This window comes from Aquarana catesbeiana, linkage group LG05 (genome assembly GCF_042186555.1).
Source record: "Aquarana catesbeiana isolate 2022-GZ linkage group LG05, ASM4218655v1, whole genome shotgun sequence".
Classification (NCBI taxonomy): Eukaryota; Metazoa; Chordata; class Amphibia; order Anura; family Ranidae; genus Aquarana; species Aquarana catesbeiana.
This window is the reverse complement of record NC_133328.1, coordinates 582644675-582891902: the sequence shown is the minus strand read 5'-3', so window position 1 is coordinate 582891902 and position 247228 is coordinate 582644675. Positions and strand designations below refer to the sequence as shown.

Genomic DNA, 247228 nt, shown 5'->3' with positions numbered 1-247228 from the left:
GAAAATAATGGTTAACAATAAAACGCAGTAAACAGTAAAGTATAGGAGAATTACATACCTGCAAAGCAAACATGATAAAACATAGTAGCAATAAAACAATGCAGTTAAGCATAAAATACAGTAAAACAGAGCAGAACAATAGAGAGAGAACAATAGAGAGAGAGAAGAATAAGAAAATTACAACTATTCTTGGCTTTTTTATTATATATATATTTTTAAAACTTTATTTATTTATTTTTTACACTTTTTTTGTAACTGTAAATGTTCCAGGTTCGGGTCTCTAAAAATGTGATGGCATCTTTGGAGAAAGTGTGTCCTATGACTGTGCAGTGCTGTACCCTACGCTAATGCTCCACTAGTGTGTGGTAGCAACGGAAACATTCACCTAATGCAGAGACCAGGTTGGCCAGGACAGGAGAAACAATAAAAACGGGTGTCACGCCTGTATCCGCGTTTCCTACAGACATAATATCTTTTTTGGGGTGTTCGTTGGGTAGGGGTACCAGGGAGGACATACGGAAAATGCCTCTCATGCAGCCGACTCACTGCATTTGCATTGGGAAGTTGGGGCACAGCACTGTCTGGAAACAGAAGGGCTGTGATGATCTCTTCCTGGAATTTTTGGAAGGATCCAAGTTGTCCTGACGCTTTGTATAGCGCATAAGCGTTCAGCAGAGCCAATTGAAATAGGTAAACAGACACTTTTTTGTACCAGCGTCTGGCTCTACAGGCAATTAAGTATGGCGCCATCAACTGGTCATTGAAGTCCACCCCCCCATATTAAGTTGGGAACGAGCAGCGCACTTTTTATTCTGCATTCAGGCGCCCTTTACCAATCTGCAGAGGATTTCTTGCTTTCTAAAGCATAAAGCTGACCTGCGGCAGCAATGTCTCTGGAACAAAACGTACAGTTCTTTTCATTTATTTAATGCACTGAATAAAAGCAATAATGCATATGGAATAAAATGTACTTTTCATTTATTCAATCCCTTTGTATAAACAACCACACTTCTTCCTAGCCTTGTCAGCCCTCAATATCCTGCCTGAGCTGAACAGCAGCTGTTCCCAGTGTGATGTACAGAGGTTTGAGGTAAGCTGTACACTCTTTAGGATTGCCACAATCTGCCTTTCATCAGGCACTTCCCTAATGGCTGTTTCCATGGAACATAAAAAAAACTCAATTGGCTGCAGAAGGTTTGTTTATTTCAGGAAGGGGGTTCAAACGTGAGCTGAACTGCCAGAAACTAGTGAGGGCCCCCCCCTGTACACAGCTTTGATGTGTTTAGCAGTTACCTTGGTCCACATGTTTATACACGCTCGATGTGCTACTACCTCTGCTCCATGTGCACCATGGTCTGCCTTTACTATACAAGTCAGTATGGGCTGGGGATGTATGGGTTTGTGCTTTTCACAGCAAATGTATGCTTTGTCTTTTTTTAGGAATTATGCATTTACCTAATGCACTTAAATATGGCTACATGCAAGGTCCCTAATACAGGGGCGTATCCATGGAAAAGAGCACCTATGGCAAGCACTGATATTGCACCAACGTCCAAACATCTGACTTCAGAGCTCCCCTCACATTAGTGTCCTCAAAGCTCGCCTCACATCAGAGTACTCTGAGCTCCCTTCATACTAGTGTCCTCAGAGCTTGGGAGGCCTGGGGTGACGCAGAAAATGCCCTGGACTGGGGGGGGGGGCAGAGGAGGCCCTGGACTGGGGGGGTGTGGAGGAGGCCCTGGGCTGGGGGGGGGGGTGCAGAGGAGACCCTGGGCTGGGGGGTGCAGTGGAGGCTCTGGGCTGGGAAAGGGTTGGTGTGGCAAAGACCCTGGCTTAGGAGAGGAAGCCCTGGACTAGGAGGGGAGCACACAGGAGGCTCTGGACTGGAAGGTGCAGAGGGGGCCCTGGACTAGCAGGAGAGTACAGGGGAGGCCTTAAACTAGGGCATGCAGAGGAGGCCCTGGACTAGAAGGGGAGTACACAGGAGACCTTGGACTGGGGGGTGCAGAGAAGGCCCTAGACAGTGTGTGTGCAAACACATCCCAGTTCTGTGAGGACACATCGAACACTTTTGACACATTTTTGGGTTGATTGACAATTATACAGTGATCAGTGCTATAAAAATGCACTGATTACTGTGTAAATGTCACTGGCAGGGAAGGGGTTAACACTAGGGGGTGATCAAGGGGTTAACTGTGTTCCCTATGTGTGTGTTCTAATTGTGGTAGATGGGACTGACTATAGGAGATGAGAGATCGTGGTTACCAGCTCGTATTAATTCACAATCTCTCTCTCCTCACAGAACTGGGATGTGTTTAGACACACACACATCCGTGTTCTGCCTTTCGTGCCCGCGATCGCTCGTGGACAGAAACAAAGACTTTAAATATCAAACAAACAAGACTTTAAATATCACTTTAAGGTTAGCTGTGTGTAGTAAAGAATATGCAATAGAACTGTTTTATTTTGTTAGAATGAGTGTACTGAGGTTTGTACTGTCTGTTACATACTTGCTTGTGGCACAGTCATTAAAGCATATGGCCATTTAAGCCCCTTCCACTGTTGATGCAATCTGACCACCCCCACATTTTTGGCGCGGCGCCGCTGAATTGCCACATACCATTTTTCATGGGGGGGGGTGCAAAAACATGACCAGCCCCAGGTGCCAGGTGTGCTAGCTACGCCACTGTGTACAGTGACATTAAATAGAAGGCTTAGGAAAATCTGTGATTTTACATAAAAAAAAAAAGATGCTTTGATCTGCTAATGTGATGGAGGTATTAGCAGAATTTTTTATTCCTTGACATGTACCGTAAGTTTCTGAAAATGCCTTTCATTGCCATCAGTATCAAAGAGATACTATCATCTTTCCCATTCAGGGAAAAATGTCTTTGTCGTAGTAAAGGGCCCCTGATACTCATTTTGCTGGCACTCCATCAACGCTTCGGTCTCAATCACAGCTGACTAAAATACTCGATGCTTACTGGCATGTAAGAGCAGAAGTCGTCACATGTTACTAAACCTGGAGAGTGCAAAATCTGGTGCAGCTGTGCATGGTAGCCAATCGGCTTCTAACTTCAGCTTATTCAATTAAGCTTTGACAAAAAACCTGGAAGCTGATTGGTGTCTATACAGAACTGCACCAGTTAATGCTCAACTCCGGCCACATTTTCCTTTCGTTTGGAATAGAGTTGGGACAATTACAATTTCTCTTAGGTTTATTATTTCTGAATGTAACCCCCATTGAGCATTCCCTTACTTCCTGTCCTTGAGAACAGGGGGGGGGGGGCTGGGAATTAACCCTTATCTCACCTCACTTTCAGTGTCAATTACAACGCTATCTCCTTCTCTCCTCTTCCTGTTGGGGTCCCTCAAGGTTCTGTCCTTGGACCTCCAATATAATTTCTATGCTAATGACACCCAAATCTATCTTTCTACTTCTCAGCTCACCCCATCAGTCTCATCCAGCATTACTCATTTACTAATGGCCATATCAGTATGGATGCTACACCACCTGCACAAAGTCAATCTATCCAAAAGCTAACCTAATCCTGTAATCTGAACTTTCCTTTCGGCCCCTACGTAATACACTTAGCGTAACGCATCACACATTTAGTAACTGACATATCAGCCATATCACTTGCTCAAACTCAATCTATCCAAAACTGAGCTCATAATATTTCCTCCCCACGCGCCCCCTTCCCCTGACTTCTCTGTAAAGAACAACACAACTTTTAACCCGTCCCCCCATGCCAATGTTCTAGGCTTAATCATGGACTCTAAACGTTCCTTTCAGCCCCACATCCAATCTCTGTCCAACATCTCCAAAATATGCCCCTTCTAACCATGACACCACAAAGCTACTAACTCACTTCCAGGTTATCTCTCGCCTCAACTATTGCAACTCCCTCCAACGATTCAGTGTCTGCTACCCCGCTTTGCCAATTCCTCCATTGGCTTCCATTCACCCAATGGAAAAAATTCAAAATACTGACAACACCTACAAAGCCATCTGCAATTCTTACCAGAGCTACATCACTAACCTCATCTCAAAATACCAGTCAAACCAATCTTTTCGCTCCACCCAAGAACTCCTGCTCTATACCTCCTTTGTCACCTCCTCTCATGCTCACCTCCAGGACTTCTCCAGAGCCGCTCTCATCCTCTGTAACTCCTTACCCCAATCTGTCTGACTTTCTGTTACCCTATCCACCTTTAGGCGATCTCTGAAAACCCATCTCTTTAGAGAGGCCTATCCCGCCTCTACTTAATAAACTGTACTTTTATTTTCCTCATCAGCTCATCCCCCACATTCATTACTTTTTGTATCACCTAACCCTTCTTTTTAGATTGTAAGCTCAAATGAGCAGGACCCTCTCTGAATCCCCTAGTATTGAATTGTATTGTAACTGTACTGTCTCCTTCCATTTTGTAAAGCATTGTGAAAACTGCTGGTGCTATATAAATCCTGTATAATAATAACGTTTGGCCTGGAAGGCAAACACAATAAACCGGCCTTTAAGGAAAGGAAGGTTTTTTTTCTGCGGCATAAAGATAATGCACCGCACAAAGTGTGCTGCAGTGCTGTAGTGATTGGTGGACATGGTAAAAAGTTAAAGAATTTCTTAGAGAACATGTTTTATTTTAACTCTTAACCTTTTCACAAGATAAAAACGAGGGATTGTAAGGAATGAATTGTAAATGAAGAAGTATTTTATGAGCTGAACAACATGACTACTACACAATGATTGCATAGTATTGTGACTAACGCATGCTTGGAAGCAAAGTGGTGACGCATCCTAAATTGTTACCATTAATATAAATTCTCACGATCTGGATCAGTTTCTGCCTGGAGCCATAAGCAAATGAATGTGATGCAGCAAAAGGAAAGTCATTTGTACCCTCTAATCTGCAGAGAAGTTGACACACCATCCATCACTTGCTCATCCTCATCTGTAACCCCTTCTATGAAGAAAAGACTACTAGTTGAGCAGGTCTGAACCAATAAAAAAAAGAGTCAACTTCCCATAATGCAGAAGGAGTGTTTATAAGCCGTGCTGTCAGTCGTATTACAGTGGATGTAACCACAAATACATAGTTGGTTTGTTAAATATAGACTTTTTCGCAGACCTCTTTTTTTTAAAAAACAAAAACGTACTTTCCGTGAGAATACAAGTTCTCTGCTACGGGATCTCAGTCCAGCTCATCACTGTGCTATCCTTTGTTCTGCCCATGTTCTGCCTCACTTCTCTTGGCTGCCAGGAAATGCGGATCAGATAAAGCCACAGCTTTTGGGATGCCACGTAGAAATAAACTACAAATAAACAGAGTCTGACTATCTTCTAGTAAATCTCCCTGGATAACTGCAATTAGCCTATCTTGAGTACATGTATTAGTAAAACATGTTCTATATATTTTTTAAACATCTGCCTCTATTAGCATAGTTAATAAATAATCAAGCTCATTTAACATGCCAAATAGCAATATGCACACCAAAAGGAACCAGCCTGCTCTAAAGTTGGCCATACGCTAGTAGAATTTTGTTAGAAATGTTTTAAGAATATTTGTATCATTTTCTATCATTTTCAACGTTTTGAGACAATAACAGCACAGCTCCACAACCCACACTCATTTATACTAACAGTCTGCCTTAAAGCAGAACTTCACCCAAAAGGGCCAGTTCCACTTATTAAGATCCTCCCTCCCTCCTCTACCACATTTGGCACTTTTTTGGGGAGCGGGTACCTGATTTTGACAGGCAATTCAATTAGAAGTTCGCCACCCCCTACTCCTTCCCCCGCAGCCTTCTTGGGCACATTACAAGTCCCAGAAGACTGCGGGACCATTAACAAAGCACAGCACAATCCATGAATGTGCAGTGCAAAACTAAAAGAGGAGCTCCAGCTCCAGTCCCCTCCCCCACCCCCAAAAAAGGCTTCACTACCTGTTTACCTTAGTCAGGATGCCGGTGCCTGGCACAAAGCTGTTTGAAGAATCGGTGAGCACATCGCTGGATCCTTGGATAGGTGTTGTTATAGTAAAAGTCAGCAGCTACAGTATTTGTAGCTGCTGACTTAATTTTTTGGGCGGGAGACTGGAGCTGGAGCTCCTCTTTAAGTTGGTTCTTCCAGATCAGCCTCTTTCAATCAGGGTTCCGCCAAAGGTTACTAGGGATTCCTTGAGCAATTAGCAATTTCTACTTCTCCCATAAATTAGCACTGACACCAGTGATTTTTTTAAGCTGTCAAGTGTGGTTTTCTCACTTCCCATAGACCACCAATGTAGGGGACATTCTTCCCACTAACAACCAGTGTAATGGGGCCCTACTCCAATGACCACTAATCTAAGGAGACCATTCTCCACAGACCACTAACCTTGCACTTCACCAAAATCAGGGGGCACTTTTCCACTCACCCCCAATATAAGGGAGTACTATTTATTTTATTTATTTCAGGTACTTATATAGCGCAGTCAATTTAGTCAGAGCTTTACATATACGTTGCACATTCACATCAGTCTCTGCCCTCAAGGAGCTTACAATCTAGGGTCCCTAACTCACATTCACATACTAGGGCCAATTTAGACAGGAGCCAATTAACCTATCAGCATGTCTTTGGAGTACAATTTTTATGGTCCTCATCTTTTTTCTGGCCATTATTATTTGTTTCAATACTCCAAGCACACCACATTCCTTGCTTTATTATTCATTCCTATGTTCGCACTAAAATTCTGTGAGCTGTAGATATGTTAGTAATTGGCAAGGGTTCCCTGAGACCTGAAAGTTATTTCATGGGCTGCTCTGTGTTAAAAACCTTAAGTAAGGCTGCCCCAGACAAACTATAGAGGCTTAGTCTGCTTGGCACTCTCACAGCCCGATACACTCTTTTGCAACCAGTGCCCAAAAGGGAAACCATAAACAACATGTAAACTCAATACATTGTCACCAAAGGGTCATTCCTTTCTTCACAGCTGCACTTTACAAAGCGCTTTGTATGGTAAGCCCTCCTAGACTTCTATGACAGCGTCCCCCCAAGCACATGCAGTTTTGTGAGAGACGGCGCTATACAAGTCCAATGGCAAGGAAGATTTCTACTTCAGGATGTGAATATCTCACCAGGTCGCATGTCAAATGTGATACTCACATAAAGGTGGGGGAGGGGGGGGGGGGTGTTGATATAATCGGTGGTGAAGGAGTCTAGGCAGGTTGGGTAAGTATACATTGTCTGAAAGTGCAATACTATAAGCTATGATTTGAAGTTTTTTGCTACGTAAAAACGGTATGATGTCCAGGGCAGTCTCATAGGAGTCAAATCCAGTGATGCACATCCACATTTACTAAAGCTGCAGAGTACAAAATCAGACTCACTTCTGCATAGAAACCAATCAGCTTCTAACCTCAGCAATACCTTTGGCAATAAAACCTGGAAGCTAATTGGCTTCTATACAGAAGTGAGCCTGATTTTGCACTCTCCAGCTTTAATAAATAAACCCCAATGGTTGCATGCATAGAGAACTGTTTTTACCTGCTGGTGCTGCCCACCCTCCTAAACATGGTCTTCTCCCCTTCTGGTCGTGCATTGCTGGAATAATGTTTTATAGCTCATTTTATCTCTGGCTGTGTCTGCTTGCCCCGTATAGGGTTTAATTTACTAAAACTGGAGAGTGCAAAATCTGGTGCAGTGGTGCTTGGTAGCCAATCAGCTTCTAACTTCAACTTGTTCAATTAAGCTTTGACAAAAAAAAAATCTTGAGGCGGATTGGCTTCTATCCAGAGTTGCACCAGATTTTGCACTCTCCATTTTAATAAATCAACCCCTATATATCCATGATCTTAAGGGTATTTTTAGCAAATAAGAGGTTGACAATCTGCAGGATAGAGTAGGGACTGGCCAGAGAGGGATCGCTTTAATGCAGTTGGAACCTGTATTGCAATATATGTGAACTAAGAATCCCCCATTTTCATAAGCAAGGGTTTGTAAGGGTGGTTGAAACTCTTTAGTATCTCATATGTTGCATAAATGGAAGCTATTTAGGACCTGAACATTTATATCTCAATTTATATCTCAATTTCCACTGCATAGAGCACATCAGTAAATGAACAGGGCAGAGATGCCTAAAATTGCGGTATTATTTTTTTGCTAGAGCAATAGGTTGGGCTCACCGTGCTATAACCCACTTGTATTATATTTTATTTATTTTAGTGGGACACCCCAAGTTCCATGCATCATTTTCACATGCTGGTGCTAGCCACCCTGCTAAACATTTTGCACAGCCATCTTTAGATCACCCCACAGATTTTCAATTGGATTCAGGTCTGGGCTCTGGCTGGGCCATTCCAAAACTTTAATCTTCTTCTGGTGAAGCCATTCTTTTGTAGATTTGGATATATGCTTTGACTCGTTGTCATGTTCAGCTTTCTAGCAGAAGCCTGAAGGTTTTGTGCCAATATTGACTGGTATTTGGAACTGTTTAAAATTCCCTCTACCTTGAATATGGCCCCTGTTCCAGCTGAAGAAAAACAGCCCCAAAGCATCATGCTGCCACCACCATGCTTCACTGTGGGTATAGTGTTCTTTTGGTGATGAGCAGTGTTGTGTTTGCGCCAAACATATCTTTTGGAATTATGGCCAAAAGGTTCAAACTTGGTTTCATCAGACCATAACACATTTTCCCATATGCTTTTGGAAGACTTCAGATGTGTTTTTGCAAAATTTAGCTGGGCTTGGATGTTTTTCTTGGTAAGAAAAGGCTTCCATCTTGCCATACTACCCCATAGCCCAGGCATATGAAGAATACGGGAGATTGTTGTTACATGTACCACACAATCAGTTCTTGCCAGATATTTCTGCGGCTCCCTAAATGTTGCTGTAGGCCTCGTGGCAGCCTCCCTGACCAGTTTTCTTCTTCTTTATTTTTGAATCAGATAAGTTTTTATTTAAAAAGATTTTTACAGTTTACAAAAAAACTAAAACAAACATTCCCACTAAACATAAGAGGAAAGAAGAAAAAAACAAAAAGAAAAAAAAACCCAGCAACTTCATTTGTGACTTCCAGATTCTACAATCACTATTACTTAAAACCTTCTAAACATAGCAACAAATTGACAGTTATATTCATATATAAAATTGGCAGCCATATAGAGCAAGCAGATATACTCAATTTAGAAATTACATCATAATGGCATATATAAACAATTATCTCAAACCTGGGACCTATTCCACTGCTAGCTTTCCACAGCCTCATCGGTAGACACAGCACAGTTCATAAGCAGATTGGAATCTAGCCATAAGGGACCAAATTTAAAGTATTTAAGGTATCAAATATATACTCCCAGTATCAATGCAATTTAGGGCAACGCCACAACATATGTATCAGTGTTCCCGGGGCAGTAGTACACCTTGGACAGTTTGGTGTAGCTGCTTTATCCCAGGAATGTAACTTTAGAGAAGTGTAGTGAGACCTGTGAATAATAAATAACTAAGTCAGACACTGTGAGTAGGATAAGGAGATTCTGGTCAGGTTCTCCAAAGCTTGCTCCCATTCCTCATCACTAAGAGTCTCCAGGTCCCTATGCCACTGCCCAAAACGAACAACCTGTGTATTAGCACTAACTACTGTTTGTAGTGATACATATATGTCACCAATAAGTCCTTGTTTGGAATAACTTGTAGATACTGCCTTAGCTAGGATTGGGGAGGGATTATAACGAAAAAATCACTGCCTGACTCTGCAAAGCATGCCGTAGCTGCAAGTACCAAAACGTTTTTTTTTCTACAAATTATATTTCTTTGCTAGTTTGTCAAATGGGTGTAGAACTTCATTGTCAAAAAGCTGATAAAGAAATTCAATGCCAGCTCTTTTCCATGAATTAAAGTTTTCAAGCTTTGTTACATCTGGAAATCATGGGTTATTTCATATAGGCATATATTGGGTATATCCTTGAGTTGATGAATAGTAGTCCAAACTTTATGAATTAAATAGAATGTAAGGAAATAACGTTTACTATAAAAATGATAAGCTACTATTAATTGCACCAGTGGCACCACTGGAAGCTGGGAAAATACAACTTGCTGTATAGGGTCCTCAAGATCTATGATATTTCATCCATATAAATGCTGAAGTTGTGAAGCTAGATAATATATTCTAGCCTTAGGGACAGCTAGACCCCCTCCATCCTTAGGCAACTGCAGGATTCCCAATCTAACCCTTGGGTGCTTGTATCTCCAGATAAGGTCTCTAAAAAGGGTATCCACCTGCCGGAGAAATCTCTGAGGCAGCCAAATAGGCAGGCAATTATGTAGAAGATACAACAATTGTGGAATCCAAACCATCTTTACCAGATTGGCCCTGCCAACTACCATTGAGGCTCCATTCACACTAATGCGTTTTTTTAATGCTTTTTGCATTTTGCAGAAATGCAGGGAATTTTTTTAACATTGTTTCCTATGGAACACGTTCACATCATTGCATTTTTTTTGCAAAATGCAAGTACTGCGTTTTTACAGCGATTTGTGTTTTGCGATTTGAGGTTTTTTTTTTTTTTACACATTCACTGTATATAGTTGGTTGCTAAGGAGCAGGCCAGGAAGCCGGCCACCGTGTCCTTAACAACCAATGAGTCATCAGTTGTCAGCAGGCTTTCCCGCTGACAGCTGAATGCACCTGACCCCCATGTTGATGGAGAAAAGGCCTCTTTCTGACAACCCTGGCTGGTGGTTGTCAGGGTCTGCGAGTGGGGGGCTTATCGGAATCTGGAAGCCTCTTTAACAAGGGGACCCCCAGATTCCAGCTCCCCATTATGTGAATGGGCATCAGGTACATCGTACCCCTACCCATTCAGCAAAAAAGCAGCGAAATGTAAAAAATAAAAAGAGACGTTTTTTGACAAGTCTTTTAATTAAAAAAAAGCTCCAAGCTGTCTTCTCCTGCCATTGTCCCTCCCGGTGCCATCTTCTCATGCGCCGCTGTCTTCTTCCTCGCCTTGTGATGTCACAAGGGGTGGGCTCTCCTGGTGACGTCATCGGATGGCCACGCCCCATTGCTATATAAGTGGTGTCAGACAGTGGGGGACATCACAACGGAGGAAGACGGCCACAGGATAAGAGTGCCCCTTTTTTGTTTTTAGCAGGTAACCGGCTGCGAGGAAGAAGACAGAAGAGGCAAGGAAGAAGACAATGGCGCGGGAGAAGACGGCTCGGGGAGAAGACGGGACTGGGAGAGACGGCGGAGGGAAAAAAGGGGGTGGGGGTGTCCCCTCCTAATCCGTACCAGACTGAAGGGTCAGGTATGGTCTTTGGGGGGGGGACACACGCTGTTTTTTTTGTGATTTCTTTTTTTACATTTAATTGTCAGCGGGGAAGCCTGCTGACAGCTCATGGCTCATCAGTTGTTAAGGACATGGCGGCCGGTTTGCCGGCCCACTCCTTAGCAACCAGCTATATACAAAGAATGTAAAAAAAAGAAAACCCCCAAAAAAACACACAAATCGCAAAATGCAAATTGCAGTAAAATCACGGTTACAAAAACGCAGAAAGCACAGTAAAAAGCACTTCAGAAACACTCAAAAGCAACATGCATATATGTGAATCGAGCCTAAAAGTAGCTTGCTCAATATTTTCCCCATTTAAGGTGCTTAAGCAGTGGATTTAGATTCCTCTCTACATACCCATTTACTTGTGGTGAATGCAGAATGCAGAAACTACAACTATTTGGAACGCAGAACTTGGCAAATTAGCCACCAGATGGTCTAACTGTAAAAAGACCTACTTGTCACAATTTATTGTAAAACCTGAAAAGGAGCCATATGTGGCAATTAGGGACATCACTGCTACTAGGGAGGATGAGATATCTCCCAGGAATAGGAGCATATCATCAGCATATAAAGCAATCTTGTCCTCTCCTAGGGATCTGCGGAATATAATAATGTCCGGTGACTGACGTATAGCAGCGGCCAAGGGTTCAAGAGTCAGAGCAAAAAGGAGGGGGGATACTGGGCACATGTCCATTCACCTGAACCCGGGCAACTGGAGCCACCAAAAGAAGCTGTATCCAACGTATAAACTGGGGTCCAAATCTGAACTTCTATAAAGCAATACCATAAGAAATTCCACTCTATACTAACAAAAGCTTTTGCCGCATCAAGTGACAATTTGTTGCCTAAATCATCAGACGGAATCTGCAGATTAAGGAATAGGCATCTAATATTTGTAACAGTAGATCTGTTTGGAATAAAACCAGACTGATCCAGGTGTACAATCTTAGAAATTACGCTCGCCAACGTAGTGGCTAAGACTTTAGCTAATAGCTTCATATCTGATGTGAGCAATGATATTGGACGATATGATTCTGGATTATTAGGGGCCTTAACAGGTATTAATAGTACTATAATAACCGCCTCATTCATAGAGGGAGGAAGATGGCCATATTTCAATGCTGCATTAAATACCTCTAATGCCGCGGTCGGACTTTCCAGCTACAAAAGTCCGACAGCCTGCCCGACAGACTTTCGACAGACTTTCAACGGACTTTTGGCGGACTTTCAACAGACTTTCTAATGACTGGATTTGCCTACACACGATCACACCAAAGTCCAACGGATTCGTACATGATGATGTACACCGGACTAAAATAAGAAAGCCAGTAGCCAATAGCTGCCCTAGCGTGGGTTTTTGTCCGTCGGACTAGCATACAGACGAGCGGATTTCTGGGTCCGGCGGAGTTACAACGTAAAGATTTGAAGCATGTTCCAAATCTAAAGTCCGTCAGATTTGCAACTGGAAAAGTCAGCTGAAGGTCCGGTGAAGCCCACACACGATCGGATTGTCCGCCGGATTTGGTCTGTCGGCGTCCGTCGGACAAGTCCGGTCGAAAAGTCTGACCGTGTATACACGGCATAATAGTTCAGGTAACAATTTAGCTCCATACAGTATATAAACCTCCCCTGGCAACCCATCAGTGCCTGGAGCTTTATAAGAAAGGGCTTCCGTCTGAACGGATCAATATCTGATCTCATCAGATCTATACTAGCGTCCCCAAATGCAGTGTTAGTGGGATCAGCCCAGATACCTGCTAGCACCTGCGTTTTTCCCCTCAGCCCAGCCCAGCCCGACCAAGTGCAGTATCGACCGATCACTGTCACTTACAAAACACTAAACACACATAACTGCAGCGTTCGCAGAGTCAGGCCTGATCCCTGTGATCGCTAACAGTTTTTTGATAGCGTTTGATACAGTTGCTGACAGTCAGGAGCTTTTTTACCTGCAAGTCTCACTACTGTTCCAGTAAATTTAGAGTCCAAAATAGCACATCGAAGGTACAGTAGTGAAGAGGCCTACACGTTTCTGAGCATGACAGATAGTGAAGTGGAAGTCACTCATCTGTCAGATTCAGGCTCAGAATACGATCCTGTATACGACAACGGCTCCATGACAGATAGCTCTGACGACGGAGTTGTGGTCCCTGCCAAGGTCAGGCGTACCAGACCCCGATCTTCTTCTGTTGTTGAGGTGCAAGAACTGCAGGGCTCTCATATGGAGCAGAGAAGTACTAGTGCCGCTATTCCTTCTGGTGAACTGGCAAGCACCAGTGGCCTAGTACACCCTGGTCGTAGTGAAACCAGCACTGTAGTAACACGTGGTGATGTGGCGAGTCCCATAAGTGCAGTTCAAGCTGGTGAGGTGGCAAGCACAAGTAGAGTCCCGCCGGCCACCAAGAAGACAAAGACAGGCCCGTTGTGCCCATAGTGTCCTTCCTGCAGAATTCGCCAATCCTACTTGGGAGCCCACCACTTCTGCAGCACCCATACTTCCCCCATTCACTGGCCAACCCGGCATTCAGGTGAAAACAGTTGATTTTACGTCACTTGATTTTTATTCGCTGTTTTTCACCGAAGATCTCTATAGATCTATTGTGGACCAAAGCAATTTGTATGCTGGTCAATACATTGCCACTAATCCCCAGTCCTCCCTTGCCAGAGATTGGAAACCAATTATGATTTCCGAATTTAAAGGGGTTGTAAAGGCAAATATTTTTTTTTTTAAATAACAAACATGTTATATTTACCTCCACTGTCTTCTGGGGTCCCTCGCCGGCTGTCTCAGCTCCTCCCTGCAAGAACTAACCACCTTCGTGCGAGCTCTCTCACATGGTGGTTAGTTCTTGCGGGCGCGCTCCCGTGATACAGCCGGCGGCTATAGCCGCTCACTGTATCACTCGGTCCCACCCCCGGCGCGCCGCGTCATTGGATGTGATTGACAGCAGCGCGAGCCCATGTCAGATTGGAGCATGTGGCACCCTGCGATCTATTCGCAGGGGCTTTTCCCCAGCGGCTTGTAGATTCCTGTCTTAGGCTGGTGGAGAGAGCTTGCTTGAAGTGTAATAACTTGTTCGCTGTGAAGTGGAGGGATAATAAGAATGTTTTTGTTCTTTCCTCCCTTCATGCAGACACGACGGTCCAAATTCCTACGGCGACTGTTTCCAGACGGTGCTCCACCTCACCTTCCCAATCCAAAAGCCGGCTGCATGAGAGGCATTTTCCGTATGTCCTCCTGAGTACCCCCACCCAACGAGCCCCCCCCAAAAAATGTCTGTAGAAAGCGCGGATATAGGCGTGACACTCGCTATTTTTGTCTCTCCTGTCCTCTGTCCTGACAATCCTGGTCTTTGCATTGGTGAATGTTTTGAATGCTACCATACACTCGTTGAGTATTAGCATAGGGTACAGCATTGCACAGACTAGGCACACTTTCACAGGGTCTCCCAAGATGCCATCGCATTTTGAGAGACCCGAACCTGGAACCAAACTGTTACACTTACAGTTACAAAAAAAAATGTAAAAAAAAAAAAAAGTAAAAAGTAAAAGATAAAAAAAAAAAAAAAAATTTAAAATAAAAAAAACAAAAATAGTTGTCGTTTTATTGTTCTCTATTGTTCTGTTCTTTTTTACTGTATTCTATTCTGCAATGTTTTATTGTTAGCCATTTTTTTGTTTTCAGGTACACCATTCAGCTGCAGCGCAGATTTATTCATCTTGACAGCAACAGCGTTTGCTCCCACAATACATAAAGCCGTGACTCCAGCACTGTCGGAGGTGATATCACCACCACAGTTAAAAAAAAAAAGAGCATATATGCCGAAGCATGGGGGCAGCAGGGGTGGAGGAGCGATTTGCTCCTAACTTTTGGAGCGGATGCCCCCATGCTTCGGCATATATATATTTTTGGCACAGGTTGTGTTAAAAAATGTTTTATTTTTTTACTGTTTTTTTTTGTATTTGCTTTGCAGGTATGGCAAGTCTTACGGTTATACTGTAATGTTACTTTGTTTTATTGTTAACCATCATTTGCTTAGCAGGTACGCCATTCGGCTGCAGCGCGGATTTATTTATCTTGACAGCAACAGCGTTTGCTCCCACGATACATAAAGCCGTGACTCCAGCGCTGTAGGAGGTGATTTCACCACCACAGCTAAAAAGGAAATGGTGCATGTATGCCCATCATTAGAAATGGGTGGATGAAGGGAGGTATTCTAATGGTGGGCATACCCACTGATCAATCTCAATTTTTCGTTCAGCCCACAGTCCAATGTATTGTCTGTAGACCTCCAAGACAGGATTGTATCAAGGCACAGATCTGGGGAAGGGTACAGAAAAATTTCTCAGCAGAAATGGTCCAAAATGGTCCCAATGAGCAAAGTGTCTTTCATCATCCATAAACGGAAGAAGTTTGGAATCACCAGGACTCTTCCTAGAGCTGTCCGCCTGGCTAAACTGAGCGATCGAGGGAGAAGGGCCTTAGTCAGGGAGGTGACCAAGAATGCAATGGTCACTCTGACAGAGCTCCAGTATTTCTCTGTGGAGAGGAGAACCTTCCAGAAGAACAACTATCTCTGCAGCACTCCACCAATCAGGCCTGTATGGTAAAGTATTGGTCTTTTTTTATATAATATATGGACTTTATATTTATGGAACACTGTATCTCACTTGGTGGTTACTATTTCATAAGCGCTGCATTTTTATAGTCATTTATGTGTTTGGTTTCCCAGGAACTTTTTGTGCTGGCTGCTTATTACGTTGTTCATTCACATTTGTATACATTTATTCCATAAGCGCAGATATTTTTTGTTTTTCATTCTGTATGGTAAAGTGACCAGACGGAAGCCACTCCTCAGTAAAAGGCACATGACAGCCCACCTGGAGTTTGCCAAAAGGCACCTGAAGGACTCTCTGGTCTGATGAAACAAAGATTAAACTCTTTGGCCTGAATGGCAAGCGTCATGTCTGGAGGAAACCAGACACCACTCATTACCTGGCCAATACCATCCCTACAGTGAAGCACGGTGGTGGCATCATTCTGTGGGGATGTTTTTCAGCAGCAGAAACTGGGAGACTAGTCAAGATCAAGGGAAAGATGAATGCAGCAATGTTCAGAGACATCCTTGATGAAAACCTGCTCCAGAGTGCTCTGGAGTTCAGACTGGGTTCAACTTCCAACAGGACAATGACCCTAAGTATACAGCCAAGATAACAAAGGAGTGGCTACGGGACAAGTCTATGAATGCCCTTGAGTGGCCCAGCCAGAGCCCAGACTTGTACCCAATTGAACATCTCTGGAGAGATCTATAAATGGCTGTGCACCGACACTCCTTATCCAACCTAATGGAGCTAGAGAGGTCCTGCAAAGAAGAATGGGAAGAATGGGAGAAACTGCCTAAAATAGGTGTGCCCAGCTTCTAGAATCTTACTCAAAAAGACTTGAGGCTGTAATTGATGCCAAAGGTGCTTTAACAAAGTATTGAGCAAGGGCTGTGAATACTTATGTACATATGATTATTTTTGTTTTTCTATTTTTAATAAACTTGCAAAGATTTCAAACAAACCTTTCACGTTGTCATTATGGGGTATTGTTTTTAGAATTTTTAGGAAAATAATTAATTTAATCCATTTTGGAATAAGGCTGTAACATAACAAAATGTGGAAAAAGTGAAGTGCTGTGAATACTTTCCAGATGCACTGTACATGCGGATTCTTCACAGTATTACAGCTTGTGGCCACACCGATGCAACCCCTACAGAGTTAACTGTTTCACTTATTGCTGTATCACATGGACAAAAGCTGGCTTTTAGGGATGCATTTTGGGCCACGGCTGATTAAGGTGGCCACGTGACACCAGAGGGGAAGGAAGCCATGTGATTCAGAGACATTTTATCACTGTCAAATGGATCTGTTGAAGAGATTTTGCTGTTGATCCAAGAAACTTCCTTAGTCCTAACAATTGTCAGGAATTTATACCCACATGCGCAATTCAGTCACCCAATCCACTTACCATGTAATGTGTCATGAAAAATGCTCAAAAACAAGATGGGAGCTGTGAACTTTTGTCAAACCACCTTGATCTGAACTATGTAATCCAATGCCCAAATTGGTTGGTTCTCCACCTTCTTGTCAATAATTCCACTAAGAAGGAACCAGTTGAACTGACAAATCAGTAGAGCTGAGGAAGCTACTTGCCACTGATTGCCTCCTCAGTTCTAACAATTGCCAGCAGCATACCCTAGAATTTACACATTTCACATGCACATTCTAGTCACCTAATCCAATAACCATGGATCGCGTCAAGGAAGATGTTCAAAAACAAGACAGGAGCAGTAAACGTTTGGGAAACCACCTTGACCTAATCTATATAATCCAATGACCAATTTGGTTGGTGTTCCACTTTCATGACAATAATACTGCTAAGAAGAGGCCGTTGGCAATTCTAATGGCCCACTTGAGGTCCTTGTATGAAGACTGAAGACACTGAGAATGCTCCAGCTTGAGCTTGTGTCACTGTTTACTTTCTACGGTCATTACCTCTTCGGTGTGTAGCTGTGCTCACACATCTATTGCACAAGAATGGAGGAACAGGTTTTTGTGCGCCCTCAAAGCAGTCAGATGAAAGACGAAGTATAGTGACCTTAAAGAGCTGCTGTGTCACCCACGTAACTATGTGTACAGGAAAACAAAGCCTTGGAGCTTTTATTCAAACTTTGCACATGTTAGGGAGGGCTTTTCATTCTTCTCTACACACCAACAATAAATCACTTCATTATAAAAGGCCGGTGCTCAGTTGCTTGTTCCTGCATACCAGTCAGCATTGCTCAGCTACAAACATTTTGTCACGGAATATTACCCAACTATAAAGCCCATTGTCATCTTACAGCAACACAAATGCTTTGCTCCAAAGCTCTGCTTATTACCAAGAAGTTGAGAGGCAGATATGGAGAGAACATGAGAAAAGTAAAGAACCTTAGCATCTTATAACAACCAGCTTTATCTCTGCTTCAACAAGAAAATAGCAGCTGAAATTGTAATGGTTGGAATGGGCAAAAAGTCACTCAGTTATGAAATGTGTGACCAAGCAAGGCTTGGTAGTACAAACAGTGCATACAGGTATACACACAACTTACTCCATTTACTTATTTTAACTGTTAGATTTTTGAAACATATTTGCTGGATACTAGAAATGGAAAATTGTATCAAATATACTGTAATTTTTCTTTTGCAGCGTCTATCCATGGTAGTATACTATCACTTATATGCTGCAATGTTGGTGAAAAATTGTATCAATTACTTACCGTAATTTTCCTTTTTTGGTGCTGATCTATGACAGCATACTGCCACATGTATGCTACCATGTTGGCGCCAGGAAAACATAAGTTAATGAAATAATTACAGGAATTTTTCTTTACTGGCGCCAACTCGTGGCAGCATACATGCGATAGTATGCCGCCATGTTGGTGCCAGAAATGCCCTTGTGAAAATGGACGTTTTCAATGACCGCACAACTTTTCCCTCACCTGTTCTCTGAAAGTGAGAAAAGGCAACAGTATTTCTGAAACAGGTTCACTACAGAAGGTCCTGCCCTGGGATTCCACAATGGTCACATGACAAAAATGCCTAGGTATTTGTTGACAATCTCTTCTAAGGGAAGGAAGAGGGATTCAGATTTGGGCAATTTTCTCAAACTCCAGAAAGAAAAAAAAAAAACTTTTTAAAATGTTTTCGATATGAAGAAGTAGAAAAGTGGCTTATCAGTTTTTTTTAAAGGCCCCCTGATTTTGTGTGGTTGACTAAACAGGAAAAGCAAGCAATCTCCCCAACAGGAATCAAGCACTTCATCAAAAAATAAATAAAATAAAAAAATAAATAAAAATACATTTAGCTGAAGCAATGTCTTAAACAGATACCACAAACGCCCAGTAAGCCATATAATGTCTGCTGAAGAGCAAGGTCAAAGGTCAGACTGACTGATCCTTCTCTTAGTAGGGATCACTTGACCAAACATCTGGGCATTTGGTTACATGACTGAAAGCTGTGGTAACCCAGAGTGCTGGTTTGTGCAGCGAAAAAGATAGACAGGTTCTATTTTAAGATAGCACTTATTTCAAGCAGCCCATAGGTATGAAATGACAGACGGCCATATTTGCCCAACTCAGACAATGATTTCATGTCTATGGGGGCTGGGAGATGCCTAAAGGCCAAGAACGCTTGTGGAAGGAAAGTAAATCATCCATCGGACATGCTGGAAAACCTGTCCTTATGGCCAATCTCTCCCTCCCACCTACCAGGTAAGCAGGCCAGCTGAGTCAGTCTGCACTGCTCTATTGTTCCCCCTACTTCTCTAAATTAATTTAAACTTGTTTGGTCACTGAGTTAGTGAATTAGTTCCCCTGAGGGCCATCGGACAGTGCATGCATGCCTGATCCCTTTCTGCAGTGTTGTAGTTTCTCTTATGAAGTTCTCCGCAGCCAACGTGCATGCCTCCTTCGTTGTCTTGGAACAGAATCAAGGGATGGGCTGCACCCAGAAGTAAAAAGGTTATCAAATATTAAAGAACAAAGGACTTTGTTATCTGGTGCACACCCAACAATGTGATCCTAATATAAATAAAGGACTGTTTCATTTACTCTCATTGTTTGGGTTGTGCTGTTTCCATGAAGTCTAAATGCTATTTTTATCAGTCTCTGCTCCGTAATTAGAAAGAATTTATAAAAAATGCAATGGGAAGGCCAACAAGATTATAAATCCCTGTATCAAGGTTTCAAAAGAAAAGTTTAAAGTTTGCTGTAGACAAATAGACATGATGGATTGGGGTGGGGAAGGAGGGGTGGGGGTGGATAGTACGATGGCTTACTCCCTTCTGAATAACATTTTTTAAATATCTGTGAAAAAAAATTGAAAATTGAAAAAAATAACATTTTTCCTTCACTTCATAACTGTTAAATTTTGAATGTTGAGTGTGCATTACCAAAAAGAATGGCAAGTCCATCACCAGAAAAAGTGAGTGCAACTATTGTATTAAAGTGCAAGGTCAAAATCAAAATTAGAGATGTGTTTCAGGATTCCATTTAAAAGGTCATGATATAGAATTGTTTTTATTGTGTCCACCTAGTCCCCCCAATATACCTTCTGGTAATGCCAGAGAACCACAAATTCCTGGCTGTAGAGCAGCATGCTTTCTGAATGTCATCCAGAGGAATTTTTAATAGAAAATAAATTGATTTTAATTATACCAACACAGCATCTTGTTAGGTTGACAGAAATTCTCTTTTATACTAAAACTGTAGATCTTCTCTACAGGGAGGTTAAAATGTTAGCAGTTGTATCTAAATACTAAAAAATAGTAAATTTAGTTCTAGTCGTGAAGGGAGTAATCTGTATATCTGGCCAAAGCCTTTGTGTGGAACAGAAAAGAAAACGTATTTTAGCAGTCTGTCACATTGCCACAGGGACAGGAAGTGAAGGGAAAATCCTTTACAAGGACATGGGGCAAACTTTTTTTTTTTTTGCAGTTTGCTCCTCTATCCAAAATGGAAAAAACAAAACAAAAAAAACAAACAGTTAAAAGTATATGTAAACCCAGTCTCCAAAATCTCAGATAAGTGTTAAGATGTTCATGTAATTTCATAAGTCCCTTTTTTAAACCTTCAGCTGTTATTAAAGTAATACTTGGCTATTTTGCCATAAAAGTCCTTGTTCAGGCACTTCCTGTCAGAAAGTGACAATGCTCTGTACCCATCTCCAAGTTGGGCTTCTGCATTGTCTGTTTGTCAAATAGGTTCCCAATGAAGCCCTACAGTGGATGCTACCATAAGGTTATCAGGTTTTCTAAATTAAATCTGGGAACACTCTACTGTACACCCCATTTTTAGCCACACCAACAAACACACACCCCTAATTGTAGCCACATGCACAAATCATGCTGGATTTAACTATGCTGATTAAAAAAAAAAATCACACCCCCATTTTTAATGCACCCTGAAATGAATGGTCACGGACTTTCGCAAGAGGCAGAAATTCAAGGTAGAAAGGCAAAATGTCTTGGGCATCATGGGCACAGAAATGATGCAGTGCGCTGCAGCAAGTTGTGGATGTGGTCAAATTGCTGTAACAATTTATTTTAATTTTATTTTTAAATTTATTTTAATTTTATTTCCAATTATTATTTTATTTTTAATTTTATATTTATTTTTATTTTATTTCCAATAATTATTTTATTTTTATTTGTATTTATTTTTGGTTCTTATTTCATTTTTTTCATATTTCTTTTATTTTCATTTTATTTATTTATAATATTTTTATTTTCTTTCTCCCATATGCTTATTTTGTATTGGATTCCTATTAGGCAAATTATGTTAATGATGTGAGACCTATTTGTCTATGTATTTTAAGTGTTTTTCATATACAACTTGAATGTTGTGTTTATATTTTTAACAATAAAGTTTTTTGGTGTTGCAACAGGATATGATGAATCAGGACAAAGTGGGTGATACACACCCACTAGCCTTGATTGGCTGTCACTTCTTTCATTCCCTTTTTTGGGAGGAGTTTTACACACTATATATATCTTAACATGGGCTGGATGTTACGTCTTTGATGACGCCCTGGAGGGGCGAAGCGCGTCGACGCAACATCCGGCTCACGTTCAACCAGTAACGCTTCTTCCTGTTCTCGTGGAGCGCACGCTTACAGCGGCGATCGCGGAAGTTTATCTGATATGCCTGATTGCAACCATGTATCTTGTGAGTAGCGCTTTGATGCGCAAGTGATCTCTTTCTCCACAATACTTCACTATATTGTTTTTCCTTGTCTTTTTGGGTTTGATTCGATGGTCTGCGCCTCCAAGCCTTATCCCACTTACCACGATTTTAAGCCGTCCATATTGCATTACATCAGAGTCATCTAATTGCAGTACTTCAGGTGACTGACTGTCAGCATAGGTTGAAGAGATGCTATTTTCCAGTGGGGCCGCTACCAAGAGTCTTGTACAGTAGTTCAGCTTATGGCACCTTTCTGGGACTAATCACTGTTATTGAATCATCAATTTATTATTTTTTTTAAGCACATAATTTTCCATTGTTTTTATATATCCGGGACTAATCACTGTCACTTTATTAGCAATTGTCTTTTGTCAACATTTATTTTTATATATTAATCCTATATATTTAGCACTTTATTCATAGAATGTATGGTTTCATGATTATAGGATCATTGCACAGTGCACTTTTTATATAGTGTCACATCTATGGTTGTAGTATTTATTTTATTTTGCCAGCGCTGTATGCGTTTGTTTTAAACAAGTTAAAAACAGGTTTTTTAGCTAGAAACTTACTTAGAACCCCCAAACATTATACATTTTTTTTCTAACACCCTAGAGAATAAAATAGAGGTCGTTGCAAAACTTTGTCACACCGTATTTGCGCAGCGGTCTTACAAGCGCACTTTTTTTGGAAAAAATACACTTTTTTTGAATTAAAAAATAAGTAGTTAGCCCAATTTTTCTTTATATTGTGAAAGATAACGTTATGCTGAGTAAATTGATACCCAACATGTCACGCTTCAAAACTGCGCCCACTTGTGGAATGGCGACAAACTTTTACCCTTAAAATCTCTATAGGCGACGTTTAAAAAATTCTACAGGTTACATGTTTTAAGTTAAAGAGTGCTCTCACTCTACCGATCACAGCGATACCTCACATGTGTGGTTTGAACACTGTTTTCATATGCGGGCGCTACTCAGGTATGTGTTCGCTTCTGCACGCGAGCTTGGCGGGACTAGGCGCGTTTAAAAAAATTTTTTTTCTTATTAATGTTACATTTTATTTTTACACTGTTTTTAAAATAAATAAAATAAATTGTGTCACTTTTATTCCTATTACAAGGAATGTAAACATCCCTTGTAATAGAAAAAAAGCATGACAGGACCTCTTAAATATGAGCTGTCTTTTTGACCGCAGATCTCATATTTACTCTAAAATGCAATAAAAAAAGTCATTTAACCACTTCAGCCCCGGAAGGATTTACCCCCTTCCTGACCAGAGCACTTTTTACAATTTGGCACTGCGTCGCTTTAACTGCTAATTGCGCGGTCATGCAATGCTGTAACCAAACGAAATTTGCGTCCTTTTCTTCCCACAAATAGAGCTTTCTTTTGATGGTATTTGATCACCTCTGCCGTTTTTATTTTTTGCGCTATACACGGAAAAAGACCGAAAATTTTGAAAAAAATGATATTTTCTACTTTTTGTTCTAAAAAAAATCCAATAAACTCAATTTTAGTCATACATTTAGGCCAAAATGTATTTGGCCACATGTCTTTGGTAAAAAAAATGTCAATAAGTGTATATTTATTGGTTTGCGCAAAAGTTATAGCGCCTACAAACTAGGGTACATTTTCTGGAATTTACACAGTCTTTAATTTATGACTGCCTATGTCATTTCTTGAGGTGCTAAAATGACAGGGCAGTACAAAACCCCCACAAATGACCCCATTTTGGAAAGTAGACACCCCAAGGAAATTGCTGAGAGGCATGTTGAGCCCATTGAATATTCATTTTTTTTGTCCCAAGTGATTGAATAATGAAAAAAAAAAAAAAAAAAAAAAAAAATTACAAAAAGTTGTCACTAAATGATATATTGCTCACACAGGCCATGGGCATATGTGGAATTGCACCCCAAAATACATTTAGCTGCTTCTCCTGAGTATGGGGATACCACGTGTGGGACTTTTTGGGAGCCTAGCCGCATACGGGGCCCCGAAAACCAATCACTGCCTTCAGGATTTCTAAGGGCGTACATTTTTGATTTTACTCCTCACTACCCATCACAGTTTTGAAGGCCATAAAATGCCCAGATGGCACAAACCCCCCCCAAATGACCCCATTTTGGAAAGTAGACACCCCAAGCTATTTGCTGAGAGGCATGTTGAGTCCATGGAATATTTTATATTTTGACACAAGTTGCGGGAAAGTGACAATTTATTTATTTATTTATTTATTTTTTGCACAAAGTTGTCACTAAATGATATATTGCTCACACAGGTCATGGGCATATGTGTAATTGCACCCCAAAATACATTCTGCTGCTTCTCCTGAGTACGGGGATACCACATGTGTGGGACTTTTTAGGAGCCTAGCCGCGTACGGGACCCCGAAAACCAATCACCGCCTTCAGGATTTCTAAGGGTGTACATTTTTGATTTCACTCTTCACTGCCTATCACAGTTTCGGAGGCCATGGAATGCCCAGGTGGCACAAACCCCCCCCAAATGACCCCATTTTGGAAAGTAGACACCCCAAGCTATTTGCTGAGAGGCATGGTGAGTATTTTGCAGCTCTCATTTGTTTTTGAAAATGAAGAAAGACAAAAAAAAAAAATTTTTTTTTCTTTTTTTAATTTTCAAAACTTTGTGACAAAAAGTGAGGTCTGCAAAATACTCACTATACCTCTCAGCAAATAGCTTGGGGTGTCTACTTTCCAAAATGGGGTCATTTGGGGGGGGTTTGTGCCACCTGGGCATTCCATGGCCTCCGAGACTGTGATAGGCAGTGAAGAGTGAAATCAAAAATTTACGCCCTTAGAAAGCCTGAAGGCGGTGCTTGGTTTTCGGGGTCCCATACGTGGCTAGGCTCCCAAAAAGTCTCACACATCTGGTATCCCCGTACTCAGGAGAAGCAACAGAATGTATTTTGGGGTGTAATTTCACATATTCCCATGGCATGTTTGAGCAATATATCATTTAGTGACAACTTTGTGCAAAAAAAAAAAATAATAATTTGTCTCTTTCCCGCAACTTGTGTCACAATATAAAATATTCCATGGACTCGACATGCCTCTCAGCAAATAGCTTGGGGTGTCTACTTTCCAAAATGGGGTCATTTGGGGGGGTTTGAACTGTCCTGGCATTTTATGCACAACATTTAGAAGCTTATGTCACACATCACCCACTCTTCTAACCACTTGAAGACAAAGCCCTTTCTGACACTTTTTGATTACATGAAAAAATTATTTTTTTTTGCAAGAAAATTACTTTGAACCCCCACACATTATATATTTTTTTAAAGCAAATGCCCTACAGATTAAAATGGTGGGTGTTTAATTTTTTTTTTTCACACAGTATTTGCGCAGCGATTTTTCAAACGCATTTTTTGGGGAAAAAACACACTTTTTTACATTTTAATGCACTAAAACACACTATATTGCCCAAATGTTTGATGAAATAAAAAAGATGATCTTAGGCCGAGTACATGGATACCAAACATGACATGCTTTACAATTGCGCACAAACGTGCAGTGACAACAAAATAAATACATTTTTAAAAGCCTTTAAAAGCCTTTACAGGTTACCACTTTAGATCTACAGAGGAGGTCTACTGCTAAAATTACTGCCCTCGATCTGACCGTCGCGGTGATACCTCACATGCATGGTGCAATTGCTGTTTACATTTGACGCCAGACCGACGCTTGCGTTCGCCTTAGCGCGAGAGCAGGGGGGACAGGGGTGCTTTTTTTTTTTTTTTTTTTTCTTTATTATTTTTTTGCTTTTTTATCTTATTTTAAAACTGTTCCTTTCATTTTTTTTTTTTTTAATCATTTTTATTGTTATCTCAGGGAATGTAAATATCCCCTATGATAGCAATAGGTAGTGACAGGTACTCTTTTTTGAAAAAATTGGGGTCTATTAGACCCTAGATTTCTCCTCTGCCCTCAAAGCATCTGACCACACCAAGATAGGTATGATAAAATGCTTTCCCAATTTCCCAATGGCGCTATTTACATCCGGCGAAATCTAAGTCATAAAATGCTCGTAGCTTCCGGTTTCTTAGGCCATAGAGATGTTTGGAGCCACTCTGGTCTCTGATCAGCTCTATGGTCAGCTGGCTGAATCACCGGCTGCATTCTCAGGTTCCCTGTTGAGACAGGAGAGCCAGAGAAAAACACGGAAGACGGTGGGGGGGGGGGGGGGCATTCTCTCCCACTGCTTGTAAAAGCAGTCTAGAGGCTAATTAGCCGCTAGGATTGCTTCTACATGAAAGCCGACCGCTGGCTGAAAAGAATGATACCAAGATGATACCTAAACCTGCAAGCATCATTCTGGTATAACCACTCAAAGTCGTGAATGCTGTACCTGAAGACAAAAATATGGTTAACAATAAAGCACAGTAAACGGTAAAGTATAAAAAATTGCAGACCTGAAAAGCAAACATGATAAAACATAATAACAATAAAACATTGCAGAATAGAATACAGTAAAAAAGAGCAGAACAATAGAGAGAATAGAGAAAGAGAGAATAGAGAGAGAACAATAAAACGACAACTATTATTTTTTATTTTATATTTTTGTTTGTGTTTTTTTTTTTACACTTTTTTTGTAACTGTAACTTTTATAACTGTAACCGGTTCCAGGTTCGGGTCTCTCAAAATGCGATGGCATCTTGGGAGACCCTGTGAAAGTGTGCCTAGTCTGTGGAATGCTGTACCCTACGCTAATACTCAACTAGTGTATGGTAGCGTTCAAAACATTCACCAATGCAAAGACCAGGATTGTCAGGACAGGAGGGACAATAATAGTGGGTGTCACGCCTATATCCGCGCTTGCTGCAGACACAACATCTTTTTTGGGTGGGTTCGTTGGGTAGGGGTACTCGGGAGGACATAAAAATGCCTCTCATGCAGCCGACTGCATTTGGTTGGGGATGTGAATGGGGGAAGTACGGGCGCTGCAGAAGTGGTGGGTTCCCAATTAGGATTGGCGAATGCAGCAGGAAGGGCACTATGGGCATGACGGGCCTGTGTTTGTCTTCTTGGTGGCAGCGGGACACTACTTGTGCTTGCCACCTCACCAGCTTGAACTGCACTTATGGGACTCGCCACGTCACCAAGTGTTACTGCAGTGCTGGTTTGACTACGACCGGGGTGTACTAGGCCGCTGGCGCTTGCCAGTTCACCAAAACGCTACCAAAAAAACTGTTAACGATCGCAGGGATCAGGCCTGACTCTGCGAACGCTGCAGTTATGCATTTAGTGTTTTGTAAGTGACAGTGATCGATCGATACTGCACTTGGGTGGGCTGGGCTGGGCTGGGCCGGGCGGAGGGGCAAAACGCAGGTGCTAGCAGGTATCTGGGCTGATCCCGCTAACACTGCGTTTTTGGGAACCCTAAACTGCTGGGGACGCCAGTATAGATCTGATCGGATCAGATATTGATCAGTTCAGATACTATACCACTAAGGGAGGTGTACAGTGCGTGCGTTGGTGTTAGCGCTACTGGCACTAACCTGGCGCTGCCTGGGGCTGGTGCTTGCCAGTTCACCAAAACGCTACAAAAAAAACTGTTAGCGATCGCAGGGATCAGGCCTGACTCTGCGAACGCTGCAGTTATGCGTTTAGTGTTTTGTAAGTGACAGTGATCGATCGATACTGCACTTGGGTGGGCTGGGCTGGGCCGGGCGGAGGGGTAAAACGCAGTTGCTAGCAGGTATCTGGGTTGATCCCGCTAACACTGCGTTTTTGGGAACCCTAAACTGCTGGGGACGCTAGTATAGATCTGATCGGATCAGATATTGATGCGTTCAGATACTATACCACTAAGGGAGGTGTACGGTGCGTGGGTGTTAGCGGTACTGGCACTAACCTGACGCTGCCTGGGGCTGGTGCTTGCCATTTCACCAAAATGCTACCAAAAAAACTGTTAGCGATCGCAGGGATCAGGCCTGACTCTGCGAACGCTGCAGTTATGCGTTTAGTGTTTTGTAAGTGACAGTGATCGATCGATACTGCACTTGGGTGGGCTGGGCCGAGCTGGGCGGAGGGGCAAAACGCAGGTGCTAGCAGGTATCTGGGCTGATCCCGCTAACACTGTGTTTTTGGGAACCCTAAACTGCTGGGGACGCTAGTATAGATCTGATCGGATCAGATATTGATCTGTACAGATACTATACCACTAAGGGAGGCGTATGCTGCGTGCGTGGGTGTTAGCGGTACTGGCGCTTATCTGACGCTGCCTGGGGCGACGCATATCACCGCCGGGCGATCAGGGGGCTAAATCTTTATTCGGTAATAAACGGCGGGTGCCCTGACACTATAAAAAATAAACAAACTAACCAGCGTCACCCGTAACGGTTATACAGTGATCAGTGGTGAAAGGGTTAACTAGGGGGCAATCAAGGGGTTAAAACATTTATTAGATAGTATATGGGGGTCCCTGTCGCTATAAAACTCTGACGGCGAACCTAAATATTTACGTCCCTAACTAGCATCACCAGCGACACCAATACAGCGATCAGAAAAATGATCGCTTAGCGACACTGGTGACAGGGGGTGATCAAGGGGTTAAAACTTTATTAGGGGGGGTTAGGGGGGTACCCTAGACCTACAGGGGGCCTAACACTCACTGCCCTGACACTGTAACTGTCACAAACTGACACCAATACAGTAATCAGAAAAAAAAAAAAAAAAAACCTGCTTGGTGTCAGTTTGTGACGGGGGGGGGGGGGGTGATTGGGGGGGGATCGGGGGGCGATCGGGGGGCGATCGGGGGGGGGGGATCGGGGTGTTTAGTGTGCCTGGCATGTTCTACTGTGTGTAGTGTGTTGGTGCACTTACATTGCAGTCTTCTCTCCTCGGCCCGGAACGGAAAATACCGAGCCGAGGAGAGATGACATCATTTCCTCTGCCTCTGTGTACAATACAGAGGCAGGGAAATGATCCCATTGGCTGAGAGCGATCGCGAGGGGGGGGCCACGAATGGATGGCCTCCCCCTCACCTCCGATCGCCGGGGGAGATTTGCCGACCGCCGCAGGCACCGGGGGGTGGTCCGATCGGACCCCCCACCCGCGGGCAGGCAAGGACGTACATACACGTCCTTTTGCCTGCCCGTGCCGCTCTGTCGACGTATATAGTCGTGCGGCGGTCGGCAAGTGGTTAAAAAAAAAAAAAAAAAAAAAAAAAAAAAAGGCCCTTTAAGAGCTATGGTTTAGACGTCGCTTCCACCCTGCAATGTTATATAGATGGGTGGGGGCCATCTTCCCCTCACTCGTCTCATGCCCAGCAAGGGTGAGGATCTGAACGACTCTGCCGCTGTCGACAGCTCCAGTAAGAGGCGGAGGGCACCGGAGCGTGACGGGAGCCCTCTCCCGCCGCCGATCAAAGTGATCTTGCGGCAAATCCGCCACATAGACCACTCTTATTGGAAAGCGGACCGCCGTCTGAAGAAGAGGATACCAGGGCTATGGCAGCTAGTTGCTGCCATAACAACGATATTCCGCTTCAAAGTAAGGACATATATTGGCGTGCGGTGGTCCGGAAGTGGTTAAATAAATCCAGAACCTACTCTGGGTCAAGAGTGTATAATGCAAAGAGTGCTGGGATCAGGAGTAACACAGAGTTCAGGAGTCAGAAGTAATGTACACAGTGCAGGTGTCAGAAGTAACACACAGAGTTCAGGGCTCAAGAGTAAGTAACATAGAGAGCAGGGGTTAAGAGTGTGTAACACACGAAGTACAGGGCTCAGGAGTAAGTAATGTTAAAAAGTAGTGTATTTGCTATTTATATATTAAAGCGGAGTTCCACCCATTTAAAAGTCAGCAGCTACAAAAAGTGTAGCTGCTGACTTAATAATCAGACACTTACCTGTCCAGAGATGCGGGCGCACGAAGCCCCCCCTCCTCTCCTCATCCGCAGCGCCAGCATTCTCACTGTGGGGAGAGGTGATCTACATTCCGGTGCCAGGGGAGCAAGTGGGAGCTGGGTACCTGTAAAAACAGGGTACCCCCCATCCCAAAAAAAAGACATGCCAAATGTGGCATGTCAGGGGGTCACCAACACTTACGCGGAAGTTCCATTTTGGGTGGAACTCCGCTTTAAGGACATAGCATGCACTCGCAGCCTGCCACTCAGAATATACACACACACATATAAAATGTAACCTCTTCAAAAACCACAACTTCACCATACTGGTCTTACTCAAGCTTCTTGGCTAGCTTTTTCTCAGCTATGCACTGCCCAGTACAGGGCTGGTTTCAGCAGGGCATGGTAGAGCTGGGGGGCAAGCGGCCAGGACAGCAGACGCTTTAGAGGGGAAAAGCCTTAAATTTGGGCAAACTGATCCCTCCGAGTCACCAGTGCACCCACTGAGAATGCAGGAGGTTCCCCAGTCCTGGCTACAAATCTGGACTATTTTGTTGTTGAACCTGGACACCAGATGGTCCAGGTCCAGTGTCCCCTAACCGCATCAGAGAGCTCATATAATATCCAGGTAAAGAGAACATTTTCTGGAATCCAGATTTTGATAATTGAGGAAGTCTACCTGACAATTTTTCAAGCCAGGGATCTGTGTGGCAGTAAGGGCCGGAATGTGAAGTTCTGCCCACGTCAGTAACAGGCCCACTTATCTTTGAGAATGACTTCTGGTGCCTCCCCGATAGTTGGTGTAGCCACTGCTGTGGTATTGTCGGACTGAGTAGCGGTCGGGTGACTTTGCAGCCGAGGGGTCCAGCTTTGCAGAGATAATGGATTTGCAGGGCTTCCTATGACAAAAAAAGTCCCCTGTACAAATAAGGTGTTCAGCCCGACAGGCTGGCATCTATCGCAAGTACCTTCCACACCTACAGGAAGAAGCCACCACATCAGGTCAAGCCTGGTCTTGCTGGTTGGCATATGGTACAATCCAGAGACTGAGACTGCTTGCCCAACAATGTCAGAATGGCGAGTTTCAATGGTCTGGACTGAAATTGGGCTATCATTAGGCCCAGAACCATTTGCTTTTATGTGAGCATGAATTGGGAGGGGGGCAGGCATATCTAGGAATAGGCCCAGATATTTCAAGCAAGTCACATCTAGCGCTGACTTTTGGAGATTTAGGATCCACCTGAAATCTCTGCAGAATTTGCACTGTCTATCAGACATGCATATTTTCACACAGGTACAGACTAGTACTCCAATGTTTCTCTTCTCCCTCAGTTTCATTCCCTCACACAGCTATGTGACCCAGTCCTGATGGAGAGGGGGCAGCGGTGGAGAAAACAAAGGACACTGTGCAGGTACCTAATGTGCTCCTTACCAACCACTGACATCACTAGTTGTTAGGACACCAACGGCTGGCCCTCATAATGCCCCAGGTTGTAGTGCTGCACAATAAAACCTGAGAGTGGGTTCACACTGAGGCAGCACGACTTCCAGCGCGACTGCCTCAGACGACTTGAACACAACTGCAGCGGCGACTTGCAAAACGACTTCTATATAGAAGTCTATGCAAGTCGTCCCCAAAGTAGTACAGGAACCTTTTTCTAAGTAGGAGCGACTTGCGTCGCTCCGATTAGAACGGTTCCATTGTACAGAACGGGACGCTACTTGTCAAGCGGCTAAGTCGCCTGACAAGTCGTCCTAATGTGAACCGGTTCTTAGTCTTTGAATAACAAAAAAAGGCAGGCTTGATCTACCCACCAGCTTGTCAATTTTTGGGCATTTTGCCACAGCACCCCTAAAGAACGCTGATGGCACCCTGGTTGAAGCTGGTTGTTCTAGCCTGCCCTGTTGACTGCACCTATGGACAAGGGCCTGCTAGGGGCATGAAGCGGTGGACCACAGACATGAGATCATAACCACTTTGAGGTAAAAGAAGGCCAGCTCATGAGGCAGTCATCTCCGGGCTCTTACTCTGCAAAAAATCTGCTGCAAGTATTAGAGAGGGAAGTCCCTGCCAGTCTAAAAACCTCTGTAATTTGACATTCATACTTTTGCCCCTGGAAAGTACCACATTGTACCACTTTTAAGAAAACTAGCAATTTATTATTTCTTTTAAATATTTTCCAGTGTACAAACTACCAAAATAACCACAGCAGGACATGAAGCGCATAGAGGTAAAGAACCTGTCTGGGAGTTGTATATGGCTAGAACCTGCAGGAATTGCAGCTAGATATTACATATCTACAGTGCCATTTCTAATGTAGAAGCCAGTCCGATCAAGTCTACAACCTACTTATATACAGTCAATTACTGCTAAGTAAATAAACGCACCTATTCTTTTTAGAATATGTGGCAGGTCTATTAAGGCAATCCGCAGATACAAATATACACAAATAAAGCTCTAATTTACAAAATGTAACATAATAAAAATTGTAACATTATAAAAAAACACATACTGTTTGTATCCATCACCTACATACAGAAGAGGGAACTATTTTGTTGCTTTAGCCTATCACAGAGCTCAGTGACAGACAGGGTGCAAATTCCTGAACACCACTTCAGCATATTAAATGGTCACCTCTGCCAAATACAGATGATGGGCACACGTTTCAGTCCACCCAAAAGTTATATTTATAGGCAGATGCTGGAAGGCTAAATCACTCACTAATGTGTCTCCAATTTTGAAAGTTCCCCACAAAGTGCGGCAAAACATACCCGTCACAATGACATTTCAACTTAAAGCAGAATACAGGTCTGTATTCATTAATACATCAAATGTATTTTTTAAATGCAACTAGTACTTAATTCAGCACTCAGACTTGAAGCAGGAGGAACAACACTGGGAACCAACCAGATGTGCTGCCTGCAAATATGCAGAAAAAGAACAATCTGACAGTAGAAGAGATCAGAGTGAGCACAGTGGTTCTCAACCTCAGTCCTCAAGTACCCTCAATGGGCCATGTTTTCAGGTTTTCTTTTTACTTTGCAGAGCTGCTTTAAATCAATATCAATGACATTGGTGTTGATAAGAGCCATTTTATCTAAGGGAAGTTCCCAAAACATGGCCCGTTGGGGGTACTTGAGGACTGAGGTTGAGAACCACATTCTAATGCTGTATACACACGTTCGGAATTTCCGTCAAAAAAAAAAGTGTGATGGGAGCTTTTGGACGGATATTCCGACCGTGTGTATGCTCCATCCAACTTTTTCTGTCTGAATTTCCGCCAGCAAAAGATTGAGAGCTGGTTCTCTATTTTTCCAACGGAAAAAGTTCTTGACGGAAATTCCGTTCGTCTGTTTGCAATTCCAACGCGAAAAAAATGCAAAAATGCTCGGAAACAATTTGACGCATGCTCGGAAGCATTGAACTTAATTTTCTTGGCTCATCGGAGTGTTGTACGTCACCGCGTTCTTGATGGTCGAAAGTTCAGAGAACTTTTGTGTGACCGTGTGTATGCAAGCCAAACTTGAGCGGAATTCCGTCAGAAAAACCATCCAAGATTTTTCCGGCGGAAATTACGCTCGTGTGTACGGGGCAACCTGAATCATTGGTCCGTGCATCATATCTGAAGAGCCAGGAGGTTTATTAGAAAACTATTGAACACATAGATAACACTGCTCAAACACAATCTGTCTAAAACCAAGCTTCTTCTATTGAGATCAATAGCACAATTATCAACTCCTTTTCACATGCCAAGGTGCTGGGTGTAATCCTAGACTCTAACTTTTCCTATGAGCTCTACATTCAATCACTGACTAAATCATACCACCTTAACCTCTGTAACATTTCCAGAAATCACCCCTTAACTAGTGACTCATAAAACAGCTTCACTCCTTGGTTATCTCCCGCTTTGGCTACTGCAACTCCCTTTATGCAGGCCTACCTTGACATAGGCCATCTTCGCTTCAGTCTATTATGAAAGCTGCTGCTAGACTTATACACCTGACTATCCAATCTGTGGCTGCTGCCCCACTCTTCCAATCCATTTACTGGTTTCCACTGCCCCAGCATACAAAATTCAAAATACTAACCACAATATACAAAGCCATAATACTGCCCCCAGCTACATCACCAACCTCATCTCAAGATATTGCAATAATCATATTCTCCACTCCTCCCAACACATCTTGCTCACTAGCTTACTTGTCACCTCCTCAAATACTTGTCTTTAGGACTTCTACAGAAGCTCTCCCATAATCTGGAACTCCCTATCCCAGTATATCCGGTTAGCTCCTTACCAGTCCAACTTTAGGCGATCTTTGAAAACTTGATTGTTCAGGGAAGTCTATCCCTCCTCCACCTAAAAACTGTACTTCATCAGATCATCCTCTGCAGCTATTACCTTTTGTCACCCCACTTTAGATTGTAAGCTCCAGGAGCTGGGCCTATTCTTTCTGTATTGACCTGTATTAAAAATTGTACTGCCTCCTATTATATTGGGACTGTGCAAACTGTTAGTGCTATATAAATCCTATATAATAATAATAATACTACTACAGGAGTAAGCACCTCCTGTGTTGTGTGCAGATGGCAAGTCACCCCCGAACCCAGAAGAGGCACATTGTATGTAGCACAGACTACTACAGTGAATTTTAATCATCCCTAGCATCCCTCCAGATGTGACACATGGACAATTACATATAACCAAGCTGGCCCAATGTAAGTTTAGAAAATACAAAATTTCTGGAGTTCTGCTTTATTTGCGCAATCCAAACACTGTCACATGTGAGGTACGGACATGCTTTGCCGTATGAAAAAAAATACATTCTGATCTTTAAAGGGCTGCAGAAACAGATCAATTGAGCAAGCAGGAACATCAAACTGAAAGCAATTGTGACAGGTGAGTTTTAAAGAATATGCAGCAGCAAATATCTCTCCATTAGAGTTGTACAAAGATATAGGAACGTGTCTGGCCACTACACCCCATGAGCTCCCTTCCAAACCAGAAATATCTATTTTGGGTGGACTGACCCTTTAAACTGCTCTCAGCGGTATCCAACTTTGGTTATTAAGTGCAAAAAAAGGCTTTTATAAAAAAAAGTCCTGACTCGCCGGGAACACCGGCTGCAATATTATTTATTCAGAAGTCCAACAAGGTTATTTCATGCTGTCGGTCCATTTTGGCCAAGCTCGTCTTTGAGGAGGGGCTCCGGAAGATTGGAGAGACTGGTATTCGGGATGGAGTGAGGAGATCCTCGGTCTGGATAGAAGGCTGGTTCAGTGAAGTCTTTTTCAATGTGTGAACTAAAAAAGGAGAAGCGAGAAATGGAAATAGTAGTGATTAGACTATAAGCTACAACAGAGCCCAACAACCAACCCTTGGTAAAAAAAAAAATGACCAAAACAGGCATCAGAAGCTTAAAATGTAACTAGCACACTTAAAACATTTAAGATATTTAGTGCCCGCCTTATAAGCATCCCAATTTGAAAAATGATTGGATATTGACATTGTTCAATATAACACCCAGCAGAAACTTTGCTTGTGTAGCTCAGATAATCATTTTTTTTTTTCCTAGGAGAAAATCTTTCACTTTACTCACTCCGGCATAGTGACAACCTTTTCCATTGACACCTTCCACATGTTTCCCCCCTAATCTATTAGTAGAAATATCCAGTATTTCTGAATACATGAGCATGCAACACCCTCCCTTTTCCTTTCATGATGGAAGTGTTCGGGTCTCAGTGGCCAATCGCCTGACTTTGAACACACTGACATGTGGGAGGTGGAGACGCACAATAACCTTGTGTAAGCTCTGAAATAAAACACTGGTAAAGAGGCAGATACTTGTTAAAGAAGTGCTGCCCATCTATGGGAATTATACTTTTGTGTTTCTTTTGATTGATTTGTTAGGCTATTAATGACACAAATGGCACTTTTGATTTGTATTTGATCAAAATCACGCGGGCACCAAGGATTTCTTCAGCGATAGTTTGCTAGCACTGAAAATGACACAATATTTGTGTAGCGGTGCCCCTGTAGGGGCTGCTGAGTGATTGTGGCCCACCTATCATCCTGCCCAGCATTCACTTCCAGCCACTCTAAGACAATGAACAAGTCCATCAGCTTTGTTTTTGTATTTTATTGAGGGATTAAAACTTGGAAGGGGTTAAGAAATTCATGGGATGCCCAGGAAAGAGATTCTTGCATGGTTTGGGACAATTTAGATAATCTCCTCCTGCACAACACTTGCTGCAGACTATATCTCCTTCCTTCTCCCTCCAGCACAGTTCTTCTGACGCAGCTAGCACATGGCTAGGCCTGACTTTTGGTTTCAGCCAGGCCTTAGCAACAATACCTTATTAGAGGCAGGGACCACGGGCCCCTAAGGTGTAGCAACGTCTTGATGCTAGCTGCCCTCTTTGGTGGAATACTGATCCCAGTCAGCCCTTGCAGACCCCGACAGTTCTCCCAGCTGCAGTGGTCCGACTTCACTGCCAGTGATATCACAGTCTTTACCGCTGGCTCTACATCCATCTCCTACTGCACACTCCCAGTCCACACTGGCATGCCTTTCCCAGCTCTCCCAACTGTGTCTGTCACATACCGTCACCTGGATGGATGACTTCTGGAAGACTTGCCCGGCAGTATTCCCTGCTGTCCTCTCCTGCTCCAGTTCAGGACACCCCTTGGGTTGTGTGGGGTTCCTGTTCAGCTCTGAGCCCCTGGCCCAAGCCCCCCCCCCAGACTGGGGGGCTCCCTCCAAAGCCCCCCAACAGCCTAATACTCCATCTCCAGTTCTTCCACCCAAACAACTCCTCCCCAGCTCGGCTGACTCCAGGTATTAAAGGAGGCCAGCCCCCTGCTAATCCAGGATGGGAATTGGTCAGGGCTCCTCAGAACACCCCAGACAGCTCCACCCTTTTTCCCCACCTTCCTTCTAGAAGCAGGTAACTGTAAGATGAAACTAACCGTCACCAGCCTACTCTAAGCCATTTCCAGGCCACAGATCAAAACAAACAGGGCCTGCTTAAATTTACCTGCACTGACAAAAATCTCAACTCTAGCACACTACCTAAGTAGAGAGTGCTACATTTGATTGAAACTACTAAGTCAGTCAATCAACATATGGCCAGAAGATAGTCAAAATTTTTTTTTCTTTCTAGGGAAAACATGACATGACCTCATCGGTTGCTATGGAAAGGTCGGTTGGCCTGCATAGCTTCCTGGGTTAATGACAGGAGAACAGATAGAAGCAGGGAGGAGGTCAAGGCTGCGCCCTCTCCTTCCTGTCTGTACACGGGAGTTAACACAGGATCTCCCCCAGACTGCTTCTATCTCGGCAGAAATAATTGTGGGTAGAGGGAGGTAATCAAACGCTGCAAAGACCAATCTGAGTGTGTTCTGCGTTATCTGCTGTATACAGACAGGTTCCTATAGGTGCTGGGGGGTAGCACAGCCAGCAGCTCCTCCAGGCTCTTCCCACCTCCTCTTTGCCGCTGTCACTACTCCTGTAGTGATGAGAGGGATGTGGTGGGATGTGTTTTGTAATAGTAGGGGATTTGGAGGGGGGAGAAAACATAATTTGTGCTAGAAGGGAAGATTTTGGAGGAGGGGGAATCCTACAGACCACTTAACTCTGCCTTTGAAACTACATCCTAGGACAGTGATGGCGAACCTTGGCACTCCAGATGTTTTGGAACTACATTTCCCATGATGCTCAACTACACTGCAGACTGCAAGAGAATCATGGGAAATGTAGTTCAAAAACATCTGGAGTGCCAAGGTTTGCCATCACTGTCCTAGGACATGCAGTGAGATAACGTGCAAAAGTACAGGTTTTCCTGCACAGCACAAAAAAGTTCAGCCTTTTTTGTCACATAAAGGCACCTCTATGCATCTAGCAGATAGGTGTACGTTGATGCCTGCTAAAACGCATGGTATGTGGGTTTTGGTGCGGCACAAGTTATAAAAAGGATGACAGGACCTTTTTAGTGTTTTTCACTAGCATACAGCTGCCCATTAAAAAAACATGACATGCGGGGATGCAAGAAGCAAGCATGCTTGGACGCACCTCCTAGTGTGAACGAGCCCTCAGACTGGGGTTCCCCCAGGATTGTGCGCAATTCTAAAGGGTGCCTTGATGAAAAGAGGTTGAAAAAAACTCCGAAAGACTGCAGGTCAGAACGATTTTGGTCAGTTCTTGCACATCTCAAAATACCAGAGGTAAAGGTGTCACGTGCATGGTGCTTTCAAGTCTTCATTCCTCTCTATAAAAGTGAGGGACGGGACTTTCTTGCACTCCGAGGGAGCAGCTCAGTGCTGAAACAGGACTCAGTCAGCTTGATTTTTAGAAGGCCAGTCTTAGGGGGCTGGACGAGAGAAATCCATCTATTCCCCCATCCACACTAAACAGCATGAATAGAGGAATGTCAGCTGACAGCTACCGTATTCTGCCGCTACTCCTGATTAAATACAAGTTCTGTTTGGCCAAAAATATGCAGACCGGCTTCTTCAACAAAAGTAGATTGAAAAACCGACTTTTGTCGAGCGCGGGGCGGAGGTTGCCAACAGGATCACCCACAGCTCGAATTTTGTAACATTCAGCAGGAATTGGCCAAAATTTGCACAGTGTATGGCTAGTGTTACAAAGCTGATAGGGGAAATTACAGTGGGAATCTCACTGCTTGATATCGGTCACTAACGCTTTCCTTCAGTTTTTTTTTTTTTACCTCACTGGTCTAACAGGATAAAAATAAACATCACAGCCTGGAGACAAGAAGAACACGGTGCTCTGTTCACATCAGCAGGGGGTAAGAACAGAAGCACCCAGTCTACTCCCTGGAGGGAAGTGTCACCCAGAAATATGGTTCTGCAACATTTTTGTGCCTGTGCTTTATTCACTGCTCATCTCCTATATGATAATTCTTTCATTTGAGGGCAATTTAAAACAATGCTGCTCAACTTATGGGGGTATAGGGGGCACACATGCCATCCCTGTTAGCTCCAAAAGGGCCACATATAATATTATTTGTAATGCTACAGAGACCATCATAGATTAAAGATTTACTCAAGGAAATGGTCAGAGACTATTTAACAGGAGTGGTTGCAGACTGAAAGGAGTTGTAATGGCAGAAGGTAATTCTATGCATTAGGATAAAAAACCTTCTGTGTGTAGCAGCCTCCCCAGCACCCCCCAACTACTTACCTGAGCCCTATCTCTCTCCAGCCATGTCCACGAGTGTCTTAGCCATCCGGGACACTCCTCCTGATTGGCTGAGACACAGCAGCGCCATTGGCTCACGCAGATGTCAATCAAAGTCAAGTTATCCAATCAGGCAAGAGAGGGGGCGGGGCCGGGGCTCTGTCTCTGAATGGACACAGGGAGCTGTGACTCGGCTCGGGTGCCCCCATAGCAAGCTGCTTGCTGTGGGGGTCACTCGACAGGAGGAAGGGGCCAGGAGCAGCTAAGAGGGACCCAAGAAGAGGAGGATCCAGGCTGCTCTGTGCAAAACCAACTGCACAAAGGAGGCAAGTATAACATGAATGTTATTTTTCTTTTTTTTTAAAAACGCGACTTTACAAATCACTTGAAGCCATGCTGTAGTTGACAGTCAGACTAGGGACACTGTACATAAAACTGCTAGAGATTACGGTTATCAAAGGCCCCTTTACTCAGATACCATTACTGACTGTTGGGGCCTGAGAGGCGCACTTCAAACACCAAACGGTCGTATATGGCCCTTGGACATCAGGTTAGGCACTCGGAATTTAGAACATCCAATTGTGTCCTAGCTTTGCACCTGTCTGCACATAGCCCTAGACTAGAATCTCTCAACTTCAACTAGATTTTCAGTTTGTAGCAGATATAAATGTGCAAAGCAGGAGTGTACGGAAGAAACATCCTGACCTTGATTCATCAAACTGCAATCCCAAAGCATGCTATTACCGAAGGCATGATAAAAATGATACAATATAATATAGGGGCCATTTTAGCTTGGTTCCAGGCCGGAGGAGCTTTATACCACATTTACAAGTGGAAATACACAAAGGTTATTGTGCGGTTCTTGAACTCCTACCTGCCCTCGATGAGTCTGTGTACACTTCCAGTTAAGCCATTGCCTTTCACTGTGCTAGGTATATCTTTATGCTCCTCAGACTGTGTTGGGAGCTCACAGTTCTCCAGCAAAGTCAGTGCTGTCTCTTCTGCTGGGTGGTCCGCCCTTCCTTTCAGGATAACGCTACTTGACTCTTTGTCTTCTCTTGGTGACAGGTTCCCTGTACTCCTGACATCCATTGTTGTCTCTTTGTCGAGGAAATCATGGCTGGTGATTGCCATGGCAGACACACCATGGTTGGATTTGGCTCCAGTGCTGGTTCCCATGGATTTGGAGAGGACTTTCAAGTTGTGGGAGCTGGACCTGTGATGTTTCTTTTTGTGCTTCTGGTTGGAGTTCTGTTTGATAAAGAATTCACAGGACTCTTGCAGGACTCTTCTGCTCTCTGCGACCGGGCTACAACACAAGAAATCTAAGGTTAGAACAGGGGGAACTAGGAGAACATGTAACAGACTGAGGCCAAAACCTGTTAATATACATTCAGCTGCATAAGGAACTGGTCTTTAACAATCTCAGTTCTGGGAGGTAAATATTAATGTTTAATCAATAGATTAAACTTTGTTAGGTTTACATTTAGATTTCACCTGTTTTTATAAAACAATCTAAAGTAAAATCATAGATACTGGGTAAATCTAATACGAAGTGATGGCTTCTTTCTAACTTCAGACATTTCTAACTGTCTCAAGGAACAGTGCAAAGAGCAACATATAAACAATAAATGTAAGGATTCTGCTGCTACCTCCGGGTAGGAGGATTAGGTTTCAGCAGAACATGGAGAGATGTCAGAGAAAAACAAAATATGTGCTGATTAGACAGAGCGGGTGCACACAACTACATGAGATTTATCATTTCTGCTCTAGGCAGACATGTCCCCTGCTGACACTGCCTGGAAACCCAAGCACATACCGCAGAGGAGAGGAAGTGCTGCACGTCTCCATACAAAACACCCATTGAAAGCAGCTACGTGCTTGCAGGTCAGCAGTAAACCACAGATCTGCCTGTCTGCAGCCAAGGCTGCCGTGGTCTGGCCATAATGTAACCAAAAGCAAGCAGGAGCAACAAGAGAGCCTTGTCCTACCACACCACCTGGGCGCTCACTCATTTCCTCCAACATGGCCACTCATAATAAAACTAGCAATCGTGCATCTGGGATGGGAAGGCAACATGAAATTGGACACATTATCATTGTGAATTCCACTGTGAAGGCAACCACATGACATCCACAGGAAATCTGGACATTTAGTGTTTCCAACTGTCTCTAATTTGGAGGCACATTTTTGCTTTCTGGAACCAAAGTCCTTTTTACTGGTCTGATGTACATGCCTACATATGGAAATATACTATTTTTCACTGTATTAGGGCTGTTTCACATGGGCAGACTCCGCCAGCAGATCCGCCTGCTCAGCAGGGAATCTGTCCACTGATCCCCGCTGAGAAGGTGGATGGCAAGTCCGTGTCCTCTCTGCACAGCCCACTTACCTCTATGGGCAGTGGGATGGAAATGGACCGCCTGTTCATTTCCGTCTGACTGTCATCTGATCCGATGGACGCATGTCCGTTTACATCCACCACTCCATAGATGGCAATGGATGGTCCAATCAGGTCCACCTAAAAAACTGACAAGAGGACCGGATCGGTTCGCCCGTGTGAAAGGGGCCTTACACTCAACTCATCTTCAGGTTATTGCATTGGATATTTGTATAAATTAGTATTAGATACTAGTACAAAATACAAAATGTAGTGTCAAAAATAAAATAAAAAATCTATGTATTTAGCTGATCAATTTTCATGTTATTTTTGCTTATTTATTTATTTCACACACAGTTTGCAGATTTAGGTAACATATCCACCTATGCTAACTTTTTAGAGCATGATGTAAACTCAAAAAAAAAAAAAAAACCATTGTAGGACTCAATAGAAAATAAAACTATATTTAATAATAAAAAATAATATGACCCTAAGAAAACACATACACACACACAAACACACCCACACCATTAATTTGTCCAATTCCTTCTTGTTGCACTAACTAATTTGCTGGCTGCCCCTGCATTATAGACCAACAGTATTGGCGTCTACTTGTTGGAGTGCAGCACCTTGTGTGCACTGACCACTGCCTGCATACAACATGCAAGAACAATTTGGATATTGAAAGACAGTCCGTACACAATGCTGGGTTTCGGGGAAGGACTGGGATCTGTTGGATGGGGAGCAACTTTGTGGAACAATTAAAGTGTACAATGCAAACTGTGCCATAATGCAGTTACTGGTGGGCATGGTAAAAGCTGGGCTCTGGCAGAAGGAAGTCCCTCAGCACCAACTTCCTTTGTGGCTCCGAGTTGTCATCTGATGCCTCCTGTATTGAATTGTATTGAATTGTATTTTAACTGTACTTTCTGCCCTAACATTGTAAAGCGCTGCACAAACTGTTGGCGCTATATAAAAATTCTGTATAATAATAATAATAATAATAATAATGAACAAATGCAGACATCTGCAAAGGAAGTGGATACTGGAACATGTGAAAAGGTAAGTCACAAAAAAATAAATAAATGATGAGGGGAATTTACTAAAGCTAAAAAGGGTAGAATCTGGAGCAGTTGTGCATGGCAACCCATCAGCTTCTAAATTTCATTTCCAAAGCTTAACTGAAAAAGCTGAAAATAGAGGCCAATTTGTTGCAATGCAGAGCTACTGCAGATTTGGTCTTCTTTGATTTTAGTAAATCCACCCCATATTTTTGTGACCCACCATTTCCAGTATCAGCTTCATTTGTAGCTCTCGGCATTAGGTCATATGACAACTCACAGTCGCAAAGTTAGTTAGTGCTGGAGGACTTCCTTCTGCCAAAGCGAAGTCTGAACAAGTTACAGGCAGCTATATAATGCCCACCATGTGTAAATGGCTGTAGATTCTACTGAGCATCTTTGCTGCAACTGCAGCGATTAGTGTACATTGACATTCAGATTTCCCTGCACTCAGGTGATGCATTGTTTTTATCATGTTTAGTGAAAGTAACACTGTCAGGTTTACAGGTAACTACAGTCATATTTATGCTGGTCCATGCCTCAAAGCATTACATCATATACAACAGTATAATAAAACAAAAACTCTAGGTAGACTATGTACTCTGAAAATGGATGACAAATCGGGTAAATACTCTAAAACAATAAAAGTTAAGGGCACTGAGCCAAGGTACAAATTTCATTATATGTGAAAGAAAATTCACCACCTTGCAGAAGGCATCTCAAGAGGTTGTCAAGACTTGGCAGCTTGTCACCGCTAGGCCTGTGATCCCCAGCACGTGTCTCAAAGAATACAGTATTAGGATGCACTTGAGTTATAGCATCAGCTATGACACCATTTTCCATGCAAGCTTCAGCAGAAAAAAAAAGGTATATACTTTGTGGGACATCATTTTTTTCCCCAAATCACAAGATCGCTGTTACCGAAGCATTAGCAGAAACTTAAGGGGTGTACATGAAAGGGAATAAATCATTCTGTGGTGCAGCACTTTGCTTGCATAAGAAAATCAATAATCTGCCATAACCATATACTGTTACGATAGCTACCAAAAAAAAAAATAACAAAAAGAAAAAAAAAAGCTTCACATTTCAGATTTAGAAGGCATCATTTAAAATAAAATATTAAACTATCATCTTACTCTTTTTTGTGACTCCGGTTGAAAAAATTGGCCCACTCGGAGCAGGTCTTTTTACTTCCAACCCAGAAGATAGCGGAGATCCCAACAATTAACGTCATCACATACTTTGTTAGAAACAAACCCAGGTCTGGTCTGGCCACATTCTTTAGCTGTAAAAAGAATTTAATTTTACAGTTCTGGATGACTAGAGAAGATACAGATCTATAGTTATGATCAGAAAAATGTAAAGCTAAGCTCCAGGTAAACTACTAAAAACATACAGATTAAAAGAATACATGGGAGCAGTTTTTACCTGCAAAAAGGATTTCTGAGACTTACCAAGCACAACCCTGTCTGGCAGGGCAGGAGACCTGACTTTGCACTGTTGTAGTTAGTCAACACTTACAGGTCTTGTCCTTCCCCCACTCTGTGACTGGATAGTGAAATGAGAAGCAGCAGACTGATGGGCTAATCATTCTGCTCTCTCCTTCCAGATGAATGAGCACATGTACTAGAACCACAGAATTTATGTCTGAAATATTAAATTTCACATCAGAAGAATAGCTTGGCAAAGGCTCTGGATGTACCAAATGGTTTGGTCTATAATCTGCCAGCACGCCACCGGGCATGCCAGACTGTAAGAGAATACATTTGAACTCTCTGTCATTCCCATTGAACCCATTCATTAGAATGTATTCATTATGTAATCATTTTCTTTTCACATAGAACTGCAGTAATTATGATAATCAGTCTTGAGATCCTCCTGTTCTCCCCAGCACAGCAGCTCTCACACTAGGAGGAGGAGTGACAAGACTAGGACCAGTAAAGCTCTTTGCCCTTTCTGAACATGGCCCCAATAAGTTAAAGCATAGCAATTACCCTATTGATGTGCTGCTGCTCCTTCAATATCCAAGCAGCAGCCTGGGGAAGGCTAATGACCAAGTTGTGCTACTTAATTGCAGGTCACATGAGGTTGTTGACCTCACTACACAGTCTGGCAGAGATGCCTGGATTGCATCAAGAACAAGTCTAGTTTAAGGTGCCTTAAGGACTACTATTATTATTATACAGGTTTTATATAGCACCAACAGTTTGCGCAGCACTTAACAAAATAAAGGCAGACACTACAATTACATTACAATTTGGTACAAGAGGAATCAGAGGCCCTGCTCATTAGAGCTTACAATCTAGGAGGGAGGATCAATTGATACAAAAGGTAATAGTTGTGGGGGAATGAGCTGATGAGGGAATTAAAACAGTGTTAGTTAGAAGCAGGATAGGCTTCTTTGAAGAGAAGGGTTTTCAGGGATCGCCTAAAAATGGATAAATTAGGGGACAGTCGGACAGATTGGGGTAGGGCTTTCCAAAGCATAGGAGAAGCTCTGGAGAAATCTTGGAGGCGAGCATGGGAGGAGGTGACAAGGGATCTAGAGAGCAGAAGGTCTTGGGAGGACCGAAGAGAGCGGCTTGGTTGAATTTTGGGAGTAGGTTAGTGATGTAGCTGGGGGCAGAGTTATGGACGGCTTAGTAACCTATTGTTAGTACTTTGAAGTTTATTTGTTGGGTGAGTGGAAGCCAGTGGAGGGATTGGCAGAGAGGGGTGAAGGACACTGAATGGTTGGTAAGGTGGAGGAGTCTTGCAGCGTTATTCATTATGGACTGAAGGGGGGGATAGTCTATGTAAAGGTAATCCAATGAGGAGGGAGTTGCAGTAGTTAAAGCGAGAGATAACCAGGAGTGAGTTAGTAGCTTGGTGGTGTCATTAGTTAAAAAGGGGCGTATTCTGGAGATGTTGCGGAGGTTAAGGCGGCATGATTTGGACAGGGATTGGATGTGGGCCTGAAAGGACAGTTCAGAGTTTAAGGTTACCCCTTGCACCCTGGCATGTGGGGACGGACTGATAGATGTGCCATTGATCTTGACAGAGAAGTCAGGGGAAGGGGCACATGGGGGAGGAAATATTAAGAGCTCAGTTTTAGATTCAGTTTGAGGAAGTGGTTTGACATCCAGGCTGATATGTCTGTTAGTAAATCAGTGATGCGTGAGGAGATTGATGGGGTGAGCTGAGGGGCAGAGAGATAGATTTAGGTGTCATCAGAATATAAATGGTAGTGGAAGCCATGGGAGTTGTAAGTGACACTGAAGGTACATCAACAAGTAAAATAAATCTTTATACATTTACCTGATAGGGGCATGGAATATGAAATTGTTGGCAGTGGTCAGCTACCCATGTCAATTCCCATGTGGACCTTGACAACTGTTCATAGACATAACACACCAGCAGTATTCCCAGGGGAACAAGATAAGTGCCGCTGAAAACTCCAATACGGATCATAAACTTTTTCAATTTCTTTTGGTTCCTTTCATCATGTTGGATGACTTGACGGACGTTGTTTAGAGAGATAATCCCAGCCAAGAGTAGGGAAAGTCCAATAAAAACACTGAAGCACAGAGGTAACAGTACAAAATACGTGGACACATTTTGGTCATAAAGTCCAACAAAACAGACTCCACTTAGATTGTCTCCTTCTACTTTGTTCATAGCTAGAAGAATGACAGTAAGTATTCCAGGAATGCCCCAAGCCACGGTATGGAACCACATAGACTTCTGCTCTATGGCTTCAGAGCTCCACTTCTGACCTGCAGCCAAGTACCATGTTATGGTAAGCATGACCCACCATATGGTCCCAGCCATGGTACAGAAATAAAGGAGCATAAAAATGACAGTGCAAGCTTTGTTCTGAGAACCAAGGACCACAGTTCCTGATAGGTTTTCACTTGGCTCATGACAGGAGACGGAGTTCCCCATGAGAAACCCAATAAAGTATATAAGTGAAACAATGCTGTAACAGACTGAATAGAAAATGATTGGCCTCTCCGGGTACCGGAACCTTTTCACATCTATCAGGAAGGTAAGGAACGTGAAGAGTGTGGCACAGAGGCAAATTATAGAAATTATGCCAATAAAGTTTTTGGCAAAATCCAAGTCTTCTTTTTTGAAGTACATGTTGGGGCAAGGTGGCGAACAGTGATCCACTCCCAAAAATTTATATCCTGCCGCTTGGGAGGTTTTAAGGTGGCGTGGGCACCAAAATCCATAATCTCTTTTAACAGTGACTACAGGCTTGCTTGTGCCTTGCGAATTCTCCTTTTCAGAGGCTTTTGATGCTGAGCAGTCTTCCAGCCTGATGGATGGAAACAATGGATTTGTGGTTACATATTCAGATTAAAGAGCAATTCAATTATGTACTTTCACAATGTGAGTAAGGAAGTGACACCACAAACATACAGTATCTCACAAAAGGGAGTACACCCCTCACATTTTTGTAAATCTTTTATTATATATTTTCATGTGACAACACTGAAGAAATGACACTTTGCTACAATGTAGTGAGTGTACAGCTTGTATAACAGTGTAAATTTGCTGCCCCCCTCAAAATAACTCAAAAACAGCAATTAATGTCTAAACTGCTGGCAACAAAAGTGAGTACACCCCTAAGTGAAAATGTCCAAAATGGGCCCAAAGTATCAATGTGTGACCACCATTATTTTCCGGCACTGCCTAAACCCTCTTGGGCATGGAGTTCACCAGAGCTTCACAGGTTGCCACTGGAGTCCCCTTCCACTCCTCCATGACAACATCATGAAGCTGGTGGATGTTAGGGACCTTGCGCTCCTCCACCCTCCGTTTGAGGATGCCCCACAGATGCTCAATAGGGTTTAGGTCTTGAGACATGCTTGGCCAGTCTACCACATTTACCCTCAGCTTCTTTAGCAAGGTAGTGGTCGTCTTGGAGGTATGTTTGGGGTCGTTATGTTGGAATACTGCCCTGTGGCCCAGTCTGCAAAGGGAGGGGGATCATGCTCTGCTTCAGTATGTCACAGTACATGTTGGCATTCATGGTTCCCTCAATGGACTGTAGCTCCCCAGTGCCGGCAGCACTCATGCAGCCCCAGACCATGACACTCCCACCACCATGCTTGACTGTAGGCAAGACACACTTGTCTTTGTACTCCTCACCTGGTTGCCACCACACACGCTTGACACCATCTGAACCAAATAGGTTTATTTTGATCTCATCAGACCACAGGACATGGTTTCAGTAATCCATGTCCTTCTTCTGCTTGTCTTCAAACCGTTTGCGGGCTTTCTAGTGCATAATCTGTAGAAGAGGCTTCCTTCTAGGACAACAGCCATGCAGACCAATTTGATGCAGTGTATGACCTGAGCACTGACAGGCTGCCCCCCCCCCCCCCCCCCCATCCCTTCAACCTCTGCAGCAACGCTAGCAGCACTCATACGTCCATTTCCCAAAGACAACTTCTGGATATGACGCTGAGCACGCGCACTCAACTTCTTTGGTCGACCATGGTGAGGCCTGTTCTGAGTGGAACCTGTCCTGTTAAACCGCTGTATGGTCTTGGCCACTGTGCTGCAGCTCAATTTCAGGGTCTTGGCAATCTTCTTATAGCCTAGGGCAGGCCATCTTTATGTAGAGCAACAATTCTTTTTTTCAGATCCTCAGAGAGTTCTTTGCCATGAGGTGCCATGTTGAACTTCCAGTGACCAGTATGAGAGTGAGAGCGATAACACCAAATGTAACACACCTGCTCCCCATTCACACCTGAGACCTTGTAACACTAACGAGTCACATGACACCGGGAAGGGAAAATGGCTAATTTGGCCCAATTTGGACATTTTCACTTAGAGGTGTACTCACTTTTGTTGCCAGCGGTTTAGACATTAATGGCTGTGTGTTGAGTTATTTTGAGGGGACAGCAAATTTACACTGTTATACAAGCTGTACACTCACTACTTTACATTGTAGAAAAGTGTAATTTCTTCAGTGTTGTCACAGGAAAATATATAATAAAATATTTACAAAAATGTGAGGGGTGTACTCACTTTTGTGAGATACTGTACCTGCCTATGAAGGGAACTGTGCTGGGCTGTAAATGAAAAATGCTAATAAAAACAGTGCTAAAAGCAAGAGCAATATATCAAATGTTTGCCTTAATAGGAAATTAGCTGTACTCAGCTTGGATGCCATATTCAATGTAATTTTTTCATGCAGAAATTTACTAAAATAAGCCACATGACTAGTTCTAACATCAACATAACTAGCTGGCATCTGCCAGAGTGAACCTATTAAAGTGCATGTATGGACCTTTTTTTTAGTTCGGATAGAATGTGGAAGCATTAGAGACCCTGTCAGGTTTTTATTGATGTCTGCATCCAAACTTCAGTGCCAATGGTCACCAGTTTAAGTAGTAAAAGCTGCCATCAGCTAGAAACCTATAAGTGCCTACAGATACCTGTAGCAGCCTGCAGTCTCTGCCACAATGGTCATTCTGAACATATAGGCCATTTTGATTACGCAAAGATCCAACACTTTATGCCAATGTCAAAACTTGAGAGTCCCATCCAGCCTTCTGTGCATTTTTATTGTCCAGTGAGAATCCCCAACATAATAATGGGCCAAAAGAAAGGATTGGGCAAGCTTCCACACTACCAAGAAGTTAGGAGGCTTTGCCTTATCAAAACAGCCTGGGATTCAGCCATAATGGAGAAGGTGCCTGTATTTCACATGCTTAAGGCCCCTTTCACACTGGGGCGGTGGGGGCGTCGGCGGTACAACAGCGCTATTTTTAGCGCTGCTGTACCGTCGTTCTTGCAGCTGTATTCGGCCGCTAGCGGTGCGGTTTTAACCCCCGCTGGCGGCCGAAAAAGGGTTAAAATCACTCGTACAGCGCGGCTATAGCCGCGGTATTGCCGCGCTGTCCCATTGATTTCAATGGGCAGGAGCGGTTTAGGAGCGGTGAATACACCGCTCCTTCACCGCTCCAAAGAAGCGGTTTGCAGGACTTTTTTCACCGTCCTGCCAGCGCACCGCTTCAGTGTGAAAGCCCTCGGGCTTTCACACTGAACAAACAGCGGAGGCTGTTTAGGGGCGGTTTGCAGGCGGTATTTTTAGCGCAATACCGCCTGCAAACCGCCCCAGTGTGAAAGGGGTCTTAGGCTCCATTCACATTTGGCATTTCGGGATCTCCGGCAGAATCGCACTGATTCTCCAATCACACTGCAAATCGCAAAACGCATGTTTGGGTGTTATTCATTTTCAATGGCATCTAAAAGGCGGTGCGGTTTTGCCGCAACGAATTACACAGCAATCATAGCAAACAGCAACGTGCAAAGCTTGCCACCCAAAAAGGAGCAGGAGCTTCTTTTAGGTAACAAGCTTCGACCGCTGCAGTTTGTTGCGTTAAAAAACGCAATGCATTTAGGGGTCATTGAAAATGAATGGCACCTGAACATATGTTTTGCGATTGCTGGTCACAGGCATAATCGCAGTGGTTCTATCGGAGATCCCAAAATGCCAAATGTGACTGGAGTCCTAGCACCTCTAAGGCCTCATACACACTGCTGCTCTGAAAACCTCACCCTTAATAGGTTTTGGCATTTTTTTGCCAAATTCCCTGAACTCAACTTAATAAAAACCTGGGTGTCCCTGCACACATAGGCTTTTACCAGAGGTTAGGAGCAGCAGAGTTTACAGGCAGTCAAAGCTCCTCTCCTGAACGCAGAAGAAATCGTGTTTCGGAGAGGCGCTTTTGGCCATAAAAAATGGCAAATGCGTCTAAACGCCAGGAGCGTTTAGCACTTAATTATTTATTCATTTCAATGACCAGAATAAATTAGAATTCTGGTCAATAAAAATAAACTCCTGAACACCAAATGCTGCTAAATTCGCCTAAACTGGTTTGAAAAAATACAGCTTACCGTATATACTCGAGTATAAGTCAAATTTTTCAGCCCATTTTTTGGGCTGAAAAAGCCACCTCAACTTATACTCGAGTCATTGAACTAAAAATGCAAGAAATGGAGGAGAAAAGGGGGCGGGGTCATGACGCTGGGTGACGCTCATGTGTTTCTCCTCCCCTAATGCTGTCAGATCATAATGTTTAATCACCGCCGCTGTGTCCCTGGGCGGTACAATTTTTTGGGGTGGGGGGGCCGCAGTGAAGTGTCCTGCCCTTCGCCGATGCTGTCACTAGATTGCTGGGACCGCGGGTTTCCCCAGCAACCAGTGACCCTGCATGCGTGCGCCCGCCCCCTGCTCCTCACCGCAGGTCTCGGAGACGAAGACGAGCTCACACTCGCGAGTAGGGGGCGTGACGTCACGTGCGTGCTCCGCCCCCCCTGCTACTCGCGGTTCCCGGGTCCTGGCTTAGGCTCCAAATCTTGCAGCTTCTGTATTTCAGTTGTGCGGCGTGCCCTCCTGCATTCAAGGTATGTGGGCCAACTAGTGATCACTAATGGCTGGGCATATTTTTATTGTGCACACTGCTGGGCATATTTTGTTAAAGGTCACGCTGATAGGCACATTTTTTATGTTAAGGGGCACTCTGATGGACAAATTTTATTTTAAGGGGCACGCTGATTGGTATATTTTTAATGTGCACACTGTTGGGCATATTTTCTGAAGGGGCACACTGATGGACACATTTTGTAGTGCCCATCAGAGTGCCCTTTAACATAAAATGTGCCCATCAGCATGCACATTAAAAATATACCCATCAGCGTGCCCCTTAAAATAAAATGTGCCCATCAGAGTGCCCCTTAACATAAAAGGTGCACATCAGTGTGACCCTTATTTTATGTTAAGGGGCACGCTGATGGGCACATTTTATGTTAAGGGGCACTCTGATAGGCATATTTTATTTTAAGAGCAACACTGATGGGCACATTTTGTATTAAGGGGCACTTTGATGGGCAGTTTTTATATTGGGGGCACGTTTTGTTGTGCCCATCAGAGTGCCCCTAATATAAAATGTGCCCATCAGGGTGCTGCTGCATTTCCCACCCAATCTTATACTCGAGTCAATAAGTTTTTCCCATTTTTTTGTGGTAAATTAGGGCCTCGACTTATACTCGAGTATATATAGTACATGAGTTTTAAACACTGATTTTCTCCTGTCAGAAGACACAGCATTTACAATAAACTAATGTGCATGAAGCCTAAAGTTGTAAACTAGTTTTATGTGAAAGGAAGAGTCCATAGTGTCCATATTATTAACAATAATATAATTATTTTTAGATATCAGTTTTTCTTGTGCTCCTATACTGCACTGTATTATTAGATTACGTACACATGGACGCATTTGTCCATGCAGCATTATGAGGCTGAGTATTTTGGTGCCCAGCTGAGTACAGCCACCCACGGACTTGAATGGGTAAAGGCAGCTGTACACGGCTATGCGCCACTATGTGTGTGGAGTAGCGCATGCACACAGTCGTAAGCTCCCAAATGCAGGTAGTGTAAATCTAGAACTTTGAAAGTGCGCTACTTTACACAAATAATGACGCATAGCTGTGTACAGCCGCCTTCACCCATTCATGTCTATGGGTGGCTGTAGCAGCTTCAGGACCTCCTTGGCACTAAAAATACACAGCCTCTTTGACGCTGCCCAAGCAAATGCACCCAGGTGCATGAAGCCCATCACTATCTGGTTATGCTGCATATTTGTGATTTTTCTTTTTTGGGCAGAGGCAATAGTTACCTTTAAAGGCCCATTTACACTTGCATCAAAATATGGCTTTGGACATTTTTTTTTAAAGCTCTCGGAATGGCAATCAAAGCTCCTGGTAAGCTTACAGTCCTGTTCACACTTTGTGTTTGCTTTGCTTCAAATGCCTCATCTTGCTTTCTTGGTTCTTTAAAGCGTCTCCAAAGCCTCCATAGAAGTCTATGGCAAAGCTTGCTTACAGCACCTGAAACTTACAAATCTAACTCTATTCAGAGTTAGATTTGCTTTGTTTGTATTGCAGGTATAAGATATTGTAGGATGCACTGGGACACCAACAAGCAAACCGGAAATACATCATCAGCAGTCACTTCCGGTTCATGTGTATATATTCTGGCAGTGTCTGGTGCAGACGTCACATCTTGTGCGCAGTGTGGAACAGCAGGAAAGTGAGTGGGGTCTGGACCAGAGTGGAGCAACTAGCAGATGGCACATGTGGTGTGCACCATGGGAACACTATAGTGGAAGGTAAACGGGACTGCAGAGTGATGACTGCAGAGGATCAACAGAGCTGGGGGACCAGAGCAGAAGAGAATAGTGGGAGGTGAGCGGAGAGGAGGATAAAAAAAAAAAAAAAAAAAACAGAGGATCAGCAGAGCTGGGGGACCAGAGCAGAAGAGACTAGCAGATGTCACACGTGGTGCGCAGCACGAGAGCAAAATAGTGGGAGGTGAGCAGAGAGGAGGATAAAAAAAACAGAGGATCAGCAGAGCTGGGGGTTACTACTGAGTGGGGGCTCAGCAGAGCTGGGGGTACTACTGAGTGGGGGCTCAGCAGAGCTGGGGGTACTACTGAGCAGAGGATCTGCTGAATGAGGGTACTAATGAGCTGAGGATCTGCTGAAAAGGATTAATCTGCTGAATGGGGATACTAATGAGCTGTTGATCTGCTGAACAGGGGTATTAATGATCTGGAGATCTGCTAAACAAGGGTAATAATGAGCCGGGGTTCCACCTGGCCCCTTTAAAACAAATAGAAAATCAACACACACAGGGCATTTGTCAAGCTTCATCAAACCATCAAAAACACATAAAAAAAGCATGTTGAAGCAGTAAGCGCTTTGATGTGTGTTAACGTTAAAGCAAGTGTATAGCACCAACTTTCTTATTGAATATCACTCACATGTGTGGTGAGCCCTGTTTTATGTGTAGCCAATGAATGGTTCTCCAAGCTACAGACAGCTCTATCCCTGATTAAAACACAAAGAGCAGTTTCAATTTAAAAAATTCTGACCTTATAGAAAACACAGGAATGCAAGATTTGCATATATGCAACAATGAACCCACCTATCACATTCCAATTCTTCAGGCCAGGTTATGCCGAAGGTATCAATGAGATGCTTGCATTCAGAGTGGACAGTCTTGCACATCTCCTTGCAGGGCAGCAAAATGTTTCTGGGTTCGGTACAGGCTGGGAAGAAGGCCATACACATAAAAACCTGAACTTCCGAGGAACACCGAAGATTCAGCAAAGGGAAAAAGGGCTGCAGAGACAAAAATATAAACACATTATTCACACAATTTCACTTTATTTGAATGACATTTTCAAATTCTGTCTTTGAGAAGTAACATTTTCCACCATTAAAAAAATAATATGGTCACCATTAGCGTGTGTGTGAGACAACATCTGCTACACATCTGAAGCTAAAGCCATTTTGGTGAAAATAATATATTTTAGCATCTTCAACTTTTGATGCAAACACTAATAAAGAATCAGAAAGAACTTCACAAGCTTTCATAAGGCCAGAATCCAGTTTTCTGGTGCATGCACAGCACATCTTGCATAGTTACAGCAGTCACAATACAGTTGCTCAGATTGAATAAGGTCAGACATTTCAGATGACGGAACTATACTTGAAAATTATCTTATATACTAAATATACATAACCTAAGCTCTTGATAACATTCCATTTACTTATGTTATTTACAATGCAGCTGAATATTAACTGTAATAGGTTCATTTCATAAAGTCAGCAGGGTGTAGAACAAGATGGGAACCTTATTCCACACATCAGCATGCTTTACTTACCTGAGTCACATTGCAATTCAGCGAAGTGCACGAGAACTTCAGCTCTCCGGGGACTCTCCCTCCTCATTGGCTGAGACAGCAGTGGGAGCCATTGGCTCCCGCTGGTGTCAATCACAGCCAGTCAGCCAATGAGAAGAGGGGGGGGGGGGCAGGACCGAGCCACAGCTGTGTGTTTGAATGGAAATGCAGAGCAGCGTCTCGGGAGGGAGCCTGCTTGGGTGCCATTGTTCTTGTAGCACGCAGCAGGAGGGAGGGGCCTGGAGCTCTGGCAGGGGACCTGAGAAGAGGTGGATCGGGGCTGTGCAGTATGACATGTTTGATATTTTTTTTTTTAAAAATGCCTTTAATATCACTTTAAAGAATGTTACCTCAACATTTCATATTCCTGATATGTGCCTGCTGTATCCAAATTATCCTGTTCTCTTTGTAAGCATATCTCCCAGCGTGGTCAGTTTTCTGGCTGTGCTGGGAGAACAGCTTTCCTGTTCTCCAATGGTCAGACTTCTGCTGACACCAACACCCCCCAAGCTTTGGATTTGACCCAGACATATTGCTTGGTGTTGAGGCCAAATTAAATTTTAGTTCCATCTGACCACCTTAAAAAAAAGGAGTTGTAAACCCTCAAGCCTTTTCACCTTCATGCATTCTATGCATGAAGGTGAAAAGCCTTCTGTATTGTAGTGCAGCAGCCCCCCCAGAGCCCACCCTTTTACTTACTGAACCCGATCGTTCCAGCGACGGGGACGAGCACAGCAGTTCCAGCCGCTGTCTCGGGTCCTCATTGGATAGATTGATGGCAGCTTCCACTGTTGTCAATCAAATCCAGTGACATGGGAGCCGGGGCCGAGTTCTGCTATCTGTGTCAATGGACACAGCAGCAGGATTCGGGAGTGCGCCCGCACGAGTGCCCCCATGGAAAGCGTCTCTCCGCAGGGGCATTCGAGAAGAGGAGGAGCCAGAAATGCCGCTGGGGGACCCCAGAAGACGAGGATCGGGGCCGCTCTGTGCAAAACCCCTGCACAGAGGTGGTAAGTAGAACCGTTTTTTTTTTTTTTAAAAGTACCTTTACAACCCCTTTAAAAACGCACCTTGAAGATTCTGAGGCCACATGGAAAATGCCGTTATGGTCAGATGAGACTAAAATGTAATTATTTGGCCTCAAAACCAAACGATGTCAGGCGGAAATACAATACAGCTCACCATCCAAATAACACCATTCCTACAGTAAAGCATGGCAGTGGTAACAGCCTGTTATAGGGGTGTTTCTCTGCAGCAGGGACTGGAGCACTTGTCAGGATAGAAGAAAAAACGGATAGAGCAAAATACCATTGAATTCTTGAGGAAAATCTGCTGCCCTCTGCCAGAAAGTTATCAATGGGAAGAAGGTTTACCTTCCAACATGACAATGACCCAAAGCACACAGCGAAAATTACCACACAGTGATTGAAGGAGAAAAAGGTGACTCTCCTTGCATGACTTAGTCAGAGCCCAGACTTAAAACACATTGAAAATCTGTGGAATAACTTAAAGACTGCAGTCCACAAACAGTCGCCATCAAATTAAACTGAGCTTGAGCAGTGGGCAAATATTGCAAAGTCTAGATGTGCAAAGGTAGTAGAGACATATCCCAACAGACTAAAGGCTGGAATTAAAGCAAAAGGTGGTTCAACTAAATACGTATATAAGGGGGTGATCCTTTTTCCAACGTCGCGATTCTGTTTTTAAATTTAAAAAAATTTGAACTTATTCGGATTTTTATCCAATCTACTGCAGTCAGAATCCAGTCAGTAACATGGAGTCACTGTGAAAATACTTCATAAAGCTAGTGCTATGTCATTTCTCAGATTCCTGTACCACCAATTATCATATGGCTAAAGCATTTGAAGTCCAAATGGTGAGGAAAAAACTTCTGCGTGAAAATTTTTATTTTTAGATTGGGTTGAATAGACACAGCAAGGAATCTGCAGTAGGCACGTCCTGCTCACAAAGGGGGGTTGTTAGATTGGAAAACCGAAAGTGCAAATGCTGCACACCTGAATCCAGGATCTCCATGATTGAGACCCGTAGGCAGAACATGTCAGAGGAGTGTAGTCAGGAGGAGTCAGGCTGGGTTCACACTATACTACACGACAGTAGTACGACTTTCATCCTACTTTGCTCTGCGACATCAGTCCTACATTGGTCCTACGTTGATCCTACATTGGTCCTACATCCATCCGACTTTCATGAACAGGATACTACTTTGATCCGACTTTTCAGATAGTACACTTGTCCTTTGACCAATTAAAACTAACACACAATGGGAGGGGCTACAGCAGGGGGCAGGAAATAACACAATGTCGGATGCCAAAGTCGGATGGTTAGGACAAGGATCCGACTTTGATCCTACTTCAATGATAGTCAATGGGCTGAAGTAGGATCAAAGTCGGACCAAAGTAGTACAGGGAGCATTTTCAGGCTGGGTTCACACTGGTGCGACACGACAGCCGTCCTACTTTGGATCCGACTTTGCCCTGCGACATGAAGCCGGCATGTGTCCGATTTTCAATGAACGGGGATCCGACTTGGATCCCCGCCAATGCCCGGCACTGTGTTTGGTATGAATCTTTAGGGGGAACTCCGCGCCAAATTTTAAATAAAAAACCGGCATGGGTTCCCCCTCCAGGAGCATACCAGGCCCTTGGGTCTGGTATGGACCTTGAGGGGAACCCCCTACGCCGATAAAAACGGCGTGGGGGTCCCCCCCAATCCATACCAGACCCTTATCCGAGCACGCAGCCCGGCCGGACAGGAATGGGGGTGGGGACGAGCGAGCGCCCCCCCCCCTCCTGAACCGTACCAGGCCGCATGCCCTCAACATGGGGGGGTTGGTGCCTTGGGGGAGGGGCGCGCTGCGGCCCCCCACCCCAAAGCACCTTGTCCCCATGTTGATGAGGACAAGGGCCTCTTCCCGACAACCCTGGCCGTTGGTTGTCGGGGTCTGCGGGCGGAGGGCTTATCGGAATCCAGGAGCCCCCTTTAATAAGGGGGCCCCCAGATCCCGGCCCCCCACCCTATGTGAATGAGTATGGGGTACATGGTACCCCTACCCATTCACCTAGGGAAGTGTCAATAAAAAAAACCACAGTACACAGGTTTCAAAATTAATTTATTGGGCAGCTCCGGTATCTTCTTCCGACTTCTCCCGGTGTTCCGCCTCTTCTCCCGGGCCCCGCCGCTATCTTCTTCCAGCTCTATTGCCAGCGATGGGCCCGGTCTGCTGCCGCTGTCTTGTCGCCGCTGTCTCGCCGCTCCTTCTCTTCATCTCTTCTTCCGATGTTGACACGACGCTCTCCCCGGCTGGAATGCTCTCTGTGCGCTCTGCTCTGACTTATATAGGCGGTGACCCCGCCCCCTTATGCCGTCACAGTCCCTGGGCATGCTGGGACTGTGACGTTTTAGGGGGCGTGGTCATCACCCGATGACCACGCCCCCTTATGCCGTCACAGTCCCAGCATGCCCAGAGACTGTGACGGCATAAGGGGGCGGGGTCACCGCTTATATAAGTCAGAGCAGAGCGCACAGAGAGCATTCCAGCCGGGGAGAGCGTCGTGTCAACATCGGAAGAAGAGATGAAGAGAAGGAGCGGCGAGACAGCGGCGACAAGACAGCGGCAGCAGACCGGGCCCATCGCTGGCAATAGAGCTGGAAGAAGATAGCGGCGGGGCCCGGGAGAAGAGGCGGAACACCGGGAGAAGTCGGAAGAAGATACCGGAGCTGCCCAATAAATTAATTTTGAAACCTGTGTACTGTGGTTTTTTTTATTGACACTTCCCTAGGTGAATGGGTAGGGGTACCATGTACCCCATACTCATTCACATAGGGTGGGGGGCCGGGATCTGGGGGCCCCCTTATTAAAGGGGGCTCCTGGATTCCGATAAGCCCTCCGCCCGCAGACCCCGACAACCAACGGCCAGGGTTGTCGGGAAGAGGCCCTTGTCCTCATCAACATGGGGACAAGGTGCTTTGGGGTGGGGGGCCGCAGCGCGCCCCCTCCCCCAAGGCACCAACCCCCCCATGTTGAGGGCATGCGGCCTGGTACGGTTCAGGAGGGGGGGGGGGCGCTCGCTCGTCCCCACCCCCATTCCTGTCCGGCCGGGCTGCGTGCTCGGATAAGGGTCTGGTATGGATTGGGGGGGACCCCCACGCCGTTTTTATCGGCGTAGGGGGTTCCCCTCAAGGTCCATACCAGACCCAAGGGCCTGGTATGCTCCTGGAGGGGGAACCCATGCCGGTTTTTTATTTAAAATTTGGCGCAGAGTTCCCCCTCAAGAACATCTGAGCACAAGTCGCGTGCCGAAGTCGGATCATGCAAGACGGCAATCCGACTTTGATCCGACTTCAATGATAGTCAATAGGCTGAAGTAGGATCAAAGTCGGACCAAAGTAGTACAGGGAGCATTTATAAAGTCGGAACGACTTGTGTCGGACCAGTTAGGACGGCTCCCATAGGGAAACATTAAATTTCACACGTCATGCGACATGAGCTCCCAATGTCGGAGCGTTTGTCGGACCAGTGTGAACCCAGCCTCAAAGTCGGACCAGTTAAGACGGCTCCCATGGGGAAACATTGATTTTCACACGTCATGCGACATGAACTCCCAATGTCGGAGCGTTTGTCGGACCAGTGTGAACCCAGCCTTAAGGCTGAAGCCGTATCTTTATCTCTCTATATCAGCCTCTCTCAACACAGAGGAGCCCTTGAAATAACTTTCCGGTCTCAGGGAACCCCTGCCAAAAAATGACTATAGCTACAATTCATGATACATTAGTGTGATGGTCAGTGGAAAGCATGCTCCTTACACTTGCCATCATTGGGAGGAATTAACTCCTTACAGATGGCTAAAAAGATCAACGGTGTCAGTGGGAACTTATCAGAAAGGCAGAAATTGCTCCTTGCTCAAGGAACCCCTAGCAACCTTTGGAGGAACCCTGGTTGAAAAACCCTGCTCTATATAGTGGCTTGGTTCCACTATATGGCGTTTCCACCCTCTGTTTTCCGATCTGTTTCTGCTAGCCTGGATGAGCTGGTTTGAACATCAGCACCCGATCTGTGCTTTGGACTGTAGGGTGTAGTTTTGCAGTGCTTTAAGTGTTGCAAAATTTTTTGTATAGGAGTTGTTAGAGTACAGACAACGGTGAAGTAGGCTGGTGCACATGTCTGGATGAAATGCGGAAGTACTGATCAGGAATGCAGCTCTCGGTTCAATATTTAGTTTGTCTAAAGCACCCTTTAAAATTTTACTAACAAAGTGCCAGTGCCAAAAAAAAAAAAATGAATCAGACAATACAACAATGGGTATAGTACTAGTATTTAAGTAATGAATCTAAACATTCTGAGCTGTAATTTTTTGAGCGGTAAGAAAAATGCATTTTGGCCTAAAACCTTGAATATAAACAAATAATCTAGTCACTATAAGCAGCAGCTCCGTTTATGCCCAGTTTCCATTTTCAGCCCCAGTGTATACCTGGAAATATTGTGCACAGCCCTTCTACATTACACAGTGGTCTTTAATGGTATGAATAGGGCCAAAGTTTTATCATGAATAAAAAAACAACATTGATGGGGCTCATAATGAGTCAAAACACCAAAATGTTCAAACTTCCTCCTGTGCTTTGATTCTACAAAATGTGAAGGGGGCTCAGAGGGCCACCGAGGTGGACAAAACCGTCTTTATTTGAGCTGGAAACCAATCCAAGTAGCTGAACACACAAGTCTTTCATCGGTCACAGGCTGTGCACTTACAGTGACTTCACTGCGGTGATGCAGAGAGTTTATAAACACACATTAAAGAACGAAGAAATAGGAAGAATGCATAATGCTACTTAGAGAATAAATACAGCAAAAAGAGATCCCATGTAATGAGCTTTAAGAAAGCAGCAGGCTGTACAGGAGATGATCCATAGGTCTCTCTCAGACGGACAGCAGTAAAGACGGGCGGCTGGTACTAGACTCCAGCTAAACTTACCCACCTGTACCCTCTTTCTTCAGACCATTGCTGGAGATGTGGAGACACCCTTGGGGACATCCTGCATGTTTTTTGGGCCTGCGATAGGCTTCAGAGTTTCTGGGCTGAAGTGAGACGAATCCCTTAAAAATTTACGGATTACCAAATCCCCCTAGATCCAACCTGGTTCCTTCTAAATCATCATTCCCTACCACGGAAGACTTATCAGCGCTCAGCGACTCGACCCTCCTCCGTTGCCATGTGGCTGGCTAAGGTGTAATAAACAGAATGGAGGACCTCATCTCAACTGATCAAGGTACTTGTGACAAATTTCGAAAGAAGTGGTTTTACTGGCAGTTTTACTCGCACAAACTTACGATTTCTGCGGAATACAGGTCTACTTTGGAACAAACTGAGACCGATTCCCTTCAGAGGAGTGTACGTTGAGTGGAGGAGGTTTATCTCATTTACCCCATTTCCTACCCCTATATAAATTCTCCCTTTTTTGGCTTTTGCTGGCTTCCCACCCTTATGCCAGCCATACATTATACAATTTTCTTGTACAAGTTTCCTTTAGATTTACCAAAGCCATAGAATATAAAAAGGTCAAACCTAAACACTTTCAGTTTCTTTGCAATCAGGCAGGCCCTTGCACTACATCAGGGGTAGGCAACCTTAAAGGAGGTGGAGATCTACCTGAACAACATGGGAGAAGTCAAAGATCCTCAGGCACAGTGTCACCTTCTCACACCAGATTTAAACCTTTAATTGCTGTACTACCATGTCAAAATCATGTACATTGCATGGCAATCATGGGTTTAAATCCGGTGGTGAGGAGGCAACATATCTACTCCTCACGACCTGTCAAACCCACTCCGATCGCTTTTCAGGAGGAGCAGCAGTGCCTGCTGCACTTGTGAATGAGCCCTTAATACCATTTGTGACCAGAACTCTTAGGGCTTGTTCACACGTCAAGTTGGAGGGGGGGGGTGTGTAAAACCCTGCAGTAGAGTTTACCACCCCCGATCCCTACCCCCTTTAGCTGCCGAGGCAGCAGCCAAAAGGTGTACACATGCCGCAGCAGGAATTAAACCCCCTGTTGCTTTTAATGGGTGTTACCGCCTGCCAACCATGACCCATTCAAGTAAATGGGGCCACTCTGCAAGTTCCCTGCAACTGCATGCTTCTGCAGGGTCCAAGGGGGTTAAAGCGGGTGGTGAGAAAGCAACACAACGCTGCCTGCTTTAACCCCTTGTTTGCTGTACTGCACAAGGTTGCAGGGCACTTGCAGAGCGGCCTCATTCACTTAAATGGGTCATTCTTGGTAGATACTACACCCACCAACCATGACAAGGCTTATAAATCTTGCTGCAGCATTTGTATACTCCTAGCCACAGCAGCTAAAGAGGGTGCAGTTGGGGCGGGGGTGGTAAAACACAAAACTATGGGGTTTTACCACCTCCCAAACTGCAAGTGTTACATTCTGAGCCCCCTGTAAGGTCGTTTTCACACTGATGTGCTGCACAGTGCATCCGTGACTTGCCTGGGTAAGCTGCACTTTTCCATAGACTTCTACTATGTCCTGCAGGTATGGTGCACTTTTCTTCACCAAACCACCGGATATAATAGAAGTCTATAGCTAAGTGCAGCAAAGCTGCAGGAAAGCTGTAGGTACATTGCGCTGCACCCATGGTATTGGTAAACCGCAGCACATCAGTGTGAAAGCAGTCCTCTACTATTCTGCCCAGTGTATTGCTTCACACTGACCTTAAGATCTCCGTTCCTGCTGTTGGTACCACTCTGGAGATCGCTAGCTGGGATAAGTGGTGGAGTGCAGTTGGTATCACTCTGCATGGGACAGGAGCCAACACTACAGAGGAGGCATCAGCCACTACAGCTTTAACTTTACAAGTAGTCCCTTTGCATTGCACACAGTTTTATGCTCTTGGATGGCGGGTCAGCAAGCCCAGACTGCGATCAACCAGTCACCTGTCCGCAATCTATTGGTAGATCATAATCTACAGGTTGCTGACCTCCGCACTACATTGTTAAAAGGTAAAATGTAAAGAAAATGGTATAGTGTTATGGCCAGCTTTATTAAAGTACTTACAATAAAAGGTTAGGGGAGTTACAGTCCACTAATTGCTTGACCATAGATCAACTGTGCAATGCCACCCATGAATTTTTATCGGTGTGTGTGGAATTCCACTGCAACTTATTCGAGCTATGTCTATGTGGATTCTACTGCCTGTTCCACTATTCATAGTGATGTATTACATGATATACTTTGAATACTGCGGATTGTGCACCCCTTATTTCTAGATGAAGAATATACAAAAAACGGGCAGCTGACCAGTAGAAAACTTTGTTTCTCTATGGTGCACAAGATAATCCTTAATTTTTCACAATCCTAAGTCGCAGATTTTACACAAATGTATTGTTGGACTGGGACAACCACTAAACCACTTGCATCAATTTTTAAAGCAGAACCGTTTTGAAAAAGGGTCTTACATGAGGCTGCAGGGCTGGCACTAGCCTGTCTGGGGGTGCAGTAAAAAAAATGTCAGAAGGGGCATACTGTCATTTTATCTTCTCCAGCTATCCTTGTTTTTCAGCCTTTTCAGCTCTCTCCCCATTGTCACTGGCTGTCTGTCTGTTTCCTACACACTTGGCTTCTATGCCAAGAATCACGACCCAAAAAAAACACCAAGCGCTACTTCTTCTGGGTAGTGCAGAGGCAGTGCATGAGTGAACAAGGAATTCTAGTTCCCCATGTCTCTATGTGGCTGCAACAAAAAGTGCATGTATTAAGACAGAGTTTCTAAACCTTTTTCTTTAGTCACGGCATCCTTTAAAAGTATGCAAAATCCTGAGACAGTCCTTGACTGTATTTACTGGGCTGAAGGACACTGACATCTGCACTAAATGATGTCACCCACTCTTTGGTGCGACATGGGTTGCTTTCCCTTCACATCAGATTCCACCCATCACTTCTGCATCAGCCCCCTTCACATCACAGTCCTCCCAATTACATTAAAAGCGCCCCCCCAACACAATAGATTTCCCCATCACAACCCAGTTTCAACCAATAACACTGGTGGTCTTGGGGGGGCACCACTGATATCTGGGGGGGCCCTATAAGAACAACCCTATTACTGCATTCTATTGATGGGCTTGCTCTGTCTATGCTAGGTATGTTTGACGATTTTGTCATTCAAGTCTACGTACAGAGAAATACACTGATATATATGTAGCAAAGGCAGTAGCAGTGAGGGCAAAATACCTCGGCTTTGTCGGAAATCAATCGATAATTATTCTCAAATAAATAAAAAAAAAAAAAAAAAAAAACACAACACACCACTGAAGGAAGCAAATAAACAATTTATTTCTTCCTTGTAAAGGTTATTCAGATCATTCTCTTTGTAGAAGTAATAGTACAGGGCTTACCGTGAAAGTAATATGAGCTTAGCCAGGGGCCTACTGCATTTACTTCTACACATAATTGTACCATAAAGCTACTTACTGCTATTAGGTTAGATACAAACATGACCTGACTCACAAAGTGCTTATATGTAAAATCTCTTTATTATAGATATGCATGTTTATGCCCACGAAAATACAAGTTGAAAAACAAACCATGACCGTTTGGACTTTCCTTGAAGATCAATTGTTCCAGAGAAATGGTGGTCTGGAGTATACAGTCAAACAATTGTTGGCCTTTCTGACCACAGCTAGCAAGCTTGGGTAATGACCGTCTTATGTCTGCAGGACATGTGGAATAGAGAATACAATATATTTTTGGGGTAAGGATCATCTTATGTCTGTTGGAGGACATGTGGAATAAGAGAAGACAATTCATTTTTATGGCAAGGATCACCATGTGTCTATAGGAGGACATGTGGAATAGGAGAAGACAATTAATTTTTATGGTAAAGATCAGGTCAATATGAAGATATGTGGAATAGGAGAAAAACAATGGACTTGTAGGGAAAGGATCACCTTATGTCTGTAGAAGGACATGTGAAATGGGAGAATACAATGGATTTGTAGGGCAAGGATTACCTTATGTCTAGGTCTATAGGAGGACATTTGGAATAGAAGAGAACAATGGATTTGTAGTTATATGTATTGCTTAAGTGTTTTTACAGTACATCTATAAGCCTTAATAGCTTACTAGGGAGCTTTGACACACCAGAGCGCAATATTAAACAAATTTCAGTTGGAAAATAAGCTGAATTTGAGTCTGGGTCCACTCCTTCCTGAACTTCACTATTGGGTCAAATACAATGTGGTCCCACTAATCAATAATGAGGTGCAGAAAGTGGTAGTTTGGATTTGCAGGTTTCAGAGTTAACCAAGTATCCTAAAAAAAAAAAAAAAAAAAAAAGCTTTAACATAAGCACGAGTTTACTTTGAAGGCTCTCAATGTACGAGGAAACGTATGATCTGTCTATGAAACAAAACAAGAGTCAGATGGGAGTAGTTATTCTCTGACTCCTTTGATACATGCTGGTTCAAGAGCACTAACATTAGACCCCATAAAATCACACGATTCAGTTTCACTGTTCTTCAAATGAGCTCCTAAAAAAAGTCAGCTTTCATTGGAGGCTTCCAGTTTTGTGACAGACTCCCCTAAATCATAATGGTAGTGTAATGTTACAGATATTCTTTGAAACTCCTTTGCATGTTTGTACATATCACTACACCCAGCAATTCAAACATGGCACATGAAAGACCACAATGGTCAGTGCAGGGAGAAATGATACAGAAGGCTCCATGGCACACTGAGTTGCAGTCCACTCTTTCTGCACCATTCACAAGATGTTTGTCATGTGGGGAGGGTAACACAATCTGATTACCTGTGATGGAGGGCAAACATGAGTTACTATTATACACAGCCCATGTCAACATTTCCTTTGTCCATATGGACAATACATTTCTGGGCATTCGGTATGTTAAACTATGTAAAAAGAAATTGTAAAGATTTTAAATTGAAGAGGTGCAACTTTTTTAAATTAAGAAAAGCTCAGCTACAATCATTTATCAAATAACAGACATACTTGAGTGCCTCAGGTGCTCTGAGCTGCTACTTCACTGAATGCTTTGAGTTGATACGTCAATCTATTTTATTAACAACCCGTCTGTCACTGCAGTACCTTAAAGCCGAGTACACATGATCAAAAAAAAAAAAACTAACGAAAAATAACGCTTTCGAATCGATTGTACAATAATCTGATTGTTCGTACACAGCTTTCGAGAGCCGATTTTGGACGTTAATCTGAAATTATCAGAAGGGACAAAAACACAAAAATTGTTCGTTATATACCCGATCATGAGATTTTCATTTATTCAGTACAGTTTTCGTCCGAAAAAATAAATAAAAAAAAATCAGAAATTAAGGAATACAATACATTATATCACTTCCAAAGTTGTATTCTGTCGTACGAGAATTTTCGTAACTTGAGTAATCTATTCATTTTCAATATGAGACTAGCATGCAAACGAAAAAACCACGGACGATCATTCATACAATCTTCTCATTGTGTGTGTGAGGCTTCTAATGCCCCGTACACACAAGCGGATTTTCCGTCGGAAAAAACTTGGATGGTTTTTCCGACGGAATTCTGCTCAAGCTTGGCTTGCATACACACGGTCACACAAAAATTCTCTGAACTTTCGACCGTCAAGAACGTGGTGGCGTACAACACTACGACGAGCCAAGAAAATTAAGTTCAGTGCTTCAGAGCACGGGTCGAATTGTTTCCGAGCATGCGTAGGAATTTTGCGTGTCGAAATTTGTACAGGCGATCGCATTTTCGGATAGGAACTTTTTCCGCCTGAAAAACTGATAACATGCTCTCAATCATTTGCTGGCGGGAATTCCGCCAGCAAAAGCCCGATGGAGCATACACACGGACGCATTTTCGGACCAAAAGCTCTCATTGGTCTTTTGCTGGCCAAATTTCCGATCGTGTGTACGTGGCAAAAGATATAGCTCTGCAGTACTACAACCTCAATTCCATAAAAACAGAATGCAATGATTGCAAATCTCACAAACCCCTTTTATTCACAAAAGATTCCAGAGTCTTGGAATCTCTTGATATTATGCAATTTAGAAGATTATATTTAAAGGCTTCTCAATTGTAAGTTAGTGAACGTTATTCTGAAAATTGACAATTTTTAGCTGCTTTTCACAGATTGGTAAACCTCAGCCCATCTTTACCTCTAAGACACACTGGCATTGATTTACTAAAACTGGACAGTGCAAAATCTGGTGCAGCTGTGCATGGTAGCCAATGATGTAGCCAGTGATGGACAATGATGTCTATGCAGAGGTGCACTAAATTTTGCAGTTTTAGTAAATCACTTGTTGCCAATTAACCTAATTAGTTGCAAAATGTTCTTCCAACTCTTCCCTGTTAGTACCATTTAGGCTGGCCATACATGGTTGGATTTCAAAAGAATTTTCTTTTGAAAAATCTGAAAATTTGTGCGTTTTGTGATCCGATGGTGCCACCATTGATTTCGAAATTCGACCAACCAAGCCTTCAATTTCACCTCATGTTGCTACAGAAAATAATTTTCGTGGCTGGGAATCTTCTTTTCTTTCCGGGAATTTTCTTTTCTTGCACATGCGCATTTCTTTTTCGATCACATTTCTCACATGATTCTCCCATCATTGATTAGAAAATCGTTTGTTTTTCAAAAAATTTCCAACATGTCCAATTGCTCAAATTCGATGGCCGCACGAAAATCAGCTGTTGCTGCAGCCCACTAATGGTGCGAAATATTAACGAAAATTCTTAGAAAACTTTTTGGAAAGATGTAAAATTCCTTCGAAAATTGACCCATGTATGGCCTGCCTTAATTTGCAAGATTTTTGTTGCCCTGTCCCAACATTTGAGATGTGTTGCTGCCATCAATTTCAAAATTACCTTTTTTTCCCCTAAAATTGTACATTTTCTCAGTTTAAACATTTGATACATTATCTATTGTGAATAAAATATGGGTTTATGAGATGTGCAAATCATGGCATTCTGTTTTAATGTAGATTTAACACAGCATCCCAACTTTTTTCTAAACCATCAGTGTACTTGTCTGTAAAGCAGACGCCTCAAACTCTAATAGGACAGAGGACAAGAAAAGGGGATCGCTTCCAGTCTCCTAAAAGCTGTACCTTTTACCCAGGGTTTCTGATAAGGCAGTACAGCCAGCCCTACTGTACTGGGTCTGGATCTCATCAGTTCAAAAGAGGGCCCGGGGCCCCTGCTGAATAGGAGGTCCAGCTGTACTGTCTTATTGCAAACACCAATCCTCTTCTTTCTCCCCTTGCAGAACTGCCAGCTTCTTTTCTTTCTCCCTCTGGCTGCACTGCAGGGGGATTGGTTCTAACACATGCGCCCCTTCCAACTGTTGTCCAGCCCCTGTGTGCCCCTTACCCCCACAGCGCTGCCAGCTTCCCTCCTCTCCTGCCGGGAGCTTCTTCAGGCACACAGGGGGATGTTTCAGGAGCAAGAGCAGGGAAGGGACCGGTAAATATGTCATTTACTGGCCCTTTCCATTCCGCAATGAACACAGTGAACGATTAGTACCAATCACTCCTGTGTCCATTCGTCACTGAAGCATAGTAAACTGTTTACCATGCTTCCATTTGTGAATGAATAGGACGCCTCAGAGTGCTTCCTATTCATTTCTCTGTGCAGCTGAGGCTACAGAGAAAAGGACGGATAAATCTATGTTCGCAGTCACTTTTGGCTGGGGGGTAGGCTGTATGGGGCCCCGTGATTTTTAACAGCAACCCTGCTTATGCCAATAGATTACAGCATTTTGGTAATGGACTTAACTGTAACTTGCAATATTTTACCAATAAGAAAGGAGGTTAGAAAACATTTTCTGTAGTATTCAACTCAAGTTATGCAAGTCAGTTTAGATTTTTGAATTCTTAAAACAGCTTTAGTCCTGATTTAAATTTATATTTTAAAACTGCCTGAAAAGTGCAAAGAAGAAGTTTGACATACCTACTCTAAAATACAAAAATACTAGCAGCAATTTTAGCTAGAAAATCCAAAAAATAAAAAGAAGGTACCCATTTCTAGTTACTAAACCAGTATTTACTAGGTCTGGGTGCCAGCAGCCTTCATTATAATCAGGTGTATGAAAATAAGCTGAAGGCATCCAGGGTTCTCCAGAGGTTGCTGGGGATTCCTTGAGCAATAATGTAAGGGAAAAAAAACAAATTTTAATGCACATCTTTTCTGACCCTTAAAGGGGAAGTACAGCCAAAGCTCATTTGGCTGCACTTCTCCTGTGAATCCCAGGAGTGCAGTTCGTTCTGCACTCATGTGACCCGTTTTCAGCAGACAGCGGGCTAAAGCCTGCTGAGGTTACCGGGAAAGACCACGACCGTATGGTTGGGATCCACCCAGCAGCCTGGACCAGGACCCAGCTCAGCCTCTCAGGGAGCCGCTGAGCCTGAGCCAGCCTCTCCACAGCCCAGTGATCCAATGAGTGTGGGGGGTGGGCGGCGGTCAGGGCAAAGCAGAAAGTCAGTGATCCGAGTGGTCTTTGAGTCTTTGATTAGTTCTCAGCCTTCGTGCCGGCGGGGGACAGATGACAAGCTCGGGTTTACACAGGAGCGGTGCTCCCCATTCCTGTTCAAATCACATGCAATTCTTTGCAGTGCGATTTGAGCCCATTCATTTTGTATAGGCTCAAATCGCACCGCAAAAGGTATCGGTTTCAGGTATTGGAGCATTTGCACAAGTAGAAATTCTTGTGCAAAAGCTTAGTATCGGTGTAAGCCCAGTGAAGTATATAGTGAGTACAGTTTCCTACACCATAAAAAAGGTACTTGGAAACTGTAAACTATGGTGGTGGTCTGGTAGACCCAAATTCACAACAGAATCAGAAGACAAGTTTCTGAGAGCCAACAGCTTGCGTGACAAGTGGTTCACAGGACAACAGCTTCAAGCACAGCTTAACAGTGATTGACGTAAGCAAGTCTCAGTTTCAACTGTGAAGAGAAGACTTCAAGCTGCAGGTTTGACAGATTGAGTGGCTGTAAGAAAGCCATTGCTAAGATGTCAAAATAAGAAAAAGGAGGCTTGCCTGAGCAATGGTGCACCGCCAATGGACTACTGAAGACTGGAAGAAGGTCCTATTAACCACTGAATCAAAATTTGAGATCTTCATCACGCAGTGTTTTTGTACGCCGTTAAGTAGGTGAAAGGATGGTTCCTCAATGTGAGAGCCAAACCAAAACTACTACCACAACATTTTGATGGGCCATGCAATACCCTCTGGAAGTTCTAGTTGGTCAGGGTTTCATTCTACTGCAAGATAATGACCCAAAATATACCTCCAGGCTGTGTCAGAACTACCTTACAAGAAAAGAAAAAGGACGGTAGGCTTCAATTAATAGAATCTAATCGAATGGCCAGCACAGTCTCCAGACTTAGACCCCTTTCACACCGAGGGCGTTTTGCAGGCGCTATAGCTTTAAAAATAGCGCCTGCAATCCGCCCTCAAACAGCTGCAGCATTGGCAGGACGTCAGGAAAAGTCCTATCAGCAGCTTCTTTGGAGCGGTGTGTTTACCGCTCCTCCACCACTGCTCCCCATTGAAATCAATGGGGCAGCGCTGGGATACCGCCGGCAAAACGCCGCTATTGCGGCGCATTGTGGGCGGTTTCAACCTTTTCTCGGGCGCTAGCGGGGGGGGGGGGGGGGGAAGGGGGGGGGTTGGGGGAAGTGCCCCGCTGGGGGCCGAAATGCGCTGCAAATCCAACGGTAAAACGCCGCTATAAATAGCAGCGTTTTACCGCCGACGCTATAGGCGGCTCGGTGTGAAAGGAGTCTTAAAAAACATTGAGCTGTTTTGGGATGATCTGGACAGAAGGGTGAAAGCAAATCAACCTACAAGTGCAACACATTTGTGGGAACTTCTGCAACAAAGTAGATTAAGACTCTGCATAAATTTCAATAGAAACTGAAAAAATGAGGGGTGTTCTAAGACTTTTGACTGGTAGATATAGTAATTATTACTAGAGTTCCCTGAGATTGGCAAGTCATTTCTGGGGACTCCTCCGTATTTAAAAAAAAAAAGAAAAAAAAAAAAAAAACAGCTGATCTGGCCAGAATAACTAGAACAAGTAACATTTGTATGTAAATTAAAAAATATATATTTAAAAATATTCAATTCTACCACCATTGAGTCAACTAGTCCTTAAAAGTTTGTCCAGACCTAGAACTTGACCAGAATCCCAGATTTTTTAAACTGTTTTCTTTTGCTCCTGAAACACTTTATGGTCAACACTGAGGACAAGGGGACACTCTTTACGTCTAGAGAAAAAGAGATTTCATCTCCAAATAAAGAAAGGTTTCTTCACAGTAAGAGCTGTGAAAATGTGGAATAGATTCCCCCCAGAGGTGGTTCTGGCCAGCTCAGTAGATTGCTTTAAAAAAGGACTGGATTCTTTCCTAAATGTACATAATATAACTGGGTACTAACATTTATAGGTAAAGTTGATCCAGGGAAAATCTGATCGACTCTCTGGGATCAGAAAGGAATTTTTTCCCCTGCTGTAACAAATAGGATCCTGCTTTTCTGGGAGGGTTTTCGCCTTCCTCTGGATTAACTGTGGGTATAGGATTGGGTATATTGGATTGTATTATATTTTTTTATTTTATTTTTTTATGCTTGAACTAGATGGACTTGTGTCTTTTTTCAACCTAACTATGTAATATTTACGTTTTTCCCTGAACAAAAATCAGAGTTCATAAAAGAAAAATTTTCTCCTTCAAACTTTGTCACCATGGTTGAGAAAATATTGTCAACCTGACTCCACTAATCATTGGAAAACCCAAATTAGAAAACTATTAGGATCCCACAACATAATTCTACTAGAGTATGTTTAGCTTTAGGTAAAGTGAGAATATAGATATTGTATTAGGTTTTATTTTTGTTTTTTCTTTAGATGCAGAGGCCAGGTCAAATCAAAACAGGAATTGCACAAAAAAAAAAGTCTTCATGGCCGAAGAAAAAACGGAAGCTTCGAGCGCAGGTGTAGGCAACCCGCGACATGCAAAGCATCTTTTGCCAGCACTCGACTCCCTCCCCATCAGCAGAGCAGTGCAGGGAAGTGTCAGTGAGACACTAATGCATTTCAATCTCAGAATTCCCCACACCGCACCTGCACTGAGGGGAGGCACTGCACCCCCACACATTGTAAAAAGATGGGCAACAATGTTTGCTTCTCTAACTTTTCGGCAGCTGGAGCAGGAGGAGGAGGACTGTCTTGACCACTGCTGAAGCCAATCACAGTCCTGCTAGCCCCGCCCACCATCTGGAGGAAGATGACTCTCTTGGTTGCCACTACCAATCTCAGAAAGAAGGGATTTCACTGTGATTGGGAAAACCACAATCAGGTGACAGTTTGTGGAATTACTGTCGAGCTTCTGGGAACTTTGTTGAAATTATTTCTGAACCTTTGTGTCACTTACTACTGAACCCCTCCACTCTGTGTCCCTTTAAGCCACAGCCAGTATTCAGCGCAATGAAAATAACATTCAACCACCTTTTTCTCAGCTGCGGGGGCCCAACGTATGAACCTGCACACAGGCCCACTGCTTTCAGAAAATGCCCCGACCTGAGCTCATCATTGCACATCCATTCCAGATGCTTGTATGTTACATCACATACAAGCATGTGGGTTGGATGCGAGAGGTGGATCAGCAGGATGAGTGTGCCAGGACAGGTAGATGTGTCTCACCTCTGCTTCCTTTCACCACTCTGCATATCACGCATATCATAGATGAGAAGAGGGTACAGTAGTGGAGATGTGCAGGGAGGTACAGTGTTGGGCCAGATGAGCAGGGGGGGGGGGGTTTAGTGTTGGACCATATGAGCGGGGGGGGGGTTCAGTGTTGGGCCAGATGAGCAGGGGGGGTTCAGTGTTGGGCCAGATGAGCAGGGAGGGTTCAGTGTTGGGCCAGATGAGCAGGGGGGGTTCAGTGTTGGGCCAGATGAGCGGGGGGGGGGTCAGTGGTGGGCCAGATGAGCAGGGGGGGGGGGGTCAGTGCTGGGCCAGATGAGCAGGGGGGGGTCAGTGCTGGGCCAGATGAGCAGGGGGGGGGGGGGGTCAGTGTTGGGCCAGATGAGCAGGAGGGGTCAGTGTTGGGCCAGATGAGCAGGGGGGTTCAGTGTTGGGCCAGATGAGCAGGGGGGTTCAGTGTTGGGCCAGATGAGCAGGGGGGGTTCAGTGTTGGGCCAGATGAGCAGGGGGGGTCAGTGTTGGGCCAGATGAGCAGGGGGGGTTCAGTGTTGGGCCAGATGATCGGGGGGGGTTCAATGTTGGGCCAGATGAGCAGGGGGGGTTCAGTGTTGGGCCAGATGAGCAGGGGGGGGTTCAGTGTTGGGCCAGATGAGCAAGGGGGTAGAGCAGTGGGGCAGAGGATCATGGGGGTACAGAAGCGAGACAGATGTGCAGGAGGTACGTTGGTGGGGCAAATGAGAAAGTGGGTTACAGTGGTGCGGCAGATAAGCAGATGGGTTCAGTGTTAGGACAGATGAGAAGGTGATTCAGTAGTGAGACACAAGAACATGGGGATACGGCGGTGGAGCAAATGTGCAGGGAGGTACAGTGGTGGGGCAGATGAGAGAAGGGGTACATTGATGGGGTAGATGAGCAGTGGGTTTACAGTGGTGGGACAGAAGAGCAAGGTGGTACAGTGGTGGGGCAGATGTGCAGGAGGCAAAGTGGTGGGAGGGATGAGAAGGGGGTTCAGTGGTGGGACAAAAAAAGGGGGTTACAGTGGTGGGACAGATGAGAGGGGGCGGTTCAGTGTTGGGCCAGATGAGAAGGTTGTTACAGTGGTTGGAAAGATGAGCAGGGGGGTTCAGTGTTGGGGCAGAGGAGAAAGGATGTACAGTGGTGGGGCAGAGGAGAAAGGAGGTACAGTGGTGGGACAGACGTGCAGGTGGGACAGATGAGAAAGGGGGTTACAGTGGTGTGGCAGATGAGCGGATAAGTTCAGTGGTGGAGCAGATGTGCATAGAAGTACAGTGGTGGGGCAGATGAGAAAAGGGGGGACATTGGTTGGGCAGATGAGCAGGGGGTTACAGTGGTGGGGCAGATGTGCAGGGTAGTACAGTGGTGGGGCAGATGTGCAGGGTAGTACAGTGGTGGGGCAGATGTGCAGGGTAGTACAGTGGTGGGGCAGATGAGCAGGGGGTTACAGTGGTGGGGCAGATGTGCAGGGTAGTACAGTGGTGGGGCAGATGTGCAGGGTAGTACAGTGGTGGGGCAGATGTGCAGGGTAGTACAGTGGTGGGGCAGATGTGCAGGGTAGTACAGTGGTGGGGCAGATGTGCAGGGTAGTACAGTGGTGGGGCAAATGTGCAGGGTAGTACAGTGGTGGGGCAGATGTGCAGGGTAGTACAGTGGTGGGGCAGATGAGAAAGAGGGTACAGTGGTGGGGCAGATGAGAAAGAGGGTACAGTGGTGGGGCAGATGAGAAAGAGGGTACAGTGGTGGGGCAGATGAGCAGGGTGGTACAGTGGGTGGGCAGATGAGCAGGGTGGTACAGTGGAGCAGATGAGCAGGGGGTTACAGTGGTGGGGGCAAATGAGCAGGGGGTTACAGTGGTGGGGGCAGATGAGCAGGGTGGTACAGTGGTGGGGGCAGATGAGCAGGGTGGTACAGTGGTGGGGCAGATGAGCAGGGTAGTACAGTGATGGGGCAGATGAGCAGGGTAGTACAGTGATGGGGCAGATGAGCAGGGTAGTACAGTGATGGGGCAGATGAGCAGGGTAGTACAGTGATGGGGCAGATGAGCAGGGTAGTACAGTGATGGGGCAGATGAGCAGGGTAGTACAGTGATGGGGCAGATGAGCAGGATAGTCCAGTGGTAGGGCAGATGAGCAGAGGGGTACAGTGATGAAACAGATTTGCAGGAGGGACAGTGATTTGAGGTGTGAAGGTGCATGAATTGGGGCTGATCTGAGGCGTGAGAGTGCAGGATGTTAATTTCTCACTACTAAAGTAGTTTACAGCATTTACTTTATAAAAAATCCTTTTCGTGATTAAGAGTGTGAAGTTGACATTTTTTTGTTATGAAATCGGTACGCTTAATTTCTTTGAAAACATTTTTCGGCACACTGTGCTCAAAAGGTTGCCTACCCCTGTTCTATCTTGAGGAAAAACAGAAGTGTTGGGCAGGTTGGTGTAGCATGAGACGGAGGTGATACACTGGAAAGGAAAATAAACCCAAATAATCCATGCCAATCTGCCAAAACAATCTAGAAAAGAAGGAAAAAAGGGAAGAAGGAAAAAAGGGAAGAAGGAAAAAAGGAAAAAAAAAAAACAGAGGATGAGAAAAAAAGGACAGAGGATGAGAAAAAAAGACAGAGAAAAAGGAAAAAGGGACAGAGAAAGAATAAGAAAGGAGGAAAGAAAGAGGAGAGGTGAAGGCAGAACGTTCCACGACCTACAATAAAATATTTGGACACAGGCACAATTTTAGTATTTTTCAGGTATTTACCAAAACATATTCAAGCTATAGTTATATAATGGATATGGGCTGAAAGTGCACTCACTGTTTAATTTGAGGGTATGTGCATCCAAATCGGAGAAAGGGCTTAGGAATCTTAAAATTAGCCAACCCCCATTTTTCAAGGGACCAAAAGTAATTGGACAATTAAATCAAAAGCGGTTTCATGGCCAGGTATGGGCTACTCCTTCGTTATTTCTTCATTAATTAAGCAGGTAAAAGGTCTGGAGTTGATTCTAAGTGTAGTATTTGCATTTGAAATCTATTGCTGTGAACCTACATCATGCATTCAAAAGGAGCTGTCCGTGCAAGTAAACAGGCCATTGTAAGGCTTCAAAAACAAAACAAATCCACCAGAGAGATAGCAGCAACATCAGGAGTGGCCAATACAGCTTGGTACATCCTGAGGAAAGAATAATGCACTGGTGAGCTCGGCAACATAAAAAGGCCTGTACGTCCACGGAAGACAACAGTGGTGGATGATTGCAGGATTCTCTATGGCACATATGTCAAACACAAGGCCCAGGGGCCTCCAGCCCATTTCATGTGGCCCTCGCACCTCTCCAGCAGCTACTCCACTCATGGTTGCCCCCAGCTTGTCTCAGCAGGTCAGCAGCAGAGGAGGACAGAACTCCTCCATCAGATCCTGCAGTTCTCCATGCAGCCATAGGGAGGCTTATATCTGCCCCCCACCCTCGTCCCAGTCTCAGTGGTTGGTAGCAGAGGAGGAGGACAGAATGCCTCCTACTCCTCCTGCGTCTCTCTGTGCAGCCGAAGCACCCCCTCCTCTCCACCTCCCCTGGTCTCAGCATTCAGCAGACTCCAGCCCTCCTAAGGTCCTCCTCCAGACTCTGGACTTTCTGCTTCCCAGCTCTGCCCCCAGCTTCAGTAGCCAAGGGGGTGCACTGTGATGTAAGGGAGAGTAGAGGACTCTTGACTTCTAATGGTGGGGGGCTCTTGGCATCTGATGTAAGGGGAGTGGGGTACTCTGGACATCCATTTTTACAGATACAACCAGCCCTTGAACGGCAACCATAATGCTGATGCCACCCATGATGAAACTGAGTTTGACACCCCTGGTCTATGGTAAAGAAAAACCCATTCACAACATCCAGATAAGTGAAGAATGACACTCTCCAGGAGGTGGGGGTATCATTGTCAAAGTCTACAATCGAGAGAAGACTTCAAGAGAGCAAATACAGAGGGTTCACCACAAGGTGCAAACCATTCATAAGCCTGAAGAATAGAAAAGCCAGATTAGACTTTGCCAAAAAAAACAAACATCTAAAAAAGCCAGACCAGTTCCAGAAAAGCATTCTTTGGACAGATGAAACTAAGATTAATCTGTACCAGAATGACGGGAAGAAAAAAAAAAAAAAGTGTGGAAAAGACTTGAAACAGTTCATGATCCAAAAGCACACAACGTCATCTGTACATAGTGGAGGCAGTGTGATGGCATGGGCATGCATGGCTTCCAGTGGCACTGGGTCATTGGTGTTTATTGATGAGGGGACAGAAGCAGCCGGATTAATTCTACACTGTTTAGACATATACTGTCAGCCCAGATTCAGCAAAGTTGATTGGGCAGTGCTTTACAGTACAGATGGACAATGATCCAAAACACACCGCAAAAGCAACCCAGGAGCTTTTGAAGGAAAGAAGTGGAATATTCTGCAATAACCGAGTCAATCACCTGATCTCAACCCAATTGAGCATGCATTTCACTTGCTTAAAAGGCAAAACTAAAGGCAGAAAGACCAACAAAGAACAACTGAAGACAGCTGAAGATAGAGCCCGGCAAAGCATCAGAAAGGAGGAAACCCAGTCTTTGCTAATGTCCATGGGTTCCAGACAGTCATTACCAGTAAAGGATTCTCAACAAAATATTAAAAATTAAAATTTTATTTATGATTATATTCATTTGTCCAATTACATTTGAGCCGGACGGTGTATAAAAATGGTTGCAGTTCCTAAAATTTGTACTTGATATTTATGTTCAACCCCTTGAATTAAAGCTGAAAGTCTGGACTTCAAATTCATTTGGATCGTTTTCTTTTAATTTTATTCTGGTGGCATACAGAGCCAAAATGTATGAACATTGTGCCTGTGTCCAAATATATATGGACCTTAAATGTACACGATTTAGGGATTCCCCTAAAATTTCGGCCGCCAAAACATATCAGGCGAAAATGGCCTTTTCGGCAATTTGCCGAAAGAGAAAAACGGCCAATAATGGAGTCGAAAATGGGGACGGGGCTGCCGCGTTGATTAGAGCGCCGGGAACATCACAGCTTTCATTTCAATAGCTGTGTGTTCCCCGCAGCGCACCATCACATACAGCCCCTCCCCCTTGTCCAGGGAACTTTGATAGACAGATCACCCAGGCCCAGGACTGGATGGGTGATCTGTCTATCAAAGTTCCCTGGACAAGGGGGAGGGGCTGTATGTGATGGTGCGCTGCGGGGAACACACAGCTATTGAAATGAAAGCTGTGATGTTCCCGGCGCTCTAATCTACCAGGCGGCGGCGACTCTCCTATCTTCCCCTGCACAGGCTGGCTGCAATGGGGGATGCTGGCTGCAATGGGGGACACTGGCTGGCTGCAGTGGGGGACACTGGCTGGCTGCAGTGGGGGACACTGGCTGGCTGCAGTGGGGGACACTGGCTGGCTGCAGTGGGGGACACTGGCTGGCTGCAATGGGGGACACTGGCTGGCTGCAATGGGGGACACTGGCTGGCTGCAATGGGGGACACTGGCTGGCTGCAATGGGGGACACTGGCTGGCTGCACCTGACGGGCACTGGTGAGGCTGCATTGATCTCTTGTATCATGTCTGTAGTCTCTGACCATCTCCTGTACCATGTCCCCAGTCTCTGACCATTTCCTGTACCATGTCCCCAGTCTCTGACCATCTCCTGTACCATGTCCCCAGTCTCTGACCATCTCCTGTACCATGTCCCCAGTCTCTGACCATCTCCTGTACCATGTCCCCAGTCTCTGACCATCTCCTGTACCATGTCCCCAGTCTCTGACCATCTCCTGTACCATGTCCCCAGTCTCTGACCATCTCCTGTTTAAAAAGATTTTTAAAAACAGTCACTTTCGGTATCGGTGCTGTTTCGGTATCAAGGAAGATTTATTTTCGGTATCGGTTTCGGGACCAAAAAACCCATTCGGTGCATCCCTAATACGATTCCATTCATAAATCGTATATGACAACTGTTAACTATCACAAATCCATCAGATGAAGGTTACTGCTAAACAACTGAAAGGAATCAGAGTTTTGGGGCTCAGCAGGCCAGTGCACGCAATTCTCAGTAACTTGGCTAGTACTGCTTCTAAAAAAGTCAGGCAACCCCAGCCTCTGACATGGATATAATATTTTTCACTCTTTGTTATATTGCAGCCATTTGCTAAAATCATTTAAAGTTCATTTTATTCCTCATTAATGTACACACAGCACCCCATATTGACAGAAAAACACTGAATTGTTGACATTTTTGCAGATTTATAAAAAAGAAAAACTGAAATATCACATGGTCCTAAGTATTCAGACCCTTTGCTCCGTATTTAGTAGAAGCACCCTTTTGATCCAATACAGCCATGAGTCTTTTTGGGAAAGATGCAACAAGTTTTTCACACCTGGATTTGGGGATCCTCTGCCATTCCTCCTTGCAGATCCTCTCCAGTTCTGTCAGCTTGGATGGTAAACGTTGGTGGACAGCCATTTTTACATCTCTCCAGAGATGCTTAATTGGGTTTAAGTCAGGGCTCTGGCTGGGCCATTCAAGAACAGTCACAGAGTTGTTGTGAAGCCACTCCTTCGTTATTTTAGTTGTGTGCTTAGGGTCATTGTCTTGTTGGAAGGTAAACCTTTGTCCCAGTCTGAGGTCCTGAGCACTATGGAGAAGGTTTTCGTCCAGGATATCCCTATACTTGGCCGCATTCATTTTTCCCTCGATTGCAACCAGTCCCTGCAGCTGAAAAACACCCCACAGCATGATGCTGCCACCACCAAGCTTCACTGTTGGAACTGTATTGGACAGGTGATGAGCAGTGCCTGGTATTCTCCACACACACCGCTTAAAATTAAGGCCAAAAAGTTCTATCTTGGTCTCATCAGACCAGAGAATCTTATTTCTCACCATCTTGGAGTCCTTCAGGTGTTTTTTTAACAAACTCCATGCGGGCTTTCATGTGTCTTGCACGGAGGAGAGGCTTCCATCGGGCCACTCTGCCATAAAGCCTGACTGGTGGAGGGCTGCAGTGATGGTTGACTTTCTACAACTTTCTCCCATCTCCCGACTGCATCTCTGGAGCTCAGCCACAGTGATCTTTGGGTTCTTCTTTACCTCTCTCACCAAGGCTCTTCTCCCCCGATAGCTCAGTTTGGCTGGACGGCCAGCTCTAGGAAGGGTTCTGGTCCTCCCAAACGTCTTCCATTTAAGGATTATGGAGGCCACTGTGCTTTTAGGAACCTTAAGTGCAGCAGAAATTTTTTTGTAACCTTGGCCAGATCTGTGCCTTGCCACAATTCTGTCTCTGAGCTCTTCAGGCAGTTCCTTTGACCTCATGATTCTCATTTGCTCTGACATGCACTGTGAGCTGTAAGGTCTTATATAGACAGGTGTGTGGCTTTCCTAATCAAGTCCAATCAGTATAATCAAACACATCTGGACTCAAATGAAGGTGTAGAACCATCTCAAGGATGATAAGAAGAAATGGACAGCACCTGAGTTAAATATATGAGTGTCACAGCAAAGGGTCTGAATACTTAGGAGCATGTGATATTTCAGTTTTTCTTTTTTAATAAATCTGCAAAAACAAAAATGTCAACAATTCTGTGTTTTTCTGTCAATATGGGGCACTGTGTGTACATTAATGAGGAAAAAATGAACTTAAATGATTTTAGCAAATGGCTGCAATATAACAAAGAGTGAAAAAATGTAGGGGGTCTGAATACTTTGTCCCCACTGTATATATATTTTTTTTTCTTAGGAGTCGCGCAACTACGGCCCCTAAACCTGACTGAAGGCCACTGGGAAGTTACTCTTTTTCAGCTCTTTTCAATCCAATTTTAGAAAATTGCCCCCAGTGTTCTTAAATCACAAAGTGTGACTCCAAGAAAATAGCTGGTTGTCACATTAACATGACACATTGTTATTTCCCACTTGGTTCCCCCCGGCTCTTCATTAACTGCATCCGGACCCAGCCAAAGCCAAAATTCAAGAGACTTTGTCAAAAAGTAGAACACCTGAGATAAGAGCCCTGAATGATTGACCCTCAACTATGGCGGGAAGCCTTGGTGGCACATAAAATAGTGAGGGAGGGTCAGGGCAAGGTCCTTGCCTGGGAAGGATATTTACTTGCTGTAATATATCTTTAAAATTGGAGAACTTCAGGTAAAACTTTAATGTGGAGGTCCGCCTATCCCATTTAAAGTCAGCAGCTACAGGGTCACAGAGCAGATGGGTATAACAGGTTTGTTTTTTTCTTATGAGCATGCAGAGCAGCCTGTGATCAGTAAGATCAGACTCTGCCTCCATGCATTTAAAAAGCTGAAGTGTCAATGAACTAGGAGAGCGCTTACTAGTGCCCTCACAGTTCATTGAGAACTACAAGCTGTCTGCCTCAGTGGAGGACAGCACTTGTAGGAAGGAAGGAAGGACTGGCAGGGGACCCAAGAAGAGAGGCTTCAAGGTCACAGAGTAGATAGGTATAACATGTTTGTATTTAAAAAAACAAAAACAAAAAAAAAAAAAAACACCCATTTTCAGCCTGACTAACTATGTAACAACCAATCACTTTAAAAGAGCAAGGGGTGCAAAATAATTTTTAAAGAATAACTAAAAAAAAAGTGTTACTAAACCCACAACCGTAAAATAAATCTGTATATGCAGGACAGCATGCTATACTCACTGTGGAACCCAAGGGGTCAATCCTCTGCACTGTGTAACAAGGCAGTTTTGATCAGGTCTTCTCTGATCCTCCCCATTCTTCCACTGTCCCCTGAGAATTTCCTGATAACACAGAGCCTATTGAGTCAGGCTGCACATGCTCAGTTTGGTGCGTATTGCTAGAGAGGTTTTTTTTTTTTTCTTGGCAGAGTGCATATGATCAGCATAGGGCCAATCAGCACTGTCCAGACAGAGGGTCAGGAGTCTTGCAATTTCATAGGACAGTCAGAAAACTACTCCTTCAAGCTTCAGGCTGCATTCACACCTGAGCGTTTTTAGCTCATAAAAAAATGCCAGAAAAAACGCCTGAAAAATGCCCAACAAGCAAAATCCCATTTATTTCAATGGCACCTGTTCATATCTGAGCGTTTTGTCACCTGAAGCAAAAGGCCTGAAAAATTCATCAAGTCCGGTGACCCCGCCCCATGCCAATATAAGTAGTGGCACACCGCACACCCAGCGCGGGAGAGAGCGCCGAGTCAACATCAGAAGAACAGAGAGAGAAGGCAGAGGAGAAGACCCATCAAAAGAGCGAGAAGATAGCGGAGAAGACAGCGGACAGACGGAGAAGAACCAGAGAGAGGGCTAAAAGACATCAGCGGAGAAGACCCAGAGAAGGGAGAAGTCGGAAGAGAACCCAGAGCTGCCTAATAAAATTATTTTAAAAACATGTGTACTCATTCACATAGGGTGGGGGGCTGGGATCCCCCTTGTTAAAAGGGGGCTTCCAGATTTTGATAAGCTCCCCGCCCGCAGACCCCGACAACCAACGGCCAGGGTTGTCTGGAAGAGGCCCTGGTCCTCATCAACATGGGGAAAAGGTGCTTTGGGGTGGGGGGGCACAGGGCCCCCCTGCCTCAAAGCACTCACCCCCCATGTTGAGGGCATGCAGCCTTGTATGGTTCGGGGGGGGGGGGCTCGCTCGTCCCCACCCCCTTTTTTGACCTGCCAGGCTGTGTGCTCAGATAAGGGTCTGGTATGGATTTTGGGGGGCCGACGTGGGGGTTCTCCTTAAAATCCACACCAGACCGAAGGGCCTGGTATACACTTAAAGGGTAAACCCATGCCGGTTTTTAAAAAATTTGGCGTGGAGTTCCCCTTCAAGATCATCAGGGCACAACTCGCATACCAAAGTCAGATCCGTTAATACGGCGATCCGACTTCAGTGATATTCAATGAGCTGAAGTAAGATCAAAGTCAGACCAAAGTAGTGCAGGGACTACTTTGAGGTCGGTACGACTTGAAGTCGTACTAATATGAATGGTTGTCATTGGAAATCATAGGGAACGACTTGTCATGCTACTTTGCAGTCCCAAATCGTGGGACAAGTCGTACAAGTGTGAAAGGGGTCTTAACGGGTGCTTGGCTGGAAACGGATAGAAGTCAAAAGACTGCTATATACTGCTAATGAGAAAAAAGATATTTAGCATTTTATATTTACTAAAATAATTGCATTTCCATGTTCTGTGTACTGTGGGAGATCAGATATAGTGAACGCAGGGATCTGGGTTTAGGAACAAACATATATTATTGCAGCTTGCTGGTCCTTAAATGTGCTGGCTGCATTAGTTTTGATTTTTAAACTTTTCAAGAACATTTTTAGCAAGTACAGAAAAGGGCAGGCATGTTTGCGGCCCAGCCTGGGTGACAATCATGGCTGCCTCCAAAGATACAGTGGAGGAGTCAGTGTAGCCCTTTTGCATGCCGGACATGCATTATTCACTTAAAAAAAGTGAATAACGCAAAATAAAGGAACAAAGGCCTGCAAAATATGAATCAATACAGCCACTACATCTTAGGAGTGGAAATCTGTATATATCACATTCTTGTTTTAGGCTTTAGATATGCTTTTAATATTTTAAAAATGGCAAGAGAAACAAAAATAAAACATCAATAAAAAAAAGTTAATAGGAGCATGTGCAACAAACAAGTTGGGTTTTGTATTTACAGACTTTAACCACTTCAATACTGGGCACTTATACACCTTCCTGCCCAGACCAATTTTCAGCTTTCAGTGCTGTCGCAGTTTGAATGACAATTGCGCGGTCATCCATCACTGTACCCAAACTAAATTTTTATCATTTTGTTCCCACAAATAGAGCTTTCTTTTGGTGGTATTTGATCACCTCTGCGGTTTTTATTTTTTGCTAAACAAATAACAAAAGACCGGAAATTTTGAAAAAAATAAAAGCTTTGCTTTTGTTTCTGTTATAAAATTTTGTAAATAAGTTTTCTCTTTCACTGATGGGCACTGATAAGGCGGCACCGATGAGGTGGCACCAATGAGTGGGCACTGACGATGGGCACTGGTAGGCGGCAATGATGGGTGGCACTGATATGCAGCACTGATGGGCATTGATAAGCGGCACTGATGGTCACTCATAGGCGACACTGAAAGGCTGCAAAGATGGGTTCTTATGGGTGGCACTGATAGGCGGCACTGATGGGCATTGATACGTGGCACTGATGGGCACTGATACATGGCACTGATAGGCATCCCTGGTGGCACTGGCAGTGGTAGGCATTGTGAGCGGGCACGGATTGGCAGCTGCCTGGGCACAGATTAGTATTTCCCTGGGGGTCTAGGGGGGCATACCTGGTGGTCCAGTGTGGATGGCCATCCTGGTGGTCCTGGGCGGCATGATGGTGGTCCTGGGCAGGATCCGAGGGGGGCTGTGCTGATAAACAATGAGCACAGATCCCCCGTCAGGAGAGCAGCCGATCGGCTCTCCTCTACTCGCATCTGTCAGACACGAGTGAGGAAAAGCCGATCAACGGCTCTTCCTATTTGCATCGTGATCAGCTGTGGTTGGACACAGCTGATCACGTGGTAAAGAGTCTCCGTCAGAGACTCTTTACCTAGATTGGAGTTGCGGTGTGTCAGACTGACACACCGCAACAACGAACGCTGCGATGCGCGCCCCTGGGGGCGCGCAGCGGCTTAAAATCCTGAGGATGTCATATGACGCCCAGTCAGGTGATTGAAACCACTTTGCCGCCGTCATTCTGCTATATGGCGGGCGGCAAGTGGTTAAAGAGTTACTAAACCCAGAACCCTGCATTCAACATATCTGGTCTCCCACAGTACACAGAACATGGAGATGTAATTATTTTAGAAAATATAAACTGATAAATAGCTTTTCTCATCAGCAGTATATAGCAGTCTTGTGACTTCTATCAGTGTCTAGTTAAAGCTTATTAGGAGGAGTTTTCATTCTCCCCTGATTGTCCTATGAGGCTGCAGGACCCCTGACCCTCTGTCTGGACAGTGCCAATTGGCCCTGTGCTGAAAAAAACCCTCTATAGCAATAGACACCAAACTGAGCATGTGCAGAGTGTCCCCAAGGCTCTGTTCTATCAGGAGATGGATTGAGGACTGTGGAAGAAGGGGGGGAACAGAGAAGACAGGATCAAACAAACTTTTTACACAATGTTGAGGATTAACCCCTTAGGTTCCACAGTGAGTATAACAAGCATGCTTTACTGCATATACAAACTGATTTTACTGTTGTGGGTTTAGTAACACTTTAAAAACATCTTTGTGTTTGGCAACTGATGCCCCACGCCTATACAGTACATAGGGGAAATATGCTGTACTATGTACCCACTACTTCTATGTAGATAGGAGGTTTACTATTTATTCTATTGTTGAACTCAAACATATTGTATAGTAGTGAAATTTGTTAAGTCACTGACAGCTTTCCTCTTCTTTGTACAAAGCAACTAGAGCAGAAGATGTGAATTTTATAGCTCCCCTAATACTCTATACACACGTCTGACAGGTTCTGCCAGTAACTGAAGAGCACAGTGATTATTTTTTCCATGAATACTGTTGCTGCAGGTAGCGTTCTGGTGTGAATTACAGTGTAGCTTCGGTTTTTGAAATCGATCTCTTTTATATCCAGTGATGTTCGCATGAAGACGTTGTAGATGCGACTCCTGGGATTGTGAGAACTTGCAAATATTTGGGCTTGCCCCCGGCGGGTATCATTTGATCTGGTCTATATTGTAGGGGCAGGTTTGTAAAATGTCATTTTTCTCATTTTATGAGTCAAATATGATATGACACTTGATTTATACATACTGTTAAAACTTGCCCAGCATAATATGAACCCTTTGTTTTGTAAGGCCATAGCTTTGTGAGAAGTTTCAGACCTGTGCGTGCCTGCTTTATGTCCGCTGCCTTCTGCTGCTCGGCCTAAATGTGCTACAATTTGTTTTTCATTCTCTTTCATGCACTTGGCTTTTAGTTTGCACTTTCATTTAGTTTTTTTTTTATTTATTTATTTTTTTATACATTGTAAGCGTTTTGAATATTTGTTTCATTTTGGTTTCCTCTGTTTTTACTGCCTGCTTTCTTTGTCTGGTCCACACTTATTTTGATCTGTCTTTTTTGTTTAACCTCCTGCGGCATGCTGGAAAAGCTGAAAGTTAGCGTGCCACACCTAGCAATTACAGCAACTGATATGACAGTTCTATGCTCTTCTGGGTTACAAAAGCCTCCACTTTGAATTTAAGTGAGCCTTCAGCCAAGACTTTGAAGGCAAAACTGAAATAAAGATAAAAGTATTTAACATAGGTTTTAAAAAGTTGTGTCCAACAAATGCCAGCTTACCCATCACAATAAAATCTCAGTCAAATCAACAGTATGACTTTAAAACTTTTTTTTCTTGCCACTACATCCTTAAAGACTGTCAGTCATCAGGTAATCAAGCTAAAAATCTGCATAGAACTCTTAAATGTGGACCACCATGCTTAGCATTAACGGGAACAGGGGAACTCCTAAAAGCTAGTGCATGTCATTTTTAAAATGCTGAATATTTACCATTAGCAGCCAGCAGGGGGCCAGCTCCCTTCACATGCTGTGCCTTTTTTTTAAATATACAGCCATTGGGCTAAAAATGGAAAGCTGCATTAGTCAGGGTGTAGCGTCACATATGGCGACCCATCAAATTTGGCTACCCACTGGACTGCGCATGCGTGACGCCGCCATATGCGTTCCAACACTGTGGCGATCTGCGCTTGCGCACAATTTTGTGGCCACACCCGAGCCCCACCATCCAAGTGGACATAGAGTTAGACTATAATTAAGCCGATCATAAGAGGCCGTGCCCAAAGCGTGGCGAACGAAGCGAGCCCACAAGGGGCCCTGTGGCAAAGTGGTCTTACAACAGTGTTGGAACGTATATGGCGGCATCGCGCATGCGCACTCCAACGGGTAGCAAAATGTGATGGGTAGCTGAATGCGACGTGACAAGGGGAGTACCACTTCCCTTTCCTGCCTTAGCAGAGTCTATCGCTCTGCCAAAAAAAAAAAAAAAAAAAAATCAGGCAGGTAGTGCTGGGCTTTCCAATAAAAGGTCATACACCTTTTACAAACTCAATACCACAGATGCAACTTTAAAACATATTTGTTTAAAAAGAGTGAGCAAAATTTTGGACTGTACAGGCCACACAAGGAGTAAACAATTTGAAATAAAAATCATACACTCCACATAAGGCACTTCCACATAACCATCCACATGTGACCTCAGACAGAAAGGGGAAGGGGGTGTTCATCCAGTAGTGCCCACACTGTCAACTGGTCTTCGTGTCCAGCAAGTAGAGTGGTCTGGCTTCCTCTCCCCCTTTCTGTCTGAGGTCACATGTGGAAGCCAGGAATTGAGGACACCTGGGGAGTAGTCTATAGTGCAGGGATATGCAATTAGCGGACCTCCAGCTGTTGCCGAACCAAGTCCCATGGGGCATAGCAAGATTCTGACAGCCACAAGCATAACACCCAGAGGCAGAGGCATGATGGGACTTGTAGTTTTGCAACAGCTGGAGATCTACTAATTGCATATCTCTTCCATAGTCCAACTACTCCTGGTTGGATGGACACCAACTAGGTCTGGAACCCAATCCTATATATCACATGGACAAAATGTATACTGGAAATGTTTAATAAGTCTATATGAAGGAGGCACCAGTAGAATAGACTATGTCTGTTGAAGTACATTCTTATTGGATGACTGTATACCCAACTCACATTTGGTGATCCAATCGAAGTGTGGTTGATGAGGTTCCTTGATGCTCCAGCGCCCGCCCAGGGAGTGATGGTGCTGATGTCTCTTTGTCCTTGAGATGAGTGTTGTAATGTCTTCATAGGCCCTGACAAAGCAAAGTCTGGCGAAACGAGGCGGCATATGATTCGCTTTTGGTGTAAAAGTATACACAGTGAACTCTATCAACACTAGCATTGTCTTTATAACCAATATGTACATTGGATGGATTTTTAACATTTGTGATCAAGAAATTGTATGATTTCATTTCAAATTGTTTACTCCTTGTGTGGCCTGTACAGTCTGAAATCGCTTTTTGTCTGTTTTCCTAACTATACAATACGGATGATGGCCATGAGTGGCACTTAAATAATACAATTTTAAAAAAATGTGATACAAGCTTAAAAACCATATTATGAAAGAGCTTACACCTTGCTATTTTTAAAGAATGACAAAAAATGAATATAATAATAAAAAAAAAAACAGCACAAACTGTAGACCTTCTTCAAGCTTGCAAACCAATTGTCTCGTTCTTGCTGTAATGCATCAAATAATGACCAAGTAACCATAACTACGTGCATACTTTTTTTTGACAATTTATAAAATATAAAACCAAAACAAAATGTTTAGTTACATGCCCTATTTGCTGAGCCTTTTTCTCTCTCTTTTTTTTTTTTTTTAAAACATGTGTGAGATACAGACTATCTAGAATATGAGGCAGTTTCTGAACCGATTAAAACTGATGTCCTGAGTGGCCATGTCAAAGAAAACCTAAAAAGACCAGAGTCGGCACTGGACACACCAATATAAACAGGAAACGTTATACATGGGATCTAGTCTATGCTTTATAAAATATACTAATTTACCAATGCAATAGACGACTGGTATATATTTTAAAACCATGGTAGTAAGCAACTTTCCAATAATGAGTGGCTGCAGTCGCGTACAGTGTTCCTGTCAGAATATAAGAAAAAAAAAATAGAAAAATAGAAAAATAAAACACACACACACACACACACACACACACACGTATGGCTGCCCTTAGTTGGACAACTGAAACCCTCTCCCCCCATACAGAAGAAAAATGAGGACAATCTAAGTATCTAAGTCAATGTAAAGTGGCGCATTAAAACATTATATTATTATTAATAGAATAATAATAATCATAGCAAACGATACCATTAATTAAAAGGGATCAAAGTGTATTTAAAAAAAACAAAAAAACAAAAATAATATATTGCCCAGTCCTTAGATATGGTGGTTGAATTAGTTTATGATTTTCAGGATTTTTTTCCTTTATTTTTACTTGCCAGTAACACACTATCCTACATATTTTCCCACTGGACTCGAATTCAGATCAGGGAATCATCTGCTATGGGTTCATCTAGATTCTCCTTGCAGTAGATTGCCTCAGATAGTGTCACTACAGTTGTGACTAAAAGTACAGATACATTTCAACCTTCTTCCAAAGAAACTCAATATGCTGTGAAATAAGTTGAAACCGACAATTAAATGGCATTTAACATTCCTGAAGGGCAACTCCACTTTTGTGGGGGGGAACAAAAAAAAAAAAATGCAAAAAAACAAACAAACAACATATACGCACACATTATTATATATATATATATATATATATATATATATATATATATATATATATATATATATATATATATATATATATATATATATATATATATTATATAAATAAATTATATTATATTATATATATATGTTGTTTTTTTATGTCCCCCCCATCCCCCCCCCCCCCCAGGTGTGAACAGAGCCTAATGCATAGGATGCATTGAGGTGAACAAAACTTATATATAATATAATATATATAAAATATTATGTTATTTTATATATAAGTTTTGTTCACCTTAATGCATCCTATGTATTAGGCTCTGTTCACACCTAGGTGTTTTGGGGCGTTTTTCTGCTGTAATGCCGCGTACACACGGCCGGACTTCCCGGCATTTCCGACGGACTCAGATATAGAACATGTTCTAAATCTTTCCGTCGTAAATGCTGACGGAGTTTAGCCCGTTCGCAAGTCCCGCCGTGTGTACGCGGCATAAGCCTCAGCGCTAAAAAAAAAAAAAAAAAAAAAAAAAAACGCCCAACAAGACAAATCCTATTCATTTCAAATGGCCCCTGTTCACATCTGAGCGTTCTGTCATCTGAAGCAAAATGCCTGAAGCTCAAAAAAGTACAGGAGCTTCTTTTTTGGCAGATTACAGGCGCTTTCTGCTTTTTACATTGGTGACCTTTTGACCTGTACGAAAACGCGGCAAAAAATGCATGAAAAACTTCTGTCACTGAGCAGCCCGCCACCGTTTTACTCACTTGAGCCGGTTCGTTCCCACGCCAGAGATGCGCGGTGTCTTGGCTCCCGCTGCTGTCAATCAAATCCAATGGCGTGGGGGGGGGGGGGGTGTGGCCGAGTCCTGCATTCTGTGTGAATAGCAGGACACGGGAGTGAGCCCACACGGGTGTCCACCGTAGGAGAGCGCTTCTCCTACGTGGGCACTCGATGTGGGGAGGGGAGGAACTACCAGCGCCGATGAGGGACCCCAGAAGAGGAATATCGGGGCCACTGTGCAAAAGGAACTGCGCAGTGGAGGCAAGTATGACATATAAAAAAAAAAAAAAAAAAAAACACACACCAAACGCGAGGGTTTAGTAACCCTTTAAAGCATTAGCTAAAATGAGAGAACAAAAAGAGAAAATGCTGAAGAGAATAACCAGAAAGGTTGCTAAGAGAACAGATATTGGATATGAGGAAAGTCTTTTTAAGACTCATGCCGCGTACACACACGACCAGACTTTACGGCATACCTGGTCCGTCTGACAATTAGATCGTGTGTGGGCTCCAGCGGACTTTTTTTCCCCAAAAGTTCGACGGACTTAGAAATGAAACATGTTTCAAATCTTTTCGACGGACTCGAGTCCGGTCGAAAAGTCCGCTCGTCTGTATGCTAGTCCGACGGACAAAAACCGACGCTAGGGCAGCTATTGGCTACTGGCTATCAACTTCCTAATTTTAGTCCGGTCGTACGTCATCATGAACGAATACGTCGGACTTTGGTTGATCGTGCGTAGGCAAGTCCGTTCATTCGGAAAGTCCGTCGTAAAGTCCGTCGAAAAGTCCACGGGACAAAGTCTGCCGTAAAGTCCGCTCGTGTGTACGCGGCATTAGTCAGTGGAGAGTTCTATATCATTCCCTTTTGAGCAGGAGTTAATTCTCTCTCCCCTGATTGGGAAGAGTCACAGGAGCATTGGGAAAATGTACAGTTAATAGAAGAGGTTCAAGAAGGTTCAGAATTTGCTCAATTGTTGAAGGATAAAATTAATTTGAAAGAAAAATCAGAAGAATATAATACAGAATAAAATGAATACCCTTTTGAATGCAATAGGGGATTCCCTTGCCCAGTGTGAAAAAGGTCCACATTTACAGATGTTCCCCCGTGCTAGTACACCCATAACACCCAGGTTGATGAGTATTTCTATAGATGGATGCGAGTTGGGAAATACTGAGTGTTTCCAGGCTGTTTTTGAAGAGCTTCTAGACCAGTGTTTCTCAACTCCAGTCCTCAAGGCGCCCCAACAGGTCATGTTTTCAGGCCTTCCATTATTTTTCACAGGTGATTTGATCAGTTTCACTGCCTTAGTAATTACCACAGCTGTTTCATCTGAGGGAAATCCTGAAAAGATGACCTGTTGGGGCGCCTTGAGGACTGAAGTTGAGAAACACTGTTCTAGACACTAGGGCCCCTTTACAATTCTCTTTCTATTGGGGGGGGGGGTTGAAGGGAGTACAGGAGTACTGTAACTGGATGATACTGTTATCTCGTTACAGAACTGGGCTAACTTTTAGTTAAGAATACTAATAGGGAAAGGAAAGAAATTCAATGTGTTCACAAATATATAGTATGCTTTTATCACAGGTTATAGTTTTTCGCTTGTTAAGACTTTGTGGCGTCCAATAACTATTGGTAAGTTTATGCAATGTGATGGCTCATATTATTGAGTGTATTCTGAATCCACTGTTTAATTTGAATGCTTTGTGAGAAACATGACGTCACTACTAAAATTACATGCATTTAATGTTACCAAAATTCCTCTCTTGAGAAACCTGATCAGATAGATTTAAATCTTAAGAACACTGCCATTGCAAATTATAAAGAAAATAAAAGTGTAAAATAATGTTTTAATGTAGGTGTAGAGTTCCGCCTTACGATAATGTATTTGATTAAAATATTTTGTGAAATTGGCAAGCTCAGCTTGTGTACTACTTATGTAACTGCTTAAAGTGATAACTGCTTATATGTACACATGCATATGGTAAATTGTTAGGTAGAGGTATTAATGGGACACTGAGTATCCCAGATGAGAAGCTTGAGACAATCCGGGAATTTCGGATAATCAGCCGGTTAAGGTAAGCATTTGCTTACATTTGAATCATCAGACTTCCTTGATCGGTAGGGCATTTTCAGGACAAAGGGTACCTATTTCACTCTACATAATCTAACTGTATTGATTGGGGGTTATATGTTATGCTATGTTGTCACTGTCTACTGTTCATCGGAGTGTTATAGATAAGGAAAGTAAGAATAGTGCTGTTATATGAAGCACGCAACTATAAATAATAGTTTAGAGGCAAGAGGGTTTAGGCACATGTAGAGTATGAACCGGAGGTGCGGTTCTGCCTATACGGAGCCCCTAGTTCAGGGGTGGCCAAACTTTTTTCAAAGAGGGCCAGATTTGATGAAGTGAACATGCATGAGGGCCGACCATTTTGCCTGACATTCTTTAAACCATTAAAATTCGGTCTAATGCCCCATACACACGGTCGGACTTTGTTCGGACATTCCGACAACAAAATCCTAGGATTTTTTCCGACAGATGTTGGCTCAAACTTGTCTTGCATACACACGGTCACACAAAGTTGTCGGAAAATCCGATCATTCTGAACGCGGTGACGTAAAACACGTACGTCGGGACTATAAACGGGGCAGTGGCCAATAGCTTTCATCTCTTTATTTATTCTGAGCATGCGTGGCACTTTGTCCGTCCGATTTGTGTACACACGATTGGAAATTCCGACAACGGATTATGTTGTCGGAAAATTTTATATCCTGCTCTCAAACTTTGTGTGTCGGAAAATCTGATGGAAAATGTCCGATGGAGCCCACACACGGTCGGAATTTCCGACAACACGCTCCGATCGGACATTTTCCATCGGAAAATCCGACCGTGTGTACGGGGCATTAGTGTCTTCGTCCGAGCACTAATACACTACACTGCCCAACAAGAATCCTCCTGCTTTATGGCTGTGTGCAGTGAAGAGATGAGTTTGGGCGTGTTATTTGGATACACTGTATTTCGGCTTATAACACACACCTTCACTTTAAAAAGGAAGTTTCAGGAAAAAAATCTTAAAATTTTAAATAAAGAACTGTGAAGCAAAATAAGGGTCAGTGCCCATCAGTGTTGCCAACCGTCAGTATTTTTACTAGCAGCCAGTAAAAAATGGGCACTTCTCTCCTGCCAGTAAATGCCAGTGATAGGAAAAGATTGCCAGTAAAAAAAATATGGCTGTGACGCTTGGCCCAGGCCAAGACCATTTGAGTGCCTTCTACAGTGTGTTCGGGCAGTGCTGGCGGGGGGGCAGGCCTGGTGGAATCAGTGCCTGAGCATTTCGTATGATGTCATGGTGCAAGGGAGCTGAGCCGAGCGACCAGAAACCTTGAGTGAGCAAGGCAAGCAGGGAGTGGCATTATCAGTGCTGTTTGGACTGGAGTGGACTGAAGAGACCCCCTGGCATGGAGAGTGACTGTCACTGTGACTCAGGAGGGGACATGTTGTGTTGGTGACTTATCATCATCTGTGCTGCTGCACACTGCTGTCAGTGTCACAGTGAGAGTGAATTTCACGTGTGTGTGCCACCTATTCTAATTTCTTGTCCTCTTGAGTCCTGACCTTGAGCTACTTACTTACTAGTAAATTTATCGTATTTACTATTGTAAATAAAATAAGAATTTTTTTTTTTTTGCCTTAATATCTACATTAAATCACATTGCTAATTGCATATTGCACTTGTTTGTAGCCTAAATACTAAAATGTGCGCTTAAAACTGTCATTTTTGTAACTTTTGGAAAATGCCAGTAAAAACTTGGCTGTGCCAGTAAAGTTTGGGTGATGTGTCAGTAAATTTCAATCTGGTAGGTTGGCAACACTGGTGCCCATCAATGCAGCCTAATCAGTGCCCATCCGCAGCCTCACAAGTGCCATGAATGCAGCACCCACATTGCCATGAATGCAGCACCCACATTGCCATGAATGCAGCACCCACATTGCCATGAATGCAGCACCCACATTGCCATGAATGCAGAATCACCATTGCCATCAGTGCAGCCTGATTCATGCCCATCTGTGGCCTTGGAGGGGACAGGGAGGGGGCGGGACGAGCACCAACAGACATACAGGAGAAACTCCCATTTTCTCAGCGGCCTCTTTAATAAAACCGGAATGCGGGCCGGACTTTGGACATGTCTGCCCTAGAAGATGGATAAAGTGGACAGGGACCCACTATGGGCAATAGGGTTACCAAAGTCCACAGGGACTAAGAATCATGCATATTAAATAAATAGAGAAACATCTATGTGAGCAGGATGGATCAAGGGTAACAGGAAAAAAAAAATACTAGACATAAAGGGAAGCATTAAATCGTTTATTTGAATTTAGGGTCAGGCACTACTTTTAATAAAACATGAGAAAAAAGCCAAAACAGAGAAATGAGGGTGGAAATGTATAGGAATCACACATTGTGTTTGGGCCAGGGCCAAAAATTATGTTATATGTTGTCAGAGAAGGAAGACGGGATGAGCATTATGGGTGCCCATTTAAATATAGAAGCTAGAGTTAAGTTTATTACAGTAGATGGCATGAAAGGAATATTAGAACAAAATAAGTAGAGCAGACTTTAGAGTGGTAAGAGTAACTTAAAGTAGGGAAATTTTGGAAAGAGTTAAATGAAAGTGAGAGAACTACCGTATTTATCGGCGTATAACACGCGCCGGCGTATAACACCCACCCCAAGTTTAGGAGGGAACTTTAAGGAAAAAAACTTTTAGGAGTAAAGTTTAAGGAAGAAAAACTTACATTAAAATGCCCATCAATGCAGAGTTATCGGTGTCCATCTGCAGCCTTTTCAGTGTCAGTGCAGCCTTGCCCCAGTGTCCATTGCAGCCTTGTCAGTGCAGCTTTGCCCCAGTGCAGCCTTGTCAGTGCAGCCTTGCCCCAGAACAGCTTTGTGGGATCGCTGCGATCCCTGCCGACATACACAGCCGTGTGTAAATTCAAATACACGGCTGTGTATGTCGGCGGCAATCGCCGCGATCGCTCCGATCACACAAAATTGGGGGAGGATCGGCCTATAACACGCACCCACGATTTTCCCCTAATTTTCAGGGGAAAAAAGTGCGTGTTATATGCCGATAAATACGGTATATACATGTGTTGTGTACGAATGGGAAAAATGTAAGCAATTTAATAATCGTGTATGTGTGTGAATGCTGAAACTCTAGTTCTACATCTTGTGTCATGGTCGCTCTCTGCATGCATGGCCCCCTCCATTGTTTTTATTCTCTCTCTCATGGAAAAGAATATGTTCAGAAGACGATGGGCAAGGTTACATATGATATTGTTGTTATACTCATAGTCATAACAATATGCGCAAGTGTTCTATAGATTTGTGCCTGCCGTCGAAAAGTGCCCGCGCAGAATGGAAAGGCACTCCAGCTGAGTTGCCAATCAACTGGAGTGACGGCACTATAGTGCATGCACACATCGTAGGAGGTTTTATTTAGACGGGCAATACCATTTCACAGGCACAATTAAAAGCAATGCAAAGAGCGGAGGGACACCGTAGATGTCACATTGTGCCTCACTGTAAACCCGCGGCGCAACAGCGAGGCACAATATGAAAAATACGGTGTCCCTCCGCTGTTTGCATAGCATTAAACTGTGCCAGAGAAATGGTGTCTACCGTCGAAAAAAGGCTCCTACAATGTGCGCATGGCGCTATGGGACGTCACTCCAGCTGATCGGCAACTCAGCTGGAGTGACCTTCCATTCTGGAAAGGTTGGATATTAAGCCTAATATCCCTATACATTTACAAAAGATTGGGAGCTGAACTAGAAGTTTGATGAGATTTTGGTAAAGAAAACATGAACTTATAAATGCTTTAGGAGCTGGAGAGATTAAGTTTTGCAAATGGTATATGCATGTTTTTATAAAAGTTGCTAAGGTTTTTGGTAGGTTTTTGGTATTTTGCTATATATAGCGCAAGAATATTATTGTTAACTTCTCCAAAGGGTTTTCAAAAAAAAAAAAAAAAAAAGGGACTTGAAAAAGACTTTATCTAGTAGTTTGATTCAATAGAGAGAGATCTGAGGTACCAGGCTGAAGACCTGAGTGACCCAACCTGAAGGATGACTTCTTTGTTTGTGATGTGCAGCATCAGTTCCAGTCTGTCAAGTTCTGTCCTTACCAAGAGGCAAGCTCTTATGGGGTGGTAGATTTCTGCTGGCTATATGGGAAGGTATAGAATCCTCAAAAAGGTGTTTAAAAAAGTTTAGGAAATTATCTTGAGGACTGAAATAATGTGGACTTTGTACAACCTGAACATTTGCAAGGCTCAATGCAAGAGACTTTTCTGAAGATTACTTTATTAACCTAAAGACTGTCACCTTCTCATTTCTCATGAACATTTGCTATACAGTTGAGATGATGGTTGAGATGACCCTTATGTATGTAGCATTATCTTGCCATATGCAATTAAATGTGTTATAGGTATGATTTCAAAGCTAAAATCTAGAAGATTTGAAAGGGATAAAGAGAATTATAAATATATGTTAGACCTATATTAGTTATCCTATTGGAGGATCAAAGGAGATGATTGTAGGGGTCTTGTAAAGAACCCCCTTATTATGTACTTACTTTGTGCTTTGCTATAACTTAATTTTGAATGCTTCTTTAACAATGGCTTTTTAGCTGACCAGTATCATATGTGGCAACATTGTTAACATGGAAAAAATGATACGAAATGTGGGAACTAGAAAGATATTTGGAAACGGTTTGGCGAAATGCCCAGACTTTGTTTATAAATATAATTATAAATACTGAAATATGTATAGGACATAATGGGAACTAACTAAGGACTCATGCACACGAGACGCTGTTAAACGCGCGTTCAGAGGCAGTTGGACACTTTTTTCAACCGTCCCTGAACTCATGCAATGTTATCCTATGTGTCCATGTACAGTCTCATTTTTGGTGTTTTTAGGCAGTTGCGTTTAACCTTGTTTTTCCAGAAGCAAAAAAATGGGTTCAGACGCAAAAGTTTTCCACGTTTCAGATGCCAAACGCGGCTAAACGCCAGTACCGCATTTGCATTTATAAGTATTTTTAAAGGAACCCTATTTTTTGGACCAGAAAACACAGAAATATGATGGCAAACTGCAGCAGAGAATGACATTTTGTGACCCGACTTTGGGGCCACTTGGTGCTAGGAACCCCATTTGGATATGTCGTAGTGTTAGTTCCACTGTGTTAGCACTCCAAATTTGGGGCTCCTAGCACCAGGTGGCCCCAAGATATGGGGCCCCAAAGTCGGGTCACAAAATGTCATTTTCTGCTGCAGAAAAGTGCTTGCATTTTGCGACCCGAATTTGGGGCCCCTTATCTCGGGGCCGCTTGGTGCTAGGAACCCTAAATTTGGAGTGCTAACACAGTAGAACTAACACTACAACATATTTGGGGTTCTAGCATCAAGTGGCCCCGAGATATGGGGCCCCAAAGTTGGGTCACAAAATGTCATTCTCTGCTCTGCAGACGCTTCTAGACGCAAACGCAGTAAAACGTGGCTAAACGCGGCATGCAAAAGCGGTAAAACTAAATTTCTAAACGCCGGTTTCAGCTTTCAAAAACATGTGTTCAGCAGAGTTTGCTCCGGTGTCTCGTGTGCATGAAACCTAAAGAGGAACTGCAGTCTGCTCACATAATTTGTAATAAAAACATCTTTGTCATTCTGAAGCTTCCCTCCAACCACTTTGCATATTATTTTATATATACTGTGACTGTGTACCTGTCAAATATGCTGCAGAAATCTCCCTCCACCAAGTCTGGCTGCAAACATTTTAACTGTGGGCAGCTGAAGCTGCTGCCTGTTCACTTTCAAGGATTTACACAGAGGCACACCTCCAGCTCTGCAGCTCTCATTGGCTCTCTTATGACCCATCCTCCCTCCCTTCCTGGCAAACTCTAACAAGAGTGAGAGAGAGAGAGAGCTGTGCATGATATCATAAGCCTAGGCTTTTTTCCCCAGACAAGAAACAGGAGGTGGGCTGTATAAGGTATTTACTGGCAGAAAAAAAAGTTTTACTATCCAAAGTTAAAACAACAAGGGCAGAAGATTTAAAAGATGGAAAAATGAAAAAATGACTGAAGTTCCTCTTTAAGATTGTAAAATAATACACACACACATATATATATGCTGCAAGAATATGTGTATTAATCACTAACAGGTGTTATTAAGTGTGACAAACATATGTATATTAACAATTCTATGAAAGTGGGTTTGACTTTAATGATGACCAGCAATGGGTGGACATTTTTCTATTGGTGTAATGTTGTAAAGATCCCTTGGTCATATCTTGACAATATATTGTATTTAAAATACTGAACCAGGAAATAAAAGACTAGTGATGCGTTATTCTGTGACCATGTGTTGACTTCGATCTGCATTGCTTCCCGCAGAGCTCTGTGTGTGTCCGAGTAGGGGAGTGCCGGCACAGGTTAGTATAGGAGTAATATATTGGGAGGACATCCTTAATGAGAGAAAGGTACTATTAACTTGTTGTAAGTCAGGTTACAGTGACCTATCAGACATCTTCGGCTAATCCAATATTTGCACCGGCTTTGCTGACCCCTGCAGGCCAGGAAAACTCTGAAGGAGTACTGCAAAAACAAGGCACAGAGGGCGCACCAACCTAGTGCATTACATTTGTGACAGCTTTATTAATGTTAAAAGAACAGATGTATACTCAAACACATCAGCAATAAGGTAGAGCTGGGAGATTTTCTGAAAAAAAAAACAAAACTCGATTCACGATTGGACTAGGCCGAAGTCACGGCCTCACCTAAAAACTCCTGCCCGCAGCTCCTCAGGACCGGCACGGTGTCAGCGTCGGTCCTGGGGAGCTGCGGGCAGGAGTTTTTAGGCGAGGCCGCGGCTTCGGCCTAGTCCGTGGCGTCTGGCCCCGTGGACTAGGCCAAAGCTGCGGACTCGCCTAAAAACTCCTGCCCGCAGCTGCTCAGGACCGGCACGGTGAAAAAAAAAAAAAAAAATCGATTTGTTTAAATTTTGAATCGATTTGACCTCTCAACTCGATTCAAGATTTAAATTGATTTTTTCCCCAGCCCTACAATAAGGCACATCAAAGTACACAATGTACTTGAAAGGACCTGGTTATCCAGACAAGGTCCCAAACGCGAGAAGACCTTCCAAGCGGCTGATGCATTTCGAGGGGAGATCGCCTCTTCCTTGGAGACAATCACTGGTTTTGTACATGGTGGACTTAGATGTGCCTTATTGCTGATGTTGTTTGCAAGTATACATCTGTTTTTTTAACATTAATAAAGCTATCATGAAAAAAAAAAAAAAAAGAGAAAAAAAAATAAAATAAATAAAGCTATCACAATGGTAATGCGCTCGGTTGGTGCGATTTCTGTTCCTTGTTTTTGCAAAAAAAAAAAAATCCAGTCTGGAGCTTGCTAATATACAGAATCGGTAAAAGAAAGATGATGGTAGGGCAGAAGAAACCACATTAGAGCTTTTATAAGTCATAGCAGCTCTATGGTCACCATCCATATGTTTAAACATGAAAAGGGCTCCATAAGGTGTTACTGTGCTTCTTCTGGCATTGGATGCCTTGAATCTGTTTAGGGCACTAAGAGAACTGAAAAAGAGCAAAGCATTCAGCATAATGCTCAGCATGGAAGAGTTTCATCTTAGTTCTTGGTCACTGGTTGTTCAGCAGGACATTAATCCAAAACATATGTAAAAAGAACCCAAGAATGGCTGACCAGCAAACACTGGACTGTGTTCTGAAATGGCCTGCCTATTCCTGGACTGAATTTAATGGAACAAGCTAAAACCCACTGTTCAGAGAATGATCCCTTCTAATTGTTTTGGGTTTCAGCAGTTTAAAAAGAGTAGAAAAACCACCAGTTGAGAAGTGTAAAAGTCCTATTCTGAGTTACAGAAAGGGCTTGATTGATGTGGTTGTAAAGGCTAAAGTTTTTTTTTTTACCTTACTATTATATGCATGAAGGTAAAAAAACCTTCACTATGCAGCTTCCCCCACAGCCCCCCTAATATTTACCTGAGCCCTAACTCGATCCAGCGAGGTGCACGAGAGCAGAGGCTCTTTCCCTTCTCCTTGGCTCAGGACAGCAGCAGGAGCAATTTGCTCCTGCTGCTGTCAATCACAACCAGTGAGGAGGGAACGGGGGCTTGGGAGCAAGCATGGACGGGATGCCCCATAACATGCAGCTTGCTATGGGGGCACTCAGCAGGAAGGAGGAGCCAGGATGCCTGCGGGGGACCTGAGAAGAAGAGGTTCAGGGCTGTTCTGTGCAAAATCATTGCACAGAGCAGGTAAGTAGAACATTTGTTTCTGTAAAAAAAATAAGTACTTTTAATATTACTTTAATACATATAAAGGGTATGTTACAAAATATTGAAGTAGAACTATAGTGAAAACTTTTTTCCCCATTTTGGATAGAGCAGTGTTATAACCCGTCAGATTATTTTTCACCATCTGTGTCCCACTGCGGAGATTTCCCTTTACTTCCTGTCCCATAGCCAACAGGAAGTTAAAGGAAATTACAGAAAATTAAGAGACAGCAATAAAAACCGATGAGTGTTCTAATCCATCCCCTCTCCATCCAAAACTAAAAAGAAAAATTAAAGAAGTTTTGCCTTTAGTTATACTTTAACCCTTTCACTGCCAGGCCCTGTGCTCCATTTTGTACACTCAGGTGGACAGACCATTTTTGCACTTTTTCCTTTGCTTTTTTATTTTTCCCTTTTAGCTTTCATAATTTGTGGAAGACCCCCCCAAACCATATATTTTCTGAAAGCACATGATCGTAGAATAAAAAGAAGGTGCTACAGATTTTTTAGACCCCGCGGTATTTGTTTATCAAAGCAATATATTTGCAAAAAATACACAAAGACAAAATTCCTACTAAATATAAAAACTCAACCTGTATTGAGTTAATAAATAACAAATATTTGTAACTTTTAAATTGCGCCTTTTTGCGAAATGGTGAAAATTGAACAGACGCAAAAGTGTAAATATCCAAATTTCTCTACAGATATGAAGGTTTTCATTTTTCCCTTAAAGCTTTCAAAATTTGTGACAGACCCCCAAAACCATCAACGGAGCGGACACAGACCTGTCATCTGCCTGCTCAGCGGGGATCAGCAGACAGATCCCCCGCTGAGCAGGCGGATCTGCTTGACAGAGTCCGCTCCATGTCCAGGAGCAGCCGGTCCATATGGGGTGCCACCCCCCTGCAGGGTGCCGGACTCATACGTTTGGGGGGGGGGGGGGGTCGAAATCGGTCAGTGCTGGGGGGGAGGAGAAGGGGGTTGAAGGGGATAGGAGAGTGTGGGTGGGGGAGTAGTTTTAGGTGGAAGGGAGCTGTGGGAGGTAGAGAGGCTGGGGACAGGGAAGCGGCGGCATGGAGAGGGGGGTGTCACATTTGGCTTTAATAACTCTGATGAGCGGGTTGTAATCCGTTGATCAGAGTTATAGAATTCAATTCTGATATAAGCTTATGGTCATTGAAGTGACCATAAGCTTATAGGAGAGGGAGAAAAGAGGTTTGTACGCCGCACTGACCAGGCCACCTGCAGGCCCTTTTGTAGGTCCGTATGGCGTACGGACTTGGCAGTGAAAGGGTTAAATCCGGAGTACCAATAATTTTGTCCTTTTCCTCACTGGTTTCTTATCGACAATAATTTTGAAGTCATAAAGCAAATACAAAGCATCCTGACCATACACCGTGCAGACCCATGGAGAGCAGTGTTTTAAATCATGGAGGCATGCTTTGTTCTTACAGCTAAAAGTGAGTTGCCAATTGTCTTAATAAAAACTGTGCTCATACTACTGCACTTTGCCTGGCGCTCTCTGCTGTTCCATCAAATGCAAAGTGTGTATTTTATGGCCATTAAAAAAAAAAAAAAAAAAAAAAAAATTCTTGTGCCAGTTTCAACGGGTTTATTAAAAGAGAAGTATATTTTGATTTTTTTGTTTTTTTATATTCATACTTAACTAGGTGGACGCAGCATCAGACTGACGCTGCATCTGTCCCCCGATGTCTCTGCACTGAGAACCGAGCCACAAAACACCGCCGCTGGCTCGGTTCTCACTCCTCCACAAAGCGGAGAGATGCCGCCTGTCAGTCAGCTGCTCTGATCCTCCACGCTCATTGGAGCGATAAGCTGTAGAGAGGTGGGGAGCGGCCATCTCAGCGGCTTGCTGATACGCCGAGACTGCCATCAGTCAAGGCAGCTGGCGGATCCAGACTTGGGAAGTCGGGAGGACGCGCTGCCTGGACTGATAGCAGTGACATCAGTGGAGAGCGAACTTCAGACCGATCTCTGCTGAAAACGGGTCACAGGAGTGCAAAGCTGATTGAACTCCTGTGACCCAGAAGAGACGCCCAGCCTAAAAAGCTCAGGCTGGACTTCTCCTTTAGGAAATTGAGATTCCTTGGCCAAAACTGTATAGGAAATCTGATGAGCCTCAATTAGCATCTGGGAAGGAAAAGGCTTCTTGTGGAGTAAGCCTGGGCACTGGGGTGATTTTTATTGCAACAGCAGTTATATTATCAACGTCATCCGTCATTAATTGCTATACATGCACTTACAGCAATTTGGAGCACTATGTGATCATTAGAAATCAGCTGATACTAAATGCTAGCAATTACTTGCAAGCAATGTTAATCAACCACGTGCACCCAGCTTTCCTGTGCTTTCTAACAGAAAAGCTAAAAAGCCTCCTAGAAGAAGCACTAAACACCCGGATCAAGGCCTGGCAGAATGGAATTAAGCGCAACACACACTTATACATTCCTAACGATCCACTGAAATCACACTGTGTGTAAAAGTTTCCCAGATTCTTCTATTCTTATGTACAAATTGAAGAATGAGAGTTGTTGACTTTTAACTAAGCCCTGTGGTATTTAACAAGGCAAATTCAGATATCTGCCCTGCTATGTAAACATAACTGAAGCTGAATAACAGAGGCTTAAATTTCCTACAATCATTTAAAAAAAAATGGATAACAACCAAGAATGTGTTCGTGTACAGAACAGACTAGAGAAACACAAATATTCTACCGGATTGACCAGGCCTGGCTACACACGATACTCCTGTTGGAGCTTCTACTTTTTCAGACGTTTTATTTATTTTTATGTACTTGAGCGCATTTTTTACGCATGTGTTCCCGCAAATTCACGGATTTTCGTACAAACTTATCACGTTGTTCTTCTGCAGATTGTAAATAATGGCCATTAACGTACGCAATCGCGCTAACTTGCCTGCATATAGGAGTAATTTACTGACCAAAAATTGCAGATTTTTCTAATTTTTTTTACTGAAGAATACACGGCGCTTGTTTACGCGCCTGTGTGCATAGGCACAGTAAAAAAATAAGCTGTACTGAGCTTTTTCAAGCTGCAGTGTGCAAGAGGCCTAACTGCTAAAAACATTTAATGCAACAAGTCAGGAGTGATTCGCCATGTTCAGGCCATGTGGGAGTGAGAACAAGCATTAGGATACAGCAGTGATGTGGAGGTCAACAGGAGGAACCAGTATAAGCTGCATGGAACCCAGGACATTGAAACTCCTTCCAAGTGACGGTTTCCCAGCTGACTTCAAGGGACCATTCCTTTTGAATGAAGCAGTGTGGGCAGTAGAAAAGATAAGAAAGTCCACTTTTTGTCTGAAAAGGTATTTTTCTTTTAATTTTTTTACTTCACAAGGTCCCTTTAAATAAACACTGTGGTTGATTTACTAAAACTAGAAAGTGCAAAATCTGATGCAGCGGTACATGGTAGGCAATCAGCCTATAACTTCAGCTTGTTCACTTAGGCTTTGACAAAAAAACCTGGAAGCCAATTGGTTTCTATGCAGAGCTGCACCAGATTTTGCACTCTGAAGTGTTAGTAAACCAACCCCACTGTCACCTTACCCATGCTCAACCTGCTCCCTGCCACATTCCAAACCTAATCTAACCCTGTAAAGCAAAAAAATCACTGTACTTACCTATTCTGCAGCCGATCTGGTCCGGTTTCCAGTGGCGGAAGCGTTCTGCAGGAGAGGACCAACAATAGCTGGGAAATGGCGTCACTCATAGACTTACTATGGAGATTCAGTTGTCGGCTGCCTCTCCTGCACTCGCCGCTGACAGCTGATGCTGGGCCTGGACCGGACTGGATCAGCTGCAGAATAGGTAAGTATATGGATTTTTGCTTTACAGAGTTAGATAGATTAGATTTAGAATGTAGCAGAGAGCAGGGTTAGCGTTAGTTAGGTTTTGCCTAAACTTCCACCAAACTCAGCTTTTCAGCAGCTTCTTCCTCCTTTGCAGCCGACTACAAAACCTGCACTTCCAGGTGACCTTTCTCCCCCATAATAATGCTTAGTCATAGTAGCCAATTACTAGGCTTGAGCACGGTCATATGACTGGAAGAGCAACCAATGGTCACCTGGGTTGCCAACACCAGTCAGTTTAGTGCCCGCTACAAAGAAGGAAGTGGTGAGGAATCACTGGTGAGATGGGGTGGGGGAAATCTTTGCAGAGACACTCACTTTGCACTGCATGGGTAAGGTGACAACATCTCTGAAGTTTTGCTTTCGAGGCAAGTGTTGATGAGCCTTTTTTTTGGGGACAAAAAAATAGGGAATGTTAAATATTACAAGGTTAATTGTAGGAGATACTCTACCTTCCACACTATGTACATTAGTTCTCTGTGCTGAATGCCTCATGACAAAAATTCCCCATGTCCGACACTTGGCACAAACAAATGCATTGTTTGAGCTACAAGCTAAAATGTTTCTTCCCAAGCAAACTTTTTTTTTTAATTATTATTATTATAAAAACACATTTGGAATCTACCAAGACTGGAGTGGCTGTGCATGGCAACCAATCAGCTTCTCTCTTTAATTTTTAAGGTTTAACTGAACAAGCAGAAGCTAAAAGCTGACTGGTTACAATGCACAGCTACTCCAGATTTTGCCCATCCCGGTTTTTGCAAATTCCCCCCTATTGTGCTTTGCATGGCCTTCAATAAGCCAAGAAAAAATGAAAACAAACACACATTAATGATAAAACCAAAGTTTTGACGCCAACTAGTCACATAGTACAGTCACTGTGGCTACAAAGCACAAATGTTTTATTGAATCATTTATCCTGACAACTGATCCCCTATCTCTGAGAGTTCCTGAGCCTGATGAAACCTGTGAGCTTTGTGCTGGAAATGCCATTGTTTTCTGTGGCTCAGTGCCAGATATGGAGTGCTGTTTCATCTTGCAAGCGATAGAACAAAGCTCCAATCCACCCAGCCAAACATTCCAAAACAAGACAAGCATTATAAGAGGAGGGGAAAAAAAACTGCACTGCACTGAGAGATGGGAATAAAATTATCTCCAACGGCTCAGTGACACACAGGTCAAAATATTGACTCAAAGAAAATGGGAAAGAGTAAATTTCCTCTTATTTATCACTCAATGGGAGACTAGACTATTTTGCTGAGGAATGTTGTCATCGAAGAGCCTTTGATTGCTCGTTACTTCTGTAAGATAAAATGAAAGTAGCGGTAATATTTCTACTAAAAGGTTGGAGTGTAGTTGACTGACATGTCACTCTCATCTTCTCTAGCAGAAAACAGATTGACATGTCACCATCATCTTCCACAGAAAACCAAGACAGATATATGACCCCATCTTTTCCAAAAACTGACATGTGACCCTCACTTTCTCCAGGAAAAAAAAAAACACACAAAACAAGATTGACATGCGACTTTCATCTTCTCCAGAAAAACCAAGACTGACATATCACCGCCTTCTACATGAAAACCAAGATTGACATATTGGACCCTCATCTCCTCCAGAGGGAAGAAGAAAAACAAAACAACAATTTTTTTTTCTCATTAAAAGACTCCTTTTAACCCAGAAAAAAAAAAATCATTCGGAGGAAAAAAATTTTTTATACTTACCAGAAAGGCCCTGTTGCTATGTAGTCCTCGTAATCTGCCAATTCCTGGTCCGCGGAGCTCCTGGTGACTTCCTCGCTCGCCTGTGCTCCTGGGAAATAATTACATCATTTCCCAGGAGCCTGTGGACAGTACTGTGCTCGGCGCTACGGCCGCCGTTGAATCGCGCATGCGCGAGATCGAGAGTTGAATGCTGGTTACCCAGCATGCACCTCTCCCAAGCTATTCCAGGAAGCAATCTCGATCGGGCTTCACATGCCCACATTCATGATGGCAACGGCCAAAAAACAGAGGAAAAAAAAAATATATAACAGTAAGAACTTTATAATTAAATAAATGCGTTTGCGCTAGAAAAATTATGATAATAAAAGTGAGAATCTGTATGTAAAAAAATAAAATAAATACCAAATATATCTAAAACAATATTTCATAAATAACAATCTGTGATAAAATAATTAACAAAGTGCAGCGTGCATATATGATGCTGAAAATCCAAGTGCAAACTTAGGCTAAAAAAGTGCCCACTCTTTCCAAAGAGTGATTAATAACGTTCATAAATGATGAATATAAAGTGCACAAATACAGTGTCCATCAATAGTGACATCCATCATGCTCATCCAAAGAGTGTGAAAAAAATCATGCCTCAGTGCTCTCTGGTGACTCCCCAAAAGCATATGCGCTCACCTCAGAGCGTGTGACACAGTAACCAAACTATGTCAAATCACGCTTTGGAGCCACTCCTGGGCTCTAAATGGTATGCAGGTTCTGACTTCCAACTTGCTCAGTTAATAGCGTTCCAATTCAGAAATAAAAGAGAAGAAACTCCATAGTGTAACATTGTAAAGAATTTATTCTAAAAAACACACTCCCCACATAGGGGTATTCACATTGCACAGGTGCGTAAGTGCACCATCCTATTCAAGGCTTCACAAATGAGAAACACATCGCTGGTATGGCGTGTGGTATAGTATGCTCATCTCGTCTATTCCTCCGTGCTGACAGCTCAGTCCTGGCCCCTCCCCTACGCGTGTTCGACACAGGGATCACGTGTCTTCATCAGGGGGAGTAAGAACTTTATATTTTCTAACAAGCGATCCTGATCATTATATAGTCTTTTTGAAATCTCATTAGTAATAATGCTAGGATGCAAAAAAAAAAAAAAAAAAAAAGTTTTCGCCGGAACTCCGCTTTAAGGCCCATACATACGATACAAAAATCGGATGTAAAATTTTACGTCCGACTACAATATGCCGATTTTTGGATCGTTAGTATGGTGCTTGCGACAGCCGATTCTGGTTTTTCATCAGACAAAAGCTGGATGTGCAGACTATAAAAATTTTTGTTGTACGTGAACACAACATCCAATTTTCATTGAATTAGTACGGTTTTCATACGAAAAAAATCGTAAGAGCAAGACTACACATGCTCAGAAACGAAAGAATACATACAAAACTATTCAATACGACGTCACTTCTGAAGCTGTATTCTGTCGCATGAAAATTTTCGTATGGCGAGTAATCTCTCCACTTTCGACATGAGACTAGCATGCAATAAAAAACGAACGGTCATCTGAAATTCGGATTGTGGCCTGCCTTAAGCCTCGCACACACACACGGGTCGAATTTCAAAGAATTTTCTTTCGAAAATTTTATCTAAGAATGTTCGTTCCAATTTTGCACTATTAGTGGGCTGCAGCAACAGCCGATTTTCATGCGGCCATCGAATTTGAGTGATCGGGTATGTTGGGAATTTTTTGAAAAACGAAACAAGTTTCTAAATTAATGATGGGAGAATCGTGCAAGAAATGTAAAAATCGAAAAAGAAATGCGGTTTTGCAAGAAAAGAAAATTCCCAGAAAGAAAAGAAGATTCCCAGCCACGAAAAACTATTTTCTGTAGCAACAGGAGGTGAAATTGAAGGCTTGGTTGGTGGAATTTCGAAATCAGTGGTGGCACCATCGGATCACAAAGCGCATGAAATTTCTGATTTGCAAAAGAATAAATTCTTTCGAAATTCGACCATGTATGGCCAGCCTAACACACGATCATTTTCTCCAGAAAAAAAAAAAAAAAAAAAAAAGATGGTCATATGATCCCCATCGTCCCCGGAAATCAAAAAACAAACACCAAACAAGACTGGCACGTGACCCTCATCTTCTTCAGAAAACCAAAACTGGCACGTGACCCTCATCTTCTACAGAAAACCAAAACTGGCACGTGACCCTCATCTTCTACAGAAAACCAAAACTGGCACCTGACCCTCATCTTCTACAGAAAACCAAGATTAACATGTGACTCTGACCTTTTCTATGCCATTAAACCATCATCCATCCATCAAACCACTGAATGCGCCACAGGGATCACTTTTATCTTTTAATGGCATCCAGCTGCAGCCATAACCCTGGTATTTAACGTCAAACAAGTGACGTATTTTCCCAGTTTGGCAGTCGGCAAGGGGTTAAAACATGCATCAGCATGGCAGCCAGGCAACTAGCATTTTTTTTCTTAGAATGAAAGCTCAATAATAGAAGCATTCATTCTCTCATGACAGGATTCCTAAAAGGAAAAACCTGCTAAAGTCTTTCCAATCTCATGAGTAGACCAGCTGTCAGTCCTGAGCACCAGCTGTGTACACCAAATAAAACAGGATACAGATCGGTCAGTGCGGCACAACACACACAATCCCATTTCCAGAACTGATCTGGTCCCGTGCCATAAATAGGGTTTGGTTTATGATGGACGGGAGAGATGCGACTGTGAGAGGGTGTTAAATCTTGGTTTACAGGATGATGCAACGCCCAGAGAAACATAACAGACACTACAGTATTTCAAACCCATTGTCATACATTCTGAGCATAAGCTGTGTTTGGAGTCAGTCTACATGCCGGATAGATCCATCTAACACAATGAAAAGAGCGAAAGGAGTAATATGCAGTAATGTCCAGCAAGCAGACGCAATTGCTGTGATCAGGTTAAGGTCCCTTTCACACGAGGCGGACTCCGTTTCCACGGAGCCCGCCTCGGTCCGCCGGCTCAGCGGGAGATCTGTCCGTTGATCTCCACTGAGCCGGCGGATGACAGGTCCCTCTCTGCTCACTGAGCGGGGAGGGGCTTGTCAGGCGTCGCTGCCGCCTATGAAGGGATTGGACGAAAACGGACAGCATGTCCGTTTTCGTCAGATCTCACCCGATCCGATCCGCCAGCGACGGACCTGGACGTAGGGCCATCCGTCTGCTTTTAGCGGATCGGACGGGGTCGGATGTCAGCGGACATGTCTCCACTGACATCCGACGCTCCATAGGCTAACATGGAGCTCCCGTTCAGGTCCGCCGTCAAAACTGACAGGCAGACCTGAACGGTCCGATCGTGTGAAAGGGCCCTAAGGCTTAATGTACACGGGACATTTTTACAACCTCTCCTGATCGATTTAACGTGACAGATAGAAATTTTAAAAAATTTTAATTGAAAATGTCAGTTTTGCCACGTTTACATGCCGCGTTTGCGTTTAGAAGCGTTTGAAAAAAATTAAAAAGTTTTTCTTCAAACTAGCCAAAAATGAAAAACGCCTACAAACGAAACGCAGCTAAACGCGAGTTACTGCGTGTTCTCGGCTCTTGATTGGATAGATTAATAGCAGCGCAGCCATTGCTGTCAATCAAATCCAATGACGCGAGCACCAGGGCCGAGTCATATATTCGGCGGCTATGGACGCCGAATGATGGACTCGGGAGCGCGCCCGCAAGGTAACCCCCCCAGGAGAGCGCTTCTCCTAGGGGGTTATCTGATGTGGGGGAAGAGCCGCCAGGGGACCCCAGAAGACAGTGTTCAGGGCCACTCTGTGCAAAACAAGCTGCACAGTGGAGGCAAGTATGATATGTTTGTTTTTTTTTTTGTTTTTTTTATAAAATCGAAGCTTTACAATCACTTTAAGGTTTTTATACACAGCAAGGATTTTAGCATTGCCCACTATAAAAGGAAAATAGATTGAAATTATTGGTGAAAAGTTCTGCTTACCTCCATTTGAGCAGCGGCGATCCTTTGGTCATAGTGGCCCAGAAAGTTTGGGAAAAAGGTCATATTGTAGCTCATTCCAATACATCTGGGCACTGCGATTGGTTCACAGGTGAATGCACTGTGCCCATATATAACAGGCAGCAGTAAAGTGCTTAAAATAAGGATCCCACAATGCCACATCTTTGCACCGACGTCTACAGATAATGTATAGGGTGAAGTCTGGGCTGGTTACGGTATTGGTATTGTGAATGGAGCAGAGTTAGAAGCGGAGAAACGACCGTTTACTTCGACATCCAGCATTCCCAGGCAGCAATTCAATACCAGGCAATGGAATTATACAGGAATTCTTTTTCATAGGCATCCTGTTAGGAAAAAAAAAAAAACACACAAAGCACATCAGCTAAATGGCAAGTATTATAATAAACACATTCAAGGCCCTTATAACAAAGACATATAATTTTGACATAATAGGGACTCTTACAAACAGGAAACACAAGTGTAACTTTGCATCAAGTAACATTTATAAGTATCCGGGATAACACAAAGTTACATATGACCCAAGTGATTTCCACGTAGCGATGTACAGACAGAAAACAGAGAAAAACAGGGAGTTGCTATTGCTGAGCTTTCCTTTTGAAAATGCTAGGAGACTGGCTGCCATGCTAATCTAATTAAAAAACAACAAAAAAATTGCTGCACTATTAAATTGTGAGAAATACATAAATCAATATAAAATGAATACATAATGATGATCAGTCCATAAAGTGTCCAAAACAAATGAAAAAATCATTGAAGTTGTATCCCAGAGGATAATAAATGACAGAACACCCAAAGTGCACTTTCCACCGTGATAATAAAAGATGTGTCCTTACCGGATAACTAGACTCCACATTATAGGAGCCTAGTAAGACAGATTCACACATCATGGAGGATCCATCCACTGCAGAGGCAACCTGGGGCCCTCCAGCTGTTGCAGAACTACAAGTCCCATCATGCCTCTGGGAGTAATTGTAACTGCCAGCCTTGCAATGCCTCATGGGAAATGTAGTTTCACAACAGCTGGAGGGCCCCGGGTTGCCTACCCCTGATACACTGCGAGAATGGCTTTGAAGCCAACCTTGCTGGTTTCTTCTTTTCCCTCTCAATCCAACAGGTATTCACTCGTACCATTTAATTTAGCTGCATGGTACAGTTTGATTGTAATCAGCACCTCACTAGATCCTGCTGATACCTGTGCAGCTGCTGTGCACACACAGGGAAGTCCATACCAAAGAAAAATGAGGGGGGGGGGGGGGTGGTTGGTTGGGGGAGTTACTATTGCTGACCTTTCCTTTTGAAAATGCTAGACTGGCTGTCATGCTAATCTAATGACTTTGTAACTTTTGGGGCACAGACTTTGGCCAGCCGCAGTACTTTTTTTCTGCCATAAGATGTCCCCAGTCTTTTGGCCAGCATTATACAACCTACTTCCTCTCAGCCCAAGTCATCCTGGACCAACCCCTAGCCTGTAACTGGACAGTGAAAGGAGAAGCAGCTCATCTCTCCCTTACTCTGCTCTCTCCTCCTACAAGCATGCTTCTTGTCAGCGCATCAACCGATTGGCTCCATGCGTAGCTTCCTCTCACACTCCAGCTCTGCTGTACAGGTTCTGCAAGAGGCCGATACCAGGTCACATTCAAGTACTTAATTTCAGCCACTGCTTGCATTTACATATACATTTAATGATGTACTAAATTGTGTACGTTATATCTGCCTAGAGTTCAGATTTAAAACAGCTAGCAAAAATGTATTCAAAGTAGGGATCGACCGATTATCAGTAAGGCAGATTATCGTGGGCCGATATCAGCATTTTCAAAAAATCCGTATCGGTTGCAAACTAGACCGATATTGCTATATAAGGGGCTTTACCAAGGTGATGCCTGCGGCGGCAGGCGTCACCCTGGTACCGTTCTTTAGAGTGGATGGTTGGCTTTATTGTAATAACAATCGATGCGGCTCAGCAACCGCTCAGCTGTTATTACAAGCAGCGGGAGGGGACACCCCCCCCCTCCGCCGCTTGCCCGGGCTCTCCCGTCCCACCAGCCGGCATGTTCTGCCGGCTGGCCGAAGACCTGAACAAAGCCGATGCTTCGTTCATATCTAGTAACCCGAAAGCGATGTGATGACATCACTTTTCTGATTCCTGGCATCTTAAAAAGGCGCCAGTTTTAAAAAATAGAAAGTATTAAAAAAAAGACGATCTTGACATTGTGAATACTTTCAATTGCAGAGGAGGGGTTTGGGGTCTCATAGACCCCCGATCCATCCATAAAGAGTACCTGTCACTGCCTATTACTGTCACAAGGAATGTTTACATTTCTTGTGACAGCAATAACAGTGATAAAAAAAATAAAAAAAAGTGTAAAAATAAAAATTTTTAAATGTACAGATTATCGGCCTGAGAGGTGGCCGAAATATTAGTATTGCATCGGCACCGAAAAAACGTTACCGGTCTCTCCCTAATTCAAAGTCTTACAATTCATTTTCTTTAGAACACAGCCACAGCCTGAGTAGAAAAGTCTGACCCCTGCCAGCATGCTGCAGAGTGGGACCCCTGCTCTCTGTGAAGAAGCAGTGGTCTCTCTTCGAGGGGGTCTGACACACTCCCTGTTGAGCTCTCCAAAAAGCAAAACTCAAAAGTACTAAAATCAGAAGAAGATCAGCATGATAGCCTGGCCAATGGCATTTTAAGAAGGGTAGATCAGCAACGGCAGACTTCACACAGAAAGCTGAAAGAAGCATACAAGAATATGGAATTCATGTAAAAAAAAAATCTTTTTCTTGCACATGTACCTACAACACAAAATTAATTAATTAACATTTCTGATAAGCAAGATCACCATCAAAATCCACCGAGGATTAACCAACAACAGATAATGCTAAAAAAGTGAAGAAAAAGGACTACCTATTCATTAAACTCTCGACATGGGGGTGCATAATCCTCCCACTGCCTGAGGTGCAAATGAAAAGGCGTCCCTCCGTCATCATCAGAAATCTCTGTAAATGGCGAGATGGAGAAAATAGGCTGGTAGAACAAAAATCCACAAAGAGAAGAAGTACCGTAATCAATTTCCTTGTTGGGTTTGAAATCTCGATGGCAATGTGTGCATTGTCCAGACTGACGTGAACCTGCATGTTTGTGCCCCTTTTACATGGACATTCTGTTAGTCCATATTTTAACCACGATTAGACAGACTGCGATGTATACCTACAGACGGCTGGATTTATTAAGCAGATATACATTTACATTCAGGTTAAAGTAGTGCTCATTATTTAAAATGATACCTCACCTTTACAAAAAAACCTGCCTATGCAGGTAAGGGATGTTTGTAGATTAAAACAATCTGTGCAGCTCCGACTATGAATAATACCCTTGTTATAGGTGTAGGCCATTTACATACCTTATGAAGCCTGACTGGAATACTCCCAGGATGTTGCTAAGTGAGGCCTAGTCATCACTGCTCACCTCCACCATCACAGGAATGAGCTTTTTCTCCGATTCAAACCCCCTCACATTCTCTTTCTCTCTCTCTCTGATGCAGTAGCTCTACCCTCACCATTTGAGAGCTCACTCCTTTGGTGGAGGTGAACAGTAATGACTAGGCCTCACTTAGCAACGTCCTAACAACATCCTGGAAGTATTCCAGTCAGGCTTCATGAGGCAAGTAAAAGGCCTACACCTATACAAAGGGCATTATTTACTTTAGTCAGAGCTGCAGATTGCCCCTTTATCTGCATAGGCAGTTTTGTGGTAAAGGTGAACCATCCCTTTAAACTTGCCAGCCTGTAAATTTGAGGGGGATTTTTTTTTTTTTTGTGGGGGGGGGGATGGGCGCGAGTGTCTATTTTGTCTGTACCCACTCTCACTACCTCAATCCTCCTTCCCACCTGCGGCTTACTGGACCATGTCACGCGTCCTAGAAGGCTGCAGGACCAGTCTCAACAAGAAGTTATAGGCTGTTCCTAAATGGCAGCGCCATCGACCCGCAGTGGGGAGAATTGGATGTGGGAACACAGCGATGGAAACCAGGAACGGGTCCACAAGACTGAGGAAAAAAAATAGAACGGACATGGAAGACATCGGTTTCTGTTCTGACCAAGGTGGATAAAAATCAATGACATGAGGGACTTGGTCTCCCCCCCCCCCCCCTGCCCACCTAGAGGGGTTCCTTCCCCTCCCCCCACTACAGGAACCATAAGGGGGGAGGGAAAGCCTAGGTAGAGGGGAACCCTTCCCCAGGGTACCCTTACCTTAGGCTGGCATCGCTGAGCGCCGTCTGAGCATCTGCTTCTGACATGCTGGTGGGCGGCCTGTGAAGTCTTCACACCGCCTGTGCAGTGAACAAACTTCTCTCCAGCCTGTGCCCGGCCCTCTATCTAGTGCCACGCGACCCAGAAGCGGAAGTCGCGGGTCAATGGACACACTTCCGCCCCCCCGCCGGAAATGACGCCACCCGCCGTCCAGCCCGCTCGGCTCCACTGCGGCCTGTACCCTGTACAGGGGGGACAGAGATGCCTCCTGCAAACAGCCCTGTGGCTGAGAAAGAGGGCCCCCCCAGACTTCCACCAGCGCTCGGCGAAGTGGGGGAGGCGGACGAGATGCGGCCGGTAAGTAGCCTGCCACTGCCCCAGAGACCCCTGTCTCTTAGTTAGGGACTTCTTGTCATTTGGCACCTGTCATTTCAGATCCATCATGGCAGCTCCTGTTAGCGGGCATCCACTCACCTGCTGCCACCACGTCCCTCACCTTGTTGAGTCACTGCTGCATCACCAGACCTCACATTAAAGTGAATGGGACTGTTGGTGAGTCAACAGCAGGTCAGAGGAGGAGCCGCTGCAGGTCAGAGATGACAGTTGCTCTTTAAAAATTGTTGGATTTACATCAAGCCTTTTCCCTAGCGATTTAAATCACGGATTTAAATCAAATCCACCCTGGTTCTGACCTGTCTAGGATCCCCTCCGGGGACAGAACAGAGGGGCTCCGTAAGAAAGAGGCATTCACACCTTGGCATTCAAAAACATGCGTGTTTGAAAGCCTTGCAGATTGCTTGTAATGTGGTTTGCTATAGCTGGGTTTTTCAGTAAAACAAACAAAAAAAAAAAAACACATTTCTGCATTTAAATAGTCAAGGCTTGCCACCAAATATTTTTTCTTTGTGATAATGCACTTTAAAAAAAAAAAAAATTACACAAAATTAGGATTTGCATTTATCATGTGTATAGGTTAAAAATGCACTTGAAATGCCACAGACAACATTCCTTTTAATTACACTGCTCTGAGACCTCAAGCATACTGGTATCTAGTGCCGAATGCAAGAGCCACAGATACAACTCACAATCACTTGTAAAAACCAATGGCTGTACACGCCTGTACAAGGGTATACACCAGCACTTTTAAATGCACATTTTTACCAATGTACATCCCTGTACAATCCGCAACCAAAGCCCAAGTACCTTCACACAACTAATGATTTACAGTTGCAATAAAAAGTATGTGAACCCTTTTGGAATTATATAGATTTCTGCACAAATTGGTCATAAAATGTGATCTGATCTTCATCTAAGTCACAATAGACAATCACAGTCTGCTTAAAGTGGAGTTCCACACAAAAATGGAACTTCCACTTTTCGGAACCCTCCCCCCCTCCGGTGTCACATTTGGCACCTTTCAGGGGGGAATGGGGGTGCAGATACCTGTCTAAGACAGGTATTTGCACCCACTTCCGGCATAGACTCCCATGGGAGTCTACGCCTCTTCCCGTCCCCACCGCGCTGTCTCCTGGGAAACACACAGCTCCCAGGAGAGAGCGGGGACCACTTGGGACGCGCAGCGCGACTCGCGCATGCGCAGTAGGGAACCGGGAAGTGAAGCCGCAACGCTTCACTTCCTGATTCCCTCACCTAGGGATGTTAGCATATGACAATGACTTTTGTAAGTCTTTAGCTGACACTCTAGGATTCTTCTTCACCTCATTGAGCAGTCTGCGCTGTGCTCTTGCAGTCATCTTCACAGGACGCCCAATCCTAGGGAGAGTAGCAGCAGTGCCGAACTTTCTCCATTTATAGACAATTTGTCTTACCGTGGACTGATGAACAGCAAGGCTTTTGGAGATACTTTTATAACCCTTTCCAGCTTTATGCAAGTCAACAATTCTTAATCATAGGTCTTCTGAGAGCTCTTTTGTGCGAGGCATCATTCACATCAGACAATGCTTCTTGTGAAAAGCAAACCCGGAACTGGTGTGTGTTTTTTACAGGGCAGGGCAGCTGTAACCAACACCTCCAATCTCATCTCATTGATTGGATTCCAATTGGCTGACACCTCACTCCAATTAGATCTTGGAGATCTCATTAGTCTAGGGGTTCACATACTTTTTCCACCTGCACTGTGAATGTTTACATGGTGTGTTCAATAAAAACAAGGTAACATTTAATTCTCTGTGTGTTCTTAGTTTAAGCAGACTGTGTTTGTCTATTGTTGTGACTTAGATGAAGATCAGATCACATTTTATGACCAATTTGTGCAGAAATACATATCTTTCCAAAAGGGTTCACATACTTTTTATTGCAACTGTATATGAGCGGCAGTTCATAGCAGCTGTGGCTTCCTGGTGGGGAAATACACCCGAATTTTGCACTATATGGCCCTAGGTGCTTGTGGTCATAAGGCCTAAAATATGAAGATGAGAATGTTTCCAGACCAGGAAGTAATGGGTAAAGTCTTTAGTGGGGGCACAAACTGCAAATAAAACCTTTTGCAGGAACATGGGGAAGGGTTTGAACTAGGAATGCACCGATAGATCGAACACCAAAAAATGCCCATAATGGCCACCGAAAAACGCACACGATTTTGCTGTGATTTTCATAGCTCATGTGATTTAAAAACTGCATCAAAAAAACGCAACACGGGAAGGGTAACAGACCAGTGTGAAGACATACATAGAATTTAAAGGGATGCATTTTTCTTGAGCTTTTCTTGCTCTTTTTTTGAGTGCCATTTTTTGGTCTATACCCCCTCCCACTTCCTCAACCCTCGCTTAGGCAGGGAGGATGTCACTTGTTCTGTCCTCCTCCCCACCTGTAACTTCCTGGAACATGTCACGCATCCTAGCAGGCCTCCCCACCTGCAACACAGGAAGCTCAACTCAGTGTGAAGACACATAGAATTTAAAGGAGAAGTCCAACCAAAGCTCGGGCTGGGCTTCTCCTATGGATCACAGGAGTCCGCTCTCTGCTGGCATCACAGAAATCAGTCCAGGCATCGCGTCATCCCGAACCACAGAGTCTGGATCCGCCAGGTGCCTGGACTGAGAGCCTGAGACGGTCGCTCCTCGCGAGGAGGAGCAGGGAGGAGAGCTGCCGATTGACAGTCAGCAGTTCTCTGCTCAGGGAGCTGTGAGAACTGAGCCATCTGCAATGTTCGATTGCTCGGTTCCCAGTGTAGAGGCGCCTAGGAACAGATGCAGCATCCACCTAGGTTAGGGTTGTCACCTTTTCTTCGAACCAAACCCGAACGCTTCAGCGGGGCTTGGCATTTTTTTTGTAGCATGCACTATGAGATTGTAAAATACCTGGGACTCCTCTGTGTGCCCTAGGGGAGTAGTAATGCAGCACGTGCAGCAGTGAACAGTAGGTGTAGCCAGTTGCATATAGTGCAGGTGTGTGTAATGTACAATATAGTGTATATAGTGCAGACGTGTGTAATGTACAATATATAGTGTATATTTAGTGTGCAATGTACAATATAGTGTATATAGTGCAGGTGTGTGTAATGTGCAATATAGTGTATATGTAGTGTGTAATGTTTGGTGGGGAGCCTCCCAGTGTAATTTTGGGGGCTGGAGGGAGGTCTCCTGCTGTAGTATGCGGGGGGGGGGGGGGGGGGGACAGGGGAGAGGAGGGGGGCGGCTGACAGAGGAGGGTGGCTGCGATCATACCTTTGGGTTCCTGCCGTGCGGAGAAGGTTCCAGGCTCCCCGGTCACCTCAATATCAGGTCCCCCCAGCTGTGATGGAGCAAGAAGAGGGCGAGGTTTCAAGAGGTGAGGAGCTCTTACACAGACAAGTGTAGGAGAGGAGTTAGACCGACTAGAGACCCGGACCGTGATATGGAGCAGCTGCAGAGAGGCGCACAGCCGCCACCGGCCACATGCCACATAGTAAACACAGAGCTACGGGGCGGAGGACGGGACAAAATGAGACACAGAGGCGCTGGATATATGTTGTGCCCGGGTTTCCAGGGGACAGAAACCCGGACACAAGTTGCCAAACTCGTACTGTCTGGGTCAATCCCGTACGGGTGGCAACCCTAACTTAAGTATGTATAAACCTGCAAAAAAGGGATGCAATATGATAATAAAATATATTTATATTATATTATATTTTTTAAACTGTCCATTTTGGTTTTCAGCCAAGCGCATGCTGAATTTTTGGTTTCGGTCTAGAATTTTCATTTCGGTGCACCACTAGTTTGAACTCCTGTAAGGATACTGGATTGGTCTGCCTATACCTTGGACAACCACTCCCCATCTGTCTGAAGGACAGAAAGTGAGGCATAAACTCTGCACTGGGGTTAATGGCAGCAATAAAATGTTGGCAAAAGCATTTACTCTTCTCAAGTCATACGTAAAGGAAAAAATAAAAAAATAAAACAAAATGTTGGCTGGGGTTGAGCCAATTAATTAGTAAAACTGAATGTCAGATTGGTTCCTTGGGGCAATATATAAACTTTCTTTTGAAGGCAGATGACTCAGGAGGCTTCATCATTAGCAGGCCATGATGTATTATTCCCAGCATGCAGTGTGGATGGGACCACGGCCTCCATTGTAGCAGCATTGGTAATAGATAACTACAGACATCGGGAAAGTTTTGCCCCCCCCCCCAGGGTGAGGCGGTGGGTGTACTGTACACCCTCCCGTCCTGCCGTACTAGTTATTGTACCTCATCAATGTTTTTTTAATATGCAAAGTTTTAGTTAATTATACACACACACACAAAGGTAAAAGAAAAATCCAAAATAGCCCCGGGAACCATGATAAACATCTGCTAAGCTTCCTGAAAATAACCAAGTAGCAGCAAAAATTAACACTTCAGTGTGACCTTCTCTACTAGGCTGAACCGAAAAAAAAAATGCAGGCAGTTCACTCTAAACTTCAAGACTTGATGTTAGACACAATCCAGTTGCTGGTGACAAATCACCAAAAACTGTGGAGAAAAAGCTCACTGACTTCCATGTGTCGCTCCCTCGCTGTTCACATGAGTGAGGTGCTGCTTCCTCGCAAACAAAAACACCACCAGTAAGCCAGTGAGGGAGCGACACATGGAAAAAGGCAAGTATTATTTTACCCCGTTTAGCCTGCTATCCTATCAGCAATCCTGTCCATGCCCTAAAAATAGCCATTGCCTTAGACCAGACCACCCTGGAGGTGCCTTCTGGGTTCTTCAGGGGTGCCTTGGAAAAATGCCAGAAAAAAAGGTCAACAAGCTGGCGGGTGGGTCATCCTTTGTTTTTGTTACACAAAGGCTCAGGTTTTTATTGTGTGGCATTACAACCTTGGGCACCGTGCAGGCAAGTGGCTGGCTTTCTAACAACCAATGTCAGAGGTTGATAAGGAGGACGTTGGGCACCTGAGGACGTCTTTGTTTGCCCCTTCCCTTTCCCTCTCTGTCAGCACTAGCCAAGGCATGGTGGTCTTGCAGGTGAAACAAAAATGTTTGTCATGGTTTCTAGTGAATAAAAAAAAAATGGCCACAAGCTTAAAGTGGTGTTCCGGCCAAAATTATACTTTTTAAATAAAAATACCCCTATAATACACAAGCTTAATGTATTCTAGTAAAGTTAGTCTGTAAACTAAGGTCTGTTTTGTCAGTTTATAGCAGTAGTTTGTTATTTTATAAACTTACAGCAGGCCGTGGCCATCTTAAGTGTGGGCATCTGAAGCCAGACTGTATTTCTTCCTGGATCTCATCCTTGCAGATCTCGCACATGCTCAGTGCAGCACAAGCAGTGTAATAGGTTACAGGTCAGGTTTCCATAGCAACGGCAGTTTCAGAGGAAGTTGCCGCCCCTTCCCAGAAGGCATTGCAAACAGGAAATGATGCGATGGGCCGCGGCCAGGGAGGAGGAAGTGAAAAATGAATACAGCAGATATACAGTAGGTGCTGAGAAAAAAATAAAAAAATATCCAATTTGTTTACAGTGCTCAATTTAGTGAGGGATGCTGAAGAGTTGTAAAAGTGGGTGGAACTCCACTTTAAATTATTCAATGCACACATTTGAACAGATTTGGACCGAATATTACCTAATGATTTTGATTGCTAGCTGCTACACTTACCAAAAGGACCCCCCCCTTTTCTTTCATTTTACCGACTTTTCTGTGTTACCTGTGCAATTCTGGAGCTCCTGCTCTGCCCATGTTACATCAGGTCCGTGAGATATCTGGTTCATGAGATATGCTTGACACATGCTGTGTCACCCTAAATCTACCTCCATTCCCAAGGTTATATAGACATCTCGACTAAAAATCCGCTCACTACCACCAAGAGTTGAAGAGGCTTACCAGATAAGGTGGACCCAATGGAGCATACGCCGGATTGGGTCGGACAAGGCTTAGGTGGTGAGTGGCTGTGTATACTCCGAGAAGGATGCGGTCTCGCGGGTTTGCTATATCAAAGCTTAGCTTTGAGGGGCTTACTTACGGAACACCCCACCACTTCCTTAAGATCTACATGACCTCCCACATCCGGGAGATTGCGTACAGCTCTCAAGTTCCTGGTATTATCTGGAGGAATATAGCAAACCCGCGAGACCGCATCCTTCTCGGAGTATACACAGCCACTCACCACCTAAGCCTTGTCCGACCCAATCCGGCGTATGCTCCATTGGGTCCACCTCATCTGGTAAGCCTCTTCAACTCTTGGTGGTAGTGAGCGGATTTTTAGTCGAGATGTCTATATAATCCTCCAATATTCTGTTTATAACATATTGTCATATAGACTACGCATCTTTAATGTCCACATGAGGACTACTTGCTCAAAGCAGATACAATTGATCCTTTTTATTGCCTATTGACTGGTTTACAGTTATATGTGACATTGTTCAGCGCCACACTTTTTTGTTGTTTTGCTATATATTTTATCACACTGGCTCTAAAGCAGGCCATAGACAGTGCAAATTTCTTTCCTCTAACCCACAATTCCCCCCATCTACACAGACCGTGCTGACAGGGCAATCCCTGCCGCTGGGCCATTGTCTTCTCCTGGTGGGGAAAGCCGTCCCCCGCAGTGAGAACACAGTATTTATTGCCAGCGGCTGCTATAAATCGCAAGAGAATCTGGCAGCCTGGTTGCACCCAAGTTGATCGATCAGCTTGGTACATTCAGCCTGCCCATTAATGATTCAAATCAGCAGGAATCGGCTGAGATCGGAACAGTGTATGGCTGGCCTAAGACCGAAAACGGAGTGATTACATGACCACTGATCCCTCAGTTCGCAGTCTGCTCAGAGTGGAGAGCAGCGACTGTTAGTCGGCGTTTTCTGCTCTGCCCTTCCAACGCTCACTGGAGCGCCAGGCTGAAGAGGGGGCGGGCGCAGCTGGTTTCGGCTTTCAGCTGTGCACTGAAAGCTGGAATCAACTGCCAATCAGGCAGCTGGGTGGAGCCAGACAATATGGTTGAGATCCTTCCAGAGCGTGGAGCAGCTCTTTGACATCAGCTGATAGTGGGAAAGTAAGTGCACCCCTGTGACCCACAGAAGTATGACCAAAAAGAGTTTTGGCCATTTTTCTCTTTTAATACTACAAGATTGTTGAGTTGCTCTCTGCAGGGTACACCGTAAGACCAGGCCTTTTTCTGACATTTGTTGTTTACAAGTAAAAATCAGTATTGTTTGCTAGAAAATGACTTTGAACCCCTGAAAATTATATATTGTTTTTTAGCAGAGACCCTAGAGAATAAAATGGTGGTCATTGCAATATTTTATGTCACGTGGTATTTGCGCGGCGGTCTTTCAAATGCAATTTTTTGGGGGAAAAAAAAAACCCCACAATCTTGAATTAAAAAAAAAAAAAAAACCCACAACACACCAGTAAAAGTTAGCCCACTTTCTTTGTATAATGTGAAAGATGACATTACGCCGAGTAGATACCTAAAAATGTCCGGCTTTAAAACTGCGCACGCTCATGGAACAGCGATAAACTACGGTACCTAAAAATCTCCATAGGCTCTTTAAGAATATTTACAGGTTACCCGTTTGGAGTTAGAGGGGAGGTCTAGCACTGGAATTATTGCTCTCGCTCTAACGATCGCAGCAATAGCTTGCATGTGGTGCATCTCTCCTGCTGCCTTTAAAAGTGATCCCGTGGCGGGATCACTTTTATCTGGAAGCCGGTCCCCTAACAAAACAAAAGATACTGGGGGTTATGGCAGCTAGCTGCTACCATAACCCCTGTATTTAATGTAAAAACATGACGTACATTTACAGTTAGGCGGTCGGCAAGTGGTAGCACTATATCTGCTGTATGTTGGGTCTCCCAGTCACATTGCTCTGAATTGCCCCCTCTTCTTGGATTATCATATCTTTGCAAAGGTGGCGATTTCACTGTATGTTAGAAAACATCTTCAATAGAGATTTATTTAACCGAAAAATAGCAGTTGCCTCGGGCAACAGTTTCCTTTCTAGTTTTGCCTTTTGTTAAGACTGACAAAAGCAGGTTGCTCTAAGTGTTTTTTCTGCCCACAGCAACACATTACGTTTCGGAATCAAACGAGCACTGGATTTTGTAGATTTTTCTTGAAGTTGATGTATATGGGAAAGTCTCAGGTTTTAGGTTTGCAGAATCTTCACAGGAACTTACACTTGTCATTTGAATTTGACATATCTTTCCTTTTACATACTGTGTTGGCCTGTTTATTATGACACAGGAATGTCTCCAGTGATTTATATTTCCTGCTTGTTTAGGCCAAGTATTTTGTGCCACCCCTCCTACCCCAATCCTCTGGCTAGCCTTAAAGTGATTGTAAAGGCTCGTTTTTTTTTTTAAATAACAAACATGTCATACTTACCTCCTCTGTGCAGTTGGTTTTGCACAGAGCAGCCTGGATCCCCCTCTTCTCAGGTCCCTCTTTGCTGCTCCTAGCCCCTCACTCCTTTGAGTGCCCCTCAGCCAGCAGCTTGATACAGGGGGCACCCAAGCCGAGTCAGAGCTCCGTGTATCCATTCAGACACAGAGCCCCCACCTGGCCCCACCCCCTCTCTCCCCTGATTGGCTGACTGACTTTGATTTTTCTTTCATAACAAGACGATATCACAAATCGCAAATGGCACACCAAGCCTTGAGGTAGAGAATCTGAAATAAACAGTTCACCCACTCCGACCGCACTCCTAGAGCCGCCAACTAGTAAAGTGGGCCATACTGCGATCACTTTGGTTCTAAATGTACAGACCCAGAGCAGGTGATCAAGTCAATATTCCACCAAAACAAACATACAAATTGCACTGACAATCTGGGTGGCGGTCTAAAAAAGGCTTACAGATGGGCTTTTTTTTGGCTGGAATGGCCTCTTATCTGCATCTCACTGCTGTCACTTCCACACATAGAAGCCAGACATCTGTGTGTACAGGTGACAGGCTCCTCTCCCTGTACTACACTATATTATGAGAGCAGAGGAGGGAGGAGGTGGGGGATGTGCTCAGCCACTCTAGTGCCCTAGTGTCTGCTTCTCCTGAAGTCCACACATGCAGACTGCACACCACTCAGTTTACACATATTCTGTGCAGGAAACGCAGCGAATCCTGAGCGTTTCCCAAACAATATTGAAATTGCACTCCGTAAATGCGATCTGCCACCGGTGTCAATGTTAAATTAAATACCACCTCAAAAACAGATTGCAAAACGCAGTGTGATTGCAAGAATCAGATGACATGGGTGTGAACCCCTATGCCATTTAATTCTGGTACAGCAAAAGAGGATGCCTGCACCTTTTTTGTGCAGTGTAGTGTGAATTGAGCCCATATAAAATGAATTGGCTCGAATCGAACTGCAAAGAATCGCATGCAATTTGAAAAGGAATGTGTGTCCAAATCACATGCGGTGTCCTGCACTGCATATATGTGAACCTAGCCTAAGTGGTCGTGGCTCTTCAGCAGTAGCCCCTGGGGGGAGAGAGGATTTGGGTGAGAAAGCACAGCTTTGTACTGGATGGGAAGATTTGAAGGGGGGATTGCGGTAAACTAGCCTGTGAAACATGCACTACATAACCCTGCCCCCTGCAGGCAGCACACTCCCGGACCCTGCCCCCATGCACCCAGAGCACTCCCCAAAACCCTGTCCCATGCACGCAGGGCACTGCCCAAAACCCTGTCCCATGCACGCAGGGCACTGCCCAAAACCCTGCCCCATGAACGCAGGGCACTGCCCAAAACCCTGCCCCATGCACGCAGGGCACTGCCCAAAACCCTGCCCCATGCACGCAGGGCACTCACCAAAACCCTGCCCCATGCACGCAGGGCACTCACCAAAACCCTGCCCCATGCACGCAGGGCACTCACCAAAACCCTGCCCCCTGTATGTAGTGTACATCTGAACCCTAAGCATAATGCCCTTATGGTATTTTACAATGCCTTTGTAAGGCCTTCCCACCATTAGTGCAATTTGGCGACACCCAACCTTTCATGCTCTCCCCCTGCGATGGGGGAGGGGTGGTCTTGCAGTGGGGACGAGGTTGAGTTCCTGCACCTATTCTCTGAGAAAAAAAAGAGCACTGGATGGGAATATGTTGGTGACAGGGCTTCACTCCTAGTTGCCCTGGGCCATGACCCGTGTTAGACATGCAGAAATCAGCCCTTGTTTTTAACACCAATGACTTACAGATAAACAAGATTTACTAATCAATTCATCTACCAAGTCTATCATTTGGCACCCAGTGAGCGACAAGTGTGATTAGTATGTAAATGTGACAACCTCAGCACAAAACTACACCCAAAACTGCTGCAAGACCATAAAAACTTGCTCAATATCTATAATAATATACAGTTGTAGGATTCACCTACCTCTCTTCTAGGGAGGAGTCCGAAACAGATAATATAACATTTTTTTAGACGATTGCAAAATACTATATATTATCTTAACAGCAGCAGGGATAGAAGTATATGCACATTATATTAAAGGCATATTCCAACTATTGTAAAAAACTTATAAACGCAGCCACATTGAAAAAAGATTGCAGGAATTGCAAATGCGATCATGGGTACAATGCCCAGACTTCTGCAGTTCAGTTCTGGTGCTGGAAGATAAAAATGGACTACGAGTATGGGGACATCCATTGAGATCTGTGAGGAGACTCAGCCCCCCTTCACACAGATGTTGACAGTTCTAAATCGCATGACAAGTCGCACCCCATTGTCGGCAATGGAGCCGTTCAATTTGCCATGACTCATGTCTTTGAAAAAAGATCCCTGTACTACTTTTTGCCAATTTCATTGTGACTTGCATAGACTTGTGTTGTATGAAGTTGCAAGCCGCAATGAAATCGGCAGTCCAATCGCACTGCGTCTCTAAAAATCGTGCTGAAGTTGTGCTATTTCAAAGCCACACCGATGTGAAAGGGGGCTTACAGGTTGTTTCAGTCAGTGGATTTAAATTTACTAAAACTGGAGAGTGTAAAATGTAATGCAGCTGTGCATGGTAGCCAATCAGTGCACCAGATTTTGCACTCTCCAATTTTAGGAAATCGACCCCACAGATCCCTGTGCAGCCACAGGGAATAATAGTTAAAAAAAAAAAAAAAAAAAAAAAAAAAAAAAAAAAAAGGGAAAGAAACAAAAAACAGAATGCTTTGGGGACAAAACACCAAAAGTCAACATGTCAGGAACGTGGGAGTGAGGCTGCAGAAGGGCTCCATTTTCCATGCTACAACCTAAATATGGGCGTAACATGAAACATGGTATGAAAGGTGGAATTAGCTTTTAAAATGACTTTTGGATGAACCCAGCAATTGAAAACATTGTAATTTTCTCGTTCAGGCCTCCTCACACCTTGGCATGCAATAAAAAACACACTTTTGTGAATGAACTGTGAGTTGTGTCAATGCAGTCTCTTCAGTTTGAATAGAACCTCAATCTGTGCTTTCTGGTGCACCACTGTGCATGTGTACCTACTGTTTATGTGCATTAGGGTGCCATGCATAACAAATGAAAATACAGGGGGGGGGGCTTCAGAATTTTTTTTTTCAGTCATGGGAATAAAAAGTAACTCTGGCTGCGTTAGGCCCAGTTCATACTGCTGCGAATTGTCATGCGACTTGAGAGTTCAAAGTCGCATGACAAGTAGCGCCCCATTAACGGCAATGGAACCGTTCTAAATCGATGCCACGGAAGTAGGGCTGAAACAACTAATCGATTAATCAGCAACTGATCGATTATGAAAATAGTAATCGATTATTTTCATAATCAATTAATCGGCCAGTAACATAATGGGGTTAAAAAAAAAAAAAAAAACTAAAATGAGCCCTTTATAGTACAAAAAGAGCAAATAATCACTACTGTAAATATTACGTTCACAGTTCTACAGTAAAAAAAATTAACCCCTTAGGGCTCCTTCACACGGACGTGTCTGTGTACGGAGCCCGCTCTGCTCAGTGGGAGATCGCTCCGCCGATCCCCCGCTGAGCAGGCAGATGACAGGTCTGTCTCTGCACACTGTGCAGCGACGGACCTGTCAGAGCGCCGCTCTCCCCTATGGGGGATCGGATGATGACGGACCGTAGAGTCCGTCGTCACCCGATCCGATCACGGATGGAAAAGTAGGTTTTTTCCTCCGTCACACTTTTTCGGATTGGAGCGGGTCGGATGTCAGCGGACATGTCACCACTGACATCCGACCCTCCATAGACCTCCATGGACAGTCCGTCTGACAGGCGGACCTGAATGGATCGGCCGTGTGAAAGAGGTCTAACAGTAGTGATTATCTGCTTTTTTTGTACTATAAAAGGGCTAATTTTATTTTTTTTAACCCCATTATTTTACTAAACGTCTTAGACCTGGTTCACATCTATGTGTGTTTTTTGGTGCTTTTTGCAGAAACGCACTGCAGTTCATTTAAATGGTTTCCTATGGGACACCTTTACATCTATGCTTTTTTCAGCCACTGCGTGTTTGGAAAGGGTCAGGGACTTTTTTTTTTAAAACACAAAACTGTGCTTTTTTGGTTCAATATACTTCAATGGAGAAGCTGCAGAAAAGCATGTAATGCGTTTTTCAGCAATTTGTGTTTTTTAATCTGCCCAACAACAAATTGGCCAAAAAAAAATGCAAAAACGCAAATTGCAGCAAAATCACGTGCGCAAAAATCAAAAAGCACTGCAGAAAGAGATCACAAGCAAACTGCATAGGTGTGTACCGAGCCTTATGCTGGCCATACGGATCAATTTTTAGATTAGAATATTCGGACGAAAAATCTTTATACATTCGCTGAATGAAAGAATGTTGCTTAAAATTTTCACTTGCTTTTAACATTTCTGTTTAAAATTAATGTAATTTCTGAACGAAAACCACATTCACTGTCTGAAAATTCCTCTTACCAAGAAGTTTTCTATTATTTCCAAATTTTCCTGTCACTGTGGTTGAAAATGAACGTCAATTTGACCCCACTATGCATAGAATGCATTAAAAGGTAAAAAAAAAAAAAAAAAAAAAAAAAAACTTCAAGCGATTGTAAAGGATTGGTTTTTTTTTTGCTTGTACAGAGTGGCCCCAATCCTCCTCTTCTGGGGTCCCCTGGCAGCTCTCGCAGCTCCTCCCCGCATCAGATAACCCCCTAAGAGAAGTGCTCTCTTGAGGGGGTCACCTTGCAGGTCAGCTCCCGAGTCCAGCATTTGCGTCCACAGACACGAATGCCAGACTCGGCCCCGCCCCCTGGCGCCCGCGTCATTGGCCATCAATCTATCCAATCAAGAGCCGGGACCCCGTGGAGATAGGGAGAGTGTGGCCTCACCGAAAATATGAAGGGGCTCAAGTAAAACGGGGGAGGGGGCTATTGACTGCCAGGTGTTTTTTCACCTTAATGCCTAGGATGCAAGGTGAAAAAACATGATTGTTTACAACCCCTTTCAGCCGTTACAACTACTTTAAGTAGTAGGGTAGGACCCCACTGCCGCCATTTTTTACCTGTACAGCGCTGTTTTTAACCCATTTACATGTGAGTGTATTTCCTTTTACAATAAATTTGTCATACATTTTCCGTATGGGATTACACTATGTGGCCTTTTTCTGTTTTTCTTTGCTCATTATAACCAACCCACTGAGGACACCACCCCTGAGACTCATACTGTTCCATACACCATCTTTGGACCTTCTTTCATCCTCCAAGGGAGTCCATCAGCCACTGAGGATTCAAGCTCGTTCGACCCAGTTCAACGTAAGTTGTATTGGGTCCACAGGTTCTGGTAAGCCTTCTTTATGTTGGTGGTGGTGTATCTTTGAAACAGATGTGTCTTTGCTTGTGGATACGTGCAATACGAAGCCATATACACATTGAGGACTACTACTACTAATTTGCAAGATACACATTTTTTGTGGACTCTTAGGACTTTTTACATCTCTCGATATATTGTCTATGTTCTCTCCATATGCAAAATATGTGCATTTGAGAAATCCATTGCTTTTCATATTATACAACATATGTTTTTTTTTATTAGCGCTACACTATCTTTTGTTATTCAGTTTTTGCTTAAATCCTACTAGCTGTGTTAGCTGCTTGCTGTTTGGGTAGCGCAGAATTATTCGTTATATTTTTACTACTTTAAGTTAGCATGCAATGCTATTACGAGAGCTGTACTGAAAGTAAAGCAAAAGTGAGCATAACTTTTTATTACAGCTGAGTTCCACTCATTTTTGTGTTTATTAAAAGTCAGCAGGTACAAAAAGTGTAGCTTCTGACTTTTACTAAACACACACTCACCTGTCCCATGATCCAGCCACCTGAATCCTCACCTCTCCGCAGCACCGGCATTGCAAGTGTGCAAACGTGGGCACCCGGCTGCGACAACTTGCGGCTTCTCAGCCAGGTGCGCACGGCGCTTGTGCAAGTCACGCAGCGCCTCCCGATTGGTCAGGCAGTCTTCTGGGACATGTGACGTGTCCCAGAAGATTGCAAGGAGGGAGCGGAAGTGGGAACAGGTCCCTGTCAAAACTAGGTACCTGTCGTTGTCCCCCCCTCCCCCAAATGTGCTTAAAGCAGAATTATCCCTTTTGGGTGGAGCTCCGCTTTAGAGTAACTCTTCCCTATAGTAACTCCTCTTTTTTTTTTCCCCTTCATTGCAGGTAAATAATGGATTCCAAGCAGAAACTTGCCATCATGAAGTTCTTGATGAAGAAGGGGTGGCAGCTGTCCCATATCCACAGAAGGTGACAGCATATTTACAGAGATGACACCATTGACAAGAGCAATGTGGACAGATGGATACAAAGGGGAAAGGAGCACTGAAGACTGAGACCCTCAATGTAGAACAGCCTTTACCCCCTCCATCAAGAACTCAAGGATGGCATGTTGCTTCTGTTTGGAATCAATTATTTACCTGGAAAAAAAAAAAATTACTGTACAATTACCAACATGTGAAATTTGAATGATGTATGCAAGTTAAAAAAAAAAAATACAAGCTATGCCCATATTTGCATTATTTTCATTAGAGCCCTCATCCATCCAGTATAATGTTACTCACCAGTGTCCCTTTACTGGCGGCTGGTCTGCATTACTGAACTGGTTTAGGATTGTTCTCCCTTCCCTCTCATATGTAGCCAAGCGTCAGGCAGGATTATGTGTAAATTACTCCCCTGAAGGCAGGGGAAGGTGTTTGTCAGCACTATCCCTTCTGACAGTTTGATACCCTATGTCGAAATTTCACACCAATGTTTAGCAGGATTTCTATAGGGATCGTAGAAGCCTTCGATGCATGCTTGTCAGGGCATATATTTTTCCACCCCCCCCAACTAGCGCCAAACAGGATTTATCAGTATATTAGACAGGATCACTTTTACTTAACGTCTTATAAAAAGAAATGGGTTAGGAATTTGTCAGCCTCGGCTTTGACACTTTTAGTGTGACGGTTTGGGTGAGCGGCCACACACATACACACCTGTTAGAACACCAGGGAAGAGCTGGCCAACCTCAGAGCAAATGTTCACACTCAATGGATTTTTCTTGTCACAAAGCAAACAGGGAAAAAAAAAAAAAAAAAATAATAATCAACTTTTACCTTGATAAGTAAACTGTTTTTGTAACACAAAATGCACCTGTCATAAGGGAGGCAGAATTAGGCCCCTTTCACACTGGGGCGGTGGGGGCGTCGGCGGTACAACAGCGCTATTTTTAGCGCTGCTGTACCGTCGTTCTTGCAGCGGTATTCGGCCGCTAGCGGTGCAGTTTTAACCCCTGCTGGCGGCCCGAAAAAGGGGTAAAATCCCTCGTACAGCGCGGCTATAGCCGCGGTATTACCGCGGTATAGCCGCGCTGTCCCATTGATTTCAATGGGCAGGAGCGGTGAAGGAGCGGTGAGTACACCGCTCCTTCACCGCTCCAAAAAAGCGGTTTGCAGGACTTTTTTCACCGCCCTGCCTGCGCACCGCTTCAGTGTGAAAGCCCTCGGGCTTTCACACTGAACAAACAGCGGAGGCTGTTTAGGGGCAGTTTTCAGGTGGTATTTTTAGTGCAATACCGCCTGAAAACCGCTCCAGTGTGAAAGGGGCCTGGATTGTAGAGGAGGAGGAAAAGTTGCTTCCAAAAAAATCTGCAGAGGTAAAATTAGCTTTTTGGCACCTTTCTCCTACATTTCCACCCCTTCTATCAGTCTGACAGTTGTTGAATCCAGACATCAAGGCTGGCCATACATGGAGCGAATTTGCCGGGAGAAGACCGTGATTATCGCTAGCCTCTATAGAAGCCGCTACTGTTAATCACAAGAGAATCTGGCAGGCTGGTTGTACTCAAGTTGGTTCAAGGTTATGCCTTGCTGCACTAAGAGTCCTTGGTTTGAATCTTGGCCAGGACACTATCCACATAGGGTTTGAATGTTCTCCAGGGATTTCCTTTCACACTCCAAATATACTGTACACAAAATCAACCATAACATTATAACCATCCACCTAATATTGCTGCCAAAACAGCCCTGACCTGTCAAGCATAGACTCCGCTAGACCCCTGAAGGTATGCAGTGGTATCTGGCATCAAGCTATCAGCAGAAGATCCTTTAAGCCAGGGGTTTCCAAACCTTCTAAACAAAGGGCCAGCTTATTATCCTTCAGACTTTAGGCAGACCAGACTGTAGAAAGGGGGAGCGGAAACTTTCTTTGCATCAATGTGCATAAACTTTGCCACATTTGGTATTAGGAGGAGGAATAGTGCTCCGTTGTTGGAATCATTGGGAGGAATAGTGCCCCACTGCTGGCGTCAGTAGGCAGATGTCTCATATCGGTGGGAGGAATAGTGGCCCAAGGGCCAGATAAAGGCAAGCAAATGCACTCAGCCTTTCATGATATAGCTTAAAAAAATGATAAAACAGGCAGCCTCCTGCCCAGTTTAATCACAACATTCCTCAGGCCAGATAACTATAAACATTGTAAAATTTCGTTCTTAGATCAAAGGGATGAACTTCGGTCTGTAAATAAGGGCAGTTTAAGCACTTAAGGACCAAGCCTTTTTCTGACACTTGTTGCTTACAAGTTAAAATCAGTATTTTTTTACTTGGAACTAGGAGCTGCACGATCAATTGTTAAAAAATCGTGATCTCGATCTCTGCAGAATTTCTAGATTCATTCATGTAACAATTGTAGAGAGTTCTCTGCTCACTCAGCTATCAATAGGAAAAAAAAACGGGCAGCCTGCCAAGTTTGACAGCTGTCAGCAGAGAACTGCTCTGCACTAAATGGGGAAATGCTGTATTAAGATCTGGAGGAGGGTTGAATTGTGATCTCGATTATTTAATGATTAATTGTGCAGCTCTAGAACTTGCATTTTTTTTTTATTTTATTTATTTTTTTTTTTTAGCAATTTGAGCTCCAGTATTGGATGAGACCACACAGGCTAGTCTTCGCTCCCCACATGCATCAATGAGCCTTGGTTTTTCTTCCTTGGACTACTTTTGGTCGGTCCTGACCACTGCAGACTGGGAACATCCCACAAGAGCTGCAGTTTTTGAGATGCAGTTGTCTGGCCATTAAAATTTGGCTCTTGTCACAGATGCGCAAATCTTCATGCTTTCCCATTTTCTCTGCTTTCAACACATCAACTACAGGGACATGTTCACTTGCTGCCTAAGCATAATGTTATAAGAGAAGCAAAATGATACCCCAGCTCCACTGCCAATATGATGATCTATGAACTGTGAACCGGTGCTCTAGCCAGGACGTTCAGGCCCCAAAATGCAGTACTTGAAACATAAAAAGGGCTGGCGACTCGGATGCTCTTGAATAAAAGTCCTTCATTGGGTTACATGGGTACAGGCTATGCTGACGCGTTTCGGCTAAGCAGCCTTCATCATGCTTTGTTGAAGGCTGCTTAGCCAAAACGCGTCAACGTAGCCTGTACCCGTGTACCCATGTAACCCAATAAAGGACTTTTATTCAAGATCATCCGAGTCGCAAGCCCTTTTCTGATTCAAGTAAGCATAATGTTATGGCTGATCGGTGTATGAAAAAGATGAATGTAGCCTTAAGGATGGGTAGCTGGCCTTACTGAGTGGTGTTTTTTTCAGTGGGACTACATGGCAACCATGCCCCCTCTAGATGAAACTTTGTCTACAGAGCAGGCCAGGATTTGTGGCTTCTATGGTGCTTGCCAGAGATGATGAAAATATATCGGAGGGTCTGAGGGTCCCCATACCAAGGAAAGAAGACAGCTTACAGTCCCTGCAACAATCCACGGCTTTGCTTTAAAGATCCAGCAAAATCCCTTTTCTCACACGGCCTCAGTACACATTAGAGTTTTATTATGTAGACAATATGTAATTATTTTACGGAAATAATAGAAGGCTCAGCGTCTGAATAATAAGGAATATAACTACCTGTCAAAACAAAGTACAAGTTCTCTAATTACTAAAACAAAACAAGGTTTACAGGGTGTGTCACTTCACCATCCTGGGTTGAATTTTTATTTTATATTATTTAAATTTCAACTGTAATCTATCACAATAGGTACCCTCCTTTATGATAAAGTTAACCTTTAAAGGACCTATACACACCTCAGCACTTTGTAACTTGAAGCTCCAAAAAACGCTGGAGAAAAAAAAAAAAAAAACGTTTTCTAGGAGTTGGTTCACATCTCTACTCCAAGTTGCCTAAAGCTAGACGCTGGAAGCTCAAAAAAGTTCTGGAGCTTTTTATGTAGCTCAAATTGGTCAGATTTGCACGTTTTCGGGGCATTTCTAATCCCATAGAAATTAACAGAAAAGTGCTTTTTTTTCTGCTCAAATGCAATAAAATAGTAATGATATATAAATAAATACACAAATAACTAAAAATCATGTATTAGTACCCTAACCCAAAAAAAAAAGTAATAATATTATTATTATTATTATTATTATTATAAAAGCCCCTAATCATAAATGCATCATGCTAAATTGCCTGGTAAGGTTGAAAAAAAAAAAAAAATCTTCTTATTTTCATTTAGCCTTGGTTCACACTAAATGTGGCTTTGAAATTGCACGATTTCAAAGCTGCATGTCAGGTGCAACTTGGCAGACATATGTGCGACTTCATGCATAAATGTCTATGCAAGCTGCTCTAGTAATTGCCAAAAGTAGCACTGTAACAATGCATCACACTGCCTCTTCACAACGCACCCAGCCCTAAATGTCTCATATCAATTTCATCTCATCACCTTTTCCCGGTGAGCAATATTTGATTTGAAGGATTATAAAAAAAAAAAACTTTTGCTCTAATTAAAAAAAAGAAACCTGCAATTAAACAACGGCCTGAACAAAAAATTGGCATACTCCTTTATTACTTATTTGGTTGCAGCGTGGATTTGATTTAAATCAAGTCGATCAAAAAAAAAAAAAAAAACCCATTGTCAATTTAAGTAAAAAAATCTGATCAGAAATATATAAAGCTAATTTTTTTGAAAACAAAAACAAAAAAACTTATATCCACCCCGTTTGGTTGCTAAACACAAACCATGAAATTAAAAAAACAATATTATGTCAGGGTAAATAAAACATATTTTAAAGACAAAATTGTAGGCAACAAGTGAAATGCGTCAGTTACCAATGCTAAGACACTTCCTTTTCTAGGGCGACAACTCGCACACTGACTGTATCTATGGGGGAGCAACGTTGGTCTATTTATTGGTAAATTAAACAGACCAAAAAGGGAGCAAACAAGAGATTTTCATTGCAATGCCCTGTACACACGATCGGACATTCCGACAACAAAATCCATGGATTTTTTTCCGACGGATGTTGGCTCAAACTTGTCTTGCATACACACGGTCACACAAATCAACACGTACGACGAGCCGAGAAAAATGAAGTTCAATAGCCAGGGCTCTTCTGCTTGATTCCGAGCATGCGTGGAATTTTGTGCGTCGGAATTGTGTACACACGATCAGAATTTACGAAAACGGATTTTTTTGTCGGAAAATTTGAGATCCAGATCTCAAATTTTGTTTGTTGGAAATTCCGATGGAAAATGTCCGATGGAGCCTACACACGGTCGGAATTTCCGACAAAAAGCTCCTATCGAACATTTCCCATCGGAAAATTCGACTGTGTGTACGCGACATAGGGGTTTACATACGCGAAGTCTCCACTCACACCATACAGGTGCAACGAAGCACGTGCATGTTTGTGTGCGTTTCTGCACTTTAATGCGCTGCCCTTATGCACCAAAAAAAAAAAAAAAAAAATTGCATAAACAAAGCACTGGGTTCTTTTACAATGTCACACTGCACCAAAACGCATATTAGGAGATATTCACTGTATACGCATGTGTGGACAACTGGACATCATCGGCACATGCGCACTGAAGAGACGGCTCGCATGTTCCGTCTCTTCAGCTAGTGTGCTGTTACTGCGGCTCCAGGCCGATCACAGCGCCGGAGACCAGGATGCCCGGAAGTAACTCCGGGAGATATGTCGCCGGCCAAAGTGGTGTGCCAGGATCGCTACAGGGGACTTCGATCTAAGGCAAGTACATCATAATGAGCTAGTATGCTATGCATACTAGCTCATTATGCCTTTGTCTTGCATTTTTTTTTTTTTAATCCCCATGGGTTTACAACCACTTTAAACTGTGTGTGTGTGTTTACCATCACCAAGTATGAATGACACCACAGACCATCAATAAGCAAAGCACATGCCAACGTTGGCACATATTACTGCAGTGTAAACCGAGCCGTGGTGCAGCAATGTGCATTTATGGTCCCACCGATTTCATTGGCTGCACAATCCCTGGATGTGACTTGTATATACTGCATCTAACTGCATACAGCCATTCATTACTATGGGCAGCCGTATCCCTGGGCACAGAAACACACCCACAATTTACATTGTATGGTCTGTGTGCACAAGGCTGCATTCACACTTCAGCTGAGCGCTTATGTTTGTTTTCATAGACTTTTTTTTTTTTTAAGTGGTTGCACAGGCATTTTTTTTTAAATATATTATTGTTAGCCAGGAAAGCCAGGCTTTCCCATTTTAGTCAAGGGCAGGGGTCTCCAAATTTGCTTTTATCCACCCTTGGCGCGCTATTCCACCCACTGACACCAAAGACAGGGCACTATTCCTTCCATTGACACCAAAGACAGGGCACTATTCCTCCAACTGGCACCAAAGACAGGGCACTATTCCTCCAACTGACACCAAAGACAGGGCACTATTCCTCCAACTGGCACCAAAGACAGGGCACTATTCCTCCAACTGACACCAAAGACAGGGCACTATTCCTCCAACTGGCACCAAAGACAGGGCACTATTCCTCCAACTGACACCAAAGACAGGGCACTATTCCTCCAACTGACACCAAAGACAGGGCACTATTCCTCCAACTGACACCAAAGACAGGGCACTATTCCTCCCACTGGCACCAAAGACAGGGCATTATTCCTCCAACTGGCACCAAAGACAGGGCACTATACCTCCCACTGGCACCAAAGACAGGGCATTATTCCTCCAACTGACACCAAAGACAAGGCGCTATTCCTCCAACTGACACCAAAGACAGGGCGCTATTCCTCCAACTGACACCAAAGACAGGGCACTATTCCTCCAACTGACACCAAAGACAGGGCACTATTCCTCCAACTGACACCAAAGACAGGGCACTATTCCTCCAACTGACATCAAAGACAGGGCACTATTCCTCCAACTGACACCAAAGACAGGGCACTATTCCTCCAACTGACACCAAAGACAGGGCACTATTCCTCCAACTGACACCAAAGACAGGGCACTATTCCTCCAACTGACACCAAAGACAGGGCACTATTCCTCCAACTGACACCAAAGACAGGGCACTATTCCTCCAACTGACACCAAAGACAGGGCACTATTCCTTCCACTGACACCAAAGACAGGGCACTATTCCTCCAACTGGCACCAAAGACAGGGCACTATTCCTTCCACTGACACCAAAGACAGGGCACTATTCCTTCCACTGACACCAAAGACAGGGCATTATTCCTCCAACTGGCACCAAAGACAGGGCGCTATTCCTCCAACTGACACCAAAGACAGGGCGCTATTCCTCCAACTGACACCAAAGACAGGGCGCTATTCCTCCAACTGACACCAAAGACAGGGCACTATTCCTCCAACTGACACCAAAGACAGGGCACTATTCCTTCCACTGACACCAAAGACAGGGCACTATTCCTTCCACTGACACCAAAGACAGGGCACTATTCCTCCCACTGGCACCAAAGACAGGGCACTATTCCTCCCACTGGCACCAAAGACAGGGCACTATTCCTCCCACCAAAGACAGGACACTATTCCTGCCACTGACACCAAAGACAAGGCACTATTCCTCCAACTGGCACCAAAGACAGGGCACTATTCCTCCAACTGGCACCAAAGACAGGGCACTATTCCTCCAACTGGCACCAAAGACAGGGCACTATTCCTCCAACTGGCACCAAAGACAGGGCACTATTCCTCCAACTGGCACCAAAGACAGGGCACTATTCCTCCAACTGGCACCAAAGACAGGGCACTATTCCTCCAACTGGCACCAAAGACAGGGCACTATTCCTCCAACTGGCACCAAAGACAGGGCACTATTCCTCCAACTGGCACCAAAGACAGGGCACTATTCCTCCAACTGGCACCAAAGACAGGGCACTATTCCTCCAACTGACGCCAAAGACGGGGCACTATTCCTCCAACTGACGCCAAAGACGGGGCACTATTCCTCCAACTGACGCCAAAGACGGGGCACTATTGATCTTTTATTAAAAAGAATCAAGCAACCAATTTTATACAAAAGTAAAAAAACAAAACCAAAGTACAAAACTTCAACATAAATCCAAGGAATACACATCCATGTTCAGAATATTTACAATATATACATAATCCACTACCAAAACTATTTACATAAAGCAGCAGAGAGGGCCCAAGAGGCACAACCCATCACCTATGTACGCAGCCATTTATCAAAAAATAAATCCAAATAATAATAATCTAGGGTGATAAGAGACAGACAGCCACACCCGGGAAAGAGACTCCTGGCAGTCAGGGAGGCTTGAAACCCCTCCACGCCTTCAACCAAGCCCCCTGACTCCGCTTGTCTCTCTCAAGTACCCGAATCTTCTCCACCTCATGCAGAATGTCATACACCACCACCTGAACAGGAAGGATTTTACGCCGAATGCAGACCTGACACCGTGCGTTCCAAGTGAAATAACGGACTACTAGGCTAACTAGAAAAAGTGTATCTAAACAAAAAAGCCCACCAGTATTGAATGCTCCATACACCCACTCAGCATAACCCAGCCTGGAGAGGAAAGGAACACCGAGGGCCCGCCCCACCTGTTTGTACACTTCTATGTTAAAGGGGCAATGAAGCAGAAAATGGTCCATAGTCTCCTCCTCACCTGCACACTCCTCCCGAGGACAGCTACGATCCACCCCACTGCGGAATTTCAAATTGCCCCTAACATAGAGCCTCCCATGGAAGCACAACCAGGCCAGATCCCTAAATTTAGGGGGTACTCTGTCCAAATTAATAAGTCTTAACCCTGCCCTCAAAACTGGGCCTGGGCAATCCCTTAAGGCCAGTGGGTCATGAAAGACTTCGCTCAAGACTCGACTCATAAGGACTTTCCTCGGAACCGATCTGAGATCTTCAGCCGACAATCGCCACTGCCGTAGTAACTTCAGGCACGGAGCGACATAGGCTGGTAGCTGACCACGATGACCCCTGAGATTCTTCACTTGGCCACCCTCTTCCCAAAGTCGCAGAAAAGGCCTAAACCAAGATCTAAAGATGCCTACCCATCCAGGAGGTTCCACTGCAAGCATATTACCAATGTTAAACTTGAGAAAAAGCAGTGAAAAGAAAAGAACTGGGTTGACCATACCTAAGCCACCCTCCCTCCTGGATAGATAGGTGACATTCCTCTTGATGGGGTTCAGTCTGTTCCCCCACAACATCTGGAAGAACACACTACTGACCCTAGCATAGAGAGACACTGGCAAGATGCAGACAAAGCTGACATACAAGAAGATCGGAATCAGGTAAGTCTTAATCAGATCAACCCTTTCCCTCATAGATAACTTCCATCTCTTCCAGCTGACCACCTTAGTATTGGCAATTTCCAGTCTGCCTTCCCAGTTTTTGAGGCCATAATCACCAGGTCCAAATTCAATGCCTAGAATCTTAATTCTTTCCTGGGGCACTGGAAAGGTGTCCGGGAGATCAAAACCCTCACCTTCCTTTCCCATCCAGAAAACTTCAGTCTTTTCCTGATTGATCTTGGAGCCTGATGCTTCAGAATACCGTGATGTCAGAGAGACCACCTCCTCTGCTTCATCCGCCCCAGTGACAATCACGGACACATCGTCCGCATAGGCAACAATCCTCAAAGGCGTCTCACCTGGGAGCCCCACTGGCACCCCACACAACATGCCGCTCTCTAGCCTCCTGATGAAGGGGTCGATTGCAAACACATAGAGCAAGGGACTCAGGGGACAACCCTGGCGCACCCCGGAGCCAACCTCAAAGGACTGCCCAACCCAACCATTAACAAGAGGAAAGCTTTCTGCCCCCTTATACAAGACTTTTAACCAATTGACAAAACCACCCGGCAGACCGTACTTACTAAGGAGCAACCACAGGTACTCGTGGTTAACACGATCAAAAGCTTTTGCCTGATCCAATGTCAGCAAATACTTTCCCCAGCCTGCAGCCCTGCATCGCTCCAAGGCCTCCCGGACAGCTAAAACTGCTGTGAAGGTGCACCTACCCTGGACCGAACAGTGCTGATGACGAGAAAGCAAAGACTCTGCTACTGACGATAGGCGCCAGAAAATGATCTTTGCCAGTATCTTTCTATCGACATTAAGAAGGCTGATGGGGCGCCAATTCTCAATCATCGAAGGATCTTTACCCTTTGAAAGAAGAATCACAGCTGAGTGCCTCATGGAAGGGGGAAGTACCCCCTCTGCAAGGCAACTGTTAAAAACCTCTACCAAATGTGGGGCCAGAATAGGCTTAAAAAGCTTTGTAAAACTCAGCCGTCAAGCCATCCGGTCCAGGTGACTTTTTGATGGCAAGCTGTTCAATTGCCCTCATCACCTCTTCAACTGTGATCTCCTCTGTCAAATTCATCAATGGGACATCTTCATCATTTAGACCTGGAGTAGAGTCCAAAAAGCTTTCCATCTTGTCACGGTCAAGCTCTTTCCTCCCAAGAAGGTCAGCATAAAAGGACCTCACGACCTCCAGAATCCCTGACCTGGACTTTGTCAAGGAACCTGTACTGTCCTTAAGGCCAACGACCGTTTTAACAGCTACACCTTGTTTGCAGTTCTGGTAAGGGTCAGGCGAGTGGTACTTCCCATAGTCCCTCTCCAGAACCAAAGAGGCATGCCGGTCATATTGACACTTCCTGAGAAGGAGTTTCACTTCGGAGATTGCCCCAGGATCTCCTCCTCTCGAGACAAGAATATCCAGCTTCCTCCGTAAACGTTGGTAGGTCATGTATTTATTAAACTGCTTTCTATTGGCTAGGCCCCTGAAGAATCCAGCAATCCTCTTTTTGGTCAGCTCCCACCACTCAGCCTTGCTGCTACAAAAGTCCAGGATGGTCACCTGTGCCTGAAAGAATTCCTCAAAGGATTGTCTAACATGTTCTTCCTTGAGTAGAGTCGAATTCAATCTCCAGATGCCCTTACCCCTCTGAGGGGCGTCTGAAGCATTCAGGACCACAGATAGCATACAGTGATCAGAGAACTCTACTGCCTGCACCACTGGGGGTGAGAAAGCAGAGGTCTCCTTAAAAAAAAACCTATCTATTCTACTCTGACTATTACCTCGATGAAAGGTGAACCCAGTGTCATCCGGGAGGTGCTTAATGTGCACATCCACAAGACCAGCATCCCTAACCATACTATTTAAAAAAACGCTATCATATCCCAGCCTGTCCTTGAAGTCCTTCCTGTCCTTGGGCCTAGTTACTGTATTAAAGTCACCTCCAAAGACCACTTGCCGGGATGTAAAAAGAAATGGCTTGATCCTTGTAAAAAGGCATTTCCTGTCCCACTTTGTGTGCGGCCCATAAACATTAATTAGGCGCAGGTCCTGCCCTCCCACAAGGACGTCTAAGACCATACATCTCCCAATCTCCACCTCAATAACCCGCCGGACAGTTACCATGCCGGTTTTAAACAACACCGCCACACCGCCGTAAGGCTCGGCCGCAAGAGACCAGTAAGATGGACCATACCTCCACTCTCTCTTGGCCATATGAATATCTGCCAAGGAGGTGAGCCTAGTCTCTTGCAAAAATAAAATTTCAGCATCTAATTGGCTGAACAAAAAGAAGGCCATAGAACGAGCTCTTACTGACTTAATGCTGGCGACATTTATTGTCACCACTTTTAACGGAGGGGGAACCGCCATTTGGGTTACTGGGTGGATTGCTTCTTAGCTCCCCTCTGCTGCTCATCACCAGAAGCCTCTCTCTTTCTTGAGGCCGCCTCAAACTCCATCTCAGAATCAGAACTTCGCTCCGAAGAAGCTCCAGATGAAGAAATTTCCCAATTAGAGGACCTATAACGGTTGGAGACAGGCACTGGAGCCTGTTCCGTCCTCACCACCTGCTTCTTCCGCTTCCCAACCTTCCTTCTCTCCTCTAGGTACTGCAGGTCAGCTTCAGAGATGCCGTCATCTCTTACTTTTTTCTGTGAAGTCTTTACAGAAGACTTCTTTATAGAGGAAGAAGCAACCTTTTTAGTACCCGCTACCACTCCTGGTGGGGGGGGTGCTCCCTTTGAATCAGACTTAAGAGGGGTAGACTCCTGGGGGGTAACTGACTCGGGGGGCACAGACTTGGAAGATTCTGACACAAGAGGAGGGGATACAGTAGGCTGGGGGGACACAGAGACAGATACAGAAGGAATACTTACAGACACAGGAGGGGTGGCCACAGGAACTGGAGAGGGATCCTGAGCAGGACCAGGGGAGTCGGTCACCACAGAGGAGGATGGTACACCAGGGGCATCACCCTCCATCCTGTCCAGCCTTGACATGTCATCAATTACCTCCTTCTCCATATTGTGCCAGGCTTCAGGACATCTGCTATAGGGGTGGCCAAGACGCAGGCACAGGTTGCACCTGATCATCTCGGTGCAGTCCTTGGCCATATGACCCTGACCCCGACACACCGAACATATCAAGGCTGAACAGGAAGAGCTCAAATGCCCCTTTTCTCCACAGCGGTGACACAGCTTCGGCTGACCAGGGTAGAAAATAGTCATCCTATCCCTCCCTATAAAAGCTGAGGAGGGCAGGTGACGGACAACATTCCCATCCCTGGCCAACCTGACTGTAACCGACCAACCCCCAGTCCAGATGTTACGCTCATCAAGTATTTTATCGGGCTTAGTCAATACCTCACCATAATTCTTTAACCAGACCTCTAGATCTCGAGCAGGAACACTCTCATTAGTGAGAATAATTGTGATTTTTTTCACTGTAGACCTTTGTGAAACTGCAACTGGGGTCAGACCTTCCCATTCGGGTCTTGACCTGCACCGAGCCTCATATCGCTCCCAGAACAGGTCAAGACCCTCTGGCCTGGTGAAACTAATAGTATATTCCCGGCTCCCAGCAACATGTATTAGGGCATACAGATCGTTTGCCCCAAAACCCATCTCCAAAATCATGTCCACCACTGCACGCCGTGCTGGAGGGGTTGCACCACCTTCCCATTTAAGAATCACTACATTTCTTCTTGGACCCCCAGCAGAAGCCAGAGACCCAAGACCAGATCCCAGGGTGCTCAAGGTGGTAGGTCGCAGGGGGAAAACCCTCTTGGGGGTGGAGCTACCAGGAGCAGAGCGTACCACCTGAGCAAATGTAGGCTTATCAGGGCCAAGGCCCCACACTGATGTTACATTAGTCTGTACGTTACAATTATTATTATCTGCTGGAACGGAGTTGGTAGGACTGTCCATCACACTTGAACTGGGACCATTATTCATCACACTTGTACTGAGATGATTTTTATCAGTCACACAAACATTCACATTCCCATCAGGAATAATCACAGTTTCTGCTGCAATACCAGCTGTCTCCTGAAGCTGTGCTGTAGAGTCCTCAGCAGCTGTGGGGCAAACAGCTTTAGACTCAGCTAAAGGGGGGTTAATTGGCTCTGCTGAATGCTGCAGTTCATCTGCAGGAATGTCATTTTTTAAATGCAAACTTTGCTGTACTGCAGCATCAGCAGGCACAGCATTGCTACAAATGGGATTAGCAGCCTGATTGTCACTGGGCACATTGTCTGTATCAGTCACAGTGTTCACAAAAACAGTTTTATGCACCACATGGGGCTTGACAGGCTTCACCTTGTCAGGCATGTTATCAGTAATGTCCTCCTCATGGAACACCAACTGATCTTCCCGTATAGGAGACTCCATTGCCTGGATGGCCCTGAGCATGCCTCCTGAGTCCTGGGAAGGCATGGGGCTGCTTACCTCTCCCTGAGGGGGCAGGGGGTCAGAACTGGGGGTCTCCTCCTCCACCTCCATTTTTGTCATCCTGGCAAACCTTCTGTCATTGCAGAATTTTTCCTTAAATGGCCCATCTCTTCCTTCCATGATGGACACAATGGTCTCCTGATGTTCCACCCGGACCTTGGCCAGTTGGATCTCCGGATCCATGGACCCTCGTTTCTGGCTATGTAAGCCCTCACGCTGCCTTCTCAAGCGCTTCAGCTCCGCTCTCAGTTTATAGAGTTTGTCTCTTTCCCTATTCAGGGCTTTAATCCCGGCCACCACTCGCTCCTGAATTGCCTCTGAGCCTACATCCTTACCAGGGGCAGAAAGATCACAAGCCATGGCTTGTACAGAGGAAGGCATGTCACCTGATGGCCCAGGAGATGGCTGTGAGCTTCCAGCAGGAGAGGCCCTGCTGGCCTCCATGGCTTCCCCAGAAAGGGGCCAGGAGAGCTGGGATAGATTTCCTCACCAGTCCCCTCTCACACGGATCACCTGCAGCAGCTCCAGACAGCTTCCTCCTGACACACCTGTGCTCCAATGATGGGTGGGGCACTATTCCTCCCACTGACACCAATGATGGGGCACTATTCCTCCCACTGACACCAATGATGGGGCACTATTCCTCCCACTGACACCAATGATGGGGCACTATTCCTCCCACTGACACCAATGATGAGGCACTATTCCTCCCACTGACACCAATGATGGGGCACTATTCCTCCCACTGACACCAATGATGGGGCACTATTCCTCCCACTGACACCAATGATGGGGCACTATTCCTTCCACTGACACCAATGATGGGGCACTCACTATTCCATGATGCAATTTCTTTTACCCCCACTGACCACCAAGCCTATGCCATTTACTCCCACGATGCCAAAGCATTTTCTACTCTCACCAGCCTTCTCTGGCCCCCCTAAAGTTTGAAGGGCAGTTTACTGGCCCTTTCTTTGAAAAGTTGAGCCCCCGGGTCTAGAGGGACCAAAAACACTTATGCCCCGTACACACGGTCGGATTTTCCGACAGAAAATGTGTGATAGGACCTTGTTGTCGGAAATTCTGACCGTGTGTGGGCTCCATCACACATTTTCCATCGGATTTTCCGACACACAAAGTTTGAGAGCAGGATATAAAATTTTCCGACAACAAAATCCGTTGTCGGAAATTCCGATCGTGTGTACACAAATCCGACGGACAAAGTGCCATGCATGCTCAGAATAAATAAAGAGATGAAAGCTATTGGCCACTGCCCCGTTTATTGTCCTGACGTACGTGTTTTACGTCACCGGGTTTAGAACGATCGGATTTTCCGACAACTTTGTGTGACCGTGTGTATGCAAGACAAGTTTGAGCCAACATCCGTCGGAAAAAATCCTAGGATTTTGTTGTCGGAATGTCCGATCAATGTCCGACCGTGTGTACGGGGCATTAGAGCTAAGAGATGCTCAGGTACTTTTTTAGGGCATCAAATGACACTACAGTATTCTGGGGTGTGAACGGGCACCACGGGGCACCGCGGGATTTGTACGGGAATGTTTTGGAGTTATGGAACACTCGGAGTATGAATAGGGTCCTCGTACACTACAAGTCTCCGCTCTACAACCTCTACTTTAAATTGGCCAAAAAACTGTAGAATGCATTTAAGGCATCATTAACCCCAAAACAAAAACAATGTAATAGAGTTCAGCATATAATTCAGTTTTCCAATCATTAGATGTGATGGCTGCATTTCTTTTTTCACCTGGTGATCCGGCCTGTAACATATTTCTTGTGAGACAACTCTGGAGGAAGGAGCACAGGAGGCTCAGCAGACAGCAGCATTGTCCGTCTGAGGGGAGGGCAGCGTTATTTGTACTAGCAGATTTAGATACACTAACACATTGAAGCCAAACTCCAGCTCAAGCCTTATAGACAGAAAAAGCAAACTGTTTTATTCCTTTTGGGATAAAAGTTTTACATGAATAAATAAAAGCTGATCACTGTGAGCCCCCCTGTCAGTGGTATATGGCTGGTCTCATCCCTCTAATTGCTACATCTGCAAGAGAGCTTCTTCTGATGTAAAATAACAGATTTACTTGCTGGAAATAAAGCCTAAAAAAGAAAAACGAATACAGTCATCACATGTAAGAGGTGGTGATATAATAAATAGTGGTGGGGAGAGGAGAGGCGATTAGTTACAATGTAATCAGACAGACAATGCAGAGATCCGGGTCCTGATCACTGTGTGCCCCCCCTCTGCACCTGCCGGAGGAAGATCCGACCCCCCATTCCTCTCTCCTCTCCATGCTTTGTCCCAGCAATGGAGTCTCCTCCTATACCCGCCTGTCACTGCCTCCTCCTCCCCCGGAGTCCGGATCTTACCTGTACACACCCGGCTCTGACCGATCCAATCCTACAGATCCCTCCGGTATACATCCCGGTGACAGGTCATCCCCTCCGACCCCCGATCTATCCTTCCTGCGCCCGACCGCACCGATCTCAGCTCTCCGACAGCGGACCTGACCTGCGCTCACCCTGGGAACTTCTCCAAGTTGGATTGTAAAGCCGCCTCTGATTGGCTGCCCCGGCCCCCCCTTCTCCCCGGCCCGCCGTGCTTTCACTGCTGATTGGCTCATGATTTACAGCTCGCTTTATGGGAGGAAAACAATCCATTATATCGATGTATTGATCTCTGACCGACAACACTGTCACTTCTAACTCTCTTCTCCACCAATGTCCTCCCCAATCTCCTCTCCTCTCCACCAATGTCCTCCCCAATCTCCTCTCCACCAATGTCCTCCCCAATCTCCTCTCCACCAATGTCCTCCCCAATCTCCTCTCCACCAATATCCTCCCCAATCTCCTCTCCTCTCCACCAATGTCCTCCCCACTCTCCTCCCCTCTCCACCAATGTCCTCCCCAATCTCCTCTCCACCAATGTTCTCCCCACTCTCCTCTCCACCAATATCCTCTCCACTCTCCTCTCCACCAATGTCCTCTCTCCTCTCCACCAATGTCCTCTCCTCTCAACCAATATCCTCTCCACTCTCCTGTCCACCAATATCCTCTCCACTCTCCTCTCCACCAATATCCTCTCCTCTCCACCAATATCCTCTCCACTCTTCTCTCCACCAATATCCTCTCCTCTCCACCAATATCCTCTCCACTCTCCTCTCCACCAATATCCTCTCCTCTCCACCAATATCCTCTCCTCTCCACCAATATCCTCTCCACCAATGTCCTCTCCTCTCCACCAATATCCTCTCCACTCTCCTCTCCACCAATGTCCTCTCCTCTCCACCAATATCCTCTCCACTCTCCTCTCCACCAATGTCCTCTCCTCTCCACCAATATCCTCTCCTCTCCACCAATGTCCTCTCCTCTCCACCGATATCCTCTCCACTCTCCTCTCCACCAATGTCCTCTCCTCTCCACCAATATCCTCTCCTCTCCACCAATGTCCTCTCCTCTCCACCGATATCCTCTCCACTCTCCTCTCCACCAATGTCCTCTCTTCTCCACCAATATCCTTTCCACTCTCCTCTCCACCAATGTCCTTTCCTCTCCACCAATATCCTCTCCACTCTCCTCTCTACCAATGTCCTCTCCTTTCCACCAATATCCTCTCCACTCTCCTCTCCACCAATATCCTCTCCTCTCCACCAATATCCTCTCCACTCTCCTCTCCACCAATATCCTCTCCTCTCCACCAATGTCCTCTCCTCTCCACCGATATCCTCTCCACTCTCCTCTCCACCAATGTCCTCTCCTCTCCACCAATATCCTCTCCACTCTCCTCTCCACTGTCCTCTCCTCTCCACCAATGTCCTCTCCTCTCCACCGATATCCTCTCCTCTCCACCGATATCCTCTCCACTCTCCTCTCCACCAATGTCCTCTCCTCTCCACCAATATCCTTTCCACTCTCCTCTCCACCAATGTCCTTTCCTCTCCACCAATATCCTCTCCACTCTCCTCTCTACCAATGTCCTCTCCTCTCCACCAATATCCTCTCCACTCTCCTCTCCACCAATGTCCTCTCCTCTCCACCAATATCCTCTCCACTCTCCTCTCCACCAATGTCCTCTCCTCTCCACCAATATCCTCTCCTCTCCACCAATGTCCTCTCCTCTCCACCGATATCCTCTCCACTCTCCTCTCCACCAATGTCCTCTCCTCTCCACCAATATCCTTTCCACTCTCCTCTCCACCAATGTCCTCTCCTCTCCACCAATATCCTCTCCACTCTCCTCTCTACCAATGTCCTCTCCTCTCCACCAGTATCCTCTCCACTAATGTCCTCTCCTCTCCACCGATATCCTCTCCACTCTCCTCTCCACCAATGTCCTCTCCTCTCCACCAATATCCTTTCCACTCTCCTCTCCACCAATGTCCTCTCCTCTCCATCAATATCCTCTCCACTCTCCTCTCCACCAATGTCCTCTCCTCTCCACTGATATCCTCTCCACTCTCCTCTCTATTGCATTAGGGTGTGCACCCCAAATGTATTAAAACATGTAAGATGTCAGTAGTTTTTTATTTTTATTATGTTATCTTTGATCACACGTCTATTTACTATGGATGTATTACATATTTATACATTGTGCATTCAGATTTTTAAAAAAATAATGTTTATCAATATTTTAGATGGAGTTTATTAGTAGATTTTTTAAATATTTGCTGAGAGCGCTGTTCTGCAAAGATGATTTCAAATATGTTCTTATTCATGTGTGTTTTTTATTTTACTATACATTCCAAATCTTGTAAGTATTTGTGTCTTTATATGTGATATCTATATATTTAATTATATAGAGAGAGAATTAAATATATAAGTACCAAATAAACACACTATCTATCTATCTATCTATCTATCTATCTATCTATCTATCTATCTATCTATCTATCTATCTATCATTATAGATGTATATATGAGGACCGTCTGATTTTATACTTATGATACATAATCCCCCTTTTTTTCTGCTGATGTACAGTCCTAGTATTGTTTTGATTCAAAGTTATTTGCTGTATAGGCAAAATTTAGGAAAATGTATCTAATGCAAAAAAATATATATTTTTTTTATATATAGCATTTGTATAAAATTACATCATTCTTAGGGCTCTTTCACAAGAGTGTTGAATTCTACAGCGGCCTTTATTAATGTGCATTACTGCATCTATAGTATTATTGAGCGTTTTGGTTGCATTGCACAGGCATTCATGTTACATCAGACAATGCACCTCAAGCGAGATGTGTTTTTTTTTTTTTTTTTGCACAAAGCTAAAATGGGAAATGAGCGCTTTTGACGCTTTGCAACCACACCTTAAACATATTGTAAACACCATAGGTGCGTTTAAAGTGATTTTTATGGTGCACTTGTTGTGTGTTTCAGTAGAAGTGAATGGAGATGCTTGCAAACCATCAACGGCTGCTGAATTCTTCAGGCAGTGTTAATTTTGCCTCAACGCGACGCAAAGAAACGCTAACACCGCAGTGTGAACACCTCCATCTGCTCCCTATTTTAAGAATTTTGAGTGGCATCGATAGGCAGTCAGGAAGCAGTGAAAACATGACCCAGCCACCTATTTTCAAAGCCTGCATGAAAGAGCCCTTAATATCCATATAAAAAATAATTACATAAATAAATTAAAAAAAAAAAAAAAAAAAATATATATATATATATATACATTTTTTTTTGCAATCCAGTAGTTGTTGGGGCAGGTGTACATGGATAGGAAAATAGAAAAAGAGCATTCCTTTGAGATCAGCTTGGAATGAAATAAAATTGCAATATTTAACAAAAGTAACAATGAACACGAGTATACAAAACTCAGACCTGACTCAGATTTAAAATACTGCCTTTTACATCATCTATCAGAAATTTTCTATAACTCATTCAAAAGCAAATCCCAGCCAATGGTGGGCGCTAATCGTTTGGTGCTATTTGCAGTGCAACTTGGACCCACAGAATATGGAAAGTCGCATGAAAAGTCACACTGAAAATTGTGTCAAAATCACATCGCAGCATTGTGATCTGAGCCATATACAGGTCTTAGAATGTAACGAAACCTGTAATATAAAATGTAATATAATGTTTATAACTTGGATACTCTATCACCATATTTGGCATGAAATAACTGACAGTAAAGACTTAAAATAAATCCATGGAAATAGACATTTTCATCCAGTTTCTTGTTGTTTTCCACTGTCTGTTCAGAGACAAATTAGGAAAAGTTGGTCCAACCAATTCTATAATTGTTGGAGACGGCTGTGGGTGTCTTTGTGTATGTCATGTTATTTCTTAACAAATAGCTGATCTCTGATGTCTGTGGGCACCAGAAGACGAGAAGAATAGTAATCAGTGCAATTTTCGAATGATAAAGCTGGCCAAGAGATAGCATCTTGAGAAGAGACTAATAAGACTACCCCCCTGGTAATGTGACATTAGGTGACTTCTCCAGCAGACACACCTTGGCCTAGCATTGCACCCACCACCTTTACAAATGAAAAGAACAACACCGTCATGTTTGCTTTACACTTCAGCTATGTGATTACATCTGCAGCTTTCTCAGGAGCCACTATAAGAGGGTTCTTAAGAACCAGTTCCCTGCGCAGATCACATCGGCCTGATAAGACTGGTCATAGACGGGACAATTTTGGGAAGGTCCTCTTTCATATTCAACTAATCTCCTTTAATAGATCTGTGTGCATAGAGGTGCTTTGGTTTTAGTGTTAGGTTGGTGTGTTCTTATGTTTTAAAGTGTGCTTGCTTACTGTTTATACCTTACTTTGTGCATCGAAAATGCATTTTTTATGCGTTCTTGAATTTAGAATTTGGAGTGGATAATATGGAGTGGATAGGTCTACCAGCCATGGAGTGGATAGGTCTACCATTGACCAAGGCTTGTTAATACCAGCTGCTGACGCATTAAAAAAGCATATTATTTGTGTTTTGATATGCTGCCATTGACTTCAATGGACCTCCCAATGTACTAAATCACACAGAAAAAATGGGCTGCTGATACATTGGGGTCATGTAGCAACCAGACGAATTTCAGTGTGGGCTCCCTGGCTGGACAGAAGTTGATTGGAAAATTTTCCATTACTCAGCAGAAGCAGCTAGTTAGGTGGGTGTCGCTGTCAGAATACATTGTCCTCGCAGTGTATCACCTCGTTTGTGTGGATAGAAGAATATGCCTGATTTTATGCCCAACTTTCCTTGTTTGGCTGTCATATTCTTCCTCTCTCATTAAGACGTTTTGCGTCACTGACCTGGAACAAGCAAGCAGGTCATTATCAGGAAGCTCGGAATAAGCAAAACATTACTTAGTACTTGGTGGTAAAACCCTTGTTGGCAATCACTGAGGTCAGACGATTCTTGTAGTTGGCCACCAGGTTTGCACACATCTCAGGAGGGATTTTGTCCCACTCCTCTTTGCAGATCCTCTCCAAGTCTTTAAGGTTTCTAGGCTGAGATTTGGTAACATGAACCTTCAGCTCCCTCCACATATTTTCTATGGGATTAAGGTGTGGAGACTGGTTAGGCCACTCCAGGACCTCAATGTGCTTCTTCTTGAGCCACTCCTTTGTTGCCTTGGCCATGTGTTTTGGGTCATTGTCTTGCTAGAATACCCATCCATGACCCATTTTCAATGCACTGGCTGAGGGAAGGCACTGGCTGAGGGAACTCCTTCTCACCCAAGATTTGACAGTACATGGCCCCGTCCATAGTCTCTTTGATGTGGTGAAGTTGTCCTGTCCCCTTAGCAGAAAAAACACCCCCAACGCATAATGTTTCCACCTCCATTTTGGATAGTGGGGATGGTGTCCTTGGGGTCATAGGCAGCATTTCTCCTTCTCCAAACACGGCGAGTTGAGTTGATGCCAAAAAGCCCAATTTTGGTTTCATCTGACCACAACACTTTCACAGTTCTTCTCTAAATCATTCAGATGTTCATTAGCAAGCTTCAGATGGGCCTGTACATGTGCTTTCTTGAGTAGGGGGACCTTGTGGGCGCTGCAGGATTTCAGACCTTCACCGCGTAGTATGTAACCAATTGTTTTCTTGGTGACTATGGTCCCAGCTGCCTTGAGATCATTGACAAGATTCTCCCGTGTAGTTCTGGGCTGATTCCTCACCGTTGTCATGATCATTGAAACTCCACGAGGTGAAATCTTGCATGGACCCCAGACCGAGGGAGATTGACAGTTATTTTGTGTTTCTTCCATTTGTGAATAATCGCACCACCCTCTCATCAAGCTGCCTGGCGATGGTCTTGTAGCCCATTCCAGCCTTGTGTAGGTCTACAATCTTGTCCCTGACATCCTTGGACAGCTCTTTTGTCTTGGCCATGGTGGAGAGATTGGAATCTGATTGATTGATTGCTTCTGTGGACAGGTGTCTTTTATACAGGTAACAAGCTGAGATTAGGAGCACTGCCTTTCAGGGTCGGTTCACACTAGGACAACTTGTCAGGCGACTTAGGAGGTTAGTTGAATATGAAAGAGGACCTTCCCAAAATTGTCCCGTCTATGACCCGTTCTGTACAATGGAACCGTTCTAATCGGAGTGACGCAAGTCGCTCCGACTTAGAAAAAGGTTCCTGTACTACTTTGGGGGCGACTTGAGGCGACTTGCATAGACTTCTATATAGAAGTCATTTTGCAAGTCGCCGCCCCTGTCGTGTCCAAGTCGCCTGAGGCAGTCGCGCTGCGAGTCGCGCTGCCTCAGTGTGAACCGGGGCTAAGAGAATGCTCCTAATCTCAGCTTTTTACCTGTATAGAAGACACCTTGGAGACAGAAATCTCGCTGACTGATAGGGGATCAAATACTTATTTTACTCATTAAAATGCATATAATTTTATGACTTTTTTGAAATGCGTTTTTTATGGATTTTTATTATTCTGTCTCTCACTGTAAAAATAAACCTACCATTAAAATTATAGACTGATCATTTCTTTGACAGTGGGCTAACGTACAAAATCAGCAGACGATCAAATAATTTTGTCCCTCATTGTAAAGCCATAATGAGCTAGTATGCATCGCATGCTAGCACATTATGTTAAAGTGATTGTAAAGGTTCATATTTTTTTAGTTTTTTTAAAAAAATAACAAACATGTCATACTTACATGCCCTGTGCAAGTGTTTTGCACAGAGCGGCCCTGATCCTCCTTTTCTGGGGTCCCATGGCGGCGCTCCTCCTATTCATCAAGTGCCCCCACGGAGAGCCGCTTTCCATGGGGGACACCTGTGCGGGTGCGCTCCTGAGTCCTGCTGCTGTGTCCATTGACACAGACAGCAGGACTCGGCCCCGCCCCCTGGCTCCTATGTTACTGGATTTGATTGACAGTGGTGGGAGTCAATGGCACGGGTAGCCATTCCTTTAGAGCGCATGCGCCAGTGATGTCACTGGCTGCATGGAATGTAAATATCTCCTAAACGGCGCACGTTTAGGAGATATTTACACCACCTATAGGTAAGCCTTATTATAGATTACCTATAGGTAAAAGTCAGTAATGGAAGTTAAAGCAGGATTCCGGCCAGCGAATTTTTTTTTTTTAAGTCAGCAGCTACAAACACTGTAGCTGCTGACTTTAAATAAGTACACTTACCTGTCCTGGGTGCCCGCGATGTTGGCCGCCCGAGGCCAACCCGTCCCTCGGCTCTTGGGTCCCGATACCGCCATCCTAACTAAGGGAAACAGGCAGTGGAGCCTTGCGGCTTCACTGCCAGTTTCCTACTGTGCACGCGTGAGTGGCGCGGCGCTCTGTGAATGGCCCCGTGGTTTTCTGGGAACAAAAACAGTTCCCAGAAGGCAACGGGGCCACTCACCGAGGAGCAGAACACGCCGCGGAATAGGAAGAGGCAGATTAGGAACACTGCCTAGCAACAAGGGTTCAGGTAAGTTTAAAATTTTTTTTTTCAAATGTTTTTTCTTAAATCTTTTTAAGATTTTTCACGCGATTTTTTATTTTAGGGTGGCCCTCCACTTTAACTTCCACCCTAAACCCTCCATTCTTCCTCAGTACATGGCTCTCACTGCTATCAATCTGCCTTGTGAAGAGAGAGAGATTAGTGAGAGCTGCAGCTTTTGGGCACAGCTCTGGATGGGGATTGGGCTCAGGTAGGTATATGAGGGGGCTTTAGGAGAGCTGCACACAGAAGGTGCAGAGAATGCATTAAAGCAAAAACCTGCCTTTAGATCTGCTTTCAGCTTTAAAGGCAGGGGATCAACATGACTGCTAGGCAACTAGCGATTGCTGATGGAGATTAAAGGGCTCTTCACAGCGGTGTGACATGCAATTTACAAATCACACCTGAAGTCTCATGTAATGTCTTTCTATGGCATGGTCTTAATAGGTGGGATATGAAGTAGCAATTTGAAAAATAGTTCCTGCACCATTTTTTGTAGATCTCATTGACATCTGTGCATGAAATGGCACAGATGTCGGCAAGCCGCAGATGAAAGCACATTGTCCTGCAGCTTTGAAAGCGCTTTGAAGTAGAGCGATTTCAAAGCCGCATTCAGCATGAACGGAGGCTAAAAGATTTCAGAGCGCAAAAGAGCTATAAATTCTCCTAAACCTCTACAAGCCACATAAACTGTCATAAATGTGTTCCTGTTGCTTGTTATGACCATAATGAATATTTGCTGACTTTATGAGTTTCAATGAACCCTTCCAAAAATCATCCCGCTTATGACCAAACTAACTTGGAAGGCTAGCTGTTAGGCCAGGTTTACACTGCTTTGCTGCGGCTTGGCCACAGCGCAGGTGTACCTGCAGTTTTGGTGTAGCTAACCTGCTGCTTTCCCTTAGACATTCTATTAAGTCGCACGTTTTTGGCTCGTTTTCTGAAAGCGCACCAAAGACGCAGCATGCAGGACTTTTGGTGCGCTTTCAAAAAACGCGCTACCTAATAGAAGGTCTATGGGAAACCTTAGATTAACCGTCAGTGCGACTTTGGGTATGACTTGGAAGACATCTGTGCGGCTTCAAGTAGGAACTACTTTTTCAAATCGATGCGGCATGGCAAAGTCGGCAGCACACCGATTTGAACGGTGCAATTGCTGGCAATAGAGTGTTACTTGTCATGCGATAGTCGCTCCAATGTGAACGGGGGCTTGGTCTCCTTTTCATCAACAGGCTTGTTGGAAAATTTCCACTGGATCATCGCATGCAGCCAATGGGCTGCAGCACTGATCAGTGTATTCTGATGGCAGGGGAGTCCCACTGTCAGAATACAATGATGCAGTGGGAAGGATTTCCCCAGCAACCTCAAATGTGTGGATTGGGCAAATCGGCTCAGTAGTGTATAAGCAGCTTAAGGGTGACCATACATTATACAATCTGATCTCCTTTAGATCTTCCATCAACAATGTAGTGTAAAGGTCTCACTGATTCATACAAATGGAATGCGTTGTTTAAATTTGTCCTCCCATTACACAGTTTTGGTAAGTCTGAAGGAGATTGTACAATCAGATTGTATAGTGTATGGCCAGCTTCACATGCATTGATTGGATTATTTACAATAAACTGATCACTATTAAACTGATTATATAAAAAAGGTTGTAGTCTTTTTTTTTTAAATAGATTTTTCTATTTGGGTTCAGTCACACCAGCCCACACATGTTAGGCTACATATAGCATCTACACTCTAGTGAGAAGAATGATGCAATGCGTTGTAACAACTGATTACTTTCCCTTTTTTAAACTTTATTGAAAGTGACAAAAAGCTTCATTCAACTTTATGCACTGCAGCATGTTGCAGGACATGTGGTGATGTGCGTTTCACTGCGTAAAAATGTAGACATGCTGCGTTTTCATGTGATGCACATCACCCCACATGTATAGTGTGAACAGAGCACACAGAGAACAGCCGTTTTCTATTTGTCCTTGCGTTGAGCCTGCATAGGGTTGCCGACATCCCTTCTTCATGTGTAATTGAAGTTTTCTACACCTAGAGGGCAGTGCTGTGCATGGAATAATTAGCTTCAGTTTTCCCAGAGCACCTGTCTAACCTCTGAGCTGCTGGGAAATCACCCAGCCTTGAAATGTTGTCCTCTTTTGTTCCACAGGAAAGGGACATTGTATCATTTTATTGTTTCGCAGTTTTCCTGCACTGATTCCCACAGCTGCAAACTCTCCGATCAACTCAAGCATTCAAAGTATCTGACTATTGATTTATGTAGAATGTAATGAAACAGAAAATGACAATAGATGTAGTGAAATACGTCAACTTTTATATAATTGTAAGAATCTATTGTGAAAGATTTTTTAACAAATCAGTTGTTTAGTATGCATGGCTTCATGCCACAAGTGCAAAGTTTTGATAATTGTGTCCATGTTAATATATATTAAAGCACAACTCCGGGGAAAAAAATGTTTTTCCATGTAGTGGGGCTGCACGGCCAGGCATGTACTGGCCATCGGGACTACCGGGAGTTTCCCGTTGGGCCGATGGCTCAGTGGGCTGGTCAGGTGCAGTCCTGAAACCGCTCATCTCTGACAGTGAGTGATCACTGTTTCACTCCTGTCACCAAGAAGCAGCTGCAGACACTTGTTGGAGAGAGGATTAGGCTTTCTGCTCCCTCCAGCCTGCAGGGGGAGATAGACAGCCAACAGACTTTCCTTCCTCTCTCCCCTTACCACTTATCACATGACTGGAGAGAGGAATGAGAAGCTGCCTTCAGAACTGAGAGTACACATGGGAGGAGGATAAGAGGGAGGACACTCTGATGTAAGGGGGTGCTGATGGGACCACTCTGATGTAAGGGGGTGCTGATGGGACCACTCTGATGTAACGGGGTGCTGATGGGAACACTCTGATGTAAGGGGGTGCTGATGGGAACACTCTGATGTAAGGGGGTGCTGATGGGAACACTCTGATGTAAGGGGGTGCTGATGGGGACACTCTGATGTAAGGGGGTGCTGATGGGACCACCCTGATGTAACGGGTTGCTGATGGGACCACTCTGATGTAAGGGGATGCTGATGGGAACACTCTGATGTAAGGGGGTGCTGATGGGAACATTCTGATGTAAGGGGGTGCTGATGGGACCACTCTGATGTAACGGGGTGCTGATGGGACCACCCTGATGTAAGGGGGTGCTGATGGGACCCTGTGACTCCTGCGCATGTGCCACACAGGCTGTAGTGGGAAGGAGTTTTCAGTATAGCTAGCACCACTCGGAGATGCTGAGAGAGAGGAGATGTGAAGCTCTGTATGCTCATTCATGAGATAAGGAAGTCACCTGTCACTCACACAGGGGCGTTGCTAGGTGGCAAAAAGACCAGGAGATTCAGCCCGAAGTCCAAGGCCGGCGGCGGGGGGGGGGGGGGGTTTGTAGTGGCGTGGGTTTTTTTGGCTGGGCGGTGGTGGGGTTGTGTGGTGGGGGGTCGTAAGCTCACTTGCTTTTTGCTGCCTGGCTTACCAGTGCCCAAGTGCCCATCAATGCTGACCGACAAACTCACCTGCCTGATACACTGACCATTACACTGACCTACCTACCTGACATACACTGACCTACCTGGCATGCATACACTGACCTACCTACCTGACATACACTGACCTACCTGACATGCATACACTGATGGTAGTGACACACATACACTGACCTACCTGACATGCATACACTGACGGTAGTGACATGCATAAACTGACCTACCTACCTGACACACACTCACCTACCTACCTGACACACACTCACCTACCTACCTGACATACATACACTGGCCTACCTACCTGACCAGGAGACAGACTTCATGTGGCAGGCAGCCAGAGGAGGAGACGAGAGAAGAGCCACCCGCCCGAGCGGGGATCTCACAGTGATGTGGCGTGGAGGCTGCATTGTAATTCCCGCCTAGGCGCTGCAGGCTCCAGAAGGCGGTACCTGCTATGTCACTCGGCCGCACTCGGCGGTGCTCAGGACAAGATCAGTCCCCGCACGGCGGCGGCAGCGCCGCTCAGGGCTAACAATGGAATGGTACATGCCTGAGACCCGGGGCTTTTTGGGGAGCCATTCGGGGCTCCAGCCCCCCTCTTGATGCCAGTACACTCACAGCAAGGGGAAAGAATGGACTGTATATCTCTGTCCGTTTTTATCTTACTGAAAAAAGATAAGAGCAGTGGCGGAAGTATAGGGGTCGCTGAGGTCGCCATGGCGACCAGGCCCCATGCTGCAGGGGGCCCTTGAGAGCCCCCTGTGTACCTCGATAGGAGGAGCGACAAGGGTGGCTGAGTCCGATCCTCAGCCGAACTGTAATTGGCACTGCAGGGAGCTCGTCACACTGATTTGACCTAAAGTGAAAGCACAGTGTGTGCTGTGCTCTTTGTCTCCCCCTACAGTGCAGTACCTGTCAGGAAGAGGTAAGCTAAAGCACTGCCATTTTTAAAAGGCTATCTGTATGTGTGCGCATGTATGTATGTGCATGTATGTGTGTGTGTGCACATGTATGTATGTAGGTGTGTGTGAATGTGTTTATATGTGTGTGCATATGTGCATATATACATATATATATATATATATATATATATATATATATATATATATATATATATCTATTAGATATATATATATATATATATATATATATCTATATCTATATATATATATATATATGTAGCGCTGGTAGATTTGCAATCTACCGCATGTTAGGTAAATTTAGTAATTTGTGCGTTAGGAAGGTTAAGTTTGCCTCTGTTCCAGCTTGGCTGACGTTGTGTGTGTTTCCGTGCTGACCGGTGGGTGTCGCTGTAACCACTGGTTAGTGTTGGAAAGACAACGTGTTGAAGCGTATGGATGCTTTTCTGTCCCGGAGACAACTCGGTGGAGGTGGTCCTCCGAGTTGCATTCTGAGCGAGGGTATTTATGGGACAGACGCCATATTTTGGGGTTCGTTTTTCAGCCATCTGCTGGCCCTCCTGGCCGACAGGTATGTGTTAAGGAGCTACCTCGTGGCCCTCCGTTCCGGAGGCCCATGATACTGCGGCACAGGGGTGAGTCCAGAGGCTTGTCTGGGGCCTACCACTGCGGCCGAGGAATGGTCCTGAGCTGTCGGTCCTGTGTGACGAAGCTGGACAACCGAGGAGATCCCAGGGGAGGACACGTCTTGGAGGGATAACGCAGAGTGCTGGTCTATAGAAGGGCCTGGTGACTCGGTTGGAGGACGTATCCGAAAGTAACTATACAGCATAGTGTTGCCGGGTTGGCTTAAAGGTTCAAGCACTGTGACTGACATTCACTACAGAAAATCTGATACATCCTGTGGCAGAGGATCGAACGGGTTTTGTTCCCAAACAAGTCTGTGGCAGAGACTTTGATTCCTGCTGCGTACTGGAGGAGTGTGGAGTGTGTCCCACGAGGGGAGCGCATTCCATATAGTATCTGAATTCTACCAGGACATTTGTCAAAAGAACCCTACAAGAGGATATTTGAGTTTCTTCTGCAAGTTTCTTTTCCACCTCTTTGCTGCTATTTCCTAAGTCGTTTGTTTAACAAAGCATTGAAAACGTACTCCAGTGTTGGTGCGTGTGTCGTCCAGAAGTAAACTCAATGGAACCCTAGAACCCAGTGGAGTGTTTTACCGGGAGTTTACGGATAGAGCTGGACTTTGAAAAAAAAAAAATATTTTCAGGAAGAAGAAAGGTTAAACTGCAGGACTTTGCTTCTGAGTGCGTAGACGTCGGGCGCCAGTGAAAGGCCCGGGAGCTACGTGACTGGAAGAACAAGTGGGAGGAGTTACCCTACTTGCTAACGCGTGGGACGCGTGTATGTGTTTGGCGCCAGAGGAAAAGAGGAGCCTCGTGATCGTGCTGAGAAGATCAGAGTGTGGCCATGTCTTTTCCGGCGTTGCAATCGGTTATGGGACAGAGAATGTTCCCTACAAGCACCATGATGAATACTGTGCTATCTGGAACTCTGCTTACAGATACTGGAGTTCGATTGAAGCCGCAGGGGAGGTTTGTCCTGTATACCTCAGGAGATATTGAGGGACTGGGCATGATCTACCATCGATGCGAAGGATTGGCTGTGCATATTCGTCCATTCGGGCGATGTCCGCAATGTGGAGAATACTTGTTTGTGGTGGAGCAACCTACCATGCCGCCCCATGCTTATCGGATGGATTGGGCAACAGGTATCGCCACAGTAGAAGCTGCTACCGCTACGGAGAGGGAGCGACAGGCCGCCACTTTGCCTGTTGTTGCTGACAATGTTCCAAAAGGAGACGCTGCTGCTGTTGTCTCATCAGGGGACATTACTTTGGTTTCTGAGTCCACTACGCCTACTCCTATGGTGCCTACTCAGAGGAAGGTGGGCTATGTGAAGGCTTCCCACGGCCATGGTCGAGACCTACCCCAGAGGTTACCTGAACCGGAGCTACCAGAGTCTACGTCAGGAACGGGTAAGCCACTGGAGGGGAATGTGTTCGGGACTGTGAATAAATATTTGCCGGCGGAAGAGTTGAGAGATTCGGAAATAGAATCCATGTCGGATCTTTCTGGTGATGATGATTTGAGACTATGTCACAAGAGCTATTGTGGTCACAAAGTGAGGATGTTGCCTCCGCAATAACTTTCCATGAATGGACTGCCCTGAGTTCTGGGAAGATGTCACCCTGTGTGGAGACACACAGTGTTGTCGCTGGGACTTTACCAAAAATTACTAGTTCACTACAGACACCGGCTGGGTCTTTGGTGAGAAAGTCATTGAATTCCTGTATACCGCCTGGTATGGGGAGAGACAGATCATTGCCAAAACTTTCTCGCTTACAGAGGATGCTAAACAAGCGTGTGGCAGCAGAGTATGGTTTGGAGTTCCCCTACGTGCCCCAGGATATCATGCAGGAGATTGAAGCTAATCGGGAACTTTGGTACAGTGAAGCTGTTTGGGACTATTTGTATAAGCCCTTCAGAAAGACTGGATGTTCTGTCAGGATGGATAAACGTTTTAACGGATGCTTTGTACATTGGAACTTTGGTCGGCACATCTATGCTGACAAAGTAGTAATCTGCAGACCGGGAAAGGACAATGTTGTATACTTTATTACTGTAACGAGCCCCTTGCTCGCTCGGTTCCACTCTTCCGACACTCCTCTGCAGCTATAGAATCAGATTGCAACGTCTGATGGTTCGGTCATCCAATGCTCCGGGATTAGAACTTCAGCTATGTGCCGTTCTAACCCAGTTGTGATAGCTCAGAACAAACACCAAGCAGGCTGTATGTAAGTTCAAACAGGAATCTCTTTTATTGGAAAATACAGGCTTTTATACACTCAAAGTGGAGGTGCAGACCTCCTGCTCATATTACTCTAACAATACAGCTTTAACCTAATTAACATGAGCTAATTAACTAATCCCTTTAGACAGCCTAGATGACTCAGACATGACCGTTAGGCCAGACTGGCCGTCTTGTAGTTCAGAAAATCCAATCAACATTATCACAATCAACATAGACTCTTCTTCACACAATAGCAGAGTTAATTAACACAAATAACAATGGGGATCTAATGACTCTTAGATCCCATAGTAGGCTTATTTACAATACACATTATAGCAGACAATAGACAGACAGGTGTTGGAATTTACATCAGCATCTCCTAACAGTATCTGTCCCAGCATTATGAATCAGCCACTATTCCAATATGGCAAATCCAGGGTCCCCAGACATACAGCTCACAAAGAGCACCGTTCCCCCAAATACAAGGGCCCCCAATCGATCGGCAAGAGGCTAGCATACAGTCCCCTCCAAAAGTCTCTTTCCCCGGCTAGGTCTGTCACAATTACCACTGTGGATAAAGAGGGAAAATTGTTGACTTTGCCAGATCCCCGGTTTTACTGGTAACTATGGACAATAGAACTTTGAAGTTACTTAGCTAGATAGTGTCAGGGTAAAGAGATCTGTGTGGTCAAGATCTACAGATTCTGTTCAGTGTTTAAATCCAAGGACTTCTTTTTTGCTAGCTGGATTTCTTTTATAAGAAAAAAAAATGTATGCAGGGATGGACTCCTAAAGAATATTTTTTTTGGTATAGATTATGGAAAGAGAGTCTCATTTTTAAATGAGGCTTTGCTCCTACTGTTGTATAGGATGTACATATGTGTGTTTAACTATGTTTCCTTTTCAGGGATCATCGGTTCATATATAGAGCTGGGAGGCTTTTCAGCTAGTTAGATAGTGAGGTTGTGTACAATCATACTGTGGTTTGTTTGCGGCTGTAAACATAATGTTTTATAGATATAAGTCTTATAATGTCTTTAAACTGTCCTTTCTCTCTCTTTGTCTATCCAAAGTTATAAGAAACTCAAATGCTTACTCTCAGGCTTGAGAGTTATTGTTACTGTATTTGGACAGACGTTGGGGACAACGTCTACTGTAGTGGGGGGAGTATGTAGCGCTGGTAGATTTGCAATCTACCGCATGTTAAGTAAATTTAGTAATTTGTGCATTAGGAAGGTTAAGTTTGCCTCTGTTCCAGCTTGGCTGATGTGTGTGTTTCCGTGCTGACCGGTGGGTGTTGCTGTTACCACTGGTTAGTGTTGGAAAGGCAACGTGTTGAAGCGTATGGATGCTCTTCTGTCCCGGAGACAACTTGGTGGAGGTGGTCCTCCGAGTTGCATTCTGGGCGAGGACATTTATGGGACAGACGCCATATTTTGGGGTTCGTTTTCCAGCCACCTGCTGGCCCTCCTGGCCGACAGGTATGCGTTAAGGAGCTACCTCGTTCCGGAGGCCCACGATACTGCGGCGCAGGGGTGGGTCCAGAGGCTTGTCTGGGGCTTACCACCGCAGCCGAGGAATGGTCCTGAGCTGTCGGTCCTGTGTGACGAAGCTGGACAACCGAGGAGATCCAAGGGGAGGACCCGTCTTGGAGGGATCACACAGAGTGCTGGTCTATAGAGGGGGCCTGATGACTCGGTTGGAGGACGTATCCGAAAGTAACTATACAGCATAGTGTTGCCGAGTTGGCTTAAAGGTTCAAGCACTGTGACTGACATTCACTACAGAAAATCTGATACATCCTGGGGCAGAGGATCGTACGGGTTTTGTTCCCAAACAAGTCTGTGGCAGAGACTTTGATTCGTGCTGCGTACTGGCTGCTAGACCGGTGAGAGAGGCCTATCCAGACGAGCAAGGAGTGTGTCCCACGAGGGGAGCGCATTCCATATAGTATCTGAATTCTACCAGGACATTTGTCAAAAGAACCCTACAAGAGGATATTTGAGTTTCTTCTGCAGTTTCCTTTCCACCTCTTTCCTGCTATTTCCTAAGTCGTTTGTTAAATAAAGCATTGAAAACGTACTCCAGTGTTGTTGCGTGTGTCGTCCAGAAGTAAACTCGACGGAACCCTAGACCCGGTGCCGGTGAAACAGAGGGAAGCAGAGTGAAGGTAACAGACCCGCTTAAACCAGCAGCTCTACCGTGAGTTATTGCTATATATATATATATATATATATATATATATATATATATATGTGTGTGTGTGTGTGTGTGTATACATATATACAGTGTATTGTGTGTGTGTGTTGATATACTGTATGTGTTTACATGTATGTATGTACATTTTATGTATGCGTATTTAATCCTGACTCCCTATATGTGTACGATCAGAACTGATTTTTTTTTTCTTGCTCGTTCATAGTACCAGCAAAAAAAATGCTGTTCCTCTGAAAAGCGATCCATACTCAGATCGCTTTTCAGAGGCATTTGACAGCTGGTAAAGAGGCAAAATGTAGCCTCCTGACTGCCTGTTTTAAATGCATCATCACTATGCTGCAACTGCATGCAATGCACACAGTTGCGGAGTATACTTCAAGGGTGCCCTGACTGGAAAAAGATTGAGAAACACTAACAGAGGAATCCATTTCTCCATTTTCTTCCTGCAGCCGCTGAATGCCTGCGGGAGGGCAATGGAGAAATTGGTTCTTTTATATGCAGCCACCCACTTGCGACCGGGCCCTGTTGTTCCGCCACCGGGCTTGGAGGAAAGGGCCGTGTCCGGGAGGCCCTCCATGGTTTCCTGAAGGTTCTAGTTACGCCACTGGATAAGAGGATTGCTTAGAGCTGGATTAACTCTTTGTGGCAAGACTGGGCACAGATGACATGAATAACTCTACTCTACAAGGTACAAGTGTTAATTTAAAAAAAAAAAAATGGGTTTACATCCACTTTAACCACTTCAGCCCCGGAAGGTTTTACCACCTTCCTGACCAGAGCACTTTTTACAATTTGGCACTGCATCGCTTTAACTGCTAATTGCGCGGTCATGCAATGTTGTACCCAAACTAAATTTGCGGCCTTTTTTCCCCACAAATAGAGCTTTCTTTTGATGGTATTTGATCACCTCTGCAGTTTTTATTTTTTGCGCTATAAACGGAAAAAGACCGAAAATTTTGAAAAAAAATGATATTTTCTACTTTTTGTTATTAAAAAAATACAATAATCTCAATTTTAGTCATACATTTAGACCAAAATGTATTCTGCCACATGTTTTTGGTAAAAAAAGTCAATAAGCGTATATTTATTGGTTTGCGCAAAAGTTATAGCGTCTACAAACTAGGGTACATTTTCTGGAATTTACACAGCTTTTAGTTTATGACTGCCTATCTCATATCTTGAGGTGCTAAAATGGCAGGGCAGTACAAACCCCCCAAATGACCCCATTTTGGAAAGTAGACACCCCAAGGAAATTGCTGAGAGGCATGTTGAGCCCATTGAATATTTTATTTTTTTGTCCCAAGTGATTGAATAATGACAAAAAAAAAAAATATTTTACAAAAAGTTGTCAGTAAATGATATATTGCTCACACATGCCATGGTTATATGCGGAATTGCACCCCAAAATACATTTTGCTGCTTCTCCTGAGTACGGGGATACCACATGTGTGGGACTTTTTGGGAGCCTACCTGCGTACGTGGCCCCCGAAAACCAATCACCGCCTTCAGGATTTCTGAGGGTGTAAATTTTTGATTTCACTCCTCACTACCTATCACAGTTTCAAAGGCCATAAAATGCCAAGATGGCACAAACCCCCCCAAATTACCCCATTTTGGAAAGTAGACACCCCAAGCTATTTGCTGAGAGGCATGGTGAGTATTTTGCAGCTCTCATTTGTTTTTGAAAATGAAGAAAGAAAAGAAAAATTTATTTTTTTTTCTTTTTTCAATTTTCAAAACTTTGTGACAAAAAGCGAGGTCTGCAAAATACTCACTATACCTCTCAGCAAATAGCTTGGGGTGTCTATTTTCCAAAATGGGGTAATTTGGGGGGGGGGGGCGGGGTTGTGCCACCTGGGCATTCCATGGCCTCCAAAACTGTGATAGTCTTTTTCCCGCAACTTGTGTCACAATATAAAATATTCCATGGACTCGGCATGCCTCTCAGCAAATAGCTTGGGGTGTCTACTTTCCAAAATGGGGTCATTTGGGGGGGGTTTGAACTGTCCTGGCATTTTATGCACAACATTTAGACGCTTATGTCACACATCACCCACTCTTCTAACCACTTGAAGACAAAGCCCTTTCTGACACTTTTTGTTTACATGAAAAAATCTTTTTTTTTTTGCAAGAAAATTGCTTTGAACCCCCGAACATTATATATATATTTTTTAAAGCAAATGCCTACAGATTAAAATGGTGGACGTTTAATTTTTTTTTCACACAGTATTTGAGCAGTGATTTTTCAAACGCATTTTTTTGGGGGAAAAAAACACACTTTTTTTCATTTTAATGCACTAAAACACACTATATTGCCTAAATGTTTGATGAAATAAAAAAGATGATCTTAGGCCGAGTACATGGATACCAAACACAACATGCTTTAAAATTGCGCACAAACGTGCAGTGGCGACAAACTACATACATTTTTAAAAGCCTTTACAGGTTACCACTTTAGATTTACAGAGGAGGTACACTGCTAAAATTACTTCCCTTGATCTGACCTTCGCGGTGATACCTCACATACATGGTGCATTTGCTGTTTACATTTGACGCCAGACCGACGCTTGTGTTCGCCTTTGCGCGAGAGCAGGGGGGGACAGGGGTGCTTTTTTTTTTTTTTTCCTCTATTAATTTTTTTGCTTTTTTTTATTATTTTTAAACTGTTCCTTTAATTTTTTTTTTTTTTTATCATTTTTATTGTTATCTCAGGGAATGTAAATATCCCCTATGATAGCAATAGGTAGTGACAGGTACTCTTTTTTGAAAAAATTGGGGTCTATTAGACCCTAGATTTCTCCTCTGCCCTCAAAGCATCTGACCACACCAAGATCGGTGTGATAAAATGCTTTCCCAATTTCCCAATGGCGCTGTTTACATCCGGCGAAATCTAAGTCATGAAATGCTCGTAGTTTCCGGTTTCTTAGGCCATAGTGATGATTGGGGCCATTCTGGTCTCTTATCAGCTCTATGGTCAGCTGGCCGAATCACCGGCTGCATTCTCGGGTTCCCTGTTGGGACAGGAGAGCCAGAGAAAACCATGGAAGACGGTGGGGGGGGGACGACATTCCCTCCCACTGCTTGTAAAAGCAGTCTAGAGGCTATTTAGCTGCTAGGATTGGTTTTACATGAAAGCTGACCGCTGGCTAAAAAGAATGATACCAAGATGATACCTAAACCTGCAGGCATCATTCTGGTATAACCACTCAAAGTCCAGCAGCATACCAGTACGTTGCTAGTCCTTGTTGGGCATATATTGTAATCTTTTTTTTTTCATGCAGCCTGTGGGTTGAACGAAAAAAAGATATTGATCGGTGGGTATGCCCACCATTAGAATACCTCCCTTCATCCACCCACTTCTAAGGATGGGCATACATGCACCATTTATATATGCCGAAGCATGGGGGCATCCGCCCCAAAAGTTAGGAGCAAATCGCTCCTCTGCCCCTGCTGTCCCCACGCTTCAGCATATATGCTATTTTTTTTAACTGTGGTGGTGAAATCACCTCCGACAGCGCTGGAGTCGCGGCTTTATGTATCGTGGGAGCAAACGCTGTTGCTGTCAAGATAAATAAATCCGTGCTGCAACTGAATGACGTACCTGCTAAGCAAATGATGGTTAACAATAAAACAAAGTAACATTACAGTATAACAGTAAGACTTACCATACCTGCAAAGCAAATAAAAAAAAAAAACATAGTAAAAAATAAAACATTTTTTAACGCAACCTGTGCCTAAAATATATATATGCCGAAGCATGGGGGCATCCACCCGCAAAAGGTAGGAGCAAATCGCTCCTCTGCCCCTGCTGCCCCCATGCTTCGGCATATATGCTCTTTTTTTTAACTGTGGTGGTGAAATCACCTCCTACATCGCTGGAGTCACGGCTTTATGTATCGTGGGGGCAAAGGCTGTTGCTGTCAAGATGAATAAATAAATCCGGCTGCAGCTGAATGGCGTACCTTAAAACAAAAAAATGGTTAACAATAAAACACTGTAAACAGTAAAGTATAAAAAAATTACATACCTGAAAAGCAAACATGATAAAACATAATAACAATAAAACATTGCAGAATAGAATACAGTAAAAAAGAGCAGAACAATAGAGAGAGAACAATAAAACGACAACTATTTTTGGTTTTTTTATTTTATTTTATTTTGTGGGGGTTTTTTTTACATTTTTTTTATAACTGTAACTTTTGTAACTGTAACCAGTTCCAGGTTCAGGTCTCTCAAAATGCGATGGCATCTTGGGAGACCCTGTGAAAGTGTGCCTAGTCTGTGCAATGCTGTACCCTACCCAAAACTCAACTAGTATATGGTAGCGTTCAAAACATTCACCAATGCAAAGACCAGGATTGTCAGGACAGGAGGGACAATAATAGCGGGTGTCATGCCTATATCCGCGCTTTCTACAGACACAACATTTTCTTTGGGGGGCTCGTCGGGTAGGGGTACTCGGGAGGACATAAGGAAAACGCCTCTCATGCAGCTGGCTTACTGCATTTGGTTGGGGAAGGTGAGGTGGAGCACCGTCTGGAACCAGAAGGGCTCTGACGATCTCCTCCTGGAATTTAAGGAAGGATCCAGTCCATCCTGAAGCTCTGTATAGCACATGAGTGTTCAGAAAAGCCAATTGAAATAAGTATACAGACACTTTTTTATACCAGCGTCTGGCCTTACGGGCTACTAGGTACGGCACCAACAACTGGTCGTTGAGGTCCACCCCTCCCATATTTTGGTTATATTCGTGGACACAGAGGGGTTTCTCCACAACACCAGTCGCCGTTGTAATTTGGACAGTTGTGTCTGCATGAAGGGAGGTAAGAATAAAAACATTCTTCTTATCCCTCCACTTCATAGCAAGCAAGTTATTACACTTCAAGCAGGCTCTCTCCCCCAGCGTAAGACGAGAATCTGCAAGCCGCTGGGGAAAGCCCCGGTGATTAGGTCGCACGATGCCACATGCTCCAATCTGATGATCAAACAAGTGATTAAAAAGTGGCACACTCGTATAATAATTGTCCACGTACAAGTGGTACCCCTTTCTGAATAAGGGTGACACCAAGTCCCACACAAACTTGCCAGAGCTTCCTATGTAGTCAGGGCAGTTTGTCGGCTCTAAGTGATTACCTTTTCCCTCATAAACCATAAAACTACCTGTATAGCCTGTGCCCTGTCACAGAGCTTATACATCTTGACCCCGTATCTGGCACGCTTGCTGGGAAGGTACTGTTTGAATGACAAGCAGCCAGAAAACTTAATCAGGGACTCATCAACGCAGACAACCTGATGGGGAGTAAACAAGTCTGCAAAACGTTGGTTGAAGTGGTTTGAGAGGCCGAATTTTGTAGAGCCGATCGTATTCAGGGCCTCCACGAGGACGACAGAGTTCATTGTTGTTGAAATGCATGAACCGCAAAATCTGCTCGTATCGTGCCCTGGCCATGGAAGCAGAGAACATGGGCATATGGTGAATTGGGTCAGTGGACCAATATGACCACAACTCACTCTTTTTGGTTATGCCCATGAGGAGGGAAAGGCCCAGAAAGATCTTAAATTCGGAAACCGTAATTGATTTCCAATCTCTGGCAAGGGAGGACCGGGGAATAGTGGCGATGTGTTGACCAGCGTACAAATTGCTTTGGTCCACAATAGATTTATAGAGATCTTCGGTGAAAAACAGCGAATAAAAATCAAGTGACGTAAAATCAACTGTTTCCACCTGAATGCTGGGTTGGCCAGTGAATGGGGGAAGTACGGGTGCTGCAGAAGTGGTGGGTTCCCAATTAGGATTGGCGAATGCAGCAGGAAGGGCACTATGGGCATGACGGGCCTGTGTTTGTCTTCTTCTTGGTGGCAGCGGGACACTACTTGTGCTTGCCACCTCACCAGCTTGAACTGCACTTATGGGACTCGCCACGCCACCAAGTGTTACTGCAGTGCTGGATGTACGACCAGGGTGTACTAGGCCTCTGGTGCTTGCCAGTTCACCAGAAGGAATAGCGGTGCTAGTACTTCTCTGCTCCATATGAGAGCCCTGCGGTTCTTGCACCTCAACAGCAGAAGTAGAAGATTGGGATCTGGTCTGCCTGACCTTGGCAGGGACCACAACCCTGTCGTCAGAGCTACATCTGTCATGGAGCCGCTGCTGTAGCTGCTGTCTACAGGTTCGTATTCTGAGCCTGAATCTGACAGAGGAGTGACTTCCTCTTCACTATCTGTTATGCTCAGAAACGTGTAGGCCTCTTCACTAGTGTACCTTTGATTTGCCATTTTGGGCTCTAAATTTAGTGGTACACTAGTGAGACTCACAGGTAAAAAAACTCCTGAATGTTAGCGACTGTATCAAAACGCTACCAAAAAACTGTTAGCGATCGCAGGGATCAGGCCTGACTCTGCGAATGCTACAGTTATGTGTGTTTAGTGTTTTGTAAGTGAAAGTGATCGATCGATAATGCACTTGGGTGGGCTGGGCTGGGCGGAGGGGCAAAACGCAGGTGCTAGCAGGTATCTGGGCTGATCCCGCTAACACTGCGTTTTTGGGAACCCTAAACTGCTGGGGACGCTAGTATAGCTCTGATCGGATCAGATATTGATCCGTTCAGATACTATACCACTAAGGGAGGTGTATGCTGCGTGCGTGGGCGTTAGTGGTACTGGCACTAACCTGACGCTGCCTGTGGCAACGCAGACCTTATCTGACCCTAAAACCTAACTTATATCACCTGCCGGGTGATTAGGGGGTTAAACCTTTATTAGGTAATAAACGGCGGGTGCCCTGACACTATAAAAAACGAACTAACTAACTAACCAGTGTCACCCATAACAGTTATACCTTGATCACTGGTGAAAGGGTGAACTAGGGGGCAATCAGGGGGTTAAAACCTTTACTAGGTAGTATATGGGGGTCCCTGACGCTATAAAACGCTGACGGCGAACCTAAATACTTACCTCCCTAACCAGCGTCACCTGTAACACTAATACAGCGATCAGATAAATGATTGGTTAGTGACACTGGCGACGGGGGGTGATCAAGGGGTTAAAACTTTATTAGGGGGGTACCCTAGACCTAAAGGGGCCTGACACCAACTGCCCTACCACTTATAACTGTCACAAAATGACACCAATGCAATAATCAGAAAAAAAAAAAAACTGTTATTGGTGTCACTGTGACAGGGGGTACAGGGGGGTGATCGGGGGGGGGGGGGGGGGTGAAAAGTGTGCCTAGAGTGTTCTACTGTACGTGTAGTGTTTGGTGCACTTACTTGATGTCTTCTCTCCTCAGAAGCCGGAACGAAAAGGCTTCACGAGGAGCGATGACATCACTTCCTCTGCCGCTGTTTACATTACAGCAGCAGAGGAAGATTCTCATTCGCCAGGGGCGTTCGTGAGGGGGTGGCCATGAATCAGTGGACTCCCCCTCACCTCAGATCGCTCCTGACGGTAATCCGACCGCCGCAGGCACGGGGGGGGGGTCCGATCGGACCCCCCGCCCGCAGGCAGGGACGTGCAGGTAAGCCCTTATGCCTGCCCGTGCCATTGTCCCGACGTACATCAGCGTGCGGCGGTCAGCAACTGGTTAAAGACTGTTCACCACTCTTGAGCCCGGTACACACAATCAGAATGCCGTACAAATAATACCGCTTACAAATCGATTGTACGATAATCTGATCGTTAGTACACAGCTTTCGTCTGAAATTTTCTGATGGGACAAAGATGAAAATTTTTCTCGTACTATACCAAATCGTACAATTTCTGTTTAATTAGTACGAGAATTTTCGTACTTTGGTAACCTATTCGTTTTCGATATGGAGACTAGCATGCAAATCCGATAATCCGATTGTGTGTCCCAGGCTTTAGCTTTTCTAATTGAAAAGGTTTTGCAATGCCAGCACTCCTGGGTACAGAACCAATAAATCCACAGAATGAAAAGACATGGAGCAGGCACACAATCACCTTCAAACAGTCATTTGTATGCAAATACAACAAGGTATACCCCCCTAGGACTTTCCATTTGGATAGACTGTCTCCCAAGAAAGCTTTCGTAGCGGGATGACTATTATAGTCAGATAGAGCTGATAACAGGAAAACGTTCTGTTCTGACTGTAGACAGCCAAATTGGGCAATCATTCTCTGATGTCCATAGGGACATGTAGATTTTATTCACTCTAGCAGGATTTATTTGCAGCTTTCAGATATATGTAGAAGGTATTTTATGCATTCTTCACTTCAGTTGATGTGCTTTTACATGCATTTGCACCAATCAATCTCAATTAATTCCATTAGTTACCGATATAGGTTTACATTAGTTTTGATGAGATAACACTAGTTTACACCTACATGCATTCCCACAATATAAACTGATCAGAGTGTACATATTTGCTTCATTGTATAGTGCAGGTAAACTTGTTGCAAATATAAACATGACGGTTTTAACCAAGCGAATGGCGCCATCTATTAAGATTGCACTTATAGTATACTGCACATGAATGCAGCTTTGTGCTGCTGGTGTAAATGTACTGTCTATATTGTGATATGGGGCTCAGGATCACTGCCTGCTGCTTGTCAGGCTGGGTTCACACTTATGCAAATTGGATGCAGGGGTTTCCCTGCATCCAATTCGCATGACAGGAGAGTGTGATCGACTCTCAATGAAGCTGGTTCACACATCTTCGTGGCGGCCACGGAAGGGTCCTGTGTGTCTTTGGTTCCATGTCAGGTCCGAATTCAGGCAAAAATTTGGACCCCCTGCTATGATCCACTCCGCACATAGTGTGAACCCAGCCTAAAAGTGACAGTCTTTATTGAGCTTGCAAACAATCTAGAAAAATAAAAACAGCTTTGCTTAGCAAACAAAAACAAAATAGTCCATAACTCTGGTACAACGGAAAAACAAAAGTATGCCTCACCACCTATACTGGTCCAGCACTGGGGTTTGGGGCTTCCCATCTGTTTCAGGGATCTCAAGTTTTCACACTTCAGCAACCGTGGCTCGGTCCCAGACTTACTCAGGTGTGTCCTGCTCTCTCCCTCACAGACAGATTTCAACTAATAATTCCTCATGCTTTTCTAGACTCTGATGCACCTGGGTAAACCCCTTCAGGACCAACATCCCTGTAATCAGGGTTTTGAGGTTCTTCCCTACTGTTTGAACCTCTGAAATTTCAGGTCCCCAATCAGGATCTACCAACCCAGAGAGCACTGTAAACCAGTCCACTCCTCATCAACCAGTAACACTGGAACCCCTCACCCTGCATGGATGAGAACCCCTGAGTACTCAATGATGACTTCAAACTGTCCCCCTTAAAGGGACTACAACCCAAGTAGAGGGAAAACAGTGAAGTGCTTCCATACTCGGGAGTCTCACACTCTTGGTAGCATCATTTAATGGACACACCAGGAGTGTCCTTTGCTGCCAAAGGACACTCCTGGTGTCCTGACACTCCTTACTACCGGAGACTGTTGTGTGTGAGCTGAGGCCAGTACCAGAGCAGACTTCTCGCCAACCATTGAGGGTGAAGAAGTGGGAAAGCATCAGCAAGTGCCAAGTCAGGAACCCAGCGGGACAGCAGAGGTGACGCTTGTGGAGTGCCAAGCCAGGGACCTAACGTGTCAGCAGGGGTGAAGCTTGAAGGGTATCTGTGAGTGCCAAGCCAGAGACCCAGCAGTGAAGTGGGGTGACGCTTGAGGAAGATGCTGAGTGCTATAGTGAAAGAGCTCAGGGGATCCAGTGGCTAGTATATCTGAAGTCTAGTGAGAGAGACTGGGAACTCTTGAGTGAAGATCCACAGTAAGTGAGTGTGGGGTAAAGAGAACTGTTCGTGTTGCAGATAGTTGAATACCTTTACTGTTAGTAACATCTACAAGATTGTTGCCATAGGAGACAGCGATCCTACCTATACAGAAGTGGTGTCCTCCGGCTGGAGGCCTTCACCTGTATAGCTGTCTGCCTATAGAAGTATAAGGAGTCTGCCAATTAACATTGCATCTACCTAAGGCTGTCCTGGCCCTAACCCTCTCTCCCACAGTTCTGTTTTTAGAGACAATAAATCTCTGCATTCAAAAAAGTGTCTGGCGCCCACCATTTCATCTTGCAGTACACCCACCATGCCTTGTAACCCACTCTACACTGAAGGATGTCAGCTGTCCCTAACTCTGGAGGTCACCATTAGGCCTCAGGGGCCCCGGGACTTTGCTACAAGTATACGTGCTCCTACTATGGGGCTCTCAAAATGTATAGAGTTAGAACTGCAGATAATACTGGAGTGCCTTGTCGCGACCTCTGCAGCTTACACATGTATTTGCAAATGTGTGCAAATGAAACCCCTGTTTTTAACATGAACTGTTATGCCCTGTACATTTTCCGATGGAAAATGTGTGATAGGACCTTGTTGTCGGAAATTCTGACCGTGTGTGGGCTCCATCACACATTTTCCATCGGATTTTCCGACACACAAAGTTGGAGAGCAGGATATAAAATTTTCCGACAACAAAATCCGTTGTCGGAAATTCCGATCGTGTGTACACAAATCCGACGGACAAAGTGCCACGCATGCTCAGAATAAATAAAGAGATGAAAGCTATTGGCCACTGCCCCGTTTATAGTCCCGACGTACGTGTTTTACGTCACCGCGTTTAGAACGATCGGATTTTCCAACAACTTTGTGTGACTGTGTGTATGCAAGACAAGTTTGAGCCAACATCCGTCGGAAAAAATCCTAGGATTTCGTTGTCGGAATGTCCGATCAATGTCCGACTGTGTTTACGGGGCATTAGACAGTACAAGTCGGTTTGTTGCAGGCTGGTTGGTAAGTTAAGCTGGGAATTTTTCTTTGTTTTGGTTTGAAATACTTACTGTCCCCAGAAAGGGTGGCCATGTATGTTATGGGGATGGGCCGATGTCTTATCAAGAAGGCAAGCAGTAAGGTATCTGCCCATTCTAGGCTTCCTCAGTTATATGCCTTGGTAGGTCTATATCAAGAGCTGCATATCCATGCAGTATGGTTAAAATTTCCTTCCCCTTCTAAACATAGAAAACAGATGAATTGACCCTTGCTTTCACAGACATTGCCCATCTGGTTGGAAAATCTCAGTGTGTAATTATAAGTGCTCCCCAGTATTAGAAGTGTTTATTACTGTCTCAAAGAGATAAACCCCATGTGGCCTGGTCTTCACAGGTAAAGTCAAACCATGGCAGGTCTGGAAGGCTACCCCATTTTCATACAAACCATCAAAAATTGACATACAGGAGCTGGAAACAGCATCCTAGGGACAAAATGGGCACTAAGAGGAATGGTAAATGTCAATTGAAATCCAATATTAAAAAAAAAAAAAAAAACACTACACACTATTTCAGTAATTACAGTTACAAGGATCTGATACTTTGTGTTTGAAATGGCTGATAACAACAACCAATTAATCTTAAATAATACCATTTGAATTCATTATCCTATGATGCCACAATGACGTGAAGATATTAAAGCTTGGTAGAATCTTTGACAATTGAATTCTCTTCCATGGTCACATTCTGTCTTCTATTGTCTGTAGTCATTTAGTTAGTGTAGACTACTCTTCCTGTGTCCTTAGCTACAGACACAGATTCTTTTCAGAGATAGAAAAAGAACAGCTTTAAAGTTCTACAAACTGCACAATGCAGCATTGGGTTCATTGTAAGACAGACAAAAGGATGTCTCTGCCATTGAAATCTCTTCTCCATCCGGTGATGTATTGCGGCTAATAAAGCACTGCTGGAAATGGGCTGCTTTCCGCAACACACATGTACCCTGTATACATCCTTTTATCATTCAAATCAGGTAATCTGCTTTCATTTAAAGAGTTTAAAATTTAAGGCAATAGGTGAATGTAATCGGTGATCTATTTGTAGAACCCCTCTGACATCCCAAAAGTGGGATATCACTTCCAGAGGCTAGGAGCAGTCTAGCAAATCACCCTAGGGCTAAAATGGGGGGAGATCGAGAAAAGATATTGGGCACCAGTCACTTTTGTCTTTTTAAATTATTACAGAACAGATAGGGAGGTGAGGGTTAGGGGTCTCAGATACCGTAGCAGATCACTTACAGACTTTTCAGATCCAGATCAATGTCCAGCTTCACAGTGTCAGAACGTTTAAAGGTTAACTTCACTTTCGTTGGGGGAAAAAAAATAGTAAATAAAGAAAAAATACTATAGTGTAAACAATTGCAACACAAGTCATATTGTAATTGAATGTTATTAAAAATTACCTTTCCTTTGCAATTTGCAGCTGTAATTTTCTGAAAATGCAATGCAATATGGCTACCTATTCTGTACACAGAATATCCCCCAGAAACATAATTTCCTGCTTGTCTGATTGGCTCACCAATTTCCCCAGGTCTGCACTAAGATACAAGTCAGATTTCAGGCATCCCCTGCAACAAAAATGTCATTTTTGGTGAGATACTCACATTAGGAACACATCTAAAGGGATGCAAGCCCTGCAGCTTTCCTCATTAGTGCTCTGCAACTGCACAGCTGACTGATAATTATGAAACCACTCCCATTAGACCCACAGAGGCACAGAGGAACAAACATGGACTTTTTCAGAATAACAAAAGGTAGGAATCTGCAACAAAGGTTGTTGTAATCCTTGCATAGATCACCCAGGGGGGAGCGTTTTTTTTCCTCAACAAAAGTGGAGTTACACTTTAAGCTTACCCGGCAACACTGTAAACAGGTTCCCTAATTTCAGTGCATCCTCCAAGTGCGTCACCAGGCCCCTCAGAGAGACCAGCCTTCTTTCTGGCTCTCTTAAAGTATAACTAAAGGCAAAACTTTTTTTTTGTTTTGTTTTGAATAGAGTGGAGAGGGATTAAAACGATTCCCCACAAGGGAAGTTGCACTTAGTGAAAGTGGTGAAGCTCTGCTGACTTCCATCATCCAATCATGTACAAGCAAAAAGGCTTTTTTTCTTTTTGTTTTCCTTGTATGTGATTTGATATTTTTTTTGCAAAGTGAAACTTCACCACATTCACTAAGCTCTGGGGGAATATTTCCTTACAAAGTGAACATCCTATTTGCTTTTAGTAAATCAACCCCGGGTTTCTTTAACTTCTGTGGAGCAGATGGTGGATCCAACACTAGACCCCCCCGATACTAAAAACAACTATATTGGCAAAATAGGGAACATGCGAGGATTAACAAGAATGATGCAAAGCTCCATGAGCAGGTCCCTCCTACTCCTTCTGTATTGAACTGCATTGTAATCGTACTGTCCCCCTTTATATTGTAAAGAGCTGTGTCCAAGGGTCTCAAACTGGCGGCCCTCCAGCTGTTGCGAAACTACAAGTCCCATCATGCCTCTGTCTGGGGGAGTCATGCTTGCAACTGTCAGCCTTGCAATGCCTCATGGGACTTGTAGTTTCGTAACAGCTGGAGGGCCGCCAGTTTGAGACCACTAGAACTGTTGGCGCTATATAAACCTTGTACAATTATAATAATAGTAATAATAACTGTGATAAATGGATGGAAAATTTAAGTGAAAGTGGATTGTAAAATAAAATGGGCCAGTTATAGCATCACACACCCCACTTTCACTTTCCTAGTAACAGTCATGTGTCATCGTAGCATTATCCATTAATTGGAGGGAGCCTATCCATAGTATAACTGATCCAAACTGGCCCTGATCCCTTGTTTTGACTGTAAGCTATGTAAACTATTGGCTTCTTTCATAGCCGGAGCAATCAGCAATTACTCTCTGATCTCTAAATAGCCTCCGTAATTGAACTACAAACAAGGTAAATTGTCTGGCTCATCCCCAAATCTTTCACCCTGTTGACGGAACGTGTTATTAGGTGGAATAAATAGCAGGCTGCCCCCGTCGCGCTCTTCACTCTGCTTTCAGGTACATGAAACATACTTATTTGTGTGCCAAGGGCACATTTTTCTATTCAAATCTGATCATCTACAAAAGTTAAGGCATCCCAAGACTATGCCCCTGTAGGAAGGTGCAGTTAGCCTTTCTGCCTGTAGATGGCTCTGTGCCATTATTACATGGAAAGGGGAGTCTCAAAAGGGAATTGAGTCCTTGAACCCCCTCACACTAGTGAGATTTCAGATTCGACTTCAGTTGCACAGAATCACATGACAATTTTTTTCAATCGTACTCATTCGCATCAATGCAACGCTACTGCGATGCCACTTTGAGGAAGGTGCCTGTGCTACTTTGGTGTGATGCAGTGTGATTTTGTACCCCATAGACTTCAATGAAGTAGCACTAAAAACACATTTACACGTGTTTTTTGGTGCATTTTTACCTGCAATTTGTGTTTTTGCTAGGAGCCAGTACCCTCTGAAGTCCTAACAACCAGTGAGTCTTCCCTGCTGTCAGTGGGGGAAGTGAGGGAAGTGCAGCGCTAAAGAAACGGTCTTTGGATAAACCAAGACCATATAGTGATCATGTGAATCTCAAACATGTGTCGCAAATATGTGAAAAACATGATTAAATAAGTCCACAATAGTAATAAAGATGTGTACATAAAATGAACGTAAAGTCCACAGATAAGGGAACCAAACGTGAGATAAGTCCAGACACATAAACTGAATTCTCATAACATCCTCCTGGCATCAAAGATGGAGACAGGTGTAAAGAAAGTTGCGAGTAGAATATCCACCACCAATTGGATGAAGGCTTACTGGAAAGCTTGGACTCAAAAAGAGGTACGTCCGATGAGTCAACAAAGCTTGTGGTGAAGTACACCAAAAGATGAGGGCATCAGTGTAGGCGACCTCTGGTTTGGAAGTCAGGTGTACCCACGGTTCTTCTGATGGCTCTCAAGGGCAGTGACCCCCAGGGTAGGCAATCATGGAGCAAGGTGGATGAATTCTCCCGTATGTTCATATCAATTGTCGGGTTGACTTGAGGCATCACATGACCTGACCGTTCCTCGCTTCTGCGCCTTCCTCAGGGAGTCGAAGTTGGAGGGTGCTGGTGTGTATTACAAGCCTTTGTGATAGCTTGCTGGGAGGAGAAGTGCAGTGTGTAGGGTGGTGTGCACCGGTGATCCCCAGGTGTGGGTTTTCCTGCTGACAATAGAAAATAAACAAAAGAGCCAGAATTAAAAAAAATATGCTGTGGAGATCTCCCAATCCATACCAAGGTCTTCGGGTCCGATATGGATTTTAAGGGGGTCCCACGCTAAAAAAACAAAAAAAATTGTGTGGTCCCTCCAAGATCCATACCAGACCCTTCCTTCTTCCCCACAACCCTGGCCCAGTGATTGTAGGGGTTCGGGGGTAACTTCTGATCCTGGTCCCCTCATGTGAATGAGTATCCTACTCATTCATTAAACAAGTGTCAAAAGTAAATAAAAACACCACACAGTTTTTGACAAGTTCTTTATAAAATGAAAAAAGAGAAATTACCTAATGCACATCCATTGTTAATCACGTCGTCCAGCGATATAGGTCCACGTCAAGCACGTTGAATGACACCCATTGACCCACACAAAGAAAAAAAACAGTTGCTCATTGACACGACTGTCCCGGTACTTGGCCCCTGCAAATAACAGTGCTGCTTCTCCCCTAGCTGCTAAATAAACAAAGGGGCAAAGTCATCATTGGGTGACACCGACCCTTGTGATACCACCCCCTTTCCTAGCCTGTCAGGCTACATGCTTAGATAAGGGGCTGGTATGGATTCTGGGGGGACCCCACGTCATTTTTTTTTTTTTTGGCATGTGGTTCCCAATAAAATCTTTACCAGACCGAAGGACCTGGTATGGATTGGGGGGGACCCCAATGCTGTATCTTTTTTAATTTTTAAAACATTTTTGGCATGGGATTCCCATTAAAAACCATACCAGACAGAAGGACCTGGTATGGTTTGGGGGGACCCCAATGCTGTTTCTTTTTTTAATGCCAGCATTTTTGTTTACATTTTGCTGGCTCCTTAACCACCTGACCTCCGGAAGATTTACCCCCCTTCATGACCAGACCATTTTTTGCGATACAGCACTGCGTTACTTTAACTGACAATTGTGTGGTCATGCAATGTTGTAACCAAATACAATTTATGTAATTTTTTCCCCACAAATAGAGCTTTCTTTTGGTGGTATCTGATCACCACTGCACATTTTATTTTTGTGCTATAAACAAAAAAGACCCATAATTTTGAGAAAAAAAACTAATATTTTTTACTTTCTGCTATAAAACATATCCAAAAAAAATGTAGAAAATCGAATTTCTTCATAAATTTAGGCCAATATGTATTTTGCTACATATATAATAAGCGTATATTAATTGGTTTGTGCAAAAGTTATAGCATCTACAAACTATGGGTTATATACTGAAATTTTTATGCATTTTTTTTTTTATACACGTAATGGCAGCGACTGCGATATTGCAGTGGACATTCTGACACTAACTGACACTTTTCACACTTTGTGGGAAGTGGAACCAGTGACACCAATACATAAAAATATACACTGTCACTATACTAATGACACTGGCTGGGAAGAGGTTAAACATCTAGGTCGATCAAAGGGTTAAATGTGTGCCTAGCCAGTGTTTTTGTGTACATAGTGTGGTGCTTTTATTAACCACTTGCCGACCGCCTAACGCACATATACGGCGGCAGAATGGCACGGGCAGGCAGAATCACGTACCTGTACGTGATCTGCCTCCCGCGGGCGGGGGGTCCGATCGGACCCCCCCCCGGTGCCAGCGGCGGTCGGCATTTGACTGGGAGCGTCGAGAGGCGAGGGGGAGACCATCCGATCGTGGCCCCCCCCTCGCGATCGCTCCCAGCCAATCGGAATCCTCCCCTGCCTGTGTGTAGTTTCACACAGGCAGAGGATGTGATGTCATCTCTCCTCGGCTTGGCAGTTTCCGTCCCAGCGCCGAGGAGAGAAGACATGTGAGTGCACAACACACACACACAGTAGAACATGCCAGGCATACTTTACACCCCCGATCCCCCCCCAATCACCCCCCCCCCCGTCACAAACTGACAGCAAGCAGTATTTTTTTTTTTTCTGATTACTGCATGGTGTCAGTTTGTGACAGTTACAGTGTTAGGGCAGTTAGTATTACCCCCCTTTAGGTCTAGGATACCCCCCTAACCCCCCCTAATAAAGTTTTAACCCCTTGATCACCCCCTGTCACCAGTGTCACTAAGCGATCATTTTTCTGATCGCTGTATTAGTGTCGCTGGTGACGCTAGTTAGGGACCTAAATATTTAGGTTCGCCGTCAGCGTTTTATAGCGACAGGGACCCCCACATACTACCGAATAAATGTTTTAACCCCTTGATTGCCCCCTAGTTAACCCTTTCACCACTGATCACCGTATAACCGTTACGGGTGACGCTGGTTAGTTCGTTTATTTTTTATAGTGTCAGGGCACCCGCCGTTTATTACCGAATAAAGGTTTAGCCCCCTGATCGCCCGGCGGTGATATGCGTCGCCCCAGGCAGCGTCAGATTAGCGCCAGTACCGCTAACACCCACGCACGCAGCATACGCCTCCCTTAGTGGTATAGTATCTGCACGGATCAATATCTGATCCGATCAGATCTATACTAGCGTCCCCAGCAGTTTAGGGTTCCCAAAAACGCAGTGTTAGCGGGATCAGCCCAGATACCCGCTAGCAGCTGCGTTTTTCCCCTCCGCCCGGCCCAGCCCACCCAAGTGCAGTATCGATCGATCACTGTCACTTACAAAACACTAAACGCATAACTGCAGCGTTCGCAGAGTCAGGCCTGATCCCTGTGATCGCTAACAGTTTTCTTGGTAGCGTTTTGGTGAACTGGCAAGCACGAGCCCCAGGCAGCGTCAGGTTAGCGCCAGTACCGCTAACACCCACGCACGCACCGTACACCTCCCTTAGTGGTATAGTATCTGATCGGATCAATATCTGATCCGATCAGATCTATACTAGCGTCCCCAGCAGTTTAGGGTTCCCAAAAACGCAGTGTTAGCGGGATCAGCCCAGATACCTGCTAGCACCTGCGTTTTGCCCCTCCGCCCGGCCCAGCCCAGCCCACCCAAGTGCAGTATCGATCGATCACTGACACTTACAAAACACTAAACGCATAACTGCAGCGTTCGCAGAGTCAGGCCTGATCCCTGTGATCGCTAACAGTTTTTTTTGTAGCGTTTTGGTGAACTGGCAAGCACCAGTGGCCTAGTACACCCCGGTCGTAGTCAAACCAGCACTGCAGTAACACTTGGTGACGTGGCGAGTCCCATAAGTGCAGTTCAAGCTGGTGAGGTGGCAAGCACAAGTAGTGTCCCGCTGCCACCAAAAAGACAAACACAGGCCCGTCGTGCCCATAGTGCCCTTCCTGCTGCATTCGCCAATCCTAATTGGGAACCCACCGCTTCTGCAGCGCCCGTACTTCCCCCATTCACATCCCCAACCAAATGCAGTCGGCTGCATGAGAGGCATTTTCTTTATGTCCTCCCGAGTACCCCTACCCAACTAACCCCCCCAAAAAAGATGTTGTGTCTGCAGCAAGCGCGGATATAGGCGTGACACCCGCTATTATTGTCCCTCCTGTCCTGACAATCCTGGTCTTTGCATTGGTGAATGTTTTGAACGCTACCATTCACTAGTTGAGTATTAGCGTAGGGTACAGCATTGCACAGACTAGGCACACTTTCACAGGGTCTCCCAAGATGCCATCGCATTTTGAGAGACCCGAACCTGGAACCGGTTACAGTTATAAAAGTTAGTTACAAAAAAAAGTGTAAAAAAAAAAAAACCACATACAAAAATATAAAATAAAAAAAAAATAGTTGTCGTTTTATTGTTCTCTCTCTCTCTATTCTCTCTCTATTGTTCTGCTCTTTTTTACTGTATTCTATTCTGCAATGTTTTATTGTTATTATGTTTTATCATGTTTGCTTTTCAGATATGCAATTTTTTATACCTTACCGTTTACTGTGCTTTATTGTTAACCATTTTTTTGTCTTCAGGTACGCCATTCACGACTTTGAGTGGTTATACCAGAATGATGCCTGCAGGTTTAGGTATCATCTTGGTATCATTCTTTTCAGCCAGCGATCGGCTTTCATGTAAAAGCAATCCTAGCAGCTAATTAGCCTCTAGACTGCTTTTACAAGCAGTGGGAGGGAATGCCCCCCCCCAACGTCTTCCGTATTTTTCTCTGGGTCTCCTGTCTCGACAGGGAACCTGAGAATGCAGCCGGTGATTCAGCCAGCTGACCATAGAGCTGATCAGAGACCAGAGTGGCTCCAAACATCTCTATGGCCTAAGAAACCGGAAGCTAAGAGCATTTTATGACTTAGATTTCGCCGGATGTAAACAGCGCCATTGGGAAATTGGGAAAGCATTTTATCACACCGATCTTGGTGTGGTCAGATGCTTTGAGGGCAGAGGAGAAATCTAGGGTCTAATAGACCCCAATTTTTTCAAAAAAGAGTACCTGTCACTACCTATTGCTATGATAGGGGATATTTACATTCCCTGAGATAACAATAAAAATGATTTAAAAAAAAAAAAAATGAAAGGAACAGTTTAAAAATAAGATAAAAAAATAATAATAATAAAGAAAAAAAAAAAAAAAAAAAAAAAAAGCACCCCTGTCCCCCCTGCTCTCGCGCTAAGGCGAACGCAAGCGTCGGTCTGGCGTCAAATGTAAACAGCAATTGCACCATGCATGTGAGGTATCACCGCGAACGTCAGATCGAGGGCAGTAATTTTAGCAGTAGACCTCCTCTGTAAATCTAAAGTGGTAACCTGAAAAAGGCTTTTAAAGGCTTTTAAAAATGTATTTAGTTTGTCGCCACTGCACGTTTGTGCGCAATTTTAAAGCATGTCATGTTTGGTATCCATGTACTCGGCCTAAGATCATCTTTTTTATTTCATCAAACATTTGGGCAATATAGTGTGTTTTAGTGCATTAAAATTTAAAAAAGTGTGTTTTTTCCCCAAAAAATGCGTTTGAAAAATCGCTGCGCAAATACTGTGTGAAAAAAAAAAATGAAACACCCACCATTTTAACCTGTAGGGCATTTGCTTTAAAAAAATATATAATGTTTGGGGGTTCAAAGTAATTTTCTTGCAAAAAAGAATTATTTTTTTATGTAATCAAAAAGTGTCAGAAAGGGCTTTGTCTTCAAGTGGTTAGAAGAGTGGGTGATGTGTGACATAAGCTTCTAAATGTTGTGCATAAAATGCCAGGACAGTTCAAAACCCCCCCAAATGACCCCATTTTGGAAAGTAGACACCCCAAGCTATTTGCTGAGAGGCATGTCGAGTCCATGGAATATTTTATATTGTGACATAAGTTGCGGGAAAGAGACAATTTTTTATTTTTTTTATTTTTTTTTGCGCAAAGTTGTCACTAAATGATATATTGCTCAAACATGCTATGGGAATATGTGAAATTACACCCCAAAATACATTCTGTTGCTTCTCCTGAGTACGGGGATACCACATGTGTGAGACTTTTTGGGAGCCTAGCCGCGCACGGGACCCCGAAAACCAAGCACCGCCTTCAGGCTTTCTAAGGCCGTAAATTTTTGATTTTACTCTTCACTGCCTATCACAGTTTCGGAGGCCATGGAAAGCCCAGGTGGCAAAAAAACCCCCCAAATGACCCCATTTTGGAAAGTAGACACCCAAAGCTATTTGCTGAGAGGTATAGTGAGTATTTTGCAGACCTCACTTTTTGTCACAAAGTTTTGAAAATTGAAAAAAAAAAAAAAAAAATTTTTTTCTCGTCTTTCTTTATTTTCAAAAACAAATGAGAGCTGCAAAATACTCACCATGCCTCTCAGCAAATAGCTTGGGGTGTCTACTTTCCAAAATGAGGTCATTTGGGGGGGGGTTTGTGCCACCTGGGCATTCCATGGCCTCCGAAACTGTGATAGGTAGTGAGGAGTAAAATCAAAAATGTACGCCCTTAGAAATCCTGAAGGCAGTGATTGGTTTTCGGGGCCCCGTACGCGGCTAGGCTCCCAAAAAGTCCCACACATGTGGTATCCCCGTACTCAGGAGAAGCAGCTAAATGTATTTTGGGGTGCAATTCCACATATGCCCATGGCCTGTGTGAGCAATATATCATTTAGTGACAACTTTGTGCAAAAAAAAAAAAAAAAATTTGTCACTTTCCCGCAACTTGTGTCAAAATTTAAAACATTCCATGGACTCAACATGCCTCAAAGCAAATACCTTGGGGTGTCTACTTTCCAAAATGGGGTCATTTGGGGGGGTTTTATGCCATCTGGGAATTTTATGGCCTTCAAAACTGTGATAGGTAGTGAGGAGTAAAATCAAAAATGTACGCCCTTAGAAATCCTGAAGGCAGTGATTGGTTTTCGGGGCCCCGTACGCGGCTAGGCTCCCAAAAAGTCCCACACATGTGGTATCCCCATACTCAGGAGAAGCAGCTAAATGGATTTTGGGGTGCAATTCCACATATGCCCATGGCCTGTGTGAGCAATATATCATTTAGTGACAACTTTTTGTAATTTTTTTTTTTTTTTTTTGTCATTATTCAATCACTTGGGACAAAAAAAATGAATATTCAATTGGCTCAACATGCCTCTCAGCAAATTCCTTGGGGTGTCTACTTTCCAAAATGGGGTCATTTGTGGGGGTTTTGTACTGCCCTGCCATTTTAGCACCTCAAGAAACGACATAGGCAGTCATAAATTAAAGGCTGTGTAAATTCCAGAAAATGTACCCTAGTTTGTAGGCGCTATAACTTTTGCGCAAACCAATAAATATACACTTATTGACATTTTTTCTACCAAAGACATGTGGCCGAATACATTTTGGCCTAAATGTATGACTAAAATTGAATTTATTGGATTTTTTTTAGAACAAAAAGTAGAAAATATAATTTTTTTTCAAAATTTTCGGTCTTTTTCCGTGTATAGCGCAAAAAATAAAAACGGCAGAGGTGATCAAATACCATCAAAAGAAAGCTCTATTTGTGGGAAGAAAAGGACGCAAATTTCGTTTGGGTACAGCATTGCATGACCGCGCTATTAGCAGTTAAAGTGACGCAGTGCCGAATTGTAAAAAGTGCTCTGGTCAGGAAGGGGGTAAAACCTTCCGGGGCTGAAGTGGTTAAGGGAAGTGATAGATTTTCTTTCCCTGCTATGCAGAGAAAGAAAATCCATCACTTTTCTCTTGTCAAGACAGAGTTCTGCCTTGTTTACATAGGCAGAGCTCTGTCCAGCCTCTCTCCTCGATGATCAGCGGGTGCAGTGGACATCCATAGGCCAGCATCTTCTGATCGGCCTCTGATGTGACTAAGCACAGCAGAAGAATCACGTGTATATATACATGACTTGCACAGAACTGCTGCCCTGTAGCAGTAAATCTGCTATAGGGCGTTCGTTATGTGGTTATCTAATGACTCATCCCTGCTGCTTACAGCAAGGATAAGTCACAGTGGTAAACGTATAACAGGAACTTGTTTGTGAGGGAGGGTACAAAATGTAAGAAAAGGTTCCTGTGGTGTAGGCACTGCTCAGGGCAGGCTCCTTGGCAGTGGCGTACCAACAGGGGGGCAGTGCACCCCGGGTGCCACACATTGGGGGGTGTCAGGCCCGCGCCACTTATTCACTGGGGGGTGTCTGGGTTAGTAAGTGTGCCACTGCCAGTTACATGTATTTCTGTCTGGCGCCGCCCGCCCGATGACAATACTCAGGTTGGTTGGCGCCATTTTTGCAGAGGAGAGGGAGGGGCTTGCTGCCTGGGGAGCAGAGGGAGGAGGATTCTTTATTCTGTAGCAAGGTCCCCGGCCTCCTTCGTTCTAATGAGAACCTCCAGGGCCAGAGATAGCTGACATCCTTCTGTATATGGTGGGTTGTGAGGCATAGTGGGTTCAAAGCAGTTAGAGTCATTGGGCGCCAGATACTTCTTGAATGCAAAAGAGATTTTATTTCTCTTAACAGAACTTTGGGAGAGAGGGTTAGGGCCAGGACACCCTTAGGTAGTTGCATGATTAATTGGCAGACTCCTCAACAGAACAGCCATGCAGGCAAATGCATCCAGCAAGACACCACGTCTGCATGTGTAGGAATGCTGTCTCCTATAACAACAGTCTTTAACAGTTTCCAACACAAAGCGTAACAGTTCCCTCACTTCCACTACAATCACTTCTTGTAGTTCTTCAGCCCATTGAGCTCCCAGTCTCTTACTAGACTAGTTGATTCACTGCCACTGATTCCCTTGAGCTCCTCCAATCTTCACGGTAGTATCATCCTCAAGCGTCACCCCCGCTTCTCTACTGGATCCCTAGCTTGACGCTCAAGAGATACTTTGGCGAAACATACACTAAAGCGGCCCAGGCAGCAAAGTGTAACAAGAAAAGTGGGACTTTAAATGAAGCTCGTGGTGACCCCCCTCACACTGGGCGTTTTGGTGTTGACCCTCTACCATGGTCTCTCACCTTCACCTCTGGTTGACCACACATCATCCTTTTGGCCCCCCCCCCCCTTTTTCCGCCCTCCCCCTTTTCCTATTTTTTCATCATTGCATTCACACTAGTTTTTTTTTTTTCACAATTTTTCCATACTTTGAGGTTTTTCACTTTTTTCACACCAGGTGAGCCTGGCAGTGCTGGTCTGCCGCGTCCGCTGTCTGTGTTGGTTGCTGCCGCTGGTTGCGCCCTCTCGGCTCCCGTTACTGACCTTGGGTTGGCCTGCTGACCTGGACGTCATGTGTCTTGGTGTATATACTTAGTAAGTTTATATGCCCTACCCGGGTTTTTGGGTGGAAGTTTACCCATACTCCCCCAATTTTGTTATTGAGTATCTACACATTTTTCATTACAGACAATTCGCACATCTGCTCCTGAAGAGCGGCTGTAAGCCGCGAAACGCGTCGAGATAATTGATGCTGTGAACCATATATACACCCATTTTGCTTTGAAAGTTATCACAATTCTACCTTTGAAGGATCTAAGAACTATTGACTGTGCAGTTGTTACTTTTTGAATGTTTTTACATTGTATGAACACCGGTGGACTCCCTAAATTTCACTATTATTGTACATGATTGCAAACATGTTATTACCAGTTGTTGCTACTATAGAGTCTGGCGCCTAGTTTTGGGCGCATCCTCATGTATGTGCAATTCTTCTATGTTGGTTAAATATGTTTCTATGCAATATTAAACAATTTTTACTGTCCACCACTCTGTTCCTTTTGTCACCACAAGCTTCATTTAAAGTCCCACCTTTCTTGTTACACTTTGCTGCCTGGGCCGCTTTAGTGTATGTTTCGCCATAGTTGACAGGGATGGAGGCACATGGTTCTACCCAGCCATAATAGCCTCATTTAAAGTCCCAATTTCCCAATTACCCCCTCTCTAGCTATACCTCAAGAGATACTTCTCAAGCTTCACCCCACTGGCCTGCTCGGTCCCTGGCTTGACACACAAGGCTGCTCTGCAAGCGTCACCTCCGCTGGCTGGGTCCCTGGCTTGATGCCCACTGAAGTTTCCCCATTCTTCACCATCCCCAGCTAGTGAGAATACTGCTCCGGTACTTGCTTCGGCTACTCACTGTGGTCCCTGGTAATAAGGTGGCAGGTCCCTTAGTGGCGACAGCTTCCCCTCTACCGCTGACTTCGACAGGTTCTCAGGCTGGCAGAACCGTCACTTCTAGTTGGACTGCAAGCCACAGTCCCAACCCTGTGCTGCTCTCTTGCTTCTGGATAGGCCCTCACACAGCCTAGCAGCCAGATGTGCCCGGGATAGGCCCAAACTTCGGCCTAGCAGCCCGGGCAATACAACACACCTCCATCCAGACAGCTGTCCAGGTGGTATAGAACAGTGATCACCTGACTCTACCCAAATATATAGGTTCTCACAGCAGGCCAAGGGATTTAAGAAAACCCCTGTCCATTGGCTGGGATACCCCATGTACCCATAATCTGACCTTGCATTGCCCTTCTCATATCTAATGCAACCAGGTACCTGGCCACCTAGCGGCAAAAGAGAAAAGTACAGCAATTGCAGACTTATGCCCTATACATACGATAGGATTTTCCGATGGAAAATGTGTGATAGGACCTTGTTGTAGGAAATTCTGACTGTATGTGGGCTCCATCACACATTTTCCTCAGGAATTTCCGTCACACAAAATTTGAGATCTGGTTCTCAAATTTTCTGTCAACAAAATCCATTGTCAGAAAGTCCGATCGTGTGTACACAATTCCGACGCACAAAGTGCCACGCATGCTCGGAATCAAGCAGAAGAGCAGCATTTGCTATTGAACGTCATTTTTCTCGGCTCGTCGTACGCTTTGTACGTCACCGCATTTTTGACGTTCGGAATTTCCTACCAACTTTGTTTGACCGTGTGTATGCAAGACAAGTTTGAGCCAACATCCGTCTGAAAAAATCCCATGGATTTTGTTGTCGGAAAATCCTATCATGTGTACAGGGCATTAGAGTGAAATCAATTGATCCTCAACAATTAGCCAAGGTAGCTATACCTGGCAGGTAAATTTAGGAGCAACCCTGCCTTACCACCAGGGTGCTACAATTCTTTATCTTTTCTTGTTCTTTGTCTTTTCCTCTACTTTCCTTCTTTTGTACCCTTGGCTACCCGGGAGTTTGATGAACTAGCACCTCACATGCACAACATTTTGCTCTTGGGGTGGTCTTCATTGGGTATTTACTCATCTTCCTGTTCCATCAGGTGATAGAACACTGACTGCTGCATAAATGGATGTTACCTTTATAGATGTTTTATTCCATGCCCAAATCAAATATTATATTTGAATGGTTAGGGCCTTCCCAGCTTTCCTACAAATGTCAGCTCAAAAACCAACCACTATCTACTTAATGCCCCTTTCTCATGGGTGGATCCCAGGATGATCCGTTTTTGGACATCCGCTTGCTCAGCCGGGATCGCTCCGTTGATCTCCGCTAATCCAGCGGATGACTAGACCATCTCTGCACAGTGTGCAGAAACGGACCGGTCAGATCTCCACTTTCCTCGATGGGGGGATCGGATGAAAACGGACCGTCTGTCTGTTTTCATTCGATCCGCAGACGGATGGAAAAGTAGGGTTTTCCTCCATCATCAGTTTCGGAGCATAGCAGAGACTGATGTCATCGGATGTCAGCGGATGAACATCCGCTGACATCCGATGACATCAGTCTCCGCTATGCTATCCCATAGGGATGCATTTATGTCCGTTTTTCATCCGAAAACGGATGGATGAAAAACCGACATAGGGTCTGCCCGTGTGAAAGGGGCCTTAAGTACATTGTTTATTGGATACCACAAGACTCAGTATCAATAACTTAACTTTATGCCATGTTATCTTTGTACTGTCTTGTTAGCCAAATATTCCAGCCACCCTCACTGTTAACTGCATTGTCATATTCAAAAAAGTTTGAAAAAATGTATTTAAAGAAATGTCATTCACCGTTTTTGTAACAGAAAATGCAGCTTGAAAGTTGGATTGCTTACGCACCCTGTTAGACAGTATTGAAGAAGTGGGAGGGACTGAGTGGGGCTTTTACATAATTTCCCTAAGCTCCTGCATATATTATAATGTGATGTCAATCTAAAGGGCTGTGGGCAAAATTAAGCATGGCTGTTCACTGATAAGGATGAGCTCCGGCGTGTTCGCACAGCCCATGTGCAGAGCCCGCCAGGAAGTCAGCACTGCTCTGCGCTAATCACATGCAGTGAGACATTTCCCGATCTCTGCAGCTGCACATCTGGACAATGTCTCACTGCCTTTGATTAGCGCAGCGCAGTTCCGACTTCCTGGCGGGCTCTGCACGAGTGCATGTGGGCTGTGTGAACATGCCGGAGTTCATCCTTATTCACTGATGAGGTTAACAATGGGGCCAGTATCAAAATGCTTGTTGGGACATTTATGGTTTGGGCATGGTTTGAACATAAATTCTTATTGATGTCCATCCTCAGTCTTGTAATAAATGTAGCCAAATTGGTCCTATTCCGTTTCAATCACTGCTCATGAGCATAGTCATTTCATCCAAAACAATCATCCAATTTTCCATCAAGTGCACTTGTTTATGCCTTTGCTTTTTTTTTTTTCATTCAAAAGATGTAGCAATCATAGACTGCATGAGCCGCCACGCAATTTATTTAGCCTATTTAGCTGTGTGAGCCACAACCTTGACTCCACACGTGCAGCTAATAGCTAAAGGCTGTACATAGAATTTCAAAGGTGGGTAATCACCTTTGAGCTTCACAGATGTTTGAAACCACCTGTGTATGCCTCTAAGGAAATGTATTTTGCATTGCAGAAGTCTACAAAATATATTGTTCTGTTAGTGAAGATTTATATCTGTATATATTAAAAATGTCAATTAAAAACGTAGTAAATTATCATTAACGCAGAATGATTTGGCTCAACAAACAACTAGATTTTTCAATATCCTAAGTGTCATTTTCAATAACGTGGGAATCACTTAACTTGTGATTGCCTCCACGTTAGGCAATTTGCAAACATGCAAAAAGTTCAGCCTCGGCAAGGTATTATGGTGCCAAAAGCAAACCTTTTATCCAGTTTCTAAATTGCTGCATTTGTAAATTTAAAAAGCCAGTATAAAGGAATAATAGTGCTATAAAAAATGTACTTGTGAGTTTAACCAATCTTTTTTTTTTTTTGTAGAATTTTTCTTTTAAGGGGGCGTGGCAGGGGCTGTGTCAAATGCCTACGTCTTTTTGCTAATAGATGTCCCTCGTTCCCATCTTAGAAAGTTGGAAAGTATGATAATAACACCCAAAACCACCATCCTGTCTTATTTTCCCCAGGACTATAATAGAAATGACCCTCACCCAACATGGAAATAATTCCTCTGGCTACAGTATGGTAACCAGGATCATTATAATATTGTCCCCAAACTGCTGTGATATACCTCTCAGCAAAAAAAATATTCTCATCACAATTTTATTTTGCAACATAGATCTCAACTGTATTACTTTAGCCAGCAACATAATAATATTCCCCACCATCAAATTAATGTTTCCTAGTATCACTATAATAATACCCCCAGCAACATAAACACAAACCCAACACAATAATATTTTCCTACTATTTAAAAATTAAATCTCTAATCACCATCTTTACTATTTTTCCAGCTTAATAATCCCAATCAATATAATAACTTTCATCATCATAATAATATACTTCTATACCGGGCCTATTCTGGCACTCCTCTCCTACATGTAAAAATCCTTATTTTCTTGCTAGAAAATCACTTAGAACCCCCAAAAATTATATATGGTTTGTAAATGGCAGTCGCAACTTTTTATCTCGCACGGTATTTGCGCAACAATTTTTCAAACGCATTTTTTTTGGAAATTAAAAAATAACAAAACAGTTAGCCCAAATTTTTTGTATAATGTGAAAGATAATGTTAGGCAAGTAAATAGATACCCAACATGTCACGCTTTAAAACTGCGCACACTCAGGGAATGGCGCCAAACTTCGGTACCTAAAAATCTCCATAGGATGGATCCCTCCGCCTCAAACTTTGAAAACGTTGCAGGCATCTAAACGCAGTCTTCACCTTCACTTAAAAGAGGTTACTAGACTTGAAATGTATAACACAAAGCAAAAGTTCTTCGAACAGGGGGACAGGAATGGCAGGCTGTTGGCGATGATGTCCCACCATGACACCCCTAATACCATGATTCCTGAACTTACCTCTCCCACAGGTGAGGCCATCTCCTCCCCAGAGGCTATTTTGCAAGCTTTCCATGGTTTTTATCAAACCTTGTATACCACCACACTACCCTCAGGTTTAGACCCAGAGAGGTTGGCATCTCTTCTGGATCTGGTAGCCCTTGGCTGGCTCACCGATTCCAAAAGATCTCAACTAGTTGCTCCAATTACCACGGAAGAGGTTCTTGATGTCATTAACTTCCTATCCACTGGCAAAGCTCCTGGCCCGGATGGTCTTCCGATCGATTTCTATGTAGCACATGGCAACATGCTGGCCCCCCCGGGCTGGCCACCCTATTTACACATTGCCTGGAGTGGGGCTCTCTCCCACCCTCCATGGCACACCCTCATGTTATCCTCATCCCCAAGACAGATAAAGATCCCAAAGTATGTGCCTCTTATAGACCTATAGCACTCCTTAATAATGACCTCAAAATCCTAACTAAACTCCTCACCACTAGACTTAACTCTTTACTCTCCTCTCTCATAGACTCGGATCAGACCGGGTTTATGTTCCACAAGTCTACAGATATCAATCTTCATAGATTTTTCACTAACCTTCATGCAAGATACGACAATCAGGGTACCAGAGTGGTTGCCTCTCTCGATATTGAGAAGGCTTTCAACTCGATTGAATGGCCTTTCCTGTGGGAGATTCTGCGGATAATGGGATTTCCCCTCGCATTCATTCACTGGTTACAGACTATATATCGTTCGCCAATGGCTGCCGTTTGTTTAGGGAGTCGTCTGTCTCCTGTCTTTTAACTCTCTAGGGGTAAACGGCAGGGCTGCCCTCTCTTTCTGGCACTCTTTGACATTGCCATGGAACCAGTGGCGGAGGTATTACGCGTCTCGTCACACATTAAAGGACTGCGGTTGGGCTGGCTGGAGGAGAGGGTGGCCTTGTATGCAGACAACCTCCTCCTCTTTCTGAATTATGCTGGCTCCTCTTTGCAGGGGGCATTGTCAGTTGTAGAAGAATGTTCTGTAGTGACGGGGCTCAGGGTTAATAGCAACTGCTTGCTATTGATGCTGATGCTAAAAAAGAGGCCTCGGCTTCTCTTCAACTACAATGGGTGGGCGAATTTACCTACTTGGGGGTGTGTATTTCAGGGAACGTGATTGACTTCATTCCACCAAACTTGTCCCCAGTAATCAATTCAGTCAGAGCCAAGCTGAAAGCATGGGAGAACCTCCCTCTATCCCTACTGGGTCGTATTAACCTCTTCAAAATGGAAATCCTTCCCAAGTTTACATATTTGTTCTGTAATCCCCCTCAATGGATCCCCAAATCATTCTTCTCCGAACTAAACAAAATTTTCTCCTCCTTTCTTTGGGGCCCACGCCCCCCCCCACTTTGAGTTAACCACCCTAATGCACCCTTGTTCGCAGGGGGGCCTAGCATTCCCAGACTGTCACAAATATTTCATTGCAGCCCAATTGGTCACTGCATTTTGGTGGCTTGCTCCAGATAGATCCAACTCGGTTTGGGCCATTGAGGCTGCGGTGTTGCGATCTGTGGAGGCGTTATCGAATCTCCTTTTGCGGGGCCCAAGGGCTCCATACAACCTAACCCCTTCCATGTGTACCACCCTTAGGGCCTGGAGGGAGGGCCTGGCCTGTAAAAAGTACCCTCTGACTGCTGTATCCCCGAACGCCCCGCTCTGGAACAATCCCAACATACAGCACTTTCTCGAGATTCCAGACCCTGTGATATGGGCCAGGTACCATATTAAGGCTCTCTCAGACATCACCTCAGACCTAACAATATTCTCCTTTTATCACTTAATGTCTCATCACAATGCCCCGCCCTCACACAGATTCAGATATCTACAGTTGTCCCATGTTTCAGGGCTCAGTTCCCTTCAGGTGAAAGGCAGATGGTGCAGTCCAACCTAGAGCGGATTTTGCGCTTTGACTGTACAAAAAAAACCTCCTCCGTGCTTTATGCACATCTCCTCCGGGTCTAGTCTCCTGAACTGATCAGACTCCATCAGCAATGGGGCCGGGACGTTCCGGAGATGGACTCCAAGGACTGGGGAGATGTGTGGGACTTCCCATTTAAAATATTGGTGTCCTTGAGAGACCACCTCATTCAATACAAGATTGTCCATAGGGCATATCTTACTCCAGCTCGGGTGCCCCCGGGGACTTTATCCACATCTTCTGATCCTGCCTGGTAATTACAGGTTTCTGGTCACAAATTCTTACGGAGGTGAATGATCTTCTAGGTATCTCTATCATTCCATCCCAAGAATATGCCTGCTGGGGCTGGTGGAGGACTTGGTGCCCAGGGTGGCTGAGAGAACCTTGTTGTGTCTCCTGCTGTTCTGTGCCAGGAAATCCATTGTCCTATGCTGGAAGCAAAAGACTCCTCCCTCTATAGGTCTATGGAAAACACTTGTTAATAATGTTATACCCCTCTACAGGGACACCTATATACATAGAGGCTGTCCGAAAAAATACGACAGAGTCTGGAGTAAGTGGTTAGCGGAACCCTCTACTGCTGCAGCAGATTAGGTGACCTCTCTGATGTAGGATGGCTCTCCTTGACATCCTAATAGACCATTCTTTGATAGCAGGATAATTTAGGTGAGCTAGCACATGTTTAGCCCACACTTGGAGCAAGAGCCAGGACAGCCCATTGGTGTTTATATACTACGGTAGTTGTAAATATTCTAATGGTTTTTGGTAATGTAAGGATACCATGTGACCCCTGCATGGGTCCCCTCCCTGTTAATAGCCAGATGGTGGCTGTGCTGGTGTACGTCTGTATTGTCTATGTGTTTAATAAGAAAATAAAAAAAGTTTTTCAAAAAGAAAAAAAAAATCTCCATAGGCGACGCTTTAAATTTTTTTGCAGGTTACCAGTTTAGAGTTACAGAGGAGGTCTAGTGTTAGAATTGTTGCTTGTGCTCTAAGGCACGCGGCGATACCTCACATGTGTGGTTTAAATGGCGTTTACATATGTGGGCGGGACTTACATGTGCGTTCGCTTCTGAGCGCCAGCTACCGGGGACAGGGGCGTTTTAAGATTTTTATTTTTTTTAATTGTTTATTTTACTTTATTTTTTTTATTTTTACACTTTCTCTTTTACATTTTTTTTATCACTTTTATTCCTATTACAAGGAATGTAAACATCCCTTGTAATAGGAATGGTGCGTGACAGGTCCTCTTTATGGAAAGATGCGGGGTCAAAAAGACCCCACATCTCCCTCCAGGCTGGAAAGCGTATGATCAAAAAAAAAATTCACAATCTCATGCTTACCAGCCGTGATCGCGGCTTTGTTTACTATTGCAGCCCGGACGTGACGTCTGGGCCTCCGACGGTCATAGAGATGACTGGTGACCATCTGGTCACCATAGAGATGACTGGTGACCAGATGGTCACCAGTCATCTCTATGGTCATCATCCGGCGGTGGTCGATTCTTTCTCCGGGTCCCCGATAGGAGAGCCTAGAGAAGCACCGGATGGCGGCAGGAGGGGGGTTGTCCCCTCCCGCCGCCTGTAAGAATGAACAAGCAGCGAAACTGCCGCTATAATCATCATATGGTGCACAGAATCGCCGTCTGAAAACGAGGATATCTGAATGATGCCTGTAGCTGCAGGCATCATTCAGATATTCCCACTGAAAGTCAAGGACATCATATGACGGCCTTATGCTGGAAGTGGTTAAAGAGGAACTGCGGTCTGCTCATATAATTTGTAATAAAAAAACATCTTTGCCATTCTGAAGCTTCCCTCCAACCATTTTGCCTATCATTTTATATATACTGTGAGTCTGTACTTGCCAAATATGCTGCAAAAAGCTCCCTCCACTGAGTCTGGCTGCAGCCATTTTAACTGTGGGCAGCTGAAGCTGCTGCCTGTTCACTTCCTGGATTTACACAGACACACAGAGGCACATCTCTAGCTCTGTAGCTCTCATTGGCCCTCTTATGACTCATCCTCCCTTCCTGGCAAACTCCCACGAGAGTGAGAGAGAGCTGTGCATGATGTCATAAGCCTAGGCTTTTTACCAGACAAGAAACAGGAAGTGGGCTGTATAAGGTATTTACCTGTTTTACAGAAAAAAAAATGTTTTACTATCCAAAGTTAAAACAACAAGCAGAAGATTTAATAGATGGAAAGATGAAAAAATGACTGAAGTTCCTCTTTAATCACACCTGCAGAATAATGTGTTTCCTAGCACTATAATAATACCTCCCCACCATAATATCCCGCATCACCTTAATAATATTCCCTAACACCACCAATATATATTCCTAAGGTTTAGAAGAATGTCCCCTACCACCAATATGCTATCTCCCATCACCATAAAAATTAACTCCATATTGCCCCCCCCCCAGACATAATAATATGTTGCAGAGCTACCAAAAAATATTCCCCACCCACATAATAATATCCCCCACTAACATCTAATTGAATGCTATTGTTATATAATGCCTACAATAATTACAGAATTTTCTTACTATCACAATAATATCACTCCACCTTCATAATAACCCCCAGCAACATACTATCTTACAGCACCACCATAAAATTATCCCTACCACCCGGGTGGGTAATATTACCCCATCCCTTTCACTGTAATAACTCTCATCATGGTAAAAAATACTCTCCTAATTGTATTATCCCACCATCATAATATTACCCCCCAACTCAAAGTAAAAACTGAGGTTAAATTGAAGTGACATGTCAGGTCACATAATATAACAACCCAAAGCAACCTACATTTGCCATTGGCAGCTGTCCCTCTTCCTGTCCAACTGTGGAATCCCTGCCCCTGTCCAACTATGAGATCATGTCCAGATTACTGGGAAATTATGCTTTTTGCTGTGAAGCTGAATTTCATGTTCGCTGCCCCAGACATAGCTCATGAATTGTAGGATGAAAAAATATATTTGCACTGTGAAGTCCTCAGATGTGACCTTTTTCCTTTTGAATTGAAAGATCCTTCTAATAAACTCTGTTCAATAGATTATTTGTAGGGTATATCGATATGATTAATTATACCTGGCTCTGGTACTGTAGGATATTTTTAGATGATTGGATACACTTGGTCACAGTGGTGTCTTCAGCTTTCATATTTAGGGGGGGCACATGGGGGGACAGGGACAAAAGTAGGGGGGCCAACTATTAAATGCAATTATATATATCCTGGGGCCCTTCACTCCTGTTTCAGGGCCCTTTATTATGACCCCGCAACGGGACCCTTTTACATGTTCTGCAGTGAGCCCCCTTCCTACTGTATTGGGGCCCCCAGGGTGGCAGAAAACAAGAGATATGTCACCAGCACACCAGGAAAATATAAGGGTCCAAAGTAGTGGGAGAACTACCAGGGTTGCAGAGGTTGCACTTGTGACCGGGCCCTGGTTTTCTGCCACTGTGGGGTTCCCCAGCCTCCTCTTGCTCTCCTGACCCTGCTATTGATAGTGCTGCTCTGGCATCTGTCTCCTTGGCAACAGTGGTGGTCTATTAGGACCTAATGCTGGTGACATTGTGGGTGCATGCAGGGAAAGGCTGGCACTATTGGTTGTAGAGAGCTGAGACCCGTTGACATGCCGATTGGGATGTGATCCAGGTGATGCTCCCAGTCAGATCTAATAAACACAGTATTTATTAGAATTAAGAGTAAAATCACATATATATCTACAGTGTGTGTGTGTATGTGTGTGTGTGTGTGTGTGTATAATCAACCGTATATTCAAAACCCTCGCACAGAGCAGGTAAGTATAACATTTTATTTTTATTCTAAAAAAAGCGAACCTTTACAATCACTTTAAGCCGGCCAAGCCTGCAGTCTCATGCTTGTGATAGCGTTTGTAGCACATGCTCCATGCTTCCTGTTTGTCTGCCCTGCCTGCTAGTTTGGATTCCCTTGTTGATGACCTTGGATAGGATATTAAATACACTCAGAACCCAGCCTGCCCTGAACCCGGACTGTCACTGACCACTCTGCCTGTTTGCCAACTGCAAAAACCTTGTTTGCTGTGCTCAGTTTGCACCTGCCCCGGCATGGTAGCTGGGCACTATAGCATTGTATAAGACCTGGGCGAAACCGAATACTGGTAAGCCTGGTTGCCTTATGAAAAGGGGGCTGCTATAGGTGAGGAAAACAGAAGCCAGCTATAGTGCCCGACCACCTACGCTAGGGGTAAGCGTGACACACTTAGACAGGAGTGCCGGGGGGGGGGGGGGGGCGGCATATACAGGAATTCATCCATTTTCCTCCTGCAACCACTGAAATAGACATAGAGTCCTTGTGAATTTTAAACAAAGTCAGTGTTCACACTAGTGTCGCCCACTTCTTGTGATTGTAAATAAATAGTGGGTAAACATCCGACGAGGATTAGTCTCACAGATAATGATGATTCTGATTGTTGTTTAACCACTTCCCGCCCGGCCCATAGCAGATGACGGCCGGACGGTGGTTCAGTTATCCTGACTGGGCGTCATATGACGTCCAGCAGGAAAACATGCTGCCGCGCGCCCGCGGGGGCGCGCATCGCGGCGATTGGTGTAGCGGTGTGTCAGCCTGACACACAGCTCCACCGATCTTGGTAAAGAGCCTGCGGCGGAGGCTCTTTACCACGTGATCAGCCGTGTCCAATCACGGCTGATCACGATGTCAATAGGAAGAGCCGTTGATCGGCTTTTCCTCACTCGCGTCTGACAGACACGAGTAGAGGAGAGCCGATCTGCGGCTCTCCTGACAGGGGGGGGGTCTGCGCTGATTGTTTATCAGTGCAGCTCCCCCTCAGATCACCACACTGGACCACCAGGGATCGCCACTAGGACCACCAGGGAAGGGGCAACATGTGGATGGCCAGGTACGTACCCCACGGCCATCCACATGTGCCCAATGTGCCCAATCTGTGCCAATCAGTGCCCACAAATGGGCACTGATTGGCACCAACATGTTTCAGGTCTGCCCAGCAATGCCACCAATCAGTTTATTCAGTGCCACCAATCAGTGTCATCAGTGCCACCTGTCAGTGCCCATCGGTGCCACCTGTCAGTGCCCATCAGTGCCCACCTATCAGTGCCACCTATCAGTGCCACCCATAAGTACCCATCAGTGCCACCCATAAGTACCAATCAATGCCACCTACGAGTGCCCATCAGTGCCGCCCATCAGTGCCCATCAGTGCCGCCTATCAGTGCCCATCATCAGTGCCCGTCAGTGCCACCTCATCAGTGCCACCTCATTGGTGCCACCTCATCGGTGCCCATCAGTGCCGCCGTATCAGTGCCCGTCAGTGCAGCCATATCAGTGCCCGTCAGTGAAGAAGAAAACATACTTATTTACAAAAAATTTTTAACAGAAACAGAAAGCTCTATTTGCGGGAACAAAATGATAAAAAATGTGTTTGGGTACAGTGTTGTATGACCGCGCAATTGTCATTCAAATTGCAACGGCGCTCAAAGCTGAAAATTGGTCTGGGCGGGAAGGTGTCTAAGTGCCTGGTATTGAAGTGGTTAAAATCTTCATTACGCTATTAAAAAAAAAAAAAATTCTGAACCATTTAATTTTTATTGTGGCCTGTGACCAGTTACCAAATCACTTAAGTGGCCCGAGCTCTTCAAAAGGTTGAGCACCTGTTTTAGACACTACTAGGGATGTACTAAAGAGTATAGGCTGTGCGACAGCACCATTGCTGCAGTTGAGAATTCCCATTCCAGGCTGGTCAGACAATAGTTGGAGGATCCCCCCTGTGACCACTAATCTTGTTTCCAGGTCTCTGATGCATCATTCTCAGAGGCCCCAGCAACTGGACCTTGCTGCAAAATTCATCTAGAGGTATCCCTATTAATACCTATATATACTCGGGTATATTTGCACAATTCTACCAGGATTTCTACTGGGCCCTTTGCTAATAAAACGTGTTTGTACATTGGATGTATGAACTGTTATTAATCTTTTATATAAAGATTGTATTATTTCTATACTAGTGTGTATCTTTAGGCTTATGGTTAATGTTATATGCTGGTTGCAGTAGTTCTTCTGCTCCAGCCAGATAATTCCTGTAAGATGGCGGGCTTAGAGACATGCATATGCGCTAGGGTTGCATCCCTTTCATCACGCCAAACCCAAACACTTTAATGGCGCACAGCAACTTATTTATTTTTTTGCAGTTTACACTATACAGTGCCTTGCAAAAGTATTCACTCCCCTTGGCATTTTTCGTGTTTTGTTGCCTCACAATCTGGAATTAACATGGATTGTTTGAGGATTTGCATCATTTAATTTACAGAACATGGCCACAACTTTGAAGATTTTTTTTATTATTGTGAAGCAAACAACAAATAGGACAAAATAACAGAAAAAGTCAATGTGCATAACTATTCACCCCCTAAAGTCAATATTTTGTAGAGCCACCTTTTGCGGCTATCACAGCTCCAAGTCGCTTTGGATAAGTCTCTATGAGCTTGCCACATCTTACCACTGGGATTTTTGCCCATTCCTCCTTGCAAGACTGCTCCAGCTCCTTCAAGTTGGATGGTTTGCACTTGTGAACAGCAATCTTTAAGTTTGACCACAGATGTTCTATTAGATTGAGGTCTGGGCTTTAACTAGGCAATTCCAACACATTTACATGTTTCCCCTTAAACCACTCAAGTGTTGCTTTAGCAGTGTGTTTGGGGTCATTGTCCTGCTGGATAGTGAACCTCCGTCCTAGCCTCAAATCACACACAGAGTGGTACAGGTTTTGCTCAAGAGTATCCCTGTATTTAGCACCATCCATCTTTCCCTCAACCCTGACCAGTTTCCCAGTCCTGACTGCTGAAAAACATCCCCACAGCATGATGCTGCCACCACCATGTTTCACTGTGGGGATGGTGTTCTTTGGGTGATGTGATGTGTTAAGTTTGCACCAGATATAGCATTTTCTTTGATGGCCAAAAAGTTCAAGTTTAGTTTCATCAGACCAGAGCACCTTCCTCCATACATTTTGGGCGTCTCCCACATGCCTTTTTGCAAACTCAAAACATGCAATTTTGTTTTTTGCTGAAAGTAATGGCTTTCTTCTGGCCACTCTGCCATAAAGCCCAACTCTATGGAGCATACGGCTTATTGTCGTCCTATGTACAGATACTCCAGTCTCTGCTGTGGAACTCTGCAGCTCCTCCAAGGTTACCTTAGGTCCGTGTGCTGCCTCTCTGAATAATGCCCTCCTTGCCCGGTCCGTGAGTTTTGGTGTGCGGCCGTCTCTTGGCAGGTTTGCTGTTGTGCCATGTTCTTTCCATTTGGTTATGATAGATTTGATGGTGCTCCTAGGGATCATCAAAGATTTGGATATTTTTTTATAACCTAACCCTGACTTGTACTTCTCAACAACATTGTCCCTTACTTTTTTTCTTGGTCTTCATGGCAGTGTTTGGTTAGTGGTGCCTCTTGCTTAGGTGTTGCAGCCTCTGGGGCCTTTCAATAAAGTGTGTATATGTAATGACAGATCATGTGACAATTAGATTGCACACAAGTGGACATCATTTCACTAATTATGTGACTTCTGAAGGTAATTGGTTGCACCAGAGCTTTTTATGGGCTTCATAACAAAGGGGTTGAATACATACGCACATGCCAATTATCTGTTTTTTATTTCTGAAAAATATTTTTATGTATATATTTTTCTACTTTTACTTCACCAACTTAGACTATTGTGTTCTGATCCATCACATATAATTCAGATTAAAAAAACATTGAATTAAAGGCTGTAATGTAACAAAATAGGTGAAAAGCCAAAGGGGTGAATACTTTTTGCAAGGCACTGTAAAATTGTAAAAGACCTTGGACACCTTTGGGTGCCCCAAGAAGAGTAGCATTGCAGTGCATGTAATGTCCCATGACAAACAGTGAGTGTGGCCAAATTGTGTTAATAATGGGAGAAGCTTATGGAGTATAGTTATATCAAACAAGGTCAGTCTGTCCCCCAGTATAATCCCCCCCAGGTCAGTCTGTCCCACAGTATAATCTCCCCCAGGTCAGTCTGTCCCCCAGTACATCCCCCAAGGTCAGTCTGTCCCCCAGTATAACCCCCCCCCCCAGGTCAGTCTGTCCCACAGTATAATCCCCCCCAGGTCAGTCTGTCCCCCAGTACATCCCCCAAGGTCAGTCTGTCCCCCAGTATAAACCCCCCCCAGGTCAGTCTGTCCCCCAGTACATCCCCCAAGGTCCGTCTGTCCCCTAGTATAATCCCCCCAGGCCATTCTGTAGCTTAGTTAAAGTGCCCCCCCACTAATATAATTAAAAGCACTGGAAGCTGATGGGGGTGGGGGGGAGAGGGGTATAGGAGGACTGGTGCTGCAGGGCTGCCACTGTGTCCGGGTTTCAGGTGGACTGAACCAGACACAGGATCTAAAACCTGGACTGTCCAGGTGAATCTCGGACAGGTGGCAACCCTAAGTATGCGCATGGTATTGCTCATAGAACTGTGACCATACTGTGGAGTATTCATGTTGCTTCATTTGAATCATACCATTATGCAGTTATTTGGAGCACATCTGTTTTTTGTGACTGTGCGATGAGAGTTTTGTTGAAGGCAGAAAACACTTAGTACTATTATAGCTTCCATTCATAAAAACAGGTTGTTCAATCTTGGAGAACATAATTTTTCTTGATGGCTATGCTGGCCTGGAATGCAGAATAGACAGGACATGCTGTTAAAGAACCCGAAGCATGTAGAACCTGCCTTTAGTTTACATACAGTATGTACTTCATCTCTTCGTAAAATTATTTCTTCAGTTCAGAAAGCATATTTACCTAAGATCTGTCTTTATTAAGATTAAAATCAGGATTAAAGTTGGCTTGCTTGATCTGTGAAGGGTGGAAAGAAGTTTGCCAAAATTACAACAAGAAGGTAGCTCAGGGTGTCATAAACAGTGTGGTGATGTTTGTAGGAAGGTGTAGCAGAGCAATGACACAGAGAACAGGGGTATGCATAATATGATATCAATCTAGCACCTGCCATGTCTCTAGCAACCACTTCTTTTATTGCACAGTTTATTGCTGAGTTTGCTGATTCTTTAGTTAATTCCAGTCTAGTGGTACATAACTCTTTTCACAGCCGAGTGAAAGTCTAAGTTCTACTTTTCAGGCAGAATTTCACTTTTTATAATAAATAAAAGCCTTTTCTAATGTCTATCCTGCCAACGCCATACCAATGTGCTTATCTCTCACTTATCTAGTCCATTGCAGCCTTTAGTCTGCCCCTTTCTGTTCAAAATTTTTTAAAAAAATGCATTCTGAGCCAATCACTTCCTGTAACATCATGTGACATTCCAGGAAAACGTCATATTCCCTCATGTGCTAGTTTACTACATCACAGTATAGGGTGTGTTTTAACTATCTGGCCTACACCTCCCTCATCACTATAGCACCTCTTTTTTATTTCCACTCACTTGCCAACTTTTTCCTTTAAGATGACCATACACAGTACACTCTAACTATACAATCTCCTTTAGATATACCATCAACATAGCTCCCAACTGTCCCTGATTTGAAGCAATGTCCCTCATTCCTCCTCATTTGTCCCTCATTTTGATCTAATCTGTATAGATGTATATAAAATGCACTTTTTATCTATCAAAAGGTGTTTCCCAGCACTAAATCTTTCATCTGATTTCTAAATTGCTGCATTTGTAAATTCCAAAAGCCAATATAAAGGAATAATAGTGGTAAAAAAAGTACTTGTTTAGAAAATCTTGTTTTTTTGTACAATTCTCCTATAAGGGGGCGTGTGTCCTATGCCTGCATACTTTTGCTGATAGGTGTCCCTCATTCCCATCTCAAAAAGTTGGGAGGTATGCATCAACTATGCAGTGCAAAGGCCTGCCTGATTGTGTACAAATTGAATGGATTGTTCAGGTGGGTCATCCTGTTCCATAGTTTTGGTAAATCAGATTGCATAGTGTATGGCCAGCTTTATACAAGTACATGGGAGGGAGTGGGTGGAGACACACCAATTTCACACAGCATTTTGGTGCATTTTTTTTTTCTGTGATTTCAATGGGCTGCCATACGTGCGACAAACACAGTAAAGTAGCTTGGCATTTCAGTATGTTGAGGTTTGCATGTGTTTTTACCACCATGATTACACACAGCAGAAGCCGATCAGCAGGTGCCAGGTACTCAATGTACTCCGGCACCCGCCGATCGTCAGGCAGAGAGACAGAACTGTGATCTGCCTATGTACACAAGGCAGATCTCTGTTTTGACAGGTGGGGAGGGATGGAGTTTGTATCTCTGCAAAGCAGGAAAAAAAATCCATCTCTTCCCTTAGTAAAAGCACCTCACACATTATAATAAAACACAGGCTAGGCACACAGTTAACCCTTAGATCTTCCCTGATGTTAGTCCCTTCCCATCTATTAGTACAGTTGCAGTGCATATTTTTAGCACTGATCACTGCATTAGTGTCACTGGTCCCCAAAAAGTGTCAAAAGTGTCAGTTAGTCTGCCGCAATATCGCAGTCCCTCTATAAGTCGCTGATTACTGCCATTACTAGTAAACAAATAAATTAAAAATTCCATAGTTTGTAGACGCTATAACTTTTGCACAAACAAATTAAAATACACTTTTTTTTTTTACCAAAAATATGTAGCAGAATACATACAGTGCCTTGCAAAAGTATTCACCCCCTTGGCATTTTTCGTGTTTTGTTGCCTCACAGCCTGGAATTAACATGGATTGTCTGAGGATTTGCATCACTCAATTTACAGAACATGCCCACAACTTTGAAGATTTTTAAATTTTTTTTTATTGTGAAACAAACAACAAATAGGACAAAATAACTGAAAAAGTCAATGTGCGTAACTATTCGCCCCCCTAAAGTCAATATTTTGTAGAGCCACCTTTTGCGGCTATCACAGCTCTAAGTCACTTTGGATAAGTCTCTATAAGCTTGCCACATCTTACCACTGGGATTTTTGCCCATTCCACCTTGCAAAACTGCTCCAGCTCCTTCAAGTTGGATGGTTTGCGCTTGTGAACAGCAATCTTTAAGTCTGACCACAGAATTTCTATTGGATTGAGGTCTGGGCTTTAACTAGGCAATTCCAACACATTTACATGTTTCTCCTTAAACACTCAAGTGTTGCTTTAGCAGTGTGTTTGGGATCATTGTCCTGCTGGAAGATGAACCACTATCCTAGCCTCAAATCACACACAGAGTGGTACAGGTTTTGCTCAAGAATATCCCTGTATTTAGCACATCCATCTTTCCCTCAACTCTGACCAGTTTCCCAGTCCCAACTGCTGAAACACATCCCCACAGCATGATGCTGCCACCACCATGTTTCATTGTGGGGATGGTGTTCTTTGGGTGATGTGATGTGTTGGGTTTGCTCCAGACATAGCATTTTCTTTGATGGCCAAAAAGTTCAAGTTTAGTCTCATCAGACCAGAGCACCTTCCTCCATACATTTTGGGAGTCTCCCACATGCCTTTTTGCAAACTCAAAACTTGCAATTTTGTTTTTTGCCGAAAGTAATGGCTTTCTTCTGGCCACTCTGCCATAAAGCCCAACTCTATGGAGTGTATAGCTTATTGTCATCCTATGTACAGATACTCCAGTCTCTGCTGTGGAACCCTGCAGCTCCTCTAGGGTTACCTTAGGTCTCTGTGCTGCCTCTCTGATTAATGCCCTCCTTGCCCGGTCCGTGAGTTTTGGTGTGTGGCCATCTCTTGGCATGTTTGCTGTTGTGCCATGTTCTTTCCATTTGGTTATGATAGATTTGATGGTGCTCCTAAGGATCATCAAAGATTTGTATATTTTTTTATAACCTAACCCTGACTTGTACTTCTCAACAACATTGTCCCTTACTTGTTTGGAGAGTTCCTTGGTCTTCATGGCAGTGTTTGGTTAGTGGTGCCTCTTGCTTAGGTGTTGCAGCCTCTGGGGCCTTTCAAAAAGGTGTGTATATGTAATGACAGATCATGTGACACTTAGATTGCACACAGGTGGACATCATTTCACTAATTATGTGAAGGTAATTGGTTGCACCAGAGCTTTTTATGGGCTTCATAACAAAGGGGTTGAATACATACGCACATGCCAATTATCATTTTTTTTATTTCTGACAAATCATTTTATGTATATATTTTTCTAATTTTACTTCACCAACTTAGACTATTGTGTTCTAATCCATCACATATAATTCAGATTAAAAAAACATTGAATTAAAGGCTGTAATGTAACAAAATAGGTAAAAAGCCAAGGGGGTGAATACTTTTGCAAGGCACTGTATTAGCCTAATTTTTTTATTGGATAGGTTTTATAGCAGAAAGTAAAAAATATTGTTTTTTTTCCCTAAAATTCTCAGTCTTTTTTTGTTTATAGCGCAAAAAATAAAATATGCAGAGGTGATCAAATGCCACCAAAAGAAAGCTCTATATGTAGGAAAAAAAGGACATACGATACATTTTATTTGGGTACAGCATTGCATGGCTACGCAATTGTCAGTTAAAGTAACAGAGTGCCGCATCACGAAAAATTATCTGGTCATGAAGGTGGGTAAATCTTCAGGAGGTCAAGTAGTTAATGGTACAGTAAAACCTTGGATTGCAAGCATAATTGGTTCCGGAAACATGCTTGTAATCCAAAGCACTTGTATATCAAAGCGAATTTCCCCATAAGAAATAATGGAAACTCAGATGATTCATTCCACAACTTTATTTATTTATTTATTCATAAATCCTTCAGTTAATAGTCACTATAAAGATTAAGATTAAAAATTATAGCAATGTGATAAATTGTGTAACCATAAAATGTCCATCCACAAATGGCAGCCTCCACAAGGGGATTAGACGCAAAATCCAGCAGGAGCTACAGAGAAGAAAAGAGAATAGAGGCTCCTCTAAGTGTAGCAATATGGATCTCACCACTGTCAGTCTGTAATTGTGATCGGGAAGACTATCCTGCAGTAGAGCGATTTGAAAGTGAGGCTGGAAGCACTCGTGGAGCGCAGAGTGGAAGGGATGACTTTGATGGCGCTGCGGAGGACGGTCTATGTGGACAGCTTTACCCCGGATGCCCGCATACTTAGATGCACCTGTTTTAATCATCAACCATGTGAGTTGCAAAATGTTGTACCTTCATTAAATAAGGCGCCTCTCTTCTCTTTTATACTCAGTTGTGACATTACAGTACTTGTATATCAAGACATCGCTTTTTTATCAAGTCAAAATGTATTAAAAAATGTTGCTTGTCTTGCAAAACGTTCTCAAACCAAGTTACTCTCAAACCAAGGTTTTAATGTATATTGGTACATACTGAAATTTAGTAATGGTATCTTTACCATTTAAAGGTATACTTATACTTCTTATAAGTGCTTGCAGTAATTTTCATACAACCAGGTGTGTTAGAGAGGCTGAGGTTGTTCTTGAAGTGGAGGCGTGGAACAGAGAACCCAAATTACCAAGCGGCTCCTGTGTGGGTTAGCGCTACATGTAATAACAGATAAAGGTTTAAATATGGTTTTAAAGGGAGCCTGTCAAGATAGAAATGTGGGAGATGCCATTTCTGATAGTTTGTTAAAAGATACAGGTTCCTGGGCCGTAAACCTACTACTTCTCTACTACTTAGTGATTCACCGTCACAGTAAGCACATGTATATTAGGTGTCCCAAAATCTGATGTAGCGCTGGTAGATTTGCAATCTACCGCATGTTAGGTAAATTTAGTAACTTGTTCGTTAGGAAGGTTAAGTTTGCCTCTGTTTCAGCTTGGTTGACGTTGTGTGTGTTTCCATGCTGACCAGTGGGTGTCGCTGTTATCACTGGTTAGTGTTGGAAAGGCAACGTGTCGAAGCGTATGGATGCTCTTCTGTCCCAGAGACAACTCGGTGGAGGTGGTCCTCCGAGTTGCATTCTGGGCGAGGGTATTTATGGGACAGACGCCATATTTTGGGGTCGTTTTACAGCCACCTGCTGGCCCTCCTGGCCGACAGGTATGCATTAAGGAGCTACCTCGTGGTCCTCCGTTCCAGAGGACCACGATACTGCGGCGCAGGGGTGGGCCACAGAAGCTTGTCTGGGGCCTACCACCGCGGCCGAGGAATGGTCCTAAGCTGTCGGTCCTGTGTGACGAAGCTGGACAACCGAGGAGATCCCAGGGGAGGACCCGTCTTGGAGGGATCACGCAGCATGCTGGTCTGGAGAGGGGCCTGGTGACTCAGTTAGAGGACGTATCCGAAAGTAACTATACAGCATAGTGTTGCCGGGTTGGCTTAAAGGTTCAGGCACTATGACTGACGTTCATTACAGAAAATCTGATACATCCTGTGGCAGAGGATCGTACGGATTTTGTTCTCAAGCAAGTCTGTGGCAGAGACTTTGATTCGTCCTGCGTACTGGCTGCTAGGCTAGTGAGAGAGGCCTATCCAGGCGAGCAAGGAGTGTGTCCCACGAGGGGAGCGCATTCCATATAATATCTGAATTCTACCAGGACATTTGTCAAAAGAACCCTACAAGAAGATATTTGAGTTTCTTCTGCAGTTTCCTTTCCGCCTCTTTCCTGCTACTTCCTAAGTCAAGTGTTTAATAAAGCATTGAAACGTACTCCAGTGTTGGTGCGTGTGTCATCCAGAGGTAAACTCAATGGAACCCTAGACCCGATGCCGGTGAAACAGAGGGAAGAAGAGTGAAGGTAACAGACCCGCTTAAACCAGCAGCTCCACCGAGAGTTATTGCTACACTGACATAAACATTCTTCTTCTAGATTAGTTGTTTGCCAGGTAGATGAGGAAGAAAAAATGATAATTCAAAAGCCTGCATGAAAAAAAAAAATGGCAATGGGATTTTTTTAGTTCGATACATTACCTGAAATATATAGAATACAAGAAAGCAGCATTCCAATAACATCACTTAACTTCACCGTTCATCAACTTTATTCACATGAGCAATGCATGCCACCAGTCCCCAACTAGGAAACACCCCCTAACGTATTTCACCCTCCTGGGCTTAATGATTAGGATCAAGAGGGCGAAATGCGTCAGTAGGAAAGGTTCATAGGCATGGACTGGCAGCACGCACTGTCCATTTGAATAGTGCTTGATGAACGGAAGTGGCATCATGTGCATCTTTCTTGTATTCTGTAGATTTTGTATGGAGCTCCTGTGGTTGACATCCTACTGTCTGCAGCCAAGGGGAATGGCGGATATTGGAGTTCTGAAACGTATCTGGATTGCGCTGCACAATACAGTATATGTCAATGGTAAATTAAATCCTAGAATCTTTTGGCTCATCCTGAGGAACTACATTTTCCAGCATTCTCTGCAAACCAACAGCTGCAAGACAGCTTGAATTACTTATGTTTTGTCTCTTTGTATTATGTAATGACAACCTAAACTGCTGACATTTTTATTTTTAAGGATAAATGTTCCCCGGGGTCAACCATTATAAATGCATTTAGAAGGGCCTGTGCTAAAACCATTGAAAGATGCTCATTTCATTGTCATTATATGCTTACAAGGATATAATTACAGACACTCATCTACCAGTCAAGAATTTGCCATCTGAAAAAAGGGTTTAATCTCTTTTAATTACAACTCAGCAGATAATGATATGACTTGCAGGCATACTGTTTTCAGCCAGAAGGCCATTCACAATTGTCACCCTCTAAATCTATTCATAGGTAGAGAGTGGCAGTTAGATATTAACAATGTGACCTTAAAAAGACCTTGCTTTACCCTAAGTGGTTTGGTAGCTTAGTTTGTAGCACAAGGGCCTTACAGAGTTGGGTTCCTATGTTAAATTCCCAACACGCAAGTAAATTTCATTTACAACGCTAATTCCAAAAAAGTTGGAAGGCTGTATAAAATGTGCATAATAACAGAATGCAATGGTTAGAAACTCTCATACACCCATATTTTATTCACAATAGAAAATAGAAAACATATCAGATGTTTAAAATGAGAAAATTTAACATTTTTGCAAAAAATAAGGTCATTTTGAAACTGATGGCAGCAACAGGTTTCATAAAAGTTAGGACAGGGCCATGTTTACCATAATGTAGCATCCCCTCTTCTTAAAGTGGTCGTAACCCTAAAAAAAAAAATGAGATCCTGTTCCCTTATAGAAGATTAATCAGCACAGCACTTGTGCTGTCTCACCTGCCCCTCTCCAAGCTGTCAAAAAAAAAACTGGCTGATCCTGCCACTTCCTGTGTCCCCCTCTGTGTCCTGACCACGATAATCATGACTGCTAAACCCTGATTAATGTTGTCAGTTTACATGCCTCTGTCATCCGCAGCGCTGCTCTCTCCCCCTCCCTGCCTGTCAGCTCTGTGTGTCTGTGTGAGCTGTCTCCTCCCCCCCCCCCCCTTAAACATTGTCACTGCCAGCCCCTCCAGGACAGGTAAGTGTCCTAAAGTTAAAAGTTAGCAGCTACAGTATGTGTAGCTACTGACTTTTAATTTTTAAAGGGGCAGGCGGAACTCCTCTTTAAGCAAGCTTTGCCATAGACTTCAATGGAGGCTTTGAAGACACGTTGAAGCACCACTAAAGCAACATGGGGTATGATTTTTGAAGTGAGGCTGAAGCAAAGCAAAAGCAAGCTGTAAACAGGACTGTAAGCTAACCAGTTTATTTAATGACAGGAGCTTTGACTAGAGTTCAGGGAGCTTTAAAAAAGCGTGCCCAAAACCATGTTTTGAAGCAAGTGTAAACGAGCCCTTAAAGTGGTTGTTACCTTTAAACAGACATTCGCTGCCAGTCCCTCTATGTTATCAAGGCATAACACACTCTAATGCCCTGTAAACACGATTGGACATTGATCGGACATTCCGACAACAAAATCCATGGATTTTTTCCGACAGATGTTGGCTCAAACTTGTTTTGCATACACACGGTCGCACAAAGTTGTCAGAAAATCCGATCGTTCTGAACGCGGTGATGTAAAACACGTACGTCGGGACTATAAATGGGGCAGAAGCCAATAGCTTTCGTCTCTTAACCACTTCCCGCCCGGCCTATAGCAGATCGACGGCCGGGCGGTGGTTCCGTTATCCTGACTGGGCATCATATGACGTCCAGCAGGATAACATGCTGCCGCGCTCCCGCGGGGGCGCGCATCGCGGCGATCGGTGGAGCAGTGTGTCAGTCTGACACGCCGCTACACCGATCTTGGTAAAGAGCCTCCGTGTCCAATCACGGCTGATCACGATGTCAATAGGAAGAGCCGTTGATCTGCTTTTCCTCACTCACATCTGACAGACGCGAGTAGAGGAGAGACTCTCCTTACAGGGTGGGGTCTGCGCTGATTGTTTATCAGTGTAGCCGCCCCCCAGATGACCGCACTGGACCACCAGGGACAGTAAGGCACTCAGACTCCTCTACTATGAAGCCATGCTGTTGTCATAGATGCAGTATGCGGTTTAGCATTGTCTTGCTGAAATATGCAAGGCCTTCCCTGAAAAAAGCCATTGTCTGGATTGGAGCCTATGCTGCTCTAAAACCTGGTTATATCTTTCAGCATTGATGGTGCCTGTCCAGATGTGCAAGCTGCCCATTTCATACGCACTAATGCACCCCTATACCATCAGAGGTACAAGCTTTAGAACTTAGTGCTGATAACAAGCCAGAAGGTGCCTCTCCTCTTTAGACCGGAGAATGCAGCACCCCTGGTTGCCAAAAAGAATGTCAAATTTAAATTTGTCTGACCACAGAACAGTTTGCAACAGATCATTTTAAATGATCTTTGGCCCAGAGAAGACAATGATGTTTCTGGATAGACATGTGTGATTAGTTTTGTAAGAATAGGAAATTAGTACTTTCGTGAGGATCCAAAATACGGATTTTTATGTATACAAATTTTGTACGAAATACGAAATTTTGTGTACGAACTTCGGATAAATTTATCATAATGAACTTTCGTTATTGTTACAAAAAGTTAACAAAACTAAAAGTTAAAAAGCCAGGAAATCAGCACAGCACAGGGATGGTGGGAGCCCCTCATAATGATAAATTCATCACAACAAACTTTCGTTATTGTTACGAAAAGTTTACGAAAGAAAATTTGTATTTCGTACGAATCCGAATTGAATTTCAGACACGAATTGCGAATTACGAATCAATTTTAATACGAAAAGTAACGGAACGAAACAAATTTATTGACGGCGCATATGTCTATTTCTGGAATATGTTCAGATATGAATTCTTTGCATGATAGAGCTTTAACTTTCATTTTTGGATGGCATTGTAAACTGTGTTTTCAGACAGTGATTTTGGAAGTATTCCTGAGCCCATACAGCGATGTCCATTACAGAATCATGCCTGTTTTTAATGCAATGCCATCTGAGGGCCCGAAGATCACAGGCATCCAATATTGCATTTCAGCCTTGTCCCTTGTGCACAGAGATTTCTCCAGATTCTTGGAATCTTTTGATGATATGATGTACTGTAGAGGGTAAGGATATTGGGAGCCTGATCCCCAATCAGGCTACCAAAGAAAATATGGGCGTTGTTTACTTTATGAATACACCACAGAGGCCACCGTCTGTTTATGTACTGTAGAGGATGATATATTTAAAGTCTTTGCAATTTTACATTGAGGAACATTAAGCCTCGTACACTCTACTAGCTTTTGTTCATGCAACCCAGTGGGTTGAATTTAAAAAAAACTGACAGCTCAGGTTGGAGCCACTGTACTAACAATCTGATGTTAGTACAGTGATCTCCCCTGCTGTACTATTGTGTTCTCCGGTCAGCACTCTCAGCCGTTGGCGGTCGGCAGACCCTTTTCAGTCCTGACCCATCAACAGAAGCCTGCAGAAGGGCCGGTTTCTGTCGGACCAGCTGCCCTACACACGGGCCAAAAGTCACATTCGGCCGTGTGTACTAGGCTTTATTCTGAAATTGCTTGACAGTTTTTAGACGCAGCTTTTCACAGACTGGTGAACCTCTTTCCAGCTTTACTTCTGAGACACTCTGACTAAGGCCGGCCATACATGGGTCAAATTTCTGAAAGAATTTGCTTTCGAAAATCTTTTCTAAGAATTTTCGTTCGAATTTCGCACCATTAGTGAGCTGCAGCAACGCCGGATTTTCGTGCGGCCATCAAATTTGAGTGATCGGGCATTTAAACATTTGACATGTTTTCTATCTTCTACTGTGAATAAAATATGGGTTTATGAGATTTGCAAATCATTACATCCTATTTTTATGTAGATTTTAAAAAGGGCCCCAACTTTTTTGGAATTGGGGTTATAGATTGTATTTCATTGTATCTGTTTTCACTTCTAATTTGCAGGGTAAAAACAAAGTTGTGGAGTACTGCTGTTAGCTTTTCTTGGCAGCAGTCAGAACACAGGAGATTTGTATTGCTGAACATCTATCAGGAAACCAGTGGCAGCTTGTGATAATATTTTTTGGGGGGGCGCAAACCCCTCCAGGTCCTTACCTGCCCATCCTCTGCTGTCACAGCTCTCAATACCCGAACACACTATACACAGAGCACACAATGTATATTATACACAGAACACACACTGTACATTATACACAGAGCACATACTGTACAATATACACTGTACATTATACACTGTTCACTGACTGCCCTCACATACTGCTCTGACATACCGCTCACAGACTACCCACATATACTAAATAGAAAAAAAACAGCGTGTATTGTTTTAAATAAAATAAGACTGCTGCACTGATAACATCTGAATACAAAAAGATGTACACTATATATTCAGAGTGTACTACCCCTCATCACATAGGATCCCAAAAGGAGATCACCTTGCGCCTGGCTGCCTCTCATCAATAATAACTTTGCTCCCCACCACTGTCACATTGATTCACCAAATGCCACTCTCCTGTGAAGGAAAAAAAAAAACAGATACCATACTGTTGTATTCTAAAATCAGAAAATCTTGTTTATTAAAATTGCACTTACAAAACGCCAAAGATGCATCAGCATGTATAAGAACAAGCTTACAACAAATTACCTTGCATAGACATCACGCTTCCCTTAGTGCACTGTGTCCGGCGCCAAACACAGTGCATTTAAAGGACCTTTTTTTTAAAGGGCCTATTTTTTTTTTCTTTTGGTGACTAGCTTGGGGGGGGGGGGGGGCGCCCGTGTGCGCCCCTATGGATGGACCGTCACTGTAGGAAGCTAACATGGTTTAAACTAAACACTGTAATTTATAAGTCCCAACATAACATTATACATATTGCCCGAATCACAGGCAAGTTATGCTCACCTTTTGTTTGCTCCCTCACTGTTTTATTTAACCCTGGGAGTGAGAAAATACCCTGTACCGCTAGGAATGGAGGAGCATGTGACTAAGTGACCACACTGGTTTTTGGTGACCACTCTGTCACATAGGGTTAAGGAGGAGTTCTCATCCCTGTGTAAGCTCTAACTCAAGTGACCCAGAGCTTACACAGGGATTTGTTTCTTCCAGTGGCTTAAAGGAGCATTAGGGGAGATAAGGAAAGGTAAGTATAAGGACTTTCAACGTGTTTTTGTTTTCTGGCACCACTGGATCAGTGTTTGTAGTATCAGTTTTAGATTATGGCGTCTTGAGTGCCCATTTATGGATCTGATGTTTATTCAGATTGCTTTGTAGTCCTCATCTACTCCATTTATTGGGTGTGTTTTTGATCATCTGTCTTCTGTTTCTTCTAAATACACAACCATCCTTTTTTTCAAATTTATTAAACAAATAAAACATACACAACCATATGTTATCTTTCAGTAATAAATGAATCAAAGTACAATATCAAAGTACAATACACAAAATAGGAATCAGTATGATCTCTATTCACATAGGGATCCCTACTAGAAAACGTTATCTTTTTTGTACCCCAGCATGATAGGCTATAAGACATTCATTGCAGCTTAATAATTCTTCTCAACATAGTTAATAGTGGTCAAGGAGACATTAACACCTCATCATGTTTTGCATGGTCAAAGAAGTGTGCCCCAGATTGGGGACAGAGAGCCAAGGTTCCCACAGCTTATAAAATGTACCTAGAGTATCCCTGTGTTGGACAAATTCTACTAGGCTTGCTGGTCCTCTAATGTAGGTGCATATGGAGACTCTGACTTCAATGCAATGATCTTTTGAGCAAGAAACAGATGCCTTGGTATTGGCACCCTTATCTCATTAGGATACAATTCCTCATCTACATTCCCTATGATACAAACATAGGGGTCTAGAAACACTTGCGTTCGATATGCTTTATTAATAGTAATTAGAATATGCTGCCAGTACCGAAATAATTTTGGCCACTCCCAAACCACGAGATGTAGTCAAAAGTAGTAGGTTATTCCAGGTTATGCTTTTAAGTCGATATCTAATTAACATCGAAGCCAAATTATACTGTAAATAGTCCTCCATTTTTGGATGTATAACAATACCTAAATATTTAAAGGATGTCACTACCTTAATATGCTGGGTACCCATAAGCGGGGGGAACATTACGATTATCTAATGGGAGTGTGATCAACTTATCCCAATTAATAACAAAACCAGAATGGAAGCCATGTATCCCTATCACTGCCATGAGTGATACTAAAGAGTAGTCCATATCCCTTAAAAATAACAGCTGTCTGCATACATAGCAATTCTTTCCTCTCCATCTTCTCTTTTAAACCCCCTCAGATTGTCTAATAGCCTCCTTAGTTTGCAGCATGATGGCCCATTGAATTTAACAAAAGGGAGCCCTGGCTACTGAAAACATCCAGATGATTGTTAACCTCCCTTTGAGGCTGCCCATTGGAGGGAGGTCAAGGTTGAACATGATCAATGGCGGTTTGGAAGTCCCAGGAGAACTTAAAAGGGGCAAAGGGTGGCATTACGGACCTCTTTGGAAACAGACAGACTTCAAGCAAGTTCCCTCTTGCTTTCAAGTTCATCACAGCATTATTGGAGGTTTCTTACCCTGCCAGCTTTAAATTGCTCAGGACGGAAGCCCTGTGAGGGCTTTGGTTTGTTGGATACCTGTGTGGAACTTATGGTGAAGACAGACAGACATTTGTTTAGACAAGGTATAAGGTTAAGGGAATACTGAGTGATCACATTACACCTGTGACTGGCACTAAGTTATGATAGGTTATGTTTAATTAAGAAGTGGTTTATTAAGTTGTTATAAAAGATGTGATTCCAATAAACCTGTGACTTTGCCTTTCCAACAAAGTTGTCCCAAGGATTATTTTTGTTAAAGGTGAGGTATCACACAAGAAATGGAAGGTTCTATATGGGTCCCACGCCTATGTTTCTCAGCAGGCATGTATGATCTGGAAGACTTTAAAAGGGTAGAGAACTTGGCAGTTAGGGCCCTCCAGGTCTTACATCATGAGCTAATTTCCCTGCTGAATATAATTCATTGGGATTGATCTACTAAAGTCAAATAGATTGTGCACTTTGCAAGTTGCACTCTGCAAGGACATTTGCTCAAGAGCTTAGTAAATGAGGGAAGCTCTGCTGACTTCTGTCATCCAATCCTGTGCAAGCAAACATGCATTTTTCTTTTATTTTCCCTGCATGTGATTGGGTATTCTTTGCAAATTGAAGCTTCAGTCTATTTGCTTTTAGTAACTCAACCCAATGTCTTGCAGTCTTATTTTAGTAGATAGATTGTATTTGTTGCTTAATCCTCTGTATTCTTTCTGAATAGCACAGGTGGAATGATCCGTGGTTACAGGGGGTTGCCTGTTATGCGTAGTGTGGGATATGGATATATATATATGTCTATAGTCATATCCCATACAGTACATATATTTTATACCTACAATGAGCAGCTGGGAAACTGTGCCATCAGCAATATTTGGATCATCCCCAGTTTTCTATAAAGACAATTTATCTGTCTTGGCAAAGGGTTATAATCTTTGTCATTTTTTTCTGGCTCTGTACCTGTTGTGTAGCAATAATTTTAATTTCTGTTTTAAGCTGGGTACACACTATGACAAAAATGGAAAAGAAAGATTCTGTACAAGGCACAACCATTCGATTTCCGTATAGTGTGTACACAACTTTTGACATCCAAATCAGACTTTCCAAATGAAAATTTCCACAGGGACAAGTTCCAAAATTTTTCTCACACGTGAACAGAACAAACAATTTTGTTTAAGGTGTACTGTTTTCATATGAGAAAAATCAGATACAAAAGACTGCGCATGATCAGAAACAATATTCAACAAACAAAAAAAAGCTGTTTTCACACAAGAATTTTCGTACATTATTTCCATCCTCGGTTCTGACTTGCTGTGATACATAGAGGTAAACAGGACGATTATTCGCCCCATTTTCTTATAGTGTGCACCCACCTTTAGTGATCACACAAGTAGTTAGTGGAACCTCTCTATCTCTTTCTCCCCCTTAATGAATTTATTATCTTCATTGCACTGCTGCATAATGTAAGTTTTTATGCTTTTTAATTTTATATTCTTTATCAATATTTGCTGGTTTTGATTTTTTTTATAATACTTTTTTATAGTCCTGATGAAGAAGATACTGTATATTAAAACCCCTAAATTTGCAGCGCCATCATTTTTATTTTCCACTCTGCGTTAGGCTCCTTTGGGCCATGAAGTGTTGGTCATGTGAGCAGTCTGTACTTTGCAAAGTATGAAAGTCTTTTTCCTCTGTGCCCACATTATTTTTCTTTCTCGAACATCACGGGACACAGAGCCTCAGTAATTACTGATGGGTTATATAGGTATCACTGGTGATTGGACACTGGCACACCCTATCAGGAAGTTCAACCCCCTATATAATCCCTCCCCCTTGCAGGGATACCTCAGTTTTTACGCCAGTGTCTTAGGTGATGGACGTGTAAAGATGTCCTGTGCTGAGCTCCAAAGGGAATATCCTAAGATCCTATACTGGGGCAAGCCAGGCGAACCGGATCCATTCAAAGTGTCTTTTCATGGCCGAATTGAATGGTACCCGGGCCTCGTGTCCGAAGAAACGAGGTTTTACCCGTAACACTTCTCTTTTTAGAGAGCTGGACCCCGCAGATCAGAAAATGGCTTTAAACTTCCTAATTTCTGGCGAGGTGCTTTACGGTCCCAGAACTGTTGGATCCCCCTATTCGTAGGGGGCCCCAGTCTCTGACGGTTTTTTCAAATGGAGCCCACCGTGAGAGGTGAAGATTGGGTCTGTGTAAACAGCACCCTGCAGCTGGATAAGGTAAGAGGAGATTCCACAGAATTTTTGAGTTCTAGTGGCTTTTCTCCTTTAAGGTAAATGCATGCTATGCCTATTGTGACCACCGGGGGCTGCCAAGAGCACAAACCTGCACATGCTGACTGTCTGTCTCAGTGTTTTTTCATCGCTGTTCATGTCCCAGCGTCTCAAGCAGGCTGCAAAAAGGTAAGATGGAAGGGGGGATTTCTCATGTTTGAATGTTCCCCCCAGGCTAGAGAGGGGCCACAGGGGTCTAGAAAGTGGTTATACCACCCGGGCTCTGTGGCCTAATGGCCACCATCTCTGAAGATAGCCGTTCAGGCAGATCTTGTTACCAGCCTCTCTCCCTCCCCCCCCCATCCCCAGCCTTTCTCCAGAAGCATGACAGGAGAGTCGGCCAGCGTGGGAAGCGCTAGTTTTTTTCAAAACTCGAGGGGGGGGGCGTTAGAGGAGGGGGCGGGACGTCAGCACAGGTGCTTAGACTCCCACTCAGGCCAGCTGCAGGCTATTAAAGGCACTCTGTACAGGTGCACACAGCCTTCTGAGAGACACAGAGCTGACGGTCGCATGTAAGGTGGGACACAAGCATTCTCCTAGGCAGCATTTACTGAAGTAACACCAGACTGAGCATTGGGTAGCAAGGCTTTTAGCCAGACTACATCGCTCAGCGGGCAGTGTTCATTTGTATACCTCACACCTTGTTGCTTTGCACTATGGGTAGAAGAGGTTCAAGCACCCCAGGAACCAGAGACACTAGGGGATCTCGTTCAGGTTCTGAGGGCCCCCTGTCGGCAGCATCCTCCCCCCCTAAAGATGGGCCAGGGACGGCTAGCCAGGGAGAGCCATCGGGGTCAGGGGCTACACCTGCTTCTGGCACTTCAGCCCCTGTATATATTACACAAGAGGTTTTTTCCTCAACCATTAATGGTCTAGATGAAAGATTAATGGCCGTGATTACGTCTTCACTCAGTGGAAGAAAACGCACTAGGCTTTCCTCTGTTCCCCAAGACCCTCAGACAGAGGAGCTCTGGGATAAAGGAGATGAATCCCTTTCAGAGGATCGGGATGGGACGGATGATTCCTCTTCGGAGGATTCAGGTGGAGAGGGACCCTCTGCGACTTCCCAAGAGGAGAAAGTCTTAGTGCAGATCCTCACTGGATTGGTCCGATCCACATTTAAGTTGCCCATACCTGAAACTGCTAAAGAATCCTCTTCTGCTTTGGGGTCACTGAAACCTTTCCAAGCAGCACATGCTTTTCCTGTTCATACTTTACTTGAAAAGCTCATTTATTCTGAGTGGGATCACCCAGACAAACGTTTTTTTCCGCCGAGAAAGTTTTCAACATTTTATCAGATGGAAGAAAAGTTTATTAAAATGTGGGGAATACCGGCTATTGATGCCGCCATTTCCTCCGTAAATAATAGCCTGACTTGTCCTGTAGACAATGCTCAGATGCTCAGGGATCCTGTAGATAAAAGGATGGAATCCCTATTGAAGGATGTTTTCTCCTTAGCAGGATCAGTGGCCCAACCTGCAGTAGCAGCGATTGGAGTCTGTCAATACTTAAGAGACCATGTTAAGCAGGTCATCAAAGTATTACCTGAACAGCAGGCCCAGGGGTTTGCTAACCTTCCAGCGGCCTTATGCTTTGTGGTTGACGCCATTAGAGATTCTATCGTGCAAACCTCCCGTCTTTCACTGGGGTTGGTGCATATACGTAGAATCCTATGGTTGAAAAATTGGTCAGCCGAAGCACCATGTAAGAAGCTACTGGCTGGGTTTCCATTTCGTGGTGCAAGGTTGTTTGGAGAGGACTTGGATAACTATATCAAGAGAATCTCTTGTGGGAAAAGCACTCTCTTACCTGTCAAGAAGAAGAGTAAGCGTCCCTCTTTCAAACGGACTCTTTCCCCAGCGCCGGGGCCTTCAGCCTCCAGGCAGTCTCGACGGCCGCCTCCATCGGGGTCCAGAGAAAAGAGTCAACCCCAGGGACAAAAGAAGTCCTGGGGAAAGAAGCCTACTAGGCAAAACACTAAGACCTCTGCATGAGGGGGCGCCCCCGCTCACTCGAGTGGGGGGAAGACTGCGACAGTTCTCAGAGCTCTGGCAGGAGGACTTCCAGGACAGATGGGTAATCTCCATGGTAACCTTAGGGTACAAGCTGGAGTTTCAGGAATTCCCTTCTCCTCGGTTCCTCAGATCAAGTGTTCCCAGAGACCCAGAGAAGAAGCAGTCGCTCCTTCTAGCGTTAGAGCGACTTTTGTCGCAGGAGGTCATTATGATAGTTCCCGCAAAGGACCAGGGATTGGGCTTCTATTCCAACCTTTTTACGGTCCAAAAGCCAAATGGGGATGTCAGGCCCATTCTGGACTTAAGGGATCTGAACCGATTCCTAAGGATTCAATCCTTCCGCATGGAATCAATTCGAACAGTAGTTCCCACCCTGCAGGGAGGAGAATTTCTGGCATCAATAGACATCAGAGATGCATATCTGCATGTGCCCATTTTTCCTGCTCATCAGAAGTTTCTGCACTTCGAGGTAGGAGGGCGCCATTTCCAGTTTGTGGCTCTGCCTTTCGGGATAGCCACTGCACCTCGAGTGTTCACAAAGATCTTGGCTCCTCCTCTGGCCAGATTAAGGGCTCAGGGTATAGCTGTCATAGCATACCTAGACGACCTGCTCTTGATAGACCGGTCGGTAGCCTCTTTGAATGGAAACTTGAGGACCACAGTCAGGTATCTAGAACACCTGGGTTGGATCCTCAACTTAGAAAAGTCTTTCCTAAAACCAGTAAGAAGACTGGAGTATTTAGGTCTGATTATAGATACAAGCCAGGAGAAAATATTTCTACCCCAGGCAAAGATCGCTGCTTTAAGAGAGCTGATTCTGGCAGTAAGGACCAAGAAGGGTCCCTCAGTCCGCCTTTGTATGAGGCTACTAGGGAAGATGGTGTCTTCATTCAAAGCAGTTCCCTATGCTCAGTTTCACTCAAGAATGCTGCAACACAGTATTCTGTCGACCTGGAACAAGAAAGTTCAGGCATTAGACTTTCCGATGCACCTGTCGCATGCGGTGCGTCAGAGCCTCAAATGGTGGCTCATACCCGAAAACCTGCAGAAGGGGAAATCCTTTCTACTGGTTACCTGGACGGTGGTAACAACAGATGCCAGCCTGTCATTTTGGGGAGCAGTTCTGGAACAGGCTGCGGTCCAAGGGGTATGGTCCAAGACAGAGAGAACCTTACCCATCAACATTCTGGAGATCCAGGCGATACATCTAGCTCTAAAAGCCTGGACTATCAGGCTACAGGGTTGTCCGGTCAGGATCCAGTCCGACAATGCCACAGCAGTGGCTTATGTCAATCATCAGGGAGGCACCCGGAGCCGAGCTGCTCAAAAGGAGGTGAACCAGATCTTAGTCTGGGCAGAGATGCATGTGCCATGCATATCGGCAGTTTTCATCCCGGGAATAGAGAATTGGCAGGCGGACTATCTAAGTCGCCAGCAGTTACTTCCAGGGGAATGGTCTCTGCATCCCGACGTCTTTTGGGCCATATGCCAAAGATGGGGGGTTCCAGATGTAGATCTCTTTGCATCCCGATTCAACAAAAAGATAGACAGATTTGTGGCAAGGACAAAAGATCCTCTTGCATGCGGGACGGATGCGTTGGTGATTCCGTGGCATCGGTTCTCACTGATTTACGCATTCCCGCCTATTCTGCTATTACCACGACTCCTTCGCAAGATCAGGCAGGAAAGGAAGTCGGTACTTCTAGTGGCCCCCGCTTGGCCCAGAAGGACTTGGTATGCAGAAATAGTAAGGATGACAGTAGGTTCCCCGTGGACCCTACCGGTACGCCCAGACCTGTTATCTCAAGGTCCAGTGTTCCATCCTGCCTTACAAACGCTAAATTTGACGGTTTGGCTATTGAGACCCACGTTTTGAAGAGTCGTGGGCTCTCAGGTCCTGTCATATCTACCTTGATTAATGCAAGGAAGCCAGCTTCCAGGATGATTTATCATAGAGTCTGGAAAGCTTATATAACCTGGTGTGAATCCAGAGGTTGGCATCCCAGGAAATATGTCATAGGTAGAATTCTTGATTTTCTACAATTAGGATTAGAGATGAAGCTGGCCTTGAGTACCATCAAGGGCCAGGTCTCTGCTTTATCAGTATTATTTCAGCGGCCATTTGCTTCGCATTCTTTGTTCCGAAACTTTATGCAGGGGGTGATGCGTCTTAATCCTCCGGTTAAAGCGCCCCTAAACCCCAGGGACTTGAACTTGGTTCTGGCTGTGTTACAGAAACAGCCTTTTGAACCAATAAGTCAGATTCCTTTGGTCTTGTTGACAAGGAAGTTAATTTTTCTGGTGGCCATCTCTTCTGCTAGAAGAGTATCAGAATTAGCAGCTCTTTCCTGTAAGGAGCCTTATTTGATTATACACAAGGATAGAGTGGTACTACGCCCTCATCCTAGTTTTTTACCGAAGGTGGTTTCTGATTTTCATTTAAACCAAGATATTGTTCTACCTTCCTTTTTTCCAGATCCCTGTTCTCCGGAAGAGAGATCTCTACATTCGTTGGATGTAGTAAGAGCAGTTAAGGCCTATCTAGGGGCAACTGTTCAGATCCGCAAGACGGATGTTTTGTTTGTGCTGCCAGAGGGTCCCAATAGAGGACAGGCAGCGTCAAAAGCTACCATTTCTAAATGGATTCGACAGTTGATCATTCAAGCTTACGGTTTGAAACAGAAGGTTCCCCCGTTTCAGATCAAGGCACATTCCACAAGGGCTATTGGTGCTTCTTGGGCAGTGCATTACCAGGCCTCTATGGCTCAAATCTGCAAGGCCGCAACCTGGTCTTCAGTTCATACATTCACCAGATTCTATCAGGTGGATGTGAGAAGGCATGAGGATATCGCCTTTGGGCGTAGTGTGCTGCAGGCAGCGGTACAGGGTCCTCAGGTCTGATTGCACCCTACTTGGTCTTGGTTCCCCCCCCTCAGGTAGCATTGCTCTGGGACATCCCATCAGTAATTACTGAGGCTCTGTGTCCCGTGATGTTCGAGAAAGAAAATAGGATTTTTTAAAACAGCTTACCTGTAAAATCCTTTTCTTTCGAAGGACATCACGGGACACAGAGGTCCCGCCCCTCTTTTAATACACTATATTGCTTGGCTACAAAACTGAGGTATCCCTGCAAGGGGGAGGGATTATATAGGGGGTTGAACTTCCTGATAGGGTGTGCCAGTGTCCAATCACCAGTGATACCTATATAACCCATCAGTAATTACTGAGGCTCTGTGTCCCGTGATGTCCTTCGAAAGAAAAGGATTTTACAGGTAAGCTGTTTTAAAAAATCCCATTTTTTTCTATGGACCTTGTAAAGAATGAAGGGCCTTGGTCCCTCTGCTTTGTGTCATTCTGAGACATATTGTGTAAAACTGGCTTAGGAACATTTCATCAGAATCATCTTTGGAAATGATTTTAAAATGCTAGTAACTATACAGTACATTACATTTAAAAGGATCTTGAATAGTTCTACTTGGCAATTCTTCTTAAGCAGGGAGTGATATACTCTAGATGTGTGTAATTTATTGTGCATAGAAATATGCCTTCTCTGCATATTTATATTTAGACATATGTATGCCTCAGGGCAGCCATTTTAAAATATAAGTTCCAAATGAAAGTTTTCTCTAGGCAGCAGTAAATTGAAACAGAAAAAGCTTGTATTTACAGTAGATTGTCATGACATCATTAAGCATAGAATATAAGATGTCAAAGCCTACTTTCAGAATTAACCTCAAATGACTAATGTTGTACATGTTTGGAATGATATGATAGATAAAACTGTCTGTTTTAATTATTCTATCCCACGTGTTTAAGCACTTAAATGGCATACAACACTATTACCTTGTGCAGAACCATTTTCTTAAAAAAAGTGAATACCTAAAATTGATAGCCATCAGCAACGAATTGTCTCAGTGCAGTGATATTTGTGGTATGCAATAATATACTGTATGTATGTATGTATGTATGTATATATGTGTGTATATATATATATATATATATATATATATATATATATATATATATATATATATATATATATATATATATAACTTTAAGCTTGAGAGAACATAACAAGGGTTATGTTTTACAGCCAGAATACATGTTCCCATGGGTCTATCATACATGCAGTCTAAAAATGATGCTTATGTTGATAGTAATAGGAACTTTTATGGGATGGAAACAGTAGTGATTAAATCCACATGAGTTGGCTATTTTGGGGCAAAAGTGGTTAAACATATTGGGTAAATTCTGTTTATGAATAGGAATATAAAAAGGAAGATGCAGAATGAGAGGCTAGAAAAAAAAATTAGGGAAAAAGAAAAAAAAAGAAAAAAAAAAAAGGAAAAAATGGTAAGAGAGAGGGGACAGTGGTGGGCAAGGAGAAGGGAGGGGTGAAGGGAGAGAATGAAATCTGGGGCCCTCCAGAGGTAAGAGGAGGGAGGTTGGGGAGAATATTTGAAAAGGGGCATAGAGTATATATTTGTGGTATTGCAGGAGGGAAGGTGCTGATGAAGGAGCGTAGAGAGGGGTTAGATCCTTAGATTATGTTATTAAGCCTATAATCCGGAATTTATGATCTGGCCTAGTGGTATTTAGGAATACGTTAGAGAGGTTAAAGCCCTGTACATATGGGCCGAATGTCAGGAGACAAAGGGCAGTTAAAAAAAGAAAAAAATTGTCCGCCATTTGGCCTGCGTGTAAGTTGGTCTGTCTGACAGAACCCGGCTGTTTGGTGGCCTTCTGTTGGATGTGCATGCTGGAAAACCAGCAACCGACCGACTCATGATCAGCGCTCTCAGCCAATGGCAGTGTCACGTACCTGGCGGAGATCAAACTGTAGAGGGGGCTTCTCTTGCACCTCCTGTCCGACACCCCTGGTAGTGATGACAGGGAGTGAAGGACACAGAGTGACACGAGGGACGATGTAGCTGTTGGCGCTGGCTGGGCCTTGGCAGGAACCAGGTGGTTGTAGAGCGCTGGGCAGGCTCTGCAAACTGGAGCTCCGAATCGCTGGGCCAGCAGGACGAAAGCCAGGAGGTCATCAACAGCCAGACAGAGCAGGTACCGAGACAGGAGGCAGAGGCAGAGACGAGATACAAGCCGATTTCGGGTACACAGGCGGGCAGCAAGGTACAGAAACATCAGGCAGAAGCGGAGTCAAACACAAGCCAGGATCAGGTAGGCAGGCGGAAGTCAAGGAGAAGGTAAAGGTATAGCTGGGTCCAAACTCAGGTAACTGGAACGGATCAGGTACCAGCATGATAATAGTTTATAAGTTTAGCAAAGTCCCAGGGCCCCTGAAGCCCAATGGTGACCTCCAAAGTTAGGGACAGCTGACATCCTTCTGTGTAGAGTGGGTTGCAAGGCATGGTGGTGTAATGCAAGATGAAAAGGGTGGGCGCCAGACACTTTTTGAATGCAAAGAGATTTAGTGTCTCTTAAACAGAACTGTGGGAGAGAGGGTTAGGGCCAGGACACCCTTAGGTAGATGCAATGTTAATTGGCATACTCCGAGACTTCTATAGGCAGACAGCTATACAGGTGAAGGCCTCCAGCTGGACACCACTTCTGTATAGGTAGGACACTGTCTCCTATGGCAACAGTCTTGTAAAAGTTTCTAACTGTTACTAACTGTTACTAATTGTATCCAACCATTTGCAACTAGAACAGTTATCCGCTTACCCCACAATCACTCACTGTGGTTCTTCACTCAACGAGCTCCCAGTCTCTCTCACTAGACTTCAGATCCAATAGCCACGGGATCCCCTGAGATCTTCCACTGTTAGCACTCAGTATCTTCCTCAAGTGTCACCCCCACTTTCCTGCTGGGTCCCTGGCTCGGCACTTACAGATACTCATAACCCACGTCCACCCAGGCAGCGGTCCAGGTGGCACAGAACCCTGATCACCTGACTCCACCCAAATAAATAGGCTCTCCCAGCAGGCCAAGGGACCCAAGAAAATCCCTGCCCATTAGCTGAGACCATTCATTCATAATCTGTCCTTGCTATGCTCTTGTCTTATCCAATGTCACCAGCTACCAGGCCACCTAGTGACAGAAGAGAGAAGTGCAGCAATTCCAGAATTAGGGGGAAATCAATTGATCTGCTAACAATTGGCCAAGGCAACTATTGCCTGGCAACTAAATTTAATAGCAGCCCTGCCTAAACATTAGGGTGCTACATCAGCTTATTCTTGAATTTGTGAGCTAGCTGAGCATTTGTGTGAGTGCGCAAACTTTTTCCCATTGTTGGTCTGGGAGGGGTTGGTTTAAGTCTTTCTCCTAGGCTATTCAGAAGGGCAGAGATTATCTCATTTGAGAGGATGTTAGCCATAGATAAACATGTGGTGTTACATGGGTAGAAGCTTCTCCTGTAGCAAAGAGGTCCTCGAAGGGTGTTGATTTGCAAAGACGTTTCCCTTTCTGTCTGTGGTTGCAAATAAAATTTTGGAGTTAAAGCTAAGACCAAAGTGTTAATGGATGTTTATATTCAAGACAGTTTTTTGGTAGAAGGCCTCTGTCATTGGTGAAATCAAGAGTTCTATTCCAAGCTTGCAAAAAGTGAGATCGGCTTGGTGGGAAACTCACATTTCCAGTGAGCATAGTCGGCGGACACAGGGGATTCATGAGGCCTTGTTTTACAGCAATTTTTGAAGGAGTGTATTTCTTAGGAGGAAGAAAGTTGCCAAAGATACAATTATATTTTACATGTTGGAATTAAAGTCAAATTAAAATCTCACACATTTTCATCTCTTTAAAGTCCTGTACCCAGTCCTGTATGTTATAACTGATATTTGCTAAACATGTGTCAGGCTCTTGTTAGTTGAGTACGAGATGACAAGGGTGGCTTCTTGCATGATTCCCTTTCAAGCTTCCCCTGGTAGTGGAGACCAGGACAGCTAGAGCTGTAGAAGGGCGCAGGTACCAGGAAGGTGGATGAGCAAACTTGAGCTTGGAAGTACTGAGATCAGATGAGCAGAAGCCTGGAGTCAGGTCACAAGTGAGTTCAAAACAGCCAGGCAAATAGGTACAGAATCACGGCAAGACAGGTAAAGGCTGGCAACATGCTGGCAGCAAACTACAAAATTAGAAGGCAGCTATGCAAGTCATACCACATAGTTATCCAGGGAAGAGTCACTCGTAACCGGGTCAGTAACAGGGTCAATCAGGCTTTCAAGAACCCGATGTTCTTGAAAGCCTGATTGACCCTGTTACTGACCAAGTGTATAAACTGAAGACCATCCAGCAATTATGTCATGCAGGCCTCAGGTTTAAAAAGGTGTGGTGGATGTGTCTGTGTGTCCATGCATGCACTGTGGCATGTGCATGTTCCCATCTGTGCATGTTTTGTAAAGCGGAGGCCCGCCCACCACTGCAAAATATAAAAGCCAGCAGTTGCACATACTGCAGCTGCTAACTTGTAATAAATGGGACACTTATCTGTCCAGGAGTCCAGCGATGTCGGCACCGCAGCTGATATTTCCATCAGCTGTCGGGTGCATACTGCCTCCATTGCGAGTAAGGGAACCCGGTAGTGAAGCCTTACGGCTTCACGCCGGAAACCCTACTGTGCATGTGGGACGCTCCCGTACTCTCTCCTACTGGCCCGGTGGCCGGGGAAGGAGGAGGGAGCCCGGGTGGTGATGTCAATACCCGAGGCTGAGGCTCCCGGAGGTGGGAACAGGATACCTGTGAAAGACAGGTATCTTGCCCCCCCTCCCCCTAAAGGTGCCAAACGTGGCACCGGAGAGGGGAAGGAGTACAACGAGCGGAAGTTCCTGATTTGGGTGGAACTCTGCTTTAAGAATTTGTGCACGTCTATGCGCATTGGCATTGCAAAGAGCAAGGACGGCATGAGGTTTCTGACAACATGTCGTAGCCTCCCTGGCGGTTTTCCTGAGTGTGGCTCGGGGTTAAAATTCAGGACCATTAGCGGTAACCCCGAGCCACACTCGGGATTACATCGCAGGATCCTGGTGTGGCTTTACTTACCTTGTCCCCGGGATCCTGCGATGTCCCCCGCTGTGTCTGCGGGCTCCGTCCTCCTCCGAAGCCTCTCCGTGCCAGGCTCCGTTCCCTGCGAGCGGCGCATTCAAAAAATTGTAAAAACATAACACATACAGTACTGTAATCTTACAGATTACAGTACTGTATGAAATTATTTCACATCCCTTTTGTCCCCAGTGCTTTGTCCTATGCCCTGCATGCAGTTTTATGTTATATATACTGTTCTTTCTGCCTGGAAACTGGAGATTGTCCATAGCAACCAAAAAGTGTCCCTTTACATCAAAAGTGGCTTTAGACCAGCTAGAAAACAGCGATAGTAAATTAGAACACTTGCAGAATTGAGCGATAGTGAATCGTGGGGAAATTTATTTTATTATTATTTTTTTTTTTTTTTAATTATTTATTTTTATTTATTATATTATAATTTATGTTTTTGTGTTTCAAACTTTATCATACCCGGGATATCTACTAGACTCTTGTTTGGACAGATTTAAGTGTGTTATTGTTAAGAATTACAGACCTACAATATAAAACGCCAAATTTCCATGCAAAATAATTGTACCGCTTTCAGCACCTAAAATCCGAAATAATCATACCGTCAGGGAGGTTAAAATACCTTCTTCTATCAGTGAAAATAATGCTTTCAGCCCTTACACTTCATTGCTTAATGCTGGTAGAGCTGAGTAACAGCCACACCCCTCAGCATACGTGTCTTCACACAGTGAAGGGGAGGCGGTGTCTCTGACCAGGTGTGTTAAATTGCACCAAGTCAAACTCTGAGGCCTATGGAACTGTACAATCATATTTAGACTGCTATAACCAGAAAGTTGAGGTAGGACATGGAAAATGGAGGTTATTCGTTCAACGTCTACCTGATTGCATAACTATTTCTGTAAATTTCTGTAACTTTAATTGTACTCTAACACAAAAAGTGATGGCCAAAGATTATTAATATTATTATAGAGGCTTGATATTGCACAAATAGCTTTCCCATCACTTCACAAAATAGTACACGTCAAGACAAGAGGGTTAAGAAAACCCTGCTCATGAGAGCTTAGCTTACAATCTAAAATTGAAGGACAAGTGAAACAAAAGGTAATAACTGTGTGGGGATAAGTTCAGATTTAAAATTCCAGCTGTTGTATAAAGGCAAAATGAGATTTCAGGCAGACAGAGTTGGAGATAACCGTACAGGTTGAGGTAGTGATTTCCTGAGGATGGGAGCGGCTCTGAAGAAGTCTTGGAAGTGAGCATGGGAAGAAGTGACAAGGGAGCTAGAGAGCAAGAGATCTTGGGAAAAGCAAAGAGAATGGTTTTGGTTATATTTTCAGACTAGGTTGGTAATAAATTGGCAGAGAGGGGTGGTAAACTCTCAGTAGCTAGTAAGGTGGATAAATCTGACAGCAGCATTCATGATAGGCTGAAGAGGGGGTAGCCTGCACAGACGTAGGCCAATGAGGAGGAAATTGCAATAATTGAGGCAAAAGATTGGTGGTATCTTTGGCTAAAAAGAGGTATATTTTGCAAATGTTAGGTTGGGGAAGGTGGCAAGATTTGTACAGTTACTTGATGGGGGCTGAAAGGAAAGGTCAGAGTCCAGCTCCACTCAGCTCAGATGGTTGTGGAGAATGTGTTCTAGAAGTGTGGAGGTAAGCAGAAGAAGGGAGATGGGATCTTAGGTTGTTTGGACTGGTGGGGTCCAGCGAAAGCTTTTTAAGTATAAGGTGACCAGTGCATGGGGGGGGGGGGGCACTAGATAGGGAGTCGTTGAAGATGTAAGTAGAAGAGCACAGAATAGAGCAAGAAGGTGACTGAAGTAGCTGTGATGAAATAGGGTTAAGGGGGTAGGTGGGCATCAGGGAACATTTTAGCAACCTCTTCTGTAGTGACAGGGTCAAAATAGAAAAACATTACATATGGTGGTAAACATAGTGTGTTAATTGGGAGAGATAACTGCACATTGGAGACTTAATTAAAATTTCATCTTGATTTTTAAACAATTAGTAATGTCCTGGGCAGTGAATGAGTAAGTGGCAGTTGTGGGTGGCGAAGTAGAGCTTTAAAGGTAGAAAAGAGTTGATGAGACAATACAGTTTTAGATGAGATGGTTTTAATGAGATTAATGGTTTTAATATGTCTTTTTGGTAGTACGGAGAGGGGAATTATATTTTAGAAGGGCAGCTTTACACAGGGATGAAGTCTTGCAAAGGTTTCTACATCTTGTCTATGATTCTAAGGCCTCTCAAAGATTATAGAGAAGTCCTATGCGGAGAACTGTCTGAGAAAGTCACCAACCTAAAGGCAGATTTCAGGATAACTGAAGATATTTTTCTAAGAATTGATAGATCATGTAGACAAAATTACATGAGTGGAATCTAACATAACATGGCTGCAGGCAGATAATGAGCCTCTCTCTATTTGCTCTCATTAGGCCAAATCAGTTAATGGTCTCATATTTATGGCACACCATGGGCTGACCAGGTTTCAACATTTTGTGGATCTCCATAGCATCCGCATCCACAAATCAGGATGTACCCACACCTGTCCAATGAGGACCTCTTTCAATGGCTGGATTGTGCCTGCATGCCCTGAGGTCTACAGCCAGATTAAAGGTCCAGTACAATTTCTGAATACGTGTATGTAAAAAAAAAATGTACATAACATGTATTAGGCAAGATTAGCAATATACAAAGACAATATAAAACCAAAGAAGTACTTCTAGGTATGGAGGAGCATGTGACTTTTTCCTGTTCCTATTGCTTGGCAGGGTGGGAGCTTGGTGATTTTCCCAAAGCCATCAAATAGAGTCAGAGAACCCTGGCCCAGTGGCTAAAAGGAGCAGTGGGGGAGTGAATGAAAGGCGAACATGTGCTTCTAGGTAGGGGGACATTAAAGAGAACCTCTTGGTTTTCCTTCCATGGATAAATCACAGGTTTGCTTTAGCAGCCAAGTATCCTTAGGGATTATGTTATAAATTGCTGGCTGTGCCTTCTTTAACTAAATAAGTGTGAATAAACAGTAGATCTGTGTGCACCCCTTGTGTAATATTTATCACATCACATTGTGACACTAATAAACAGCTGTCATTTGAAGTTGTAATTAAACCCTTCATCATCTAATTGCCATGTAAAGCTTCTGATGTGTACATATCCTCGATGTTATAGGAATTGCTTTAATGTTTTTAACTCATTGACCTACTAGAAATGAAGCATAAGCCTGCATTTATTCTCTGGTAGTCCTTTATTAACACTGACACCTTACATGACCTTCCCATACTTCTGCTATTAGACGATAGAAGGAGATCAGTCAATTTGTCAGTCACTGTAAAACAGTTGTTAGAAAATGCTTAGTATGGAAGCTTTGAAGTTTTTTTCTTACCTGCCTCCCAATCTGTTATTGCACTTTCAACAAGGACAAGGAAGAGTGAACACAGAGCAGCTGAGGAACGTGGCAGATAACATCTGTTGTATTGCAAAGTTTGTTGTTAGTAATAAAAAGTTGTAATGTAAAAATGACATGACTGAATACTCATTTTCACCTGCTTGAAGTGTCTAGATGTATGGAAAATATACAGTAATCTTAGATGTCTACAAGGCTCTCTGTGTGAGTGGGGACTGAAGTTTTCCTTTTCTATGGAGCAAAGGGAATTTGCACCACTAATCCACCTGTATTTGGCAAGCTAGGCCTTTCTCTGTTTAATATTTTGGCTCTTTTTCATGCTTTACCAAATCTGTGGAATGTGTGTTCTGCTCCAATAGATTTTCCCACACAAGAATTACAAAATTTTCATAAGGTCTTGGAAAACACAAAGAATTCCACAGGTGAGACCAGCACACCAGTTCACGTTGTTATTCCTTGGAACACTAGAGCTATTTACATTCAGTTCACATAGGAAAATTGAAATTCTTCCATGACACATTCTTTGTGGAACAATGATGGCAGTACTGATATATTTTAAGTAACATTTTTTTCGCTCAAGCAACACAAAGGAAAAGGATCACTTACCTCCTTCCTGCACTTCGCCTGCAGTATGTATTTACCTTTCCACTCTCCATTCCCTACTCTACCTTGCCTCCCTCTCTCCACTTGGGCATTGAGAGCAATATGAAATACCAGACTCTTCTGAGTATGGGTAAGGATGTGACTCATTCACTCTCTCATCTGTCAGAGTTATGTGCTGTCAGGGCTGGGCTCAGCCCTTCCTTCTCAAAGCTGGCTGCTCAGCTGTCGGCTAATTTCCAGCTCCTATCTCTCTACGGTGACTCACCTGTTGATGATATCCTGCTCGTCAGTCCTGCCTACTTCAGCCGTCCAGTCCAGATGATCTCTGCCTTCGCCTTGGTCACATCTCTAAAGACGCTCTCCTGTTTTCCTGTTAAAGACTTGCTTGGCTGACATTCCTTCTGGCTCCAGTTCCTCCTCCAGTTCTACTACGGTCATCTCTGGCTCCCTGACATTTTGGCTTGTCTGACTATCCATTCCTGTTCCTGAACTCTGGCTATGTTTTGACTATGTTTACCTTTTTTTTATTATTATTAAACAAGTGTGATCTAACTGTACTTCTGTCTAAGTCTGATTCATGGTTTCTGACATGTGCCAGGTAATTGGCCCAGTGCTGTCACATGGGGCCAGGCAGGGGCGGATCCAGGGGGGGGGGCCAACGGGGCAATTGCTCCCCCCGAGAAAATATGAGCGGGTGAGCCGGTGGGTAAGCGAGCGGATGGGCAGGCTGGTGAGCAGGGTGGTGAGTGAGTAATCATGCCGCCGGCTCGGGCGGGCGGCTGGCGTGTGACTGAGGCTGAGCGAGCAGGCAGGTGTTGAAGCCGCTCCCCTTCTGAATATGTGACTGAAGGGACGTTGCGTCAGGGCCATCTTGGTACTCCCGCACTCGTCTACAGTAAGCCTAGTGTTATAAGTCGGCAAGCGGACATCTTTATACACCCACCAGAGTCTTGCTTTTCACAGTTATTTTTAACAGTAAACTCAACTTATATTTCACTAAATAAGCAGAGTTTACTGTTAAAAATAACTGTGAAAAGCAAGACTCCGGTGGGTGTATAAAGATGTCTGCTTGCCAACTTCTAACTCTAGTGTTACTGCTGACAAGTGAGGGTGTATGAAGATGGCTGCAATGCAACATCACTTTGCTTGCATATTCTGAGTTACATGAGGTAAAGAGTTACATTATCTCTCACTGCCCGCCCTCAGGCTCACTCTGGGACACAGCCACTGGCAAGTGACAATCTGCATCTTGTGGCAGGCGACATTGGCAAGTGACATTCCGCATCTTGTGGCAGGCAACATTGGCAAGTGACAATCCACATCTTGTGGCAGAGGATGTGGCAAGTGATATGGCATGTGACAATCTGCATTCGGTGGCTGCCAACAGTGGCAAGTGACACGCTGCTTCTGGTGGCAGGTGACGTAGCAAGTGACACACTCGGGGCTCCCACTGATTCTGCATTATGGTGAGTTGAACGATTTCATTTTACATTACAGTGTAATAATAGAAACAATGCGCTTCAATCATCCTGACACCATATCAACCATGGTGTTGTGATGATTGAAGCGCCAACACCAGCTATTGCCCCGAGAAATTGCCCGCAAAATTTTCTGACAGTGCCCCTCCCGAAACTAGGCTGTGGATCCGCCCCTGGGGCCGGGAAGGAGTTTACAGCACCGTGTAAGCTCTGACAAGTTGGTTTATAGCTCGCACAGGGCTAAATGGGGGAGCCGCACGTGAGTACATGCTGTTTGAGAGAGGAGTTTGTTCATAATCACTAATAATTTAAAGGAACAGGAGATAGTGGTTTCTCAATTTCTCAATTTTTTTTTTTATATATAATCTTTATTTATAAGGTTACAGTATGAACATATCCATAAGTGATAGAACAAAAACATTACAACAACATGATTGGAACATCTTATTCCTTCAGGGCCTCTAAAAAGTCATCACAATGTTCACCTGTTCCAATCTATGCCAATTTGTTTTTAAAATTCGTCTGCTTATCATATACTTTACCACCAACTATAATTGATACAAACTAAATGAATTGTTTAGGTTTGTCTTTATGTTACATAGGTGTCCTTTTATGAAACTGAGATCAGCGGCGATCCCGAGTCTCACCGCTGATCTCAGCGCTTTACCAGTTTATGAAACTGAGATAATCAGCGGAGAACATGTTCTCCGCTGATTATCTCAGCACAGTGAGAATTCACAGAAACGGCCAGTTTATGAAGGTGCGATCTCCACACCTCACTGGCGATCTGTGACAGAATTCTCACTTTCTGATTCACCATTTCAGAAGTGGAGAATCAGAGTGAGAAGCCTGAAACTGGCTGATATTCTGGAGAAAGAAAGAAGTCTTTTGACTTCTTTCTTTCACCAAACAGTCAGAGCACATCTTCCCCACCATTACACACCCCAAAACCAGCAGGATAGGAATTTATAGTGTATATATATATATATATATATATATATATATATATATATATATATATATATATATATATATATATGTATGTATGTATATATATATATATATATATATATATATATATACACATCTATATATATATATATATATATATATATATATATATAGCTATATATAGATACATATATATATATATATATATATGTATCTATATATAGATATATATATATATATATATTTTTTTTTTTAGATGTTCACGTCTCTGGCTGGGTTCACACTTGTGCGATGCGTGAACCAGCGTGATTCCTGTGCAGGTTTTCACATCGCACCTACATTGACATCTGCGCACCACTGCGGGTGTCAATGTAAAGTTAATGACACCCCCAGATCATCTCACACATCGCAGTGCGAACTATGTAAGGGTGCAGGAATCGGATCGCATGGGTGTTCACACCCATGCGATCCGATTCCAGTGTGGACCAAATAAAGGGTCCTGTACCATTTTGGTGCAAATGCAATATGATTTAGGGCCAGTTCCCACTGCTGCGGTGTCCGAGATCGGATGTGATTCGCACCGCAGTGCAAAATCACATCCGATCTCTGTGCGATGCGATTTCAGCCATACAGATAGTATTGCTAAATTTGCATTGCCCTCGGACCAAACTCTTACAGGACCCTTTTTTTGGTCCACAGCAGAATCGGATTGCATGTGTGTTCACACCCATGCGATTCGATTACTGTCCGAGTTTGCAGATTGCACTGCGATATGCGAACTGATTTGGGGGTGTTAACTTTTAGGCCCAGTTCACACTTGTGCGATGCCGGACATCGCACAGGCATCGCATGTTATTTGCAGCACACTGCCATTCACATTACATGCGATGTCTGTGCGGTGCGATATCAGCTGTACAGATAGTATGGCTGATATCGCACCGCATTCGGTGCAAACACGCACAGGACCCTTTTTTCTGTTCGGACCAGAATCGGATCGCATGTGTGTTCACACATATGCGATCCGATTCATGTCCGAACTGTCAGTTCGCAGTGCGATATGCAAGCTGATCTGGGGGTGTCCTTAACAATGTATTGACACTCCCCAGCGATTAGCATATGGCAGTGTGAACTGACATGCGAGTCGGTGCGATGCGGTTTATCAATTTTTATGTTTATCTATAATGAAATATATTTTATTTTAATTTATTAATAAATATTTATATTTGTATACTTTATTAAAATTATTTTTTTAATGATTATAAATGTATTTTGCATTTATATGAATGGTGTATAGCTGCATTACATATGTGCATTACATTCATTTACTATACACCATTCACATTTAAATAGGGACATGTATGATCTTTAAATATTGATAAAAACAATGTTTTTTTTATAATTAGGTTAATGTATATTGTGTAGGGGGAATTTATCTTTATTATTTTATTAATATGTTGGGGAATAATGTGTGCTGATTTGTGTTAAACTTTTGTATTTTATGGTTCCTCATACTGTAATCCCGCTATATCACACGAGATTACAGTGAGAGCCATTCTCAGGAGTTCCCGGCGTTTGTAGATCGCTCCTCAACTCAACATGAGAAGCGATCTACACACTTTCATAAACAGGCACTCAGAGGAGAGCGATCTCCTCTGAGAATGCCTGAGAACTGAAAAGCGGTATTTTACCGCACTTTCATAAAAGGACACCATAGTTTTGATAAAAAGGGGTTGTACAGAGATCACACAATCTGGTTATATGTGTATGGCAATTTTAGGAGATACAGTATCTGTTACTGTTTGAAGTACAAATTCATATCAAACAGTTATTCTGTCTTACAAAAACTCTAGATAAGTTTCCGTCATTCACTCACTTAGGATGATCATTGAAAAAGAGAACATTTGTTAAGCATCTACTTCATCTTTTAAAAAATTGGGCACACTTGTGGTTGGCAATCGACTGCACAGAAGTTTTGATGGGCTAAGTTCGTTTTATGTGGCTAGCATAATTACAGCCCTGGGATTACGTGGGAATAGGTGGCCCAAAATTGCAGAATAGAATGATATCTTATTTTTAATTTTCATAGTTACCGAAATGTTAATTTCCAAATTAAAGAGAAACTGCAGTCTGCTCGTATAATTTGTAATAAAAACATCTTTGCCGTTCTGAAGCTTCCCTCCAACCACTTTGCATATTATTTTATATACACACTGCGATACTGTACTTGCCAAATATGCTGCAGAGATCTCCCTCCACTGAGTCTGGCTGCAACCAATTTAACTGTGGGCAGGTGAAGCTGCTGCCTGTTTCACTTCCTGGATTTACACAGACACACAGAGGCACACCTCCAGCTCTGCAAATCTCATTGGCCCTCTTATGACTCATCCCTCCTCCCTTCCTGGCAAACTCTCACAAGAGTAAGAGAGAGAGCTGTGCATGATGTCATAAGCCTAGGCTTTTTTTCCAGACAAGAAACAGGAAGTGGGCTGTATAAGGTATTTACTGGCAAAAAAATATTTTACTATCCAAAGTTAAAACAACAAGGACAAAAGATTTAATAGATGGAAAGATGAAAAAAATGTCTGAAGTTCCACTTTAAAAATACACATTTATAGGCCTCATGCAACTGGGCTTAAACAGGCTTTTACAGGTGTTTACCATTTTTTTCAGCCTGTAAAAGCACATCTATGTAAGCTTATGTATCCATGCACACATAGGCGTTTACAGGCATATTAACAAAAAAGCGTTTACAGGCTGAAAAATAAAAACATCAAAGGCGTGTTCAGGAGTGGAGCTGAAGAGCAGAAAAAACACTGAACGTACCTAAACACTTCTAAATGCGCCTAAACCCTAGACATGTTTGAGCGTTAATGTATTCCAATATTCATTTATTCTGGCCAATGGAATCCATTCATGCAATACATGACTTTTACTGCGTTTTTTTTTTAAACAGCTCTTTCGTACAAGGAGAAAAGGCTTTCAGAGGGGCTACACAGCTACCCTGTGTGCATGAGACCTAATAGTTTGTATTTGTTTTCTATATGTACAGGACATTCATCCTAGTTCTGCAGATGTAAGTAACATTCTCGCTTTCTATGTGAGTAATTTGGGTGAAATTGATTTCACAGCAGAATTACTGATTTTGCCAAATTTCTTTTGCTTGACAAAAAAGGCCCTATATTTAGTGGGTGTGTTTGTTTCTTTGGGGGGGGATGGGGATTATTTAGGGCAGTTTAATTTGTTTCATTTAGTGATCTTTGTGTTTTTTCCTTATTGTCATGTATTTTATCTTTATTTTTGTGTATTGTATCTATTTTATTAGGAAATGAAAAATAAAAAGACCTGCGCTCCTCTCAATCCTTTATGTAGCAGCACTATTAAACCCTTATATTTTTTAGATGCTGCTAAAATACTCTGTGAAATCACTAACACGTAATGGGGTTGATTTACTAAAACTGTAGAGTGCAAAATCTGGGGCAGCTCTGCAAAGAAACCAATCAGCTTCCAGGTTTTATTGTCAAAGCTTAATTGAACAAGCTGAAGTTAGAAGCGGATTGGCTACCATGCACAACTTCACCATATTTTGCACACTCCAGGTTTAGTAAATCAACCCCAATGTACTGACAATCTGTAAAAAACAGTGTAGCGCTTTCTAAAACAACCAATACATGCACTCATTATAAATATACAGTAAATAATTCATAAAAGATGCATATATGAATATATTTGTAGCACCCTCCCCAACCTCCAGAGGTCGGGTGGTGATCCCTAGAGACAGGGAGGGCCGACATTCCTCCTCAGGGTGCAGGTTACTAGGCATGGTGGGTGATGTGCAAGGTAGAAAGATGGGCGCCAGTCACTTTTAGAAATTAACAGAGAGTTAATTTCACTTAACAGGAAAACTGTGGAAGAGAGGGGTAGGGCACAGGACACCCTTATGCCCGTACACACGATCGGAAATTCCACCAGCAAAAGTCCGATGAGAGCTTTTGGTCAGAAAATGCGATCGTGTGTATGCTCCATCGGACTTTTGCTGGCGGAATTTCGGTCAGCAAAAGATTGAGAGCAGGTTCTCAATTTTTTCGTTCCGATTGGAAATTCCGATCGTCTGTACAAATTCCGACACGCAAAATTCCTACACATGCTCGGAAGCATTGAACTTCATTTTCTCGGCTCGTCGTAGTGTTCTACGTCACTGTGTTCTTGACGGTCAAAAGTTCAGCGAACTTTTGTGTGACCGTGTGTATGCAAGCCAAGCTTGAGTGGAATTCTGTCGGAAAAACCATTCAAGATTTTTCCGACGGGAAATCCGCTCGTGTGTACGAGACATTAGTCAAATGCAAAAGCAAATTAGCAGACCGGCAGAAATCTCAGACAAAATGTAGAAAAAGGTAGACAGCGAAACAGAAAAAGTGCCTTTAAGCTGGACCCAGCGATCTGTACTTTGTAACAACAGCTGTCTCCTATAGCAACAAACTCAACTTACAGCATCTCACTGAATTTCCTCAGATGAGTTCTTTCCTGAAGCTTCCCCAACCACTTCATAGTCCCCGGCTTATGAAGAGTTTCCTCTGGTACTTCCTCAGAACTCAGGCAACAAGAGGTGTTGACCCTCTGGCAACTTCCTCTCCCATGCCTCCCGGCATCGACCAGGCTCCCTATGACAGAGCCCATAAACATATGGCTAGGCCTCAGACTTCAGGCCTACACCGCAGCAGCTGCTCCTCACACACACACCCAGTCTGGGTGGAATAAGACCCAGATCAGCTGACCTCCGAAAAAAAAGCTTCTCCCAGAATCCTCAGCGGCCAAAGAAACTCCTACTGATTGGCTTAGAGAAGTATACACACTCATAACCTGAATTCACTGTAATTCATCATACTTATGCCAAAAGTAACAGTGCCACCTATTGAGAAAAGGGAGAAACCACAGTTAAAACCACGCTTAGGAGAAACCCATGTGATCAAAAGACTACAAATTAGCCAGGCTAGCTACCACCTAGCACAGCTAATTGTATTAGCAGCAGGGGCAGACTGACAACTCATGGGGCCCCCGGGCAATAGAAGATCATGGGGCCCCCTGTGTCCCCACACTCAAGCCACACCTGCACAGAGAGACACGGGGGGAGAGCACACACACACACAGGGGGACACTGGAGGGAGAGCACACACACAGGGGGACACTGGAGGGAGAGCACACACACGGGGACACTGGAGGGAGAGCACACACAGGGGGACACTGGAGGGAGAGCACACACAGGGGGACACTGGAGGGAGAGCACACACACACAGGGGAACACTGGAGGGAGAACACACACAGGGGGACACTGGAGGGAGAACACACACAGGGGGACACTGGAGGGAGAGCACACACACACAGGGGGACACTGGAGGGAGAGCACACACACGGGGACACTGGAGGGAGAGCACACAAGGGGGACACTGAAGGGAGAACACACACAGGGGGACACTGGAGGGAGAGCACACACAGGGGGACACTGGAGGGAGAACACACACAGGGGGACACTGGAGGGAGAGCACACACAGGGGGACACTGGAGGGAGAGCGCACACACACAGGGGGACACTGGAGGGAGAACACACACAGGGGGACACTGGAGGGAGAACACACACAGGGGGACACTGGAGGGAGAGCATTCACAGGGGGACACTGGAGGAAGAACGCACACAGGGGGACACTGGAGGGAGAGCACACACAGGGGGACACTGGAGGAAGAACGCACACAGGGGGACACTGGAGGGAGAGCACACACAGGGGGACACTGGAGGAAGAACGCACACAGGGGGACACTGGAGGGAGAGCAGACACGGGGACACTGGAGGAAGAACGCACACAGGGGGACACTGGGGGGAGAGCAGACACAGGGGGACACTGGAGGAAGAACACACACAGGGGGACACTGGAGGGAGAGCACACACAGGGGGACACTGGAGGGAGAGCACACACACAGGGGGACACTGGAGGGAGAGCACACACACACACAGGGGGACACTGGAGGGAGAGCACACACACACAGGGGGACACTGGAGGGAGAACACACACAGGGGGACACCGGAGGGAGAACACACACAGGGGGACACTGGAGGGAGAGCGCACACAGGGGGACACTGGAGGGAGAACACACACAGGGGGACACTGGAGGGAGAGCACACACAGGGGGACACTGGAAGGAGAACACACAAGGGGGACACTGAAGGGAGAACACACACAGGGGGACACTGGAGGGAGAGCACACACAGGGGGACACTGGAGGGAGAGCACACACAGGGGGACACTGGAGGGAGAGCGCACACACACACAGGGGGACACTGGAGGGAGAACACACACAGGGGGACACTGGAGGGAGAACACACACAGGGGGACACTGGAGGGAGAGCACACACAGGGGGACACTGGAGGGAGAGCACACACACAGGGGGACACTGGAGGGAGAGCACACACACAGGGGGACACTGGAGGGAGAGCACACACACAGGGGGACACTGGAGAGAGAGCACACACACACAGGGGGACACTGGAGAGAGAGCACACACAGGGGGACACTGGAGGGAGAGCACACACAGGGGGACACTGGAGAGGCAGCACACACAGGGGGACACTGGAGAGGCAGCACACACAGGGGGGCACTGTGGGGGTGGGGGGACCAGGAGAGTATCATGGGCCAGGGCAAGTTCTTAGAAAAACATAATGCATACAACTGCTGTGCTGTCTGTTATTATAACACTGACCTGCTGCTGCACACAAGGCAGGTCAGTGTGGGTGGCCAATGCGAAGATGAGACTCCGCTCCGCTGTTTGTCCGATCTGTGTGCACTCTGCACTGCAGCCTCCAGCTCCCTTACTGACACAACAGTCCCCCGCGGCATTGAGATATGGCTCCGCTCCTCAGCTGAGTTCCCCAGGGGGAGAGGTGGCCGGAGGCGCGCCTGTCTTAGTCTGCATTAATCCCCTGCCGCTGATGGCTCCGTGATTGCTCTTTCACTCTCTGATCCATCCCGGCCAGCTCGCTCCTCTCGGCAAGCAAGGATTTAGTTCACTGCTCCTGGGGGGGGGGCATAGTGTTCATAATTCCGCAATCTGCATGATAAACTGCGGGCACCTCCAGGGGCAGACTGAGCCTCTCATGGGGCCCCCCTGACCCCGCGGGCCCTCGGTCCGTGCCCGAATGCCAGAATGGTCAGTCCGCCCCTGATTAGCAGCCTTGTTTAGGACAAGGGTGCTACATATAAAACATGTAAAAAAAAAAATAGCTATGCTTCAGTTACCACCAATTCGGAATTGTCCATAAAATCAATATTATTGTGCTCTTGATTATTAACAGGCAGAAAAATAAATAAATATCTATTTCATAAATGCCAAAATGTCTCTCTGCTTCTTTAGTTCATACAGACAGTTTAAAGTGTCCTTGTACTCAAAATGTGCTTCAAATCAGTTAATTAAAGCTCCACAACCATTACCAGTGCTCCAGCTGATTTCACAACATAATGCTCCATACAGCTTTTTTCAAAGCGTGTACATCATTGCACCTTCTCTGCTCTCTCCACAGAAGATCTATGCACTCCCATGACCCCACTCAGGTGGATTTCTCAACTTGCAGTGTGGATCTTATTTTTAATAAATGTCAGGGTCAGCTTAATTAGTCCTCTATAATTATATATTATTATACAGACACTGACAGTTATTAAAAAAAGGTCCATCTTACAAGGTGGGGTCATGGGAGCGCATAGAGCACAGTAGAAAGAGCAGGGAAGGTGCAATGATGTACTTTTATAGAGTGATATGAATCACATTTTTAGGCACAAGAACACTTTGCATGAACTAAAAAAGCACAAAGAAACTTTGATATTTATGAAATAGATATTTATTTATTTATCTACCTTTCATTAATTAGCAGCACAGTAATATGAGCAAGTACAAAATTGGTGGTAATTTAAGCATTTAGATTTTTCCACATGATTTATATATTCATATACTGTATGTATTAGTTATGAATTATGTATATTTATAATGAGTGCATGTATTTAATTATTTTTTTTTACCAATTATCTATTTTATTGTCATCTATTTTAAAGCTCATAGAATAATCTGGGTTAAAGAAAGAACAATTTTTAGTACATGAACAGGTCTATTGCCGCGTACACACGGTCGGATTCTCCGACGGGAAATTTTCTATGTGAGCTTGTTGTCAGAAAGTCCGACCGTGTGTATGCTCCATCGAACATTTTCTGTCGGAATTTCCGCACACAAATGTTTAAGAGCAGGTTCTCAAATTTTCCGACAACAAGTTTTGTTGTCGGAAAGTCCGATCTTGTGTACACAAGTCCGTCGCACAAAAGTCCACGCATGCTCGGAATCAAGCAGAAGGAGCTGCACTGGCTATTGAACTTCCTTTTTCTCGGCTCGTCGTACGTCTTGTACGTCACTGCAATCCCACGTTCGGAATTTTGGGCCAACATTTGTGTGACCACGTGTATGCAAGACAAGTTTGAGCCAACATCCTTTGGAAAAAATCCATGCTTTTGTTGTCGGAAAATCCGATTGCGTGTACGCGGCATAAGATGGTTAGAAGGGGCTTCTGTATTTCTCAGGAGACACTTAGAGGTATTTTTCACACAGTAAATGTTTGCTGAACATTTCAGAATTCATCTATTCAAATCAGGTAAATAATTTTCGAAAATGATGGGTAAATACAGAAGAGCAACTAGAAACTTGAGGACAGGGTGGAGACAAGGGGTAGGCAGGAGGGACAGCTGCCCTTGGCGCAATGGCTTATTGCAGGGATGGTGGTGCTCTGACCCTAACCCTAAGGGAAGGGACTTGGGGGGTGCCGTTTGGCATTTTTTGCACAGAGAACTGGATGACATTGTCCTGGCACTGCTTCAGGACCCCGGTACAAGAAACCATAAAAGGCCCCTGACCCCCCCAGGCTGGGGCCCCCCCGCACTGGGGAACCCAACAGATCTGCAGGGGATGAGGAGGGGCCGAAGGGGCACACAGGAGCCTGATGACAGCAAGAGGGGCAGTGGGGCGGCATGTAAAGGGACCAATTGGTTCCTATCCAGGTGTACAGGGGGTCGCATGGACTCCCTGGATTATGGGGCCGGGTCACAATTGCGACCTCTGTGACCGATGTGCATATGCCCCTGGGTAAATAGGACAAATCCTTTTTAAAAATGATAGGTGAATAGGGTGAATCCTCTTTGAAAATGATAGATCAATTGGGTTAGTCTTTTTAGAAAATGATAGGCACAAGGGGCGAATCCTTTTAAAAATAACAGCCAAATGCTAAAAAGTACAGACAGGAGAATGTCCAGCAAACATTTACTATGCAAATCAATCCTTTATAAGTAGATCCCAAAACATTCTAAAGTGATAATAAAGGTTTGTGTGTTTTTATTTTAAATAACAGACATGTTTTACTTACTTGCTCTGTGCAGAGGTTTTGCACAGAGCAGCTCTGATCCTTCTTTTCTGGGGTTCCCGCCAGCACTCTCTGCTCCTCCCCTTCTCCCTGTGCCACCATAGGAAGCTGCTTCCTATGGTAGCACACCTATTGGCTTGCTCCGGAGCCAGGCTGTGTGCATCTATTGACACACACAGCATGTCTCAGCCCCACCCCCTGCTCCCTCCTCAGTCCCTGAGAGAGAGAGCAGTGCTGCTGCTCTTAAGCACAGTGCTGTATCAAGATCGGGCTGGGGTATATATTTGGGTGAGCTGGGGGGCTGAACATGATAGTTTTTTTACCTTAAAGCTGAGTTCTGCTTAAAAAAAAAATAAAAATAAAATAAAAGTCAGCAGCTACAAATATTGCAGCTGCTGACTTTTAATAATGGGACACTTTCCTGTCGCAAGGTCCAGCGATGCCCCGCTCGTCTCCTCCTCCTCTCTGCGGCGCCGGCATTGTAACTGTGGGCACCCACTGCGCATGTGCGAGCCATGCCACGCGCCGTGACTGGCCGCGCAATCATCTGGGACCTGTGACGTGTCCCAGATGATTGCCCAGAGGGAGGGTGGAGAGGTAATCTTCCTTCTGGCGCCGAGGGTGCGCCAGAAGGAAGTGGGAGCTCTGAAAAGAAGGTTTCCGCTCCCCCCCCAAAAAAATGACATGCCAAATGTGGCATGTCAGGGGGGGGCACCTTCTCTTAAAGCGGAAGTTCCATTTTTGGGTGGAACTCCTCTTTAAAGTAGATGTAAACTCTCACATATACCCAGTAAAGTGAACAGCCTCAGATGGTACACAGAGATGAAACAAATCTCCCTACATAAGTTTTGTTTGTATATCTGCTGTCTTCAGCCTTCTACACTGTTTAGAAAGTGAACATTGTGTTAAAAATTTTTCTTCCAGTTCCACCACTGGGTGAGGAGTCTTGGGATATACTGTGTGACAGCTAATTGGAGAAAAGGCACCCCCCCCCCTCCACATAGGCAGAGAAATGAAGAAACATGCAGAGCTGTGCTGTGAATAGACCAGCTCTCTGCTAATCAATCTCTATGCACCCAGCCCGACACAAATTGCCAGCGGCTTTTATCTTGTGTGTTGGAGAACTTGTCAGAAGTTATCATGCTGATAACAGAGGAATGGAGCAGCAGAAAGACACTGGACTCAGAGCTTTGGAGAGAGTTGAGTAAACACTACAGATATATGTGTAAAGGCCAGATTTCATGAATTGGGTTTACATTCACTTTAATGCAGTGAATGCATTAAAGTAAGGAGCCTTTAACCACTTCAGCCCCGGAAGAATTTACCCCCTTCCTGACCAGAGCACTTTTTGCGATTCGGCACTGCGTCGCTTTAACTGACAACTGCGCAGTCGTGTGACGTTGCTCCCAAACAAAATATACATCCTTTTTTTCCCACAAATAGAGCTTTCTTTTGGTGGTATTTGATCGCCTCTGCGGTTTTTATTTTTTGCGCTATAAACAAAAATAGAGCGACAATTTTGAAAAAAACGCATTATTTTTTACTTTTTGCTATAATAAATATCCCCCAAAAATATATAAAAAAAAAACAATTTTTTTCCTCAGTTTAGGCCGATACGTATTCTTCTACATATTTTTGGTAAAAAAAATCGCAATAAGTGATTATTAATCGGTTTGCGCAAAAGTTATAGTGTTTACAAAATAGGGGATAGTTTTATGGCATTTTTATTAATCATTTTTTTTTTTTTTAAATGGCGGAGATCAGCGATTTTTATTGTGACTGCGACATTATGGCGGACACATCGGACATTTTTGACACATTTTTGGGACCATTGTCATTTATACAGCAATCAGTGCTATAAAAATGCTCTGATTCCTGTGTAAATGACACTGGCAGTGAAGAGGCTAACCACTAGGGGGCGGGGAGGGGTTAAATCAGTACTAGGGAGTGATTACTAACTGTCAGGGGGATGGGCTGTGTGTGTGACATCACTGATCTCTGCTCCGATGACATGGAGCAGAAATCAGTGACACTGTCACTAGGCAGAACGGGGAGATACTGTTCACATCAGCATCTCCCCGTTCTTCATCCCTGTGAGGCGACCTGACTCACGGAGCTTGCTGCGGGCGTGCGCGCCCGCTGGCCGCCTCTTAAAGGGCAACGTACAGGTACGTGATTTTGCCTGTACGAGCCCTTCTGCCACAGTATATCTGCGTGAGGCGGTCGGCAAGCGGTTAACCTTTACAACCACTTTAATGTCCCCTTAATATCCACTGAAACCACCTTAATTTTGCCTTTCTTCCCCACTGACATCAATGTGTTTTGCCAAATGAATGAAAGTTTCCAGCAATTTTACCAAAATTGCAGGGGAAATGAAAGCTCCCAATTTTCCTCATTCCTAGGCTAGCCATATACGAACTGGTATCAAAAAGTTTTTTAACACACCAACAGATGGCAGAACAAGGCTGCACACACAGGCACAGGAAGCACCGACCGTCATAAGTCAGTGTACCAAAAGACATTGTCCTGTGTACATCGGGGGCTATGCACCTGGTGCTAGTCTGACCATGTGCGTTACCACATCTGCTATTTCATCATGGAAATTTTGCGCAAAACTGAGCAAACCTGCCACAGAGATGTTTGCCATTATTCTGCAAGTTTACGATGATGCTGCAATGAGTCGTTCTAGGTGTTTTGAGTGGCACGTACAATTGTTCTCCGATGATCATAATGCACAGGTTGACTAGTTGACAAATGGTGTCGACATTTTCGGGGGTCGAGCTTGTTGAAGGTCTTCCCGATCTCAAAACACCTCAAACAACCCATTGCAAGGAGAGAGGTGTCATCCCAATAGGCACTGTATATTTCTAGAGGTGGGCCCCCATCCCAATTTCTTGCCAAACACAAGCACCCCCTATTGGAGTGCAATTCCTCTAACGGGACTTTTTTGCGGGGTCACCTCTGATAAAGTAGAAAATAGTAGAAAATTTTAGTTTCTGTATAAAAGTATTGTAGTTTATTGGTTTAACATTTAAAAATCATTACACATGACCTAACCGTATGTACAATAAAATGGATGCATATAATGGGAAGAAACAATTGTATAGGAAAAGTGACCAATTGCAATGATACAGGTAATTAAAGACCCAATGATCATAGAAACCCAACGTTTCGAGGTATGCAAAAGGGGTTGACCTCTTCTTCAGGGGTAACGATAATTGGTCAGAGTGGGTGTTTCATCTAAAAAGTTAACAAAAAAGCAGAGCAAACATAAGTGAATGAATCTCTCAGATATTCACAACAGGAGGCAGTAGAGAGCATTTAGTTTGCATTATAAAGTTCAGTGCACATTTAAACAGTTGTTACATCATTGGTAAATTCTAGGCATATACAAGCAGGAAATTCATACTGACCCCTTGAAAATCCTTCCCAAGGACATTTCCAGCATTCAGTGCGACTCAAACAAATTGCCGTCCGTCACGGCCACACAGGGATCACAGAACCAAGGTTCAAGAAGACAGAGAAAGGACCAAGTAGACCACAGAAGTGAAAGCCAGGGTGGGCTGAGGTTGCTTCACAAAGGATATCCCCCATAAAGAGGAACAGACACAGTCCTCCCCTTTTCCCCCTATGAAGGCTTGAAGAACAGCCTGCTTGAAGGAGTATGGAAGGTGGGGGGTAATAGCCCGCTGCAATAAAAATACTTCAATGAGAATCTCAGAGAAGAGCCTAGTATAAGTACAATGTTATTCTCCAAAATAGAGGTAATATTGGGGTAGGCAGATAAAAATCATGTATGTCAAACACCTACACACACATACACACGTATAATGTATGTCAAACACATACCTAAGAAAATGGAGGTGAGTGGAATCAGGTCACAGATCCCAATATTGAGCCCCAAGGAGATGTTTAAATAAACCTCAGATTAAAGTGGGCCAAGGTCCAAGAAGGTATGCAGGTTCCCTGGTTAGATATAAGCCCGCATAGGTCTGCAGATTATAAAACACATCAGGGAAATGTTGTGAGTGAATCGATAATCAATCGCCTGTATGGTTTGCAAAAAATCCCAGCCAAAAATAATCCTCAGGTTTACCTGTTCATCTTAGCTTCCTCCAAGCACGTCTGTGTGGTATAGGAAACAGCTGATAAGTGCAGCGCCAGAAGGGTTTAAATGTGAGTTAGCTGTAGTGGGTGTTGGTGTCCAATCAGTAACCTGATTGGCTAAACCAAAGGTGGGGGGGCGGTCTGAAGCAGGGAGGCCAAGACGTGTCTGTAAGGGACATCCCCCGGGCGGAACGACGTACAACGTCATCTCCACGATGCACTCCCTGGAGTGAAAACATCCACAGCAGGGCAGAGATGGGCGTGTGCGGAGGCGCAGCGCTCGGCGGGGGCGGAGCCAGCGCGACGTGGAGAATTCCCCCATACGTCTAAGATCCCGCAGCGCAGAGCTGCCGTGCCCGTTGTCATGGGAACCCATGACACAGACTGCCAGAGAGAGGGGGGGGCCGGGTGCGCTCAGAAGAGAGCGCGTCTCGGTCTCCCCCGGGTGCGCTGAGTGAGCTGACACACAGCC

General features: G+C 44.2%; 1 protein-coding gene across 1 annotated transcript; it reads right to left on the bottom strand.

Moving 5' to 3' along the window:
• Positions 1–32083: 32083 nt before the first annotated feature.
• FZD6 (frizzled class receptor 6) lies at positions 32084–145029 on the bottom strand. Its single transcript, XM_073632083.1, has 7 exons — positions 144827–145029; positions 109219–109580; positions 53575–53771; positions 45885–46887; positions 43724–43872; positions 40021–40455; positions 32084–35247 (listed from the first exon to the last, which is right to left on the bottom strand). The coding sequence occupies exons 2-7, from the start codon at positions 109396–109398 to the stop codon at positions 35106–35108; spliced, it is 2106 nt and encodes a 701-aa protein (XP_073488184.1). The 5' UTR covers positions 109399–109580; positions 144827–145029; the 3' UTR covers positions 32084–35105.
• Positions 145030–247228: the final 102199 nt, after the last annotated feature.

Bases quoted from the DNA above. Each gene is read 5' to 3' on its own strand.
- FZD6 (XM_073632083.1), bottom strand. From the start codon at position 109,398: ATGTGGCATTGTGGGATCCTTATTTTAAGCACTTTACTGCTGCCTGTT. The intron at 40,456-43,723 runs GTAAGATGATAG...CTTGTGTTGTAG, and splicing joins AACCGGAGTCACAAAAAAGA to CCCGGTCGCAGAGAGCAGAA. The intron at 35,248-40,020 runs GTAGGAGTTCAA...CTCCTTTTTTAG, and splicing joins CACAGACTCATCGAGGGCAG to TTCACACATTGAAAAAGACT.